Source organism: Canis lupus, chromosome 3, assembly GCF_003254725.2.
Source record: "Canis lupus dingo isolate Sandy chromosome 3, ASM325472v2, whole genome shotgun sequence".
In the NCBI taxonomy this organism is placed as follows: domain Eukaryota; kingdom Metazoa; phylum Chordata; class Mammalia; order Carnivora; family Canidae; genus Canis; species Canis lupus.
In genome coordinates, this window is record NC_064245.1 from 28,948,877 (window position 1) to 29,192,669 (window position 243,793).

Here is a 243,793-nt window from a genome sequence, read left to right on the forward strand (position 1 = left end):
GTGCCTGTTGAGTGCTAGATGCCACTCAAAACACACAGTTATTTTAGAGCCTGCCATGATTAGCAGTGACTCCTCTCTCTGGGCCAGACAGCACTCTGATTCTTCAGGTCACGAGGAGATGGCTGCAGGATTCAAAAGCAAGATAATGGTTAAAGGGTTTCTCTTCTCCTTGACTCATAATTCACAATAGCAAGCAATGTCCTGTATTTACTCTGTAGTATAAACAGTTTCAGACTCCAGAGCTTGGCCAAGCCCCTGGGTGACAAACAGGAAGCTGTTCCAATGGTGAGGGAGGAGAGTTCTGATTTCTTGCCTTCCCTGGTGTAGAGATTGTGGCCTAATGGTGACATTCAATTACAAATTTCCTTCCCTTTACATGAGTTACAAATGGAGAAATTTCCCCCCAGTCATGTGTGGAGGAAATCTTTCCGGAGGGAGATTAATCAAGCAGGGCTTCTAAGCAAAGAAGTTTCAGACAAGAGATTTGTTAACACAGGCTCTCTTTGGGAGAGAATCCCAGGAACCTTGGCAACACCTTGCCAAAGAACAATAGATAAATCATCACCCTCTTTAGTTTCATCTGCTTCTCCTAAGAAGGAAAAATTGTCACAACATTAGATGATCTTGGTCTAAGTGTACAGGGTTGTCCTGAGAGTATCTCATAAAAACAGCACATGCCAATTTCCTCCTCAATATATTTGACAATATATATCATGGTGACATGAACTTTCTGTAAGTCCTTAGTAACTGGGGGCTCTGAATCCTTTGTTAAGGAATCCTCCCCTCTCCACGAGATGAATTGTGTTATAAGTGTTAGAACCCGAATTCCGTGATTCAATTCCTATGTAGCTTCCTAAACTTTCACCTTTTTGTTCTCTGTAAACACAACCCGAGTTCCACATCACTTTCTATATACCTCAGTTTCCTCATTACTAGGCTTCAGGAACTAGCATCATAATCAAGTAACTTAAAACTTTGATACAATTAGTTAAAACAATAGCAAATATCAACTAAAATAAAGTGCTCAGACATTAGTGCACATAAAAATCTCCTGGGGAGTTCAGGAAAAAAGAAATCCAGGTGCCCAGGCTGCATCCCAGACCAATGAAATAATAATCTCTGTGAGGAAGGATCCAGGTGTTGAGATTATATCTCGTGTGACTGAGCCATCAAAGCTTCTTATTACATGTTTCTGAGTTTTGAGATGGTTTGTTAGGAAGCACTATTGTGATTGTAGCTCTCTTTTACACTCACTCATTCATTCCTTTGTTCTCTGAATAATGATTGAGTACCTACTATGTGCCAGAGGTTTGCTAGGTATTAGTGATACAGTGAAAAACAGTGATGGCCAAAGGTCCTTGCCTTAGTGCAGTTTATGATCTTGTGATGAGCAAAAAAAGTGAACACACAGCTATATATTTTCAGTTATCATTTAGAGCTATGGGGACAAATCACTCCACAGTAATGTGAGATGAAGAAAAACAAAGTTGTATCTAAAAACCCATATCTTATGATAAATTCCAAATAGACTGAAGGCTTCAATTTTAAAAATGAGGAAAAATGGGAGACCCACAAGCCATAGACTACATAATGCCATAATCAAAATCAAAAGACAAAGATTAAACCAAGAAAAAATATTTGTAAGTCATACGTACAGAGGGGTACTTTTCCTAGTGTATATAGATCTCAGGGACGCCTGGGTAGCTCAGCGGTTGAGCATCTGCCTGCAGCTCAGGTCATGATCCCGGGATCCTGGGATCTAGTTCCACATCAGGCTCCTCATGGGAGCTTGCTTCTCCCTCTGGCTATATCTCTGGGTGTCTCACGAATAAATAAAATATAAAAAAACAAAACCAAAACAAAACAGCCACTATATAGATTTCAGAAAATTAATAGGAATAAGATCCATAATCAAATATAAGAAATGAACAAATAATTAATAGAAAAAAGAAATAATAATGATTCTTAAATATAAGAGAAATTCAATCCACATGTAATAATAAAAATGCATGCTAAAACTATACTGAGGGGCACCTGGGTAGCTCAGTTGGTTAAGCACCTGACTGGTGGTTTCAGCTCAGGTCATGATCCCAGGGTCTTGAGATCAAGCCCTGTGTGGGGCCCCCACTCAATTTGGAATCTGCTCGAGATTCTTTCCCCCTCCTTCCCCCTCCCTTTCTGCTCCTCCCCATGTGCTCTATCTAAAATAAATAAGTAAATAAGGTCTTTTTAAAAATAAAGCTACACTGAGATACTGTCTTTCACTCAACAGATTGGCAAAGATCCAGGAGATTGGTGATACACTGTGTTGGCCAAAGTGAGGAAAAATAGGCATTCTCATACACTGCTGCTACAAGTATAAATTGGCACGACTTCTATGGATGGCAATTTGCTATAAACATTTTGTCTTAGTGCTTTGTTCCACTTCTATCTTATTCTACAGATGTATTTGCATATGTGTGAAATGATGCAGTATTGTTTTAATGGCAAAATATTAGAAACAACTAAATGTTCATCAACAGGGGATGAGTTAAATAAATTATGACACATCCATGAATACTATATAGCTGCAGAAAAGACTGAGAAAACCCTTTCTATGCTCACACGGGAAGATACGTCAATTGTTCTGTTAACCAAAGAACAAAAACAAAGTGTGAGATGGTGTATGTAAGTATACTACCTTTTGATGAAAAAACATATAAAAGGTAGATTAGATACAGGATAGATACAGACATACACACAGAGATACATAAATACATAGGTAATGTGAGTGTAAAAAAGTTTTAAAAGAATATAGAGATATCTAAATATTTGTCTATATATGCTTAAATTACATCAGGGAGCATACAGAGGGACCAGGAATTTTTATCTCTTGTGGGAAAGAATTGCGTGGCTTTGGGATCAGAGCAAAAGGGAGAGTTTTCACCATTTGCCTTTCTCTAATTTTAGAATTCTGAGCCACATCGTTATTTATTCACAAAATTAAAAAAGTTTAAATACTGAATATACAGCATAAAATTAGAAAGAAAAATTTCAAGGGGTAGATTGTGGCACAGTGGGCTGGATTCTGAGTGAGATAGGCTCTTTGGGGAGGGGCTGTCTGCTGGGGTGGCATTTGATAAAGAGCTGAATGAAGGGAGGAAGGGAGCTACAGGAAAGCTTGGAGGAAAGGAAAGCATGTCTGGTCAAAGTAAAGCCAATGCAAAGGTCTTGAGGGGGATGCCTGGGATTTGGAGCAGCAGGCGAGTGTTTGGAGATGTGGTCTGAAAGGGACCAGGCCCTTGGTCCAATGGGCCTTGTAAGTCATGCTGAGGGATTTTTGAGTTGATTATACGTGATAGGAAGACATTAGAGGTTTTATGCAGAAGAGTTATACACTGGGCCTTCCATTCCCACCTCTGGGCAGAGAGTAGCCTGACAGGAGGCCAGGCCAGACACTGGGAGAGGAGGAAGGAGGCTCTTGAGGGTGTCAGATGGTGGTGGCTTGGACTGTGGCAGTGAGAGAGGGTGGTAAGAAATAGGTGGATTTGGGGATATATTTTGAAAGTAGAGCCAAGAAGGTTTGCCACTGCATCAGACATGGGGGTAACAACAAGGGTTGATTCAAGGATGACTTGAATTCTTTTGGCTTGAGCAACTGGGAGAATATTTAGTGAGCACATACTATACTCTGGACACAAGACATACATGGAAGCTGCCCTCAGCAAGCTCACTGTGTCGTGGGAGAGCCAGACAATGAATAAGCACGCACTTAATAAACTCAATGACAACCCTGGGAGAGGGTCAGGAGGCAGGGACTGGATGCCGGGTTAGCAGCAACTGCGAAAAGAAAGGGCCTGTATTAAGAGTGAAGAGCACCATGCCTGGGAGAGATTTAAACTAAGATCTGAAGGTGAGAAACCAGATGTGCAAAGAGTGGCAGAGGGAACAGCATGGCAGGGGAAAGGGAACAGCATATGTAAAAGCCTTGAAATAGGGGGCAGGCGGTTGTATGAATGCCCGCAAGCCCAGGATGGCTGGTGGGGAGCGCACCAGAGGGACGGAGGCGGGAGGTAAAGGTCAGGCCGGTGACAGGGACTATCGTGTGGGCATTTTTATTTCTGAACGGCCATGAAAGATGAAAGTTTTGTGACTTTAGGACACCTTGACACAAAGGGGCGGACCTGGGGTTCTGTCAAGACATGGCCTCAACAGGTTTGGCGCTGGTTACCTCATTATTCCATTACCACCCTCCTTTTCCTTCTAAAGTTGGCCTCCCGATATTTTCTTGATATGAACAACTTTTCTTTCTCCAGATCCTCTGGTTCCTCAGGAAGACAGAGAACTTGGAGCTCTTTGACCACCCAGAGCTCCTAGTGTTGGTGGGACCCTCGTTGAGAGCAACTTTTGTCTGTCACACATTGGCCCACTCTGCCCCATTCCCTCATGAGATGGAGCAAAATTTGGCAGCCATGAACAGCTAAGAAAGAACAAGGACAACCAAATATTGGAATCAAGAGTTCTCAACCTCAAGTGACCATGTGGTAACCTGGAAGCAGCATGAGAGCCTGCGTGCTGTCACTATGTGAGGCAGCCTTTCCTCCATCTACCACAAGCACTACACCAAATTTCAAAAGGGGATAAAGAACAACCTAATGGTGAGCTGATGAGCTGATCAATATTCTTAATTTACCTCTTTAGCTACAGGCCCCAAATTGAAAACAGGACTGTGAGAATCTCAAAGGGCTGCCACCGTGACACGTCCCTGCCCCCTGAGGAGCAGTGGCTTCTTGCCAAGTATTGCTGCAGCGGTTTGGGGGCACCCTCCTGGGACAGCAGGGTACTCCTGCTGCTTGGACACCTACAGATCTGTGGGGGCTGCTGCAGGGGCCACCAGTATCAGGTTTGGTTAGAACTTTAACCCTCATGAACACCCCCACACCTTCGCCATGGATTGGAACACAGCTCCAGGGGCCAATCCTGTTGTTTCTAGAATCACTGTGCTCAGTCTCAGCAAGAATATGAGAGATTTGTACACGAATGGATGGAAATTAAAAGGGTAAATCACAAACATAGTAATAGCTGTCACTGAACTAGCACTTACGACGTGTATGTGTTTTGCCCCCAGCCCTTTAAGGCTCAACCTCATGAGTTGTGTTCTGATCATCCCCATTTTACAGATCATCAGTAGGGGGTCTTTTAATAAGAGTTGCTACACTTAATTAATGCTTGATGGAAATTTCATCCAAATTTTGGTGATTTCTATGAAATGAATCAGGGTTAATCCAGGAAAGTGCAAAGAGACCTGGGGGTTGGAAGACCTGGATCCCATACCTAATTCTCCACTAGCCATTATGAGCCTTTGGCTCCTCTGGGCCTCAGTTTCTCATCATTAAAAATAAATCTGTTAGTCATTCATCCCTAAGGATTCCTGGTTCTGATGGCAGACCCTCATGTTGGCACCCTCTATTTTGTCTACCTCAAATTTCAGTCCAGTCCTCTGTTCAAAAACTAAGTCTCTCACCAATAATGAATCACGTGGCAGACTCTGCCCTGAGCTCACTTTTCAAGGCTCAAATCTGTGTACAGAGCTGGAGAGGGAGAACCCAAGTTCAGTTGCAGAGGCTACACCGGGCTTGTTGGCAACGGGGCCATCTTGACGCCTCGCTGTCGGTCTCATTTTGGATTGCTCTGCACAGAGCTGACCCGGTTATGCCCCATCCTATGTGGGAGACATAAATCCAATAGTAATGACCTCTCCTTCATAATTCAGATGGCTTAATAAGTGTAATTTGAATTGGAGTACCTGATTTCCAACTGCTGTTGAACAATTATGCCATTCATTCATTCTTCCTTTCGTTAATTCACTCAACAAAAACTTTTTAGAACATTATTATGATTCAGGCACTGTAAGGGCTCTAGGGAAACAAGGTGAAGAAGACTAAGTCTCAGCCCTCACAGTGCTGGTTTTCTACTCAGATAAAGAGGCAAACAACAAGCATGTAGCACCGTTTCAGGTAGTGGTTAGTACTCTGCTGGAAAAATAAAGCAGGGTGAGGGATAAAGGATAAACGATGATGAATATATTTGACTCTTTGGGGGAACTTTTTTTAGATTTGGGAAGGGGATACAGAGGAAGCCTCTGTATAGAGATAACATTTGAGCAGAGACCTGAATAAAGAGAGAGCTAACCAGGTCCAGAGAAGTGTGTTTCAGGAAGAAGGGACAAACAGCAAGGGATCATAGCTCTGAGGTGGGAATGAGTATGGCACACCGGAGGAACAAGAGGCTAGTGTGTATGCAGATCGGTGGTGGCCTTCCACCTGAGACATGAAGGCCTGCCTTCCTGACCTGACCTGTCACAGGTTAGCAGTTAAAAGTATGAGCTGCAGGGAAGGAATCGCACACAGTGTGACTTTAAAGATAACAAAATATGTGGCAAGATAGCCAGGCCTACCCCCTAACACTTGCAGGACCTGGAGCAAGAGAAAAATGAGAAGATCAAATACTATATGTCAAAATATTTAAAAATTATAAAGCAAGCTAACAAATTGCTACATGAAATATATTATTTCCTTCTATTATCTTGACAAATATGTCTTCATAACAGCCTGGGTGTTCAAATTGAAATTCATAATTTTTGGAGTCCTAGCCCCCAGGCTCTGAGCTTGCTGCCTTTTCTCTTCCTACCAACCAGCTGCATCCAGTGCAGCAAGGGGCCTCCCCCATGCACAAGTGCTCATCCTAGCCTACTTGTCCAAGTTCCAATGACATCCCACCGAAGCAACTGCCCCTCTGGTCTTGAGGTGTGTATACTGCAGATGGACTGACATGGGAAGAAGCCCACATACAGCCTAGAAGCAGGAGCAGGACTTTGGGCAAGGAATTCTGGAACTCGAGGGAGTGCGGGGATGGGGGGACAGGACAGGCTCTCAATGGGCTGCACCTGGTCCAAATGGAGCCATCTAAAGCCAAGGACCAAGACAGGGAACATCTTATTGCCCAAATATAGGGTGATACCATAGATTGTTTCTGAATAATTAAGGTTAAAAGCAGCATCTTTTGTGCAGAAAAAGTTGGGGACCAGGGAATGAAGGCTGTAGTCAATGGGGCCAAAGTTGGGCTAAACCTTCAGGACAAGAGTGAGGAAGAGTTGATAGATATCTTGGACTTTTTAACCTGGGGATTTTTCAAGTTTCTTGTATTTTCTGTGTTTGTTTCTTCTTTGCTCTCTTAACGTTTATAGTCAACTCTGAAAGCTCTATTCAGTCTTGGTTAAGGAAATCCAAGGAAAGGATTCAATCTTTGCTTGAGCAAGGATATTTAAGTGGGGCAAAACACGTGGGGGACAGCAGAAATTCAAGTGAGAGAACCCAAAGAAGAAGGTACATTTATGGTTCCACCCCTCCCCTTCCACATGCACTCCTAAACATTTTCTTTGCAGAGTTAACTTCGGAAATCTTTTGGAGAAAGAAGAACCCCTTAGTGCAACAAAACTGCACGAGGCTCCCAGTGCCTGTTCTTTCTCTGTGACAGGACCCCTATGCCACCTGTGAGGTGACATGTTACGTGACTGCCCCATATAGAGATACTGGTTCCCATCCTTCCTTGCAGCTAGGTGTGATGTTTCGGCCAAGTTCTAGTCAATGGGATTGGGTGGAAGTGATGTGTATGACCTCTGCCTTGTTCGTCTAGAGCAAGAGGGATGCTCTCCTCTTCCCCTCCGTCCTTCCTGCGTGGATGAGCCACCCTGAAGAGCGTGGACAGGGTGACACTCCAGCGGCTGATGACTTCTCAAGCCCACAAATACAGAACTCGTACCACCTCTCGAAGGGAATGGATTTACAAGTTTAATTTCTCCTGTTTAAAGAACTCCCTTTCATCTGCCTTGAAGATACTGGGTTGTCTCCTAACCCACACTTACTTCCTTGTAATTCCCAAATTGTATAGATTTTGATCTGAGCACACGTCTTTCTAGGTTGACGTCTTCTGAGTTTTCATCTGACCTCAAGGAGGATGTCTCCGCATTTCCTCAAATTCAGTATCTTCAGTTTTGTTCTCTGCCTTCAGTTAAATGGTACTTTAACTTAAAAGGCTCTTGTCTTCAGGCTGGTGACCCAGCCAGGAACCTACAAATGTACGTTGGATTGAATTAACTTGAATTGAACTTCAAACAGCAGTTTCTCTTTAAAGAAAACGTGAAGTAAAAAAAAAAAAAAAAAAAAAAATGAGAGAGAGAACGTGAAGTTTCCAGACAAGTTTCCAGACTTCATAGGCCTGGCTTTCATGTTCGACCCCAAGGAGACAACATGAAGTCACGGGAGAAATGAGGACTTGGAGACAATTCTTTTGCAGGAATTCCTTCTTTCTATCTTTCTTTCTTTCTTTCTTTCTTTCTTTCTTTCTTTCTTTCTTTCTTTCTTTCTTTCTTTCTTCTTTCTTTCTTTCTTTCTTTTTTTGTTATTTATTTATCCATGAGAGACACAGAGAGAGAGAGAGAAGCAGAGACACAGGCAGAGGGAGAAGCAGGCTCCCTGCAGGGAGCCTGATGCAGGATTTGTTCCCCAGGGCCCCAGGATCACACTCTGGGCCAAAGGCAGAAGCTCAACCGCTGAGCCCCCCAGGCATCCCAGGAACACTGTTTCTTCATCTTCTGTCCCCATCTCACCTCAATTTCCTGGCCAGTTCCTATGTGCCCTTCATGTCTCAGCTTAGTCATCACTTCCCAGACTCCAAGACCAAGCTGGCTTCCTCTCTGATATTATCTCATGGCCTCTGGTACTTGTGTGTGTGTTTTTTTTTTTCTATACACACTCATGTTTGTATTTATTTCTCTGCCGTCTTTCTTTTTCAACTGTAAAGGCATGATATAGCCATTATAGCCACAGGTCTCAGCCCAATGCTTGGCTCACAGCCAATGCTCAATAACAATTTGGCAAATGAATGAGTGAATGAACTGTTAATGTGCAGATGAGCAATGAAAAGCATTGTCCTTGACTCTTCCCTCTCTTTCCTATATCTAGAAGCAAATCATAGGCTCTCCCTAAGAAATATTTCTAGTCTCCAATCACTTATCACTTCTTCCACTCCTCTCATTCTGGTCCAAGCAACCATAGTTTCCCCCCAGATTATTGAGTTAGGCTCCTAGCTGGCTTCTGGGTTTCCACGTCTCTTCTCTTCTCCCCCAACACACACCAATCTTGAAGAACAAATGTGAGGAAGTAATAAGTGAGGTCCATGTTGAAGATAGCAGTTTTGTTCCATCCAGAGCAGGAAAGCCATGGGGAGTCCTTTCTGATGTTTTAACCAGTTCAGAGAAACACCACTGTTCTTGGTGTCCACTGAAGTAGGTATGGCCACATGACCAATTTTCGTCACTGCCCTGTGAGAAAAAGTGATGGATGTACTTTTGAGCTGGAGGTGTGATGGTGAGCTTTCTTTTGCATCTCCCAACTGCCTAAAGTACACAGGTGATGGCAGGCGCTGGAGCAGCCATCTCAGACCACAAAACAGAAGCCAAATGTTGAGGAAGACAGAACAACCAATAAAGAAGCCTGGGTTCCTAACCTTTTGGAGCTGCTATATCAGTCTTGGAATGTGAGCCTTGGATTTGGAACATCAGAGAGAATAAAATTCTATGTTTTCTAAGCTACTTTAATTTAGGGTCTCTGTTACAGCTGCCTTAATATGTATCCTAGTATATATTCCCCTCCCTATTGCAGCCACTTTGTGGGAAGAAAAAAAAAAAAAAAGCTTATGCCAGGAAAATGTATATGGAAAAGTCAGTATCCCTCCTGATGGGTGATTTGGGGGACCTCTTGAAAATTAAGGGAGAGGACAATAAATCCTGGTTCTAGCGCAACCAGGAAAGAACTATCTCCTGCCTCAAAAGACTCTCTGGTTCCTTATGTTAGCGTCTTGGGAAAGCCTGGGAGGGTGAAGAAGGCAACTCTACTGCTTGGTTTCAGTCCCTAATATGAAAAATTCCTTTGGGGAGTGAATAAGAGAATTAGATTAAGCTCTGGATTTGGGGGCTTTAGGGGGCTTAAACAGACTTTTAACCGCCCTTCATCATCCAATCACCAATCATCCCTGAGGTCCCAATGTGTGAATTTTAATCACATTCACTTGGCATCTCCACCCAGGGCAAAGTCTGAGTATTCAGGATGCACCATGGTGTTGAAGCTGCTGCCCTCCCCAGCCAGAGTGCCAGCAGCCCAGGGCCTGCATCTGGGCAAGAGCTGCCCGCCAACAAAGTAGGTTTCCCGACAAGTCTCTGCAATATGGAAAATTTTCAGATAGGTTTCGATTAATATCAATCTGTATTTGGGTCAGATAGAAGATATGAATTTGTGACAAATTTGTTAGACTGCATGCATCTTCTCACCAGTTGTTTTCTTGGAACTTACTGGTTGACAATTTATTTTTGATTTTTGACTCCCCTCTTCCCTAGATGCAGATCTATTGATAGAACTCCTCCGGAGATTTACATTATTTCTTCCCTGAAAGTCTTAATCACAAATATTAAAGGCTCATCTAGATACCACTCTTTCATAAACTAGGACTTGTGGGGGGCCGAACCCCCTGAGGTTGTTTGCAAATACATGCATTTTCATGAGAGGAGGGCCACAGCTTTCATCAGATTCTCAAAGGGATCTGTGACTCCCCAAGAGAAAAAAAAAACACAAGTCTTTTAAGTGTAAGAGTTTCCATCCCAGCTAGTGATGTTGATTAGGGAAGCAGTAATTTGGGAGTAGTAATTTATTTCCAAACTGTCCTGGCCCAAACCTCCCACTGCCATCAGAAAGATGTGGAAATCATTCATCTAGGCCACCTGACTCTCCTTGAATTCCTCTTTTAAAATCGCAACATTCTATAAAGGGTATTATGTTAACTCCTAGCACCAAGAAAGTTGGTTTATCAAATTGCTTTCTCTGTTAGGATCCCAGCCTCCTGGGTGGGGAAGCTGGGAGGCTCAGAGAACATAAGCTAGACCTACTTGTCAGGTTTTTCTCAGCTTCCCAAAGGGTGCAATGCCTAATGGCCAGAGGCCACCACCAATGGCTGAGTAATTTAATGCAGGGCACGCTGAACTGTAAGCTCCACTAGGCCAAGGATCTGCCCCCTGTTCATCTCTCACCAGGGCCCAACTCAGTGTCTAGCACACGTAGTTAGGTGCTCAGTAAACACTGGTTGGATGAATAGGGGAAAGTGTGTCAGCCACCTCATTGCCAAGTTGTATGGATAATGTGCATTTCCTTGTCCGGCTCAGAGTGGTTCCAAACGATAAAACAGAAATCAAGAAAGGGTTAACAGTCTAATTACAAATAAAGACTGAGGTATCACCACTTCCGGATACTGGGAACGTGCGTATGTACACACCGTGATGTGAAGAAGGGCTCACAGGCTGTCCGCAACCTAATAAAACTGAAAGGCCGGAGCTACCCTTTTAGGAAAGCTTTGGAATAATTTATTTAAGACTTGTTTTCCCCTATGTGGTGGTTGAAACAGAGGTGCCTTTTCAGTACTTTGATAAAGTTCGGAAAATGACGTGGAGAGAGTGAGAACCCCCGAGGCCCTTCCGTGCGGGGTCTCTAAGCTGGTGGGCAGCAGCCCGCGCTGACGCCTCCCGCCGCGCCGCACCCCTGCGTCTGCGCACCTGTTCCTGGTCACCCGCCGCGTCCCGGCCGAGCACCCCCCGCCCGGGGCCTGCGCCCGGGGATGGCCCCCGCCGCCCCTCGCCTCCTCCCGCAGACCTGCTCCTCGGCGCCCAGCCTCCTCGAAGGCGTCGCAGCGAACCTGGCTCCCCCAGCGGAGCGCACGCCGCGGCCCCCCGCCCCCTGGTGGCCCCCTGCCGCCCCCCCGCCCCCTGGTGGCCCCCTGCCGCCCCCCCGCCCCCTGGTGGCCCCCTGCCGCCCCCCCGCCCCCTGGTGGCCCCCCTGCCGCCCCCCGCACCCCCGGTGTTCCCCGCCCCCTGGTGGCCCCCCTGCCGACCCCCCCCCCCCCCCCCCCCGCCCCGCGGGACCGCGCGGCCGGGCTGAGCGAAGAGGCGGCGAGGCGGGCGCTGCGCCCCCCCCGGGGGCCGGGCGGGACCGGCCCGGGAGCCCCTGGGGGACCGCGGGACGGCGCGGCGGCGGGAAGGCTGCGGCGGCCACTTCGGGCGGGCGGGCCGGGCCTGCCGAGGAGTTGGGCTATTTTGTAACTGCACCATCCACCCAAGCCTCATTACCACCTCCTAATGAGACCCCTTTACTCCGTGACGTGCAACCGCTCCATCTCATTAAGGAAATCGCTCTTCAATGCTGATTATTTTATTTGCAGCCATAATTATATTTCTTTCGGCTAAATCACGGTTTAATCGAGCCCACATGGAGGGCAGCAGCACTAATTACGGCGGGGGATGCGGCGGCGGCGGCGGCGGGCGCGGGCCGGCTGGGGGTGGGGGCGCTGGGGGTGCCCGGGCGGCGGGCGCGGCCGGGGGCCCGCGGGCGGGGAGGGGCGCGGGCGGGGGGCGGGGGCCTGGGCTCAAACACAACAACTTATTACTTCTAATTCCCCAACTGTCACCAAATCACCTGCACGAAACAAGAATCTAATTTGTTAAGCTGGCATGTCTGCAGATGGAAGATCGATCTTCTCTGTAGATTTCTCTAATTGAGTGAATATAGACGCCCGGAATTAGCCGCACTCGGGCTGCCGGGTGGGGGCAAGGGAAGGGGTGTAGGGAGACAAGAAAGGGAGCGAGGAAGGGAGAAGAAAGGAGAGAGGATGGAGAGCAGGGAGAAGGGGAGAAAAAAGGAGAAATGGAGGAGAAAAAGAGAAATAAAGAGGACACGAAGGGCGGAGGCAAAGAGGGAGAGCGGAGAGAGGAGAGGAAGGAGCGGGAAGACCAAAAAGGCAGAAAAGAGAAAGAAGGAAAAAGAGAAAGGAGGAAGAGAGAATAAAGGGAAGAGGGAAAAAGAGGAGTGAGGAATGAGGAAAAAGGAAGAGCAAAGGGAGAATGCTAACGAAAGAAGGAAAAGACAAGGCAACAGAAAACCCTATTTGAGGAAGGCTCATTACCTATAGAATTAGATCTCCCTCCCCTACCCCACCCCTAGGTGTAGAGTAGCGGGGAAACCTCGCCGGCAGTCGGTCGGCAGCGGGACTAACGGCCCGCGGAGAGGAGAAGGTTGGGACGGCCCGGCGGGGAGCCAGGGGAGGGGCGGGCGCCCGCGGCTCCGAGGCCCCGCTTACAGAATTACATTTGTTTTTCTTGTGATTTTATTAAAAGTCACTCCTCATCTCCAGAATGCGTGAAAATATCTACTTTCCACTCAGATACACCGCATTAACTTGTTGGAGGCGAATTTGTTTGTTTGTCTATTTTATTTATTTGCTAGATAAGATTGATGCAGTCTTATTAGCTCTATATCTAGTTATAGGAAGAGATAAGGATGAGATGTTTTTCTTTTTATTCCAATTACCAGCCTTGTCACCTAACTGAATAACTGATATATGATTATTTATCCTGAGTAAATAGAAATCAGAAAAGCACTGAACTTAACACATACAAATAAAATCTCTATGTCGCTTATTGTATTCCGTGTGGCTAATTGGGGCCATTAAAATTACAGGGCTAAAGGCAAAAAAAAAAAAAAAAAAAAGAGAGAGAGAGAGAGAGAGAGAGAAATACGGAATCAGGGGGCGGGTTCTGATCCGTCATTGTTTTGTGTAGAGCTTTCGGCCCTGAGTTGTTAAAAGGCAAAGATAGAAGAAAATAAGCAAGGGACGGGCCCCAGCGCCTACGAAGAGTCAGGCGGGTGGGCCGCATGGTCACAGTTTGCAAACTTGAATGTGTGGGACACTGTTAACTGCGGAGACCATTTCTCGTTGAGCCCGAGTGTCGCCGCGGGCTTTCCAGAAGGGCAGGACTCAGTCTCCCCCCGAGCATCTGCGGCCGTGGGGTCGCCCTGGGCACCTCCCCGCGGGTCGCGTGAGCCCGCAGGGCGCTCACGAAGTACACGCGCGGCCACCACGCAGGCCCCGCTCGCTGCCTGCGCTTGCGGAGAAGCAGCCCGGAGTGTGGGTCCTCGGCTTTTAGTTCACAGGCTGGGGAGCCCGGGTCCCGTCTGCCAAGAGTCGTCGCGGCCCTGGGCTTGGGCGGCGGCATCAAAGGGACGCCCCGGGTCTCCGCGCTCCCGGCCGGGGAGGCCTGGGGAGTGCGAGTTGGGGCGGGACCCAAGCCAGGTGCCTAGGGGTTAGGGCGCTCACTGTGCCCCCGGGCCGCCGCCCCAGGCCAGCCGAGGAGGCCTGCGCAGTGGCCGGGCGGGAGCACTCGGCCGGAGCCTCTTTGGCTTCGGTCTCTTTTGCTGGGAACCTCAGGAGAGTTCTTTTATGCAGAGGAGTGTGGAAGTGCCTGTCACCCTCTCCCAGAGACTTGGCTGCCCTCCCAGATCTCCTTCCTTCCACTCACCCCACCCTCACATCGAGTCCCTTCAAATGAACCATACACACACCAAGCAGTGCCAAACTCGAGCGTGCCGAGATGCGGACCACCGACCCCAGTCCCGGACGGGGGTGGGGCGATGAGGCTTGGGGCTGGGGAGCCTCCATTCTGGCACCTGGGGGTAAGATGTAGGAGACGGTGGTCACCTTTGTTTCAGACGCAGTGGACAGAGAGCTTCCTGGTTTTTTTTTTTTTTTTTTCTCGACTATTTGCCCCTACCCTTTATTCTTTTTGAGGTTTTAAGGTAGGCCCGAGGAACGCTATCTGATTTGCCACTGTGTTTGGGTTATTGCATATCTGGAAAAGTAAACAGGATTGTTCAAGTCACTTGATTTGTTTTCTGTAAGCAAATAATACCCAAAAGCATGGCTGTAATTTACCACGAATTAAAATTGATTCTTTTCATCAGGCAAGAAAATAGGAAAATGTGAGATCGTTAATTATTGAGGGAGGCGCTCCTCATTAAAGGGAACAATGTTACAATTCAGCATTTAATAGCAGGGATGTGAATAATAACGCACCATATTTCAGCCCACTGTCTGCAAAGAAAAGAGAGCAGTTTACAAACAACCCAAGCAGCCGAAAGTTATATTTAATAAACACCCGAGGTTTCTGTATGTGGAATAAACGATCAAGGAGCTGGGCACGCTACCCCATTCTTCAGCAGCACCTAGTATAAATTTTTATTCTTTCTGTCTGTCTCTACAAAAGATTCACAATGAGCACAGAAATACAATTAGAGAGAAAATCAGAATTACAAACCTAATTAGCATAAATCCATCATTAGGGCCCTGGCCGCCAGGATCTCCCACCCCATTCACCTCCCCATCCAACTACACTATATTTCTAAATCTTTCTCTGGACCAGGACGGCGAAGCAGGAGGGAAGCCACCGATTTGGTAGTTGCTGTGCTTGTAGTTTACAGAATCGGCAATCAAGGTTTTGATTTAATGTATATACATATGTGCCGAAAAGCCCACTTGTCTCCGAACTACAAAGTTCTCAGGCTGGGTCTGGGCGCTTGGCGGTCGGGAGCGGTAGCAGGAGCGGGAGCAGGTTCCCTGGCCTCTAAATGCTGTTTGTGCTTCGTTAAAAAGGAGAAGGGGAAAAGAAGAGAAAGGGAAAAAAAATGATTTCCCTGTGCATCGCCCCTTGGCAGGCTCTTGTACAAAATTCAATCTCTATTTTTTATGAGAAGTAAACTGTCTAAATAAATTTTATTAGGGGCAACCAATATATTTTCTGGTAGTTCCCTTTGTTCCACTTCTACGTGTGTGTAACAATCTAAAACCTATTTATTGAGGAAAAATCACTGGATCCGTCATAGAAAATCCTTTTACTTTGCTTTGAAGTGATTTCTGAAGACATTCTTGTCATTCCGAAGATTTGGGGGCCATTGCGCTAAAGCCTCGCCTTGTTAGGGACTTCAGTTCCCATGATCATGTGGGAAATGCCTTAAATTATCAATAGCAATGGGCCTGACCGGCACTTTCCCGGCTGCCTCCGGAACGTGGGAAGATGACGGGGAATAAAACTCTGGTAAATACCTCCCAGGCGCGGCCCGGGTGGATTCAGACATTGGCCAGGACGAGCCGCCGAGGGCACCGGGGCGCGGGGCCGGGCGCCTGACCCGGGCCCATTGTCGCTGCTCGCCACGCCCGCTGCCCGCGCTGCCACGCGGCCCGACGCCCCCGCCCGCACCCCTCCCGCTCTCAGATTTCCCTTTCTTTCCTTTTTTTTTCCTTTCCTTTATCCGCCCCCCCCCCCCGCCATGCTTATGCTCTGAAGTCTTGGAAGAAATGATTTAGTTTGTTTATCCTGCTATAAAAATCAAGACCAATAGAAAAGTCATAAAATGAAGCGGACTATCAATCACGCCGCAACATTGTTATTCAGCGGCTACTAACAGAGATGGATAATCCTTTGATTTCGTCCCATTGTTATTACTCTGATGTGTCTTCACATTAACTATTACACATTTATTTATCGACCTGAAAGATACAACAAAACAGAATGTACCAGCGAGTGCGCGCGGGAGGCGGCGGGCGGCTCCCGGGGGCCGCAGGGGGAGGCCGGCAGGTCGCGGCGCACGCGAGGGGCCCCGGGCCGCGCCCTTGGGCCCGCGCCCTTCGCCCCGCGTCGCGGCCTCCGCGCACTTGCGGTTGGGAGGAGCAGGGTGGGCTCCCGGGCGCGGCCCTCCGGCTCTCCCCGCCTCTGCCCCTGCGCGCCGGTCTCGGAAGGCCCTCCAATCTCCCCCAGGCGGACACACCCCGCTGCGAACCCCGCGGGAGGCGCCAGGTGCGCCCTGGGGAGCACGTCCGGGGCGCCGCTCCGGCCCGGCCGCTGTCTGGCCTCTCGCCCCGAGCGCCGGGCGCCGTTTCTTCTAGTATTGGGGTGTTGTTTGGGGGAGGAGAAGGTTTCTACTGGAGGGACTTTATTTGCTTTGGTTTAGCTGTTCTCCTCCCAACCAAGCCTTTCCCGAAAGGACACTAGGTGTCTGCCCAACACCCTGGGGGCTTCCGAGTAGACCGCTGTCCCCCGGGCTCCGCCAGGCGGCTGCCCGCCTTCCCGGGCCCCGGCCCCCCAGGCCGTGCTGCCTGTGGCGGCCGCTGAGACTCGGCCAGGCCCACAGCTTCCGAGGAAGCCGTCTCCGTAGCTTGGAAGGAACCTTTGTGGCTGATGCCCGGCATTCACGCGTGTGTGCATGTGTGCGCGCGCACACGTGTGTGTGCACGGGAGGAGGGGAGCAGGCTGCAGGAGAGAAGGAGGAGGAAGCAAAACTGCCCCAGAGTTCGCCTTGCTGCCTCCTTTGTCTCCTTGCTCGGTCCCTGTCACGCATGCAGCTAAGGACACACACACACACACACACACACACACACACACACACACCCATTCCTCTCGCATCTGCTCTCAGGCAGCATTTCCAATGTTTTGTGTAAGTCAATTGGACGGCGAACAAAAAAAGCCATTTGCTCGGTATTATTTAAAACAGACTTCATAGGACCACCCTTTTGTGGAAGCTTTATTTGCACTAAATGAATAATCTTAATTGCATCACTCTCGAATTAAAAATCAATGTTAATCAAGTTGAGGGTAGTAAATATCAGTTTTCATTGTGCCTGGGTAGAGGGCATTTTTCTTGTGCTGCAAATAAAAATACAAGTCAAATAACTTTAAAAGGGCATTATGTTCTGCTACAAATACAATTGAAACGGATTGTTTAGGAGCAGATCAGAAATGGTACAGAATTTTGCACTTAATTTCCTCAGTTATCATTTACAATAAGAACCTCTGGGCTTGACAGCCAAGTCTAAACAGTAGTAAATTAGTACAAATTTATACTGATTTTACTCTAATAATCGTAATAAAAGCTTATAGATTTGGCACTAATTACATAAATGCCTAATGATCTTGAAAATTACTCTGGTTAGAAATATATTACTAATCTAAACTTTGTTGTTGGCTGGCTCTGAAAAATCAGAACATTAGAGATGGTTCGCTTCACTTGTGCAAAGCACTTTAAATTGTTCAAGTAGTTTAACATATTCAAGAAGAAAATAAAGAGCATTTAACTTTATTTACAGCAGTAAGTGGAATTGGGAACCGAGCTGAACTTAGAAACTTTGACCCAAAGAGCAGGATGTGGGCCAGGATGCAAGCATGGGCCTGGCGGAGGAGCGGGGAGCCCGGCGGCGGGAAGGTGCCGAGCGCAGGAGGCGACACCGCACTCGGGGCCCGGAGGCTGACTGCGGCCCCCGGGGGCGCCGGGGGAGTTGACTCCTTTTGCCCTCTCCCGGCCTGCTGAGGGGGGTGGTCCTCTTTAGGCCCGGGGGTCCCGGCAGAGCCGCGGGACCCCGGGCTCAGGCCTGCTGGGCGGGTGGAGAGGCCGCGCGGGGCGCTGGTGGTGCTGCGAGTCGGCAGGCCCGAGGCGGAGGCAGGCGGGGGCGGCCCGGGGCGCGGGCGCCTCGCGGGTCACGCGGGGGTCAAGCCCTGCGCTGCCCTGTGCACCGCCTCCGGCCCACGGAGCTCCCAGGTTTTCGGAGCCTGGGCCGCACCTTGGAGGACGCAGGGGCCACGGAAAGGACAGGTGTGACTGGGGAGAGCAGCGGGGAAGCGCTAAGGAGGCCGGGCGCGGAAGCCCGGGGCGAGGCCCAGGCGCCTCCGCCGCGTTGGCTGCTGCTCGCGGCTGGAGCTGCCGGGGCTGCGGCCACCGCCTCCTCCGGGCGGGCGCGGGCGGGCGGGCGGGCGGGCGGAGCGGGGGACTCTCCCGGCGCTGACATTTGCAGGCTGCCCTCCTGATTGGTCCCCTCGCCGAGCTGCTCACGGGTTCATTCAACTGTTAAGCACCTCCCCGTCTCTCTAAAGGACATTATAATGCAAGAAGCCCCCTTTTTAACCACAAACCGAATTTTCTTTCATTTAGGTGATCTATATATATCTATATCGTATAGCTTATAGCTTATATCTATTTTAAATAACTTAAAGCCGCTAAAATTTGGGGGGGAACAGCTTTCGCCCTGGAGCGGTGCGCGATGCTGTCTCACGCCGACCTCCTGGACGCCAGGCTAGGTGAGTGCGCGCCTCTCGCCCGGGCAACCAGGAGAAGCCGGGGCAGGAAATTGTCAATTTGTTCCTTATTTTACCTTAATGCGCCCTAAATGGACTAATTTCTTTAAAAGTAATTGTGCTGCATTAAAGTTTAATTTGATTTAACATCGTCTTTAAAAAAAAATCTATGGAATATGTAGATCCAAAAAAGGACTAGGGAAATGTTGTTACTTTTTGTTTTTCCTTTTTCCCCCTTCCTCCCTCTCCCTTATTATTATTAAATTTTTTTTGAACTGTGATCTACCCTGAGATAATTTGTTAGGAGGTGTTTTTCTTTTTCTCTTCCCCCTCCTGTTTGCTTTGACTTGGGATTTTATTTCTCCCCCTTTTTTCTCTCTGTCCCTATTCCCTCCTTCTCTACCCCTCATCTGAGTATGGTTGAATTTGTAAAAATCTGACATCAAACGAGAAGCCGCTGCAATCAAGGCGGATTTTCTAAGTGTGTTCATTGAAAAAGGAGAAAAGCCAAATTCATCCCCACAGGCATTCCCGCCTGCAAGGGACTCAGCGTTGCCAATGGCTGAGAGGAACGCGCTTTTTTATTTCTCCGGAAAGAAAAGTTGAATTCTCGAAAGTTTGATTCACTGTTCTGTCTATAGAGTTTCCTTAATGCGGTCTGCGTTGCTGGGCTCTGGGTTTCCGGTTTGGGAATCTTTGGTGATGGATGTGACTCCATTTTCCAAACACTTTCTCTGATTTGAGGGGGAGGCGGAGCTGATTTGGGTTGATTTCAGAGGGCGGAAGGCTTGGAGAATTATTTATCTTCCAAAAGTGAGAGGTAATCGGCCGAGGGCCGGAGGTAGAGTTCGCTAAGCTGCCTAGACGCAGGTGGGGCAGCGACCAAGGAATCATTTAATTTTCTGTCTTTCTTTTCTGCCCCCTCCACCCGGTGCAAGGATTGCTCTCGCGTTCCTGGGGCGTCAGGGGTACGGTTCATGAAAGGGACTCGGAGGCAGGTTTCTTTGCCGGGACTGGGAGTGTTTCATTGCGGGAGATACGAAAGCATGTGCTGTTTACTCCGGGAGCTGGCTGCGGACAGAGGGAATGGGGCCGGGACGTGGCCTTCACGCCTGGCCGTCCAGATTCCGGGGAGGCCAGCAGAACAGCCCCGGAGTTTCCTCCGTAGGGCGACCTGGGGCGCGGAGGGAGCCGAGGACGGGGCTGCAGGAGGACCGCGCGGTGAGGACAGTCCCTCCTGGCCGGGCCGGGCGGGTAGTGATGGAGATCCCCTTGCCTCCTCAGGTATGAAAGATGCTGCCGAGCTTCTGGGCCACCGGGAGGCGGTGAAGTGTAGGCTGGGCGTGGGGGGCTCCGACCCTGGGGGCCATCCGGGGGACCTAGCGCCCAGCTCCGACCCAGTCGAGGGAGCCACTCTGCTGCCCGGGGAGGACATCACCACAGTGGGCTCTACGCCGGCCTCGCTGGCGGTGAGCGCAAAGGACCCGGACAAGCAGCCGGGGCCCCAAGGCGGCCCGAACCCCAGCCAAGCCGGCCAGCAGCAGGGCCAACAGAAGCAGAAGCGCCACCGGACGCGCTTCACCCCGGCGCAGCTCAACGAGTTGGAGAGGAGCTTCGCGAAGACTCACTACCCCGACATCTTCATGCGCGAGGAGCTGGCGCTGCGTATCGGGCTGACGGAGTCCCGAGTGCAGGTACACCGGGCGTGGGCGCGGGGGCAGAAGCCCAGGAGGGGGGCGACTGGGGCCAAGGAAGAGGGGCCTTTGCCCGGCCGGGGGCCTGGGCTTGCGCTTCGGCGGCCTGTGAGTTCCACGGACAGGCAGGGCCCCGATCTCCCGCCAGCACAGCCACATTCCCACAGAAATGGCTCAAAAGCGAAGCCGGCGTCGTTCAACTGTCAGGTCGTCCGTTTCGTCCTGAGAAGGGGAGCTCCGCGTCTCCCGGCCTCCGCGTCTCCCTGGCGGCCACGCTGAGCGCGCGCCTCCACCGCAGCTCGAGTTATTGACAAGTATTTCATTACCCCGTAACGAGCTTGTGTTAGGCGTCTGGATAAATGGGGGAATGCAACAATTACACCGAAAACTTGAAAGGGGGAGAAAATAAGACATAGTGGCACCTTCAAAAAGAATCCACACCTGCGTTTCACGGTGTAGCTTTATTCTCCTGAATATCACCCTCCCACCGCTCTCAGGCAAAATACCCCTTGCTTTGATGCTTGCAAAGGCTTTAAACTTTGATGGTCTACCGGGGCGCTGAGGGCGGCTGGAGAGATCCCCCCAGTCTGTGAGCCCTGGTTTTCCCCTAAGGAAACTGGGGATGGCGTTGGGGGAGGGATGAAGGCTTTCTGTCGTAGATATCCGATCTGAAGAAGGGACATTTAGGGCAGGAAAGATTGACAGATACTAGACGAAATCATTACTCACCCCTTGTTTTCATCCAACGACCCTCCAAGTTGTAAATTATATATAACTTACAAAGTCACACCTATAACTTTCCTGAAAATTGGGGAAAACAAGTATAAGCCCAGGCATCTCAGGGTTTTTTTTTTCTTTTCGCTTTTTGTTAGAATGAAAACAATATACCATATTTTATGGATAAGCGCTGGAGGTGAAATTCCAAGGCGCACAGTTAGTCTTGAGCTATCCAGGGTTCTGAAAATCTTCCTTTCCTGTCTCGGACGTGGTATTTTCCCTCCGTCATGCTGGGTGTCAATTATAGCTCTAGGTGCTTTAACAAATTAAGTTTAAAGATCTCAGCTACTTTACATTTGATCTAAGAAGTAAGAGACAAGGCGGCCCATAATCACAGTGTTGAATATTTCTGTCTCTGTGCGACATTTTAAAGATAGTCTAACCTGGAAAAATAGCATGTGCTTCTGTTCTAAATAGTCAGCAAGTGAGTATCATCATTGGGGACTTAAAGTCGTCAGATTAATAAAGAAATAATCGAGGTATAATATAGATGAGTATTTTTCCTCAATAGAAGTCTGGGTGGTTTCATTAGTGAACTTTGGAAGCCCTGAACCATGGGGGCCATTGAAATGAACACCCAGAGTGTTCATTGCATTGTGCAGCTATATATTATTAATGCTTAAAAAAATTTTTTTTTGCCTACCTTCTCTTTTTTAAATCTGAAGTTGAGTCCAAACCTTAACAGAAATATACAATTTCAATACATCCATTACTGCTAATGATAATACTGGCTTGTTAAAATCTTGTAGGTTCAAAATTCATAAATTTGCTTTTTCTCCCTCAAGAGAAATACTACCTAATAATTTTTGTTTTAAAGAGTAAAATGCTGTTGCTTAATGCTTAGACATAATGGTAATTAGTTTAAATTAAAATAGAACTTAGAATCACAAATAAAATATAATTGGACAACTGACTTTATGAAAAAAGAAAATGAGGTCTATTAAACTTTATTAGGTCTTCCAAAGGTTAATGGCAGTGATTCTTTTAATAGAAAAAGTTGTAAATGAAATAAAATACAAACTATGTAATAGAAACAGTTATTTTCAAAAAGTACACAAAAGAATAATCAAGAAGAAAAAGACAAAGTACTTTAATTGTTCTAGCATAATGTTCAACAAAAGATAATAGCTTGAGGCTGCTGATAGGAACAATTTAATAGAATGGCAATTTCAATATTTTTAAAAATAATGTTTCATAGTTTAAAAAGTAATCAGATCAACATAACCTTCTTAATTAACATTTCAGAATGATTAACATTATGTAATGTAATGCAAAAATAATTTATGGAAAATGTATTTACTTCACAATTCACTGTACCATTGCTCCTTGACCAAATTCAAATTAAATAGTAATTGGTTTATGTTCTTATATGATGAGTACTTCATAGTTTTCCTTATAGTTAACAGATTGCCACACATTCTTTTCAGTGTGTAGGCCACTGCACTGATTAAAAATGATCTAAACATTTAATTTATTAGAATTCTATGTTTTTAAAGATGCTTTTAAATTCTGGACTAACTGATCCAACATACTTATTTTTATCTCTATCTGGTATATATCATGCTTATAAGTATTTATTAAAGCACCTCTATTCACATGGAGGCCAGTTCCATGTCTGATATCGCTCCCTTTTTCTGGCTAGTGTAATAAAACCATTCCTTTTATAGCATGCCATTATTAGAAACCAATTTCAGAATTATTTATAACCTGGAATGGCTTATTAAGCAGCAATGCGAGAATCATGCAAATTACGCGATCAAATGCAATATAATAAGCATAATCATTAGTCTCTAGCACGGATTAATTAACTTTCAATATTTTATTTACATAAAAACCAAATCAGTGAAATAACTTCTGCACAGTCAGGCTTGCCTTTCAATATTTTATACGAACAAAAATAATGTGCTGTAATTCCATTGACCGTGTCCCCCAGAATGGCCCTGTCACCTGCCACATCTTAATAGGGGGACAAGCTGAGAGTATTTTCTAGTTTTCTAATGGAATGAGAAATTGCATTTTCTTCCTCTCCCAGCACTATTAAAGTGTAATGAATTCGGCCCAGAGTTCACGGCTGGCTGATCGAAATGAACCTGAGATCTCGGCTTTAATACAGCTCCCCAGATTTCCTCCCAAATCTTCACATTAATCATTTGCTGGATTCCAATGAGATCTTCATAAAGCGTTTGCTTCGAGGGGGAAAAAAAAGTAATATTCTCTCTTTCTCCCTCTCTTTCTCTATTTCTGAGCCATTTATAGTTGGGGAATTAAACGGGCTATATATTTTAAAATACATTTACAGTATGTCTATATTACTGTAACAGCAGATATCATGAAAGTGGATTTTTAAATTCCAACCTCCATTAGATTCTCACTGTTGTATTAAGCATTTTCTGAGAAGAGCTGCATTTCAAACTGAGTACAAAGTTGGCCCGTGGCTGCGGTTAATATATTTTCTGGAGTTGTCATCTGTGCATTCTCAAAATCTCCCTTAGGTTTTGCCTGCATTTTAATCCGTCATGCTCTAGTTTTCAAGTGGAAACATTCACATTTTTAAAAACATATGCATCATAGCTTGGAACGGAGGTGCTCAGACCCCATGCAGATTTTTTTCCCCAACCCCAGTAAGCCATGAAACATAAAAAATTTTGTAGCCATCATTTGACTACTAACCCTCAAACATAATTGAGCACGATTTTTCGATTATTCCTATAATATTTAGTTCTTTAACAGCTGTTCTTTTCCACCTGTGCCTGAGGTTCAGAAACCTGTCTAGCGAGTGGGTTTTCTATTTATGTTCTATGGGGGCAATCCCCCCCCCCACCACCTTCTTTCTTTCTTCTGCTTCTCTTTCCACTCCCCCCCCAGATGTCTGCCACTCCCATCTCCCACTGCCCATTCCAAACATTTAAACATTTCGGACTCACTGATGCTTTGCAGGATGTTAGTAGCCCATTTTTATTGATAACTTTCAAAATATATCCGGGGGCAGAATGTGAGATGGGACCATTTCAACATAGACACTGTCCCTGTCTAGAGCTCCATCCGGTCTACCTCCCCCTATTCCAGTTTTGGATGGGGAAGGCAACGTGACCTGTGACTGCAGGTCTCCTCGCTACGCTTTCCTTGGCTCCTGCGGGCTACTCTCTGCTCGAGGCCTCTAACAGCTCAATTCTCAGGCAGCGGCATTGATCCCAGTTACTATTGAGGGCCCCCGCAGCCTCATTAATCCGTCGCACCACCAACTCAAGGGGCTTTAGCAAGTAAGAGACTCGGCATCTTTATACAATCCGGAACTCAGGGTAGGCAGAAACATGGGAAATAGGGTAGAAATCAGAGAAAGATAAAATGGTGGGCAATGGCACGAGGATGGTAGTAAGGCGAGGGCCAATCCAAAGGCGGGCGATAATTCTAGATTGCAATGCCGTTCACACTGTTAAGTGTCTCCATTTGCACGGGTGTAACACAAGTCTGTGGATAGCTGGCTTACTGAGAAGGGGTCAGGTGCATCCTTTATCTTGCAGAATAAATACTAAATATTAGCTTGGATTAACGGGTGAATAATCTTTTGGTAATGAATACAGTCAAATTGTGTTTGCCAAATTCTAAGAGGAGACTCAGTACCTGAGCTGTGTCTCGCATCATTTATATTTGTGCACAGTAAACCTCGGACTGACTAGATGTTAAACTGCAAGCCTGCCAGGTAGGCGTGCTGGGAATTATTTTGTTAAAAAAAAAATCAAATTCAAACATGAGGAGATGGGAAGCTACCTTGGTCAGGCAGCTTACTTGACATCTTTCAGGAGAAACTTTCCTTCCTCTGTGATAGTGGATATGCCACTAGTAGGCAAATGTCTGGTAGGCTCAGAAATTCAGGGTTACTGTGAATAAAGAACGAGTAGAAGGTTTGTTTTTATTTGGAGTATACTTTGTCAAATACACCACCTTTAAAAAGGTATATGGATATCGGGTCTACGCAAAATCAAATTTGATTCATGGCTAGTGTGAGCTTTAAACTTGAGTTTCTTTAATTTGTGGTCAGAAAATTTGCTTTCAGTTCATAGATGAAAAGGATGAAACAGAGAGGAGGGCTTGAGGAGTTGGAGGCCTTGTAGTCTCGGGTCCTCAGTAAGTTCCTGAAAATAGACTTGCAGGCTCCAGGGCTCGGGGCTTTGGCAGCGGGTTCCAGCGCATCTGCACAGCTCAGATGAAAGGTGCCCTTAGAGAGGTTTGAGCAGGAGGCAAGGAGACTTGTAGCAGCAGTACCAGTCACTAGGAGTCACAAGTCACAGCGGCGACCCAAACGACACCGTAGCTCAGTGCCGCTGGCTTTCCCGCATGGATCACTATATTAACCTCTCCGCACTGTCATCCGTGGCGTTAGGGGCTTTCCTTTGTCTTTCGATTTTGAAACTGGCTGTGTCGTCCACGGCCCTTCATCAATTTCCAAATTTCCAGCGTCTCTGAAATTTCTCTACCCCATCAGTGTTATAAGGCACGCTATTAAGCCACATGGGTACACATGTTTATCTTCATTTGTACACCGGTGGGTCCAATTCTGACACACGCCTGCCTGCAGACTTGCGCACGTAAGCAGTGCACGGACTGTGGCGGCGTGCAGCGGCGCGGTGTGTGCACCGAGGGTAAGCGCCCCGGGGCACTAGCGCCCAGGACCCCGGAAGGGGGCCCTTGCTCAGTGCAACCCGCCAGTTGTCTCGAGCTGCGAAGACCCGCGGCCCGGGCCGGGGGGCGGGGGGGGGGGGCGGCGGGTGGAGGCACGCGGGGCACGCGGGGCGCCCGCGCAGCGCTCGGGCCCGCGCCTCCGCCGGCTAACGGCGCCGTGTGTGTCTCCCGCCCCGCCCGCTCCAGGTCTGGTTCCAGAACCGGCGCGCCAAGTGGAAGAAGCGCAAGAAGACCACCAACGTGTTCCGCGCGCCGGGGACGCTGCTGCCCACGCCGGGCCTGCCTCAGTTTCCGTCGGCCGCCGCCGCCGCCGCCGCCGCCATGGGCGACAGCCTGTGCTCCTTCCACGCCAACGACACGCGCTGGGCGGCGGCCGCCATGCCGGGCGTGTCTCAGCTGCCGCTGCCGCCCGCGCTGGGCCGGCAGCAGGCCATGGCGCAGTCGCTGTCCCAGTGCAGCCTGGCGGCCGGGCCGCCGCCCAACTCCATGGGCCTGTCCAACAGCCTGGCGGGCTCCAACGGCGCGGGGCTGCAGTCGCACCTCTACCAGCCCGCCTTCCCCGGCATGGTGCCCGCCTCCCTCCCCGGCCCCAGCAACGTCTCGGGCTCGCCCCAGCTCTGCAGCTCCCCGGACAGCAGCGACGTGTGGCGGGGCACGAGCATCGCCTCCCTCCGCCGCAAGGCGCTAGAGCACACAGTCTCCATGAGCTTCACCTAATGCAGCCGCGCCCCGCCCCCGGGGCGCCCCGACGTCCCCCGGCGAGCGCCCGGGCCCCCGCTCCCTGCCCCGGCGCCCCCCCGCCCCTCCCAGCCCCCGGCCCCGGCCCCGGCCCCTGCCACTTCCCGTCTAGCGCTCCGCTCCCGCGTTCGCCGTCGGGCTCACCCCCGCCCGCGGGCTCCAGCCGCCCCCGCCCCGGCCCCGGCCCCGGCCCCGGCCCCGGCCCCGGCCCGCGCTGCCCGCGCTCCCGCCCTCCTCCCGGCCTCCGCCTGGCGGCGCGCTCCCCTCCACCCGCCCGCGCCCGCGCCCGCGCCCGCGCCCCCGGCCCGCGCCCCCGCCCCTCCTCCCGCGCCCGGCCAGAAGCATCCTTCCCGCCATTTTACTTAACAGGGAGTCGACTCAGGATCTGAAATCAGACACCAATGGACTGGTTTGTGGGCAGAAACACACCCCCCGCACTCTCGCTCACTCTCAGACACTACACACACGCCCGCCCCCCCCTCCCCCGTGCACCCAGGTCACACACGCACGTGCTCAAGGGACAGCACAATGTTAGGGATTTTCGTCTTAAAGGAGGACAAGCATCTGAGGGCCCAACTGACATCACTTGGTTTACCCCTGTCTTCTCCGCCCCATTCCTGTTTCTTTCCTCTCCCGCCGCCCCACCCCTGCCCCATCCACGCAGCCCTCCGTTGGCTTGCAAGAGAACACCTTTCTCTTACTTTTGTTTTCTTAAGCACAACTGTGTGAGGTCACGGAAGGGAGGCTCCTCAGGAGGCACCTGCCGGTGGACTGGGCTGGACCGGGGTGGACTGGGGCTGGAGCGGGGCTGGACCCGGGCTGGAGCGGCCTGGAGCGGTCACGTGACGAGGAAGAGGCGCTCTCACCCATTTTGATAAGTCTTTAAAAGGAAGAATAAAGTCAAGTAAGAACATTTTCCTTTTGTAAAAGTAAAAGCCACATCTCTCTTCCGGATCCTTCAGGACTGGGGTTCGTTTGCTTCCCTTCCGTCCCTCTCTCCTCGCTGCTCTGTGCCCTAGGCTGTGTCGTGGCGGCCCGGCCTGGCCGCCCCCTGGCCGCCCCCTGGCCGCCCGGGGCACGCGGACCTCCACAGCCCTGCGACTTTGTACAGAGAAACACAATCAGCTCTTTCTGCATGTGCTGGTCAAATCCAAACCCAGAGAACAGAAGCGCTTTCGAAGAATGAACAAACATGTGAAATAGGATGTTTTGTGTAGATAAAGCATTCTTGTTACATACTGGTCAATTTGTGATATGTTTTAACTTACTGTCTGTGCTTATTTATGGAATTTGGTTTTCTTAATAAATGTTTGAGCTAATATAAAGCATATTATTTGACTTTTCCGGACAAGTTTATATCAAGTTAAATGTAAATGGTTAAAATAAAATCATTTTCAGTATGTGATACAGAGAATGATGGGTTCTGTGGTGACTGAATTTCAGGAGCCGGGCTCGCGGCCGAGGGGAGGAGAGTACAGCGGGCGGGACCCCGGAGGCCGGGTTCAGGGTCGCGCTGAGGGGCAGCCCAAGCCGGCGCCGGCGCCGGTTGGAGGCCAGGCCTCGAGGCCCGAGCCCGCAGGCCTGAAGCGGGAAGGCCTGACGGGGAGGGTCTCGCGCGAGCTCTGGGCCTCGCGAGGCTTTGGGCCGGTGGGCCTCAGTGCGCAGCCAAGGCCGCGAAGGCCGCCCAGATGGCTGAGAGGCTTTTCCAGTGAGCTGTTGCCCTGGGCCGAGGGGTGGTGGCCCTCCTGGGCGGGCTCCGTGCTCCGCAGGGCAGAGAGGGCCGCAGCTCTGCCCTCCAGCGTCACCCAGAGCCACATCTGGCCGCAGGTACACAGTGGACGGGAAGGGCCCTGGTGGAGGGGGTGGGGGTGGCCTCCCTCCGTGCCCTGGGCCTCCGGGCCCTGCGCAAGGGGCCCCGGTTCCTCGGTGACCACGGGGGCTCGGCTGGCTTCGGGACCCGGACCGGACTCCCAAGCCCTGGACGACCTGGCTTTGCGGCGTGCCCCCAGGTCTTCCTGCCTGGCCTGCACGGCTGCGGGCTCAGCCCTACTACAGGCACGTGCTCGGAGGACGCCCCACACGGTCCCACACGGCCCCACACGGTCCCACACGGCCCCACACGACCCCATACGGCCACCACACGGCCCCACACGGCCCCACACGGCCACTACACGGCCACCACACGGCCCGACACGGCCCCACACGGCCCGACACGGCCACCACACGGCCCCCACACGGCCCGACACGGCCCCACACGGCCACCACACGGCCACCACACGCCCCCACACGGCCCCGCACGGCCCCGCACGGCCCACACGGTCGTGACGATGGCTGCTGCCTCGGGAGCCTGGCGGGGAAGGTTGTGGGTGTGCTTTAAACTTGGAGGCAAATCAATACCACAGGCTTTCTTTGGAAGGCTAATCAAAATCGATCTCGTGGTTTAGAATTTAAGGGCCATTATAGGCATTGAGACGCGCCCACTCCCGTGGGAAGATTTCTCATTTGGTTGCCACGGAGTATAAATCCTAAACAGACCCTTGCCCTACAGTATAGTTTTTGTACCACGGGGCTACACGTGGATTTCAGGAACTATTATAATCGTTGTTCAACTGAGAGCACACTGGAATCTCCTCGAACGCAAGGACAAAAAGGCATGATTTTCTATGATAAATATTATTTCTTCATGTTACCTTAGGAATTTTAATTAGAGGTAAAATTGGTGAGTGGGCTCACAGAATATTTAAATTCCCCTTTTCTAAAGGATATTTTAAATCTAAGGTTAAAGTATTAACGTAAAAACAATGTTCATTCGGGATTTCATATAAAAATGGAACGTTTCTATATTTTAGAATTCTAGAATTTAGCAACATAATAACTGCATTTCTGAAATACCTGTGGTGAAAAATACCTTTTCTTGTTTTTATATTTCATCATATTCTCTCTTAACATAGTGCTGTTTTTTTTTTTTTTGAAAAAATCGAAATCGTGGCTCCTGTAATCTCAAGTCACATTTAAGAGATCAGTACAAATTACAGATTGCTTTACCAGTGAGCATGGAAGGTTGTTTACAAGGATGCTAATTTTACAGCTTTTTTATGCTGCTATAAAGCATAACTTTATGATGTAGGAATGCAATAAAGGATGCTAAATGGAATCTTTAAAAATTGTATTTCTCAAAGGCAAGGGAAATCTTTCATTTGAAAAAAAAAATGGGCCAACTCAGAACACTGATGAGAAGTTACAAATCAACTGAAGTGATAGATGCTTTCAAAGCTACTTATATTTCATAATATAGTGGTTATCAATATTATAATGGAAGTATACAGAATTTTTTCACTTGACCTGACTTTAGAATAATATTTGTTTCTATAGCAATAGATTTCTATTAAGAATCCTGAATATTTAAATATTGTGCATGCTATTAGCATAAGGGAAGGCAACCTAGTCTAAATTGTAAAAGTTGACAGTTTAGTGAGGAAAAAAAGCAGAGAATGAGAATCTCAATCATAAACCTAAAAGATTTCTACATTTTGAGGTAGGAAAAAACCCTAAAAACGAAATAATGCTTCTTATTATTTTTTTTACTCTTTTAGCAGCAGCTGTCTCAAAACTATTAAAATTATAATAATAAATAATTGCATATAATAAGAGAATAAAGATGAAAGACAATAATGATGACTAATATTAGAACACAAGGTAGATAAGTACAACATACTGGTTGTTCTGCCTCTAACAAATTGTACTTTTTGTTAAGTTGCCTGTTTGGCATTGAATACCTATCACCACATGCTGGCTAGAAAAAGTCAAAGTTTATTATGATGTTACTATGTGATTGATATATTTGAATATACATATTCATCCTTGTGTGTATACACATCCTTGTGTATTTTTCTCAAGATTGGTACTGAATATATGTGGTATAATATGATGGCATAGTAATTATGTTGCACTTAGTTTACCTTTTGTTGACGGTGAAAGAAATAGGATATAGGAATTCAGCCTAATAAAGATGATGTTAGGTATTAAACACAAAATAGGATGAAGAGCAATTTGGGTAAATCAAGGTAGTTATAGATGGAGAATACAGCGGAAATTCTAACATTGGAGTAATTTATGTTTGATGTCCTCGGTGACTGCTTCCTGTAAAAAATGAAAATGTTTTTAATGTGTGCTGTGGACTTTATATTTCAATTTTTAGGATAAAGAAAAAACTTAACCCACAAAGATGTGTCTTCTAGTAATGGCAGTAGTTAACCTGTCAGTTGAAAGAATGTAACCTTCCTTTTCTCCTTTTCATGACATAAAGGTAATCTCATCTGAGGGCATTTATGTGAAGAAATAACAGCATGGCATGGTGAAACTACTGGCTCATTAATCCTGGCATCTACTTCCTACAGGGTTCCTTGATTAGTTAGATTCATTCATTGGGCATTTCGGAGTTTTTGATTTGTCACCATTGACTAGGTTCACTGAGTTCAGGCTAAATTGAGCCAGAAGCAATGTTTATTAGTAATTTTGTAGTACAGGCTACCCTAATAATTCAGCCCAAATATCTCATCTGAAAAATATCCATTCACCCTCGCTTCTAATGTGGGTTGCAGCTGTGTTCGTAGGGAATTGAAAGAATACAAGTGATTGGGCATGTCTTTTCTAAATTATTAATATGATGGCTAATAGCTGTAAACCCATCCTCATATCCAATGCAGAAATTATGATTAATTTTAAAAATAAAAGCAGCAAGAAAGAGGGGCACCCCCTGCTTGGCTCTCTGCTCTCATCAGTGCAGAGCTTTTGGTACAGGAACCATGGCCTATTTAGCATGTGGTCATTACAGAGAGAAACAGAATAATGCCTTTTGCGTTTCTTCTTGCATGCTCTCAAAAGAAGGCATGGATTTATAAGACTTACTAGAAAACACTTTTAAGGACTTTTAGGCGTGAGCTACAAAGAGGCCCTCTCTTGATTTTGACAAAGTCGTAATCAGTCTTTAAGCAGGCATAATTAGTTGTTTGTGCAGTTAAGCTGCATCTTCTGTCCACATGCTCAAATACTGCATATATCCAAGTTCGCATCTGTAAAGCCGAGCTGGATTTGAGACAGACTTGTTGCAGTTGCTCACCCTGTGCCACAATCCCTTTTAGCTGTGAGTTGAAGTAATTCACAGGTACCAGGAATAGATAATTCACCCACATGACATATAAAGTATCTGTTCTTTATATCTTTCATTGAAATGTCACAGGGCTCTATCTGCTTTTGTTCACCATCATTATTGAATCTATTTAAGATAAACTCAAACAAGGTCAGACTAAGAACTCTAGAAGCCCTTCTCATAAGATTATATGTGATGCTTATGAAATTAAAAAATAAAAATAATAGTAAAACACAAAATATAGGTATATTGACAGTGAAATAAGTTCTTTCTGGATTTTATAATTTTGAAATTCTGAATGAGTTCAGTGAGGCTTAATTGGTTTCTCTTTTTGCTGCCCTTGTTTTATTACTTATCATGTGCTTAATCTGCCACTGGTACTCCCAACAGTGATTTCAGAAATAGTATTTTCAGATGGTGTTTATTACTTTCCCTCTAGTACCTTACATTTGAACCCCTGTTTTTCAGTGTTCAGTGTACTCTCCCTTTTTAATCATAATGTCACCTTTATGAGTAGATATTGTAATCCCTCCTTTAGAGATGAAGAAATTGAAACTCATAGAGACTAAATAACTTGCCCAAGGTCATATACCCAATAAGTGGCAGAGATCATTTTTTTAAGTCAGGTCTTCAGATGTTTCAGGAATACCATTGTATATGTGACATGTAGACATTGTTCTTATTCTTAAAATATTTTCAGGGAAGAAACTAAATTGCTTCCTTTACTTACAGGCTTAACAATCCAGCCTTGTTATTTAAACAGTAGAGATGATTTTTTTTTTTTTTTTAGTACAGATGATTTTTGATGGGACGTGGTAGCTACATTAAAGGTAAACATGGTTTCAAGAGTCTAAAAAAAGGCCTTTCCTCTTGAACTTTACCCACTCTGTGGAAATGAATTCAAGATGGTTCTACCAAGCGACTGAGAAGGCTTTTTATCGAGTGAAGAGTCTTTATCAGTGGAGTTGTCTTCTCGTGACAGGAGCTCTGGAGTGATGTGACAAGAAACTTGGGAACTGGCTCTGAGAGTACTTTGAGGGGTGGGTGGCATACTAAGGAAGAGGGGGTGTTCTGACTTCCACAAGAGAGAGCATCCTTGAATCCCTTGGTGCTACAGATATGTTCCTTGTCTTTCCCTGCAAGATTTTATAGGGAGATCTTTTGATGTCTTTTGATGTATTACATTAAATGGTCACAACTCCGGATAAGCTGTTTCTCATTTTTCTGTCTTCCACATATTAGAAATCCCCTGTCCATCATGGTCATTAAATCTCAGCGTTTGAAGGGATATTTGAGATCACCTAGTCCTGGTTCCTGACCACAGTTGTTTTTTTCTTTTCTTGCCAAGTGGACTTGTAGATTCTGGTAGATCACAAGACAAATCTCCAGTGTTGGCCCGACAGCCAGGAAGTCCCTCATTTTATTGACCTTGTCTGCTTTCTTTTCTTGTTTCTATATTTTTGCTTCATTAGGACTTTACATCACATATCTTAGTACTGATGATTTTTATTTTTAGTGTTCTATTACTATTTCTATCAGTGTAACACTAAGTTATGGTATGGTACCACATAATCCTACCTCTGGCTTTACACAACTGGGTTTATTTCTTGCTCACAAAAACTCCACTGTAAGTGAAGTGATTGTTGAGGACAGTTCCCCTTCATGTAGTGTGACTCAGTGATCCAAACTGTTCATTTTGTGGTTTGACTTCCTCAGTATAGGGTTTCCATCATCTTTGGGGAAGGAAAAGGGAGAGCTGGAAGGCTGTGAATTGACTCTAATGCTTTGGCCTGGAAACTTCTGCTTATGGTCCAATAAGCAAGACCTAGTCACATGATTTCCTCTAATTGCAAGAGGGCTGGCCATGGATTTTCAGTGAGTAGAAAATATCTCTGCAGTCTTACTTTCTCTGTCATAAGCAGCCTTAGCTCTCTTATTTGAAATGTTTTTCATACTTATAAGTCAACAACTACTTTTTTGTGGTTACCAGCCAAGCAGTGGAAATGGGAGTGCCAGAGAAATAGATGATGTACAGGTCCTTTAAAAAAAAAAATTTATTTATTTATTTGAGAGAGAACAAGAGAGAGAGAGAGAGGGAGAATGAGAACAAGGGGAAGGGGCAGACAAAAAGAAAGAGAATCCCAAACTGACTCCCCACTTAGCGCAGAGCCTGATGTGGGGCTCAACCTCATGGTCCTGAGATCATCAGTCAAAACTGAGAGTTGGATGCTTAACTGAGCCACCCAGGTGCCCCAATGTCCAAGCTCCTGAGGAGCCTACATACAGATGGTGAGACAAGACAAATATATATATTTAAAGATTTTATTTATTTATTCATGAGAGACACAGAGAGAGAGGTAGGGACACACAGAGAGAGGCAGAGACACAGACAGAGGAAGCAGGCTCCATGCAGGGAGCCCAAAGTGGGACTTGATCCCTAGACTGGGATCATGCCCTGAGCCAAAAACAGACGCTCAACCACTGAGCCACCCAGGAGTCCCAAGACAAATATATATACCTTGATATATATATATATATATATATATATATATATATATATATATAGTTTTAAAAAATATTTTATTTATCATGAGAGACAGAGAGAGAGAGAGAGGCAGAGAGATAGGAAGAGGGAGAAGCAGGCTCCATGCAGGAAGCTCGACGTGGGGCTCGATATCTGGTCTCCAGGATCCCACTCTGGGCTGAAGGCGGCACGCTAAACCGCTGAGCCACCAGGGCTGCCTGACAAATATATTTTTAAAAGAAAACTACACAAGACTTTTTAATGGTTTGATCAAATGCTAAGTATTCTGATTTACATAATAAATGTAGTGGGAATGCAAAGAAGTAGGAGATCATTGGGCCTAGAATTCCTGGACAAGGCTTCCTGAGGGAGCTGAGCCTCATAGCATAGCAATGTGTCCCTTTAGGATTTTCTTCTCCAGTTACTGGCATGCTGTGACTTCTCTTTGTGGGCCTCATTTTCAGGTCGATAAAGTAGGTGTGGCATATTTATCTGTTATTACTAAGTTTTCTATTATCATCTTAAATTTGGAGCCATTGACCAGATTAGGTCTATAATGACCAGGACGAGCTATGGTGGACTATTTGCCATACCCACATTAATAACCATTTATAATCTCATACAGTGTCATTACAGTATCACTGATGAATAGTATATTCACTGATGGATACAGCATCACCAAATAGATAAATTTTTGCACTGTAATTTTCCAATATCTAGGATTGACTCTGGCATATAATAGGTGCTCAATAGATGTTTATTAAGTTGAATTTAGGTCATGTGTGTCAGTGTTAAAGCTCCCAGTTTATTGCACTTGCTGCTTGTCTGTTATATCTAGGGGAGTTACCAATGAAAAATACCATATATTAAGGGGCTTATATGATTATTAAGATAAAAAAACAAATCACTCCTGACAACAAGCAAAATAATGTTTTCATTCCCATAAAAAGAGACCATTCTCATCCTGCGGTGAATACAGTACTCACTTGGAGTAAACTAGTCACCCATGGGAGGCTAATTACCTTTTCCGAAGAGCCCGGCTACCATGTAGTGTCTTACAAAGATAATTTAGTAAATGATGCCCTGGTATCTTGGAAGAGTTAATATGCCACTCTTAGAAACTCCAGTGACGTATTGTTTCCCACAATAGAGGAAGGAGCACACGCTTGCCAGGAAACCTACTATCTTAGATTTCCCTGTTGGAAGACTTAAGAGCTTCATTTTCGTTTTAAGCCTAGTGGCTTCTCTGAGAACTAGTTGTATGCCTTGAGACATTTCAGATTTGAAGAGTTATGATGAGAATTTTCTCCTCAGGTGTACTAATTCCATAGTAGGACCTCGAGGTTCTGGTAGGTGTTGCTTTGGATACCCTGCGTTGGAAAATTGCTGCTTCTCAAGGAGATAGTTTTCCCCTTTTACTTGTAGAAGAACAACCCTTGCCCCTATTCTGCTGTAGTTGAGGACCATGAAGATAGACAGCATGGTTTGGAAATCATAGTTGTAATCCTTGATCAGTTATTATTGAACCATGATCTCAGTCCAGTTACTTAGCAGCTATGAGCTTCTATATCCTCATCTGTTACCTGAGGTTCTTTCCCAATGCTAACCCATATCTAATAATGTTATAAATCTGTATGGCTGACCAATGTGGGAAAGTCAATTTAAAATACTGCAATCAGGGATCCCTGGGTGGCTCAGCGGTTTAGTGCCTGCCTTCTACCCAGGGCGTGATCTTGGAGTCCCAGGATAGAGTCCCACAGTCCCAGGATCGAGTCCCACATCAGGTTCCCTGCATGGAGACTGCTTCTCCCTCTGCCTCTCTCTCTCTGTGTGTGTGTCTTTCATGAATAGATAAATCTTAAAAAAAAAAAGATACTGTAATCAGAGGCCTGGGCAGGCCTTTGTCTAATCTTTCTTTTAACGGATTGTTCTATTTTTTTTTTTTTGGTGGCTTTTTATTTTTGTTTTTGCATAGTTGGTAATACATCATTTGCAACTTCAAGTGAGGCCACAAGTCACATCTGTGAACATCTTGGCATCACTTGAACAACAGGATCTATGAGAACCATGTTGTTGCATTTGACTTTCAGATTCTTCGCCGTCAAATGCTAGTTTAGGGCATCTGAGGGAGAGAGGTGTTGGGAGCTGATACCGATGTATCTCATGATTGCATTGTACTTATTACTTCACTTCTACTGACTTTATAGAAGGTCCGCTGTGGGCCCAGGATGGCAGAAGATGAATGGGACGTGGCCTGTTCTTGGCATTTAGTTAATGGAAAACATCTATTGGATTTGTTTCTTCTTCCCTCGTCCTGTAGGCCCAACTGAATCCAGGACTTGGTGATACGAATGGCGAGCTTTCCTTCCTGAATGGCACCGTGGGAGCTAACACACTTCCCCAGGGCTCCAGGCTGATCCCTGCCTTCACAAGGAGGACCAGTATTGTTCCTCCAGTATTTGGGAGGAGAGGATCTGATTGTGAGTCAAGTCAAGTCAGCATTGTGTAAGGGGATGAAAAGGTGGGCACAAAACAGCCGTGCTCTGCTGAAGAGTTGCTACCACTGACACCATCCCTAACCTCCTTGTAATAGGATCCAGGGTTGGAAACTGCATTGGAATTATTTTCCAGGGTAGGAAAGGAAGATTGGAATATGCAAGAATTTAACTTTCTGTAGAAAACATGGCTGTACATGTTTTTATATCATCCAGTAAAGTATGGTTACTCCATGGATTCAACTGAGAAGGAGAAATTAGAAAATAGCTAGGCATATCCTTCTAAAGGAAGGTAAATTTTGCTTTGATTGACTGGATTTGTGTAGTACTAGTTCCTTGTATACAGTTAGCAAGACATGGATTGGATAGTCATAGGCATTGGATAGTCCATGGATTCAACTGAAAAGGAGAAATTAGAAAATAGCTAGGCATATCCTTCTAAGTCGGTAAATTTTGCTTCGATTGACTGGATTTGTGTAGTAGTAGTTCCTTGTATACAGTTAGCAAGGCAACTGGACAACTACTTAGAAGCTAGTATGTGGCAGTGTCAGTGTATTTATTTAGTTGCCAAGGCAATGCTAGGTGTTTATGACCACGTGGGAGGATGAAAGGAACGGGTGGCTTAGTGGCCGTTCAGGTGAGTGCATGGACATAGGCCAGAAAGTATTGCTGCTCATACCTCTTTTTATGTTTGGATGAAGGCAGATAGTTCAAGTCCAGAGGAAACTAGTGAAGTATGTGAAATTTTTTAGGAGGCTTCAGCTTCCTTCTCTCCCCTGACATTTTTAGTCAGGATCTTCTCCTTCAGATCCTTTTCCTTATTCAAAATAGGAAATTAGCTGTTGTCATTTACATTTCGACTAAATAGATTTAAAGCAATATGCTAACTCATCTATTTCAAACCCTTTAAGTTTAGTGTGGAAGGAATGTCTGTATCTTCATCAATTAAAAACTTAAACATTAGGAAGCAAATAAAATTAATGTTGGAGATAGAGTGTTTGCATAGGAGCATTCTTCAGTTTAAGGAAATTTTACCACACCTGAGACTGGCTCCCCAGATAAATCTACTTTACTTGTTTAGGGATGCCCCCAGAAGTTAGGAGAAAAAGGAGTGAAGAAAATATTCTTTGTGTTGAAGGTGAGACATGGATGAATTTTATTATTCTTCAAATGGTATATACATTCTTTTGTTTGTTGGACACATTTCGCAAGGAAAAAACAAAGGTATCAATTATAATTTCTTCCTGTCACAGTGTCCTGTCTTAAGAATCAGCTTTTCTAGAGTAACTAAGATTTTACAGATATCCTTAGAGATTGATTGCCTAAAAACTTCTGAGGCTACAGAGGTACTTTCTGCATTGTTGATTCCTCTTAGGTGACCCTGGGCTCCAAAGTCACTTGAGCCATTTATCTGTCTTTGAGTTTTAAAGTAGTCTTCGTGAATGCACTGCTCCCCTACAAAAACCCCCCACCTCTTTTTCTTTCCTATCTTTATTCCTCTGCTTTGAAATCCCCAGAGTCCATTTTTCTTATGTAATACACTGCTCTGAGCTTTTCTTTTTCCTTCCCTATGGTAATCCTGTTGTTCCCCACAGACAGGAAGTCCTCATCCTCCTGGCCCCAAATTTCTGCTGCCTCAGGGACACCTGGAGCTGGGATCAGGGCTGAGGAGGAGCATTAGGTGGACATGTTGCCCATGCATCCCTCAGGTAATTATGGTGAGGGGAGAGGGAGAATGGAGGATTAGTTGGGTATAATACAGAAAAGTCTGACCTGGAGCATAGGGATAGAGTGAGATGATGAAATCTAAATTTTGGGAGAATCACATCTGGAAGTTTGTCTGTATCTGCCTTTGGCTCAGGTCATGATCCTGGGGTCCTGGGATCGAATCCTGCATCAGGCTTCCTTCAGGGAGCCTGCTTCTCCCTCTGCCTGTGTCTCTGTCTCTCATGAATAAATGAGAGTCTGCTGTGTCTCTCATGAATAAATAAATAAAATCTTAAAGAAAATGTTCAACATCACTCATCATCAGGGAAATACAAATGAGAAATCACAATGAGATACTCACACCAGGAGGTCTCTGGGTGGCTCAGCAGTTTAGCACCTGCTTTCCGCCCAGGGTGTGATCCTGGAGTCCTGGGATCGAGTCCCACATCGGGCTCCCTACATGGAGCCTGCTTCTCCCTCTGCCTGTGTCTCTGCCTCTCCCACTCTGTGTCTCTCATGAATAAATAAAATCTTAAAAAAAAAAGAGAGATACTCACACCAGTTGGCCTGGCTAAAATTAATAGCTTAGGATACAACAGATGTTGGCGAGTATGTGTAGAAAGGGCAACCCTCTTTCATTGTTGGTGGGAATGCAAACTGGTGCAGCCACTGTGGAAAACAGTGTGGAGGTTCCTTAAAAAGTTAAAAATATAACTACCTGACAACCCAGTGATTGTACTACTAGTTATTTATCCAAAGGATACAAACATAGTGATTTGAACTATGGAAAGAGCCCACATGTCCACTGACAGATGAATGGATGAAGAAGAGGTGGTGTGTGTGCGTGCGCGCACACACACACACACACACTGAAAGTCATCAAAAAGAATGAAATCTTGCTGTTTGCAATGATGTGGATGGAATGCACTTATACTAAGTAAAATAAGTCCGAGGAAGACACCATATGATTTCACTCATATGTGTAAGAAACAAAACAGATGAACCTAGGGGAAGGGAAAGAAAAATAAGATGAAAACAGAGGGAGGCAAACCATAAGAGTCTCTTAACTCTAGGGAACAAAATGAGGGTTGCTGAAGGTTGGTGGGGGAGATGGGGTATTTGGGTGATGGGTATTAGGGTACTTGATGTAATGAGCCCTGGGTATTATATGCAACTAATGAATCATGAAACTCTACCCCTGAAACCAATAATACACTATATGTTAACTAACTTGAATTTAAATTAAAAAAAGAACCTATTGAAAAAAACTCTACTAGATGCTAGGTAGGGTCTATTAAGGTAGGAAGGAAGGTCTTTGGTCATCTCATCTCATTATTGCTAGTCAAATCATTCACAGAAATTGTGGAGCAGATGGTTATTTAGCATCAGCTTAGACATTTTCAAGAGTCAGGAAACTCACTACCTGATAAGGTATCTCATTTCTTCAAATACATTCTCTCTCTCCCTCTCTCTCTCTTTTTTTTAAGATGTTATTTGTTTAAAAGAGCGATAGAGACTGTGAGAATGAGGGGGGGGGAGGGTGAAGGGAGAAGAAGGAGCAGATTCCCCACTAAGCAGGGATTCCCGAGGTGAGATTTGATCCCAGGACCCTGAGCCAAAGTCAAATGCTTAACTGACTGAGCTACCCAGGCACCCCTCTTCAGGTACATTCTTATATTACACTGAAACTGTCCTTCCTCTGTCTTTTCCTTGATATTCCAGAAAACAACTCTGTAACCTTTATTATTACTTGATAGGTCTTCCCATGTGTAAAGACAACTTTCCTATTGTCCTTCCTTTCCTAAAACCTATGAAAAGATAAGGGGCTGTGGTCAGAGATGGGAGGGTTTCCCAAGTTATCAAAATATGTCTTTAGTGGGGCGCCTGGGTGGTAATTAGTTGAGCCTCTGCCTTTTGGTTTTAGCTCTGGTGGTGGTCTTGGAGTCATGAGATGGAGCCCTGCATTGGGCACCACACTCAGTGTGGAATTTGAGATATTCTCTCTCCCTTTGTCCCTACTGCTTGTGCTCTCTCTTTCTCTAAAATAAATAAATCTTAAAAAAACATGTTTAGTCATCTTTATTAAATAGAAGACAGATTTTATCTGTAAGGAACATGGGGGAGGTCTTCGTTTTTTCCCCCTATCCCAGACATTTTTTGAGTGTTCATTTTTTAAAATCAGCATTTCTCAGTCTCAAGGGATGGGGTTTAAGTTTTGAAGTTTGAGAACCACTGTTTCATTCACTGTCCAGGTGAATTAAGTGTAATTGATGTTAATCCCAGGAATGAGTCTCACCTAGAAAATAATGTTGAGCCTTTCTGACCTCTCTGCTAATAGCCTTGGAACAGTCTTAAGTCTTTACTGACTGAATATTAACATCAACTCCCATTAGCTCTCATTTACAAGCCTTCTTTCCCCTTTTTCTTAGTCATAGATTTCTCAATTTTAGTTCTACCTTCTCCCTGACAGCACAGAAGTTGAGTTCTTTTTTTTTTTAAGAAAGCTACCAGTTTTATTATTTTTTAAAAGATTTTATTTATTTATTCACGAGAGACACAGAGAGAGGCAGAGAGGCAGAGACACAGGCAGAGGGAGAAGCAGGCTCCATGCAGGGAGCCTGATGTGGGACTCGATCCCGGACTCCAGGACCACACCCTGGGCCGAAGGCAGGCACTAAACCACTGAGCCATCCAGGGATCCCCCAGAAGCTGAGTTCTTTAAAGTCTCCTTATCATCAGCCCTCTAGGTTACTGCTGATATAGGATGGTCATCTGCTCCCAACATTCAAGTTTTCTGAGATTATTTCTATGCTCAACTGTTTATTTAGATTTCATTGCTCTTCAACCTTTATTTTCCTAGAGTTTTATATATATACAAACATTAATGTAACTCAACATGAATGGAATCCACTTTTAATTCCTTCCTCCATCTGATTATTTTTCCTTGGTTTATGATCCCTTCTAATCCTCATACATGTGCCTATTTAATTTTTAATATTTGTAGCATATATATGTCTTATATATTTGTTTTTATTATTATTTTATTCCTTTGTTTTTAGAGAGCACATGAGCTGGGGGGGGGGGGGCAGAAGGAGAGAGAATCTCATGCAGGCTCTATGCCCAGTGTAGAGCCCCATATGGCACACTCAGTATCACAACCCTGAGATCATGACCTGAGCCGAAATCAAGAGTTGGACACTTAACCAACTGAGCTACGCAGGCATCCCCCCAAAATAGGTAATATTTTACATTTTGTTTCTGTATATTTTCCACATTGGGGTATGTCTTCATATGTATAGTTTTAATGACTATAGCCCATATTCTTTTCTGATAAGTGTTAACTGTTTATTGTAAATATTGTTAAATATGTACACATATTTGTTTATTCAAAATACATATTGATTCCATAGGTTCGTCACTCAGTTAAGTATTAAGATTTGATGTATGAGTGTGTGTGTGTGTGTGTATGTGTGTGTGGATTAGAGAGAGAAAAGGAGATCTGTGTGAAAACAAAGTCACATACAGCTACAGCATCCAGTATGGTAATCATTAGCTACTTGTGGCTATTTAAGTTATTTTTTTTTTTTTATTTTTTTATTTAATTTTTTTTTTTTTTGCTTTTTTTTATTTAAGTTAAATAAAATTAAAAGGTCAGTTCCTCCTTCACAATAGTCACATTTTCAGTGCTCAAAAACCACATGTGATTGGTGGCTACAATGTTGGTTGTCATTATAGAAAGTTTTATTGGTCAGTGCTGACTTGTAGCTTTCTAGGCCAGAGAGATAGAGAATCAGGTTGCTCTGCTTCTTGCTGAATTCCATGGGACTCTGCTCTGTGCTGTAGCGATGGAATTGAACAATGTAAGCGGACAATGAGTACTCCCCAAGGGCTTTTGAAGAAATGCCTGTAAGTAAGAACTTACCTTGCCATGGGATTTCAAAGTAAAAATTTTAAAAATGAGGTTAAGGGGAAACAAGGTAATTTTGACTACCAAGGATAGAGAATGGGAGGGATGTGCAATTTGGGTCTACTGTTTCTGTGCCTGCTATGTATCATTACTTGAATCCACATTTCAGTGATTTTCTCTGTCAGTGGTAACCACAGAGTGCTTTTTATATAAGGGTTTAGATTGGATCTGTAGGTAAATTTGGGCTATACCTTGGCCATTTAGAGCAGGTATGTGAGAGATGTGGTAAGGAGTGAAGGAGGAGAGCAACTATGATTTGAGACAGATACATGTGTGTGCTCACGCACACACACTCACACACAGTAAGCTTCTCCAGCTCTGTTGTCACTGTTTTAGGAAAACAACTGTCTCACCACTTACAGCTTGTCTGGTGCCTGATCTGAAATTAGCCATACTTTCTCCCCAGGGCATCCTCAGATCCCTGAAGATCTCAAAAATGGTTATACCTCAAAACCCTGGGGACCTGGTCAGATGTGCTGTTACATTAATTATAATGCAGATCAGGATTGTGGATTCTGTATGCAGATGTGCATAGAAAGCCTGCAGATGTGCACGAAGAGAAAGCTGTTGAAAAGCTTGAATACACTGCACTGGTGCCAGGCATATTTATCACAGGGTAGTTACTGAGAATGCTTGATGGGTTTATTTCATGACGTAGGCAGTGTCAAGTATATAATGAGAGAGATTCAGTTGAGCTAGTAGGGGAAAAATAGGTATATATTTACTTCCTTCTGATACCCCTTCCCCTCCACAGCCCTCAGAGTGGGCTTATAAAAATTTTTGAAGTTTCAAATGGTGACTTAAGGTAACCAATGACTGTTTCTATGGGGACTTAAAATAATTCTAAAAATAGAAACTTACTTAAAAATGATAACCTGGTATCTTTGTTGTTTGCAATATTGAAGAATCACAAACTCATCGTGGACTTGGTTTGTTATAGTGACTATGAGAGGGTATTACTATTATAGCCATTAATGTTTAAGATTACAGAATATTCCAAGTATTTACAAATGTAGAGAAAATAGTACAATGAACTCTCATGTATAAATCACCCATGTCTAATAATTTTTTAAAAGATTTTATTTATTTATTTATTTGAGAGAGAGCATGAGCAGGAGGTGGGGAGGAGATGGGCAGAGGAAGGAGAAGCAGACTCCCTGCCAAGCAGGGAGCCATATGTGGGGCTCTGTGTGGGGCTTGATCCCAAGACCTTGAGATCGTGATCTGAGCCACCCAGGTGCCCCTCCCATATCTAATAACTTTTAAGATTTTGATTTCATTTGCTTTATTAATTCTTCTCTCCATCTTCTTCTCTGTTTCAGTATATTAAAGCATATCTCAGATGTACATATTTCAATTTACATCTCTAGAAATAGGAATATTCTATTCTTACCCCAACAATTAAGTTTTTTATTGTTGATATCATCTAGAAATCATATTTCTTTGACTATTTCAAACTGTCTTCTTAGTTAGAATCAGGTCTAAACAAGATCCATACATTCGATTTGTCTCTTAAGCCTTTTTATTTATTTTTATTTTTATTTTTATTTTTTTTAAGATTTTATTTATTCATGAGAGACAGAGTCAGAGACATAGACAGAGGGAGAAGCAGACTCCTTGCAGGGAGCCCAGCATGGGACTCGATCCCCAGACTGGGATCATGCCCTGAGCCTACAGGCAGATGCTCAACTGCTGAGCCACCCAGGCATCCTCCTTAAGACTTTTTAAAAACAATTCAGTAATACTTGGTACAGTTAAAGAGTTGGGTAATCATCATCATCCAGTTTTATAGTGTTTCTACTCTCCCCATTCTACTTGACCCATTTGCAGTCAAGCCTTGCTCCCACCTCTGGCCCATGGAAACCACTGATCAGCTCTCTTTTTGTATAAATTTTCCTTTTCTGTACATTTCATTTCTTAAGTCTTTTAAAATCTGTGATAGTGTCTTCCTCCCTTCCGTTTCCCCCCTGCATTCTGGATTGGTCTGCTTGCTTCTTTCTGGAGTTACCTAATTTGTTCTTTATTCCTCTTGTTCTTCCATATTTCTTGTAAATAGAATTTAGCTTCAGAGCAGAGCAGCATTATCCAGTAGAACTTCTGCAAGTGAAGGAAATGTTCTGTATCTGTGCTTGTGTTCTGTATATGTACTGTTGAATAGCTACATGTGTGGCTTTTGACTATTTGTGATTGAGAAACTGAATTTTTAATTTCACTTTTAAAATTTAAGTAGCTAGTTACACATGGCCATTATTGGTGAAGCTGTAGAGTCTTAATCAAATTTAGGTCCAGCATTTTCAAGCAAGAATATTTTATAGGTTGTGCTATATGTTTCATATTGGAACATGTCAGGAGACACACTCTGTTTGCTTGTCAATTTCAGTGATGCTGTGGTTGGCCAATGGGTTCTAATTATGACAACCTGATCTCCACTGTATGATTTTTTTTTAAGATTTTATTTATTTGCCAGAAAGAGTGTGAGAGAGTGAGCACAAACGGGAAGCAACAGGCAGAGGGAGAAGCAGTCTCCCCGTTAAACAAGGGACAGAACTCGGTCCTAGGACCCTGGGATCATGACCTGAGCCAAAGGCAGACAACTGACCGAGCCACCCAGGCATCCTTCCATAGTATGGTTTCTTATCACCATTTTAGTTAATGGTTTCATACATTTATAAATATTATGTGAAGCATTTGTTTCAGTAAGGCTTGCAAAATGGTGATTTTCTCATTCTGTCATCCCTTCCACATTTATTGGCTACAATTCTTTAGGAAGAACTTTATCAACTAGAGCTATTTGGTTAACTGAAATACATACATCTTGTACATAAAGGGCAGGATAAATGCTTATTTTTTTTCCATTTTCATTGCCAGTCTTCAGAATAAGTAGTGTGTGCCTTAGTTATTTCTAGTAGTGTTTAATGGAGAGATTTTAAATATCATTATGAACTTGGGTTTATATATTTGGTGTACTTTAATCAGTTATATTTGTATATTTTTATATATATTGTATATTTTTGATGCTCAAAGTATCCCATCTTTGGAGCTCTTTCTGTTGGCTCATATGTTCTTTTGATTAAAACAGTAGAGAACACTAATAATTAAGGAAATGCAAATCATAATCACTTCATATCATATTATCAAAAACCAAAACAAAAGAGAAAACAGCAACTGTTGACAAGGAACCCTTGTGCACAATTGGTGGTAAAGTAAAATATTACAGTTGTTATGGAAGACAGTAGTCTGGTTCATCAAGAAATTAAAAATATATTACTGTATGATCCAGCATTTCCCCTTGTGAATATATATACGCAAAGGAATTGAAAGCAGGGATTTGAAGAGGTATTTCTATAGCCCTGTTCATAGTAGCATTAGTTGTAATAGCCAAAATGTGGAAGCAGTCTAAGTGTCCATAGATGGATGAATGGATAAACAAATGCTTTAAAAAGGAAGGAAATTCTGACACATGTTACAACCTGGATGAACCTTAAAGACATTATATTGAGTGAAATAAGCCAGTTGCAAAAGGACAAGTACTATACGATTTCACTTATATGAAGTGCCTAAAGTAGTCAATTTCATAGAGACACAAAGTAGAAGGGTGGTTGGTAGGACTTTGGGGAGAATGGGAGTTAGTGTTCAATGGATACTGAGTTTTAGTTTTACAAGATGGAAAGAGTTCTGTGAGTGGACAATGGTGACGGTGATTGTTGTACAGCAGTGTGAATGTACTTACAACCACTGAATTGTACACTTAAAATAGTTAGGATGATACATTTGTTATGCATATTTTACCACAATTTTCTTTAAAAGAAGTTTCTCAAAGTTCCATATGGGCAAAAGTGATTGTATTTGAATTTTATACTTTCATATTCTTCCCTGCTCAAAATAGGTACTCAGATTTTTTTTTTTTGAAAGTGTATCAGTCTAGGTTTTGATGACAAGAAACAGAAACTATCTTGCTGTTTTAAGCAAAAAAGGTGTATTGTAAGAATAATGGAGGATCATAGAAATGACAGGAAGCCAGAAAAGCAGGCTTAGAATGTGGGCAGGAACCAGAAGGGCCCAGAGTATAGGCAGCCATCAGTCTGGCCAACTAGTTGCTTTCATCTCTGGATACTGCCATCCCTACTGCATTCCTCTGTAATCAATCCTAATTGCACCTTTGACTTTGGGTCATTCTTCTAAAGTTCAGAGTTCTAAGCAACCCTGCCTTTTAGAGAGTAGAGAAAGGAAGGATCTGTTCTCTTTGGTCTCTCAGACCAGAGCATCTCACAAGACTACACACAAAATAGATTCAGCCAAATAGGAAAAGGATTTGATGCTGGAAAACTCCCATGGCAACATGTTCCCAGTCCCACGGAGGTTAAAAACTGACAACAAGGGATCCCTGGGTGGCGCAGCGGTTTGGCGCCTGCCTTTGGCCCAGGGCGCGATCCTGGAGACCCGGGATCGAATCCCACGTCGGGCTCCCGGTGCATGGAGCCTGCTTCTCCCTCTGCCTGTGTCTCTGCCTCTCTCTCTCTCTCTGTGACTGTCATGAATAAATAAATAAAATCTTTAAAAAAAAAAACTGACAACAAATATCCATTACTGATAGATGAAAAATGTATGTAACCTTTGCCTTGGGCAATTTGGCAAGAAAGTGTGGTAGAAAAGGTTATGGTGAGGCTGCTTGGGCATGTACAGGAAGAAGAAAGAGTCAGAGGGAAGGCTTTGACGGTAGACAATGGTAAGGAACAGATAGAGTGTGTGATAACTTAGAGAAAGCAGATAGGATGAGGATCCCAAGGACAGTCTCCATCATTTTACACAGGGCTGGTTCTAGTCAGCATATTTTTATTGGCTCATCCAGGAAATGAAAGTTGGCTTGTCCAGTTGGGAGAAGCTAGATTTTTCAGCACATAATATACCCAAATACTTAAGAATTAAAACATAAAACAGTCTATAGTAAAAAGCCTTCTTCCCACCTACTCCTGCCTCCATACATCAAAATTGTCCTTCTTAACAGTAATTATTTGTTTTCTGTATATGCTGGAGCTTTTTAAAGTGCTTTATAAACAAATGTGATTATATATTCTCCCCTGCTTTTGTAAACAAATGGTAACATTTTGATTTTGTTCCACTGTTCTATGCAGTGCTTTTTTCATATATCTTTTTAAAAATAAATTTATTTTTTATTGGTGTTCAATTTGCCAACATATAGAATAACACCCAGTGCTCATCCCGTCAAGTGCCCACCTCAGTGCCTGTCACCCAGTCACCCCCCGCCCACCTCCCCTTCTACTACCCCTAGTTCATTTCCCAGAGTTAGAAGTCTTTCATGTTCTGTTTCCCTTTCTGATATTTCCCACTCATTTTTTCTCCTTTCCCCTTTATTCCCTTTCACTATTTTTTATATTCCCCGAATGAATGAGACCATATAATGTTTGTCCTTCTCTGATTGACTCATTTACTCAGCATAATACCCTCCAGTTGCTTTTTTCATATATCTTGAAGAGATTTCTACATCAGTACATAAAGAACTTTCTTATTCTTTTTTTTTAAATGAGTTTTACTTTTTTTTTTTTTTATGATAGTCACACACACAGAGAGAGAGAGAGAGAGAGAGGCAGAGACACAGGCAGAGGGAGAAGCAGGCTCCATGCACCGGGAGCCCGACGTGGGACTCGATCCCGGGTCTCCAGGATCGTGCCCTGGGCCAAAGGCAGGCGCCAAACCGCTGCGCCACCCAGGGATCCCAGAACCTTCTTATTCTTCATAGTATTTCAGGATATAAGTTACATAAATCCCTATCAGTGGACATTTAGGTTCTTTTGATCTTTTTCTATTACAATTAATGCTGTAGTAAATAATCTTGAACATTTATCATTTCATATGTCTGAGTATTTCCTTTGAGTAATTCCTGGAAGTGGAGTTGCTGTGTCAAAGAGTTTTGCACTTTTATTTTTATATGTAATAACAAATTGTTCACCATAGGAGTATAACAACTTTCAGTTCCAACAACAATTTATGAGAATTCTGGTCTCCCCATGACTGAGGATGATTTTTTAAAAAAAGATTCCATTTATCTATTCATGAGAGACAGAGAGAGAGAGAGAGACACGGAGAGAGAGGCAGAGACACAGGCAGAGGGAGAAGCAGGCTCCTTGCAGGGAGCCCGACGTGGGACTCGATTCCGGGTCTCCAGGATCAGGCCCCGGGCCGAAGGCAGCGCTAAACCCCTGAGCCACTTGGGCTTCCCTGAGGATGATTTTTAAAGATTCAGCCCTGAGGTTTATGATTAGGAAAAGAGGCTGAATAGGAGTTATTTTTTTACTTTATTTCTACTTTGAGTCTTTGAAGAAGATATTAGAGGAGAGATGAGCGATTGGACAGTGAACTTGAGATGTGAAGAATAGAAGTACTTTGTTATTGGAGCAATAGGCACTTTCCCTCCTGAGGCCTCAAGTGCCAAACCTTTAGTTACACTGTATTAAAAGGTTTATAGGATGTGTCTTCTGGCTACATTTTTTCCACTCTCCTAAACTGACAATGTAAATATTTCATTGATTAATATTATTCACAGTTTATCTGCTTTATTGACATCCTTGCAATTCTTATGTGAATTTCAGTAAAATACTATAGCATTATTCCTCCTCTCCCCAGAAATTGGCAATTTCCTAGCAGTTGGAAAATAAAATGGTTTCCAACTCTCAGATCTACTTTAGTTTAGGATTCATCTCAGGTGGTATGTCTTGGCAAAATTAAAATTCAATGAAGAATCAAGTTTTATACCTTTAAAATTTTCCTTCTGATATTAAAAAAGTAGTTAGTAATACCATCCTATTCTTTTACCAGTTCCACACTTTCATTTTAATTCTTTAGGTTTCAGAGGGAACATTTCCCCTGGCCAGCCTTAGGAACTTCCAGAACTCCAATGTTTTTTTTTTTTTTTTTTTTAATTTTTTTTATTTATTTATGATAGTCACAGAGAGAGAGAGAGAGAGAGGCAGAGACACAGGCAGAGGGAGAAGCAGGCTCCATGCACTGGGAGCCTGATGTGGGATTTGATCCCGGGTCTCCAGGATCATGCCCTGGGCCAAAGGCAGGCGCCAAACCGCTGCGCCACCCAGGGATCCCCAGAACTCCAATGTTTTAAGTTTTACTTGAACCTCTTTTCTATGTTCTTCTTGAATTTACTCTTGCCTGAGTGATGACTAGTCACATACTAAGTCACTCCTTTGTTTTTATACGTAGTTAGATATAGAGCTAGAGAAAAATTTATGTAGTAGTATTTACCCTGTTTAGATGTACAATTCAGAGTTTTGACAAACATCTGCAGTCATGTAACTACCACCACAATCAACAAATAGAATATTTACATCACCCTCAAAAGCCCCTTTGTAGTCATTCCCCTTCCCCAACTCTCAATCTCTGATCTATTTTTTATCCTTTCAAGTTTTATCTTTTTCAGAATTCCAAATAAATGGAATCATGTATATAACCTTTGCATTTGTATTCTTTCATTTAATGTAAAGGTTTTTGAGATTGAGCCATATTGTGGCATGTATCAGTATTCTCTTTTTACTGTTAGGTAGCATTCCATTTGTATGGCTGTACTGAGGGCCATTATTTTTAGTGTGTTATTGTAAAGAGTGATTTGAGTATATTGGTCTGGTTTGAGTACATAGTTCAGTGATTTTGGTTCATTTGTGCTCAAGCCCAAGTTACCTAATGAGAGTTCAGTAGTGCACTCTGGCATAGGAATCTTAAATTTTCTTTAGGACTAGGCTATGTAGAAGACATCATTTGAGTTATACTTGGAGGCATGAGGAAGAATGCCATGAGAGAATCCCTGAAAGAGTGTTACTGAGCAATAGTGAGCATAATTATACATTAGACTCTGAGTTCCTTGAGGAACTTGTCTTGCTCTTTTCTTTTTTCCTTTTAAAAATTTAATCAGTTTCATTTTTTAAAAAATTTTTATTTGTCTTTTCTGTGTTATGTTCCTTTCTCTAGTGCCCTTGTAGTTCCTTGACAGTTATTTGTTGAGTAAGCCAAATTTGTCCCTAAATGCTGCCAGGTTATGATGTTAATTTATTTTGTCCTTGAAGTATAGTGCTCTTAAAACCACTGTGCACTTTGGTTATGCCTTTTCCATCTCTTTCCTCTTTTCCTCTTTCCTCCTGTGGCTGTAAAGAAAGATTGTCAGCCTCCTACATTGTGTTACATTTGTGGCTTTAAAAATTTTTAAATTAAGGTTTCAATTTTAATTCCAGTATAATTGACATACAGTGTCATATTAGTTTCAGGTGTATAATATAGTGATTCAACAATTCCATACATTACTCAGTGCTTATCATGATAAGTGTACTCTTGAATCCTTGTCACCTGTTTCACCCATCACGCTCCTCCACCTCCTCTCTGGTAACCATCAGTTTGTTCTCTATAGTTAAGAGTTTGTTTCTTGGTTTGTTTCTCTTTTTTCTTACGTTCATTTATTTTGTTTCTTAAATCCCACAGATGAGTGAAATCATATGGTATTCATCTTTCTCTGACTGACTTATTTCACTTAGCATTATATTCTCTAGCTCCATCCATATTGTTGTAAATGGTAAGTTTTCATTCTTTTTATGGCTGAATAATATTCCATTGTGTATGTATGATATTAATATCAGCGGCAATATACATATGTATATCATATATCCCACATGTCCCTTATCCATTCATCTATTCATCTTGGGCTACTTCCATAATTTGGCTATTGTAAATAATGTTAGAGATGTATATATCCTTTTGAATTAGTATTTTGTTTTTTTTTGAGTAAATACCCAGTAGTGTGATTGTTGGATGGTAGGGTAATTCTATTTTTAATTTTCTGAAGAACCTCCATACTGTTTCCACAGTGGTTATGACAGTTTGCATTCCTACCAACAAGTACACGAGGGTTCTTTTTTCTCTACGTCCTTGCCAACATTTTTTGTTTCTTGTGTTTTTGATTTTAGCTATTCTGACTGGTGTGATGTGATAGTGCATTGTGGTTTTGATTTGCATTTCCCTGATGATGAGAGAAATGTCTGTTCCTGTCTTCTGTCCATTTTTAAATTGGATTATTTGTTTTTTTTTGGTGAGGAGTTGTGTAAGTCCTTTATATATTTTGGATGCTAACCCTTTATCAGATATGTCATTTGCAGATATCTTCTCCCATTCTGTAGGTTGTCTTTTAGTTTTGTTAATTGTTTCCTTTGCTGTGCAGAAGCATTTTATTTTGAGGTAGTCCTAATAGTTAATTTTTGCTTTTATTTCCATTGCCTTGGGATATAGGTCTAGAAAAATGTTGGTATAGCCTTACGTTAATACTTTTTGTTCTTTTCATCACCAAGTGCCAAAGCCCTTTTTTTATCCTTCACCTCCCCTTTTATGATGGGACCCTGTGTTTTGGAAGATTTTCACTATCATATAGCATTTATTAAATAAATAATTTTCTCATTTGGAAAATCAGTCAAGGATATCTATCTCGCTATCTAGCCAGCTATGTATCTGACAGTAATCTGAGCTTCTGATTAGTTAGAGATAACCACTGTTAACTGCATAGAGTTATAATTTCTACCAGGAGCCAATATATTTGTTTTAGTTAATCTCATTAAGGGAACATATGTAACTTGCTTTACTCTTTTTAGAAGTAATAATAATAGTTCGAGGTTGCTCATTACTGCATTTACACATCCCTAAATGTCTAGAGATAGGCTAGGTTTGAAGTTACTATTTGATTTCTTTTCAAGAATGCCTGATATGAATATTAACCAAATATTTTGAGAATCTGGACTTGTAGCTTACTTCAAACCATAGGAATTCCAAAGCCCTAAGGACAGGGCGTAGCATTATGCTTCAGCCCTCATCAGCAGCATTAGCAGTGAACCATAGTTGTTTGTGCAAATCTAGGTTGGGCCTTATGGAAAAGAAAAAAGAATTACATCAGACTGGACTCTTCCTATTGTTAATGCCAGGAAACGCAACCCAAACAAACTTAGGAAAAAGGAAATACATTGACTAATATAATTCCAAAGATCAGGTTAGCTTCAGGAATTACTTGATTGGAGCTCAAACATTGTTTACAAAGCCTTGTTCTTCCTTGTGTGTCTCTCAGATTTAACACTGTAGTGTCAAAATGAACCTATTACATTCCCAGGCAGGTGGTTCCCTATGGTTCTAGGTTGGCTAAAGCAGCTCCTATCTGTATCTTGCCTGGTTCAAGTCCAGTGGGAAAGAGAAAGGCTCTTCTTCCCAGGATTCCTAGCAAGAATTTGAGTGTCAAAGACTTTGACAGAAATACATGGTCATCTTATACAAGGGACTATGCTCAGGGAAATTATGCACTTGATTGTTTAGCCCAAAACCAATAAACCAAGGTGTGAAGCTCCATCAATGGGCTGGGAACTGGGGTGGGGAATTCTGCAGAGTCAACTTAGGATAAAGTTATCAAAGGAAGCAGGGGTAGGTATATGGTAGTCTAATAAGGCTATGCACCAGCATTTAACATGCGCTTATCATTTCCTATTTGCTAGGGACTGAGCTAGATACTTTAACAAGTGTAGTTTGATTTAATTTCATTCTCACAGTGAGATAGTTACTTCCCTCACAGTGAGGTAATTACTTCTCTCTCTGCTTTATGGTTAAGGAGACTATTTCAGAGAGGTTAAATCATTGCCTAGTTTCTTATAATTGGTAATTTCTAGAACAAGAATTCTAGGCAAAGTCTTTCTGAACCCAGCTGTAGTATTTCCCATCACTGTCTCTTTGGTGTTCAAAAAATATCCTCAGCAGTAGCTGCAGCATCACTGGAAAATGACTGTAATCTCTCTAAATAATTATTTTTAAGATTGAAACCTTCACTTGGATGTGTTTATAAAATGATGAATTACATTATTTTTAATTTTTCCTTGTGTAGGCCATATGGGCTGCATTCATTCATCTAATAAATATTTGTTGGGTCCCTATTTTGAGCGAGATAGTGTTGTAGGAACTTAGGATAAAGTAGTGAACAAAACAAGTAACTCTTCTCAAGGAGCTTATATTCTGGTATAGAGGAGACATATAAAGAGCTATATAGTGCGAGATCAGGTGATCTTGAGTCTTCCCTTTTAACTTAGATTATTGAAGGAGCTTCAACCCTCACAGACATTTGCTGGGTCAGGCACAACCATGAAATTTCATTCATAGTTTATCTAGTATTGACTCATAAAACTACTCACTGCAACTGAACTCAGATGAAGGCCAGAAGCAAGGTAGAGGAATAAGGTAACTATCTAAAATCAGTCAAGCTATAAGGAAAGCCAAATGAATTAAACATTCCTTTTTTTTTAAAGATTTTATTTATTTATTCATGAGAGAGAGAGAGAGAGAGAGAGATATGCAGAGACACAGGCAGACAGAGAAGCAGGCTCCATGCAGGGAGCCTGACGTGGGACTTGATCCCGGGTCTCCAGGATCACGCCCTGGGCTGAAAGCGGTGCTAAACCGCTGATCCACCTGGGTTGCCGTAAACATTCATTTATATTCAAAATGTCTTTTCTTAGTTTTCTGGTTTTTTGGAAAGAGTTTTTTCTTTACTTCCAATCATTTCCTTCCCTCCATACACACAAAATTATAGATTGTTTAGAGCAGTGATTCTCAAAAGGTAGCCTTCGGATATCTAGGGTTCCCTTTTAGGAGGTTGGGGGAGATTAAAACCATTTTTAGGGATCCCTGGGTGGCGCAGCGGTTTGGCGCCTGCCTTTGGCCCAGGGTGCGATCCTGGAGACCCGGGATCGAATCCCAGGTCGGGCTCCCGGTGCATGGAGCCTGCTTCTCCCTCTGCCTGTGTCTCTGCCTCATTCTCTCTCTCTCTGTGACTATCACAAATAAATAAAAATTAAAAAAAAATAAAAAAAAATAAAAAAATAAAACCATTTTTATTATAAGACAAAGATGTGATTTACGTTTTTCACTGTGTTGACATTTGGTCTGTTGGTGCAAAAGCATTGGGGGATATAACTGCTTATGTTGTAGAGTGAATCAATACAATGATACCAAACTATACCAATAGTCATGGTACAGTTAAAAAAAAAAAAGGAAAAGAAAAAGTTGCACTTTTAGTTGGATACTTAAGGACATTTTGATCAGTAAAAAATTAATTTTATTGAATCTTAACTCTTGAGTATTTTTTTTTAATATTCTGGGTGAGGAAATGAGAATCATGCATAAAGCACTTTGGCCTGCATTTCAAAGTACAGTGGCTCTTGAGGAAAAGCGCTTGTGTGATTGAATTGACCTAGCTGCTTTTTTCATGGAATACTATTTTTACTTGAGAGAACAAATGATAAAGTGTAGCTATTTAGAGTTGAGTATTTGGCAGACATTTTCTCAAAAATGAATAGTGATCTTTCAAGGGAAACAACTGATAGTATTTGTTGTCAATGATAAACATTTGACCTCTCAAGTGAAAACTAGAAATTTGGAAAACTTGTATTAGCCACAGTGAGCTTGATAGTGTCCCAATATTTAAAGATTTTTCTGATGAGATTCATGGTTAATTCATGAATGTGATTTATAAATATTTTAAATAATGAAATGTGTCAACATTGGAAAGATCTATGTAAGTCACTAACCTGATCTTGTCCATCTCCAATTGACTTTTACTTCACTCAACATAATACCTTCCAGTTCCATCCACGTCAAAATAGTGAAAGAGATTATAGGGGAAAGGAGGGAAAAGGAATGAGGAAAATTTAGAGAGGGTGACAAAACAGAGACTCCTAACTCTGGGAAATGAATAAGGGGTAGTGGAAGGGGAGGCAGGCGGGAGGATGGGATGACTGGGTGACGGGCACTGAGGAGGTCACTTGATGGGATGAGCATTGGGTGTTATACTATATGTTGGCAAATCAAACTTCAATAAAAAATATTAAAAAAATAAAAATAAACTGATATTGACAAATGACCAATGCATGATGGTACAAAATTATGCAAGTTAGAAGATCCAAAGTTCAAGATAAACCAATATATTTTTAATGTAAAGAAGTATGAAAATTTCATCGATGTGGTTTCAGATTTCATATTGCAGCTTTTTTTTTTATTAAAGTAGAATATCTCCAATTATTCAAAACAAATGTTAAAATAATCTATTTTTCAACTTCATATCTGTCTGGGGCTAGATTTTCTTTATATACTTCAGTCAAAATAATATGACAAATTCAGGTGTCTTCTGTTAAAGCAGTCTTCTCATTAAGTTTTTTTTAAATTTATTTTTCTATTTATGATAGTCACACACACAGAGAGAGAGAGAGAGAGAGAGGCAGAGACATAGGCAGAGGGAGAAGCAGGCTCCATGCACCGGGAACCCGACGTGGGATTCGATCCCGGGTCTCCAGGATCCCGCCCTGGGCCAAAGGCAGGCCCCAAACCGCTGCACCACCCAGGGATCCCAAGTTTTTTTTTTTTGAGGGGGGAATACATTTACTTTAAACTTTTATTTATATTAACATGTAATGGGTTTATTTTTATTTTAAAATTATTATTTAGATTTTTAAAGTTTTAGTTTCTCATAGTACAACTCTTAAAATAATCTATAAAAAAAGCTATTTGAGGTCCTCAATAACTTTTAAGGGATCAAGAAAGTTTGAGAACTCACATGTTGAGAACTGCTGCCTTAAAGGGCTGTTTTATCCTTCCAAGGATCAAAAGATTGTGTTTCACTTCTCTACTTTTTCTGCATAGTGAACCTAACTGAAGAGTTCCCCACAGAACTGAAAATTTATCAAGGAACTCTATATTTAGGTGACAGAATTTACAGATCGTTCTCTGATTATCAGAGTCTAATTTCTAATAATTAAAATCTTGTAATATAAATCACTGGAGCCTTTTATTAAAATTAGAAGATTTCATTTCAGGATGAGGCTGAAGTCTGTCTGGGTAGGGAGCAAGTGTAGGGCCAAGAAATATCTGTCATATGTACTCCAGCTAATGAATGACTCCTGCCTCTAGAGCTCCTCACCACGTTGCCTCTAGCTCACACCATTAGACCCCTTCCCCCAGCCCCTAAAGTAGGAGACTCCTCCAAACTCTGTGGCAGGTAGCAGAAGAATGGGAAACCATAGCTGAAAGACCCGTGTTCTTGGTTTAAACTGTGAATGCTCTTTCCCACTGAAATATGCGAAATACCATTCGTGGTTCACTTCTATGAGAGTTACACGTGGATGGAATAGGCATTTGTGGGCTTGCCTGGAAGCCTTAAGTGCCCTAAGTTCCAAATAAAATGTTTAGGATTTAACTTTTTCATAGTTGGGAACTGCTTCTACTTTAAAAACTATTTTACATTTTATTTTATTTTATATTTTACATTTTAAATCAGGATAAATATTATCATAGGGACAGGTAGAATTAAGAATGGTCTTACAGTAGTGAAATGGAGTAATTTTATTCTTTGTAAGACTGAATGATGGAATTTCAACCACAGGTTATGAAATTAAGCCTACAGGCGATATGTAAAACCAGGGTATTGATCAAGAAGTGCCTGAATCCCCAAATTTTATAAAATGGCATCATATTTCTCTGGGCTGTTGGCATTCAAAAAAAATAAACATTCCACAAAATTGCCTATTTTCTAGTTAAACTGATGTCCTATAACTGTATCTGAAAAGCTAAGTTGTAATTTTGAGGACACCATGGATGAAAGAGAAAAAAAAATTACTACCACTAGTAACAGATGTGAAATTACATTAGATAAATATAATCATTAGTTTCAGTCTCACCCTGGTTAATTTGTTTGTGGAAATGTGCAACCCATTATTCATTAGATAATTTTTCACACATTGATTAGAAAGCCATGTCGAATTGTGACCCTGCACATTTGGGCTTACCTATTTCGCAATGAAGTATACCGCTTACAATAGTGGAAATGGGGGACAAAATGTTTATCTCAAGCTGATTTTGTGCCAATAAATAAAGTAAATCAATAGCCAGTGAAGTGTGAACAACATTTCTCTGCTGTATAATATGGTTTTGGGGGCAATTTGACATGCTACAAGGGGAAACAAGGGTCTTGAACAGAAAGGTAATAAAAGCAAATCATGCTGGTAACTGTTATTGAAGTCCTGTATTTTTCTATACTTGGGCAGCTTTAAGATGTGAAAAATAATGCACATAAAATTATAAAAATATTGAGGCAACTTTCCCCCATATTTATAAACATTCTTTCTTATAGCTGAACTTGATATTATTGGTCATGCATTCTATACCTGTGACAAATCTTTTCTATTTTCTATTTGATCTAATTTAGTGCACAAATTCAGATAACTTTAATATATTTATAGCAAATAGAACACAAAGACCTTAAATTTCCAATAGACTTTATTAGCACTCAGTAAGACTTCATCTGAATTTTACTTTTCAATATTCAGATAACTACATACAGTAATAAAAAAACCTCTTATATTAAAAAATATTTTTTTTGTCCTGCAAAAAGCTTCAAAGAGAAGCCCCCATTTTATCATCTTGCACATTTTTTTACCACTCCAAGCACCACAGAACCATAGGAAAGTGAAGTTCTTTTCTAATTCTCTGAAGAATAATGATATAAGTGCATTTATAAAGTATATCTTCTTGCCAGTTTGAACCTCTGACGTTCATTTTAAATTAAGATGAAAGTAACACATTTTTCCACATAATGCAGGCTGTATTCAAGTAATTAATGGTTAATTAAAAGCAGTTTTTTCTGTAGCTCAGACAGCGAAGGGCTATGCTATGTTACCATAGAAAGGAGGAGGTTAGGGTCTGTGATTTCTAGAAGAAGCATTTTGGCCCTCTTGGTCTAAAATAAAATCCTAGCCAGGGAAGACAACAGTTTCAAAAGAGAAATGGTTGCTGGTGTCACAGAAATTGTATTTTGCTGCCCAGGAATGTTACTTCCTTGACAAATTCTGTATACTATTAGAATTTCAGAAAATCATTGGCATTTTGATAATGGATGCTAAGAGGAGCACCTGGATGGCTTAGTTGATTAAGTGTCTGACTCTTGATTTTGGCCTCGGTCATGGTCCTAGGGTTGTGGGATTGAGCTCCACATTGGGCTTCATGCTGGGCATGGAGTCTGCTTGAGATTCTTTTTCTTTCCCCTTACCCGCTTCTTGCTCACTTGATCAAAAAAAAAAAAAAAAAGAAAGAAAAAATAACAGGTGCTAATATATAGTATATTTATTTATAGCCAATGGCTTGATTCGTGGAAGAGTCCTATATATATATTATTATATATAATATACAATATATTAATATATAATATATAATTATATATATAAAATATGTACATAGAATGCTTATTTTGACATTATTCCTCCTCTACCTTTTTTTGTTTGAACAAGGGCTTCAGTCTACTATAGATGATTTTTAAAAATCTAGATTTAAAAACAACTGATGTTAGCAAGGATGCAGAGAATGGGCAACCCTCTTACACTGTTGGTGGGAATGCAAACTGGTGCAGCCGTTTTGGAAAACAGTATAGAGCCTCTTCAAAAAGTTAAAAATATAACTACTCTATGACCCAGCAATTGGACTACTAGTTATTTATCCAAAGGATACAAACATAGTGATTCGAATGGCCAAATTATGGACAGACTCAGATGTCCATTAAAAGATGAATGGAGGGGATCCCTGGGTGGCCCAGCGGTTTAGCGCCTGCCTTTGGCCCAGGGCGCGATGCTGGAGTCCCGGGATCGAGTCCCACATCAGGCTCCCAGCATGGATCCTGATTCTCCCTCCTCCTGTGTCTCTGCCTCTCTCTCTCTCTCTCTTTCCATGTCTATCATAAATAAATAAATCTTAAACAAAAAAAAAAAAAAAAGATGAATGGATAGGGCAGCCCTGGTGGCGCAGCGGTTTAGTGCCACCTGCAGCTCAGGGCATGATCCTGGAGATCCTGGATCAAGTCCCACTTCAGGCTCTCTGCATGGAGCCTGCTTCTCCCTCTGCCTGTGTCTCTGCCTCTCATTCTGTGTTTCTTTTCTTTTCTTTTTTTTTTTAATTTTTTTTAACTTTTATTTATTTATGATAGTCACAGAGAGAGAGAGAGGCAGAGACACAGGCAAAGGGAGAAGCAGGCTCCATGCACCAGGAGCCTGATGTGGGATTTGATCCCGGATCTCCAGGATCACACCCCAGGGTGCAGGCGGCGCTAAACCGCTGCGCGACTGGGGCTGCCCCCACTCACTGTTCTTTTAGCTATTCTCCAATTCTCTAAGCATATCACAACCTTGGGGCCTTTGTTCTTAGTGTTTCCTCTACCCAGGACACTCTTCTTTCTGATTCTTGCATAATTCGTTCTTTTATTCCTTTAGATCTCTGCTTAAATGACACTTCCTTGGACAGTCCCTGGTATCCTTTCTAAAATAACATTCTTCCATCATTCTCTATTCTCTTGCTTTTTTTTTTTTCCCCTCCTAGCATTCATTACTTCCTGAACATGATCTTATGTGTATCTTTTGAAAAGTTTTTTGTCATCAGTGTATAAACTCCCTGTGGGTAGGACTGCATCTGTTTTTTTCATTGTTAATCCCTAGCACAAAGAACTATGCTTACCTTATAGAAAGTACTTGAAAAATATTTGTTGGGTGACTTGAGGGTTTGTTCAGTATTCTTCTGTTACAAATGTAGCGGGATGAGAAAAGTTATTTTGTCAATTATCTTTGTTGGGAAAAACATCTTAACATCTATACATGTAATGTGTAGCTCTGAGGAAATAGATTGAAAGAAACAAAGACATAGTTTAAAATGAATAGTAATTATAAGTAGAAGAGAGGAGAATGAAGTGGATAAGGGACTGAGTGTGGAGAGAGAGGGTCAGACTATAAGGCAGAAGACTAAAGCATGAATGAGAGAGGTAGAGATGGTAGAAATGACTGAGACTTTTAATAGAACAGGAGTATTTCATATTTATATTCTAGTAATTTGGCAATATAAGCTTTTCCCCATTAAGCTTTGAATCTTGCTGGCACACAGCTGTGTGATGTCACTGGCAGTGTTTTATTGGGAGAAGTCAAGAAAAACCAGGTCTGATGTTTGAGTCAAAACCCAGATGGTGATAAAGGAACAGTTTGTATACAGAGAATGAGTATTCAACAGAAATCAAAATGAAGCCAGAAGTTATAGGGAAGCCACTGGATTGCTCACTGAAAGTAGGAAGGGGAATTAAGTAGACCTTATCTAGCTCTTAAGCCTGAATTATAGAAACAACACAGTGGTAAATCTGTGTAGCTAGTTCTTTATACCATGTCCATGATTATTTACTTAGGGTAAATTTCTAAAATTGGAATTGCTGGCTCAAAGTATGTTGGCATTGTTAAGCCTTTTGATATGTGATCATACTGCCTTCCAGGAAAATGGTACAAATTTGAAATCTGAAATGTTTTATAAAAGTAAGGGTTATTAAAAGAAACCTCAGGGGCACCCGGGTGGTGCAGTCAGTTGAGAGTCTGACTCTTGATTTCAGCTCAGGTCATGGTCTCAGGGTCATGAGATCCAGCCTCGCGTCAGGCTCCGCACTCAGTGGAGAGTCTGCTTGAGATTCTCTCTCTCTCCTCTTTCTGTGCTCCTCCTCTCCATGCTCTCTCTCTCTAAAGTAATAAATAAATAAATCTTTAAAAAAACAAACCTCAATATTATAAATCTACTAAGCTGGCTATAATAAAAAAGATGGAAAATAAGTGTTGATGAGGGTTTGGAGTAATTGGAGCTCTCACCTATTGTGGATGAGAATGTAAATGGTATAGCTGCTTTGGAAGACAGTTTGGCAGTTCCTCAAAAAGGTAGACATTGAATTAACCATTTGGCCCAGCATTCCCACTCTAAATTATATACCAAGAGGAATAAACATATGTCCACATACTGATACAGAAATGTTCATAACAGCATATTTATAGCAACCAAAAAGTAGAAACAAACCAAATGTGTTCAATAACTGAAGGATGAACAAATAAAATATGGTATATCTGTACAGTAGAATATTATTTGGCAATGAAAATAAAGTACTGATATGTATTATAACATGAATGAACCTTGAAAACTTTACCCAAGTAAAAGAAACCAGTCACAAAAGCCTGCATATTGTATAATTACATTTTTGTAATTATAATGAGCAAATCTATAGAAACAGAATTTGGATTAGTGGTTGCTTAGGGCTGGAGATGGGGAGAATGAGGAGTGACAGCTAATGAGTATGGAGTTTCTTTAGTGGGGAGGAAAGTGTTTTAAAATTAGATTTTAGTGATGTTGCCACAACTCTGTATATATAAAAAAACATTGACTTACGCTTTTTAAAAAATTTTTGAGTTTTAATACCTATTTTTATTTTTTTAAACTTTTGAGTATATTTATTTACTTATTTATTATTATTTTTAATAGTTTTTTTAAAGAGCTCTTATTTATTTATTCATGATAGACATAGAGAAAGAGAGAGAGGCAGAGACACAGGCAGAGGGAGAAGCAGGCTCCATACCGGGAGCCTGACGTGGGACTCGATCCCAGGACTCCAGGATCATGCCCTGGGCCGAAGGCAGGCGCCAAACCGCTGAGCCATCCAGGGATCCCCACTTTTGAGTATATTTAATGCAATATTACATTTGTTTGGAGTGTACAATGTAATAATTCAACAAGTTTATACATTGTGTTATGCTCATCACAAGTGTAACTACCATCTGTCCCCATGAATTGCTATTGCATTATCATTAACTATATACTTTATGCTTTGCCTTTTATTCCCATGACTCAGTCATTCCATAACTGGAAGCTTTGTCTCCTACTGTCCTTCACCCATTTTGCCTAATCTCCCAACTCTTTCCCCTTTGGAAACCATCAGTTTGTTCTGTATTTATAGGTCTGACTCTGCGTTTTGTTTATTTATTTTAGATTCCACTAATTTTTTTGCTTTAATTTATAATTTGATATTAATATTGTTACCCTTGATTTTAATTTGAAAATTAACCTGAAAGTATTTGAAAATATATATTGGAAAAAATCCCCAAATTTCCTTGTGTTTTGTAGAGTGTATCCTTCATAAAGAGACTGTAATTTACTTTTTGGATAAATAATTTTTCTTTCATTTTCTTGTATTTATTTTTAGTATATGTGCTGCTGAAGTGAGCACTTATTTACTTTTTCATCATGATAACTGTACGCTTTAATCCCCATCACCTATTTCTCCTATCCCCCCACTCACCTCCCTCTGGTTAAAGAGATTTGTTCTTTATGGTTAAGAGTCTGTTTCTTGGTCTACCTCTCCCACTTTCTCTTTTTTTTCCCTTTGCTGGTTTGTTTTGTTTCTTAAATTCCACATATAAGTGAGATCATGTGATATTTGTCTTTCTCTGACTGACTGACTTCCCTTAGCATTATATTCTCTAGCTCCATCCATGTTGTTGCAGATGGCAAGATCTCATTCTTTTTTATGGCTGAATAATAAATAGTTCAGTGTGTGTGTGTGTGTGTGTGTGTGACATCTTTATTGATCAAACAGTGAACACTTGGCTGCTTTCATAGTTTGGCTATTATAAATAATGTTGCAGTAAACAACAGTGGAATTCAGTGGAATTCCTGGATCCCATGGTATTTTCTACTTTTAATTTTTTGAGGAAGCCTCTATACTATTTTACATGGTGGCTGTACCAATTAACATTCCCATCAGTAGTGCAGGAGGGTTCCTTTTTTTCCACATCCTTGCCAACACTTATTTCTTTCATTTTTATTTTAGTTATTTTAATAGGTGTGAGATGACGAGAACTGTGGTTTTGATTTGCATTTCCTTCATGATTAGTGGTGTTGAGCTTATTTTCATGTGTCTGTTGGCCATCTATGTCTTCTTGGAAAAATGCCTATTTAGTCTTCTGCCCATTTTAAATCAGATTGTTACTTTTATGTGAAGTTGTATAATTTCTTTATCTATTTTGAATATTGATCTCTTATCAGATACATCATTTGTAAATATCTTCTCCTATTCAGTAGGTTGCCTTTTTGTTTTGTTGATTATTTCCTTTGTTGTGTAAAGCTTTTTCTTCTGATGTAGTCCCAGTAGTTTAGTTTTGCTTTTGTTTTCCCTTACCTTAGGAGACATATCTAGAAAAATGTTCCTATGGCCAATGTCAAAGAAATTTCTCTGTTCTTTTGTAGGATTTTTAGGGTTTCAGGTCTCACATTAAGATCTTTATCTATTTTGAGTTTATTTTTGTATATGGTGTTGAAAGGTCCAGTTTCATTCTTTTACATGTAGCTGTCTGATTTTCCCTGCACCATTTGCTGAAGAGAATGTCTTTTCCCCATTGTATACTCTTGCCTCCTTTGTCATAGATTAATTGACCATTTAATCTGTGGATTTATTTCTGAGTTTTCTATTCTTTTTCTTTTCTAGGTTTTTTATTCTGTTCCATTGATCTATGTATCTGTCTTTGTGCCAGTACCGTACTCTTTTGATTACTGCAGCTTTGTAATATAACTTGAAGCCCAGAATTGTGATAGCTCCAGCTTTACTTTTCTTTCTCAAGATATCTTTGGCTATTTGGGGTCTTCTGTGGTTCTACACAAATTTTAGAATTATTTGTTCTAGTTCTTTGAAAAATGGTGTTGGTATTTTGTTAGTGATTGCACTGAATCTGTGGATTGCTTTGGGTAATGAGGACATTTTAACAATATTCATTCTAAAAAAAAAAAAAAAAAACCATATTCATTCTTCCATTCCATGGGCATGGAATATATCCATTTGTGTCATATTCAGTTTCTTTCATAAGCTTTTTATGGTTTTCAGAGTACAGATATTTCACCTCTTGGTTAATGTATTCTTAGATATTTTATTCCTTCTAGTGCAGTTGTAAATGGTAGTTGTTTTTTTTTTTTCTTAATTTCTCTTTCTGGTGCTTCATTATTAATATATAGAAACACTACCAATTTCTGGCTGTTAGTTTTGCATCCTGCATTTGACTGAGTTCATTTATTACTGCAAGCAGTTGTTTGATGGAATCTTTAGGAATTTTCTATTTAGAGTATCATGTTGTCTGTAAATAGTGGCAGTTTTACTTCTTTACCAATATGGATGTCTCTTATTTATTTTTCTTTCTTTTTTTTTTTTTTTTTTTGGTCCAGTGGCTAGCACTTGCAGTAGTATGTTGAATAATGGTGATGAGAGTGAATATTCTTGTCTTGTTCCTGACCTTAGAGGCAAAGCTCTCACATTTTCACCACTGGATATGATCATTTTAGCTGTGAGTATTTCATACATGACCTTTATTATGTTGAGGTATATTCCCTCTAACCCCACTTTGCTGATAATTTTTTTATTATGAATGACTGTTGAATATTGTCAGATGCTTTTCCTGCATCTGTTGAGATAATCATATGATTTTAAGAAAGATTTTATTTATTTATTTGAAAGAGAGAGAGAGAGATATCACAAGCAGGGAAGAGGAGTAGAGGGAGAAGCAGGGAACCTGACACAAGGCTTGATCCCAGGACTCTGAGATCATGACCCAAATTGGAGTCAGATGCTTAACTAACTTAGCCACCTAGGTGCCCCAATCATGTGATTTTTATCCTTAGTTTTGTTTATGTGGTGTATCAGGTTGATTGATTTGTGAAAGATTAACCATCTTTGTGTCCCCAGAATAAATCACACTTGATTGTGGTAAATGATCTTTTTAATATATTATTGAAAGAGGGAGCTAAGATGGGGGTGGCAAAATAGGAGGACCCTAAGCTTGACTCATCCCTTGAACAGTACTAGATAACTATTAAATCATTCTAAATGTCCCAGAAATCAACCTGAAGACTGGCAGAACTACCGACACAACTAAAGAGAGAGAAGAAGCCACACTGAAGAAGGTAGGAAGTGTGGAGATATGGTTTGGGGGACAAAGATCACAGGTGATGCAAAAGGGAGGGAGCCCCTCTTGGGGGGAAAGGTGAGAGACAGAGGAACACGGAGGGAGATGCACAAGGAGAACATTTCCCCAAAGCCATTGGCTGGAAAAACTAAAGGAGCTGATTTTCATGAATTCTGGCCACAAGTGCGGCTTAAAGACTACAGTTTTAAATGTCTGTGGGCTTGGCTTGGGATAGAACCAAGGTAGGCAAACAAGCCAGGGACACACAGTGTAGAAATAGTTATCTGAATGATTCTTTGGAAACATGGGCAGGGTGGGGATTATTCCCTCTTCTTGGAGAGCATCTCTGAGAGGTAGCATTCACAGAGACGCCTCTCCAGGAACAAAGGGCAGGCTGGGATTTCCCTCCCCTACCCCTCAGCATAAACAGAGTCACTTGCGATAAGCAGCACAGCACCAACACTGGCTGCCTAATCTACTTATACCAGGTCCCATAACCCTGTGATATGGAGGTATTTCCCTTCTACCTCTAGTTTGCTTCAGTCCCAGCAGGGCAGGCCCCTTCCCCAGAAGACTAGCGGAAACTACTGACCCACCATATATCTTGATCAGAGAGTTCTGCAGGGTTTCGGTTCTTGTAGAAGTAGTATCAGATCTCATTTAATAAGCACACCACTGTACACCTAGTTAAAACTAATTATGTTTTGGCCAAGAACCAAACACTGCTCATTGCAGGCAAGGAGAGCCTCTCCAGATGACTGGGCTGAGGCATAGAGCAGCCAAAACACAACAGCAGAGTGTATGCGGCCCATATCAGAGACACTCTCTGAAGCCTGGCCTTGGACACTATATGGCCTCTTCTTCACAAAGCAATCACTCTCAGGAGCAGGAAACAATACACAGAAGACAGAGACAATGCTAAGGGAGAGGAATTTATCCCACATGAAAGAACAATATAAGGTCATAGCCAGAGATCTAAGCAAAACAGAAGTAACATGGCTGTTGGAAAATGTAAAGTAGCAATCACAAGAGTACTCTCTTGGCCTAAGAAAAGAATGGAAGACTTCAGGTAAGCCCTTACTGCAAAGGTAAAAGAGTTAAAAAGCAGACATGAAAAATGGAACAACTGAGATTCAAAACAGGCTTTATGTGATGAACATAAGGCTGGAAGAAGCAGAGGAATGAATAAGTGATATGGAAGATAAAATAATGGAAAATATTGAAGCTGAACAAAAGAGAGAATTATGGAACATGAGAAGACTTAGGGAACTCATTGGTTTCAGCAAATAAACATAGTAACATTAACATTATAGGAATCCCAGAAGACAGAGAGAAAAGGGGGCAGAAAATTTGAAGAAATAATAGCTGAAAATTTACCTAATCTGGGGAAGGAAACAGATAATCCAGATCCAGTATGCACAGAGAACTCCCATCAAAATCAATAAACGCAGGCCAACACCAAGGCATGTTGTAATTAAATTTGCAAAATATAGCAATAAAGAGAAAATCTTAAAAGCAGCAAGACAAAAGAAATTCCTTACAAGAGAAGACCCATCTGTCTAGCTGCAGATCTCAACAGAAACTTGACAAACCAGTGAGAGTGGCATGATATATTTAAACTGCTGAAGCAAGCATCTGCAGCCAGGAATACTCTATCCAGCAACACTATAATTCAGAATAGGAGAGATAAAGAGTTTCCCAAACAAAAACTAAAGGAGTTTGTGACCACTAAACCAGCACTGCAAGAAATATCAAAGGGAACTCGTTGAGTAGAAAGGAGACACCAAAAATGGTAAAGACAAGAATGGAGCAGAGAAAATGTCCAAAAACAATGACAAAACAAGTAAAAAGGCACTATGTACACATATGTCAATAATTACTCTGAATGTAAATGGACTAAACAGTCCAATCAAAAGACATAGGATGTCAGAATGGATAAAAAACCAAACAAGATCCATCTATATGCTGACTATGAGACTCATTTTAGACCAAAAGATACCTGCAGAGTCAAAGTAAGAGGATGGGGAAACATTTATCATGCAGATGGAATTAAAAGAAAGCCAGAGTAGCAATACTTCTATTGGTCAAACTAGACTTTATTTATTTTTTTAAAGATTTTATTTATTTATTTATTCATGACACACACACACACACACACACACACACACAGAGGCAGAGACACAGGCAGAGGGAGAAGCATGTGGGACTCGATCCCAGTACCCCAGGATCATGACCTGAGCCAAAGGCAGACGCTCAACCACTGAGTTGCCCAGGTGCCCTGACAAACTAGACTTTAAATCAAAGACTATAATAAGAGGAGAAGAAAGGCACTATATTATAACAAAGGAGTCAGTCCAACAAGATGAACAATTCCAAATATTTATGCACCTAACATGGGAGCACCCAAATACATAAAACAATAACAAACATAAAGGAACTTGTTGATAATAATACAATAATAGTAGGGGACTTTATTTAACACTCCACTTATATCAGTGCACACATCATCACGTAAGCAGAAAATCAAGAAAACAATGGCATTGAATAACACACTGGACCAGATGGTGATGAACATAAATGCAATAACCCTCAAGAAAGTAGGATTAGAGGTAACATACTGTAATATAATGAAGGCCATATATGAAAACCCCATAGGGTAATTTCATCTTTAGTGGGGGAAAAACAGCTTTTCCTTCTGGTCAGGAAAAAGAGATAACCACTCTCATAACTAGTACTGGAAGTTCTAGCTTCAGGAATCAGACAACAAAGAAGTAAAAGGCATCCAGACTGGCAAGGAGGAAGTCAAATTTCCACTATTTGCAGATGACATGATGTTTTATATAGAAAACCCAAAAGACCCCACCAAAAATTGCTAGAACTGATACACAAATTCAGTAAAGTTGCAGGAAGGATAGAAAAGCAATCTACAAAAAAAAAAAAAAAAAAAAAAAAAACAATCTATAGAAATCTGTTGGATTTCTATACACTAATAATGAAGCAGCAGAAAGAGAAATCAAGGAATGGATGATCCCATTTACAATTGCACCAAAATCCATCAGATACCTAGGAATAAACCTAACTTAGGAGGTAAAAGATCTCTATTCTGAAAACTAGAACTTATGAAAGAGATTGAAGAAGACACAAAGAAATGGAAAAACCTTCCATGCTCATGGGTTAGAAGAACAAACATTGTTAAAATGTCTATATTATCCAAAGCAATCTACACATTTAATGCAATACCATCAAAATACCATGAGCATTTTTCACAAAGCTAGAACAAACAATCTTAAAATTTGTATGGAACCATAAAAAACCCCAAATAACCAAGCAACCTTGGAAAAAAAAAAACCACAACAACACTGGAAGCATCATAGTTCTTCTGGACCTCAAGTTGTATTATAAAGCCGTAGTGATCAAGGTAGTATGGTGCTAGCACAGAAATAGACACATAAGCAACATCATCAGGGCAATATAAAAATTACAATGAGGTATCACCTCCCACCAGTCAGAATGGCTAAAATTAACAACACAATAAAGAACAGGTGTTGGTGAGGTTGTAGAGAAGGGGAAACCATCTTACACTGTTGGTGGGAATGCAAACTGGTGCGGCCGCTCTGGAAAACAGTATGGATATGGCACTTCCTCAAAAAGTAAAAATAGAGCTACCCTACAACCCAACAATTGCACTACTAGGTATTTACCCAAAGGATCCAAAAATACTAATTCGAAGGTATACATGCACCCTGATGTTTATAGCAGCATTATCAACAATAGCCAAATTATGGAAAGAGCCCAAATATCCACCAACTGATGAATGGATAAAGATGTGGGGTGTGTGTGTGTTTGTGTATACACAATGGAATATTACTCCGGCATTAAAAAGAATGAAGTCTTCCTGTTTGTAATGATGCAGATGGTTGTAGAGATATGCTGAGTGAAATAAGTCCAAGAAAGATGAATACCATATGATTTCACTCATATGTGGAATTTAAGAAACATAACAAATGAGCTGGGGTGGAGCAGGGAGAGAAGAGGCAAACCAAGAAAGAAACTTTTTTTTTTTTTAATATTTTATTTATTCATGAGAGACATAGAAAGAGAGAGGCAGAGATACAGGCAGAGGGAGAGGCAGGCTCCGTGTGGAGCTCATGCCCAGAGCCAAAGGCAGACACTGAGCTGCTGAGCTACTCAGATGTCCCAAGAAAGAACCTCTTAATTATTGAAAACAAAGTGATGGTTACCAGAAGGGAGGTGGGTGGAGTGATGGGCTAAATAGGTGATGGAGATGAAGGAGTACACTTGTGATGAGCACCAAGTGCTGTATGTAAGAATTGAATCACTAAATTCCACCCCTGCAACTAATACTACACTGTATGTTAACTGGAATTTATTTTTTATTTTTGTTTTTTAAGATTTTATTTATTTATTCATGAGACACACAAAGAGAGAGGCAGAGACATAGGCAGAGGGAGAAGCTCCTCTTCGCAGGGAGCCTGATGCGGGGCTTGATCCCCGGACCTGGCATCATACCCAGAGTGGAAGGCAGATGCTCAACCACTGAGCCACCCAGACTCCCTGTTAACTGGAATTTAAATAAAAACTAAATAGGGATCCCTGGGTGGCTCAGCCGTTTGGCGCCTGCCTTTGGCGCAGGGCGTGATCCTGGAGTCCCAGGATCGATTCCTGCCATCGGGCTCCCTGCCTTGAGCCTGCTTCTCCTCCCTCTGCCTGTGCCTCTGCCTCTCTCTCTGTGTCTCTCATGAATGAATAAATAAAAAAATCTTTAAAAAAATAAATAAAAACTAAATAAATATGTGTACATATATATACACAGTTGAATATGGCTTGATAATATTTTGTTGAGGACTTTTGCATCTATGTTCATCAGATATATTACCCTGTAGTTTTCTTTTATTGTGGTGTCTGTCTAGTTTTCATAACAGGTAATGCTGGCCTTATAGAATGTATTTGGAGCTTTCATTACTCTTTTAATTTTTGGAATTGTTTGAAGAGAATGGGTATTAACTCTTTTTTTTTTTTAAGATTTTATTTTTAAGTAATCTCTACATCCACCGTAGGGCTTGAACTTAAAACTCTGAGGAAGAGTCACATTTTCTACTGACTGAGCCAGCCAGGTGCCCTAGTATTAACTCTTCTGGTAGAGTTCCCCTTTGAATCCATTTGGTCCTGGACTTTTATTTTTGGTAATTTTTTGATTACCAATTCAATTTTATTACTTGTAATTGGTCTGTTCGGATTTTCTATTTCTTTTTGGTTCAATTTTGGAAGATTGTATGTTTGTAGGAATATACTCATTTCTTCTAGGTTGTCCCAATTTGTTGGCATATACTTTTTTGTAGTATTCTCTTATAATACTTTGTATTTTTGTGGTGTCAGTTGTTATTTCTCCTCTGTCTAATCTTATTTATTTGGATCCTTTCTCCTTTTTTTCTGGATGAGACTGGGTAAAAGTTCATCCATTTTGTTTATCTTTTCAAAGAACCACCTCTTGGTTTTATTGATTTTTCTCTATTGTTTTTTAGTCTCTGTGTCATTTATTTCTGCCCTGATCTTTATTATTTCCTTCCTCTACTCACCTCGGGCTTTGCTGTTCTTTTGGTAGTTCTTTTAGTTACAAGATTAGATTGTTTATTTGAACTTTTTCTTGTTTCTGAAAGTAGGCCTGCATTGTTATGTATTTCCTCTCAGAAATGCCCTTGCTGTGTCCCAAAGATTTTGGACTGTTTTGTTTTAATTTTTTAAAAAAGATTTTATTTGTTTATTCATGAGAGACACAGAGAGAGGCAGAGACACAGGCAGAGGGAGAAGTAGGCTCCATGCACGGAGCCTGATGTGGGACTAGATCCAGGGACTCCAGGATCACACCTGGGGCCAAAGGCAGGCACTCAACTGCTGAGCTACCCAAGCATCCCTGTTTTGTCTAATTTTCATTTGTCTCCATTATTTTTTTATTTCTTCTTTTATTGCTTCACTGATCCACTGTTGTTTAGTATTACGTTGTTTTGTCTCCTCATGTTTATATTTTTTTCCGAGTTCTTTCTTGTGATTTATTTCTAGTTTCATACTATTGTTTTTTTTTGTTTTGTTTTGTTTTTGTTTTTTTTTATCTACGATAGTCATACAGAGAGAGAGAGAGAGAGAGAGAGGCAAAGACACAGGCAGAGGGAGAAGCAGGCTCCATGCACCGGGAGCCCGATGTGGGATTCGATCCTGGGTCTCCAGGATTGCGTCCGGGGCCAAAGGCAGGCGCCAAACTGCTGTGCCACCCAGGGATCCCTAGTTTCATACTATTGTGATTAAAAAAAAAAAAAAAAAAGCCATGCGTGGTGTGATCTCATTCTTCTTAAATTCATTGAGGTTTGTTTTATGGCCTAATATAGGATCTCTTCTAGAGAATGTTCTATATTAACTTGAACATGTATTTTGTTGTTTTGGGATGGAATGTTCTGTATATATCTGTATGTCCATTGTTTCATTGAGAGACTGTTTCCTCCTTGATTTTCTGCCTGGATGATCTATCCATTGTTGTAAATGGATGTTACAGTCCTTTATTATTATTGCATTGCCATCATTTTCATTCTTTATTCCTATAAATATTTGCCTTATGAATTTAGGTGCTCCCATGTTGAGTGCATTGATATTTACAATAGTTACATCTTGTAGTATTGATCACTCTATCGTTATGTAATGCCCTTTACTCTTGTTACAGTGTTTGCTTTAAAGTTTATTTTGTCTGATAAAAGTATTGCTACCCTGTTTTTTTTTTTTTCAGTTCCATTTGCATGGTAAATATTTTTCTATCTCTTTGCTTCAATCTGTCTGTATCTTTAGGTTAAGAGTCTTTTGTAGGCAGTATGTAGATGGGTCTTGGTTTTTGAATGCATTCAGCTATTTTATGTCTTTTGATTAGAAAATTTAGGCCATTTATGTTTAATTATTGATAGGTATATACTTATTGGCATTTTAAAATTTATTTTCTGGTTGTTTTTGTTTATAGTTCTAGTTCTTTTTAAAAAGATTTTATTTATTTATTTGACAGGGAGCATAAGCAGGGGGAGCTGCAGGCAGAGAGAGAGGGAGAAGCAGTCTCCCCACTGAGCAGGGAGCTCACTGTGGGGCTTGATCCCAGAACCGTGGGATTTGACCCCAGCTGAAGGCAGATGCTTAATTGACTGAGCCAGGCTCCCTGGTTCTAATCCTTTTTGTTTCTTTCTTCTTCTCTTATGTATTTATTTTTCTTTCTATTTTTTTTGTATCTATCAGAGGTTCTGGGTTTATGATTACCATAAGGTTCATATATAGCATACTAAATAAGTAACAGTCTATACTAATTTGATGATCTTTTAAGTTCAAACATATTATTTTTTTAAAAGATTTTATTTTTTTATTTATTCATGAGAGACTAGAGAGAGGGAGAGAGAGAGAGAATCAGAGACACAGGCAGAGGGAGAAGCAGGCTCCATGCAGGGAGCCCAATGTGGGACTGGATCCCAGGTCTCCAGGATCACACCCTGGGCCAAATGTGGCGCTAAACCACTGTGCCACCCAGGCTGCCCTAAGTTCAAACATATTCTAAAAAAAAAAAAAAAAAAAAAAACCCACCAAAAAGACAAAAGTCCTTTTTTTTCCTTTTTACTTTAGCCCTTTTTAAATTTTATTTATTAGATTTTTAAAAATTTATTTATTTTTGCACGTGAGAGAATTCCCTTTAGCTTTTCTTATAAGGCTGAATTAGTGGTGATAAACTCTTTTGTCTTTTGTCTGGAAAGACAGATTTCTCCTTCAAATCTGAATGTTAATTGTTGAAGTATTCTTGGTTATAGGGTTTTTTTCTTTAATCACTTGTATCTATCATGCCACTTTCTTCTGGCCGCAAAGTTTCTGCTGAAAAATTCACTGATAACCTTACAGGTTTTCTCTTATAGGTAACTTTTTGTTTCTGTCTTCGTGCTTGTAAGATTCTCACTCTGCCTTTAACCTAATTATTACATGTCATGTATGGCCTTCTTTGATTAATCCCATTTGGAATTCTGTGTGCTTCTTAGACTTGGATGTCTGTTTCCTTACCTAGGCTATTATTTATTTACATTTATATTTATTTCAGCTATTATTTATTTACATAAGATTTTTTTACCCCTTTCTCTCTTCTTCCTCTGGGATCCATATAATGTGAGTGTTTGTTCACTTGATGTTGTCCTAGAGATCCTTTAACCTATTCTCATTTTTGAAATTCTTTTCTCTTTTTCCTGTGTTTTCCATTACCCTCCCTTCAAGATTGAGATATGTTTTGCTGCACCTGCCAATCTACTATTGATTCCGTATAGTGTGTGCTTTTTTTTTTTTTTAATTTCAGTTACTGTGTTCTTCAACTCGGATTGGTCCATTTTATTTTTTTAAATTTTTAAAAATTTTTAAAATTTTAAAAAAGATTTATTTATTTATTAATGAGATACACACACACACACACACACACAGAGGCAGAGACACAACACAGGCAGAGGGAGAAGCAAGCTTCATGTGGGGAGCCGGACGTGGGAATCGATCCTGGGATTCTAGGATCACGCCCTGGGCCGAAGGCAGGTGCTAAACTGCTGAGCCACCCAGGGATCCCCTGATTGGTACATTTTATTATTTTCCATTTGTTTATAGAAGTCTCACTAAGTTCTTCCATGCTTCTCTCCAGCCCAGTGAATATATTTACAGTCATTATATTCTTTATCAGGCATATTGTTTAGCTCTTTTTCAGTTAGCTCTTTTTCTTTACTTTTTTTTTTGAGCATGTTCTTCTGTTTCCCCAGTTTGCTTGATTTTCTGTGTTTGATTCTATGGATAAGGCAGAACAGCTACTTCTAAATGTGAAGGAATGGTCTTGTGTATGATTTTCTCTGATGTGAACTGTGTGCTTGACGACTTTTGCTGGCTGGTGGGGGCACTGGCTGGCATGAGGTGGGGTCTGTGGGGTTTCCATGTAGTGAGCATCTGACAGGACAGATAAGCTGAAGTGGGTGCAAGCCAGGAATCTTTCTGCAGGGGTTGCTTTGGCAGGGTGGCTGTAGCTGATGCAGTGTGTGGGCTAGGAGGTCCTTGAACTCTCTGTGCAGAGGGTGCCTTGGTAGGATAGCTGCAGCTGAAGTTGATGTAAATCAGGGTGTTTTCCAGGTCCTGAGGTGCTTTATGTAGCGGGTGGCCTGGTGTGACAGCTAAAGCTGGAATGGGCAAGGACTGGTGTGGTCCCTGCACATTACTACAAAATGTGCCTTGGCAGGACAGCTGAAGCTGAATTGGGTGCAAGCTGGGGTATCCCTAGATGTTCAGCAAGTGTTGCCCTGGCCAGGTTACTAGAGCCCGGGCTGGCATGGGCATGAATATTCAGGGTACTCTCCAAAGGGGGTGCCCTGGGTAGCTGAAACTAATGCAGGCAAGGGCCTAGGGTTCTCAGGGTGCTCTGCACAGGAAGTACCCTGGCAGAGTGGCCTGACCTGAAGATGTCAACTGAGAAGTGCCTGTGTGCTTTGCCCCAAGGTGCCCTAGCAAGCCTTCTGAAGCTGAAGTGTTGTGAGCCTGAGTGGTGGGGAGCTTTGCACCTTTGTCACCTTGGTATAAAACTTAGGGCTGCAGTGAACACTAACTAACCAGAGGTGTTGCAGTGTGCACTGCCCTGTGGGTGCCCTTGTGGGACAACTGGGGCTGCTGGGGGCTAGGGGTTGGGGCTCACTCAGGTGGCGGGCCAGTCAGGGTACACAGACTGTGCGCTGGTCTGTACTTTGGAGGTGAAGGGAAAGTGTACCTCCTTTGTCTATTAGAACTCCCACTGGGTGAAGATTCCAGCAGCTTTCCCACTGCTTGGCAGAATTCTCAGGCTTACTCTTCTATATCCTAGTTGCTCCTTTAAACCATAGCTTTTAAAATTTTGTAATATTTATTTTAATTCCGGTGTAGTTAACATGCAGCATTATATTAGTTTTCAATGTACAGCATTAGTTTTAGGGATACAGATTTGATAATTCTGTATTTTATTCAGTGCTCATCAAGTTAAGTGAAATCTCCCCATCCACCTCTTCTCTGGTAACCATCTGGTCTCTGTAGTTAAGAGTCTGCTTTTTGGTTTGTCTCTGTTTTTTCTTTTTTTTTTTTTTAGCTAAATAATATTCCATTATGTGTGTGTGTGTGTGTGTGTGTGTGTGTATGAGTGTGTGTATACATATATATATACAACATCTTCTTTATTTATCTAACAATGGACACCTCGGCTGCTTTCATAATTTGGCTACTGTTAATAATGCTAGAGTAAACATACAGCTGCATATATCCATTTGAATTGGTGCTTTCCTATTCTTTGGGTAAATACTGGTGGTGTGATTACTAGAATTAATTACTAGAATTACTAGAATGTAGGGCAATTCTATTTTTAATTTTTTGAGAGGACTCCATACTGCCTTCCACAGTGACTGCACCAGTTTGTACTCCCATTAACAGTGCATGAAGGTTCTTCTGTCTCCACATCCTTGTCAACACTTGTTGTTTCTTGAGTTCTTAATTTCAGCTATTCCAGACAGTTGTCAGCTGCTACCTCATTGTAGTTTGGATTTGCATTTCACTGATGATGAGCATCTTTTCATGTGTCTGTTTGCCATCTGGATGTCTTTTTTTTTGAGACTTGTCTGTTCATGTCCTCTGCCCATTTTTAATCTGATTATTTGTATTGTATTGTTATTTGTTTAAATAAGTTCTTTATATATTAGGTGTTTACATGTTAAGTATTTGCTAGTATTTTTGCGTCTGTATTTATCAGATATTTTGGCTCATCGCTCTTTCTTTTTTTTTTTTGTCTGTGGTGTCTTTCTCTGGTTTTAGTATTGAGGTTATGATGGCCTAATAGAATGAAATTGCAAGTTTTCCTTCCTCTTCTATATTTTGGAATAGTATGAGAAGAATAGGTATTAACTCTCCTTTAAATATTTGGTAGAGGGATGCCTGGGTGGCTCAGTGGTTGAGCCTCCCTTTGACCCAGGGCGTGATCCTGGAGTCCTGGGATCGAGTCCCACATCGGGCTCCCTGCAGGGAGCTTGTTTCTCCCTCTGCCTGTGTCTCTGCCTCTCTCTGTGTCTCTCATGAATAAATAAATAAAATCTTAAAAAAAATATTTGGTGGAATTTACCTGTGAAACTTGTGTTTGTTGGGAGTTTTGATTACTAGCAATGAAATTGATACTAATCAGTGTGCTCAATTTTTCTCTTTCTTCAGCATTAGTTTTGGTAGGTTATATGTTTCTAGGAATTTATCCATTTCTTCCAAGTTGTCCAATTTGTTGGCATATAGTTTTTCATAATTGTATTTCTGTGGTGTTGGTTGTTATTTCTCATCTTACATTTATGATTTTATGTAAGGTCTCCCTCTCCCTCTCTCTCTCCCTTTTTTAAATGTGTCTGGCTAGAGGTTTCTCAATTTTGTTGATCTTTTCAAAAAACCAGACCTTGCTTTTGTTGATCTGTTGGTTTTTTTAAGTTTCTATATCATTTATTTTTGCTCTGATCTTTAGTATTTCCTTCCTTTTGCTCAGTTTGAGTTTTGTTTGTTCTTCTCTTTTAGCTCCTTTAGGTGTAAAGTAAGTTGCTTGTTTGAGACTTTTCTTTTTGAGGTAGGCCTGTATTGCCATAAATTTCTCTGTTAGAACCACTTTATTGTATCTCAAAGGTTTTGGAGAATTGTTTTTTAATTTTCATTTGTCCCCATATATTTTTTATTTTTCTCTTTGGTTTCTTAGTTGACCCATTCATTGTTTAGTAGCATGTTATTTAATCTGCACATGGTATTTGTGGTCTAGTCTGGTATTTTGGTCTTTCCAGGTCTTTCATCTTGTGGTTGATTTCAAGTGTTATAGTGTTGTGGTCAGAAAGGATGCATAGAATGACTTTGATCTTTTTGAATTTGTTAAGACTATTTTGTTGCTTAATATGTGATCTAATCTGGAGAATGTTCCATATGCACTAGAAAAGAATGTGTATTCTGCTATTGATGGTGGAATGTTCTGAATATATCTGTTAAATCCATCTGGTCCTGTGTGTCATTCAAAGCCCCCATTTCTTTGCTGATTTTCTGTTTGGATGATCTGTCCTTTGTTGAAAATGGAGTGTTAATGTTCCCTACTGTTACCATTCTTGTATTACTATCAGTTAGTTCCTTTTTGTTTGTTATTAACTGTTTTATGTGTTTGGGTGTTCCCATGTTGGATACTTGAATATTTACGATTGTTATATCTTCTTGGTAGATTGTCCCCTTTATTATTATATAGTGTCCTTCTTTGTCTCTTGTTACAGTCTTTGTTTTAAAGTCTGTTTTGTCTGACATAGGAATTGCTGCTCCATTTTTCTTTTGACATCCATTTGCATAAAATATATTTCTCCATGCCCTCACTTTCAATCCTCAGGTGGCTTTAGGTCTGAAATTAGTCTCTTATAGGGAGCATATAGATGAGTGTTTTTTCATTTGTTTTTTGTTTTATGTATTCCATCACCCTGTGTCATTTGATTGGGGCTTTTAGTCCTTTTATGTTCAGAGTGATTATTGACAAGTAACATAATGTCATTATATTACTTGTTTTATGGTTGTTTTTGTAGTTCTTCTCTGTTCCTTTCTTTTGCTTTATTCTCTCATGATTTCTTGGCTTTCTTTAGTGATATATTTTGATTCTTTTCTCTATATCTTTTATGAATTTTTTGATTTGTAGTTACCATTGTTTTTATATAAAATCTTCTGCATAGAGCAGTCTATATTAAGTTGATGGTCACTTAAATTTCAATCCATTCTTTAGTTCCCCCCCCCTCCATTTTGGGTATATGATTTCATACTTTATATTCTTTTATTTTTGTGAATCCCTTGACAATTTTTACAGATATATTTACCTTTACCTCTTTTGTGTTTCCTTTACTTATGCTTTTTCCTTTCCACTCAGAGTCCCCTTTAATGTTTCTTGTAGGACTGTTTTAGTGGTCATTCACTCCTTTAGCTTTTGTTTATCTGGAAAACTCTCTCTTTCCTCCTATTCAAATGATAGCCTTGCTGGAAAGAGTATTTTTGGCTGCAGATTTTCTGTCTGCCCTTTGACTATACCATACAGTACTTTCTGGCCGGCAAAATTTCTACTGAAAAATGTACTGATAGCCTCATGGGCTTTCCTTTGTATGACACTGTCTTCTTTTCTCTTGCTGCTTTTAGGATTTTTTTCTTCATCACTACATTTTGCCATTTGAATTACTATGTGTCTTGGTGTGGACTCCCTTGGGTTGATTTTGTTGTGGGATATCTGTTTTTTTCTGGATCTGGATATCTGTTTCCTTTCTCAGATTAGGGAAGTTTTCAGGTACTATTTCTTCAAAGAAGTTTTCTGCCCCCTTTTCTGTCTCTGCTTTTTCTGGGATTCCTACAATGTGAATATTATGCTTGACAGAGTCCCTGATTTCCCTAAGTCTATTCTTATTTCACATAATTCTTTTTTCTCTTACCTGTTCAGCTTGACTACTTTTCATTACTCTGTACTCCACATCACCAATTCATTCTTCTGCTTCCTCTAGCCTATTACTTATTCCATCTATTGTCTTTTTAATTTCTTGTATTGTTTTCTTCATCTCTGATTGTTTTTTTTAATCTCTCTTTTTTAAAGGTCTCTCATGATGTCCTCTATTCTTTTCTCAAGTCCAAAGAGTATCCTTATTATGATCATTACTTTAAATTCTCTATCAGGAGTATTACTTATATCTGTTTATCTTAGGTCTTTTGCTGTGTTATTGCCCTGTTCTTTCACTTGGGACATATTACTCTGTCTCATTTTGTCTAACTCTCTGTTTCTCTGTTAGGAAAGTCAGGTTTGTCTCCTGCTCTTGAAAGTAATGGCCTTATGAAGATGTGGTCTGTAGTGCCCTGCAGTGCAGTGTTTCCTGTTCACTAGAACCTGGCACTTCAGGGGTTTTCCTATGTGTGTTGCATGCACCCTGCTGTTGTGTCTTGGCAGCTTTTTCATTCAGTGCAGTCACCTACAGTGGCTGTTCTTGCCTGTGTTGTGGGGAGCGTCTGGTCCTTGTGGACTGGTCTTGGGCCACTTTGAACTTGAGTTTAGTCAGATAATGCATTTGCCAGAGATACTTCCAGGCACCTTCCCTGTGTTGTTCTCTGAGTTGATTTTGTTGGTAGGGAGTACCTGTAATGAAATCAGATCAACTTTCTGCCCCCAACCTACTGTTGGTGCCAATTTCTCACTAGTGTGTTTGGTTATCTTCACCTCACTGCAGAGCAGGAATCACTTGGGGGTGGTGCTGGCCACTGTCTGGTCTCCTAGCACACTGTGAGGCTTGTGGCCCTTGTTCAACTGGGCTCCAGCCCAGAGCTTATTAGAGGGAGAAGGGCATGTGTGCCTGCAAGATTTGCAGGCTGGTGAGAGGGGATACTGAGACCAGTCCCACTAGGGTGGGGCCACAGTTTTCACAAGGTGTGGCCATATCTTCTGTGGGAGGAGACCTACAGTGCTGGGACTGAGGCAAGTGTGCCTGAAAAGGGTAAAGCCACAGAATCCAGGGTAGGAAGGTGAGGAGGAGGGTGTTGGGACAGGGCTTGATGTAACAAAGTTGGGTAGTGAATGTACATGCTGTGCTTATTCCCCCAGGTGGCCATGTATTTATGCTGTGTGGCGGGGAAGGGAAATGGTGCCTGTCAGCTCCTTTGTTCCTTGAGAGCTCCATTAGCCGTCCCTGCCCTCCTGGACCAGCTCTGAGATTAGTAAATAACTCTCCCTCCATGTGCCTCAGGCATTTTTCAAGCTGCTGTTCCTATCCTGTATCTCTGTGGGGGTATTTGTCCTACTATCTCTTTAAGGGAAGGGACTCAGCTTCCTGTCACACTCTGGCTCTCTCAGAACCAAGCCCACTGATTTTTTAAATTATAGGTTTTAAGACCTTCTCGTTGTAAGAACTCACAAAATTTGGCCCCTCTAGTTTTCAAAACCAAATATATGGGGATTCGTCTTCCCCATGTGGGCCTACCTGTGTAATACTCTATTTCTCCCTGTTCTCTGTACTCTCCAGTACCTCCCTCCCACAGATGGCCCCAAGGTCTGTTTAGCTTCCCACTCCGTCTTCACCCTGTCTACCCTCTTCAGCGTAGTCTCTTCTCTAGTTTTGGAGTTTGTTCTGCCAGTTTTCAGGTCATTTTCTGGGTTATTTACACTAATCTGCATGTTATCTAGTTGTGTCCATGGGACACGGTGAGCTTAGGGTCTTTGTACTCTGCCATCTTCCCAATTTCTCCAAACCACAGCTTTTTAAAGAAAAGAAAAAGGGGAAAAAAAAGGAAAATAAAAGAAAATGAAAGAATGAAGCAAGAAAAAGAAGAAAAGAACAGAAAAAAGAAAAAAGTAAAAACCCAAAAGGACAAAAGCCACAACAAAAACAAAAAGAAAAACTAGCCAAACAAACAAAAACCCCATAGCTTATTTTCTGTGCCTCCGTGTTTGGAGGCTGGTGTGGGCTTGCGAATGTTGTGCCCAAGATTGAGAATCCAAGAAACCACCAAGGAGCCGACACCGATGCAAGTGCAGGAGGGTTTATTTACAAGCTTGGGCTTGGGTCCAAGTATAGCACAGCAGGGACTTGGACCCCAAAGTCGGTAACAGCTGGGTTTTTTATGGGCTGATCTAGGGGATTTTCAGAAGGGGTGGAGGAATTTCTCAAGTTCTGTTGACATTCTGATATGGGGCTTTCAAGGGCATTGAGCTCTGTTCTCATTCTAATATAGGACTTTCTGCCACTGGCTTGGGCTCTGTTCTCATTCTAATATGGGATTCTCTGCCGAGGGCAATTTTGAGCTCTGTTGTCTTTCTGATATGGGATTCCCTGCCGAGGACATTCTGCAGTTTTTCCTGTAAAGTTCAGCTCTTATTCACAGGGGCCTAAGATGGCTGTACTTGTGCTAATGCTAAACTTGAGGTGGAATGGCCTTAATTTTTCTCGGCCTCCACAGTGAACCCTAAGCTCACGGAGGCTGCAAGCTGGCTGTGGACTGGACCCTGCTGTTGTCTGGGCTTTTGAGGTGGAAGGGGAGAGAGTGTTTCCACAGCTTCTTGTCCCTCTTAAACTGTGTTTTGTGTGCATATGTGTGTGTGTGTGTGTGTGTGTGTGTGTGTGTGTCCTAGTGTGGGCTTGCAGACCTTGAGCTCCTTAAGGCCAGAAGCTTTATGAATGTCTATTGGATTTGCCAGTTAAAACATCTGGACCCTGCTTTCTTCTGAGCTTTTAAGGTGGAGTGGGAACATAAACTGTCATTTTCTATTGACCCTGTACTAGAGAACATTCCTGTAGCTCCTCTGCCATTTGACTGAGTTCTGGTGCTATCTCTTTTATATGCTAGTTGCTCTTTCAAACCTTATTTTTTGTGTGTGTGCAAGGACAGAGGAATCTCTTCCCAGTTCCTTAGTACTATCCCTTTCTACTGCTGTTTGCTGTTCCCTTTGTTGTGGCTCTCTCTCTCTTGCTCTTCTCTTTTGCCTTTCTATTTTTGGTTTTGCAGAATCTGTTGAGAGTTGGCTCTCAGTTCTTCTTCAGGAGGAAAGTTCTATAAATACGTGTAATTGGTGTGTTCCATGGAGGAGGGAAGTTCAGGGTCTTCCTACATCATCGTCTCAGACCAGCACCTCTGCTGACAGTTTATTATTTTATTTTTATTTTTTAAAGATTTTATTTATTTATTCATAGAGAGAGAAAGAGAGAGAGAGAGACAGGCAGAGGCAGAAGCAGGCTCCATGCAGGGAGCCCGATGTGGGACTCAATCCTGGGGCTCCAGGATCACACCCCAGGCTGCAGGCGATGCCAAACTGCTGCGCCACCAGGGCTGCCCTGCTGACAGTTTAAAACAGTGAATTATATGGTGTGTGAATTATATCTCAAAGGTAGTTAAAAATAAAGCATTACATAATAATTACTAGAACATGATTAGAGAAAGCTTAAGTATTTGCTTTCATTACATGATAACTTTGACTTGAAAAAATGTATGCAGGGGTGCCTAGATGGCTCAGTTGGTTAAGTGTCTGACTCTTGTTTTTGGCTCAGGTCATAATCTCAGGGTCGTGAGATGGAGCCCCCCATCAGGCTCCACGCTTAGTAAGGACTCTGCTTGTCCCTTTCCCTCCTCTTTTTCCCCTCCCCCTGCTTGCTTAGTCTCTCTCTTTCTCTCTCAAATCAATCAATCAATAAATAAGTAAAGAAGTAAGTTACCTATCTATCTATCTATCTATCTATCTATCTATCTATCTATCTATCTTTAAAATGCATGCAGAGGCTGCTGGCTCTGGAAGCTACCAACTCTGAGTCATGAAGCTAGATGATGGAAGCCAGAAGATAATGGGACAACATCTCTAAAGTGCTGAAAGGAGGACCGTGGAGGCTCAGTTGGCTCAGGTCCTGATCTCAGGGTTGTGAGATTGAGCCTCATCTCAGCTCTCTATTGGGGCCATGGAGCCTGCTTCAGATTTTCTCTCTCCCTTTCTCTGTGCCCCTCCCCCTTCTCTTAAAAAAAAGGTGCTGAAATACCAACCTTAGATTCCATACACAATGAAAATTCTTTAAAAATGAAATAGAGACATTTTCTGATAAAAAATAATTGTATTTATTATTAGCAGATGGATTAAAAGGGAGTTATGTATAAGTATTACATAGAACTCTGCCACTAGGGCACTTTAAAAGGGAGTTCTTTAGCTAGAGGCAGATGATCACTGGATGGGGACAGAGTAATCCAGAAAGAAATGAAGAGCACTAGGAAGGGTAAATATGTGAATAAAATTAAGTAGCTTTTGATTACCCAAAATAACAATATAGGGTTTAAAATGTACGTAGAATTAAAAAAATATATATATATGTGTGTGTGTGTATATAATATGTATAAAATACATATATATATATTCCCCTCCCCCACAAAGGCTGGGTAAATATATTTGAAAAATAGCACACAATGTGGGATGGGATACGTAGTGTTGAAGTGTTGTAAAGCCCTTGCAGGGTCTGGGAAATGGTAAAAGTACTAATTTGTAGTAGATTATTAAAGATGTGCATGTTCTCATTTCCAGGGAAACCGATAGAATAATAAATGAGTGTATAACTAATGTGCAGTAGGTTAACTCATCAGGCCTGAGTTAACAGTTAACGATTAACTGTATCAAACTGTGCACATTCCAAGGTCTTTAGGACTGGCCCTTGACTAGCTCCTGAGCAATAACCTCTAAGCCCTTGGATATCCTGCCAAATATCTTGTCTTTGCATACCTTGCACTATGGGCTGTGCCTGCTAGTTTTGTTGCTAACAGACTGAATTATGTTTAACATCTGCCTTTGTTTATCTGTAGCCCTGAGCCATGCTTTATCAGTTTGGGGTGGTGGTGGGAGGGGCTGTACTGGAAACTGATTTGCTGAAGTCACTCACAGAAGTGCTCCATGCTTGTGGGTGATAACTGACCCCCAGCTCCTCTCCCTCCACCTGCAAAATCCTCTGTGTATGTCAATAATATCTCAGCAGAGCTGGGGTGGACTCCTGGACAGTAAGGCCTGAGTGAACTTCCCTGGCCCTTCTGTTGGTAATTGTTCGCAAGTGTTATTATACATCATTGCTGGGAGAATTAAGTGCTGTTACTTTGATTCCATTGGGAGAGGTCACGTGGAAAGCTGAGCCTGGTTTCTTCTGGAATCTACTATGCAAGGGCTCCTGGCTGGCTTAGTTGGTAGAGCCTGTGACTCTAGATTCCATTATGTACCTTTTTCCTTTGCTGATTTTAACCTATGTATTTTCTTTGCATTAAATCATAACAGTGAGTATACAGTTTTTCTGGGTTCTGAGTTGTTCTAGGAAATCATCGAACCTGAGAATGGTTTTGGGATCTATCAATACAACAAAGAAGTTGTTGACTAACAACTAACAAATTAACACTAACAAGTCAATAGAGGGGAAAAATGGAATAATAATGAATTCTTGACTGACAGAGAAAAAAAGAACAAACAGGTAACAGATGAGGCAACTGGAATATATGAATTAAACTAGGAGATTTAGATTCAGATATTATTATTTTTTTAATTTTGTAAAATTTTTATTTTTTTTAATAATTTATTTTTTATTGGTGTTCAGTGTGCCAACATACAGAATAACACCCAGTGCTCATCCTGTCAAGTGCCCCCCTCAGTGCCCGTCACCCATTCACCCCCACCCCCCGCCCTCCTCCCCTTCCACCACCCCTAATTCCTTTCCCAGAGTTAGGAGTCTTTATGTTCTGTCTCCCTTTCTGATATTTCCCACACATTTCTTCTCCCTTCCCTTATATTCCCTTTCACTATTATTTACATTCCCCAAATGAATGAGAACATACAATGTTACAATGTTTGTCCTTCTCCCATTGACTTACTTCACTCAGCATAATACCTTCCAGTTCCATCCACGTTGAAGCAAATGGTGGGTATTTGTCGTTTCTAATGGCTGAGTAATATTCCATTGTATACATAGACCACATCTTCTTTATCCATTCATCTTTCAGTGGACACCGAAGCTCCTTCCACAGTTTAGCTATTGTGGACATTGCTGCTAGAAACATCGGGGTGCAGGTGTTCCGGCATTTCATTGCATCTGAATCTTTGGGGTAAATCCCCAACAGTGCAATTGCTGGGTCGTAGGGCAGGTTTATTTTTAACTCTTTGAAGAACCTCCACACAGTTTTCCAGAGTGGCTGCACCAGTTCACATTCTCACCAACAGTGTAAGAGGGTTCCCTTTTCTCCGCATCCTCTCCAACATTTGTTGTTTCCTGCCTTGTTAATTTTCCCCATTCTCATTGGTGTGAGGTGGTATCTCATTGTGGTTTTGATTTGTATTTCCCTGATGGCAAGTGATGCAGAGCATTTTCTCATGTACATGTTGGCCATGTCTATGTCTTCCTCTGTGAGATTTCTCTTCATGTCTTTTGCCCATTTCATGATTGGATTGTTTGTTTCTTTGGTGTTGAGTTTAATAAGTTCTTTATAGATCTTGGAAACTAGCCCTTTATCTGATACATCATTTGCAAATATCTTCTCCCATTCTGTAGGTTGTCTTTTAGTTTTGTTAACTGTATCCTTTGCTGTGCAAAAGCTTCTTATCTTGATCAAGTCCCATTAGTTCATTTTTGCTTTTGTTTCTTTTGCCTTCCTGGATGTATCTTGCAAGAAGTTACTGTGGCTGAGTTCAAAAAGGGTGTTGCCTGTGTTCTCCTCTAGGATTTTGATGGAATCTTGTCTCACATTTAGATCTTTCATCCATTTTGAGTTTATTTTTGTGTATGGTGAAAGAGAGTGGTCTAGTTTCATTCTTCTGCATGTGGATGTCCGATTTTCCCAGCACCATTTATTGAAGAGACTTTCTTCCAGTGGATAGTCTTTCCTCCTTTATCGAATATTAGTTGACTATAAATTTGAGGGTCCACTTCTGGGTTCTCTATTCTGTTCCACTGATCTATGTGTCTGTTTTTGGGCCAGTACCACCCTGTCTTGATGACCACAGCTTTGTAGTACAACCTGAAATCTGGCATTGTGATGCCCCCAGATATGGTTTTCTTTTTTAAAATTCCCCTGGCTATTTGGGGTCTTTTCTGATTCCACACAAATCTTAAAATAATTTGCTCTAACTCTCTGAAGAAAGTCCATGGCATTTTGATAGGGATTGCATTAAACGTGTAAATTGCCCTGGGTAACATTGACATTTTCACAATATTATTCTGCCAATCCATGAGCATGGAATATTTTTCCATCTCTTTGTGTCTTCCTCAATTTCTTTCAGAAGTGTTCTATAGTTTTTACGGTATAGATCCTTTACCTCTTTGGTTAGGTTTATTCCTAGGTATCTTACGCTTTTGGGTGCAATTGTAAACGGGATTGACTCCTTAATTTCTCTTTCTTCAGTCTCATTGTTAGTGTATAGAAATGCCATTGATTTCTGGGCATTGATTTTGTATCCTGCCACGCTACCGAATTGCTGTATGAGTTCTAGCAATCTTGGGTGGAGGCTTTTGGGTTTTCTATGTAGAGTATCATGTCATCGGCAAAGAGGGAGAGTTTGACTTCTTCTTTGCCAATTTGAATGCCTTTAATGTCTTTTTGTTGTCTGATTGCTGAGGCTAGGACTTCCAGTACTATGTTGAATAGCAGTGGTGAGAGTGGACATCCCTGTCTTGTTCCTGATCTTAGGGGAAAGGCTCCCAGTGCTTCCCCATTGAGAATGATATTTGCTGTGGGCTTTTCGTAGATGGCTTTGAAGAAGCTGAGGAATGTTCTCTCTATCCCTACAATCTGAAGAGTTTTGATCAGGAATGGATGCTGTATTTTGTCAAATGCTTTCTCTGCATCTAATGAGAGGATCATATGGTTCTTGGTTTTTCTCTTGCTGATATGATGAATCAAATTGATTGTTTTACAAGTGTTGAACCAGCCTTGTGTTCCGGGGATAAATCCTACTTGGTCATGGTGAATAATTTTCTTAATGTATTGTTGGATCCTATTGGCTAGTATCTTGTTGAGAATTTTTGCATCTGTGTCCATCAGGGATATTGGTCTGTAATTCTCCTTTTTGGTGGGGTCTTTGTCTGGTTTTGGAATTAAGGTGATGCTGGCCTCAGAACGAATTTGGAAGTACTCCATCTCTTTCTATCTTTCCAAACAGCTTTAGTAGAATAGGTATGGTTTCTTCTTCAAACATTTGATAGAATTCCCCTGGGAAGCCATCTGGCCCTGGACTTTTGTGTCTTGGGAGGTTTTGGATGACTGCTTCAATTTCCTCCCTGGTTATTGGCCTGTTCAGGTTTTCTATTTCTTCCTGTTCCAGTTTTGGTAGTTTGTGGTTTTCCAGAAATGCGTCCATTTCTTCTAGATTGCCTAATTTATTGGCATAGAGCTGTTCATGAAATGTTTTTAAAATCATTTGTATTTGCTTGGTGTTGGTAGTGATCTCTCCTTTCTCATTCATGATTTTATTAATTTGAGTCTTCTCCCTCTTCTTTTTAATAAGGCTGGCTAATGGTTTATTTATCTTATTAATTCTTTCAAAGAACCAACTCCTGGTTTTGTTGATCTGTTCCACAGTTCTTCTGGTCTCGATTTCGTTGAGTTCTGTTAGAATTTTAATTAAGACTCTTCTTCTGCTGGGTGTAGGATCTATCTGCTGTTTTTTCTGTAGCTCCTTTATGTGTAGGGTTAGCTTTTGTATTTGAGTTCTTTCCAGTTTTTGAATGGATGCTTGTATTGCGATGTATTTCCCCCTTAGGACTGCTTTTGCTGCATCCTAAAGATTTTGAGTGGTTGTATCTTCATTCTCATTAGTTTCCATGAATCTTTTTAATTATTCCTTAATTTCCTGGTTGACCCTTTCATTTTTTAGCAGGATGGTCCTTAACCTCCACGTGTTTGAGGTCCTTCCAAACTTCTTGTTGTGATTTAGTTCTAATTTCAAGGCATTATAGTCTGAGAATATGCAGGGGACGATCCCAATCTTTTGGTATCGGTTCAGACCAGATTTGTGACCCAGTATGTGGTCTATTCTGGAGAAAGTTCCATGTGCACTTGAGAGGAATGTGTATTCAGTTGAGTTTGGATGTAAAGTTCTGTAGATATCTGTGAAATCCATCTGGTCCAGTGTATCATTTAAAGCTCTCGTTTCTTTGGAGATGTTTTGCTTAGAAGACCTATCGAGTATAGAAAGAGCTACATTGAAGTCACCAAGTATAAGTGTATTATTATCTAAGTATTTCTTCACTTTGGTTATTAATTGATTTAAATATTTGGCAGCTCCCACATTCTGGGCATATATATTGAGGATTAAGTCCTCTTGTTGGATAGGTCCTTTAAGTATGATATAGTGTCCCTCTTCATCTCTCACTATAGTCTTCAGGGTAAATTTTAGTTTATCTGATATGAGGATGGCTACCCCTGCTTTCTTTTGAGGGCCATTTGAATGGTAAATGGTTCTCCAACCTTTTATTTTCAGGCTGTAGGTGTCCTTTTGTCTAAAATGAGTCTCTTGTAGACAGCAAATAGATGGGTCCTGCTTTTTTATCCAGTCTGAAACCCTGTCCCTTTTGATGGGGTCATCAAGCCCATTCACGTTCAGAGTTACTATTGAAAGATAGGAGTTTAGTGTCATCATGATATCTATTCAGTCCTTGTTTTTGTGGATTGTTGCACTGAACTTCTTCTTAAAGGGGAATTTTAAGAGTCCCCCTTATGGGATCCCTGGGTGGCGCAGCAGTTTGGCGCCTGCCTTTGGCCCAGGGCGCGATCCTGGAGATCCGGGATCGAATCCCACGTCAGGCTCCCGGTGCATGGAGCCTGCTTCTCCCTCTGCCTGTGTCTCTGCCTCTCTCTCTATCACTGTGTGCCTATCATGAATAAAAAAAAAAAAATGTCTTGCAGAGCTGGTTTGGAGGTCACATATTCTTTCAGTTCTTGCCTGTCTTGAAAGCTCTTTATCTCTCCTTCCATTTTGAATGAGAGCCTTGCTGGATAAAGTATTCTTGGTTGCATGTTCTTCTCATTTAGGAACCTGAATAAATCCTGCCAGCCCTTTCTGGCCTGCCAGGTCTCTGTGGAGAGGTTTGCTGTTACCCTAATACTCCTCCCCATAAAAGTCAGGGATTTCTTGTCTCTTGCTGCTTTAAGGATCTTCTCTTTATCTTTGGAATTTGCAAGCTTAACTATTAGATGTCGAGGTGTTGAACGGTTTTTATTGATTTTAGGGGGGAGGGGATCTCTCTATTTCCTGGATCTGAATGCCTGTTTCCCTTCCCACATTAGGAAAGTTTTCAGCTATGATTTGTTCAAATACATATTCTGGCCTTCTGGCCCTTTTGGCGCCCTTGGGAACCCCAATTAAACATAGGTTTTTCTTCCTCAGGCTGTGGTTTATTTCCCTTAATCTATCCTCATGGTCTTTTTTTTTTTTTTTTTAGATTAAATTTTTTTAAATTTATTTATGATAGTCACACATAGAGAGAGAGAGAGGCAGAGACACAGGCAGAGGGAGAAGCAGGCTCCATGCACCAGGAGCCCGACGTGGGATTCTATCCAGGGTCTCCAGGATCGCGCCCTGGGCCAAAGGCAGGCGCCAAACCGCTGCGCCACCCAGGGATCCCTATCCTCATGGTCTTTTAATTGTTTGTCTCTTTTTTCCTCAGTTTCCCTCTTTGCCATCAACTTGTCTTCTATGTCACTCACTTGTTCTTCCACCTCGTTAACCCTCGTCGTTAGGACTTCTAGTTTGGATTGCATCTCATTCAATTGATTTTTAATTTCTGCCTGATTGGATCTACATTCTTCAGTCATGAAGTCTCTTGAGTCTTTTATGCTTTTTTTCTAGAGTCACCAGTAGTTGTATAATAGTGCTTCTGAATTGGCTTTCTGACATTGAATTGTAATCCAGATTTTGTAACTCTGTGGGAGAGAGGACTGTTTCTGATTCTTTCTTTTGAGGTGAGGTTTTCCTTCTAGTCATTTTGCTCAGTGCAGAGTGGCCAAAAACAAGTTGTATTGGGAAAAGGAGAAAAAGAGAGAGAAAGAAGGAAGGAAAAGAGAAAAAGAAAAAAGGAAGAAAAAAAAAGAGGAAGAAAAAGAGAAAGAAAAAGAAAGAAAGGGAAATAAAGGGTGGGGGAAAGCAAACAGAAATCAAAAAGAAAAGAAGAAAAAAGAAAGAAAAAAAAAACCACGGGGGAGTATCTTCTGATTCTGTATACTTTAAGTCCCTTGACTTCCCCTGGAACTCGTCCGTCTAGCTGGTCTTCTGGGGGAGGGGCCTATTGTGCTGATTTTCAGGTGTTAGCACTTGGGGGAGCTGCTCTGCCCCCTGCCTGGTGCAGGGCTCAGTGGGGGTTTACCCCTTGAGGCCCCTGGAGGAACAACGCCAGTGGCTGCAGCCAGCTCTGGAGCCCTGGATTCAGCCCCCGCAGGAACTACAGAGCTCTCCATCTGCATGCCTGGAGGCTCCAGGGCGGGGCCGCTGATCTGCTCAGCTCAGGGCAGGAGTGTCCTTGCTGTCCTGGGCCCTCCCGGCCTCTGCCTGTCCCGGGGGAGGCCGGATCCTGGGCTGTGTCCCGGCGCCCTGTGCTCCAGGGCCTGCGCTGTTGGATTCGCGCTCCTAGCCGCCCGGGAGCGGCCGCCGGAGCCCCTCCGAGCTGCTCCCGGAGCCGCGCAGCCCCCTCCACACGGAGCCTCTTCCTCTGCGGAGCCTCTTCCTCTGCCGGAGTCGCTTCTGAGTTGCTCCCGGCCGCGCAGCCCCCTCCGCGGAGAGCCGCCGCCCGAGCCCCTCCGAGCTGCTCCGAGTCCAGCGGTGCGCGCTGCAGTCTTTTAGGGAGCTCGGCCGCCGGGTATGGCGCACTCTCCTGGGCTCGCAGGTGTCTGTTGGTGTCCCAGGGAGCCTGAGGGCATCCCCGCCCTCCTGGGGTCCTGCTCTAACTCCCTGCGGGCGCCTTTCTGCCCAGGAAGATTGGTGCAGCTCCTGCTTCTCTGGGAAGGGGCTCTCCTGTCCTGGGGACACTCGCCCCGGCCTTAGCTCGGCTCCTCACGGGGCCCCTCCCCCTTGGATGCCTTTTGTGTCTTTATTTCTTTTTCCCCGTCCTCCTACCTTGATAGAAGCGGGAACTTTTCTCACTCTAGCATTCCAGCTGGTCTCTCTTTAAATCTCAGGCTGAATTCGTAGATTTTCGGGATGATTTGAAGGTTATCTAGGTAATTTTGTGGGGACAGGTGATTTGGGGACCCTACTCTTCAGCCATCTTGCCCCTCCTCCAGATATCTCAGTGTAAGTGAGCTAAATAAAAGAAACTTTCAGACTCAGTTTTTATTTTTTTATTATTATTTTTTTCAGACTCAGTTTTTAGATCCAACTGTATGTGGTTTACAGTGCCACATCTTAAATGTAAGGACATGAAAGATTTAACATAAAAGGATGGGAATAGATATTCCAGGCAAACACAATCCACAGGAATGCTGTTGTAGCCATACTAATATAAGATGAAGTAGATTTTACTAAGGTAGAGACATTTAATGTTAAAAAGATCAATCCCACAGAAAGGTAAAAAACAGTCCTATATTTGTATGCCTTTAATAACATATTAAATAAAATTTATGAAAAGAAAATTGACCATTTCACAGTTATAGTTGGTGATTAATATATCTCTCAGTCACCAATAGAAGCAGGAAAAAATAAGTAAAAATATAAAAGATTTGAACAATCTTAATCCAATGGACAGAATTAGAATCCAGCATTCAATAACTGAAGAATACTCATTTTTTTAAAGTGTGCTTAGAGTATTCACTAAAACTGACTATCTGCTGAAACATGAGGCAGATTTCCACAAATATCAAAGGACTGAAATCCTACAGAGTATGTTTCCTGGTCATTGTGGAATTAAGATAGTAACTGAAAAATAACTAGTAAGTCCCAAGATATTTGGGAATTAAGCAACATTTAATGTGTAACTCATGAGTGAAATGAGCAGTCACATGAGAAACTAGAAAATATTGAGTTATATGATAATGAAAATATAGCATATCAAAACATGAGATACCTCGAAGGCTGTCTTTAGTGGAATGCTTATATCTCCAAATGCATTATAATGGAATGAAAGAAGGGCTGACTATCAGTGAACTAAGTATCCAACTTAAAAAATTAGTTAAGAGAACAGCTAATTAAACCCAAAGAAGGTAGAATAAGGAAAATAATAAAAAATAAGGAAAGGAATTGAATAGAAAACAAAGGTATAGTAGAGAAAATCCACCAAAAGTAGTTCTTTGAAAAGGACTATTAAATTTGATAAACTAATACTGATGAAGAGATCAGAGAAGGCATAAATGACCACTAATGGTAACAAACATGAATATTGCCACAAATCCTAGTTATTAAAGAGATAACAAAAAGGATGTTGTTTACTCCTTTTTTACATATGAATTTAAAATTTTCAGCAGAACAAATTGAAAAAACAACAAAACAGAGTCAAGGAGGAATAAAAAAGTTCAATTAAAATTTCTCTTGAAGAAATTGAGTCTAATTAGAAGAACCACTCAAAAAACTAGTTTCAAGTGACTCACTAGTGAATTCTTTCAAACATTAAAGTAAGCAGTAACCCTAATACATAAACTTTTCCAGAGAACAAAAAGAGGGTGCATTTTCCATCTTATGTCATGAGACTAGAGTAACTTTTATATCAAAATCCAACAAAGACAAGAAAATACAAAAGAAAATATAGGTCGATCTCTCTTATGAACGTTGTAATGAGAAAAGACTTTCTTGACACGATTACTACAATGACATCTGTCGTGGATCAAAGGGGGGAAAATGGATTTAACCTAGGGGAGACTCATCACAGAGACCACCTGCCTATATTAGTAACTCTTTGCCTTTGCGGTTCTTCTAAAGAGAATTCCTTGTTTGCTTTTTTATCTAAAACAACCCACTCTCAGTTCCTCTCTGCAGTTCCTTAGTACTTTCTTTTAAAGATTTATTTATCTTTAGAGAGAGAGAGAGAGATTGAGAGCATGCACAATCAGGAGGGGCAGTGGGAGAGGCAATCTGAAGCCGACTTCGTTGTTGAGTGTGGAGCCAGATGCGGGGCTCGATTTCATGACCTGAGATTATATAGCCTGAATTGAAACCAAGAGTTGGTCACTTAACTGACTATGCCACCCAGGCACCCCACTTCCTTTTAGTCTTGACCTAGTTTTCCAGCTGCTTTCATTCAAACCATCCGGTTTTAAGTGTGTCAATGGGAAAGTCCTGCCCAGGAAGTCATATAAGGCCCCAACCTATTCCCAGCTCTGTTTTTGTTTTCTACTCTTTGACCTCTATGTGTCACCTGTGAGTCCCTCAAGGTGTGCCGTATTCTTTCTCCTTGAAGTTGTATACCTTAACAAATTTAACTTGTTTCTACTACATCTTCTCTGGAGTTTGTGTGCTCAGTCATCTCAACCTATTGAAAAAGGAGACTGGGTGACGGGCACTGAGGTGGGCACTTGATGGGATGAGCACTGGGTGTTATTCTATATGTTGGCAAATTGAACACCAATAAAAAGTAAATTTATTAAAAAAAAAAAAAGAAAAAGGGCAGCCTCGGTGGCACGGCGGTTTAGCGCCGCCTGCAACCCATGGCGTGATCCTGGTGACCCGGGATCGAGTCCCATGTCGGGCTCCCTGCGTGGAGCCTGCTTCTCCCTCTGCCTGTGTCTCTGCCTCTCTCTTGCTCTGTATCTCTCATGAGTAAATAAAATAAAAGGTCTTAAAAAAAAAAAGAAAAAGAAAAAGAAAAAGGAGATACCTGCCAATCCACTTTGGGCATTAGTAATCTAATCAAAATGAACACAGAGATGTAGACCTACAAATCCAAAGTAAAATACTAGCGAATTGAATCCAGCTATAATATATAACTAATAGCATCACAGTCAAATTAGGTTTATTCCAGGAATGCAAGATTAGTTCAACGTTTAAAAAAAAAATCAATAGAATTTGCATTAACAAAATAAAGGACAAAAATCCCCCAAATGACCATCTCAATAGATAAAAAAACAAATGATAAAAATCTAGCACTTATTTATAAAAGATTTTAGCAAGCTAGGAATAAAAGGTTACATCCTTAAACTTGTACAGAATATTTGCACAAGCAGTACTGTAAACATTAGATTTAATATTGAAATATTGAAAGCAGGGCACCTGGTTAGCTCAGATAGTTGAGTGTCTGCCTCCGGCTAAAGTCATGATCTCAGGGTCCTGGGATCGAGGCCCATGTTGAGCTCCCAAGTCAGTTGGGAGCCTCCTTCTCCCTATGCCTCTGCCCCTCTCCCTGCTTGTGCTCTCTCTCTGTCTCTCTCTCAAATGAATAAATAAAAAATCTTTAAAAAAATATTGAAAGCTTTCCTTCTGAGATAGGAACACAAGGATGCCAACTCTCACAATTTTTATTCAAAATTATACACTGCTATGCAGCAAGAAAAGTAAAAGTTATAAGAATTGGAAAGGAGCAAACAAAATAGTCATTATCCATAGATGCATAAGGAATCAATTTTTAAAAAAAGATTTTATTTATCACACACAGAGGAAGGCAGAGACATAGGCAGAGAGGGAAGCAGGCTCCCTGCAGGGAACCTGATGTGGGACTCGATTCCAGGACTGGGGATCATCATCTGAGCCAAAGGCAGACACTCAACCACTGAGCCACCCAGGTGCCCCAGGAATAAATCTTAAATGATGTAAAAGATTTCTACAGAGACAATTGTAAAAACATGGCTGAGACACATGAATAAATAGAAGGATATACATGTGTGGGATTGGAAGATGATGTAATTTCCTTAAAATTGATCTATAAATCCAATGGAATCTCAAAATCCCAGCAGTTCTTTTCTTTTTTAATATAATGCAATATCAATCAAAATGCTGGGAGCCTTTTAAAAAAAACTTGATAAGCTGATTCTAAAATGAGTATGTCTGAAAATCCTGAAAAACAAAATTAAAGAATTTAATAAAGGATTTATGCTACTAGATATCAGATTATAAAGCTACAATAAATAGAATGGTATTGCCATGAACATTCCTATACCTGTATTTAAGTACCTGTTTTTAGTTCTTTTGGATATATACCTAGAACTGGAGTTGTTGGATCATATAGTAATGTTTTACTTTTGGGGGGAACTGCCGAACTTTTATCCATAGTGGCTGAAACATTTTACGTTTCTACCAGCAATGTACAAGGTTTTCAGCTTCTTCATATCCTTGCCAACATTTGTCATTTGTTCTTTATTTTTTATTTTATTTTATAAATTTATTTTTTTTAATTTATGATAGTCACACAGAGAGAGAGAGAGAGGCAGAGACTTAGGCAGAGGGAGAAGCAGGCTCCATGCACCAGGAACCAGATGTGGGATTCGATCCCGGGTCTCCAGGATCGTGCCCTGGGCCAAAGGCAGGCGCCAAACCGCTGTGCCACCCAGGGATCCCGTCATTTGTTCTTTAAAAGAAATTATTATAGCTCTCTGAATAGGTGTGAAATGGTATCTCTTTGTGTTTTTTATTTATATTTCTCTAATGATTAATTATGTTAAGCATTTTTTCATGTTCTTGTTGGTCATTTATAGATTTTCTTTAGAGAAGTGCTGAGTTCTTTGCCCATATCTTGAGTTGTTTTCTTTTTATTGTTGAGTTATGAGAATTCTTTACATAATCTTGAAACTAAACCCTTACCAGATAGTTTGCAAATAATTTCTTCCATTCTGTGAGTTGGTTTTCACTTTCTTGATAAGGTTCTTTGATGTACAAAAGTTTAATATTTTTGATTATGTTAAAGTACTTGCCTTCTATACTCAATTTATTGAGAGTTTTTATCATGAATGGATGTTAAATTTTGTCAAATGCTTTTTCGTCTATTGAGATGATCAAATTATTTTTATCCTTCATTTTGTTGGATATGAACAACAAAATGTTTAATTCTTGGATGTTGAACCATGCTTGAATCTGCAGAATAAATCCTACTTGATCATGGTGTATAATCCTTTTGATGTTTTGTTGAATTTGATTTACTAATGTTTTGTTTCAGGACTTCTGCATCTGCATTCATCAGGGATTGGTTTGTAATTTTCTTTTAATGTCCTTGTCTAAAGACAAACCTTGGTTTTGATTTCAGTGTGATGCTGGCCTTGTAAAATGAGTTTGGGTCCCTTGTAATTCCATAATGAATTTTAGAATCAGCTTATCAATTTCTTTTTTTTAAAGATTTTATTTATTTATTCATGAGAGACACAGAGAGAGAGAGAGAGGAGAAAGAGAGAGGCAGAGAAATAGGCAGAGGGAGAAACAGGCTCCATGCAGGGAGCCTGACATGGGACTCGATCTGGGTCTCCAGGATCATGCCCTGGGCCGAAGGCGGCATCAAACCGCTGAGCCACCCGGGCTGCCCAGCTTATCAATTTCTACAAAGAATTTAGCTGGGATTCTGTTAGGGGTTACACTGAATCTGTAGATCATTTTGAGGGTATTACCATTTTTCAAAATTTAAAAAAAAATTTTTTTTATTTATGATAGTCACAGAGAGAGAGAGAGAGAGAGAGAGAGAGAGAGAGGCAGAGACATAGGCAGAGGGAGAAGCAGGCTCCATGCACCGGGAGCTGGATGTGGTACTCGAACCTGGGTCTCCAGGATCGCGCCCTGGGCCAAAGGCAGGTGCTAAACCACTGCGCCACCCAGGGTTCCCGAGGGTATTACCATTTTAACAATGTTATCATCTTTCAATTTATGAACGTGGGATATTTCCCATTTACTTAGTTATTCTTTAATTTCTTTCAACAATATTTTATATTTCAATGTTTGTATTTCTTTGGTTAAGATTATTCCTAAATATTTTATTCTTTCAGGTGCTAATATAAGTGCTATTGTTTTCTAATTTCATTTTCAAATTGTTCATTGCAAGTATATAAAAATAAAGATGATTTTTGTATATTGATCTTATTTCCTTCAATCTTGCTCATTTCATTTATTAGTTTTAATAGTTTTTTAAGTAGATTCCTTAGGATTTTCTATAAATGAAATTACGATATCTATAAATAGAAAGTTTTATTTTTTTCCCCCAACCTACATACTTTTTTTTTTTTTTTTTTTTACTTTCTTAATTTCCCTAACTGGTACCTCCATCACAGTATTGGTGAGGGTGGTGAGGGTAGACATCCTCATTTTATTCCTGATCTGGGGGGGTGGGGAAAGCATTGTCTTCATCATTTAAGTATGATGTTGGCTTTGGTATTTTTGCAAATGTCTCTTACCAGATTGAGGAACTTTCGCTCTACTTTTAGTTTATTAGTGTTTTTATCATGAAAGAATGTTGGATTTTGTCAAATGATTTTTTCTGTGTCCATTAAGATGATCTTTTTTTTTTTAATTTTTTTATTTATTTATGATAGTCACAGAGAGAGAGAGAGAGGCAGAGACACAGGCAGAGGGAGAAGCAGGCTCCATGCACCGGGAGCCTGATGTGGGATTCGATCCCGGGTCTCCAGGATCGCGCCCTGGGCCAAAGGCAAGCGCCAAACCGCTGCGCCACCCAGGGATCCCCAATCATTTTTATTATAATGATGTATTACATTAATTATTGTAATGGTGTATTACCTTAATTGATTTTTAGATGTCAGACCAATTGCATTCCTGGGATAAATCTCAGGTGATGGTATATAATTTTGTTTGGTATATAATCCTGTTTCTGTGTTGCTAGATTTAGTTTGCTAGTATTTAGTATTTTGTTGGGGTTTTTTGTATCTATATTCATAAGAGATATGGTTGTCCTGTAGTTTTCTTGAAACGCCTTTGTCTTTTTTTGGTATCAGGGTAATGCTTTCCTCATAAAATGGGTTGGAAGCATTTCTGTATTTTTTATTTTTTGAAAGAGGTTATGAAGAACTAGTATTCATTCTTCTTTCTCTTATTATTAACTCAAGTCTATATTCAGATTTCCTTAGTTGTTTTTTTTAACTTGTGAAATAAACTCCATCTAGTTAATTAACTCATTCATCACCTCACTTATCTTTTTTTCTTTTTTTGGTGAGAACGTTTAACTTCTCTCTTAGCAAATGACACAGTACAGTATTGCCAACTATAGCCATCATTTTTACATTAAATTCTCAGACCTTATTCATCACATAGCTGAAAGTTTGTACCATTTATCAACTTCTTCCTGTTTTCCCCATTTACCTCCTATCAACCACTTTTCTACTAGGTTTGGCTTCTTTTTTTTTTTTTTTAAATTAAGATTTTACACATAAGTTATACCATGTAGTATTTGTCTTTCTCTGGCTTGTTGTACTCAGCATAATGCCCTCAGGGTCTATCCAAATTGCAAATGGCAGAATTTCCTTCTTTCTCGTGGCTGAAGAATACCTTCTTGTGGATGTAGACTGCATCTTCTTTATCCATTCATCTGTTGATGGCCACTTAGGATGTTTTCATATCTTGGCTGTCATGAATAATGCTGCAGTGAAAATTAGTAGGTATTTCTTTGATACCCTGTTTTCATTTCCTTTGGACATATACCTAGAAGTGGGATTATTGGATCACATGATAGTTCTGGTTTTTTTCAAGGAACGCTGAGGTGTTTTCCATAGAGGCTAAACCCATTTATATTCCAATTAAATGTTTGGTGGAATTCAGTGGTGAAGCCATCTGAGCTCGGGCTTTTCTTTGTGGGTAGTTTTGATTACTCATTCTTATTTCTTATTTTTTTTTTTAAGATTTTATTTATTTATTCATAGAGACACACAGAGAGAGAGGCAGAGACACAGGCAGAGGCAGAAGCAGGCTCCAGGCCGGGAGCCCGATGTGGGACTCGATCCCGGGTCTCCAGGATCACACCCCAGGCTGCAGGCGGCGGCAAACCTCTGCGCCACCGGGGTGCCCCAATTTCGTAATTTGTTATTATTCATTCAGATTGTTTACTTTTTTCTTGATTCAGTTTTTGTTGTTCATGTCATTGGGGGAACTTACCCATTTTATCTAAGTTACCTAATTCATTGGTATATAGTTGTTCCTAGTATTCCTTCATAATCCTTTTTACTTTTGTAGGGTGGTAGTAATGTCTCCTCTATCATTTCTGATTCTACTAATTTGAATCTTCTCTCTCTGGTTAATCTAACTAAAGATTTGTCAATTTTGTTGATCTCTTCAAATAATAGGATTTTAGTTTTAGTGATTTTGTTTTTCTCTATCGTTTTTCTATTTCATTTTTTTAAAATTTATTTATTCATGAGAGACACACAGAGAAGAGAGGTAGAGACATAGGCAGAGGGAGAAGCAGGCTTCTCGCAGAGAGCCTGATGTGGGACTTGATCCCGGATTCTGGGATCATGCCCTGAGCCGAAGGCAGACGCTCAACTGCTGAGCCACCCAGGTGTCCCATTTTTCTATTTCATTTATCTTTAATATTTATTATTTATTTCTCCTGTTTAAGTTTAGTTTGCTTTAGGTTAATATGGTAGGAGATTTGGTTATTGATTTGAAGTCTTAATAGATGCTTTTGCCACTATAAATCTCCCTCTTGCACGGCTTTTAACTTTATCTTATAAGCTTTGGTATGTTGAATATTTTCAATCATCTCTAAGTGTTTTATGATTTTCTTTTTGATTTATTTTTTGACTCATTGGTTATTTAGGCCTGTGTTGTTTAATTTCCATGTATTTGTGACTTCCCAAGGTTTTTTTTTCTGCTATTGATTTCAAATTTCATTCCATCGTGGGCAGAGAACATACTTTGTATTATTTCTAACCTTTCAAATTTACTGAAGTTTGTTTTATGGCTTAGTATATGCTCTATTATGAAGAATGACCACATGCACTTGAAAGGAATGTATGTTCTTCAGTTGTTGGGTGGAGTGTTCTCTAGACATCTATTAGGTCTAGTTGATTTATGTGTTGTTTGTGTCTTCTGTTTCCTTATTTATTTTCTGTGTAGTTGTTCTATCCATTATTAAAAACACTTATAGTAAGTGTTGAAGTCACTTACTATAATTGTGGAGTTGTCTATTTTTCCCTTCATTTTTATCAGGTTTTGCTTTTGCATGTTTTGGAGCTCTATAATTAGAGACATGTACTTTTATAACTATGTTTTCCTCATTTTTGTGGTAGTATTATACATATTATATCTATTAATGTCATAAACACAATAATGCATTGCTTTATTACTTTACCATCTGTAGTAATTTTCTTTGCCCAATATAGCTTTGCTCCCACCTACCTTCTTTTACACTGTTATTAGTAAATATATTACACATATATTGCATTTATATTCGTTGCATACAGATTATTTTATATGATTGTTTTTAAAATCATTTAAGAGAAGAAGGGAGAAAAAGGCATTTATGCCTCTTTTATAATTATATAATTACCTTTACTCTGCATATGTATTTGAATTACTATCAAGGGTTACTTGCTGTCAGCCTGAAGAACTTTATTTTAGTATTCTTTGTAAGTTTGGTCTGCTAGCAACAAATTCTCTGTTTTTTAATCCAAAAAGTCTTTATTACACCTTCATTTTTGAAAGATAGTTTTACCGGATGTAGGATTCTTGTTTGACAGGTTTTTGGGAGCACTTTGAATATGTCATTCCACTGCCTTACAGTTGCCATTGTTTCTGCTGTGTTGTTGGCTGTTAGTCCTACTGGAATTTTCTAGTAAGTGATAAGCCATTTCCCTCTTGCTGCCTTCAGGATTTTCTCCTTGTCTTGGACTTTGAGCATTTATAATATGATGTGTTTTTGGATCTTTGCATTTATTCTTCTTGGAGTTTATTGTGTCTCTTGGTTGTGTAGATCCATGTTTTTCCATAAATTTGGGAAGATTTAAGCCATTATTTCTTTAAATACTTTTTCTTTTCTTCTCTCCTCTCTTTCTGCTATTCGCATATGCATGTTGGTAATCATCTGTTCACACCCCACACTTCTCTGAGGATCTGTTTATTTTACTTTATTGTTTTTCCTCTGTGCTCTTTGGTCTTTTCTTTTCTTTTTTATTTATTCATGAGAGGCACACACACAGAGAGAGACAGAGATATAGGCAGAGAGAGAAGCAGGGAACCCAGTGTGGGATTCAGTCCCAGGACTCTGGGATCCTGACCTGAACCAAAGGCAGACTCAGCTACTGAACCACCCAGCTGGCCCAGTTTGCATGGTTTCTATTGGTTTATCTTCAAGTTCACAAATTCTTTTTTTTCTGCTAGTTCAATCTACTATTGAAGTCCTATAGTAAATTTTTAGAATTTAGTTATTGTACTTTTTAACTTCAGAATTTTGGTTTCTTATTTTATAATTTTGATATTCTCTATTTGATTGGACATTGTAATTGTACCATCCTTCTTTAATCTTGCTTTCCTTTAGTTCTGTGAATATGTTTATAATAGTTACCTTGAAGTCTTTTACTGTTAAATCCAACATCTGATTTCCTTCACCAGCAGTTTCTGTCTCCTACTTTCTTTTTGGTATATGGGTCATACTTTCTTGTTTCTTTGATATCCTTATAATATTTTAGGAAAATGGGCATATTAGGTAATGTATTGTAGTACCCTGTGAACTGGGCCCTTTCTTTCCTGGACCTTGTTGTATTTTGTTTGTATGTTTAGTGACTAACTGGATTATTTTAGTGAATTCTACTTACCCCAACCTCTATACAGTTTTAAGCCTCTGATATTGCTTCTTGGAATTGTAGCTTTGGGTATGCCCACAGTTATTTCTGAGATGACAGTGACATTGTTATCATTCTTTTTTCTTTCCCTGATCGTATCCAACTATTAAACTCTACTAACACTGGCTGGTTTCTCTATTGTCTTCAAGGAGGCTCTGGAGAAGTAAATTACTTTATAAATGTATCCAACTAATCTGTCTCCTTTAAAGGAATAGTTCCTGAGGTTAGTGTTTGATATTTGTTCTGATAACAAGAGGGCTTCATCTAGCTGTTTTAAACCCCTGTTCTTTCTTGCAAACTAGTTGCTTGTAGTCTAGTCTGTATCTTTCTTTTTTTTTTTTTAATTTTATTCTTTTAAAAATTATTTATTCAGGGGCAGCCCGGGTGGCTCAGCTGTTTAGTGCCACCGTCAGCCCAGGGCATGATCCTGGAGTCCCGGGATCGAGTCCCACGTTGGGCTCCCTGTGTGGAGCCTGCTTCTCCCTCTGCCTGTGTCTCTGCCTCTCCCTGTGTGTGTCTCTCATGAATAAATAAATAAAATATTTAAAAAATTATTTATTCATGAGAGAGAGACAGAGAGAGAGAGAGAGGCAGAGACACAGGCTGAAGGAGAGGCAGGAGAAGCAGACTCCATGCAGGGAGCCTGACGCAGGACCCGATCCTGGGTCTCCAGGATCATGCCCTGGGCCGAAGGTAGGCGCTAAACCGCCAAGCCACCCAGGGATCCCCTAGTCTGTATCTTTCTTAAATCTATTAGTCTCCACCTAATTGCATTTCACCACAACTTCTGTTCATGAGAATAACCTAAATTTGAGTCTCTCATATTCTGTTGCAGATTTAGTGAATTCATTTGGGTGGAGGTTAGGTTTGCTTCTCCCCATGGGCAAAATCTCTGAGGCAGCATTCTGCAGCTGGGGATAGGGACATGGAAAACTTCAACTTGAGTGACACTTCTGCTCTAAGAGCTGAGTGCTCAGTGGCAGGGGGCCATCAGCCTGACGCCTCTTGGCTTGCCTCTTCCTGTCATGGTACCAGGACCTCTTGAGTTGAGGCAGGGGTAATCAGGTCCCCATTAATCTCAGCATACCACATTAAAATAGAGCCTCATTTCCATGAATGGGGGGCTGGGTGGAAGAAGGGAGTTTTCACCTGCAATTTGCACTTTTGGCCACATTTGCTCAGTATTGTAGCCTCAGCAGTAGGTTGCTGTGTGGTAGGATAAAATATGGCAAGGTTGTTCTCCAGGAAAGCAAGCCATCCAACTGGGAGATGGGGGCAGAGGAAGCCCTGTGTTCTTAGCTGCAGCAGTCTTGAGTCTCTGCCTCATTAAGCTAGGAGTGGGAGGGAGGGAGCAGTTTTAGTTTAAATACCACAGACTCTGGCCTTTCTTAATGAATTTTCATAGGTTTTCTTTTTTTTTTTTTTTTCTTTTTTTGAATAGATGTTTCTTCATTTGCTGTTTCCCTTAGGACCATTTCCAGAGGCCCTAGAAGTTGCTTTTTAATAATTTTCACCAGTTTCACTGGAAAGTGAGTTAGTGGAGCTCCTCATGCTATCATTCCAGAAGTCATTCTTTGAGGACTCTTTTTCTCTCTCAAAATTATTTTAAAAATGTTTATCCTTATTTCACATACTTCTAGTTAATTCATTTTCACTGTACTATTTTACTGCTACTACATTCTATTCTATTCCATGAATAAGGTATGGTTTATTTAGCTATTTCTCTACTGAGAGATAATTAGGTTGCTTTCACCTTTTCATTAGAAACAATGCTGCAGGGCAGCCCCGGTGGTGCAGCGGTTTGGCGCAGCCTGCAGCCTGGGGTATGATCCTGGAGACCCGGGATCGAGTCCCATGTTGGGGCATGGAGCCTGCTTCTCCCTCTGCCTATGTCTCTGCCTCTCTCTCTGTGTCTATGAATAAATAAATAAAATCTTTAAAAAAAAAAGAAACAATGCTGCATTGTATCTTCTTATGTGTATCTCTTTGTGCACTTGTGCAAACCCTCTCTGTGGTAAAACTCTGAAGTAAAATTTCAAGGTTATTGTATAATGTTATGGCCAACCTAATTTAGTGTTGCCGAAGTATTTTCTGAAATACTTAGGTGAATTTATACTTCCTCCATCCTTGGCAACATTAATGTTAGCACACCTAGTAATTACTATAATTCTGATTAATATGAAATTATTCTCTCTCTTTTTTTAAAATTAATTTGCATCTCTTGATTGCTGCTGAGATTGGGCAACTTCTTATACTTTATTGGTGATATTTGTTTCCTGCTTTGAAAATTATATTTATACCCTTTGCCCATTTTTCTGGTTTTGTTTTATTTTGTTCTGTTTGTTGGGGGCATGTTGGGCGGAATAGGGATATTGATTTGTAGGGGAAATTTTTATATTGTGGTACCAATTACTTTTTGGCTGTATGGGTTGCAAATTAATTATTCCAATGTGGGAGCCATAATTGACCTACAAGTGATACATGACCTAGGCTGGGCCAGTATAGTCCTTTCCTTAATAATATGAAGGAAATTTAGAATGTAGAGAGATAGAGCCTAGGAATTCTGTTTATAATTAGGCTGTGGAAAGAGGATCATCTCCTGAAGTCCCCTGTGTTGTCCTTTTTCCATCATTTCCATTGTTATCTCTTCTTTAGGTCTGTGAAATATACCAGTATCCTTTTTGTACCCACCTACTGTGCAATCCTGGGTCAATTTCTTGTTGCTTCTAACTTTAAAAGCACATTTTAAAAAGTAACTTTAATACTAATGACAAATTTCTGGCTTGAGTCATTTGTCTGTGGTGCCATTAACTGAAGTAGGGATTATAGGAGAGGAGGAGGGTGTGACATTTGAGGAAAGGTAATTGGTGCGGTTTTGGACATGCTGAGTTGTGTGGTACCTATAGAGTACCCAAGTAGAACTACCCGGGAAGAATGTGAGATATGAAAAAGAAAAAAGGCTAAGAACAGAAATCTAGCCAACACTCACTCTTAAAGGATAGGAAAAGGAAGAGGAGTAAAGAGAGGTGTCCAGGGCTCTTGGAGAGCTCATAGAACCTAGGGGTGAAAGAGAATCAAGAAGCAGTGAATAATTAAGAAAATGAATAAGAGGCTGGAGTTTCAAGGAGGGAATAGTTATGATAGGTCAAGTAGGTCACTGATAGGCAGTGAGAGATCATAAATGACCTTGTCCTGGTCAAGGGCTAGAAACTAGACTGGAGAAAGTCCAGGAGTACATGTGATGCTAGAATGTTAAGACTGATATAGAGTATTTTCTTGAGGAACTTGATATAGAAGGAAGCAGGGAAATAACATGATATCTAGAAGGAGATGTGAAGTTGGGGAAGGGGTGATTAAAGATATGGAATACTGTACACATTTACATGTAAAGGAAAGGGACTAGCAGGAGAAGCAAGAAAGACAAAAGAGAACATTATTTCCAGGAGACAGGAGGGAATGGGGCAGAACACAGACAAAGGGGTTCTTCTAGGAAGGAAAGAGAGTAAGGATGTGTTTTATCACATGGCAAATAATTATATACTGTTCAAGACATGCAATGGAAGTATGTACAAAGTGCTAAGAGGTTTAAGGGAGGGGGCTACTAAATCTCTGTCTCTGGTGTGAGGAAGACTTCATCCATTTGATGAAGCTCATTTTGATCTGATATAACTGACTGATTGCCTGTCTGGATAGCCTGAATATCCAGGGAGCTACAGACCTGAGCTTTGTCACTTCACAGTCCTTGGGATCAAGGATTCTGTAGACTTGATGCATTTTTTAGGTTCTTCTCTAACTATATTAAAATATGGCAGGTGGTACAGAAAATAGATGTTGTACTAACCTTGTACTTTTTCCCTATCTCTATATATGCATTCCATGAGGAGTCTCAGTTCCACAGCTAAGTTACTGAGTCCGGAAGGTTCTCTTGCAATGCTTTCCAACTTTTTCTACATTGTGACAAACAGAAAAAAAATGGTAATATTAATCTTGCATATCAGGATGAATGTACTTCTCACAACTGGTACTAGGGGCTCCTGTTTGTCTGCCTTAAGGGCTACAATATCTTGAGTACACCTGCACACATGTAGCTCATTTGGTGTACTCAGGCACACCAGTTGAGGTCTCTGCTTTAAGATGCGTTCTTCCACACTTTTTTTTTTAGTCTCTTCTATGAGGTGAAGGACTTTTCCCTCCTGCCATTAAAATCTTCACTAAAACGATTCAACATGCAATATGGAAGGATGCTTAAATGCTAAAAGCAGATTATTTGCTGTTATACATATCCTTCATAAATGCATAAATTAAAGAACCATAAACATTCAAATACATTTCTTAGGTCTCTAAATAATCTCATTGTGAAGTTCTTTTTCATTTCTCACTAAATCAAATCTGGTATAGGTGTCAAAGCTTATTCTTTGACTCCTTTTCTTTGAGAAATTACGTATTTCTTTCATAAATTAAGGTGGTATAATGTGAGGAGAAACTGTTCATTACATTAGACATTACAGCAAATATATGTTTAATATATTGATAAAGAAGGTTCAATATAATAAATTCATTCATATATCATAGAAGGAAATAAGTCATTTGTTTTTTAATTTCCTAAATGCATTTTAGGCTGTTCTACTATGGACAGAGGCTTTTATGGAATGTGATTTTTGTAATTAAAAAAATTCCTCACTTTCAATTGTGCATAATTTTATCTTTGGTCTCTGGAGATTAAGAAGTATCATTAATTGTATATGCCCTGTATATTTTGAAAAGTTGTGGGAAGACAAGAACTTGGACTTTCTCATTTAAATTGCAACAAGAAGAAAAATATAGGAATGTGTTATGCAAGGAAGTGTTGAGTTGTACGGGAAATTGTGTTTTAAGACCTACTGTAGATCTATGTCGGTGTCTGTGAAAGAGAGGATAATTAGTGCCTGCACTCTCAGTCATATCAGACTAAAGGTAATGGGGTGTAAGAAATGGTTCATTAGGCTCTCTCAAGTACTTTTACTGTGTCCATACTATTTATACCAGCAGAAAAAATTCAGTCTTTAAAATCAAGTCAAAGCATTAGCCTTAGATTCTTCAGTATGAGAAATAACATTGAGTAATGATCCCTTAAAGTCAAATGAAAAAATGTACATAAAAAACCTACACAGTGTTTATTGGCTTATATGTCACCCACAATGAATAGTTACAGTGTCTGACCTCCTCTCTTTTTGACTGCTGGCTCCATACCTGATGTGTCTCTGGGAGTTTGGGGTGAAGGAAGGGGTGAAGTCAGAAGCCATTTAACTAATAAATGCAATCAGTGTATAGGAATTTTAATTGAAAAGAAACTTTATTGTAAAATGTCTCCTTATTTGAGGTGGGATGGGGAGTATAGATGAGGGAAGCAAGCAATAATGAGGCTTTGATTCTCAGTCCTAAAAAATTGCCTGTAGTGGTAGATAGGAAAATTGGGTTAATTAACAAAGGTTATAAGTATCTTTCCACAAATTTATTTGAATGTTGCTCAGAGAGGTGTTGAGGCGGGGGAAGGGTAGTGTGTGTGATGTTGCATGATGGACCACGTCTAGTTCTAATGGAAATTTCTCGAATCAGTTTCTTTTGATCTATTCCCCCCCACTCCAGGTATCCTTCCTACTTCTTAAAGTACTGCTGAGATGCATCTTTGAGTTTTGGAGTCAATGCTGGGCAGGCATTAGTTGGGAAGTTTGTCCTTGCATAAAGAACATTTTCTCAGCCTATTGGAAAAAGAAGGAAAGTCCCATGAAGAGTTAGTAGGGGGAAGATCTATTGCATTTAGCAACTTGGGTTGAGTTATATATTTAATTCTTCTGTGAGTCCCTTCTGTAAGTTTAGAGAATAGGGATAAAGTTGAATAACTGGTAATTTCTGTGCTTAATGGAGTCTATGAGAGTTCTGATAATGCTCTGGAAAACTCAATCAGATGGGGAGAATCTTCAGTATATGAAGGTAGATACTTGACTTGTGCCTGGTTTAGTCTCTTAAGATCTCATGAATTTTTGGATGCCTCCCCCCCCAAGCCTTGTAGGTAGCTCAGCTAAAATAGCGAAAACAGCTCTATCCTAGATAGGAAGAGAACTTTTACTGTAAATTCTTTGAGGGCATTGATACCTGAACAGTGGCTCTGTGGCACTAAGTGCAATTGTTAGTAAATGCTTTTTTTAATTTGGTATGATAGGAGAGGAAGATTAGTAGAGAGGAAGAAAAAAAGCACAGGAAATACATAGGAACTGCTCACTCCTTTGCTCACATAGAGACCCTGTTTTATATTATTACTTTTGGGACTGGATTAATCTAATCAAAGAGATATGCAGTGAAAATCAAATACTTAATGTTACTGAAAAACTCAATTTCCAGCAGATACTTTGTTCAAATAAATGTAGGAAACTAACTGGGGGGATTTTTTAAGTGAAATTGGCTGCTTTGAGAAACTTTGGCTTGCTTCAAGTAAATGTTTCTGAAATGGTAAAATTTCAGCATAGTAGGGAAGATGTTTCTTGGTAAGCAAAATTTTCAGGACTTTAGATGACTGACTTCTTATTACTTTACTCTCAACACTGGTCTTGTCTTCATCTACTCTCAAACTATGTCAGGAAATTGGAAAATGGTTAGGTAAAAATTGTCACTGGGAAATGCATACAATTACTCAATATTCTTTATCAGATATTAGGAGTTCAAAATTGGATTGAAAGTCCACAACATGAAAAAATAAAACCCTCTTGAACTAACATTTTTAATGGTTATAGCTCTTACATAGTAGCAACAACTACTGAATATTATTTTTTATATAAATTTTCCCAGTTTTTTTGAGATATGGCATTGTGTAAATTTAAGCTGTATACTATGTTGATTTGATACATATACATATGATTACTACCATAAGGTTAGTTAACATATCCATCACTTCACATAATTACTGTTTTTCTGTGGTAGGAAATTTTAAGATTTACTCTTGTAGCAACTTTCACATATACAATACAGTATTGTTTTTTCCTTATTTATTTATTCATTCATTCATTCATTCATTCATTCATTCATGAGAGACAAAGAGAGAGAGAGGCAGAGACACAGGCAGAGGGAGAAGCAGGCTCCACACAGGGAGCCTGACCTGGGACTTGATCCCGGGTCTCCAGGGTCACGCCCTGGGCTGAAGTTGGTGCTAAACCGCTAAGCTACCTGGGCTTCCCTGCAGTATTGTTAACTATAGGCACCATGCTGCACATTAGATCCTCAGAACTTAAAAGTGTACTCTTTGATAAGTATCTCCATTTCTCCCATCTTCCCCACTTCTAGAAGCTACCAATCTACTCTGTTTTTGAGTTCAGTTTGTGTGTGTGTGTGTGTGTGTGTGTGTGTGAGAGAGAGAGAGAGAGGAGGGGCAGGGAAGAGGGAGACAGAGAATCCCAAGCAGGCTCCATGCCCAGTGCAGGGCTGGACATGGGGCTTGATCTTATGACCCTGAGGTTATGACCTGAGCTGGATACCTACCCTACAGAGCCACCCAAGTGTCCTGAGTTCAGTTTTGTTAGATTCCACATATAAATGAGGTCTTACAATATTTGTCTTTCTCTGTCTGATTTATTCCACTTAGAGTAATGACCTCAAATTTCATCTATGTCATCATAAATGGCAGGATTTCCTTCATTTTTATGGCTGGATAATAGTCTATTTTATGTATATACATCACATGTTCTTTATCCATTCCTCCATTGATACTGAAGTTGTTTCCATGTCTTGGCTATTGTGAGTAATGCTGCAATGAATATGAGGTGTAGTTATCTCTTAAAGATAGTAATTTCATTTCTTTTGGATATGTACCCAGAAGTGGAATTGTTGGACCCTATGATAGTTGCATTTTTTATTTTTTGAGGACCCTCTATACTGTTTCTATAGTGCTCTACCAATTTACATTCCCACCAACAATGGACAAGGGTTCCCTTTTCTCCACATTTTTGCTCACACTTATTAACTCCTGTCTTTTTGATATCTGTTTTTCTAAGAGTTGTAAGTTGATATTATGGTTTTAATTTGCACTTCCTTGATGATTAGTGATGTTGAGTGCTTTTTCATGTGTTTCTTGGCCATTTGACTACTGAATACCCTTGAGAATTTTTAAAGTTGCTATTAAATGATGTACCTAGAGCAGATACATTTAAAAAAAAATTGAACACAAGATATGGAATCAGAAGAGCTGGATTCACATTTAGTATTGCTGCTTCCTAGCTATCCCTACCTCTTAATTTCTGAGTTTTTCACTCATCTGTGAAATGGGTAGAATAACATTAAAAATAGTATATCTCACAATTTTTTAACATTGTTCTGAAGTGCTGTGCAAATAGATATAGGAATAGTGGCTGCTGTTATTATTACTGTAGTTTTATAAAGTGAACTTTCTCATCTTTTTAGCTTGTCTCCCTTGACAGCTTTCCATATTCTTTCAAGTTTCAACATTCATTTCATCTCAAGCACACTAACCCAGTGAACTTAAAGAAACTTGGTTTTTAGGCCTTCCATGGTTGCTTGCCAAATGGTGTGACTGAGAAGCCTAGATTTTTCTTGCTTATTCAGGCACTAAGAACGCAAATATTAACCCAGTTTTTTCCATTGGTAAAACACTATTCCCCCTTTCACTGAGAATTGGGATTTAAACACATTAGTGGCAATTAGTACTTGAGCCAAGAATTCAGGTTTTGATAAAAACTATGGTTGACATTTGCTCCTGGAAGAGAGAGTGAAAAATGGTCCATAAAGTTTCTATTAACTTCAAAAGCAGCAACATCTGCTCCAATCCACAAATCTTTAGGGTCTACCATGGAGGAAGAGAGTGCTCTCTGCAAGCTGAGAACCAGCCAGCAGTCCAGTCCTTGGTCTTTCTAGCTTGGCATTAAAACATTGAAAGGGAAGAGCATCATTTCCAGCAAAAACTTGGAGAAGGGTTATAAACCAAGATGTGAATCCAGTATTCTGCTTTAGACTGATTAAGGAAATATGGATGTGCAGCCACCTGAAACAGGTGCTGCCAAATGCATCTATTTTACAAATGTTACTCCAGTTTCTCCTCTTCCTCTTCTCTCTCTCTCTCTCTTTTTTTTTTTTTTTTGCCTACTACAAATATTTGCATAATTCAGTTTAGAAGTTTATATCCTATAACTTTGCAGGGCTGTTTACTGATAGGGGCACTGACTATTTAAAAACAAAAAACAAAAACAAAAAACACTTTTCCAAATAATCTGGTTTTCTCAGTTACATAAGTCCCCCCCACCCCCACCAAATTCAGGGGGAATTCCAGACCATTTTGCAATTAGTTAAGGATTATATTTCCTTATTTTTATTAATTTTATGTAAAGTGGGATTTATCAGCAGAGCATTCATTGACACTGACTTCAATTTATTCTGATGAAACTGACTGACATCTGTGTGTGCTATTCATCAGTCATAATTTAAACCATTCTTAATTGCATTAAATGTAAATTAAGACATTCAATTTCAGCCATTATTTTTCATAAAACACTGTGAACTGAGTTTTAGTGGGTCATGAGATCTTACATTCAAGATAAATAGGGTAAATTCAAAACCCACCATTGATGTTCATATTTCACCCTTTGTCGACTATTTCTTTTGTTGCTTACTAGATTGGAACAATTAATTTACTCTCTGAAGAGACGGATGGCTAAGGAAGATGTAACTGAAGTTTTTAACAAATGATTTTATTATTTTTAGAGCTTGCTTATGTTTTAAATAATGTGATTTTTAAAAATCCTTAACTATTGATCTCAGCCAAATGATAATTCGAATCAAAAATTCCAAACTAAGTTCTCCAATTAGGAATTCATACCTTTAAATACTTAGAGTTTAAGAATATAAGATTATGTATTTTTTTAAATGGCTCAGTTATGCTTATATAAAATTTCAGCACTGTGGGTTAGACATACCGATGTAAAGTTAGCAATATCTATGATATATTACAAATTATATGACATAATACAGTAAAGTATAACTTCTCCCCTCCCACCTTCTTGATAAGTGTTGCTTTTTCCAAATAATATATTTTGGCTTTTGGCTTCATTTGTTTTTTTTTTTTTTTTTAATTTTTATTTATTTTATTATAGTCACAGAGAGAGAGAGAGAGAGGCAGAGACACAGGCAGAGGGAGAAGCAGGCTCCATGCACCGGGAGCCCGACGTGGGATTCGATCCCGGGTCTCCAGGATCGCGCCCTGGGCCAAAGGCAGGCGCTAAACCACTGCGCCACCCAGGGATCCCCTATTTTGGTTTCATTTGTAAGCAACTCTCCTCAATGCCTGTATGTCTCCTCTATTGAATGAAAACAATCCTATAGTGATCAGAGTGACAATTATAATCACTAATAATAAATAATAGATATTTGTATTATGTATTTTCATGAGAAAACAATATAAATCTATTTTCAGCATTCACCCTTAAACATTGAGATAGTACTGCTCATGATGAAGAGGTTGAGAGAATTCAGGCCCAAGTAAAAATCATGCTGTTAGCAAGTATTAATTTTCAGCAGAATTCACTATCAAATAGCTGTACCTGAGAGACTAGGTTTGGTTAGGTTCCTGTTGCTTATTTTTATCTAGGGAGATATGGGAACACTTTTATGAATGGAGTTTTTATATCATTTTTTTTTTTTTACATCTTTGTCTTACATATGTGATTACACACTGGATTATTCAGAGATAGAAAGGAAGTCCCCAAGATCTTCTGGATCTGCACATTTGCTGAGGCTGTATTGTACTGTGCAATCCCCCCTCACTCAGGATATGTAGATTTATTTAAGAGAGCACTGCTCTGCTGCTTGGCCCAATTGATGATAAGAGATTTCCTTCAATAACAAACTAGGTAGAAGTCTATGATGTCATTAAATATTTTTGCTTTCCAAGTAAAAGTTGGTCAACAAAGAGAAGGAAACTGTCACACTTGCCTTAGTTACTCATGTAGTAAAATTTTATATGACTATTATATACGACATTTACATTCCCATGTCAGTTCAACTGATGGAGAATGAAGTGTTGCAATAAGTCTAGAGATGGCTAGTGATGCAATCATCCTACCAGTTTCTTGCTATTAATATATGTCTCTTATTCATTTTTAAAGATAGCATAAATGAGAGTACTGAATATAAATGGCTTTTGTAAGTCATTCAGGTCAGTGAAGCATGTCATTGTTTGCAACCTCAGTTCCATGAGAGCCCTGGCTGTTGATAGGCACACCATATATTTTTCTCATAAATGAAAAACACAAACAATATTCACAGTGTTTAATGAATAATATAAAATAATACAATATGAGTTTCCGTAGAAAAAAATAGTTGCATGTACTTAATAGTATGACCTTAGTGTGTCATCTTTAGACTATATAAAGCCTATATAGAAAGGCATTGTATAATTTATTTCTCCAGATGTAACATTAACAAACATTTTATTATGATTTATTTTTTGGCTTCTTGAAAGATGAAGTAAGTTCTTTAGTATTAGCATTGCTAATGATTTTAATGAGGCATTAAAATGTTGCAGTATTGTAGGAACATTTTTCTTTTTTTAAACATTATTTCATTAATATTTCACAGGAGTTTTAGTGTTAAATTGATGAAAAAACCTGAGAGCATAATCCACAACATGTCAAAGTACTTGAATAGTGGGAAAGAACCAGAGAAAGGCAGGGCACAGTGAATTGGGGAGCTCTGATGAGATGCCCCTGCACTGGAAACACTCCATGACATTACAGTCTATTATTGCTGAGTGAAAAGAAAAAAAAAAAAAAAACAATTTTGTTTTCTTCCTCAGGGTTTTTCTGCCACAATCCACAGAAATCTAGCACATATAACACATACTGTTACATTCCCAGATTAGTTGTGGGGAAGCCAAGCACACAGAGGGGAATTTTCTCATAGAGGACAGTCTGTAAATGGACTTCTTTCTATATTAGATTAATCTTCTTCATTGGATGTTTACAGTTTAAATCTTTTCTGCTACATACTGTTTAATAATTTCCAGTGCTTTCATGGCATCTGAGAGTATGCAGAATGCTTTTATGGGCATTACATTATTTAATCCTCACAAAGACCCATGTGAACTCTGGGAATGTTAAAGGCAATCATCTTCTATCCCAAATCATAGTACTTGTGCCAGGAATTACTATTTGGATAACTTACAGCTGCCACAAAGTGACTATTCTTAAAATATATGGACCAGAGGAAATAGGAACACAAGATTTTGTTTCTAGATAGCAGAGTTCTCATTACGAGTCCATACCATAATGACTGGCTTTATTTTAGGCATTTGAAAAAGTTTAAACAGCAGGTGAACCAAGGACTAAGTAACCTCTGCAGCTGTACAGTGGAAATCCTGGCACAAAGGGGAACTGTTCTTGAATAAATTGTCCAATGTCACAGGCAAAAATAGCCCTTGTCATGGTTTGGCCTCAGCAGCTGCTTGTTCTGCGTGAATCAGAGCACAGCAGAATCATATTCTGGCTGGACAGCATCGCTCTCTTGTACATTTCATTATCTGTGAGCCTGGTCCTGCCCCTAAGAAGCCCTCGAGACTACACCTTAAACCTCTGTACACCCTGTGAGTGAACACTTTTCATCACCTCTTGCTTTAGAGGAAGTGTATACTGGATCTTTAACATGGTCTCTGTGTCAGCATAGCTGATTCAGGCTCAGCTCACCTGCGGTCGTGGGACCTGAAAAACAAAAAGAAAATCTCTTGGTTCTGGAACCAAATGCAGGGATATCCTACTCTATTTTCATGCCCTAGGCAGTAACTTTCAAAGTGTGGACCATGGGTCTTCCATAGCTGAATAACTGGGGTAGGGGTAGGGATGAGTAGGATGGAGTAGTGGGTGAATAAAGGAAGAGGGAGAGGGTACTTACTAAAATACAAATTCTTGGGCCCCAACTTACTGAGTCAGACTCTGCTTAGGGAAATTTTGGAAGTCTTTATTTTAAACAAGAATCTTATTAGGTGATTCAGAATAGCAGTAGTTCCTAGTCTTGAATTATTACCGTTATTTCTTTTTAGCTGGTTTAGGGTAAATGTATCATATTTACTTCAGTACATAATTCATCTGTAAAGATGCCACTTATAAGTGATTAAAAGTAGTTCCATTCACGAAATGTTCCGTACCACTGCTTGGAGTGAGGGGTTTGCACTAGCTGTAACGTTGCCATGTGTTATGGGTTAAGTAGCTCTGTGAGGATGAGAAGTGTGGTCCTGTTTCAACTCCAGCATCAGCCAGCTATCTTGCAAATGCATATATAGTAGTTTGTCATGGTGGACAGGCTGGAATTGCAGATCTCTCTCTCTCTCTCTCTCTCTCTCTTTTTTCTATTGGCTCTCTTTAACACTTAACCCAAGAACCTAGAAGATGTACAGAAAAAACTAAAAGCTGAAATGCAAGCTGGTCAGTGATGCTGTTTGTTAGCTAATATGAAAGCTTCATTGAGGAGGAGATGGATTCATACCTTGACTAAAATTAAATTTTTGTATTATCTGCGAATTTCAATTATTCATGCTATTCCAAAACTCCAAACCATGAAAAATCTAGAGCTGCTTATTACCTGTTCTAGTAGAGCCACCAGTAAGTACGTGGAAGCCATTATCAGTATAAATAGAGCAATGGACTCTGTCTCACTACCTCATTTGTTTTTAGCATTTTAATAGGGCTCGAATTTTCAAGTGTCTGGTCCAAGATATGAAATTTGGTTCAGTGCTACCATATTGGCCTCTCTTCTAAATGTTGGAACTTATTTTTTTCCCATTGACATTAGCTGATAGAAATGTCTCATTCTATCACATGGAGTGCCATTTAACTTTGGTGACTTCTGGTGCACCTCAGAACATGCTGACTGTCAGGAAAACCTGACCCCTAGGCCTAAACACATCATGCACTGACTTGATTGCAGTCAGTTCATGCACCCTGAGGTATAACAGCTTTGTGTGTCAGAGGTATGTCATAAGTATACAATGTATAAACAGGATAGAAAACAAGTCACTACCCTGACACAAACACATTTTGATGTCTACTCTGCTTTCAAAAGAATATACTTTTAGCCCATAGGTTCTCCTTGCCCCCTGCCAGCTAACCACACAAGTGCCCATGCAGGCACATACATATCCCTCACTGAACTAACAAATCCTATTTTAAAAATGGTAGAAAAGACCCAGAAATACTGTAAAGGATAACCTTAAATGAAATGTGCCTTGACCTGCTCTAATGCTTTTCAATATGGACAGTTTGGTTTAGGGGGAGGTTTTTTTTTTTTTTTTTTTTTTTTTAGGGGGAGTTTTTATTGGCATCCTTTTTGTCATAATATTTTGTTAGGTACTCATCACTGCAACTAAAATGCATACATACAGTTAGAGTCTTCTGAAGAGTTTTATAATATCAACATAAATAGGACTCAAAAGAGACCTAAAAGACACACAGGAAAGTTAGAGAACAGATACCTTTAAGTGAACAAATATATGAAGATTAATACATAAAGAAATACCTTCTTAATAGTGGGTGGATAAGCTAGATGGCTACTAAAGCCCCTTTTCTGGTGCTAATGATCTGTGATTCTGCAGTGCATTGGTTAAGAGAATAAGCTTTGGAAAGACTTACAATTTGGAAAATCTTCTACTTGTGAACTAAGACTGCTATGTTATTTAACCTTTCTGTGTATTTTGTCATCTGAAACTGAGTTTAGGGTGGTTGTGAGGATTAAATGAATTAGTATGTACATCTGTTTTGTAGTAAGCTTTCAGTGAAGTTTTATTAATTACAATATTCTTGAGCACCTTTAATGTACCTTGAGGTATTATGAAGAGAAACATGGAAAAAACGTTTGACTTAGTTTTTTTCTTAATAACATTTACAGTATGTACCTATGGACAGAAGATTTTTAAAAACGTGATTCAAGAAAAATTATGAAACAGCAAGGTGCTGTCATACATCACAATAGGAGACAGAAAAGGGAAAAGTATAGGGGAGTAGTATAACCAGAGGACACATGATGAGAAGTTGGATGGAGCTCATTTTGAAGGATTGGTAGTATTTCAGTTGGTGGGATGATCAAGGAATGGCTTAAGCAGTGAACCAAGGAATTGAAATGGGAATAAGATTGAGGACACTGTAGTTGTCAAATTAAGAATTCAACCAAAAGGTAGGGTGGGGCTAGATTATGGAGATTTGGGCATTGGCAGAGGAATTTCAGCAGAAATTCCATTAGAATTTCTGACAGTAGAAAATGATTAGAAAGTTCTAATCACTTAGATCTAATCACTGGTGTGCCATGATGAAATTTAAATACACTTTGGCTATTGAAATTGGAGAGACCAGAGACATGGAATCAGTTATAACAGTGGTTCCAAATCTGTTGTGTATGAGAATCATTTGGAGACAAGTAAGCCTGTAGTGGCTGAGAATCCATGAATACAGTTTTTTTCAAAGTATTATAGATATTTTGAAATATTATAATATGAAAGTATTGTAGCATCCAGGATTTGAAAAGCACTGAAGTACCAGGTTATTGCTTCATTCTAGGCAGAAGGCCCAGGTCAGATTTGAATGATGTCTTAACGAAAGAAATTGGTGGTGGATTGACTAGTGGGAATTAAAAAAGAAAGTCAAAGATTACTTCTAAGTTTCTACTCTGATGGAAGAGAGAAAGAAGAAAGGTAGTTTGAAGGAAGGCATGCTGAGATAAGTTATGAGCCAGTTACGTTTGAATAGATGGCAGTTTAACAGGGCATACATACCCTGGAAGCAGGTAAATCTGAAGACTGAAACATGGATCCAAGGTCAGGACTGCAGACAGCATTTTGGGATCACTGGCATAGAGTTGCTTGTTGAAGCCATTAGAGTAAATACACTCACTGGAAGGATTAAGTGTAGAGATGAGAGACAAGTGTGAAGAGTAGAACCTGGGTGGGTTGCCACCCCCTGGAGAAAGAGGCAGTAAAGGAATTTCTGTCAGCAAAGGAGACAAAGAAGTTAGGTCATTCAGAATGTGAGATGATTGACCTGGAGGCTTTTGAAAGTTTTAAAAGTGGTGACAAAACTATGTAGATCATCTGAATAGTATCTATGAAGTCTTAATGGGCTGTTTGACATGCAAAATGTAACTGTATTGTGAATGCAGTTTGATGGTTAAACTATTATATCAGTTGTTCATTGGTTCAGGTCTAAGGATTTGAAGTGGCAGCCTTGTAAAATAACATTAGGGTCTGGGATCCCTGGGTGGCGCAGTGGTTTGGCGCCTGCCTTTGGCCCAGGGCACGATCCTGGAGACCCAGGATCAAATCCCACATCGGGCTCCCGGTGCATGGAGTCTGCTTCTCCCTCTGCCTGTGTCTCTGCCTCTCTCTCTCTCTCTGTGACTATCATAAAAAACAAAAACAAAAACATTAGGGTCTGGTCCATCTCTTTTAGGGGTTGAATAAAGTTCCCATAGGGAGAAAGAAGAAAAGATCACTTACTATGTAGTAGGTGCTATCTTTGCACTTTACATGTGCTAATTTATTTAATCTTTACAGTTGCCCTGAAAGATAGGTATATTATGCATATTTTATAGATGAGAAAAGTTAGACATGTAATGATTAATTAAGTCACCCAATGAGACATGATTAGAAAGAGGAGTAATTGGGATCCTAATCAAGATTTTCTTATTCTAAAATATATGTTTTTGATACAGTTTATCAACATTTTTCTTTTTTTTTTTAAGATTTTATTTCTTTATCCATGAGAGAGAGAGAGAGGCAGAGACAGGCAGAGGGAGAGGGAGAAGCAGGCTCCATGCAGGAAGCCTGATGCGGTACTCGATCCCGGGTCTCCAGGATCAGGCCCTGGGCTGAAGGCGGCGCTAAACCGCTGAGCCACCCGGGCTGTGCCCTATCAACATTTTTCAACTGGATTGTCTTGAATGGCAGAAAAGAATAGATTTATTTATCTATTTATTTTTTGAAAAGAATAAATTTATGTTTAGGGGAATCAGAAGCCATCTACTGAGAGTGGGAATTTTTTGAATTCTTTTTTTTTTTTTAAAGATGTTATTTATTTATTTGACAGAGAGCAAGCAGAGGCAGAGGGAGAAGCAGGCTCCTCACTGAGCAGGGAGCCCATTGTGGAATTCTGTCCCAGGACCTTAGGATCATGACCTGAGCTGAAGGCAGACACTTAACTGACTGAGCCACCCAGGCACCCTGAAAAGTTTTATTATTATCTCAATTAACTTTTAGTGCCTAGTGCATAGTAGGCCCACAAAGAGAAAATTAGCATCTCAAAGGGCCATAGCTGAAACATGGGATGGTTTCAAAAGTTTGTCAGAAATGGATTAAGTTTATATCCTGTGATATAATATATATAATGTAAGATCCATTATAAACAGAATGGATCTGAATAGTATGTGTAAGGTACTGTTGGTTTGGCAAGCCTGGTTGTAGAGTTGTCTTAGATGAGAATAAGGACTAGCATGTGGTTTTGCTGATGAGAGGCAAAGTCAGAGAAATCAGAAACTCCAGAGTGAGATTTCTGAATGTTAGAGGGGCCATTGACCTGTATGTGGTGATAGAAGAAATGAAGGTTTACAAAGTCATCAGGCATTTATGTTAATGATAAAATCTGATAGCTTTGAAATTTCATAAAACAGGAGACTGCTACCATGTTGTAGTCATGTATTTGCCATTCATTGATTCATTCAGCAAGTGTGTATTGAGCACTTACAATGTATCAGGCACAGGGCTATGTAAGGTAATGGTTTTAAAGATAAAATGGGGGTACCTGCCTGGCTCAGTCACTGGAACATGAGACTCTTGGTCTCAGGGTCCTGAGTTCTAGCTCCAAGTTGGGAGTAGAGATTACTTAATAATAATAATAATAATAATAATAATAATAATAATAAGTTAAAAAAATTTAAAGATAAAATGGATGTGGTACTTGCCCTTAAAGAGCTTATAGTCTGTTGCAGGAACTGAGAGAATATCTATTAAAACAAGATAAAGGGATCCCTGGGTGGCGCAGCGGTTTGGCGCCTGCCTTTGGCCCAGGGCGCGATCCTGGAGACCCGGGATCGAATCCCACGTCGGGCTCCCGGTGCACGGAGCCTGCTTCTCCCTCTGCCTGTGTCTCTGAGCCTCTCTCTCTCTCTGTGACTATCATGAATAAATAAATAAAATCTTTAAAAAAAAAAAAAAAAAAAAACAAGATAAAGAGCAATAATAGCAGTAAGAAATGCACAAGTCAAATATAAGTAAGAAATTCAAAGGAGGAGAGATGTCATTCTTGGGAGAATGAAGACTTTCTTTGAGGAGGCAGCACGTGAGCCAAGTCTTTGAAGGATGAATAGGGTTTGGTCACTTGCAGATATACCACCCATATGTTTACCAGCCTCTCACCTAGGTGAGAGCAAGTCATATGTAGGTTTAGGATGCAATATTTACCTGATTTTTCCCCCTAAATATGTGGAATACCTTTCAGTAGTCAGAATACCTAAACAAAATGATACATAGGCCAACATGTTCTGTTTTATCTCAAAATTTATCTCTTTCTGTGACAATTATCATGCCATTTTGTGTTTTCTTAGAAGGAAAAATTTGGACGTATGCAATTTTCTGTTGAAGACATCATTAAGTAGCAGAATTTATTAACAACTATAGTTGAACCAAAGGACACATCAACTGATTGTTAGTTCCCTGGCACCAAATGAAGATATATTATCAGTATTTGTGTTAAACATTCCATTTTAACGGTGCAAATACATATTCATTAGCAAGCAGAATAACCTTAGAGTGTGCACTTTGCATGTGCTTATTATTTTCATGAAGTCTGAGCAGGTTTTAAAACTTTGCATGACCTCCTGCGTGTAATCTTTGAGTCTGTCATTCACATGTAGAAAACTCACCTCTCTGTTTAGCCCGTGGTTGGTAAGAGATAGACAGTTATAGGGCCCCTCTGCCCTTGAGCTGTTCCATTAGTGCATGGAAAGCACCTTGCAGCCTGTGACAAGCGCAGCAGATCGGCACTAAATCAAAAATCAGTGCCAGCCAGGGATCTAAGCCACCATGAAGGTCACAGCCATCAACTGCATGCCATCTCAATCCAAACAAAACACATTGGATACAGGGGGATTTTCACAACTCACAATAGGTGACAAACACTTCATGTTAGAGTAATCCATAGCAGTGAAACTGGGAACTGACTTTTTAAGTACTTTTGAGTATTTAATCAAACTTTGAAAAAGCTGGAGGTAATTTTGGTAATATTTTACATTTAAAAACAGAAAAAAAATCCAAAAGAAAACCTTCACAGCATGGTGTTACTGTAGTCACGATTTTGATGAAAGAATTTTTTTGTTTTTTGTATTCATGTGTGCTTTTAAGAAACAAAATCATCAGAAACTGTATATAAAAATTGTTTTCATTTGGTTTCTCGAAATAGGTGCCATTGATCTATTATGAAATGAACAATTTATGCTTTAAGCTGCCCAGTTTTGCCTATCCTGAGAGCTTATAATTAGCATTTATATTAAAAAGGAAATATTAAGACTAGTCTGATTTTAGTACAACTTTACCTTCAGCAGTATAGTTCAAATAAATTTAGTGAATTTGAGTCTACTTATTATAGGAGTTCTGTACTATCTAGTAAAGGTTTTGAATAATACGATATTATTTAAATGTTATGGATCAGGTTCCCTTTTCATGTATAACACACAAAAGTTCAGGAGGAAAAAATGTATGAAAATTAAATTATAAATCTTCTATCTACTTGAATAGGTTTTCTTTTATGGCATTCTGAGAATTAATTGCCCAAGTTAATAAGAAGAATTGTATAGCCAAATGTAATAAGCCAGAATTTGCTGAATTAACTTGGAAACTGCCTAAGTTTTATAAAATGAAACGCTTATATGTGAAAGTTATTTTCTTTTCTTTTTTTTTTAATTTTTTTTTACATTTTTATTTATTTATGATAGTCACAGAGAGAGAGAGAGAGAGGCAGAGACACAGGCAGAGGGAGAAGCAGGCTCCATGTACCGGGAGCCTGACATGGGATTCGATCCCAGATCTCCAGGATCGCGCCCTGGGCCAAAGGCAGGCGCCAAACCGCTGAGCCACCCACGGATCCCTGAAAGTTATTTTCAAAATGGAACAAGCATGTTCATGTGACATGATGAATTACATCACACTACTATGGAGGTGGGATGAGGCAAAGGTTAGTTCTACCTTTGATGACGTAAATGACAAGGGGCTAACATAAGAGATGTATACAGTATTCTTATAATATTATTAACTTATTAACAATATTAACTTCTGTGAAAGATAAACAGCACAGCAATGGATAGAGAGCAGAGGAAAAAATGAACTGTCTTTACAATCTAATCAGGTTTACAGTGACCAAGACTATTTTGAGAATATGCCATTTCAATAACCCAACTATCTCTACCAGGGAGTGAGTTCATGGTTAATTTACACTAGCTGGTGAAGTTTCATGAAACTGTAAAATCAACAGTCCAGTAGGAGGGTATGTAATGGAAGAATGCCATCTGCTGGTGAACCCTATCAAATCTGGGTTTAATTAGGAAAACCTGAGGACACATTCTCTGCAGACCAGAAGATTCAAAGTTCATGGAAGCGTTTTTTTGTTTTTTTCTCTTCTGACAAATCTGCTGTCATTAAGCTGATACATACCTTTGATATACATTATTCATTTTAAATTAACTTTATTACTAATTTCATGGAGTCACTAGTCAGGAAAGCCTTTAAAGGAAATGGGCACAAAGGGCTTTTTTTTTCTTCCTTTTTATCAATTTAGAAAGTTTTTGTGTTCATCATTCATCAGTAGTCAGCCAGTGAGTCTGTTCTGTTTAAAAGCTCTGGCTTTTCACTTAATGCATCCCATCTGTTTCTGAAATAAATTGCAATAATCCGTGTTTAATTTTAATCAATGTATTACTAAATATGCAAATTATATTAAAAGCCGTGGTTTGAAAAAGCTTTCATTTGTAAATATGGTAGCTTAAAACAGGAAGCATATCTAAAAGCCATTTAGCTACAGTAGCCTAACTCTTACACTGTAGCTGATTTATAAAGCAGATCACAAGTTGATCTTTCTCCCACAAGGGGATATGTAAAACTGTTGCATATCAGATTTTGTTAACATCTGATGGGCTAGTGCTAACACTGTAAGAGACTCATACTTCAGCAACCATGTCTTTGACATTTAAATTAAGATAATTTTATTCCATTCTCCATCTTTTTATTATTATTATTTTTTAAACAACCTAACATATGAATTTGTGTGATTGGTATATGAATCACAGTTAAAGCAATTTGAGCAAGCCTTTCAATCAATCTTAAATTTTTAGTGTCTAATTTACTTGTGATTTGCATAATTAATGTGGAAGGGATCCTTTGGGATTCTCTCTTTCCCCCCTTTGCTACCTTGTGTCTTGTTCACTGACTAGACAGAGAGGGAATGATATTGGAGTTCTCTAAGGCCTACTGGATGACTTTGTTAGGAATCTAGAAATTACATGTTACATTGCTGTGTCTGATGGGGCTGGAATAGGGGGTAAACTCTGAGAATTATATCTGTTATTTGCAGAAGAGTCCATTAACGTAGCTGTCACTGAATTGTGTATGTAATTTACCAAGCAGACACCTTATAGGAGAATTTTAGAATTTTTTTCTATATACGGGTCATGAGTTTATGGGAATATATATGAGCGTGTTCATATACTGAATTCTGTCTTTTACGAATTGTACTGGTTTGGGCACATTACCTAGAGTGTAGTCTTATCAGTCATAGGCTGGAACAAGGTCTCAGCTGTGTTCTTAAAATATGTTAAAATAAAATTATATAAACATTAAAATAAATTATACAAAAAAACAAAGGGTAATAAATGCTCAAACATCACTTCCTAATTACTGTGCTACATTTTCTTGTTATTTATGCCCTTAAAGTTATTTACATCTGTTTCTTCTATCTTTATGGTGAAGATACTAGATAATGATGTGCTACTGTGCATTTCTTCTGAACTCCATATTTAGTTAATATCAAATTTGTAGCAGAAATAGGCCTTGGTGGGAGTATTTACACTGTTGAAATCGGCAAATGCTACAAATCAAGGCTTTTCCTCCTCTGTGTAGCTAGTTGTTAACTAGCACATCACTCTGTTTAATTATGATACGTAGCAACTCAGTACATGTTCTGTTATTTATTCTTGAGCTCTTCTAAGAGAAAAACAATAGTTCTCACAGATCCCTTTACAAAAAGCAGAATATGTATTTGACTTCCTATAGAATCTTAGCCCCAATTTGTTAAACTTTAAAAATTAAGTTTTTCTTTCTATGATAATAGATAATATGGAAAATAAGGAAAAACATTTTTTCCAGTGACTATGTTATTTGGAAAAGAGAAAAGTCATTCCATATTTAGAGTTTACTAACCAGTTTGTGTCTTGTTTATTAGTTCACCAATTTATTGCTGTCAAGCAATATGAGATTAGAATGTGTTAGAAAACTAGTTTGTGGAATAAACTCACTGCATCAGTATAAATAGTAGAATTATGCTAAGGACCATCTTTGTTAGCAATAAACTTATTTCTCTATGCAGAAGATTTATTAATCATACCTCAGGATGCTTAATAATCACTGTAAACAAATTAAAAACCTCAGCTTGTGATCCAAGGTCATTTTCAAATTGGAAGTGACCTCAGCCCATCCTAAGAGGGCTAATGATGTAAAAATCGGTAGGGCAAAGTCCTCTGGGGAACACAGCACAGATCAGCAAGGCTCTTCTGGTGAATGCACCAATCTGCTCTGTTTCCAGAGGCCCTTTGTGTGGCCAGACTTTCTGGGAAAGGTGGGCTGTCTGTTGTTGCCTAGCACTTATATAAGAATTTTCTGTTTTTAATTTCCTTGCTTCTTTTCTGTTCTTGGTTTTATACTCACTGAAAAGAAATAACTCATAATCCACTAAGAATGTAACCATGGTTAAGTTTTCCTCTCCTAAACAGAAAGAGAATTCAAGATGTATGATTGTTTTCTTTATAAAAAGTCTTTTTAAGTTAAATATTAATTAAAAATACGTTAGGATCTGAAGTATAAAAATTTTATGATTACCTATGTGCCTACCTCTATATCTATCTCTCTCTATATGTCATATATATGTATGTGTGTGTGTCTGTGTGTGTGTGTGTGTATATATATATATATACACACACACACACAACATTTGTAATACCTTGTATGCCCATCCCTTCCTTATCTACTTAAGGTTAACCATTATACTGACTTGGAATTTTCATTGCTTTCTTTTATTCACCATTTTTTTTTTAAGATTTTATTTATTTATTCATGATAGTCACACAGAGAGAGACAGAGAGGCAGAGACACAGGCAGAGGGAGAAGCAGGCTCCATGCTGGGAGCCTGATGTGGGATTCGATCCCGGGTCTCCAGGATCGCGCCCCGGGCCAAAGGCAGGCGCCAAACCGCTGTGCCACCCAGGGATCCCTTATTCACCATTTTGACATATTTTTTCTTCTAAACAATATATTGATTAATTCTGCATGGTTTTGATATTTATATAAAGAAAATTATATTGTATATATATTTTTTGTGGTTTTATAGCTTCTACCGTAAGTCATTAATATTCATTGTCATATAGTACTGCATTGTAGGAATATGCTACGATTTATCCATTCTATAAACATATGACCATACACATATCTGGAAGAGTTTCTTTGGGTAGTGTCAAATTGCTTTCCAAAGTGATTATACTAATTTAGACCACACAAAGCAGTGTGTATGTATTAGTACCTCACATCAGTACTTAATATTACCAGAATTTTAAGTTCTTACGACTTGGCATATTTGAAATTTTATCTGATTATGAGCATCTTTCATCTGTTTATGCTATGGCTACTTGCACTTCTTTGTGAAATGCTTTTTTGAGTATTTTTTTTCCTATTGGGTTGTATGTCTTTTTTTTACTGATTATATGAAGTAGCTCTTCATATATTTTGGGTTCATTTTTTTTGTCCATTTAGAGGGTATTAGGTATTACAAATAACTTTTTCCAGTGGTTATCTATTCACTCTTTTTTTTTTAAAGAGGGGTCACAGAGGGGTAGAGAGAGAAAATCTTAAGCAGGCTCCATGCCCAGTTCGGAGGCTGACATGGGGCTTAGTCTCATGAGCCTGAAATCATGACATGAACCAAAATCAAGACTCAGACATAACTAATTGAGCCACCCAGGCATCCCTATCTATTTAGTATTTTTATAGCATCTTTTGGTACACAGAAGTTCAAAACTTTCATGTATCTAGTACCATTTTTCAGGATACTGAACACTTGAAAACACTAATTTGAAGAGATATATGCACCCCTATGTTCTTTGCATCATTGTCTGCATTAGCCAAGATAGGAAAGCAACCTAAGCATCCATTGATAGATGAATAAAGAAGATGCAGTGTATGCATATATGCATTTATATGTATACACACACATGTATATACATACATGCAAGATGGAATATTACTCATCCATAAAAAATAATGAAATCTTGCCATTGGTAAGAACATAGTTGAACCTAGAGAGTATAATGCTAAGTGAAATAAGTCAGATAAAGAAAGACAAATACCATATGATTTTTGGGTTTGGCTTTTTTCACTGAGACTCATCCAAACTGTATGTATCAGTTTTTCCTTTTATGGATCATTGGGTCAAGTCTGAGCTTAGCCCCAGATCCTGATAATTTTCTCTTAGATGATTTTCTAAAAGTTTTATAGGTTCATATTTTATATTTAAATCTGTGATTCATTTTGATCTAATATTCATATAAGGTGTGCAGTTTAAGTCAAGGTTATCTCTTTGCTTCTGGATGTACAGCATAATTTATTGAAAAGGCTGTCCTTCCTTCATGGAATTGGGTTTGCACTTTTGTCAAAAGTTAGTATAGCATATTTGTGTGGATCTATTTCTGGGTCTTCCATTGTGTTCCTTTGGTTTATGTGTCTATTTCTCTGCCCATACCACACTTTCTTGATTACTCTAGCTATATAGTAAGCCTTAACAAAGAAGAATTTTTCCCACTTCTTTGTCAAGATTGTTTTAACTACTCTAGGTCTTGTGCCTTTCCTTTTTTTTTTTTTTTCTTGTGCCTTTCCATATAGATTTTAGAATAATCTTGGCTGTGAGAAAAACCTTGCTAGTATTTTCAAAGGAATTGCATTAGACTATCGACCAATTTGGGGAGAATTGATACTCTAATTATAATGAGTCTTACATTTCATGAATGTGATATATCTCTTTACTTATTTTAGTTTTCTTTGACTTTTTAAAATCAGCACTTGGAAATTTTTTAGCAGATATATTATATACATGTTAAATGTATAAGCAAGTTTTTCATTTTCCTTAGAGTAATTATAAATTGTATTGTGTTTTTAATTTCAGTTTTGACATGTTTATTAGTATAATTGATTCTTGTGTGTCCTTTATATTTATTTAAATTACTAATATATTTAGATTGATTTTAACATCTTATTTAGTGATTTCTATTTGTCCTAACTATTCTCTGTTTCTTTTTCTCTTCTGAATCAAAAGCTTTTTTTTTTTTTCATTCAATTTCTCCCCTATTAGGGCATTTTATGCTCTATTATTTTTATTTTGGTAGTCATTCTAAAATATTTTTTTCCTGAGTGAGAACTGTTATTATTTGAGGTATGCAAAGGAAGTTTCCAGATTATAAGAGTATTTTACTAGTTGTAAATACACATAGAGACCAAAGCATATCTCTAAAAGTTAAATGTTGGTAAAAATTTCTGCCTGGTAACCCGATTGTGAGAGTCATGCAAATAGAGTAGGAATCAAAACATGTTAATTCTTTAGTTTTGTTTTCCAAAAATCTGGTTTACCTTTAACCTAAATTGTCTCCTTTTAAAAAAAAATTTTATATATATTTTTTTTATTGGAGTTCGATTTGCCAACACATAGTATAACACCCATTGTTCATCCCGTCAAGTGTCCCCCTCAGTGCCCATCGCCCAGTCACCCTGTCCCCCTGCCCACCTCCCTTTCCACTACCCTTTATTTGTTTCTCAGAGTTAGGAGTCTCTCATGTTTTGTCACTCTCTCTAATTTTTTCCACTCATTTTCTCTCCTTTCTCCCATAATCCCTTTCACTAATTTTTTATATTCCCCATGAGTGAAACCATATAATGATTGTCCTTCTCCAATTGACTTACTTCACTCAGCATAATACTCTCTAGCTCCATCCATGTCGAAGCAAATGGTGGGTGTTCGTCCTTTCTGATGGCTGAGTAATATTCCACTGTATACATAGACCACAGCTTCTTTATCCCTCATCTGTCGATGGACACCAAGGCTCCTTCCACAATTTGGCTATTGTGGACATTGCTGCTATAAACATTGGGGTGCAGGTGTCCTGGCGTCTCACTGCATCTGTATCTTTAGGGTAAATACCCAGTAGTGCAATTGCTGGGTCATAGGGTAGCTCTATTTTTAACTCTTCGAGGAACTTCCACACAGTTTTCCAGAGTGGCTGCACCAGTTCACATTCCCACCAACAGTGCAAGAGGGTTCCCCTTTCTCCACATCCTCTCCAACATTTATTATTTCCTGTCTTGTTAATTTTCACCATTCTCACTAGTGTGAGGTGGGATCTCATTGTGGTTTTAATTTGTATTTCCCTGATGGTCAGTGATGCGGAGCATTTTCTCATGTGCTTGTTCCCTAACGTATATGTCTTTGGTGAAATTTCTATTCATGTCTTTTGCCCATTTCATGATTGGATTATTTGTTTCTTGGGTGTTGAGTTTAGTAAGTTCCTTATAGATCTTGGATTCTAGCCCTTTATCTGATGTGTCATTTGCAAATATCTTCTCCCATTCTGTAGGTTGGCTTTTAGTTTTGTTGACTGTTTCTTTTGCTGTGCAGAAGCTTTTTATCTTGATTAAAGCCCAGTAGTCCTGGGCAGCCCAGGTGGCTCAGCAGTTTAGGGCCACCTTTGGCCCAGGGCCTGATCCTGGAGACCCAGGATCGAGTCCCATGTTGGGCTCCATGCGTGGAGCCTGCTTCTCCCTCTGCCTGTATCTCTGCCTCTCTCTCTCTGCATCTCTCATGAATAAATAAACAAAATCTTTTTAAGAAAGCTCTGTACTTCATTTTTGCTTTTTGTTTGCCTTGCCTTAATAGATGTATCTTGCAAGAAGTTGTTGTGGCCAAGTTCAAAAAGGGTGTTGCCTATGTTCTCCTCTAGGATTTTGATGGATTCTTGTCTCACATTTAGATCTTTCATTCATTTTGAGTTTATCTTTGTGTATGGTGTAAGAGAATGGTCTGGTTTCATTCTTCTGCATGTGGCTGTCCAATTTTCCCAGCACCATTTATTTTTCAATAAATAATTCTTCAATAAATAAAGTCTTTTCAGACTGTCCTTTTTCCAGTGGATAGTCATTCCTGCTTTGTCCAATATTAGTTGACCATAGAGTTGAGGGCCCATTTCTGGGTTCTCCATTCTGTTTTATTGATCTATGTGTCTGTTTTTGTGCCAGTACCACACTGTCTTGATGATCACAGCTTCATAATACAACTTGAAATCCGGCATTGTGATGCTCTTGGCTCTGGTTTTCTTTTTTAATATTCCCCTGGCTATTTGGGGTCTTTTCTGATTCCACACAAATCTTAAGATGATTTCTTCCAACTCTTTGAAGAAAGTTCATGGTTTTTTGATAGGGATTGCATTAAACGTGTAAATTGCCCTGGGTAGCATTGACATTTTGACAATATCTATTTTTCCAATCCATGAGCAGGGAGTATTTTCCATATCTTTGTGTCTGCCTCAATTTCCTTCAGAAGTGTTCTGTAGTTTTTAGGGTATAGATCCTTTACCTCTTTGGTTAGGTTTATTCCTAGGTATCTTATGCTTATGGGTGCAATTGTAAATGGATTGACTCCTTAATTTCTCTTTCTTCAGTCTCATTGTTAGTGTATAGAAATGCCACTGATTTCTGGCCATTGATTTTGTATCCTGCCACATTGCCGAATTGCTGTATGAGTTCTAGCAATCCTGGGGTGGAGTCTTTTGGGTTTTCTACATACAGTATCATGTCATCTGTGAATAGGGAGAGTTTAACTTCTTCTTTGCCAATTTGAATGCCTTTTATTTCTTTTTGTCATCTGATTGCTGAGGCTAGGACTTCCAGTACTATGTTGAATAGCAGTGGTGAGAGTGGACATCCCTGTCCTGTTCCTGATCTTAGGGGAAAGACTCTCAGTGTTTCTCCATTGAGAATGATATTTGCCATGGGCTTTTCATAGATGGTTTTGAAGATGCTGAGGAATGTTCCCTCTATCCCTACACTCTGAAGAATTTTGATCAGGAATGGATGCTGTATTTTGTCAAATGCTTTTCTCTGCATCTATTGAGAGGCTCATATGGTTCTTGCTTTTTCTCTTGTTGATGTGATCTATCACGTTGATTGTTTTATGAGTGTTGAACCAGCCTTGGATCCCGGGGATAAATCCCACTTGGTCATGGTGAATAATCTTTTTAATGTATTGTTGGATCCTATTGGCTAGTATCTTGTTGAGAATTTTTGCATCTGTGTTCATCAGGGATATTGGTCTATAATTGTCCTGTTTGGTGGGGTCTTTGTCTGATTTTGGAATTAAGGTGATGCTGCCTCATAAAATGAGTTTGGAAGTATTCCATCCCTTTCTATAATTCGGAACAGCTTTAGTAGAATAGGTATTATTTCTTCTTTAAAACGTTTGTTAGAATTCCCCTGGGAAGCCATCTGGCCCTGGACTTTTGTGTCTTGGGTGGTTTTTGATGACTACTTCAATTTCTTCCCTTATTATCAGCCTGTTCAGGTTTTCTATTTCTTCTTGTTCCAGTTTTGGTAATTTGTGGTTTTCCAGAAATGCGTCCATTTCTTCTAGATTGCCTGATTTATTGGCGTATAGCTGCTTATAATACATTTTTAAAATTGTTTGTATTTCCTTGGTATTGGTTGTAATCTGTCTTCTTTCATTCATGATTTTATTAATTCAAGTCTTTTTTCTTACAATAAGGCTGGCTAGGGGTTTATCAATCTTATTAATTTTTTCAAAGAACCAACTCCTGGTTTAGTTGATCTGTTCTACAGTTCTGGTCTCTGTTTCATTGAGTTCTACTCGAATCTTTATTATCTCTCTTCTGCTTGGTATAGGTTTTATTTGCTGTTCTTTCTCCAGTTCCCTTAGGTACAAGGTTAGCTTGTGTTTGAGTTTTTTCCAGTTTTTTTGAGGGATGCTTGGATTGTGATGTATTTCCCTCTTAGGACCGCTTTTGCTCTATCCCAAAGATTTTGAACAGTTGGATCCTCATTTTCATTAGTTTCCATGAATCTTTTAAATTATTCTTTAATTTCCTGGTTGACCTATTCATCTTTTAGTAGGATGCTCTTTAACCTCCACGTGTTTGAGTTTCTTCTAAATTTCTTCTTGTGATTGAGTTCAAGTTTCAAAGCATTATGCTCTGAAAAATGCAGGGGACAATCCCAATCTTTGGTATTAGTTGAGACCTGATTTGTGACCCAGTATATGGTCTATTCTGGAGAAAGTTCCATGTGCACTTGAGAAGAATGTGTATTCATTTGCATTCGGATGGAAAGTTCTGTATATAGCTCTGAAATCCATCTGCTCCAGTGTATCATTTAAAGCCTTTGTTTCTTTGGTGATGTTGTGCTTAGAAAATCTGTCATATGCAGAAGGTGCTGTGTTGAAGTCTCCTAGTATAAGTGTATTATTATCTAAGTATGTCTTTACTTTGGTTATTAATTGATATACTTGGCAGCTCCCACGTTAGTGACATCAATTTTCATGATTGTTAGGTCCTCTTGTTCGATACATCCTTTAAGTATGATATAGTGTCCCTCTTCATCTCTTACTACAGTCTTTGGGATAAACTTTAATTTATTTGATATGAGGATTGCTACTCCAGCTTTCTTTTGAGGACCCTTTGAATGGTAAATGATTCTCCACCCTTTCATTTTCAGGCTGGAGGTGTCCTGAGGTCTAAAATGAGTCTCTTGTAGATAGCAAATAGAAGGGTCTTGCTTTTTTATCCCGTCTGAAACTCAATGTCTTTGGATTGGATCATTTAGCGATTCATGTTCAGAGTAACTATTGAAAGATATGGGGATCCCTGGGTGGCTCAAGCGGTTTGGCGCCGGCCTTTGGCCCAGGGCGCGATCCTGGAGACCTGGGATCGAGTCCCACGTCGGGCTTCCGGTGCATGGAGCCTGCTTCTCCCTCTGCCTGTGTCTCTGCCCCTCTCTCTCTCTCTCTCTATGTCTATCATGAATAAATAAATAAAATCTTTAAAAAAAAAAGAAAGATATAAAGTAAGTGTCATCGTACCTTTTCAATCCCTGTTTTTGTGGATTATTTCTTTGGGCTTCCTCTTTCTTTATGGGGTTCCCTTAATATTTCTTGCAGAGCTGGTTTGATGGTCACATATTCTTTCAGTTTCTGCCTATCCTGGAAGCTCTTTACCTCTCCTATCCTGAATGAGAGGCTTGCTGGATAAAGTATTCTTGGCTGCAGGTTCTTCTCATTTAGGACTCTGAATATATCCTGCCAGCCCTTCTGGCCTGCCAGGTCTCTGTGGAGAGGTTTGCTGTTAATCTGATATTTCTCCCCATATAATTTAAGAACTTTTTGTCTCTTGCTGCTTTAAAGATTCTGTCTTTATTTTTGGAATTTGCAAGTTTCACTATTAAATGTCCAGGTGTTGAACCGTTTTTATTGATTTTTTTTCATTTTTATTGATTTTTTTGGGGGGGGACCTCTCTATCTCCTGGATCTGAATGCCTGTTTCCCTCCCCAAATTAGGGAAGTTCTCAGCTATGATTTGTTCAAATATACTTTATGGCCCTCTGTCCCTCTTGGCATTTTTCTGGAACCCCAATTATATATAGATTTTTCCTTCTGAGGCTGTCATTTATTTCCTTTAACCTTTCCTCATGGTCTTTTTTTTTTAATTTTTTAAAAATTTTTATTTATTTATGATAGTCACAGAGAGAGAGAGGCAGAGACATAGGCAGAGGGAGAAGCAGGCTCCATCACCGGAAGCCCGATGTGGGATTCGATCCCGGGTCTCCAGGATCGCGCCCTGGGCCAAAGGCAGGCACCAAACCGCTGCGCCACCCAGGGATCCCTCCTCATGGTCTTTTAATTGTTTTTCTCTTTTTTCCTCAGCTTCCTTCCTTGCCACCAACTCGTCTTCTATGTCGCTCACTCTTTTTTCCACCTCATTAACCCTAGTTGTTAGGACATCCAGTTTGGATTGCATCTCATTTAATTGATTTTTAATTGGCCTGATTAGATCTAAATTCTGCAGTAATGAAGTCTCTAGAATCTTTTATGATTTTTTCCAGAGCCACCAGTAGCTTTATAATTGTGCTTCTGAATTGGCTTTATGAATTGAATTATAATCCATATTCTGTAACTCTGTGGGAGAGAATACTGTTTCTGCTTCTTTCTTTTGTGGTGAGTTCTTCCTTCTAGTCATTTTGCTTAGTGCAGAGTGGCTGTATGAGCGGGCTGAGTCAAGAATATCAACTACCTCCTAAGTGGACAAAGGGAAAGTTTTTTTTTTTTAATTAAAAATTTAAAAGTAAGGGACCCTCTAGTTCTATGTACTATCAATCCCTCGACTACCCCCTGGAGTTCTCCAGGGCTGCTTGGTGGAGAACTTGCTCTTCCCCTGTCCTTCCAGCTGGTCTGGGGGAGGGGGTGCTGTGCTGATGCTCAGGTGTGTGCACCTGGGGGAGCTGCCTTGCCCACTGCTGGTGCCAGGCTCAGTGGGAGCTGTTGACCCCCTGAGGCCTCTGTCCCCGGGTGGCCCCCCCTCCCAGGCAGACGGTGAGCAGGAGGAATACTGGCTGCAGCCAGCTCTCCAGCCCTGGGGTCAGTTCCCCCAGTAACCACCGCAGCTCCCAGTCCACACTGGCCTGGGTGCTCCCGGGCTGCGGGGGCGCTGATCTGCACAGCCTGGGGGCGTCGGGAGGGTCCTCACCGTCCTGTGCCCTCCCCCCGTCCTATCCCCCTGGGGCGCCCTGAAGTAGGAGGGTCCTCGCCATCCGGTTCCCTCCTCCCTCTCCCCTCTCCTGGGGCGCCCCAGTGGTAGGAAGGTCCTTGCTGTCCCGAGCCCTCCCCTCTCCCCCCTCCCCTCTCCCCCCGGGGGTGTGGGGGCCGTGCAGGATCCTGGCTGTGTCCCTCGTGCCCTGGGATCCACGGCCTGTGCTGCAGGACCCGCTCTCGGGCCGCCTCTCTGCGGGGATCGGGGCTCAGCCACCTCTGCCTGGAGGCCCCCCGACTCACCGGCTGCTCCCCGACGTCCCCGCTGAGCCCTGTTCCCTCGGGGAAGAATCCGGCGGGTTGTTAAAGTTCTCACTTCTCGGGGAGGGGCCTTCCTGCCGGAGGCCCCCCAGCCCGGCTCCTCACGGGGACCTCTCCCCCACTTGGTTCTTCGTACTTTATTTTCCCCACCTTCCTACCTGGTCGGAAGCGCAAACCCTTCTCTCTGTAGCGCGGGGCTGGCCTCTCTGCACGTCGCAGGTGGAAGTGGCAGGTGCCCGGGGGCGGCAGGTGCCCGGGGGCGGGGTGGAGGACCCCGCTTGGCGCCAGCTTGCCCCCTCCTTAAATTCTAACTTACGAAAAATCTAACAATAAATAGCATCACCCTCTTTTTTTTTGAATCACCCCTCTTTTTAAATGTATCAGAGGTTAATCACATCATGCCTGACTTACATACTTTGACTTATATGCTACTGTTAAGGATTATAATTTTATCTTTTTTGTGTAGCTCCATGAAACATTACTATTGCTATTTTGTAATAATCAGTGTTTGTTTAAATCTAATCACACATCTACCATTTTCTCAAATGGAGGCGGCTTTCCTTCTATCTGAAGTGCATACTTTTGATAGAAACTTATCCTTTTGCCATTATGATCACATGCATGTTAGACATTCTTAGTCCATGCTGTATGTCTCTTAACCTTTCGTTTATATTTTCTATATCCTTGTTTGGTTTGTAGAAATATGATTCTGCTACATTTTAGATAAATTACTGTATTCTATTTTCTACTTTACTAATATTTTCTTTACCTCTTATTAACCTGCTATAGAATTTATTCATTGAATTTAAAATTTCAGTTATTATATACTTGGTTCTTTTTCAAATGTTTAGTTATATTTTACTTTCTCATTTTGACTCATATCTTAATTTTCACTAAATATATTAAAATACATTCTGTGACATTCCAGTATCTAACGTTTTCATACATTTGATCGTGTTCTTTGTTATTTCCCTTGGTTCTTATTCATAGCAGTTTGTGTTTTTGTGTATTTTGTGAATTTTGATGAGCATGAGTTTATATTTGTTAGAATAGTGGAATTCTTTGAGGCTTGCCTAGGAGGTCAGTTACACCAGAGAGGATTTATATTTCCTTCTGTTTTATGTCTGGGACCACTTATGTCTTGGCTTGTGGTTTTATAGACTACCCAGATAGTATGAATTCGGGATACAAACCATAAGATATTGCAGTTAATAATACTTGGGGGGTTTTTTGTTTGTTTTGGGGTTTTGTTCTGTTATGACTCTCCATTTATTCTGCACTAAGGTCCAGCAATATTCCCTGCAATTCTTTTGGGGGCTTGAGGGAAGGGGATTGGGATGATTTTTAGTATACCTTTACACAGAAGGTGTAGCACTCTGTGTCTCATCTTTATTTAAGGAATAACTTATTATGCTTTTATAAATTGAGCTTTATAAAAAATGCCCTAGTCTTTTTTCCCTTCCTCTCAACTTCTGGGAGGCTGTGGAAATCTAAGATCAGGGTCATTTAAATAGGTATATCCTCTCAAGAGTAGATTCCTGTTTTTCATTTACCTCTGGGTTCTCATATTCACTTAGTTTTGACTTCTGAATATTGTTTAGTATCTAGCCAGGTCACTGATGACTTCAAAAAAAGAGGTTTTAATATTTAATCTAGCATTTTAATATTTTCATTAGGAGATCAGGCATGTGTCTAGCCCACCATAGTTCTAGAAATGGATGTTCATTTTACTTTTGAAAGCAATTAAAGTGAAGGTTGTAGTTCTTTTTAATAGTGTTCACAATGACTTAAAATAATTTCTGTACCTAAGATAGATACTTTGGTTCAAAATTAACAAATGGCATATAACTAAATAAACCATCTATCTCATTTTGATATTAAGTGATTAAATTTTTTAAAAGATTTTATTTATCTATTCATGAGAGACACACAGAGAGAGGCAGAGACACAGGCAGAGGGAGAAGCAGGCTCCATGCAGGGAGCCCGATGTGGGACTGGAGCCCGATGTGGGATTCGATCCCCAGGCTCCAGGATCACGCCCTGGGCTGAAGGCGATGCTAAATCGCTGAGCCACCCAGGCTGCCTGATATTAAGTGTTGGGGGATCTATTCCATAGATAAATTAACAAAAGTAAATGTTAGAACAAATGGGAACATTGTACTGTTATGGCTTCTCTTCCACTTTTTTTTTTTTTTTTTTTTACAATTTTTAAAAATCAAGACATAAGATGTTCTTCATGAAAGTCCTGTGAAGTTGCTATTTCTATGTATAATCAATGTATTTTAAGAGTTGAAGCTAGTAATGAATGAGGATAATACTAGCTGCATTATACTTCATTGACTTGATATGTTAAAAGTATTTATTTATTATTATTTTTTAGATTTTATTTATTTATTCATGAGAGAAACAGAGAGGGAGAGAAAGGCAGAGACACAGGCAGAGGGAGAAGCAGGCTCCATGCAGGTGCCTGACGTGGGACTCAATCCCCGGTCTCCAGGATCACGCCCTGGACTAAAGGTGGCACTAAACCGCTGAGCCACCTGGGCTGCCCTAAAAGTTTTTATTTAAATACCAGTTAGTTAACATACAGTGTAATATTAGTTTCATGCGTACAGTTTAGTGATTCAGTACTTCCATACAGCACCAGTGTTCATCACAAGTGTACTCCTTCATCCCCATCCCCTGTTTCCACTATCCTCCCCTCTGCTAACCACCAGTTCTCTATACTTAAGAGTCTGTTTCTTGGTTCCCCACCTCTCTTTTCCATTTGTTTGTTTTTTTTTCTTAAATTCTATGTATGAGTGAGATCATATGGTGTTTGTCTTTCTTTGACTGACTTATTTTGCTTAGCATTATACACTCTAGCTCTATCCACATCATTACAAGTGGCAAGATTTTCATTCTTTTTTATATACCATTTGCCACCTCTTCTTTACCCATTCATCCATCAGTCAATGGACATTTGGGCTTTTTCAATTATTTGGCTATTGTTGATGATGCTATTATAAACATTGGGGTGTATGTATCTCTTTGAGTTAGCATTTTTGTATCTTATGGGTAAATACCTAGTAGTGCAATTGGTGGATCATAGGGTAGTTCTAGTTTTAACTTTTTGAGGAACCTACATACTGTTCTCCACAGTGGCTGCAGCAGTTTGCATTTCCATCAACAGTGTAAAAAGTTTTCCCTCTCTTTTCATCCTCGCCAACAAACCAGTTGTTTTTTATGCTGTTAATTTTAGTCATTCTGATTGGTATGAGGTGATATCTCATTGTAGGTTGATTTGTATTTCCCTGATGATGAGTGATACTGAGCATCTTTTCATGTATCTTTTGGCCATCTGGATGTCTTTAGAAAAATGTCTACTCATGTCTTCTGCCTATTTTTTAACTGGATTATTCATTCATTTGTGGGGGTGTTGAGTTTTATACGTTTTTAACATGTTTTTCTTTAATTGTCACTTGTTAGCATTAAGGTTGGTTCCAGTCTTCTGGGTCTTTTTTGTTATAAATACTAAGATCATAAATATTATTGATATGTGTTTTCATCCTCTTTTTTCCTTATAAAAGCATTCTTAGAAAAAGAATTTTTGGATAACAGAGTATAGAAAATTTTAATTACTGAAAATCTCATTTAGGTATGGTGACTTGAGATTCTGTATTTCTCAAATTTTGTGTAATAGCCCTCAGAGAATCAAGAAAAACTATACTGTGATTGTAGTGGTAATCTCAGGATCTTTACTAATTATTATTTTTTGCAGGGCTTTCACTGTTCTTGCATCTGTTCATTTGTAAAAAAGACTTTTTTAATTTTAGTTGTCAAACTGTCTCCTTCATTAGTGAAGGCCCACAGGCCTTAGATGTGACACAGGTTTATACAACTCCATTGCAATGCAACAGTTTGAATTTAGACAAAAAACTGTTTGAAATGGAAGAATGATGTAAATTCTTATAGTATTTTATTTTTAAAAATATTATTGATTTACTTGGGCCTGGGCAGCATGACTGTAACCAGGGTACAGAGGTACAAGAATACCTTACCTGTCTCCCAGAGTCCCAGATACATCAAGTTTGGGCACTTGCCATTGACAAAATCTAAACACAGAGAGATAAATGGTGGTGAAACAGGAAGGGAATTTATTTCAGTAAGGCCAATACTGGGAAGATAGCAGACTAGTATCTCAAAGACTGTCTCCAAAGTGCTGAAAATACTTCTACACTTATATAAGGAAAATATGTGACAAAGGTCTATGGGTACTTGCAGGTAGAGAGTAAAGGTCAGGTTGATCGTTGTCTTGGGGTCAGTCTCTTGGGGTCAGTCACGTGGGGTCTTGCTGGCTCAGGGTAGTCCTTATTGCTTAATGGGGCAGTTTCATTTCCCATCGTGGGAGGCTTTGCCCTCTGTTTTTGTGTTTTAAAGTAGACTCCATACCCAGTGTGGAGCCCAGTGCAGCACTTGAACTCACAACCCTGAGATCAAGACCTGAGGTGACATTGAGAATTGGATGCTTACCCAAATGAGCTACCCAGCCGCCTCTGCCTTTTGTATCTTTTGCCTGACTGTGTAAGAGATAAACTGGAAAGAAGAACTTAATCAGAAAGTACAGACTGGCCTCTAAATATTTATCCACTCTTGAAAAATTATGAGAATTGAGATAAAAAATTGAGATACTTTGACCATTTCTATGTTAGCTTGCAGCAACAAGACCAGCTTAGGGGTCTCAGTGCTGCTGCTATTGTATCTGCTAAGCTATGTCCACAGAATTACCAAACCAAGACTAATTCCACAAGGCCCTGCCAGCTGATAGAGTGACACCCAGTCCCACTCCTACCTCCTTTTTAAAAAAAAAAAAAAAAGTTTATTTATTCAAGAGAGACAGAGAGAGAGAGTCAGAGACACAGGTAGAGAGAGAAGCAGGCCCCATGCAGGGAACCCGACGCGGGACTCGATCTCGGGCCTCCAGGATCATGCCCCGGGCCGAAGGCGGTGCTAAACCGCTGAGCCACCTGGGCTGCCCTCCTACCTCCTTTTATAGAGTATGAAGAATATGAGATACCATAACCATTTCCCTCTCAGGTGAGTTTCTTCTGTTTTTCCTCCTCCCTGGGTTGAGGGAGGCTAGGAAATAGTCTTAAAGATTGCTTAGGTTTTACCTTGTGTTTTATCTTGTGAATCTATGTTCTCTTTGTAAAGGCCTAGTTATGTAGATGGAAAAGAACCTATTCTTATTTCCCCTCCAGGGAGGAAAAAATTAATCAGATTAGTTTAAATTTTCTTTTTGGGGACTGATTAGGTATCATTTTAAAGTCCTGACTACCAAGCTGTCAGGGAATCTCATTGGGTCCAAACTTGGTTTATGAGGACATCCTTCTATCCTGAAGACTATCATTGCTATTATTGCTGCAAGTAATTGTTACTATCATATTTTTTTATATTGCTGTATTTTTTTAATGTACAAAGTAGTGCGGTAATTTTAGACCAACTTTTTTAAACAAATGCTATTATTATCCTCCTTTTACAGGAAACTGAGTCTTAGGTTAAATAACTTTCCTGAGCTAAGATTTAAACCCATTCTTGCTCTTAGCCAGTTCTGTGGCTAATTTATATTGCCTCTCTATTAATATTAGGAAATAACCCATCTAAAACCTCTACAAACTTCCAATTCAAAGTGCAGCCCACAGACCAGCAGCAAAGACATTACCTGGTTGCTTATTCAAAGAGGCAGAATCAGCCCTACCCCACACCAGACCTATTGAGTCATAATTTGCACTTTAACAAGATGCGCGGTTGATTCTTAAGCACTTTCAAGTTTGAGAAGCACTACTCTGAAACAGTACTAAAGTAGATTAGCTTGATCAAGGAAGACATTCTGGAGGTGGGACATTAACATATTTGAAGATAGGTAATTCCAACTTTTGTCTACAAATGATATATAGTAATACTGAAAACTACTTCTGAAAAAAGTAAGCAAACAAAAACCTCTTCAGTTTTCTAGTCATTAGTGTATTTATTCTAACCTCAGTATAAGACGCATAGTAGATATTCAATAAATACTTTAAAGTGTGTTTTAAGGTTCAGTTTCTTAGCATGATATGCAGGTCTTCTCATCTGACTTCAGTATACATTTTTAGTCCTAATCACACTACAAATTTCCATCTGTTTTATATTTCAGTCACATTTAAATAACTTTTCATTCACTCTTCTGTATAGCAGCTTTTGTTGAGCCTCCATATTTACCAGGCATTGCAGAAGCAGTCTGCATTGACTGTATATATTATTTTGTTTTTTGTATTCTTGATCCTCTGGCATTTGAGATCTTTGTTCCTTAAAAATCTATCTCTCCCAGGGCTAGCTAATTCCTAGAGGTAGGAAATACCTCCCCTGTGAACATACTTTTGATACACAAACCTACACCCAACCTGCTCTTTATCAGACTCTCACACACCAAGCATTTATTTCTCCTTGACCTAAAACATTCTAGGACCAGATACTAGAAAACTAAGGACCATCCCTATAGCTTAGAGCCCTCTGAAAATATTCAAACTCTCTAATTCTAAACTTACTCAGAGTACCTATCCTGCTATGCCCTTTCTTTCCCAAGACTGCTTCAATAAAGGCCCTGGGCCATGCTTCCTCACCTCCCCATCTGCCAACCTTAGTACTTCCCATGTGGTCCTGTGGACCATGGCATGCCTTTTGTTTCTAGGTATCTGTGAGTATAAATTTCCTTCATCACAATGATTTATGTGTTTTTATGAATCTGATTAAAACAAATCCCTAGTGCATTTCTGGAACAAAGTGGTTAGCAATGGTTATTCTCATGGAAACTGCATTCTAGGTAGGGGAAAATAGGGGAGGAAAAAGATGTAGGTAAGTTGGTATTCACTTTATATGCACCAAAATGTCTGTACCGATTTTTACAGCCAACATTTGTTTTGATTGGTCAGTGGCCATACCATAATTGTTAAAGATTTTGAATAACACCTCTATCAGGTAAACTCTAATCCCGTTTTTCTTATCAACTAAGTTTCTATAGAGAGTAAGAAATGAAGCAGGAACTGAAACCTTAGTTTTGGGATTTAAAACCCAAAGTTCCCTCTCTTTTAAAATATAATTCTGAACTCCTTAACTCTTAAGCCCCCTTTGACTTTGTTTGTAATGCCCCTTTTCTTCTCTTCTTTTAGTTTAGATATCTTACTTCTAACTTAACTGCTATATCTTCCATAGAGACTTGTCTGATATCCCCAGGTAAATTTCACTACCTTTTCTTTTCACACGTTGCTTATGCATCTGTTAGAGTTCTTATTTCATTTTACTTTGCTTGCATATCTGTCTCTTCTATTAACATTCTCAGCTCTTTGAGCACAAGGGAGATATTTATATTGTTATCTTCAGTACCTAGCACAGCACTGCACACACAGAGTAGGATCTCAGGAAATGCTGAAATGAAATGACTAATCATCAGGGGAGACTTGTAGAAAGGTTTGCTCTTTGGAAACTAAGTTCTAAATATAATTTTCATCATCAACTAGCATAAGCTTGTACATATTAAAGGAGGATATTTGAAGTAGGCCAACAAAACAGCGTGGTGTTCTTTAGTGTGTTCTGAGGAATGGAGAACTTCTTAGACCAGTAACTTTGAGCTTTGTCTGGCTCAGACCTTGACCCAGGTTCATGGTGATAGTGAAATCCTTGGACAAAAATTTTGACTGTGAAATTACTCATCCTTATAAGGGCAGATGAAGGGGGAAGAAAAAGAATTCACTGGCCCATTTCTTAGTAGAACTAAGCTGATCTCATATGAAGGCAAATCCTAGCAAGCAGGCTTCATTTGTTCTAATTTTCATAACTTAAACTTCTGCTGATGAGCCTGTACCATAATACTCTAATTGAGGAGCAGAGACAATTTGGTCTTGTCATCTGGCAGCCAGTCATTAATATTGGTGACTGATAAAGGCTAGACAAATTAATAAAAATAGTTTCTGTGAGTCTAGGATAAACAGTCAAAGCTAGGCCAACTGTTCCTTTTCCTGTAATTATAGAGTTAAACACCTTAGTATTTTTGTGACTCAGGTAACCACTGTGAGAACTACTTAACCCATGAGATGTGGCAGAAAATAAAATCTTTGTTACTAGCCCTCTGGGCTAGTCATCTCTGCCTCTTATTTGTGCCTACGTGGAGGCACTTGTGCAGAATACAGACATAACTGACATCAAAGCAAACGTAATACAGTAGCTTTCCAAGAGAGAAAGCTTTGTTGTTACCTTAGGGTCTGACATTACTTTTGACATTCTAAATCTCAATGTTTATGAGAAACATCAATAATAATAACCACCCTTTGCATGGGTATAGCACCTTTCTCCCTAGGCTCTGAGTGTTTCACAAGCACGAAGTGTTCTGTGCAAAGGCGAAGATGGAATAGGAGAATCTGGCCCCAGACAATTAGGAGCTAAAATTCTTCTCTGCAGTGAACATGGAACATAAAGAGGACAATTTAGGATAGGAAATGAAGGACATTGGGTCCAGCTGAGACTGTAAAGGGAATTCAGAAAGACAGTAATGACCTGACTCAGAGTTTGGCCAGCTAATATTTACTATGACTCTAAACAAAACAAAACAAAATCCAAAAAACACCTCAGAAATAACTGGATCCATAAATATCTCTGGTATTTGCTCATAACAGTTAAAAAGTATCAGATAAAGTTTAATCATAGCTACTGGTTTCACAAACTCATCTGATACAATTTCAAAACTATTTTATCATAACTTGTGCACATTTTATAAACATAGTCTAAACATTCCTTTTGGTGTGGGGAATTAAGACATTAAAAACACCACCACCACCACCATGTATCCTTTATTGTTTTTTTTTTTAAAGATTTATTTATTTATTCATGAGAGACACAGAAGAGAGGCAGAGACACAGGCAGAGGGAGAAGCAGGCTCCCCATGAGGAGCCTGATGTGGGACTTGATTCTAGATGCCAGGATCATGACCTGAGCCAAAGGCAGACGCTCAACTGCTGAGCCACCCAGGCATCCCTCCTTTATTGTTTCTAGACTTTGATCTTTGAGGGCAGGATCTATATGTCTGTTACTTCATGTTGATATCCCTAGCTTGTAGACTATGCCTTTCCTATGTTAAATGCATAATAAATGTTTGCTTAAACTGAAATTTTGTAGGTGCTTTAAAAAAGCTGTTTCATAGTCTTTGGTCAGGGACCTTTGGTTTTCAATTTTTTTAATGGAAAAAATATTTTTCACATATAATGGTATACATGTAAATTTGTTCTACAATGTTATCTGAAATTTTATGTTTTAAGCATAATTTCTATATAAGATCTATATAAATTATTAAAAAGCAAAAACTATTTAATTTTAAAAGAGATAATAAGTTTTTACAAAACTTTACACTTCTATTCTTGAAATAGAATCTTTAGGTTCAACTGGGATGGTTGAAATTTCCTCCAGAAATGTATTTTGTAGGCTAATATTTATATAATAGCTGAAATGGTAATATACCTTTCAAAATTACACATAGATTATATTCGTAGAGCTTATTTCTTTAGTGCAGTTTAACAGCTGCACAAAGTGATTCTGTAAGTTTTGCAAAGAAATATGCAGTGCTGGTGAGAACAGCTCTTTAATATTTTGGGAAACACAAGCATAATATAAGAAACTAGCCACTGCAAAAGGAACCCTAAGAAATAAATCTGGTAGGTTTCAAAGATGTGGATGGAGTTCCAACCCTGTTCTTTTTTCCCTGCATGTTGCCAACACTTGCTACTTTTTGTCTTGTCATACACATTCTAAACAGGTATGAGATGTACCTCATTGTGGTTTTGATTTCCATTATGCATAATTGACCATATATACATATATTTATTCTGGGGCTCTCTGTCATGCTCTTTTAATCTATGTGTCTGTATGCTAACATCATACTGTTTTGTTTATGATAACTTTGTGATATAGTTTGAAATCAGGGAGGATGATGCCTCCAGCTTTATTTTTCGTTCTCAAGATTGCTTTGGCTACTCAGGATCTTTTGTGGTTCTGTACAAATTTTAGGATTGTATAGTCCTTTAGGTCTTCTGGATGTAATCCCTGTTGATTTTCAAAGCCAGGCATTTTGAGACTCCTTTGTCCAATGCTGGTTCTAAGCCTTGGGATGCTTTATATGGCACAAAAACCCCTCACCCCTCAAGGAGAAGCTTTGTGTTTGTGAGAACCTCCCCTGATTTGGCGGTTGGTTACACTGGGGATGAAGTGTTTGGTGAGACTATGTCTCCACTTCCCTTATCTTTTTTTTTTAATTTAAGTTTTAGGTACTTAACATGCAGTGCAATATTGGTTTCTGGAATAGAATTCAGTGATTCATCACTTATAATACGACACCCACTGCTCATGATAACAAGTGCCTTCCTTAATGCCCATCCCCCATCCTTTTCCCTCCATCAGTCCTGTTTGTTCTCTATCATTGTTTTTTTTTTTTTTAATTTTTATTTATTTATGATAGTAACAGAGGGAGAGAGAGAGAGAGGCAGAGACACAGGCAGAGGGAGAAGCGGGCTCCATGCACCGAGAGCCCGACGTGGGATTCGATCCGGGGTCTCCAGGATCGCGCCCTGGGCCAAAGGCAGGCGCCAAACCGCGGCGCCACCCAGGGATCCCTGTTCTCTATCATTGTGATGGCTTGATTCCCTTTCTCATTTTTTCCTTTTCCCTCTTTTCATATATTCATCTGTTTTTTTATATATATTTTTATTTTTTATTCATCTGTTTTCTTAAATTTCACATGAGTGAAATCATATGCTATTTATGTTTTAGCATAATACACTCTAGCTCCATCTACATTGTACTGAGTAGTATTCCATTGTATATATACTACATCTTTATCCAGCATTAGTCAGTTAATGGATATTTAGGCTCTCTCCATAATTTGGCTATTGTTGATAATGCTGCTGTAAACATCAAGGTACATATATCCCTTCAAATCTGTATTTTCATATCCTTTGGGTAAATACCTAGTAGTGCAATTGCTGGATCATAGAGTAACTCTATTTTTAACTTTTCGAGGAACCTCCATACTGTTTTCCAGAGTGCCTGCACCAGTTTGCATTCCCACCAACAGTGTAGGAGGGTTCTCCTTTTCTCTGCATTGTCACCAACACCTGATGTTTCTTGTGTTGTTAATTTTAGCCATTATGACCCATTGTGAGGTGGTGTCTTACCATGGTTTTGATTTGTGTTTCCCTGGTGATGAGTGATGTGGAGCATCTTTTCATGTGTCTATTAGCCTTCTGGCTATCTTCTTTGGAAAAATATCTATTCATGTCTTCTGCCCATTTCTTTTTTTTTTTTTCTTCTGCCCATTTCTTAATTGGGTGATTTGTTTTTGTGGGAGTTGAGTTTGTTAAGTTACTTGTTGAGTTTAGATACCAATCCTTTATCAGATATGTTGTTTGCAATATTTTTTTCCCATTCTGTAGGCTGCCTTTAGTTTTGTTGATTGTTTCTTTGCTGTGCAGAAGCTTTTTATCTTGGTGAAGTCCCAGTAGATCATTTCTGCTTTTGTTTCCCTTGCCTGTTGTGATGTATCTAGTAAGAAGTTGCTTTGGCCAACGTCAGAGAGGTTGCTGCCTGTGTTCTCCTATAGGATTTTGATGGATTCCAGTCGCACAATAAGGTCTTTCAACCATTTTGAATTTTATATTTTTGTGTATAGTATAAGAGGTCCAGTTTCATTCTTCTGCATCTTGCTGTCCAGTTTTCCCAATACAGTTTGTTGAAGAAACTCTTTTTTTTTTTCCCATTGGATGTTTTTTCCTGCCTTGTCAAAGATTAGTTGACCACAGAGTTGTGGGTCCATTTCTGGGTTTTCTATTCTGTTCCATTGATCTATGTATCTGTTTTTGTGCCAGTACTATACTATCTGGATGACTACAGCTTCGTAATATAGCTTGAAATCCAGAATTGTGATGCCTCCAGTTTTGTTTTTCTTTTTTAGAATTGCTTTGTCTATTTGAGATCTTTTTGGTTCCATATAAACTTTAGAATGTTTGTTCTAGCTCTTTGAAAAATGCCAGTGGTATTTTGATAGGGATTACTTGCTTGCTTGCTTTGTTTGTCTGTTTGTTTATTTATAAAAAGAATTTATTTATTCATGAGAGACACAGAGAGGCAAGACATAGGCAGAGGGAGAAGCAGGCTCCACTTGAGGAGCCTGATGTGGGACTTGATCCCAGGACCCTGGGATCATGACCTGAGCCAAAGGCAGATGCTCAACCACTAAGCCACCCAGGTGCCCTGATAGGGATTGCTTTAAATGTATAGATTGGTTTGGGTAGTAAAAACAGCTTAACAATGGTTGTTCTTTTGGTCTATGAGCATGAATCCTTTTCTGTTTCTTTGTGTCCTCTTCAGTTTCTTTTATAAGTATTCTATAGTTTTCACAGTACAGATCTTTTACTTCTTTAGTTAGATTTATTCCTAGGTATCTTAATTGATTTTGGTGCAATTGTAAATGGGATCAATTCCTTGATTTTTTTTTTTTTTTTTGCTACTTAATCATTGGTGTGTAGAAATGAGACATGTTTCTACACCTTGATTTTATATCCTTTGCCTTTGCTGAATTCATGTATGAATTCTAGCAATTTTTTGGTGGAGTCTTTTGAGTTTTCTACATAGAGTATCATGCCATCTATAAATAGTGAAAGTTTGACTTCCTCCTTGCCAATTTGGATGTCTTTTATTTCTTTTTGTTGTTTGATTGCTGAGACTAGGACATCCAGTACTGTGTTAAATAGTAATGGTGAGAATAGATATCCCTGTCTTGTTCCTGACCATGGGGGAAAGGCTCTCAGTTTTTCCACATTGAGTATGATAATAGCTATATGTCTTTTGTATATGGCCTTTATGATGCTGAGGTCTGTTCCCTCTTTCCCTACTCTGTTGAAGGTTTTTATCAGGAAAGTATGCTGTATTTTGCCAAATCCTTTGTCTGTATCTATTGAGAGGATCATATAGTTCTTACCTTTTCTTTTATTAGTATGGTGTATCATGTGGTTGATTTGAGAATATTGAATCACCACTGCAGCCTAGGAATAAATCCCACTTGATTGTGGTGAATAATTCCTTTAATGTACTGTGGAATTCAATTTGCTAGTATTTTTTTGAGAATTTTTGCATGAATATTCATCAGAGATGTTAGTCTGTTATTCTTTTTAGTGGAGTCTTTGGTTTTGAAATGCTGGCCTTGTAGAGTTTGGAAGTTCTCCTTCCATTTCTGTTTTTTTTTTTTTTAACATTTTCAGAAGAATAAGTGTTAATTCTTCTTTAAATGTTTGGTAGATTTCCATGGGAAGCGATCTGGTCCTTGTCTCTTTGTTGGGAGAGTTTTGATGACTGATTCAATTTCTTTGCTGGTTATCAGTCTGTTCAAATTTTCTATTTCCTGTTTCAGCTGTGGTATTTTCTATGTTTCTAGGAATTTATCCATTTCTGCTAGATTGCCCAATTTGTTGGCATATAATTGCTCATAATATTCTCTTACCATGTTCGTATTTCTACAGTGTTGGTTATGATCTCTCCTCTCCCATTCATGATTTTGTTTGAGTCCTTTCTCTTTTCTTTTCGATAAGTCTGGCTAGCATTTTAACTATTTTGTTAATTCCTTCCAAGAACCAGCTCCTCGCTTCATTGATCTATCCTACTGTTTTGTTTTGTTTTTATTTCTACAGCATTTATTTCTGCTCTGATCTTAATTATTTTCCTTCTTCTGCTTATTTAGGCTTTATTTGCTGTTCTTTTAGCTCCTTTAGGTATAAGGTTAGGTTTTGTATTTGAGACTTCCTGCTTATTGAGGAAGGCCTATATTGCTATATACTTCCCTCTTGTGACTGCCTTTTCTGCATCTCAAAAGTTTTGGTTGTGTTTTCATTTTTATTTGCTTTCCTGTATTTTTTTAAATTTCTTCTTTAATTTCCTGGTTAACTAGTTCATTCTTCAGTAGGATACTCTTTAACTCCATGTATTTGCAGCCTTTTCTAATTTTTTTCTTGTGGTCGAGTTCGAGTTTCATACCATTGTGGTCTGAAAATATGCATGGCATGATCTCAGTCTTTGTACTGGTTGAGGCCTGATTTATGACCCAGTATGTGATCTATTCTGGAGAATGTTCATGTGCACTAGAAAAGAAATGTGTTTTCTGCTGCTTTAGGATGAAATGCTCTGAATGTATGTGTTAAGTCCATCTCGTCCAGTGTGTCATTCAAAGCCGTTGTTTTCTTATTGATCTTCTGCTTAGATGATCTGTCCATTGATGTGAGTGGGATGTTAAAGGTACCCTTCAATTGGGAACCCTCTTGCACTGTTGGTGGGAATGTGAACTGGCATAGCCACTCTGGAAAACTATGTGGAGGTTCCTCAAAGAGTTAAATCCCCCCACTACTGGGGATTTACCCCAAAGATGCAGATGCAGTGAAAAGCCAAGACACCTGCACCCCAATGTTTATAGCAGCAATGTCCAGAATAGCCAAACTATGGAAGGAGCCTCAATGTCCTTTGACAGATGAGTGGATAAAGAAGATGTGGTCTGTACATACAATGGAATATTACTCAGCCATCAGAAAGGATGAATACTCACCATTTGCTTCAACGTGGATGGAACTGGAGGGGATTATGCTGAGTGAAGTAAGTCAATTGGAGAAGGACAATCATCATATGGTTTCACTCATATGGGGAATATAAGAAATAGTGAAAGGGATTATAGGGGAAAGGAGAGAAAATGAGAGGGAAAAATCAGAGAGGGTGACGGAATGTGAGAGACTCCAAACTCTGGGACATGAACAGTGGGTAGTGGAAGGGGGGGTGGGAGGGGGAATGGGGTGACTAGGCGACAGGCACTGATTGGTGCATTTGACAGGATGAGCACTGGGTGTTATACTATATGTTGGCATATCGAACTCCAATAAAAAAATATAAATAAATAAATAAATAAGTCAATGTCCCCTACAATTACTGTATTATTATCAATGAGTTTAAGTTTGTTATTAATTAATTTATATATCTGGCTGCTCCCAAGTGGAGGGCATAAATATTTACACTCGTCAGATCTTTTTTATTTTTTTTTTCTGTCAGATCTTCCTGTTGGCTAGAAACCTTTATTATGATATAGTGCTTTTCTTCATCTCTTAGTATGGTCTTTCATTTAAAATCTAGTTTATTTGATATAAGGATGGCTACTAGCTTTGTTTTGATGTCCATTAGCATAATAGTTGGTTCTCCTCCCCTCACTTCCAATCTGGAAGTGTCTTGGGTCTAAAATGACTCTCTTGTAAGCAACATTTGGATGGGTCTTTTTTTTTTTTTTTGTTAAATCCATCTTGATACCCTGTGTCTTTTGATTGGAGTGTTTAGTCCATTTACCTTCAGCATAATTATTGATAGATATGAATTTAGTGCCATTGTATTACCTGTAAAATTGCTGTTCCTATAGCTTTTCTCTGTTCCTTTTTGGTCTTTGTTGCTTTTAGTCTCTCTTTCCTGCTCAATGGGTCCCCTTTAATATTTCTTGTGGAGTTGGTTTTGTGTTCATGAACTCCTTTAGTTTTTGCTTGTCTTGGAAGCCCTTTATCTCTCCTATTGTGAATGACACCCTTGCTGGATAAAGTTTTGGCTGCATATGTTTCCCATTAAGCACATTGAATATATCATGCCACTCTCTCTGGCCTGCAAAATTTCTGTGGACAGGTCTGCCGCTAACCTATGTCTACCCTTGTAAGTGAAGGACCTTTTGTCCCTAGCTGCTTTCAGAATTCTCTTTATCTTTGTATTTTGAGGTTTCACTATAATATGTTTTGGTGTTGACTTGTCTTTGTTGATTTTGAGAAAAGTTCTCTGTGCCTCTTGGACTTGAATACCTGTTTCCTTCTCCAGATTAGGGAAGTTCTTAGCTATAATTTGTTCAAATACACCTTCTACTCCTTTTTCTCACTCTTCCTCTTCTGAGACTCTTATGACATGGCTATTACTGTGCTTTGTGGAATCTCTGACTTCCTTAAGTCTGTATTTGTGATCTAATAGTTTTCTTTCCCTCTTCTTTTCAGCTTCATTATTTTGCATAATTTTGTCTTTTGTATCACATATTCCTTCCCTTACTTCTTGCATCCTCATTGTGATTACATCCAGTCAGTTTTGCATCTCAGTGAAGCATTTTTTTATTTCAGCCTCACTCGTTTTTAGGTGTCATATCTCTGTAGCCAGGGCTTCTCTGGTGACTTCTATGCTTCTCTCAAGGCCAGCTAGTACTCTTATGACTCTTGTTCCAAATTCTTGTTCAGATATATTGTTTATGTCTGTTTGGAACAAATCACTGGCAGTAATTTCTTCTTGATTTTTCTTTTGGGGAGAATTCTTCCATTTTGTTATTGTGTCTAGGTTTGTGTTTTTTATGTGTTCTGAAAGCTTGTTATGTTTCCTGCTCCTGAGAGTAATACTATATTAAGAAGGAGTCCTGGATTGTCCAGGGCCTGGCACTTTGGGAAGTGTTTCTAGTGTATGCTGTGTGTACTCTGCTGTTGTGTTTTAGTTTCTTTGTCCCACAGGTCAGTCCTCTGCAGAGCTCCTCCTTGATTGCAGTGGGGAGTGTTTGGACCTTTAACTAGGTGTGCTTTGATTTTTTTTGTAAGATAAGCCTGACTTAAAAAAAAAAAAAAAGCCTGATCTAAGAAATAAGAAAAGGAAAAGGAACAAGAAAGCAAACAAAGTATAAGCCTAATTCAAAAGAGAAAGAAAAAAGAAGGAAAAAAAAAGGAAAAAGAAGATTGATCCAAAACAAATGAGAAAAGGAAACAAGCCAAAAAATGAACAAAAAACTATAAGCCTGATGCCAAAGAAAAAAATTTTAATTAAAAAAATTAAGGGATCCCTGGGTGGCGCAGCGGTTTGGCGCCTGCCTTTGGCCCAGGGTGCGATCCTGGGGACCCGGGATCGAATCCCACGTCAGGCTCCCGGTGCATGGAGCCTGCTTCTCCCTCCGCCTGTGTCTCTGCCTCTCTCTCTTTCTCTCTCTCTCTGTGACTATCATAAATAAATAAAAAATTAAAAAAAAAAAGTAAATAAAAGTTTAAAAAAAAAATTAAAAAGTATAATAAATCTGAAAAAAGAAAAATAAAATTGAGAAGTGAAAGAAAAGCCAGAAGCCTGGTCCTGTTTCCACCAGAAATAAGCTTTGGAGCACTCTGTGGTCAGTAGCCTTGATGCTTGTGTAGGGCCTATGCTGGTCTTCTGAGGGAGAGGGTCACTGTCCTCTCTCACAGTCAGAATTGCCCTAATAAAGATGTGCCTTCTGGATACAGATTGGGGGATGGGGTTTAGGGTAAGCAACTCCAGCCTCTACTGGAAGTGCTGTACTTCTCAGGTCTGACCATGCTGGGAGGATGGGTGTAGACGATGGCATAATCCCACCCTCTTGCTCCTGGAGCGGGGGACTTGCAGCTGCAGCTGTTCAGGAGACCCTCAGAGAAAAGTGAATGATTTTTTCTTCTGTGTTCCAGGCACTGGTCAAATCACTGGCCTCAGTGTATCTATTCCTGGCTGTTGTTATGCTCAGTGCCAGTTTTCCTCTGTTTTTATCTCTGGATAGCATCTGGGATTAAAAACAAGTTGTTAAAGTACCTGCAGTGCTCAGACCTGCTCCTTTCCCCTGGAGGAGAACCTTGAAGCACTGTGCTCTGCAGCTTCCTGTCTCAGAAAAGCAGTCACATGCCTGCTAAGTGCCCAGAGTCTATGTTGAAATACAGTGAAAAGCTTTGACCAGGTTATCTATACTCTGCACATGGCTCTGTCCCCTGGTGTTGAATGGCTGCTCAGTACCACCCAACAGGTCCTTTGTCCTTGGAGAGGCAAAATACCCTCCTCCACATGCCCTCCAGGAAGGGGAACATTCTCTTCCTGTGCAACCCAGGGGGTCCCCACACTATGGGATCTTGTGTAAACCCTAAGCACTGCCTTCTCTCCTGCTCTCTCCCTCTATTCCTGACTTTGCTCTGTGGAAAGAATTCCCACTCTTGCATAGCACTGCAGCTTTTCTTTCCCAATTAACACCTCCAAACCTTGCATCTGCCATATTCTCTCTTTGATTATGCAGATTGTTTTCTTAATCCTCAGATCGATTTCCTATTTGTTCAGAATGACTTGATGTTGATTCAGTTGTGTTCAAGGAACAGAACAAGCCCAGGGTCCCCTTAGTACTCAGCCATCTTAACTCCTTCTGGTAAATTGTATTTTGAAAAAAATGATCCATATTTTTAAAAATTTCAAATTTATTGCCATGACTTGTTCAAAATAGCCTTGTAATACCTTTTTTTTGTAATATATTTTTAATGGTTGATATCTGTAGTTCTTTCCTTTTTTGCATTACTATGTTGAAATCTGTGCCTTCTTTTCTCTCCTTCTCTCTGCCTTAATCAATCTTGTTAGAGGGTTGTCAATTTTAATAGTGTTTTCAAAGAATCAGTTTTTGCTTTGTTGAGCCTCTGTTGTAAAATTTTTACTGTTTTACTAATTTTGATATAATCTTTATATCCTTTTTCTCTTGACTTCAATTTTCTATTCTTCCCCTTCTTTTTTTTTTAATTTATTTTTTATTGGTGTTCAATTTACTAACATACAGAATAACCCCCAGTGCCCATCACACATTCACTCCCACCCCCCGCCCTTCTCCCCTTCCACCACCCCTAGTTCGTTTCCCAGAGTTAGCAGTCTTTACGTTCTGTCTCCCTTTCTGATATTTCCCACACATTTCTTCTCCCTTCCCTTATATTCCCTTTCACTATTATTTATATTCCCCAAATGAATGAGAACATATAATGTTTGTCCTTCACCGACTGACTTACTTCACTCAGCATAATACCCTCCAGTTCCATCCACGTTGAAGCAAATGGTGGGTATTTGTCATTTCTAATAGCTGAGTAATATTCCATTGTATACATAAACCACATCTTCTTTATCCATTCATCTTTCGTTGGACACCGAGGCTCCTTCCACAGTTTGGCTATCGTGGCCATTGCTGCTATAAACATCGGGGTGCAGGTGTCCCGGCGTTTCATTGCATTTGTATCTTTGGGGTAAATCCCCAACAGTGCAATTGCTGGGTCGTAGGGCAGGTCTATTTTTAACTCTTTGAGGAACCTCCACACAGTTTTCCAGAGTGGCTGCACCAGTTCACATTCCCACCAACAGTGTAAGAGGGTTCCCTTTTCTCCGCATCCTCTCCAACATTTGTTGTTTCCTGCCTTGTTAATTTTCCCCATTCTCATTGGTGTGAGGTGGTATCTCATTGTGGTTTTGATTTGTATTTCCCTGATGGCAAGTGATGCAGAGCATTTTTTCATATGCATGTTGGCCATGTCTATGTCTTCCTCTGTGAGATTTCTCTTCATGTCTTTTGCCCATTTCATGATTGGATTGTTTGTTTCTTTGGTGTTGAGTTTAATAAGTTCTTTATAGATCTTGGAAACTAGCCCTTTATCTGATATGTCATTTGCAAATATCTTCTCCCATTCTGTAGGTTGTCTTTGAGTTTTGTTGACTGTATCCTTTGCTGTGCAAAAGCTTCTTATCTTGATGAAGTCCCAATAGTTCATTTTTGCTTTTGTTTCTTTTGCCTTTGTGGATGTATCTTGCAAGAAGTTACTATGGCCGAGTTCAAAAAGGGTGTTGCCTGTGTTCTTCTCTAGGATTTTGATGGAATCTTGTCTCACATTTAGATCTTTCATCCATTTTGAGTTTATCTTTGTGTATGGTGAAAGAGAGTGGTCTAGTTTCATTCTTCTGCAAGTGGATGTCCAATTTTCCCAGCACCATTTATTGAAGAGACTGTCTTTCTTCCAATGGTAGTCTTTCCTCCTTTATCGAATATTAGTTGGCCATAAAGTTGAGGGTCCACTTCTGGATTCTCTATTCTGTTCCACTGATCTATGCGTCTGTTTTTGTGCCAGTACCACACTGTCTTGATGACCACAGCTTTGTAGTACAACCTGAAATCTGGCATTGTGATGCCCCCAGATATGGTTTTCTTTTTTAAAATTCCCCTGGCTATTCAGGGTCTTTTCTGATTCCACACAAATCTTAAAATAATTTGTTCTAACTCTCTGAAGAAAGTCCATGGTATTTTGATAGGGATTGCATTAAACGTGTAAATTGCCCTGGGTAACATTGACATTTTCACAATATTAATTCTGCCAATCCATGAGCATGGAATATTTTTCCATCTCTTTGTGTCTTCCTCAATTTCTTTCAGAAGTGTTCTATAGTTTTGAGGGTATAGATCCTTTACATCTTTGGTTAGGTTTATTCCTAGATATCTTATGCTTTTGGGTGCAATTGTAAATGGGATTGACTCCTTAATTTCTCTTTCTACAGTCTCATTGTTAGTGTATAGAAATGGCATTGATTTCTGGGCATTGATTTTGTATCCTGCCATGCTACCGAATTGCTGTATGAGTTCTAGCAATCTTGGGGTGGAGGCTTTTGGGTTTTCTATGTAGAGTATCATGTCATCGGCGAAGAGGGAGAGTTTGACTTCTTCTTTGCCAATTTGAATGCCTTTAATGTCTTTTTGTTGTCTGATTGCTGAGGCTAGGACTTCCAGTACTATGTTGAACAGCAGTGGTGAGAGTGGACATCCCTGTCTTGTTCCTGATCTTAGGGGAAAGGCTCCCAGTGCTTCCCCATTGAGAATGATATTTGCTGTGGGCTTTTCGTAGATGGCTTTTAAGATGTCGAGGAATGTTCCCTCTATCCCTACACTCTGAAGAGTTTTGATCAGGAATGGATGCTGTATTTTGTCAAATGCTTTCTTTGCATCTAATGAGAGGATCATATGGTTCTTGGTTTTTCTCTTGCTGATATGATGAATCACATTGATTGTTTTACGGGTGTTGAACCAGCCTTGTGTCCCGGGGATAAATCCTACTTGGTCATGGTGAATAATTTTCTTAATGTACTGTTGGATCCTATTGGCCAGTATCTTGTTGAGAATTTTTGCATCCATGTTCATCAGGGATATTGGTCTGTAATTCTCCTTTTTGGTGGGGTCTTTGTCTGGTTTTGGAATTAAGGTGATGCTGGCCTCATAGAACGAATTTGGAAGTACTCCATCTCTTTCTATCTTTCCAAACAGCTTTAGGAGAATAGGTATGGTTTCTTCTTTAAACGTTTGATAAAATTCCCTAGGGAAGCCATCTGGCCCTGGACTCTTGTGTCTTGGGAGGTTTTTGATGACTGCTTCATTTCCTCCCTGGTTATTAGCCTGTTAAGGTTTTCTATTTCTTCCTATTCCAGTTTTGGTAGTTTGTGGCTTTCCAGGAATGCGTCCATTTCTCCTAGATTGCCTAATTTATTGGCGTATAGCTGTTCATAATATGTTTTTAAAATCGTTTGTATTTCCTTGGTGTTGGTAGTGATCTCTCCTTTCTCATTCATGATTTTATTAATTTGAGTCTTCTCCCTCTTCTTTTTAATAAGGCTGGCTAATGGTTTATCTATCTTATTAATTCTTTCAAAGAACCAACTCCTGGTTCTGTTGATCTGTTCCACAGTTCTTCTGGTCTCGATTTCATTGAGTTCTGCTCGAATCTTTATTAACTCCCTTCTTCTCTTGGGTGTAGGATCTATTTGCTGTTTTTTCTCTAGCTCCTTTATCTGTAAGGTTAGCTTTTGTATTTGAGTTCTTTCCAGTTTTTGAATGGATGCTTGTATTGCAATGTATTTCCCCCTTAGGACTGCTTTTGCTGCATCCCAAAGATTTTGGATGGTTGTATCTTCATTCTCATTTGTTTCCATGAATCTTTTTAATTCTTCCTTAATTTCCTGGTTGACCCTTTCATCTTTTAGCAGGATGGTCCTTAACCTCCACGTGTTTGAGGTCCTTCCAAACTTCTTGTTGTGATTTAGTTCTAATTTCAAGGCATTATGGTCTGAGAATATGCAGGGGACGATCCCAATCTTTTGGTATCGGTTCAGACCTGATTTGTGACCCAATATGTGGTCTATTCTGGAGAAAGTTCCATGTGCACTTGAGAGGAATGTGTATTCAGTTGAGTTTGGATGTAAAGTTCTGTAGATATCTGTGAAATCCATCTGGTCCAGTGTATCATTTAAAGCTCTCGTTTCTTTGGAGATGTTGTGCTTAGAAGACCTATCGAGTATAGAAAGAGCTAGATTGAAGTCACCAAGTATAAGTGTATTATTATGTAAGTATTTCTTCACTTTGGTTAATAATTGATTTATATATTTGGCAGCTCCCACATTCGGGGCATATATATTGAGGATTGTTAAGTCCTCTTGTTGAATAGATCCTTTAAGTATGATATAGTGTCCCTCTTCATCTCTCACTACAGTCTTTGGGGTAAATTTTAGTTTATCTGATATAAGGATGGCTACTCCTGCTTTCTTTTGAGGACCATTCAAATGGTAAATGGTTCTCCAACCTTTTATTTTCAGGCTGTAGGTGTCCTTCTGTCTAAAATGAGTCTCTTGTAGACAGCAAATAGATGGGTCCTGCTTTTTTATCCATTCTGAAACCGTGCGCCTTTTGATGGGGTCATTAAGCCCATTCACATTCAGAGTTACTATTGAGAGATATGAATTTAGTGTCATCATGATAACTATTCATGATTCATGATTGTTTTTGTGGAATGTTCCACTGAACTTCTTCTTAAAGGGCAATTTTAAGAGTCCCCCTTAAAATTTCTTGCAGAGCTGGTTTGGAGGTCACATATTCTTTCAGTTCCTGCCTGTCTTGGAAGCTCTTTATCTCTCCTTCCATTTTGAATGAGAGCCTTGCTGGATAAAGTATTCTTGGTTGCATGTTCTTCTCATTTAGGACCCTGAATATATCCTGCCAGCCCTTTCTGGCCTGCCAGGTCTCTGTGGAGAGGTCTGCTGTTACCCTAATACTCCTCCCCATAAAAGTCAGGGATTTCTTGTCTCTTGCTGCTTTAAGGATCTTCTCTTTATCTTTGGAATTTGCAAGCTTCACTATTAAATGTCAAGGTGTTGAACGGTTTTTATTGATTTTAGGGGGGGATCTCTCTATTTCCTGGATCTGAATGCCTTTTTCACTTCCCAGATTAGGAAAGTTTTCAGCTAGAATTTGTTCAAATACATATTCTGGCCCTCTGTCCCTTTCGGCACCCTTGGGAACCCCAATTAAACGTAGGTTTTTCTTCCTCAGGCTGTCGTTTATTTCCCTTAATCTATCCTCATGGTCTTTTAATTGTTTGTCTCTTTTTTCCTCAGTTTCCCTCTTTGCCATCAACTTGTCTTCTATGTCACTCACTCGTTCTTCCACCTCGTTAACCCTCGTCGTTAGGACTTCTAGTTTGGATTGCATCTCATTCAATTGCTTTTTAATTTCTGCCTGATTAGCTCTAAATTCTGCAGTCATGAAGTCTCTTGAGTCCTTTATGCTTTTTTCTAGAGCCACCAGTAGCTGTATAATAGTGCTTCTGAATTGGCTTTCTGACATTGAATTGTAATCCAGATTTTGTAACTCTGTGGGAGAGAGGACTGTTTCTGATTCTTTCTTTTGAGGTGAGGTTTTCCTTCTAGTCATTTTGCTCAGTGCAGAGTTGCCAAAAGCATGTTGTACTGGGAAAAGGAGAAAAAGAGAGGAGAGAAAGAAGGAAAGAAAAGAGAAAGAGAAAGAAAAGGAAGAAAAAAAAAACGAAAAAAAAAAGAAGAAAAAGAGAAAGAAAAAGAAAGAAAGGAGAAAAAAGGGGGGTGGGCGAAGGAAAGAAATCAAAAAGCAAAAAAAAAAAAAAAAAAAAAAAAAAAAAGAACCACGGGGGAGTATCTTCTGATTCTGTGTACTTTAAGTCCCTTGGCTTCCCCTGGAAGTTGTCAGTCAGTCTAGCTGGTCTTCTGGGGGAGGGGCCTGCTGTGCTGATTTTCAGGTGTTAGCACTTGGGGGAGCTGCTCTGCCCCTGCCTGATGCAGGGCTCAGTGGGGGTTGTTTACCCCGTGAGGCCCCAGGAGCAACAGTCCTAGTGGCGGGGCCAGCTCTGGAAACCTGGATTCAGCCCCCGCAGGAACTCCGGAGCTCTCCGTGTGCAGGGCCTGGAGGCTCCGGGGCGGGGCCGCTGATCTGCTCAGCTGGGGCAGGAGCGTCCTTGCTGTCCTGGGCCCTCCCGGCCTCTGCCTGTCCCGGCGGAGGCCGGATCCTGGGCTGTGTCCCGGCGCCCTGTGGTCCGGAGCCTGCGCTGTTGGATTCGCGCTCCCGGGGCCGCGCAGCCCCCTCCGCGGAGCCGCCGCCCGAGCCCTCCGAGCTGCCCCGGGTCCCGCCGGGTCCCGCCGTGTGCGCTGCAGCCCTTAGGGAGCTCGGCGCACTCTCCTGGGCGCGCAGTTGCTGTTACTGTCCCGGGGAGCCCGAGGGCATCCCCTCCCTTCTTAGTCCTGCTCCAACTCCCTTCGGGCCCCTTTCCGCCCGGGAAGGTCGGTGCAGCTCCTGCGTCTCCGGGACGGGGCTCTCCTGTCCTGGGGACACTCGCCCCGGCCTCAGCCCGGCTCCTCGCGGGTCCCTCCCCCTTGGAGGCCTTTTGTTTCTTTATTTCTTTTTTCCCCGTCTTCCTACCTTGATAGAAGCGCGAACTCTTCTCACTGTAGCATTCCAGGTGTTCTCTCTTTAATTCTCAGGCCGAATTCATAGATTTTCAGGATAATTTGAAGGTTTTCTAGGTAATTTGGTGGAGACAGGTGATTTGGGGACCCTACTCATCAGCCATCTTGCCCCTCCCCTCCCTAGTCTTCCCCTTCTTGTGAATAATGCTTATTACCTCATTAGTTTTCAGTTTTGCTTCTTTTTAGCATGCATTTAATGTTATAAATTTCTTTTGAAGCACTTCTTTAAACTACATTTCACAAGTTTTGATATTTCATATTTTCAGTTCAAATAGTTCAATGATTTCTCCTTGGTCCTTGCATCACTTAGAGGTAGATTTCTTTCTTTCCTTCCTTTCTTTTATTTTTTGGTGTCAAATTTCCCCATAAATGTAATGCAGTTCAAATAAAATTCTTTTTTTAAGATATTTATTTATTTATTTGACAGCAAGAGAGCACAGGTAGTGGGGGGGGAGGGTAAGTAGAGGAAGAGGGAGGAGCTCAGCAGGGAGCCTAACACAGGGCTCCATCCCAGGACCCTGGGATCATGACCTGAGCTGAAGGGAGATGCTTAACTGACTGAGCCACCAAGGCTCCCCTCTGAAATTCTTAATTGCATCATACATTGACCAGACAAACTGAATGTGAAATTTATGTGAGGAGATCATGGTCCAAAATAATTCTGAAAAAGCAGAATAAAGGAAGGTCTTGTCTTAGCATATCTATGACAATATAAATATAAAGCTTTATTAATTGAAACAATATGGTATGAACTTAATGCCAAGTATCTATGAGATCTAAGGCCTTGATAGAGGAATGATTAGAATTTAATTTAAAAAATAAGGTATTAGTAAATAAATGAAACTAGGAAAATGAATTTTTTATACAGGAAAAAAATTGATTTTCATATGAATTCAGTTTTCATTTATATTTAGTAATATTTCACCAATAGTTTCTTTTTTATTTATTTATTCATGAGAGACACAGAGAGGGAGAGACATAGGCAGAAGGAGAAGTAGGCTCCCTGTGGGGAGCCTGATGTGGAACTCGATCCCAGGACCCCAGATCATGGCCTGACCCTAAGGCAGATGCTCAATCACTGAGCCATCCAGGCATCCCTCACTGATAGTTTCTAAAGTATTTTTTCCACTAAGCATTATCTTTTCTAAAGCAGAAATTTACCTAAACTTGTATCATCCAATTTTAACCAAAGTGTTTTTTGTCAAGATTGAGTAAGATCTAAATTCTATTTTGGTTACTGCCTGACTTAATGAAAGAATAACTGAATTTCTGGCAGAATTAGGGCAAACAAACCATATTCAAATTTTCCATATCATTTTATTATAAGACTGCAATTTCAATGTTGACCTTTCTTTTGATGTTTTATATATCTTCCTCAGGGTATCACATATTTTAATAGTTTAAAATATGTTTAATAGTTTAAAACAGAAGGGAAATATTTTAAAATAACATGGTGTTTTTTTCAAAAGCCAATTCATACACAAATCCATTTCTGGTAAATAAACTATGAGATAGAAAAAGGCAAAAAGTAATTGTCTGTGATTCATAATGACTTAAATACAGACCCATTTACTAGGGCTTTATAAGCAAATTATATGATATTGAAAACACTGTCAAATAACCTTAACATTAGGACTTTATTTTTTTATTATTTTTTTTACTTGAACAACTTTAAATGAATTTATTTACATTATAATGTAATGTACATTTTAATATATCAAATTACATATGAAAATTAGCCATTTTTTAAGTAGGCTCCACACCCAATGTGAGGTTTGAACTCCTGACCCTGAGGTCAAGAGTCACATGTTCTACCACCTGAGTCAGCCAGGTGCCCCCGGAAATTAGACATTTTTATAACAGTTATGATAGTGTAGTAAATTTTTTTTATAATAAATTTATTTTTTATTGGTGTTCAATTTACCAACATACAGAATAACACCCAGTGCTCATCCCGTCAAGTGCCCCCCTCAGTGCCCGTCACCCATTCACCCCCACCCCCCACTCTCCTCCCCTTCCATTACCCCTAGTTCGTTTCCCAGAGTTAGGAGTCTTTATGTTCTGTCTCCCTTTCTGATATTTCCCACACATTTCTTCTCCCTTCCCTTATATTCCCTTTCACTGTTATTTATATTCCCCAAATGAATGAGAACATACAATGTTTGTCCTTCTCCGATTGACTTACTTCACTCAGCACAATACCTTCCAGTTCCATCCATGTTGAAGCAAATGGTGGGTATTTGTCGTTTCTAATGGCTGAGTAATTAGGACTTTAAACCTAGTATGTAAGGCAGCCGTTGGCAGGGAGTAGGCAGTGGTCCTTACACATTAGCATGCAGAGTAACCACTTGAGAATGCTGTTAAAAATGAATATCCCCATATACTGCCTGAGAGATCCCAGGCACAGATTTTAGAGGCAAGGCTGGAACTCTTCATTGGTAACAAGCATCCCATGTGACCCTGATGCAAGAGCCCTTTGACCACATTTTGGGAGAAATGAGGAAGAAGAATTAGGGGGATCTCCTTTCTGGTTCTTCTTTTACCAAGTACTCTTTTCATCTTCCTTTCTCCTTTTTGGCTCCAAAAATTCAGAGGGAGGTAGTTGAAATTGACATTGCCCATGGTGGGTAGGGAGACAACTCCTAATTCACTATATATACTTTATCTTAAGGTCCTTTAAAGTATATTTGTCTGTTTATTTGAGGTTCTCTGTCATTTTATGCAGTGACTTGATCCCAAAAGACCTCAGTGTTTGATTTAACTTTTCAAACATTATCTCTGAGTCTTGAATATCAAAACTATAAGTTGGTGTAATTCATAGCAGTGCAGTAATGCTGAAATGAAATAACATAAGTAAGTGTGATACAGTTAGAAAATCATACCTTCATTATTAGATTTTATTTATTAAATATAATTAAAATACTCTAAAGATAAATGTTTATACTTTTTGAATACTGGTAATTAAAAATTATTGAAAAAGGAACCACATTACTGTAAACTCTAAACAAGAATTTGAATTCAAATCCTCTCCTGAACAGTGAATTCATACATCTTTGATTGCTTGATAAACTAGATATAACCAGAAAGATATAATTCTCCAGCCAGAACAACAAATAGGATATCTTTTTTATTTCTTCAGTTAATCACTTGATCCCTCTTCTATATCCATTAGCCATATAAGGCAGCAGTCAAGAATATTCTTTTTAGGATACCTTTTGGCCGGTTGTCCCATATTTCCGGGGATTATTTAGGTTCAGAATTGTGGAGCTGCTTCCAAACATGATGAGGTGGTGAGGAGTGGAACATTTTGATCAGTTCATTGCTGGTTGCTGATTCAGGGTTGCCATTGTGTCTGTTTCCAGAGGTAGATTTCTTATTTTCCAAAAACTTGGGAATTTTCAAGTTATCTTTTTAAAATATTGTCATTTAACTTAGTTACATTTTATTCAGAGAATGTCTTTCTGTGATTTCAGTTCTTTGAATTTGTTGAGACTTGCTTTGCTCAATTGTTGAAAATGTTCTATGTGTATTTGAAAATGCACTTGAGTTGGGAGGATAATCTGATTGATTATATCAATCAAGTGTCTTTTTTCTTGTTTAAATTGTATATATACAATCTATGTATTCTATCAATTTCTGTTCATTATTGTCTATCAATTTCTTTTCATGATTTTTTTTCTCTAGTTCTATAACTTTTGGTTTATACATTTGAGACCAACAAATTTAGCATTGTTTTATTTTTGATATGAATCAAGCTTTTTATTCATATGAGTTATCCCTTTCTATCTCTAATATTGTTCTTTTGCCTTAAATATTACATTGCCTGATACTACTCCAGATACATCAACTTCTTTGCAAATGTTTGAATGGTATATTTTTTCCTTCCATTTTATTTGTAATAATTTTATATCCTTCTTAACATATGTCTCTTTTGAATAGCACAGAGTTAGGCTTTGTTTTTAAATCTAATCTGACAGTATTTGTGCTAGATCATTTATTAATTATGTTTGATATGTTTATTTCTCTATTTTTATACTAACAAAAATGTTTATTTCTCACAATTATGGGTATCTATGCTTTGCTGGAGTGACCTAGAGTTAGGCCTTTATTAAACTAAGGCTTATGGGATGGCCATTCTGAGATACTTACAGCAGGCTCGAATTTTTTAATTATGTCATTGGCATCTTGAGAAAATTTTCTTATTTGTTTAAAATACTCTGTAAAAAGGAAAGAGAATATGGGTGTGGTTTCAACCTGAGAGTTAAAGATATTAGATTCTATAAAAGGGATTGCAATTAGAACCACTGGCCGAGAAAGGAGCTATATCAAGTTTACAAATACAGCCAAACCCAGGCTTCACTTTGGCATTGACACAGAAAAGAAAGTGTCTAGGCTTACTGAGTTATGAATAAAGCTGTATGAATCACATATATATGATTTTATCTGTAATATAAAAAGGATTTTTTAATGGGGCTTTACTGTAATTTTAATAGACTAGAGAAAGCAATGAGAAAGCCATAATTTATGTGTATTGGGGTGAAAAAGCAGGAAGGATATCTGAAGTAATCACTGAAGTGTTAAGAATATATCAAGACTGGGATAAGGATTAGGGAGGTGTGCCTGAAGTTAATGACTTATGTATAAGATCCTTGTAAGTAAGGTACAAGTTCAGGACAGAAGTTGTAAAAAGCAAGAAGAATAGTATTGCTGAATCAAAATATTGAATACTGTTTTGTAGTGAAGTAAAAATATAAACATCTTGTTTTTATTTTTTTAAAGATTTATTAGGGATAGAGAGAGAGAAAGAGAGAGAGTGAGAATGGGGGGAGGGGCTGGTAGAAAATGCCTGAGTTGGACTAACCCAAGACATATATAAAATTCTAGAGTAAGAATAAAGAGAAAAATTTAAACTGTCACATTTTCTTTAGGAATAATTGGATAGTTTTGTCCCTTTCTATGAACACATGTATCTTGCTGTTTTGAATTGGGAAATATAGTTTATAAAATGGATAAGAAAACACATTTAGTAAAATCCTAGTCAGCATAGTTTTTTGATAATATGAAATAATTATAAATTCCCCACATAATTAGATGCCCCATTGCTCTTTAATAAAAGGATTGGATAATTCACATTCTTAGTTCTTTCAGATCCTTTCTTATCCCCCCTTGTTTACTTAAATGAGTGGGCATTTAAAATTGTCAGTATTGTGAGTATTCAATGTTTAGAGTTCTTACTGAACTGTAATTTGATTTTTATTCTTTTTGTTGTTGTTGCTGTTCATGATAGACCTAGAGAGAGGGAGAGAGAGAGAGAGAGAGAGAGAGAGAGAAGGAGAAGCAGGCTCCATGCCGGGAGCCCGACGCGGGACTCGATCCCAGGACCCCAGGATTAAGCCCTGGGCCAAAAGCAGGCACTGAACTGCTGAGCCACCCAGGGATCCCGATTTTTATTCTTTATATTAATATTTTTTTGGTGTTCATGTGGGTATATTAAAATCTTTCTCCTCATTTTTAAGATAGTTGAACCAAGAAAGTGCCTGGTAGTCCAGAGGTCTTTATTGATTATAGTGACACCAAATCCAAATATTCCTGATTCAACCTAGTTAAAAGAATTATTAAGCACTGAATAATGCCAGGAACTATAATAAGCATGGCACTTGTATGGCTTTCTGCAGATAGTAGGTAATTAATAAAACTTTGCTGTCTAGAATAGTAATAGTAATGAACAAAGTACTTAACTCTGTGCCTTTATCATCTGTAGTACATAGTTCTTAAGCATAATAATAATAAATGAGATTCTTTCCAACCCCCTGATAAATATAAAATTGATACTTTTAAGGGGAGAAATGTTTAGATTCTTCTAAAATTTTACTCCATTTTATTTTTCAAATGCATGAAGTATTTACCATTATTTTTCTAATTTTTCGTTTCTGATGTAACTACTATAGTTTGTATTTTTTCTAAAATGAGTGCTCTGCATCTGTCACCTTCACTCCTTTACAGCACATCACACATTTTCTTGTTGTCTTTACTGAAACTACACTTTCAAGATCTCCAGTGATGGGACTCCTGGGTGGCTCAGTGGTTTGGTGCCTGCCTTTGGCCCAGGGTGTGGTCCTGGGGTCCTGGGATGGAGTCCATCATTGGGCTCCCTGTATGGAGCCTGCTTCTCCCTCTGCCTGTGTCTCTGCCTCTCTCTCATGAATAAATAAATAAAATCTTAAAAAAAAAATCTCCAGTGATTACCTTGCAGTCAAAATGTTTACCCTTTGCTCACACACCTCACAATCCCTAGTCTTTTTCTAGCATTTAATTTTTCTGGTTTTCTCTAGGAAGTTATGTCTTTAATTTTTTAGGATTTGGAAATAGAGTTAAATATTTTTTTAAGTTTTTTAAACATTGTATTTAAATTCAGTTAATTAACATATATTATTGGTTTCAGAAGTAGTGTCAGTGATTCATCAGTCTTACATAATATCCAGTACTCATTATATCACATGCCCTCCTTAGTGTTCATCATCCAATTACCCTGTCCCACTACCCCTCCCCTCTAGCAACCTTCAGTTTGTTTCCTGTGATAGAATTTCTTATGATTTACCTCCCTGATTTTGTCTTTTTTCACCTCTTCCTCTATAATCCTCTGTTTTGTTTCTTAAATTCCACATAGGAGTGAGATTATATGATAGTTGTCTTTCTCTGATTGACTTATTTCACTTAGCATAATATCCTCTAGTTCCAACCACATCATTGCAGGTGGCAAGATTTTTTTTTTTTTTTTTTTTGATGGCTGAGGAGTATTCCGTGGTATATATACCACATCTTCTTTATCAGTCGATGGACATCTGGGCTCTTTCCATAGTTTGGCTATTGTGAACACTGCTGCTGTAAACATTGGGGTGGAGGTGCTCCTTCGGGTCACTACAATTGTATCTTTGGGATAAATACCCAGTAGTGCAACTTCTGGGTTGTAGGGTAGCTTTATTTTCAACTTCCTGAGGAACCTCCATACTGTTCTCCAGAGTGGCTACACCAGTTTACAGAAACAGGCTCCCCTTTCTCCACATTGTTGCTGACATCTTTCCTTTTCTGACTTGTTAATTTTAGCCATTCTGACTGATGTGAGGTGGTATCTCATTGTGGTTTTGATTTGTATTTCCCTGATGCCAAGTGATGCTGAGCATTTTTTCAAGTGCCTATTGGCCATTTGTATGTCTTCCTTGGAGAAATGTCTGTTATGTCTTCTGCCCATTTCTTGACTGGATTATTTGTTCTTTGGGTATTGAGTTTGATGACTTTTTAATAGATTTTTGATAGTAGCCCTTTATCTGATGTGTCATTTGCAAATCTTCTCCCATTCTGTAGGCTGCCTTTTGGTTTTGTCAACTGTTTCCTTTGCTGTACAAAAGCTTTTTATCTTGATGAAGTTCTAATAGTTCATTTTTACCTTTATTTCCCTTGCCTTTGAAGATGTGTCTAGCAAGAAGTTGCTGTGGCCAAGGTCAAAGAGGTTGTTGCCTATGTTCTCCTCTAGGATTCCAATGGTTTCCTGTCTCATAGTTAGGTCTTTCATTCATTTTGAGTCTATATATGTATGGAGGTAGGAAATGGTTCAGTTTCATTCTTCTGCATGTGGCTGTCCATTTTTAGGAAGTTATGTCCTATCTGGATTTTAATGGTGCTGTGGTTTTTGTCCTTTTCTCTTGAAAGGTTCTTTCCATTTCTTTTAAAAATTACCCTCTCTCCAGAATTCTCTGGGACTGTCTTGGAAGTTTTTCTCTGGAGTTAGCTGCTATCTCTAAGTTCCAATTTTTAGTTCTATTTCCTGTGGCTTTTGGTCCTACACTCACCAGAACTGCAGTCTATCTATAAATCTGCCAGGAGGGCATCTTCACATGTTGCCTCAAATGCAGACAGGTATGAAATTGAGTGCATCACAGGCATGCTGCTCCTCCTAACTTCAACTCTCATGTTTTTAGTCACCTATAGGTCACAAAACTGTTGATTCTTCTGGAAAAATAACTTTTATAATTATCTCAAACTCACTAGGAACCAAGTGACTTATTCAGTCAACTGAGCTAGTAGGTGGGCTCTAGAATAAAGTTGAAGTCCTAGAACCTAAAGAGCAAAGGCCTGTTGCTTAAGGCTTCTGATGCCTTATTTGAAATTCTTGGTGCCAGATATATTTCAGAAGAGGCCCTTTTGGGCAGCACAGCAGACATAATCAACACACTAATATTTCTGGTGTAAAATGTGTGAATATTCACATATAATGTGATAAGTGAAGACTATAAAAAGCCTTATGCTAATTTAGGTTAGGTTTTGCCACAAAATGTGGTTAGATCAGGTGAAGTTTTGCCACCAAATGAGTTAAAAGTTTTCAATTTTGAGAGCTTTTGAATTTTGGAATTATCAATAAGGATTGTGGACTAGAAAATTACTCAATTGGAATTGTTTGTAGTTTGTTATGGCATTTTTATTGGGCTGATGGGTGTGTTTCTCCCTGTTATTATCTGGGGAACAAAGCATTTTGTATCCTAAGGAGAACTTTGGGAGATAATAAGAAGCCTAGGGGCAATACCTGTTTGTTTGGGCTTGACTCACAAGGTAGCCAGAGTCTCCTGGCACATAAAACTCCTACAAGTTAGAGGTTGAGGACTGGAAACTCGGGTGGTATTAACAAGTTCCATCCAGTGAGATGTTCTTGAAGCCTGGGGGACTTAGAAGGATGAAATGTGTGTTTTCAGGTAGTTATGAGGACTTAAATGGAGAGTTTCCAGGCAATGTACTACTTTCTAATCTCTTTTCTCCCCTCCTCACCTCTTTTTCTATCACTTCACCTCACCTTAATATGTTTGTGTATTAGAGGTCTTTTATGAGTCTTTGTAGTGAGGAAGTAAGAAAAGATATCATGTAATAAAATTGAACAAGTAATGGATTACAATTTCAGTTACCTGGTTCTGGGTTTGGTCATAATTTAGTTTCCTTGTGTGTGGAAAAGGAAATTCAGTGAATCATTATGGAGGCCCTTTTTAGTTCTCAAATGCTATGGTTATGTCCTGTTTTTATCCAAAAATTTTTCTTTATACTCAGCCAATCTGCTTTATCAGAATCCCTACCTCAAAGTCCTGAGCTGTTGTTGCATTAGGCTGATAATTTAGGTAGGGAGCAGTGAAGTAAGGGCATACAGAAATAGGAGAATTTGAGTTGACTAGGAGAGTACAGTTTGTAATATTTTTCCTCACTGGAGAATAGTTATCACAACTAATCATTTTTTTTCCTATATAGATAGATGGGCAGAAATAAGTTTATAATAGTAATAGGTATATAGAATATATAATAGGGTCTGCATCTAAAACCTCAAATAGGAAGCTAAAGTAATTATCTAATTATTTGGGACAGTGTGAGATAGTCAAATATCATGACTCCCAAGGATTTTAGTCGAAATAATTCCATTTGTTCAATTCTCCTGAGAACTGCTTGCTTTTTAAATTAAATTTCAACAACATCTCAGGTATTTTATATAATCTTCATGCTTTGTATAATCTTTTCTATTAACCTAGAAAGAAATACATTTCCATATTACATGTGAGGAAGCTGAGATTCAAAGAGGTTAAGTAAATTGTTTAAATTTAGACTAAGTGGCAGAAATGGATTAATATCTGTTTGTCAAAATCTCAACTCTGTTCATTATCAAACCAAATTATCTGCTCTTTTTTAAAAAATTAAAATTATCTTAGGTCTTGCTATTTAAATAATACCAAGTATAATCTCCACAAGCATAATCTGAACCCATTTACCTACCAGTGGCTCTTTTTAATAGCTATAGCATACTCCATAATGATTGGGAACAGGGAGCAAAGTGACCTGTGGTTTTCTGGGGTTCAGTTGTCAAAGGAAGTTCCTTCCCAGGATGGATCAGCAGTAGAGGAGGAGCAGGAGGGGAGAAAATGAGGAAATACTCGATTATATGGATTAAGGGTAGTAAATTTGGTGATGGGGCTAGTCATTATGTATCACCAGTGTATAAAGCAACTCCTATTTAGTTGAGTTTTCACTCTTTGAGCTCTGTTTTGTTCCATGTATGACTTTTAGCAAGTTCATTTGTTATTGTTTTGTTTTCATATAGAATATTAAATTAACCATACTTACATCTTACTGCCTCACAGAGAAAGTGTGAAAATTAATAGGTTAATGCTGGAAAAGAGTTTAAGATCTTTAGGCAAAGGTACCATTATCCCAGCATAGAAGCATTTGGACTATAGAATAAAGTTAAAGCAATTACTAAGATATTGTCAGTACACATTTATTAAAGTAGATATTTTTTCACATTATATCTGTGGTTGCTAATTTAACAAATCTAACTTTATTTAATCAAACCATTCTAAATGGGCCTGGAACCCAGTCAGAGGGTGATCTCACACCAAAAGGCCAACATAGATAATTATCCTGGCTTTCTCATCTGACTGTTAGTTCTGTAATTACACATTTTTCTTTCCAGTGAGGGTATGCATGAACTCTCTGAAAATAACACTTGAAGTGACTTCAAGGACAGTAATCTTAGAGACCTAAATTTTTATTTTTTTTTGAGACCTAAATTTTTAAAGTTATTTTTCTTTAATTTAGAAATTTTAATTGGGAAAGCATACTGGGATATATTGAAAAAGTAATGTCCTTTAATATTTTCAGTGAGTAATACAAGGTTTTAGATTAATTAATCTTCCAGAATTTTAAATGTAATAGCTTTCTTATATGTGTCTGTGTAGGATAGATACCAGAAAAGATTTGATACTTTTTGTTACCATGAAAGTTATAAGCAAAAACTCATGAAAAAATTTATTTGCATGCCTAGAATTGGAGCACTTTTGGCATGGACTACATATTTAACATAAAGATACAAAAAAAAAAAAAAGCAAACTTATTTAATAAAGATGAAAAAGAAAAGATTTAAAAAGCTTTGAATTTACCTAAATTAGATGCAAATAAGACTATCAATTTTGTTGTTGAAAAAAATTTTAAATCTGATATAAGCCTTCATAAGAAGATCTTTTCCAGTTGAATCTTAAATAAGTATGCCTCAATAAATATTATGTTTGAATATCTTAGTACAATAAGTTAGAGATAATTTGATACAGCAGTGGATAGGTTAAATCTTGAAAGAATGAAGAATAAGTACTTGGAGTTAGATAGCAACCTGAACCTTCAATTTAAAATCATATCGTGGGCAGTCCGGGTGGCTCAGTGGTTTAGTGCTGACTTCGGCCCAGGGTGTGATCCTGGAGACCCGGGATCGAGTCCCATGTCAGGCTTCCTGCATCTTTTAAAATAAATAAAATCATATCAATTACTTAGTAAGTAAAGTGAGTACAAAAGTTAATGTTCTATGGATAAAAATATAAGACCTATGCAAGGTCTTATCAAGATACATGCAAGATACATGCAAGATACATGTATGCTGCCTACAAAACACTAATTTTAGACCTAACAACACCTGCAGATGGAAAGTGAGAGGATGCAGAAATATTAGTTATGCAAAAGGATGGCAAAAGAAAGCTGGAGAAACAATACTTTATTTGGGACAAAACAGACTTTATTTTTTTTAAGATTTTATTTATTTATTCATGAGAGACACACAGAGAGAGAGGCAGAGACACAAGCAGAGAGAGAAGCAGGCTCCATGCAGGGAGCCCAATGTGGGACCTGATACCAGAACCCCAAGATCATGCCCTGAGCTGAAGGCAGATGCTCAACCGCTGAGCCACCCAGGCATCCCCAAAACAGACTTTAAAAGAAAGGATACTATATAATATTAAAGAGGACAATCCAATAAGAAGATCTAACAGTTGTAAATATTTATGCACCCAACATGGGAGGACTCAAATACATAAAACAGTTAATAACAAACATAAAGGAACTAATAGATAATCATACAATATAGTGGGGGACTTTAGCAATCCACTTCTATCAATGGACAGATCACCTAAGCTGTAAATCAACAAGGAAATAATGGCTATGAATGACATACTAGATGGACTTAAGATATGTTAGAACATTCCATCCTAAAACAGCAAAAAAAAAAAAAAAATAGATTCTTTTCAAGTGCATACAGAACATCCTCCAGAATAGATCACTTACTGGCCCACAAAACCAGCCTCAATAACTTCAAGAAGACTGAAGTCATACATGCATCTTTTCTGGCCTCAATGCTATGGAACTAGAAGTCAACCACAAGAAAAAATCTGGAAAGACCAAAAATATATGAAAGTTAAATAATATGCTACTAAACAATAAGTAAGTCAACCAAGAAACCGAATAGGAAATCAGAAAGTACATGGAAACAAATGAAAATGAAAACACACACACACACACACACACACACACACACACACACACACACAAGAAAATGAAAACACAGTAGTCCAAAACCTTTGGAATGCAGCGAAAGTGGTTCAAAGAAGGAAGTTTATAGCAGTACAGGCCTATCTCAAGAAGCAAGATATTTCAAATAAACAACCTAACTTTACAGCTGAAAGAGCAAGAAAGAGAATAACAAACAAAACCTAAAGCCAACTGAAGGAAGGAAATACTAAATATGACAGCAGAAATAAATGATACAGAAATGAAAAAACCCAATAGAACAAATCAATGAAACCAGGAGCTGGTACTGTGATACTAAGAACTACAGGCCAGTATCTCTGATGAACATAAATGCAAAATCCTCAATAAAATAGTACAAGATAAATTCAATAATACATTAGGAAAAAATCACTTACCATGGTCAAGTGAGGTTTATTCCTGGATTACAAGGGTGAATCTTTATTCACAAATCAATCAACATGATATATCACATCAATAAGAGAAAGGAGGGGCAGCCCCCGTGGTGCAGCGGTTTAACGCCGCCTGCAGCCCAGGGCATGATCCTGGAGACCCTGGATCGAGTCCCACGTCAGGCTCTCTTTGCCTACGTCTCTGCCTCTCTCCCTCTCTCTCTCTCTCTCTCTGAATAAATAAATAAAATCTTTAAAAAAAAAAAGAGAAAGGATAAGAATCATACAATCATTTTAATAGACCCTGGAAAAGCATTTAACAACATACAACATTATCCATGATAAAAAAAAAAAAAACCTTCAACAAAGTAGGTTTAGAGAGAACATATCTTAACATATTAAAGGCCATGAAAAATCCACAGCTGACATCATCCTCATTGGGTAAAAACTTAGAGCTATCCCCCTAAGTTCAGGAACAAGACAAGGTTGTCCACTTTCACCACTTCTATTCAATGTAGTACTGGAAGTTCTAGCCACAGCAATTTGACAACAAAAAGAAATAAAAAGGCATCCATATTGGTAAGGAAGAAGTCAAAATATCACTATTGGCTGGTGAAATGATACTTTATTGGAAAACCTGAAAAACTCTACCAAAAACCTGCTGGAACTAATAAATGAATTCAGTAAAGCTACAGGATATAAAATCAGTGTGCAGAAATCTGTTGCATTTCTATATACTAGTAATGAAGCAGCAGAAAAAGAAATTAAGGAAACAATCAAATTTATGATTACATGGGAAAAAAAAGATACCTAGGAATGAACCTAACTAAAGAAGTGAAATACCTGTATTCTGAAAACTATAAAACACTGATGAGAGAAATTGATGATGACACAAAGAAATGGAAAGACAGGGCAGCCCAGGTGGTTCAGCAGTTTAGCGCTGCCTTCAGCCCAGGGCCTGATCCTGGAGTCCTGGGATCGAGTTCCATGTCAGGCTCTCTGCATGGAGCCTGCTTCTCCCTCTGCCTGTGTCTGCCTCTCTCTCTGTGTGTGTCTCTCATGCATAAATAAATAAAATCTTAAAAAAAATGGAAAGACATAGAATGCTCATGAATTGGAAGAAGAAATATTGTTGAAATGTCCATCCTATACAAAGCAATCTACACATTTAATGCAGCCTCTATCAAAATAATAAACAGCATTTTTCACAGACCTAGAACAAATAGTTCTAAATTTGTATGGAACTACAAAAGATCCCGAGTAGCCAATGTATTCTTGAAGAAAAAAAAAAAAAAAAAGCAAAGCAGAATGCATCCCAATTCCAGGTTTCAAATTATACAAAACTGTAGTAATCATGCAAACTTTCCAAGATACTGGAGGAGTAGAAGACCTTAGTTTTGTCTGGTCCCAGGAGTTCAACTAGATAGCTATTAAATCATTTTGAACACCTATGAACTCAACCAGAGACCTAAGAAAAGAATTGCTGCAATTCTACAAATAGAAAAGCAGCCACTTTCTGCAATAATGACAAGATGGAAAAACTCACCTCAAAAAAAGAGAACAAGAAGCAGTACCGACTGCCAAGGACCTTATCAGTATGGATATAAGTAGGATGTTGGAACTAGAGTTCAGAATAATGATTATAAAGATAACAGCTGGACTTGAAAAAAGCATAGAAGACATTAGAGAATCCCTTTCTGGAAAAAGAAAAGAGCTAAAATCTAAAGTTGAAATCAAAAGGCTACTAATGAGATGCAATCAAAAGTGAAGACTCTAACTGCTAGGATAAATGGGGGAGAAGAGAGAAGTAGTGATATAGAAGACAAAATGATGGAGAATAAAGAAGTCAAGAAAAAAGAGATAAATTACTGCATCACGAAAAGAGAATTTGAGAGATAAGTGATACCATAAGGCAAAACAATATTAGAATAATGGGGATCCCAAAAGAAGAGGAATGAGAGGGTGGAGCAGAAGGTATATTGGAGCACATTATAGCTGAGAACTTCCCTAACCTGGGGGAAGGAAATAGGCATTCAAGTCTAGGAGGCAAGGAGAACCCTCTCCCCAAATTAATAAAAATAGGTCAACACCTCGATATATAATAGTGAAGCATGCAAATTTCAGAGACAAAGAGAAAATCCTGAAAGCAGCTAAGGACAAAAGATCTTTGACCTACAAAGGTAGAAACATTAGACAGGCAGCATACCTGTATTCACAGAGACCTGTCAGGCCCTAAAGGACTGGCATGATATATTCAGGGTGCTAAATGAGAAAAATATGCAGCCAAGAATACTTTATCCAGGAAGGCTGTCATTCACAATAAAAGGAGAGGCTAAAAGCTTCCAGAACCACCAGAAACTAAAAGAATTTATGATCACTAAACAAGCTCTGCAAGAAATATTAAATGGGATCCTTTAAGCAAAGAGAGAGCCCAAAAGTAACATAGGCCAAAGAGGAACAGAGACAATGTACAGATACAGTGACTTTACAGGTAATACAATGGCACTAAATTCATATCTTTCAGTAGTTACTCTGAATGTAAATGGGCTAAATGCTCCAACCAAAAGATTGGAAAAAAAACAATACTCATTGATAGTTTGTCTGCAAGAGACTCATTTTAGACCCAAAGACACCTCCAGATTTAAAATTAGAGGATGGAGCAGCCCAGGTAGCTCAGCGATTTAGTGCTGCCTTCAGCCCAGGGTGTGATCCTGGAGACCCGGGATCAGGTCCCATGTCGGGCTCCCTCCATGGAGCCTGCTTCTCCCTCTGCCTGTGTGTGTGTGTCTCTCTCTGCCTCTCATGAATAAATGAATAAAATCTTAAAAAAAAATAAAGTTAGAGGATGGAAAACCATTTATCATGCTAATGGACATCAAAAGAAAGCTGGGGGTAGCAATCCTTATATCAGACAAATTAGACTTTAAACCAAAGAGTGTAATACAAGATTAGGAAGGACAGTATATCATAATTAAAGCATCTACCCATCAAGATCTAACAAGTATAAATATTTATGCCCCTAATATGAAGCAACCAATCATATAAATAACAAAGAGAAACACATTGATAATAATACAATAATAGTAGAGGACATTAACACCCCACTCACTGCAATGGACAGATCATCTAAGCAGAAGATCAACAAGGAAACAAACTTTGAATGACACACTGGAACAGATGCATTTCACAGATATATTCAGAGCATTCCATCCTAAATCAACAGAAAACATATTCTTCTTGAGTACACATGGAACATTCTCAAGAATAGATCACATACTTTGTCACAAACCAGGTTCTCAACTGGTACTAAAAGACTGAGATCATTCCTTGCAGATTTTTGACTGTAGTGCTTTGAAACTTGAACTCAATCACAACAGGAAATTTGGAAAGAACTCATACATGGAGGTATGAGCATCCTAATAAAGAATGAATGGATCAACTAGGAAATTTCAGAAGAAATAGATTCATGGGCACAAATGAAAATGAAAACACAAATGTTCAAAACTTTTGGGTTGCAGCCAGGTTGGTCCTAAGAGGGAAGTATATAGTAATATAAGCGTTTCTCAAGAAACAAGAAAGGTCTCAAATATACAACCTAACCTTACACTGAAAGGAGCTGGAGAAAGAATAGCAAATAAAGCCTAAACCCAGCAGGAGAAGAGAATTAATAAATATTAGAGCAGAAATCAATTAAATAGAAACCAAAAGAACAGTAGAACAGATCAATGAAACTAGGAGCTTGTTCTTTGAAAGAATTAATAAGCTCAGTAAACCCCTGCTCAGAGTTAACCAAAAAGAAACAAGAAAGGACTCAAATAAATAAAATCATGAATGAAAGAGGAGAAATCACAACAAACACTGAAGAAATACAAACAATTATAAGAACATATTAAAAGCAACCATATGCCAATAAATTAGGCAATCTGGGAAAAAATGGATGCATTCCTAGAGATGTATAAACTGAAGCAGGAAGCAATAGAATACCTGAAGAGACCCATAACCAGCAAGGAAATTGAAGCAGTAATCAAAAATCTCCTAATAAACACAGTCCAGGGTGAGCTGGCTTCCCAGGGAAATTTTACCAAACATTTAAAGAAGAATCGATACCTATTCTTCTGAAACTGTTTCAAGAAATAGGAATGGAAGGAAAGCTTCCAAACTCATCCTATGAGGCCAGTATTACCTTTATCCCAAAACCAGACAAAGATCCCACCAAAAAGGAGAATTACTGATCAATATCCCTGATGAACATGAATACAAAAATTCTCGCCAAGATACTAGCCAATAGGATCCAACAGTACATCAAAAGGATTATTCACCATCACCAAGTGGGATCTATTCCTGGGTTGCAAGGGCGATTCAGCATCCACAAATCAATCAACATGATATACTACATTAATAAAGGAAAGAACAAGGACCATCTGATCTCAATAGATGCAGAAAAAGCATTTAACAAAGTACACATCCTTTCTTGTTTAAAACTCTTCAGAGTGTAGGGATAAAGGGAACATACCTCAATATCATAAAAAGCCATCTATGAAAAGCCCATAGCAAATATCATTCTCAATAGGAAAAAACTGAGAGCTTTTCCCCTAAGGTTCCTACATGGCAAGGATGCCCTATCACCATTGTTGTTCAGCATAGTACTAGAAGTCCTAACCTCAACAATCACACAACAAAAAGAAATAAAAGGCAACTGAATCAGCAAAGAAGTCAAAGTCTCACTCTTTGCAGATGACGTGATACTCTATGTGGAAAACCCAAAGGACTACATCCAAAAATTGCTAGAACTCATACAGCAATTCAGCAACGTGGCAGGACATAAAATCAATGCACAGAAATCAGTTGCATTTCTATATGCTAACAATGAGACAGGAGAAAGAGAAATTAAGGAGTCGATCCCATTTATAATTGCACCCAAAATCATAAGATACCTAGGAATAAACCTAACCAAAGAGGCAAAGGATCTGTATGCAGAAAGCTGTAGAACACTCCTGAAAGAAATTGAGGAAGGCATGAAGAAATGGAAAAATGTTCCATGCTCATGTATTGGAAAAACAAATATTGTTAAAATGTCTATGCTACCCAGAACAATCTATACACTCGATGCAATCCCCATCAACTTTTTCCACAGAGCTGGAACAAATAAATCTAAAGTTTGTATGGAACCAGAAAAGATTCTGAATAGCCAAAGGAATATTGATAAAGAAAATCAAAGCTGGAGGCATCACAATCCCAGGTTTATAGCTCTATTACAAAGCTGTAGTCATCAAGACAGTATGGTATCAGCACAAAAACAGACATGTAGATCAGTGGAACAGAATAAAAATCAAGAAATGGACCCATAACTATGTGGTCAACTAATCTTTGATAAAGCAGGAAAGACTATCCATTGGAAAAAAGACAGTCTTTTCAACAAATGGTATTTGGAAAATTGGACAGCCACATGCAGAAGAATGAAACTGAACCATTTCCTACCTCCGTACATATATAGACTCAAAATGAATGAAAGACCTAACTATGAGACAGGAAACCATTGGAATCCTAGAGGAGAACATAGGCAACAACCTCTTTGACCTTGGCCACAGCAACTTCTTGCTAGACACATCTTCAAAGGCAAGGGAAATAAAGGTAAAAATGAACTATTAGAACTTCATCAAGATAAAAAGCTTTTGTACAGCAAAGGAAACAGTTGACAAAACCAAAAGGCAGCCTACAGAATGGGAGAAGATTTGCAAATGACACATCAGATAAAGGGCTACTATCAAAAATCTATTAAAAAGTCATCAAACTCAATACCCAAAGAACAAATAATCCAGTCAAGAAATGGGCAGAAGACATAACAGACATTTCTCCAAGGAAGACATACAAATGGCCAATAGGCACTTGAAAAAATGCTCAGCATCACTTGGCATCAGGGAAATACAAATCAAAACCACAATGAGATACCACCTCACATCAGTCAGAATGGCTAAAATTAACAAGTCAGAAAAGGAAAGATGTCAGCAACAATGTGGAGAAAGGGGAGCCTGTTTCTGTAAACTGGTGTAGCCACTCTGGAGAACAGTATGGAGGTTCCTCAGGAAGTTGAAAATAAAGCTACCCTACAACCCAGAAGTTGCACTACTGGGTATTTATCCCAAAGATACAATTGTAGTGACCCGAAGGAGCACCTCCACCCCAATGTTTACAGCAGCAGTGTTCACAATAGCCAAACTATGGAAAGAGCCCAGATGTCCATCGACTGATAAAGAAGATGTGGTATATATACCACGGAATACTCCTCAGCCATCAAAAAAAAAAAAAAAAAAAAATCTTGCCACCTGCAATGATGTGGTTGGAACTAGAGGATATTATGCTAAGTGAAATAAGTCAATCAGAGAAAGACAACTATCATATAATCTCACTCCTATGTGGAATTTAAGAAACAAAAAAGGATCATAGGGGAAGGGAGGGAGAAGTAAAACGAAATCAGAGAGGGAAGCAAACTATAAGAGACTCCTAATCATAGGAAACAAACTGAGGGTTGCTAGAGGGGAGGTAGTAGAAGAATGGGGTAACTGGATGATGGATATTAAGGAGAGCACATGATTAATGAGCATGGGTACTATATAAGAGTGATGAATCACTGAACTCTACCTCTGAAACTAATAATATACTCTATGTTAATTGGATTTAAATTAAAAAATATTTGAAAACTGTTATAATCTAAACAGTGTAGTACTGGGACAAAAATAGACACATAGATCAATAGAACAGAATAGAAAACCCAGAAATAAATCCATAACTGTTGGTCAATTAGTTTTTGACAAAGCAGGGAAGAATATCCAGTGGAAAAAAGATAGTCTCCTCAACAAATGATATTGGGAAAACTGGGCAGCAACATGCAAAAGAAAGAAACTAGACTGTTTTCCTACACCATACACAAAAACAAATTCAAAATGGATTAAAGATCTAGATGTGAGACCTAAAGCCATCAAAATCCTAGATTAGAATACATACAGGCAATAACCTCTTTGACATTGGTCAGAGCAACTTTTTTCGAGGTATGTCTCCTGATACAAGGTAAACAAAAGGAAAAATAAACTATTGGAACTACGTCAATGTAAAAATCCTCTGCACAGCAAAGGAAACAATCAATAAAACCAAGAGGCAACCCAAAGAATGGGAGAAGAGTTTTGCAAGTGACATATCTGATAAGGGGTTAGTATCAAAAATATATAAAGAGCTTATCAAACTCAACACTAAAAAAACCAAATAGTCTAGTTTAAAAATGGGCAGGAGACATAAACTGACATTTCTCAAAAGAAGACATTCAGATGGCAAACAAACACATGAAAAGATGTTAATCATCCTTACTATTAGGGAAATGCACATCAAAACCACACTTGTCAGAATGGCTGAAATCAACAACACAGTAAACAATAGGTGTTGGTGAGGATGTGGAGAAAAGGTAACCTTGCACTATTGTTGGGAAGGCAGACTGGTGCAGCCACTATGGAAAAGAGTAGAGAGTTTTCTCCAAAGATCAAAAATAGAACTGCCCTAAAATCCAGCAATCACACTACTGGATATTTACCTAAAAATTCAGAAACACTAATTCAAAGGGATACATGTATCCCTATATTTATTCAGCATTATTTACAATACTGAAGATATGGAAGCAGCCTAAGTGTCCCATTGGTTGATGAATGGGTAAAGAAGATGTGAGATACACATACACACATGCACACGTATCAATGGAATATACTCAGTCATAAAAAAGAATGAAATATTGCCATTTTCAATGACAGAGTTGAGCTAGAGAGTGTAATGCTAGGCAAAATAAGTCAGAAAGAGAAGAACCATATGATTTTACTCCTATGAGGAACTTAAGAAACAAAACAATGATCAACTAGGAAAAAAGTGAGAGAAACCAAGAAATGAACACTTAATTATAAAGAACAAACTGATGATTACCAGAGGGAGGAGGTTGGAGAATTGAGTGAAATAGGTGAATGGGGGTTAAGAGGGTACTTGTCACTTGATCACTAGGTTATGTATGGAATTGGTGAATCACTGTATTATACACCTGAAACTAATATAACACTGTGTGTTAACTAAATGGAATTAAAATAAAAACTTAGCATTTTTTTTAAATTAAAAAAAATACAGATTCTTTAAGGGGATAAGGTCCTTAGGATGTTATGCAGTAGAATCAATTATAGTGTCTTACTACTCAAATACAGTTTGGTAAGTTTGGCATTTTTTATTTTCACAATAATTTATAGAAGATTGATGTATGAAGAACTGATGTGAGCAAGTACATAGAACAAGAATTTAAACAAATTTACTTTGCTGAATATAAATAACTGGGCAGGGCATTGTAATACAGATTATTTTCATTTTAGTATGCATTACAGTAATTTACAACTGAATTCTGTTGGCCACGTACCTGAATTTAATGAACATACAAATTCCATTATTTAAAACTAGCTGAAAAGCATAACCCCCATACCAGCTCCTAGCATTTAGAAAACAACCTAAAAGTGTTTTTCAGTTCAATAAATGTTGTATTCTTTGAAATCAGAGGAATTTAATAAAAATTGATAATTTTCAGATGTCACAAAGAAAATTAGTGACAATTGCAAGTAATCCTCTTTTCTGAGATTATTCATTTGGGATTAAATTTATACTGTGCGTATAAATATGTATTTAAATGTACATTATGGATTCTTAAAGTGGTATCCCTGAAAAAAATTTTCATACTTTTTCTGGAAATTTTGATTTATAGACAGTCTTATTTGGAAAGTGCTTTCTCTTATTTTAATCAAGACACATTTTAATTTCACAGCTACTTCAGAATTAAGAGAACTTATTTAATGTAAAGAAGTAAACAAATTAAGAAAATAGTGTTTTTCATATTCATATTTATAATGGAGTAAAGGGAATTTCCTGTTTCTGATTTGTGCTATATGAAAACAAATGACTTGGGAAAAACAAGGCTATAATGCCATCTGGGGGCTTTTAGGGACATCACACTTCACAGAACTAAGAATCAGGGTAATTCACAATTACCTCCATTTGCCCATCAGAACAATAATTACCATTTATTTTTCCTTTTTCACTGATTTTACAGTAATTACATGGAAGGAATAATGGCTCAAAATACCCTGTCTTCTACAGTCTACATTACTAAGTATTTCTTTCCTGTAGCCAGGCAATCTTTTTTTCCTCTTAAGAGGCAGGACATAAAATGTCTAAAATTTTATGTTAAATTATGAGATTCAATAAGATTACAACATAAAACCGAGTTAGAACAACTTAACAAAAAGGTATATACTTACATGCAATCTCTGGTAGTGGAAATATGTCCCTTTATTGGTGGGGGCTTAACCTTAAAACTCATAGAAGCGTTGGTCACACCAGCAGAGCCACTTTAGCGAGGTAGCATTTGAGAAGTGGTTGCAGTGTAATAGCCATTTTTGAGGGAGTTCATTTGCATTCATCAATTAAAGTAGTCTTAACTGAATGCTTATTGTTTGCTAAATATTGTTAAGGGAAAAGATCCTTTGTGCTGTGAGGAGGTAGTATATATAATACATACAAGATAAAAACATGTAAGAGCTGTTAATTTCCTTATGGTATTTTTTTTTTTTTTTTTTTTTTTTTTTTTTTTTTTTTTTTTTTTCCTTATGGTATTTTTATTTGTTTTGTTTTACAACAAAATATTTGCTTTTAAGAATTCTGAAAATGATTATGGTGATCTGAGGCTTTAACTATATCTTTCCAAATGAACTTGGTTCATTTTCAAATCCCCGCCATTAGAAGAAATGCCATTTTTAATGATAAGCTCATTATTCTCTATGCCAATTTATACACATGCCTTTTTCTTCCTGTAAATTACCAATTAACCTGATGTATGGTAGATGTTAAATAGATATAAATAAATAAGTCAGTACTTTTGGAGTTTTCTAGTTGTCCCAACAAAAAATATGTCATAAAGGAAAAGAAAAAAGTGGCTACTTGTTGGATGAAGGATTTGGTCCTTGTTTGTATTCTGACTCTTGCTATTTATGTGTATGTTCAGAGGACTGGAGTCTAGCTGTTGCAGGGACATTTAAAACAGAATTAATTAGCAATGAAATCTGATAATTTTTTAGTCAGTTTGTAACTATTGTTCTCTTAAAAGCTCTGATTAGAGTGGATAAGGTTTGTCATATTTAAAAATTGGACATATGTAAATTTGTAGATTATTTGAATTGTATTACGTTACTGTGGCAGAGGCTAGTAGTAATTCTACAATATGTCTGTCTTTGTCATCAGCAATAGAGTTTTAATCTGGGCATTAAAATGCTGTGGTCAGCAATAAGACAACAAAAAGAAATGGAAGGCATCCAAATCAGCAAGGAAGAAGCCAAACTTTGACTCTTCGAAGATGACGTGGTATTCTATATAGAAAACCTGAAGGACTCCAACAAAAAATTGCTAGAACTGATACACAAATTCAGTGAAGTTGCAGTATAGGAAATCAATATACAGAAATCTGTTGCATTTCTATACACCAATAATGAAGCAGCAGAAAGAGAAATCAAGGAATTGGTCCCATTTACAGTTGCACCAAAAATCGTAAGATAGCTAGGAACAAACCTAACCAAGGAGGTAAAAGATATGTACTCTGAAAAACTATAAAACACTTATGAAAGAAATTGAAGGTGACATAAAGAAATGGAAGAACATTCCATGCTCATGTATTGAAAGAACAAATATTGTTAAAATATCCATCCTACCCAAAGCAATGCATATGTTTAATGCAATCCCTATAAAAAAATACCACCAGCTTTTTTTTTTCACAGAGCTAGAACAAACAATCCTAAAAACTTGTATTGAACTACAAAAAAAAAAACAAAAACAAAAACAAAAAACCCTGAATAGCCAAAGCCATCTTGAAAAAGGAAAGTAAAGCTGGAGGCATTCTAATTCCAGACTTCAAGTTATTACAAAGCTATGGTGATCAAGACAGTATGGGATTGGGGCTAAAACAGACACATGGATCAGTGGAACAGATCAGAAAACAGAGGAGTGAACCCACAACTGTATGGCCAACTCATCTTTGACAAAGAATATCAAATGGAAAAAAAGATAGTCTCTTTAACAAATGGTGTTGGGAAAACTGGACAACATACAAAAGAATGAAACTGGACCACTTTCTTACACCATACACAAAAATAAATTCAAAGTGGATGAAAGACCTAGAGAAGGACACAAGCAACAACCGCTTTGACTTCAGCTGCAGCAAATTCTTGCAAGACAAGTCTTCAAAGGCAGGGGAAATAGAAGCAAAAATGAACGATTGGGGTTTCATCAAGATAAAAAGCTTCTGCACAGTGAAGGAAGCAATCGACAAAATCAAAAGACAACCCACAGAATGGGAGAAGATATTTGCAAATGATATATCTGATAAAGCGTTGGTATCCAAAATACATAAAGAACTTGCAAAATTCAACACCAAAAAACAAACAAACCAACCCAAATAGTTCAGGTTAAAAATGGGAAGAAGACATGAATAGATATTTTTCCAAAGAAGACATCCAGGTGGCCAACAGACACATGAAAAGATGTTCAACATCACTTGGCATCAGGGAAATACAAAGACTACGATGAGATACCACCTCACACTAGGCAAATGGCTACAATTAGCACAGGAAACAACAGGTGTTGGTGAAGATGCAGAGAAAGGGGAACCCTCTCTTACACTGTAGGTGATAATGCAAACCGGTGCAGCCACCCTGGAAAACAGTATGGAGGTTCCTCAAAAAGTTAAAAATAGAGCTACCCTACAATCCAGCAGTTCCACTACTAGGTATTTACCCAAAGGATACAAAAATACAGATTGAAGGGATACATGCACCCCAATGTCTGTAGCAGCATTATCAACAATAGCCAAATTGTGGAAAGAGCCCAAATGTCCATCAACTGATGAACAGATAAGGAAAAGGTGGTATATGTGTGTGTGAGTATATATGCATATATTATATGTGTATATATACACATATATTGTGTATATATGTATATATACATTGTGTTTATGTGTATACACATACAGACATATGTACACACAATGAATATAAATATATACATATACATACATATATATAATTATATACATATACACATAAAATGGAATATTAACCATCAAAAAATGAAATGGTGCTATTGCAGTGACATGGATGGAGTAAGTGTATTATGCTAAGTGACATAAGTCAATCATAGAAAGACAAATATATGATTTCACTCATGTCAAATTTAAGAAACAAAACAGAAGAACATGGGGGGGGGGAGGGAAGAGAGGCAAACTGGAAAACAGACTCTTAATCCTTGAGAACAAATGGAGAGTTATGGAGGGAAGGTGGGCAGGAGGTTAAATGGCTGGTGGGGATTAAGGAGTGCAGTTGTGATGCACACTGGGTGTTGTGTATAAGCGATGAATCACTGAATTGTACACCTGAACCAAAATGATGCTATATGTTAACTGGAAATTAAATAAAAACTTGAAAAAAAATAAAATAGAAGCTACTGCATTCTCTAGCTTCCCTTGTACCTACTTAAAAAAAATGACCTTTGAATTGATAGAAACATTATGTAATAATATGAAAAGTGCTTAGGTTGTAGTAACTGGAAAACACAAGGTACAAAAATGATTATGATTTTTGCGCAGAAAACAATATGATTATGTGCAGAAACAAATATGATTATGTGCAGAAACAAATGTACAGAAACTCTGGAAAGGGAATATTAACATCTTAAGAATCATTTATTTTTTTAAAGATTTTATTTTATTTATTTATTTTTTAATTATAGTTTTCTTTTTTCTTTTTTTTTTTTAATTTTATTTATTTATTCATGAGAAACAGAGAGAGAGAGGCAGAGACACAGGCAGAGGGAGAAGCAGGCTCCATGCAGGGAGCCCAACATGGGACTCGATCCCGGGTCTCGAGGATCACACCCTGGGCTGAAGGCGGTGCTAAACCGCTAAGCCACCGGGGCTGCCTCTCTTTTTTTTTTTTTTTTTTAAGATTTTATTTATTTATTCATTCATAGAGATGCAGAGAGAGAGTAGCAGGGACCAGGCAGAAGGAGAAGCAGGCTCCATGCAGACAGTCCAGGGTCCCCAGGATCACGCCCTGGGCTGCAGGCGGCGCTAAACCGCTGAGCCACGGGGGTGCCCATTTTTAAAGATTTTATTTAGGGCGGTCCGGGTGGCTCAGCGATTTAGCGCCGCCTTCAGCCCAGGGCGTGATCATGGAGACCCAGGATCGAGTCCCACATCGGGCTCCCTGCATGGAGCCTGCTTCTCCCTCTGCCTGTGTCTCTGCCTCTCTCTCTCTCTCTGTCTCTCATGAATAAATGAATAAAAGCTTAAAAAAAATAAAAAGAATTTTTAAAAAGATTTTATTTATTTATTTATTTGATTGAGAGAGCATGAGAAAGAGAGAGAGACAGCACAAGCAGGGGAAAGGATAGAGGGAGAAGCGGACTCCCTTTTGAGGAAGCAGGGAACCATGACCCTGGGATCATGACCTGAGCCAAAGGCAGACACTTAACTGACTGAACCACCTAGGCACCCCAGTAAGAATCATTCATTCATTTATTTATTTATTTATTTATTTATTTATTTTAAATTTATTTATTTTTAAAGATTTGTTTATTTATTTATGATGGAGGGGGGGCAGAGACACAGGAAGAGGGAGAAGCAGGCTCCATGCCGGGAGCGCTACGCGGGACTCGATACCGGGACTCCAGGATCGCGCCCTGGGCCAAAGGCAGGCGCCAAACCACTGAGCCACCCAGGGATTCCCAGAATCATTTAAATGATGGTAAGATTATAGGTGATCTTCCCCTTCATATGTTTCCCTAATTTTCTATAATTGTGTTAAAATTTTATGAATTTTTTTAAAGAAATGGTATTTTTCCATTATGCTAAAATATAAGACTAAATTAAAGTTTTTGTAAAGCAAGATAAAGAAAATAAATAATTAAGTAGCCACTGATAAAAGCCATCTGTGGGCATCTATAAAGGGTGTAAGTGTTAGGCTATTCTCAGAGTACAGGGAAGAAGATTTTTTTACCATTCATTGGGTCTTTTGTAATTGAAGAAGCTAGAAGAATAAATTTTGCTCATGAACATTTAAAATTCATCCTTAAACTCTGGCAGATACTATGTGGAAATAACTAAGAAGTTTTGGAAAGTGTTTTTTAAACACATGTTTAAATTTCTATAAAGGAAAAAAGTAAATGCCCCTCTTAAAGAGCTAGATTAGGAAAAAACTGGACAATTTATGTTATCTCTAATACTGCGTGCAAAATAATTTATTTCTTCACTTATTACAAAGAGGAAGAAGGCAGATGGATGAATGAGGAATAGTAATTTAGTTCCCAAGGAAACCCTTCACTAATTGGAGAAAAAGGCTGTTTCAGGATCTGTGACTATGGCAATGTATCTAGACAGCTGTGAATTTTTCTGCTGTTATTTCCTAATCTCGAAAGGAAAGAGGTTGCATTACAGATTTTAAGTTTAAGAGCTAATTTAGTTATACGGTGAATGCTGACCACTAGCAACATGAGAAAGGCAATGCCAATGAAGAATTCAAGTTATCACTGTCAGGAGCTCAGATCTGTAGAGTGCCAAGCAATAATAAAATACTAGAGTCAGTGAATTAGGCTCAGGAATCTTAATAAAATTTCATTAAATGGTGTGGTAACAGAAGAAACTATGTAAATAAGTACATTTGGCAGGTACTTGACATGCATTCACCCCAAGAATATAGAGGTGGAACAAATCCATATATGTTATCACATATATGTTATTATATACATATATTATTATTATGTACCAATCACTTAAGTATGTTTTAGTCAGCATCTGTGTAATAAAATCATAATTATTTAAAGTCAGCCTTTAGCCTTCCATCAAGTAGGAAATTTATAACCCTTTTTATTATGCCTTAATCAGAAATTTTCCACTGCTACTTAAGATTCCCTGGGGGCCTGGCACGTAGTAAGAATGTTATATGTGAGTATTCAATATAATAATGCATTTATATATTAATTACTGACTTCTATTTTCAAAATTTTAAAAAACATTCTACTCCCAAGAAAGTTGAGGTCAATTTTATGTCCTAAAGAGTTTGCATTGTTGCTGGTCTCTTTGTGACTACTTCCAGCATGCATACTCATATACACAGACATACAGGCCCACACATAAGACCGTGGCTATTCTTAACTTTGAGTGCATATTACAATCATCTGGGGAATTTAAAAAAAAAAGATATAATACTCTTGTTCTATATCGACAGTTCCTGGCTATGTATCCCAAAGGAATATTGTATTCATTGATTGATTAACTTTTTGAACCCCTACGGATGATAGGAGTGGAATAAGTGGTAGAGTAATTATAATATACATTACCGAGTACTGATTTATGAAGTGTCTTAAATGTGCTCATCTGTAGTATTACTTATTAGGGTGGCTTATGGGTAAGAATCCAACCAAACTAAGTAATTCTTCTTGGTAACCTAAATGGAGATTTAGTATCTCAGAAGTTTTATGTACCAGAATTCTAAACAGACACATAGTAACAATAAAGCAATTAAGCTCATGTATTCTTGCAACTTTCTAGCTGCTGACAGTGATATGACCTAAGCTGACCTTTACTAATAGAACTGCAGATGGGATAGAACTGAGGATGGATGTTTGAACAGATTCATATTGCTAAAGATTACTCCACAGGCTACATGGAGAGCAAATAAAAATTCGTTGCTTGTGTTGTTCAGAGATTTAATGTGCTACACTATTGACTGACTGTGGTTGATTAATAAGTCATTAAATAAGAGTCTGAAGCTAATTCGCACAATGGAAAATGTTATGGTGGATTTCTGTCATCACCAATGCACTCATTACAAATACTATAATTATGAATGAAAAGCCATTAGAAATCGAGACCAAGAACTCAATTTAAAATTCTGCGTTCTTTTTAATTCCATGAAGTATATACAACAGACTCTTTAGGAGGAATGCAAAATCCTTAGATGAATAATTCCTTGTTTGAGAGCATAGGATATATTGATGCATGGAGTGTGTTGAAAAGAGGTCACCTGGAGAAAAAAAATGACCTGGTTGTATATGTTAAAGGGGAGAGTAAAAAAGAACTTTAAATAAGAGTTGTAATCTAGAGGATCTTTCGGTGGGAGGTTCTAAAAATTAAAAGTAACACTTGGTTTAATACAAATCCTAATTAGTAGGGGCATAGTTTTTAAAATTCTAATTGAAAATCTTGAGTTAGAAAAACTTGGGTTTGAGTCCTAGCTTCATCATTCAACAGACCCATATAACCATGATTAAGTTATGTTTACAGCTTTGTGACTCAGTTCTATCATCTGTAAAATGTAGGTCTTTCTTCTGCCAACCTCATAAGGTAGTTATGAGGAAAACTGAGGACAGTAGAAAAGGATCGAAACCTGATAATGTCAAGTAACTAACTGTGTAGCCAACATTGTTAACCTATACAATGGCCATTAACTTCTTTATTATTTTGTCAAAACTCTAATTTTGTTTAGATATTCACCCATTTCCCATGAGGTAAATCATGAACTAATGTGGTGATCCTAGTTCCATACTAGTGATAGTTTAGAAAGGCAGAGGGAGAACCAATCCTAGTCAGTGAGATATGAGGGGAAGTTTCTCAAGAGGTTCTGTTCAAGAGATACTCTCATATGTTGGTAGAACAGCAAGATTCAGGGACAGCTTTAGGTCGCCAATAGGTATCTTTATTAGCTTAAATTTTTAAAATAGCTTGATTGAAATATAAATCACAATTCACCCATTTAAGGAGTACACTTCAGTGCTTTTTAATATATCTATAGCTAAGTGCAAATATTACCATAGTCAATTTTGGAATGTCTTTATCAACCTCAAGAAAAACCTTATATCCTTTAGTTACCATTACTCTCACCTACTTTCCGCAGCCCTAAGCAACCACTGATCTACTTTATGTCTCTATAAATTTCCCTATTCTGGACTTTTATGTGAATGGATCATGCAGTAGATGGTCTTTTGTGACTGGCTTCCTTCACTTAGCATAATGTTTTCAAGGTTCATCCATGTTCTAGCAGGTATCAGTATTTAATTCCTCTTAATAGCTGAATAACATTTTATTTTACAGGTTTAGATTTTATTTATCTAATTGATGGACATTTGAGTTGTTGCCCCTTTTTAGCTGTTATGAGTAAGTGCTGTAAACACCATGTACACATTTCTGTGGGGATGTGTTCATTTTTTTGGTTATATACATGGAGTGGAATTGCTGGGACTCCTGAAAAAAAAAAAAAAAAGGGAATTCCAGGAAGATGGCAAATGATACTCCAGGGTGACAGCTGTGCAATCAAACCTGGAAAATAACCAGCTCAGATGGGAGCAGAAAGTTTGAAGTTTTAGGGACGGGGGTCTTTAGGAATAAAATGGAACTGGTATCTTAACAGGTTTGATCAATTGGAAAATTATATTGAGAGCAACAAAGTAAATCATTGGTCACTTAATTCACTAGAAAAAAAACAGGGAAAGAGACAGTAAAGAAGAGCCTTTCTGGAAATCGAACCAACCTTAAACAATGACCTCAAGAACTGCCCCTGTCTGAATTTTACTGGATCAGACTGTGAAGTAATTTATAAGCCTGGGGCGCTGTCAAAAACAATCAGCCAACAATTAGTGGGAACTGACAGCTGGTTGTAATATCAAAAGGCACAGAACAGTTAAAAAGAAAAATCAGGGAGAGAGGCAGTCAGAGAGCCCTGCTAAAACCAGTCATTCCATAGTGACTATGCCATACCCAAGGCTGTGTCCTCTGATGAGCTACAGAAGTTTTCACCCTGTGTGTGTGTGTTGGGGGGGGGGTGCATGACAAACCACTAGTCTGTTACATTAGCCACTGTCTTATTACTTAGTGATTTAGCTAAGCCACCAAAGCAAACAACAGAAACAAGCACCAGAGAAACATATGTATCCAATGTTTATATATTACCTAAAAGTCCATTTTTCAACAAAAAATCATGGCATATGCAAAGAAATAGGAAATGTGACCCATACACAGGAAGAAAAAGCATGCAATAGAAACTCTCTGTGAGGAATGCCAGGCATCGGATTTAACAAAGAGTTCAAAGCAGCCTTTATAAAGATGTTCAAAGAGCTTAAGGAAGCCATCATTAAAGAAGTAAAAGGTTCTGTGATGACAGTATCTCATCAAATATGGCATAATAATAAAGAGATAAAAATTATAAAGCAGAATGAAAAGGAAACTTTGGACTTGAAAAGTAAAATAGCCAAAATGAAAAATTCGCTAGAGAGGCTCAACAGTAGATTGAACTATCAGAAAAAAAAGTCAGCCAATTTGAGAATAGGTTGATAAAGATCATGTAAGCCAAAAAAAGAGAAAATGAAGAAAACTGGCAGAACCACAGAGAAATGTGGGACACATTAAGAATACTAACATATATATAATATGAATATCGAAGGATGAGGAAAAAGGAACAGAAAAAATATTTAGAGAAATGATGGCTGAAAACTTCCAAATTTGATGAAAACAATCTACATATCTAAGAAGTTCAGTAAATTCCAAGGATAAGTATACAGAAATCCACAACCAGTTACATCATAGGAATGAAATCCTGTTACTCTACTTGACTCAGTAGTAACATTTTTAGTCAAATGTTATAGCCCTGATTGTTAATACTGGATATTGATTTTACCCAAAATTTGTTATACTTACGTTGAGAGAATGGTGAAAACTATGGTTGCCGTAGTGAGGTGAGGAATATTTACTGTGAAGGTTAATGGTGAAGGTTTACATTTAATCAAAGATCTCAAAATGACGCAAAGCGAGCAAAAATAAAAGCAAGAGATAGCTGTATATGCATATTATCAGAAATACATATAGGTAAATTGAAAAAGAAGTAGCTACAGCTGTGGAAGCAGCACTAGGACTGGGAGTGGGTGGGACAGTGCCTTTCTGTTTTTCATTATAAGCCCTTAGTAGAGTTTGACTTCATGTATGTACATGGTTTTATGTTCACAAAATACAAATGAACTTTTTTTTAATCTTTCCACACTTTGGTGATGTTTTCCTCCCACCTTTATTGAGATATAATGATATAGCATACTTTAAAGTGTATAATGTGATGATTTGATACATGTATATATTGCAAAATGACTCCCACAGTAAGGTTAGTTATCAACCTAACACCTGATATAACTGTGTGTGTGTGTGTGTGTGTGTGATGAGAGCATTTAAGATCTATGACTTAAAAAAAAAAAAGATCTATGACTTAGCAGCTTTAAGTATATAACAAAATATTGATAACTGTAGTTTACCATGCTACACATAGATCCCCAGAACTTACTCATCTTATAACTGGCAGTTTGCACCCTTTGGCCAAACCCTCCCTATTTTCCCCAAGTCCCTGACAACCACTGTTCCACTCTGTTTTTGTGAATTCGGCTTTAAAAAATTCCCTATATAAGTGAGATCGTATGGTATTTGTCCCTGTCTCACTCATTTCAGGTAGCATAATACCCTCAGGATTCTAACATGTTGTCACAAATGGAAAGATTTCCTGCTTTCTCATGGCTGATTAATAGTCCAGTGTGTGTGTGTGTGTGTGTGTGTGTGTGTGTGTGTTACATTTCTTTTTTTAATCATATTTGGATAGACATTTAGGTTGTTTCCATGTCTTGGCTATTGTGCATAATGCTACAATGAACATACAGGTGCAAATATCTCTTCAGGATAATGATTTCATTTCCTTTGGCTGTATACCCTGAAGTGGGATTGCTGGATCACATGGTAGTTTTTTTTTTTTTTTTTAATTTTTTGAGGAACTTCCATACTGTGTCCATAGTAGCTGCACCAATTTATATGCCTACCAACAGTATTCAATGTTTTCTTTTTCCTACATCTTCACCAACACTTGTTATTTCTTGACGTTTTGATAATAGCCATTCTAATAGGTGTGAAATGACATCTCATTGTGGGTTTGATTTGCATTTCTCTGCTAATTAGTGATTTTGAGAATCTTTTCATGTACCTGTTATCCATTTGTATGTCTTCTTCAGAGAAATATCTATTCAGGTCCTCTGCCCATTTTTAAATTAGGTGTTTTTTTTTTTTTTTTTGTAGTTGAGTTGTAGGAGTTCCTTATGTATTTTGGATGTTAACCCCTTATCAGATGATTTGCAAATATTTTATCCCATTCCATAAATTGCCTTTTCATTTTGCGGATTTTTTTTTTTTTTTTGCTATGCAGAAGCTTTTTAGTTTGATGTAATCTCATTCATTTTTGTTAGTATTGCTTGTATTTTTGGAGTCATATCCAAAAAAATCATTACCACAACTAATGTCAAGGAGCTTTTTCTCTGTTTTCTTTTAGGAATTTTGTGATTTCAGGTCTTAACATTTAAGACTATAATTCCTTTCAAGGTAATTTTTGTGAATAGTATTAGATAGGAGTCCAGATTCATTCTTTTGCATGTAGTTATTCAGTTTTCCCAGCACCAGTTATGGAGTAGATTTCCTTTCTCCATTAACTGTTTTTGGTTCCCTTGTCAAATACTGGTTGACTTTATATGGGAGGGTCTACTTCTGGGCTCTCAATTTTGGTACGTTGGTCTGTGTGTTTGTTTTTATACTAGTGCCAATCAGTTTTAATTACTCTAATTTTCTTAGATAGTTTGAAGTCAGGAAGTGTAATGCCTCCAGCTTTGTTTTTCCTTCTCAGTATCACTTTGGCTATTTGGGTTCCCTATGAATTTTAGGATGGTTGGTTTTATTTCTGCGGAAAATGTTCACAGTTGCCATTTGAAGTTGTATAGTAGCTCTTTAAAGGTTTTGTCAGATAATTTCAACATCTGTGTCATCTTGTCATTGGCATCTGTTGATTGTGTTTTCCCATGTGAGCTGAGATTTGTGTATTTCTTCATATGTCAAGTAATTTGAGATTGTATTTCTGGACCTTTGGAATATGACACTAAGAAAGTTTTATTTAACTCCTATAGAAAATGTTGGGTTTTTTGTTGTCATCTGTTTGTTTTTAGTTTACCTGGCTTGATTCAGGCACAAGTTCCAACCTTCCTCTGTGACTCTAATTCCACTGTTGATTCAGTTTTAAAGCTTTCCACTGTTATTTGAATTTGTCCCGTATGTGCTACCCAGTAATTAGTCTTGGACCCAAGTGAAATTGTTACCTTAGTTCTCAGTGTCTTTACTATGCTAATTAGGATAAGAGCAGTGCATATTCAGGTGAGAGAAGTGAGCCCGGAGTTCACACAAAACTTTATGGAGTTGTTTTCCCTTTCCACTATCTCTATAGTACTTTCAGGTTTTGAGATTTCTGTTTGGATCTCTGGTCAGAAACCACCTACTTCCACAATTGTTCTATGTCTTGTACCATTTGTCTCCTATTGGTAGCCACTGTTGCTGCTGCCACCATCCCTATGGTAGATCTCAGAGTCTGTGACATGAAAGATTGGACAAAATGAGTCAAACTCTCCCACCTCCATGAATTACCCACAAGATTTCTCTGAACTTTAAGTCTGTTTTCTGACTCCTTTAGCCAGAAATAGGGGGATTCTCCTGCATCTTTCTCTGTCTCCATGACAATGTTTTATTTTCTTTTTTTAAATGTTTATTTATTTATGATAGTCACACACAGAGAGAGAGGCAGAGACACAGGCAGAGGGAGAAGCAGGCTCCATGCACCAGGAGCCCGACGTGGGATTCGATCCCGGATCTCCGGGATTGCGCCCCGGGCCAAAGGCAGGCACCAAACCGCTGCGCCACTCAGGGATCCCCATGACAATGTTTTCACACAGATTTGAGGCTCCTTTGGATTCAGGCTGGAGAGAGAGTGGAGGTAAAAGAAATGCAGACTTGGTGGTGGATGAGTTATAGCTTGCTTCCCCATCCTACTTTTATCTCGGGTAGCTGTACTACCTGATATTCAAGTAGCTGTGTTATCCTTTCAGTCTAGGTTTTTACAGTGTTTATTTCAGGAGAAAGAGGTATTGTGTGTTTATTCCATCTTACCTAGAACTAGACCCCTGCTATGTTTTGAGAATATACTGGCTATAAGCCCTTTATTAGGTAATGATTTACAAATATTTATCCTGGTTTGTTGCTTATCTTTTCATTCTCTTTCAAGTGTTTTTTAAGGAGCAGAAATGCTAATTTGATGAAATACAATCTAGCTTTTAAAAAATATTTGTACTTTTGAGATTATATCTAAGAACTCTTTGCCTCATGCAAGGTCACAAAGATTTTTTTTCTTTGCTTTATTTTGAAGTTTTATAGTTTGAGGCTTTACATTTATGTCTATAATCCATCTTGAATTTTGTATATGGAGTGAGATACAGATTGAAGTTCACTTATTTGGGTATGAATGTCAAGCACTCTTTACTGTGAAGACTACTATTTCTCCTCTGACTGCCTTTATATCTTTGTAAAAAAATTGGTTTCCCCATATAAATGGTAATCTTTCTGAACTCTGTTCCATTATTCTATTTGTCTTTTATGGTAAAATATACATAGTATTTATCATCTTAGCCATTTGTAAGTGTATAATTCAGTGGCATTACATACATTCACAATGTTGTGTAATCATCACCATTATCTATATCCAAAATTTTATCATCCTCAATATAAACTCTTTACCTATTAAACAGTAACTCTCATTTATCTCTTCCTCCTAGTCCCTGGTACCCTCTATTCTACTTTCTCTATATATGAATTTGCCTGTTCCAAGTACTACATATAAGTGGAATTCTAACAATATTTTCCTTCTATGTCTGGATTATTTCATTTAGTTAATGTTTTCAAAGCATGTCATGTTATAGAAATGCAAAAATTCCATTCCTTTTTATTGCTGAATAGTTTTCCATTATATGCGTATACTTGGAGATCATCAAGTTTCTTGGATTTGTAGATTGATGCCTTTCATCAAAATTGGGCCATTTTCAGCCATTATTTCTTCACGTATTGTGTCTTTTCTTTCCTTGCCTTCTAGGATTCCCACAATTCATATGCTGATCAATTTGATGGTATTCCTCAGGTCACTTAGTTTCTGTTCACCTGTCTTTATATATGTGTATATATATATTTTTGCTTCTGTTCAGTTATACTATCTTCACTGCTTCTTTTTTCTGTCTTCTCAAATCTGCTTTTGAACCCCACCAGTGAATTTTTCATTTCATTTCATTTCAGTTATTGATTGTAACTTTCAGCCTCAGAATTTTTTTTCCTTTTTATAATGTATTGATATTCTGTTCATGCATTTTTTTCCCTTTGTCTCTGTCTTCCTTTAGTGCTTTGAGCCTCTTTAAAAAAGACAGTCTTTAAAAAGTCTTTGTCTAGTAATCTCAGTGTTGGGGTTTCTTTCGGGTCAATGCCTGTCAGTTAATTTTGTTCCTTTGAATGGGATGTGATTTCTTTTTCATTGTATGCCTGGGATTTTTTTTTGTTCCTTAAAAACTGGACATTTGAATCTTTTAATGTGTTAACTCTGGGAATCAGATTTTCCTCTTTCCCCAAAATTTTCTGTTTACTTGTTTTTCTGTTTTTATTTTTTTGATTGTTAAAGGGTATCTCCATGTTGGGGATTAGTCTGAGTTGAAGGCTCAAGGTCTCCTCAGGTCTTTTTGAGCCAGTGTCTTTCCTTGAGCATGTGTGATCATGGCTTTCTAAATTCCTTTATATATTTCTTTGCTTTTGAATATCCTAATCCTTAAATGTCTGGCTCCCAAAACAAGGAAAAGGTCAAGGAAGGGCAAGCATCCTTCAAATGCTCTCTGGAAGCAGCTGCAGTCAATAGGGGTTGAAACAATGGTGGCCAGACTCTCTGCTAGCCAAGATTTCCTCCAAAGCTGCAAGCTTTTAAATAATTAGAGCTCCAAAATAATTAATAGTTTCTTTCTTTTTTTTTTTTTTAAGATTTTATTGATTTATTTGAGAGAGAGAGAGCTTGCAAGAGAGCACCAGCAGGGGAAAGGGAGAAGCAGGGAGCCTCACATGGCAGTCAATTCCAGGACTGTGGAATCATGACCCAAGCCGAAGGCACCTGCTTAACCAACTGAGCCACTCACGCACCCCATCAATACACTTTCTGCCAGTTGTTAATGTAAGTAGAGAGAGGGATTCCTGGTGCTTCCTACTCCTCTAGATTCTCTGAGATCACTCTCATATAATCTTTTATATGTTCTTCCTCAGTTGTCCTGAAAGGAACCAAGGGAGGAGGTCTTCACCTCTGGGCCGGTGCTTTAGAGACCAGAATAGTGTTTCTTAGATCAGATTAATGAGGCAATGGGAATACCCCCCCAAAGAATGTGGAAAATCAGAAGGATAAAATGTAGGCTACCTGAGCAACCATGTTGCCTCACTTGAAAATAGACCTACCAGGACCCAAATCCTGGTGTGCCTGGGTTTTGTTTCACTTAAGAGGAGTCCCCCTTTTCCAGGGGCTAGCCAGTCTCTATTTTGGCCTGTCCTCAGTTGCATGTCCTCAGTCTGTCCAAATTGCAGACTATATTTTAGGGCTAGCATACCAAAGGCAACATTTTCCTGACCCTTGGGACTGTTCGTCAAGTGCACTTAAAATGAATACAAAGATTAATCACAGGAGATCCCAGTTCTCTAGGGATTGGCATTTAGATTGAGCAGCTGCCTCTTAACTAACATACCTTTATGTAGAGTGCATGGCCCTCTATTAGTGGTGTTCAGCACATTTCTGCCTTGATCTTAGCATGAATTTTATTTTTTCTTTTTTTGCACCTCTGCAACACATGTTTGTTGAACTAATATATTGGGTGGCACAATTGTGGTAAGTTCTGTGTTCTGTTTATAAGAATTTACTGCTAGGATCCTCATTTAAACCTAATAATCACATATGCAAATACATATATGAACTTGTACAGATTTAAGTGTAAGTAGTCCGTATACCAGTGATACTGAAACCTCTCTATTCATCAGAACCATCTGAAGAACTTTCCTCAAACCCTATTTCCTATGTTTTAACCACAGATATTGCTTTAACAAGTCAGGAGTGGAAGCCAAGAATATGTATTTTTCAAAAAACTACCTGTTATTCTGATAGGCAGTCAGCGTGAGGACCACAACCCCGACTGCTTGAGACGATCTAGTAGTTACAATAGAGGACATAAGGCGCTTTCTATTTTTTAGGGAGATTCTGGGCTAGACATCACAGTCAAGAGCAGTAGTTTTGAGCGTAGAGATCGTATCCCATTCTCAGTATAGTCACTTCCAAGCTGTTAGCCTTACACTAACTTTCAGAGCTTTGGGGTTTCTGTGTCTGTTGTCGTTGTTTATAAGGTAGAGACCACAAGGTACGGGTCAGCATGAGAATGCGCGCAGAGCCTCACTTAGCACAGTACCTGGGCTACTACGACGCAGCGTCGGTCAGGTGTGTGCCGGCGTCCCCGCGCGCCGCTGCCTCAGTGCGTGCGCACGACACCGACCGTCACCTTCTCTGGTCGGGGCCTTAGGAACCCGACCGGGGGCGGGGGCGGGGGCGGGGGCGGGGGCGACACCACGGCTCTCCGGCCAGTGCTGTGCTGCACACGTCCAGCGGGGGGCGCGAGCGCAGACCGGCGGGGCCCGCGCCTGCTCACTGGGCGCCGCTCTCGGTCTCGGCTGCTCGCGTCCAGGCGCTGCTCCCCAAGCCTCAGTGGCGGGGTACGGCAGCGCCTTGGGGACAAAAGTCTTTCTCTGCTGGGGGCTCTGCCCTGTACTTAACCGTTCCGGGGCAGAGCGGGCGGCACGTATTTGCGTGTCCGCGCTGTTGCCCAGGCGGTAGGAGGACGCCGAGTCAGGCGCGGAGCTCGCGCTGACCGGGGCCCGGGCCCAGCGCGTCGAGACCGCCGCCCGGATGTTGCGATGGCTGATCGGGGGAGGCCGAGAACCTCAGGGACTGGCCGAGGTAAGCCCCAGACTACGCCGCCTGTCCCCGCAGAGGCCGAGCCCCGCTCCGGTGTGAGCCCCGCGCGGCGGGAGGCGGCGGGACGCCCGGGGCGGGGGGCGGGGGGCGGGGCCTGCGCGCGGGGGGGGGGGGCGCTGGACGCCCGGGGGCGGGGCCTGCGCGGGGGCGGGGGCTGCGCGGCGGGGGGCGGGGCCTCCCGAAGGATTCACTGAGCGGCCGCGGCGCTGGGCTGGGGCTCGCCGCAGCTTCCCTTCTAGCGCCGTGTCTGACTTGGTAGGAACCAGCGATGACTGCAACTTTGTGCTGAAGGTTTTCTAGGTTTGGCAGCACTTCTGACATCAACTGACGCTTGCTCGAGGAATAGAAAATCTGTTTGATTATCCAAGAACAAAAAGAATCATTTTTTAAAATAGATAATTTGCTTCAAATTCAAGAAAATAATTTTGTGATTAACTCCTATTTTTGGTGTCATAGTCACGCTTTCTTTGGGGCCGGAATAATTGGATTGACTAATTTACATTCGAAATATTGCGACTAAAATAATCTTGGAATCTTAAAAGGACTCAGGTCTGGAGTTTATTTCATATGCCACCGAGAATTTGTACTCGGATTCCCTTTTATTTCTCATAGGAAATAGTCCTTTCGATTGTTAAAAATAAAAACTTGGTGGTGGTGTGAGCCAGCAGCCTTACTTCCCACTTTTAACTTCCTCATACTATTAAAAAACATTTCAAATCCTGTTCGTTTTGGACAGGCTGAAATCTTAGACACTGTGGAATAGCTGTAGAAAATTACGCGTGTGACGTGGTAGTTCTATATTAACCCGATTATTTGATTGATCATATAATTTCATTAATTCTGCTATGCCTAGTAAAATTTTACTTAAGGGAAGCAGTAAATAGTTTTCAAATGTCTTACTTTTGCTTTTCTCGTCAGAACCACCACTAGAAGTGAGCTGGGATAAATAAGCACCCACTGCTTTGGGGGCGATTTTTTTTGGGGGGAAAACGTGTGTTAAGTTACACATTTTTCATGTCACAGTACTTCACTTTAACCATTGTGAATTTGTACTTTGTCAGAACAGTGATTTCCCTTCATTTATACAAGAACTGCTGGTGGTTTAAGCAGTATTCTGTGCTGGAATGATTTTGCCCTAGGGCACACTTGGCTATCTTTGGAGACGTTTTTGATTTCAGGATGGGGGAGATCAGCAGCAAAGAAGTAACTGTTACAAAATCTCAGTAGTGGCAAGTTTGAGAAATTGTAGTTCAGAGGTTAAGAACAAAGGTTTTATCATGAAATAGTACTGGGTTTGACTGCAGAAATGGGGTTAATAACACCTACCTTACAGAACAGTTGACTGAATTATATGCCATATGTGCTTTGCACACTGTCTGGCATATGGGCTGTGACCTAATTCGCTGTAAATGTTAGCAATTATCTTTATCAGTATTATTGTCCAAAACTCAAATTTATTGAGATTATCGACCCTGAAGGATTTCATTCCTTCATTTATTCAGTCAGCAATCATGTATTGAGTGCCTATCCTGGTTTCAGCACTGTTTTAGTCTATATTTGCCCCTTTGACCTGCAGTTTTGTTTCTGTCAAATTTTAATGGAGAAACACTCATTCTAAAATACTGAATTGGATTGGCCCATTGGTATTTTTTTTTTTTAGGTCAGGTTTAATGAGTTATAATTTCCTAACATAAAATTAACCCTTTTCATAAATTTATGGTGACTTGAAAATACTAAAATTTATGGCAAGAATGAGATTTTTTCCCCCTTTTCATTGTTCTTAGTTAACAATCTGAAGAATGATGATCTGAGTTTAAGGATATTTAGATCAATTCTAACAAAGAGGAAAAAATTTATAATGTGGATTTGTAGTAAGAGAAATGTATGTTTAAAAAAAAGAAATGTATGTTAAGATGGCACTTAGTTGCTTTAGGGAAAATACTATCTAGTATTAGAATGTGGTACCTTATGGCATTTTAAGTCTTGTATTCTTAGATGTATACTGTGCAGTTTTATTTCATATGGTCTTTTATCATAAGTCATTTGATCTCTTTCTTTTTTGTTTGTATTTTCTTTTTTTTTTTCAATATAAGAAATCTCCTTTACAGACAATAGGTGAAGAACAAACCCAGAACCCCTACACTGAACTGCTTGTGCTGAAAGCTCATCACGATATTGTACGATTTCTGGTACAGTTAGATGAATACAGGTAAGAAGCTCTAGTTATCCAATTGCCTACTGTTTGGAAAGAATTTTTAAGGAATCGTATATTTAAAAACTTCATAATGTCTTTACTAAAAATTTCAAATCTGGTCATTAGTAACATTTACTAGAAATCAACATCTGGACATCTTGATGCTTATTCTTTTTTTAAAAAATATTTTATTTATTTATTCATGAGACACACAGAGAGAGAAGTAGGCTCCATGCAGGGAGCCCAATGCGGGACTCAATCCCGGACTCCAGGATCATGCCCTGGGCCGAAGGCAGGCGTTAAACTGTTGAGCCACCTAGGCATACCTGATGGTTATTCTTGGTTGAAGTTTTTTGTTTTTTGTTGTTAGTGCTTAGAAATATTTTTTGTTAGTTTCAAGGAAGTGAATAACTTTAAAATGCCTAAATTTGAGAAACAGATGTAGGGAATGTTTATGAAATACTTAACCAGGAATGGGCTATTTTTAGTGGAAGGTAAGGTAAGTAATCTGAATCTTTTGTTATTAAGGAAATAAAAACCTTTAAAATGTTCATTATTTACTTATCAATGTGTACAATATTGTGTTTAATTGCAAGTAGAAATGAAGTATATAGATCTTAAGACTTTAGATTTAGCTTTTTACTGATCTTTATGTCTGTTTATTAAGCCCTTATTCATCTAAATGCTTATTCTTTGTAGCGTAACACCAATTAGAGTTAGTTTTGTAACTAATTTTATCTTCTCTAGATCTAAACTTCTTGGGGGAGGCATATTTTTCTTATTTACCACAGTATCCTTTGTACCTGACACAGTGCCTTACCTGTAGCAGGTAGTTAATAGATAGTTGTTAAACGAATGAATGACTCCTCAGATTATTAAGTGTGCATGTTGCATGCCATCCTAACTTGCTAGCCCCCTGTCTGTTGTCCCTATCAATTTTTCTACTAATTTTTTTTTTACCTTTGATAACACCTTTTTTTTTTTTTTTTACTCATTTTGGACTCCATGGGTGACTGCTGTTGTGATTATTCCCAATTCTGACCATCACTTCTAATGTCTATTAACTCACTCACTGCTTTTTTTTTTTTTTTTTTTTTTTTTTTAATGTGTGTGTTTGGTATTGCTTTTCCCATGTGCAGTGCAAATCTGACACTACCTGGAGTCAGGTCACATTTTACAGGTTAGGGATATAGTCCTACACAGCATTTCCCTCAGCTCCAATCTCCAGGGGTGCCAGGCCACCCCCACTTCTGACCAACTGGCTACAAATTCCCACTATCCTTAGTTTTGGTATTTCCTAGAACCACTGGCAGAACTCAGGAAAGCACTATTCTTACGATTATCATCTTACTATAAAAGATACAGACAGGACTAGCCAAATGCAGAGATGCGTAGGATTAGGTCTAAGAGGGTCTCAAATACAGTGCTTCTGTATCCTTGGAACATGTCACCCTTTCAGCACATTAGTGTGTATTACCATCAGGAGAACTCACTCAAGCTCTGGGTACCCGGAGATTTTATTGGGGGTCATTACTAGAAATGACTGAGTCCTTTGCCACCTGATTGAACTCAGTTTTCAGCCCTTCTCTCCCGGCCCTGTCTTCATACTCCGACCTCAGGTTGAAAGGTTAAGCTAATATCTATGGCTCAGAGCACCAACCCTCTAATTAGCTGGTTCATATTTCCCACATGGCCAGACCCTATCCTTAAATTGTCTAGAGGGCCCATCCTGAATAATCTCATTTGCATAAATGTGAGGAGCACAGCTCCATTCTAGAAACCAGGGACAAAATCCAGCCAAATTATGATGCAACAATATGTTCTTCAACTTTTGCTCGAGAAGATTCATCTCTTACATATATATTACTAGCCTATCAACACTGTTGTGATATGAGCTAGCCAAATCAAAACATATAAACCATACTATAATAATCTTCAGCCTTTTTGGTGGTACTCATTGCTGATATGTTCTAAGAGACACTTTGTTTAGTCAGCCAGCCAGCCAGATCTTTGAAACTAAACATAGTTTCTGGAAATATAGGATATTTGGACAGTTGAAGTTTCTTGTTATTTTACCATTTTAAGTTGCTAGGTAGATTTAAAAAAAACACCCAAATAATTTATTAGGGCATAATCACTAATATTTGGGTTTTAAGGAATCCTCAGCTCATGTTGTCTGAGAAAGTTAAATAAAAAATATACAGTGTACTTTCAGGATGTGATCTCTAAATTTTTATGTAGAATAACTGTTAAGATTCCATTTTCATTGTTATCTATCCTCTGAAATTTCCTCTAGGCTTTTATTACATAGTTAAAAGAATCTGCAGAAAAGGACATCTTGTAGAATAATGATCATTGTGGAAATGCTGATAGTTTGATTATATTTTCCCCACAGTGATGCTCCCATATAAATCAGTTGTTTAATGATGTAGTAAATGTTCTGTAAACAGTAAAAAATTAGAGCCAAGTGTATCAGTTATCAATTGCTCTCTTAAATACCACCCCAAACTTGGTGGTTTAAGACAACCTGTCATTTACTTATTAATTGCAGGCTAGCTCTCAGTCTAGCCTCAGCTGGGTGGTTTGTTTTTTTTGTTTTGTTTTTGTTTTTTTATTTTTTTTAAATCTGTACCCTGATCAATTGATCTTGTTTAGGTTTACTTACTGCATCTCTAGTCAGGAGGTAAATTGGCTGGGACTGGATGGTTCTTATTGGACTCAGCTGGGTGCTTTCTCCATATGGTGGCTCCAGTGCTTGTGCACATATTGATGATGGAGTTCAAATACGAACAAAAGGACAAACCCTGATGTAAAATTCTTCTCAAGACTTTATTATTTTTGCTGCTGTTGTGTTAGCCAGAGTGAGTCAGGAGCTGGCACAAGTTTAGTAAGTGGATAAATAAACTATCTCCTGAGGGGGGAAACAAGTGCTGTTAATGCTGGTGGACATAGAAAGGAAGAATAATGGGTGGCCATGTTTGCTATCTATCACAGTGAATCTAAATGCCTAGAAATAAGTGAAAAACCTACATTTTTGGCTTTGCAATAAAATGAAGATACTATCAAATGAATCACATTTAATTCTTTGTGCTCAAGTCCTTACTGTGTCAAAATTTACATCTAGTTAGGTAGAAGTTTTTCTGCCAAAGACCTGTAGAAGTTTCAATGTGTGTTTTGTTTTAAAAAATTTAATTCTGCACTGAAAAAAAGAAACCCAAAAGACTCACTACTGGTAAGAAAGGTATAAGAAATCTACAAACTACATAAATACTTATTTGAGTAAAGAATGTAGCATTTTCATTCTTAATTTAGAGTTTAGAATCATCTTTACCATTGCTAATGTACATATTTTGTGCATGATCAAATTACAAAAATATTCCACTTTTTTATGTTTTTATTTAATTTTTGTGGACCTTACATTCTGGTTTTTTGGTCAGCTGTTGTAATCCAGGTTTCACGCTTCAGGTCTTTAGATAATATCATTTTATCGAGAATTTTGCAGAAGGATTTTCTTGTTTTCTTGGTGGCTCAGCTAAAATCAGTGAGTGGAAAATTTTCACAGATTGGTTTTTGAAGATACCAAATAAATCCTGTATAACCTAACAGACAGCTGCCTTTTCTTTTCTTCTTTAGTGTTTTTTGACCATAAAGTAAGGGTCATATTGATTGGGAGATCACTAAAGAAGGCTAAGCCTCAGCAAGAGTCTTCCAAAAAATGGACTGTGCTAAAATTGCATGTAATACTCTAGCATTTGACACATTAAACTAAACTGAGTTCATAACACATTTTAAGAATAGTTTTCTTTGTTGCTTATTTGACCATTCCTTGCTCCTCCAGGAAACAGACAAGGTTCTGTAGGATGGTGATCATGACTGGAAAAGAATCAGGTGACCCATGAAATGCCAGACTGGAGAACAAAATGTGCCCCTAGGAAAGCTGATGAAGCTGTACATTCACAAGACACTAAAGAAACTCAGTACAGTTTGATAATTCACTAACAGACACACAATATTTTATATCTTTAAGAAAATATTCTTAAGCTAAGGTTATTTATCCTCACTAACATTCAGAGAATAGAAATAATCAAGATGACTTGACCCTTTTAATACCTGAGTTCCCTGCAAAGCTGATAGCAAAATGGAATTGGGCACACAAATGGTTTATTAGAAGCGTCAGTTAAGGAAAAAGGGAAGAGCAGGATTAGACAGATTAGACAAGGGGAGCTATCTCAGACTATGATGTAGCTCTGACAAAGTTTCTCTAGGCCCAGTGGCGAATTCTGGAGGAAAGAAAGCCCTTTAGAGGAATTCTATGTTGGATAGAAATAATCAGGACTTTTAACCTTGCCTTACTTAATTATTGTCTGAGAGTCATCCAAGAAGGTGCTTCTGGAGTCCACCACCTTGCTAAAGTTCTGTTGGCTGGGAGCCAGTTGAGATAGTATGACTGGCTTGAAAGCCGAATGGACCCTGAAGTCAACAGCTGGAGGCAGATAATCACATTCCTCAGCTGGGCATCATCCTCTCTTGAAGGGGCATCTGCAAGATGTGTATTGCCTTTCCTATACAAATTGTATCTTGGGATCAGTAATAATCAATGAGAGGAAATTTCTCTTCTAGAAGAATTCAAGCTAGGAAAAATCATGAAATTGGAATAATTGTAATTTTGCAACCTCTGATAACAAATTTAGACAGTTTATTATGGTTGTTAGCATTACATGTGCACAAAAGAAAGACTACCAGATATTACATTTCCTGATGGAGTATACAAACTCCCTATGAAGTGGGCCTACCAAAAAGTCCAGTTTAAATCTGATTAAGTCTTATATCTGTCAGTTTACCAGAAATACAGGGGATTAGAGGTGCATGCTGAATGACTGTATAGGGAGGTAGCTGGCAAAATCCAGACTATGAGAACTCTATGAGACAAATGTTTAATTGCAAGGAGAAAAATAGAAGGAATCTGTAGAATAAAAGAGACTTCAGAGGTATATCAGCCACTGCAATTATGAACTTTATTTAGATCCTGCTTCACATAAACTTAAATATCATGAGACAGGGAAGTTTGATCACTGAGCATGTGATGACAATAAGGAATTAAATGGTAACTCTAGTCCTGATATAAAGGAGTTCTTAAAAATACATATTGAAATATTTACTGATGAAATGTAGTTACTTTATTGGCTTCAAAGTAATCTGCAGAGAGGAGCGCTTGGATATGGTACAGATGAAACAGCATTGGCCATGAGTTGATAATTACAGATGAGGAGTACCTGGGATTTTTGTTATACTGTTTATACTTGTATATATATATTTAAATTATCCATACTGAAAAATTGAAAAATGATATATATTTGATATAGAGGAAATAAAAATGCCAATTTAAAAGGTATTTTTGTTTCAGAGTAAAACTTTTTCTAAGGTATTAGGTGGGGAAATCACACAGATGGACCTGAACATAAAAACTAATAACTCACAAAAAGCTGGATTAAAGGATGTTGGCTTTGATATACAACCCTCGTGGGGCAGAGGGAGGCCAGGGATGTTTCTCTAGTGTTAGAGATTCTTTCACAGAAACTTGAGCTCAGACGAATGGAGGTTCCGCCTAGTAGAAGTCACAGAGAGTTTTGGTTTTCTAATGTTTGTAAACTTTGATGTTTTAGCTTTCTGTGTGTGATTTGGGGGCGGGGGAGAATTTTCAAAGGGTTTACCTTTCTTAATGACCATGAAAACTATGGAATGGTCCCACCTTCATTTTATGTGAGCTGAAAAAAGGACCTTAAGCATTCAGATATTAGAGTTATGTTAATGTATGCATTTTTCTTAAGCAAGAAAAAAAAGTTTGGTGTTCAAGGAAATCTGTTGAAAGGATCAGTGACGTCAATGTCTATGGCTCATGAAAAGGCTTTCAAATTCCCTTTTACTTCTCTTACAAGTCTCCACATACTTCTCTGATTTTATTCAAGTAGTTCTAGAATACAAGATAATAAAAACCTATTTTAAATGAGAGTTTTGTATTTTTTCAGTTTGGTTTGGTTTTTGGTATTGTACCATTTTTCAGTTCTATTTTACTATAAAAATATTTTAGTTGCATCATGTATTAGAAATTACATGTGGATTAGGTGGGGAACTGGGTAAGCACAGGGATTTTCTTTATTGCCATAATATTGTCCTTTTTTCCCCTCAGGGCTTTATGATTATGTAGATACTGAATACAAGAAGTTTCATGGACCATACTTTTCATTATATCCTTTAAGGTTATATTTGAATTTGTAGCACCCTTGACCTAATTGAAATAAGTTCAAATGAGTAAGAACCATTAAATGAGCATTTAAGTAAGTAATACACATAGGAATTATTTGTGAAAATATTTTGTTTTATACAAATCTTTGTGAAACTTTGCTATACTTTTCAATTCATAGTTAGCAAGAATGAGAGTACTTTCTCTGAGATGTTCAAAGGGAAGGTGTTTAAAAGGAATGATTTCTATAAATTGAAATGAGTATAAATGAGAATTCTCGTGGGCTCATGATCTGGACCCTGTAGCATTACTTAGTAATGTAGACTGAGGTCTTCAAGGGCAAGAACTATCCTATTGATTTTTAGTTTCAGTATCAAATATGTATTATCAAAAATACATTTAATTATATTTATGCTTAATATATAGTTACTGTATAATATTTCTTGAATGAGTGAATCATCAACTCTCACGATAAATTTAGTTCTCATAATTAGAGTAGGAGGGGATGGAATATTCTAGAAGCTCTGGTATAGGTCTTGATTAAATCATGCTTCACCTTGTTAAACTTCTTTTCATGTATATAGTTTTGGCTTAGTCATTTAATTGTATATGCTCAATGAGTATTTTTAAAGACATGGTTTCAAGTTGAAGGGTATACTTAGGTATGGGATGGGACAGGAACATGAAAAAAAGGAATTTACTTATGTGTGTGGTGGGTTTCTGAGTTTTAATTTTTTTTACTTTTAATTTTTCTTTTGACAGTGTATTTATGGAAGGAAAAAAGTGAGGTTACGTTAATACACTTAATGATTATCTATTTCACAGATCCCTTGCAACACTTAAATGTTTGCTTATTCATTAATTTACTCATTGAAAAATCATTTTTTGGTGCTTTAAACCGGCTAGAGATAATCAGAGATTCGTTGGACTAGAAACATCATAAACATCAATAAATATGTCAATTACTATATTTCATTGATTCTAAGAATTTTTTTTCCTATTTTAAGATCTCTGAAATTTGGAGACATCATATAATTGATGGTGTGTTGGGTATAATTGGCAGTATTTTTTCCTTAATAGTACATAAAATAATAGAATGTCTTACACTTGATCATATCAATGTTTAGATACATTTCTAAACAATGAATTTGAAGATCTTGAAACAGGAACCACATGTAATTGATCTTGACATTTCCCTGTCACCTAGCATGAATCTCACCCAATACATTTTGTGCTATAATTAGCAAAGAAGCATTTCTCTTAAAACCTTAATTATAGACTTGAATCTTTGGATTCTATGAATTTAGAATGTTTAAAAAAATTATTCTATATAATTTTAATGCAATACAGCCACAATTCTTCCTTCCATTGAATAGTTCAGACCTCACTGGCATTTTAATTACTCGTTTTTTATACTTCATTACTTCTTTTTAGCAATTACAATGTATCTACTATTAGAAATTCTTGGGTTGAATTTTCATTTCTGATTTGCAGATGGCTGAAGTGTGTGCTTGACTGATTAGGATGAACTGATTATAGTTTAAGATAAACTGATAAAGTGTAGCTAGTTTTCAATTATCCATCCTAATAGCATGGATAATTGTAATTTGCGAATGATCTCCCAACCCTTTATTCGTTATTTTATGGGAAATACTAATTTGTGGCAAAATTATATTGATTTGCATTTCTAAGCTTCATGTTTTCTCTTTAGGGGAGCTAATAAAAATACTGAAATGGCAAAAAAAAAAAAAAAAGGCAAGAAAGAAAGAGGCAGCAATAGAATAAATAAGAAAATTGAAAGTCCTGAATAATCCACCAACTGGATAATTGACCTCTGAGTAATAAAAAATTGGCTGTGATTTCATGCATTACTATTGAGCATTGTTTAGATTTAACTTTTGTTCACTACTGATTGAATTAAAGTTTGAGGTGAAATGCTCTATATCTCATTTCTAAACTCTGAACCGTTCAATCGTCTCTCATTGTGAACTCATGAGGTTCAGACATGATAAAACAATAATGAGAAGTTAAAAAACAGGGTTAGAAAAAGTATGTATTTTAAACCTGCAGTCTTCTGGAAGGGAGAAAAGCAATTATAAGAGTTTCAAGAATCAATAGAAATTGATGTTTTATACCAAAGAAAACTTAAGACCTTGAGTCCTGCCTCCCCACCATCACTATACAAATAAAAAGAAATCAATAGGCCTAGAAACATAAGCTATTAAAGATTGACATCCAGCAACTATTTTTGATACTAAGGCATTGTTTAGTATTCTGATTCAGAAAAATAATGTCTTATTAAATAAATTGTATTTTTAATTTAAAAATGATTGTTTTCTTTTAAATCTCCAGATCTTTTATATATTTCATCTTGAAATAATAAATGTTAGGCACGAATTTTAAATAATTCTGCATGCGATTTCTCACTAGTTACTAGGAAGTTCTTAAAGGTCCTCTGTTCAAAAGATAGGTAGCTCTCTATTTTAAAAAATTGTTAATAGGACTTTGATGAGGATGTATTTGACCAATTTCCCATCTCCTGGATAATCTCTTAGCTCCCATAGTAGGAGATGTAACTGAACATAATAGGAGATGTAACTGATTTAGAAATCAGTACTGAATATGGGAATTGTCAGAGCCAGCGAAGACAATAGTTATTTATGGGACTCTGAGCATGAGAAATTAGAACTTGAAGTGCAGTTCGGAGTTTTAAGGAAATTATTATATGATGAAGTAGTGAGATTTTATGGATCTTATATAGTAAAATTCATTAGAACAGGTACTCTCAGGAACAAAGTAACTTTTGTGTCATAGTGTACCAGTTCCCCAGTGACAGACCTGTTTGACTAATAATATTTCCTGTAATGAAGACATTCAAGGCACACCCAGATTTTGTGAAATGAACTAACAATTTTACAAGGAAGAACACATTTTTTAAATGCCATAACTGCTAGTGGTTTATTATTTATTAATGGTTGTTAATTATAGGGGGTCAGTTATACACAGTTCATACTGGCTTTCTATAATACCACTTTCTTTCCTATTCAGAAAACAAACCGATTGAAAAAAAAAAAGAGAAAACAAACCAAATTTAAGTGAATGAAAGGGATAGGAGAACAACTTTGGATCAATTTTGATTCATTAAAGAATCATTTACAAGCTTATGTACTAAATTATTAATTACTTGACATGTTTATGGTGTGATTGCTGTATACCACTGTGTTGGGACATTGCTTGAGAACAGTGCTTGATATTACTATAATGCAGTCACTATGATTAATCCTGTATAACAAATTACTTTTCTTGGCAAGTGTTTGTATCATGGATATCTTCTACTCTACAGAACTGGTTCTTTATATATATATGTATATATATAGTGAACAGGAAGTAAAGAGGAGAAAGAAGCTATAACTGAGTTCATCACAGCTCTTTTTCCATGCAGGAAATAAACTTTCCTTTACCTCTTTGCATTTCAAGCATTTTCACTAAAAAATAAATAAAACAAAAAACTTCACAAAACGTCAGATCCTCCAAACTAAGAACACAATATTTACATGGAATGACCAAGAGCCAAGAGGAGCGAAGGAGAGATCTTGGCTTTAAATAATAAAGTTAAAGTATATTGACAGAGAAAAATAATAGAAATAACGAAATTATCTAAGGACATGTATTCCTTTGTTGCAGTCTTGGAATATCACTTCCTATCAGTGAAGCTGAAAGTGATAGTTTAATCATACAATTTTAAAGCCAAGGGATCCCTGGGTGGCGCAGCGGTTTGGTGCCTGCCTTCGGCCCAGGGTGTGATCCTGGAGACCCGGAATCGAATCCCACGTCGGGCTCCCGGTGCATGGAGCCTGCTTCTCCCTCTGCCTGTGTCTCTGCCTCTCTCTCTCTCTGTGTGTGTGACTATCATAAATAAATTAAAAATAAATAAATAAATAAACAAATAAATAAATAAATAAATAAAGCCAAGAAGGACTTTTAAGATTATTTATAGGCCTCCCTCATTCTTTCAGTTTTAGCAGTTGATTCATTGTAATGCTGTGAATGGTTTTATTTATCTTTGGATCAGTATCTGGCATAAAACATAGAAGGTAGTCCATGAATATTTGTTGAATTAGCTTAACTAATCAGCATTAATATTGGTCAAAACACCATTAATGAATTTTGATAGTTCTTAGTAATTTCAGCACATAAATTTCACCAGAATATTTTATTTATTTATTTTTTTTACCTTTTTTGTCTACCCAGATTTGCATCTGCTGGTGATGATGGAATTGTAGTTGTGTGGAATGCCCAGGTGTGTATTAATTCTATGTGAATTGTGTAATAAGACATCACTGTATAGTTGAGTTTGCATTTATAAACACTATCTGAGTGTATACCTGCGTTATCAGTATACTGAAACTACTTAATACTTGAAAAGGCTACTTAGGATGAATCTGTTTAAAATGGGAACCAATATTTTTCTATTATGAGAAAGTTTTAATCTTATTGAGCAAAATTTTAGTTATCAGCAACTATACACTGATTCTGAAAATGAAATCAAGTGTTGATTTTTGTGGGAGATACGATTTTTATTCCAAAATTGTATGATAACATAATAAAATACTCTTCTCATGTTTGGCTAATAGGAATGTAATAAAAAGCTAATTTGTTTTTCAAAAATATTTAAGGCTTCACCAGATTTTTTCCAGGGCCTCTCTTCCTCGTCTTTTGATACTCACGGTATTTTCTTTTGAAGCATTTATCTTCTGTTATATCAGTAGTTTTCTGGTCTGACTCCGTCAGATCCTCATTTCTCAGTGGCTTTACCAGTGATTAAAGCAATTATTTAACATTATGTTCACCATGTTCAGGAAATCCTGCAACCTTAGAAAGATTTACAATTTATGTTATATTTACGTTGGATTTTTATATGTTTACTACTTGGGAATAACAGAGACTGATTGATAAAGACATTGAATGGATAGGAATAGCTGTTGGTGTTAGAAGTGGAGTGGAGACTGACTTTATAAGTGGTTGATCTGCTATTGGATGTGTACAGTATATAGATTGTGCTATTGTTATGCTAACTTTTATTTCCTTCAATAGCACTTTAAGTTTGGAGACTTAAAGAACTTGGATAATGAGGACTCCCTATTTTTTCCAACAGATTAGTTACTGATATTTTTATGTATGATTTATGCAATTCTTTTTTTTTGATTTATGCAATTCTTAAAACCATATGGAAAGAATATTCCTTTAAATTTTCATATAAATAAGCTAAAAATTGGTATTTTCTATTAGAAAATAAAATTATTTATGGCTACTCTATGAGTACCTGTTTAGATTCTATTTGATTGTTTAAAGTGAAGTTACACATCTAAGTAATTAAAAATGAAATTATGTATTTTCTATATGATTCTTAATGTTGTCATTTAAGATTATTAAGTTGTGAATATGATATGAGCCTATTATTAAAATTTTTATTGATATTTCAGACAGGAGAAAAACTTCTGGAACTTAATGGACACACTCAAAAGATAACAGCTCTTATTACATTTCCTTCCTTGGAAGCTTGTGAAGAAAAAAATCAACTGATCTTGACAGCCTCTTCTGATAGAACAGTTATTATATCCTTAAATCTGGAAGAAAGTGAAATAGCTGTAGTGACCCAAGGGACCAGTACATATATTATTCGTTTTTAGCCTTTTGGGACTTGTCTGTACATTCATTTTAGCAAAAATGATTTTGTTCTAGCCTTCATGATACACTTCTTAAAAGTATTAGGCATCTGAAAAGTATTAGGCTGGAAATAGGTTAAAGACTTATTCTCGATGGAAACCCCATGACTAAAGCTGTTCTTTCCAGAGTTACTATTATATCAAGTTATAGAAAATGGAGAATTTGGGCTTAAAAGTACTTACTTAGCTCAGTTTGCTTTTCAATCTCAAGAAACAAAGAGGAGTCTGACTGGAGAATAATTCACATTTTTGTCTGTACAGCATTGTACAGCAAAATAAATGTGATGTCCCCAGCCCATAAGAACCTTTTGAACATCTGAGCTTGGCAGAAAAGTGAATTACCATCTGCTCAGTGTTTAGTGTTTAAAAGCAATTTTAGAAAAGTAAATTCTTCCCCCCTCATACTTTTAGGTAAAAATTTAAGATGTGACAGCAATGGTAAAGTTTTCTAGGGCACTTAATGTGTTCTGTTTAACATATAGTACATCTAATTTTACATATATTCTATATTACATATATTAACACGTCTAATTCTTATAATTATTTTTATTCTCATTTTTAGATAAGAAAAGAGAGACAGAGAGGTTAAGTGACTTGTCCTAGGTCATACAGCCATTAGAGGGCAGATGGCAAGCAATCTGACTGCAGAGTCAGAACTCTGAACCACTGTATAATACTGCCTTCATAAAATATTTTCCTTAGGGAGGCCTGGGTGGCCCAGTCAGTTAGGCATCTGCCTTCAGCTCAGATCCTGGAATTGAGCTCCACACTGGGCTCCCTGCTCAACGGGGAGCCTGCTTTTCCTTCTCCCTCTGCCTGCCACTCCCCCTGCTTATTATGCTCCTGCGCGCACGCTCTTCCCCCCCCCCAATAAAATATTAAAAAATATATATTTTCCTTAAATTTAGCCTTTAATGTTTGTATGAGGAATTGGTTTTATAAAGGCTTTAGCCAGATATTTTTTTTTTCTTTCTTAGCCAGATACTTAATGGAAACTGTATTTTAAAAAAATAGTATCAGAGATTCACTTACTATAGTCTTTGCTTATCTGAGAATTCTGTTTAGTTTCAAGCATCAGGGGAGTAAGTTTTGGAGTAAGCCCAAAGGAGTAGGTGTTTGCTGGGCTTCTGTAGAACCAGGACAGACCTTATGACACATTTTATTTATTTATTTTTAAAGATTTTATTTATTTGAGAAAGAGAGTGCACGCCCATGCCCATGAGCAAGGGAGAGGGGTTGAGGGAGAGGGAGAAGCAGATTCCCCTACTGAGCAGGGAGCCCAACAACACTGGGCTGGATCCCAGGACCCCTGGGATCATGACCTTAGCAGAAGGCAGATGTTTAACTGACTGAGCTACTCAGGCACCACATGACACACTTTAAATGAGTTCATTAGTTCAGGTGATTTCTAGACAGATTGTCAATATGTGAAAAAAATTTCAAGGTAAGATTTACATGTGGTAAACTATTTTGTAGTGATGACAATATCGCATAAGCAATATTACATGTATTTAGATCAGAATAACTTGACTGTTCCATTGTGGCAAATATTATATTAGGAACTAAAGCTTTTTATTTGTTTTCAGTATTAGTATAATCTCCAAAAATAGAATTTAAAATACTTTGTTTTTATTAGACCATTCCTGAGGTACTTTAATAACGCTTAGAGACAGTTATTAAATTACTACTATAGTAAAGAGATGAGTAGCTGAGACAGTATCGATATGAACTTTACTTGTAAATGATAATTTAGAGAATTATTAAAAATAATTCCAGGCTGCTTGAGCCTCCACTATTAACAAACTTCATTAATTAAATGTTGAAGATAAACTTTTTTTTTTTTTTTGAAGATAAACTTTTAAGTGATAAAGAGTCTGCCCATATACATATGTGTGAATGTGTATATATATGTTGCATCTATGTAAATGTGTGCTCAGACATGATGTAAAATATATATTACCATATTACCATATATTACCATCACCCATTACCATAGGAAATGGGGTGAAAATTTGAAAATTGTTACACTCCTTAAGTTGTGCTAACCTTGGACACTTAATGGAGGTCCTCTAATTATTTTAAATACGTTTACCAGTAAGTGCACTGTAACTGGCTTCTTTGCATTAGTATAGCAGTAGTAAATCATGCCATGCGTGTTGAAGGAGCTTTCTTTTTTTTTTTTTTATTATTTTTATTTATTTATTTATTTTTTTGAAGGAGCTTTCAATAAGAATTAATGGAGTCGATAGTTTTTAGTATAAATACTTTGTTGAATGTTTATTAGATTATGGTAGACTATTTTGGAGAATAAGGCTTAAAAATTAAACACTTGCACTATTTAATACCTATAAATATTCAGGATTCAGACCATCCTGTTGATGTTTTCTGATAGTTTGATAGTAAAATTTGCTTCAAACTTATTTTACATTGTATGCCTGCCATGCTGTGGATGACTCACTATATGATTTAATTTTGGTAATAGTATAAATGCTAAATATTTTATGCTTTAAAGATTTTTCTACTTGAGTTTGTAACATTTGCAATTTAATTATTAGAAAAGTTATCTCCTAATTTAGATTTTAATGTTCTGTTTAGAAATTATTTCTTAACAAAAGTTTAGTTATGGGATTGTGATACTGGCAGACAAGTTCGGAAAGTATCATGCTTCCAGTCTACTGTAAAGGTAAAATTTTAAGCTGTTATTTTATGGTAATAATCTTTTTGTCTCAGAAAAAATGTTTAATAAGTTAGATGAATTACTTTCGTTGGTTTTAAAATTATTTCTTCCATGTATACCTACATTTATTCGATTCTTCTAAGACTGGATTGTTGAGAACTTATATATTAAATGCTAGAATGTTTGAATTTGAAATTAGATCAAGGGGTAAATATATAACAACATAAGGAAAAGGATAGCACCTAGGATGTTTACTTTTAGGAAGAGATGTTGCTGAATGACTACAGCAGTAGCTAATCTGTTTTCTTTGTACTTTGAACTAAAAATGTGGATTTATTTGGCCCTCAATCTCTGCTTTTTATAAGGTCATAAAGATGAGACATATCAATTACTTTCAAAGAAATGTTATGTGGCTAATTGGCAGCTACTATTAACATTTATTTTACAAACAAATATTAATTGGGGCTTATTACATGATAGGAACTCTGCCCCATGTTGAAGAAACAAGCATGGAGAGGACCTGGTTACTTGGATTCCTACAGTAGAAATTGTCGTAGATGTTCTTAGAAAGTGCCACTGCTTTTCAATAATGTCAGCAAGTTTGGGTAAAGAGTCTTATGTGTTGTTTCCTTGTTTATCTTAAAGATAACTTGTTTCTGTATTGGAGCTAACACTCCTTTTTTTCTTTAAATGTAAAAAGACTTGCTGTATGCCAGTAATTGATGTATTTGACTTTTTTTTTTTCCTAAAAGGCAGCATCTGTGGTAGCCATCTTGTACTACCGTGCTATTCTAATTATCAGTTTAGTAGAGTCTCCAGGGAAGAAAGTGCCCAGAAATGCTTGTATCCAATTTAACAATGGACTATCTTTGAGGAAGTCACTAAAGTATTGATCTGATGAAAATTTCTGTGTTTTATTTGATCTGAGAAGATGCTTCTTTAAGTTCCTTGAAAAGTAGTCTTGCTATTTGACAGAGATTATTAGGTTTCAAATGAAAATACATGAATTGAAGGAATAGGGAATAGGAACAGGAGAAGTAGTGTGATGTATTTTGGACAAATTCCTTTAGTGAACTGTTACAGGAACTGATCGTTAAGAAGTAACTTATTCCAGTATGCTGAAAGTACTTTTTAAAGAGGTTTTACTGTAATGTTAGTCAGTTAGATGGTTGTATCTACTTCTCCTGTGATCATGTTTCATATAACACGTTGTTAAAAGTAGTGTTTCACTCACTTTGTTTCGGTGGTCCAATTCTTATTGAACAGGTAATTTATCAAATTCAGATCCCTAAGAAATATAAGAAATATATTTATTTTTTGAGCTAGTGACGTTTTTATAAGGGTTTGTGTTAGCAAGGAAATGATGAAGTTGGCATTTTTATTGCAGTTGAGAATATAAATTGATGATATTCCTAGAAGGCATTTTGACATTATTAAAGAAACTTTTTAAATGATTACATGAATTGGCCCAGAATTTTACTTACAGAAAAGTCTTTAGAGCAAATAATAATAAAAAAAAAACTTAGCAGAGATTTATGAACAGAAATGTATATTACAGATGTATTTTATAAGCAGATGATTGGCAGTATCCTAAATGTCTTACAGGAAAATAGTTAAATTGCATTAGTTACATATGCTAAAAAAAAGTATTTCAGAAAATTCATACAGAATTTGAAAAATTTTTTAAAGATGTTAAGTGATAAAAGAAGTATGTTATCCTTAACAAACTAAATCAACAACATGGTTTATACACCATGATCAAATAGACTTATCCCCGTTCAACATCTGAAAAATCAATAACTAATATACATAGTAAGAATAAAGGACAGAAAGCATATTATCATCCGAGTAGATGCAGAGGAAGCATTTTATGGACTTCAGCACCCTCTCATGGTAAAAGTAGTCAACAAACTAAGAATAGATGAGCATTTCTTCAGCCTAAGAGAAGACATTTGTGAAAATCCCAGAGTTAACATCCTATTCATGGTGAAAAACTGAATACTTTTTCCCCTGAGATCAGGAACAAGACAAGGATGGCACTGTTCAGTATTATGGGCAATAAAAAATATATAAGAGGCATCCATATTGGAAAAGAAGAAATAGGGCAACCCCGGGTGGCTCAGTGATTTAGCATTGCTTTCAGCCCAAGGTGTGATCCTGGGGTCCCGGGATTGAGTCCCACGTCAGGCTCCCCACATGGAGCCTGCTTCTCCCTCTGCCTGTGTCTCTGCCTCTGTATGTGTGTGTCTGTGTGTCTGTCTGTCTCATGAATAAATAAATAAAATCTTAATAAAATAAAGGAAAGGAAGAAATAAAACTGTATTTACAAGTGACATGATCTGTATACTAAATCTTAAATTCATAACCAAACTATTAGAACTAATAAATTTAGCAAGGCTTCAGTATATGAAATCAATGTACAATATTAATTGTATTCCTATCCACTAGCAGTGAACATCCAAAAATAAAATTAAGAAAAAAAAAAGAAAATTAAGAAAAACTAAGAAAATGAAATGAATTTATAGTAGTATCCAAAAGAATAAAATACATAGGAGTAAACTTAAAGAAGAAATGAGAGTTTTACATCAATAAGTATAAAACAATTTTTGAAAGAAACTAAAGAAAATCTAAGGAAATGGTTAAGTCATTCCATATTCATGACTCAGATTTAATATTAAGATTGCAGGACTACCCAAAATGATCTGCAGATTGGACACAATCTCTGTTCAGGCGTCCCCCTCACCCCCTCACGAAATTGGCAAGCTGATCCTAAAATTGATGTAGAAGTGCATGGGACCCCAGAATAGCTAAAACAATTTTGTTTTTGTTTGTTTGCTTATTTATTTTTAACAATTTTGAAAATAAAGAACAAAGTTATAAGATTCAGAGCTCCCAATTTCAAAATTTACTGCAAAGCTGTAGTATTCAAGACACCGTGGTACTGGATAAGGATGACATACAGATCAGTGAAATATAATTGAGTGTCCAGAAATAAAACCTCACGTATTTGATCACTTGATTTTCAACAAGGATGCCAAGACTTTTCAAAAAGAGCAAGAACAGTCTCTTTAGCAAATGATGTGGGATCAACCAGATACCCACACAGAAAATATGAAATTGGATCCCTACCTTATGCCATATATAAAAATTAATTCCAAATTGATCAAAGATCATAACATAAGAGCTGAAATGGTAAGACTTTTAGGAGAAATATGGGAAAAAATATTTGCGATCTTGGGTTAGGGATCTTGGATAATACCAAAAATACAGTAACAAAGTGATCAAGTGGGTTTCCTCAAAACAAAAAGTATTTATACTTCAAAGAACACTATCAAGAATGTGAAAAGACAACCCGCAGAATGGGAGAAGGTGTTTGCAAATCATATATCTGATAAGGAACTTATATCCCGAATATAGAAAGTACTCTTAAAACTTAACAACAAAAAAAGACAGACAACCCAATTTAAAATAGACTATGTGAAAGACATTTCTCCAAAGAATACTGGTGGTTAATCAATAAGCATGTGAAAAGAAGCTCAACATCTTAGGTATTAGAGAAATGCAAGTCAAAACCATAATGCAATACTATTTCACATACACTAGATGGCTAATATCTAAGACAGGTAATAAGTGTTGATAAGGAGACATTGGAACTTTTATATGTTTCTGGTGGAATTGTGAAATGGTAGAGCCACCCTGAAAGTTGTTTGTTCATCATAATGATAAACAGAGTTACCATTTGGCCTAACAATCTCACTCCTAGGTATTCCTATTTCATTGTCAAGAGAAATGAAAATATATGTCCACATATAAACTTGATGTGAGTATTCATGGCAGCACTGTACATAAACAAAAATAATCTAAATGTCCTCCAACTGAGAATGGACAAATGCACTGTATGCATACAGTGGAATATTATTTGGCAAAAGATAGGAGCAAACTATTGATTATATTAAACATTCAGAAATTAGGCAGGGTAGGAACTCTTGAAATACAAATTACATCGATTATTTTCAACGCTCTTTATTCCAGCAGCCATAAATTTTTAAAATTTTACTTATTTATTTGAGAGAGAGAGAGCGAGAACAAGTAGGGGGGAAGAGACAGAGGGAGAAGCAGACTCCGCATTGAGCAGGGAGCCCCGTGTGGGGCTCTATCCCAGGACCCTGAAATCATGACCTGAGCCAAAGGCAGACGTTTAACTGACTGAACCAACCAGGTGCCCCTATTCCAGCACCTTTAAAAGCAACCCCACCCTCTGCTTAGACAAGACTACCAGAACATTTTCCTTTTCTTTTTTGTTTTTCTCTGTCACTCTTATCCTTGTGCTCACTCAGAGTCATGGATGGGAAGAGTACAATTTAAGGTGTGGACTTTAAAATACTGTTAAATGTAAAGGACTCATTTTCCTAAGTTAAGGATTAGATGATACTAATTTGAAAATCACATAAAAACCAAAGTCATCTTTATTTTTAAAGTTTATTTAAGCCTATTTAGATTATAGATTATCTATTACTGAGTATCAAATTACCTCAAACTTAGTTGCTTAAAACAATAAATATTACAGTATTTATGGTCAGGAATAAAGAGCAGCTTAGCTGAGTGGTTTTGGCTCAGTGTGTATGATGAAATTGCTGTCACCTGAAGGCTTGCTTGGGGTTGGAGGTTCCTAGGGGGCTCACATGCTTGGTAAGTTAGTGCTGGCTGTTGTCCAGAGGTCTCACTTTCTTGCATATGCATCTTTCCCCATATGGCTGCTTGTATGTGTTTGCCCTAGAGTGAGTGATCCAAGAGAGAGCTAGGAGGAAGCTACTATGTCTTTTATGATTTAGTCTTGTAAGTCACACACCATCATCCCTTCCGCCACATTTTATGTGCTAGAAGTTGGTACATTGGAGAGCCCGCATTCAAGGGTGGGAGACTTAAGCTTCACCTCTTAAGAGAATGATAGCAGAGAACTTGCAGACGTATTTGAAAACCACCAATGAATGCTTGAGATTCTAAACTGATAGACATTTCACATGAATTTTGCAGTGTTTAATTGTTCTTCAGAGACTAGATGTTTGGCTTTCTGGTGGGAATGACCTATGTGTGTGGAACCGAAAATTAGATCTCCTGTGTAAGACCAGTCACCTTTCTGATACAGGTAAGAAAACAAATCAAGGTAATTATGAACTGTGATTGATAGGCTTTAAAAGATATAATGAATCTTCAAAGAGACGTTCCATGAATACAGAGGTTAATATAGGGGATTTTTCTTTTCAATTCTAAATATATCTTGTAACCATATTTCTCCAGTTTAGGTTTATGGTTGTATAAAGTATATTTCCATCCCAAATTAGAGGGAGAAGGCTCCCCTGTCCCCCCTTTTTTGGCTTTTGCTTTTCTTCTAACAGAATTTTGCAAAAGTGGTTAAGAAAAACCTTTTCATTTATGCTCTTGGGTTCTGTTCCTAAACTGAGTTTGATGAGCACACTGACATGTGGAATTAAACCTTTCTGATTTTCTAATAGCATTTTCTTCATCTGTGAGGATATTGGACTTTTATTAGATTCCAGAGGATGACTTCATTTTACAATTGGTTTTGCTATAAAGTTTATGCATTGTGCAAACTTACTAATAAAATTCTGTTTTCTCAGAATTTGGTTTTTTTGCTTTTAACAGAAGAAAATCAGTTTTGCCTTCTGATAGCAAGGACCTTAAAAAATAAAACTAAAAACTATTCAGAGTAAAAATATTAAAGTGTAAATGAGTAGAGTTGAGTAATAAGCTTGATGTCATGTGATATACTGTTAACTGTGTTCGTTTTTAAAAGTAATCAGATAAACCCATGGATATCATAGCAAGAACATAATTAAGCATACTGATGTCTTAAAGGTAGCAGGAGCCCTGTGAACCAAGTTTACAGTTCATACTTGGAACTAACTTATCTCCACATAGATATTGGAAAATGTCAGAAGACTAACCCATGATGTCTTAGCAAAACTAAATCCATTACCTTTCTAGGATTTACAATTTTATCTCTCAATTGAATGCTTGATCATTAGTAATCTTGGTGGTATCTGAATTGTATTTTCATATTTCCTATTATCATGAGTTTTATCTGTTTATTTACATGTATATTTTCCTTTGTGTTTCTTACACTGACCTATGGTTACCGTGAATTTTATTCCATGAATTATTATAACTATGTTATGAAATACTGAAATCAGGGATAACAAGAATGTTTTATATATTAATAGAAATAACCACCCATTCAATCTCCCATTCTTTTGCAAGTTATCTTTGAGTGATGTTAAGTAATCACAGTATTGCCCTATTTATCAGTGTCTCAAGAGATAGTAGAAACCTTTGAGAAAATCTTATAGAAAGCTTTGAGAAGATCATAGCGTACCATTGTTAAGCTTTTTGTGATTTGAGTTTTCCAAATTACAGAATGCCTTTGAATTAGCTGTGGTCTTAGACCTTTGGCTTATGAAGCTCCTTTTATAAGCCTTGCTTGATTTTAAGCTAGGAGGGCTTCTGGGGACAGTTATTCTGTATTTAGAAATAAGCAAAGATAATCCTGGTACAATGCAATGGAAAAAACCTTGGCTTACAACAGGATATCTTCCCTTTTCCAGCAATATGTTCTCTGATTTGTGTATTAAATTGCTACTTCTAGAGTGCTGTTTCTAGTGTTTTCATTATTCGATAAACCTTTTTTTATTCAAGTATAGTTGGCACAGAAAGTTACATTAGTTTCAGGTGTATAACATAGTGATTCAACAATTATATGTTGTAGTACACTTACCCCAAGTATAGCTATCGTTTGTCACCATACAATGTTATTACAGTACCTTTGACTATATTCCTTGTGCTGTACCTTTTATTCCTGTGACATTGTTTTGACAAGCTGTTTTCTGCACCTAGAATTCTCCTCTTGCTACCTTTCCCTGCTCTCTGTCTCTATTTCTTTATCTTGTATCAGGGTTCCTTCCCCCTTTCTCTTACACTATGCCCTCCTCCTCCTCCAACTTGGAAAAATACAAAGCATCCTGTCAAAACAGCCCTACATGGAGAAGAGATTTAGGTTAGAAATACTACCCACATCACAAGAGGGCTAGTTTTTTGTTGGGTGGGAAGATAAAGCAAATGAGTAGAATATTTTCCAATTTTGTGTATGTTATAAATTACATATATATTTATGTGTGTGTATATATGTATTATATATATTTCATAATGGAAAAATAACTTATTAAAAAGTTTTTTTTACCAACTTGTTTGTGGTTCTGAATCTAATGTATCAGTTCTTTAATTCTTGCTGACAGAGTAATAATGGTAACATGTTTTACAAAAGTTATGGTTACCCTGGAGTCATTTCATGATTCAGCTGTAAAAAGATAACTCTTCCAGTAATACAGGAATTTTGTGGATGTACTAATTTGATTAAAAACATACTATTTGAAGGCCATGTTGTTAGCTGTTGACTGTTGTGACTTAACTCATTTATTGCCAGAGTGCCTGCTCAGGCTTTATGAATTTACATTGAGGACAATGCCAACTTTACATCTTATTTAAGCTAGCCATGTTGTGAATGATAATGGTGGTTTTCATAAGGGATTCCTGTTAAAAAGTTGACCATAGGGAACCCTGGGTGGCGCAGCAGTTTAGCGCCTGCCTTTGGCCCAGGGCGCGATCCTGGAGACCCGGGATCGAATCCCACGTCGGGCTCCCGGTGCATGGAGCCTGCTTCTCCCTCTGCCTGTGTCTCTGCCTCTCTCTCTGTGTGTGTGTGACTATCATAAATAAATAAAAATAAAAAAAAAAAAGTTGACCATAATTGTGTTCAAAGAGCATATCTTGCCCTTAGTAAATCAGTGTCTTCTTTAGGTCTCACATACTTTTCACAGAATCATTTTCCATATGTCGGAGAGCAAGAAGTGTGGTGTAGCAAAATGTGTGTGCTTTATTGTTACCACCCCTCTTATGGGAACACTGATATAAATCTGAGAATGTTTTTATTTTATATGTAATCCTCAAAGAAAATAATTTGACCTTTGCTTTATATATTTTTTAAGGGATCAGTGCTTTGATCGAAATACCTAAGAACTGTGTTGTGGCAGCAGTTGGCAAAGAACTGAGTGAGTAGGACTCTTTTTCTTTTATTCCTTTTTTAAAAAACTTAAAAGTACACACATTTTGGAAAGATAAACTTTTAATTTAAGGGACATCTGCCCCTGCCCCAGTGTTGGTCTCCTGTGATGGTTGAGGTGATGTGGAGACTGAGACATTTTCAAGAAGACATTAGGTCAGTTTTTGTGCTTCATCTAACATAGCCAAGTGGGGGCAGGGTAACCCCATATGTCTGACGCCAGAGAAGGCTATTTACATTCCACAGTCTTTTCTGTCGCTGATCCACAGTCATACACTTAACAGACATTTTAACCATACAAAGCAACTGTCAGCATTCTGGAAACTAAAAACTTAAGTTGGATGGTTGGAGGACAGTCTTTATAGGAATTCACTAAGGCAGCGACTATGGAGTTTTTGCCTCAGGAAGCCAGATTGGGGCCTATTGTCTTGGGAGAAGTTTATACCTTTTCCTTCTGAGTAATAGGGGGCCTTCAGAGCAGAGGGAGGGAGTAGCAAAATGAATTTTTTAAATGTACTAATTGATTTATAAACATGCTGTTTGAAGGCCACTTAACTGTTGACTCTTGGCTCTTTTACTGCCAGGGAGCCCATAGTAAAAATAAAGCCTTTTGTTCCCACTGCCTTTTGAATGGAATTTGGGTGCCCAGATATGATAGAGTAAGCATGTTTCTTAAAGGTTGCTTTTTTCTTGAAGAATTTTTCTAATGTATCCCAGAGGGCATTTGATGTTGCTTATGCTTTTTTCACAGACCAGACCTGAGATGTGCAAATGCTAGTACAACATGAGCTAATTGTTTACCATTTATTAAGTGCTGTTTGCAGGCTCCATTGCCTTGCAGCCAAAATTTTCAGCTGACCTTCCCATGTTAATCATGTCAGAGAAGTAATTTACTGGACCCTGTGCTTATCCTTTTTGTCATAGAATAGTATCAAAAGACACTATAATTCTGTGTTTAGTTTTTTTTCTCTTCCTTGTAGAAATGTCATTTTCCCCCATTTTTTATCATGCTAGAAACTCCCATGCTCTTCCCTGCCTTTCTCCTCTTGTAGCCAGCCAATCACTTTGAGTTATGCTGATTTTACTACGTTAGGTAGTGGTTCTCAGGTTTTACTGTGCATTTAAATGACCTCGAGTGCTTGCTAAAAACACAAATTACTGGGGCATACGTAGAGTTTTTAATTCGGTAGGTCTTGGGTGGGGCCTGAGCTTCTGCATTTCAAACACATATTTTGGTATTGCAGGAGGTTGCTGGCTGAGGGCCATACTTTGAGGACTGCTTCTCTAAGTGTTTTGATCGTCTTCTTTCCATCTCACTGCTCTTGGCTTATTCAGACTCTCAACTCCCTTCTTGCCTATTATGTTGTGCTAGTCTCCTAACTTAGCTTCTTTCCTCTCCTCCACTCTAGTCCTTCTCCAGTGCCTTCTCCTCCTCCAGTTTAGGGCTTCTCAGATACATTTTCCAGGAGGTGCCAGAGATGATCTGTCTAAAAGGCAGGCTACCCTTCTGCTTAAAACTTTCAGTGGCTTCTATTGCCTATAATGGTCATTTCTACACTCTCAAATTTCTCACTAGTACAAAAGTTCTACTTCTTGGAGATGAACATAGAATTGCCAGGTTTTGTTTTTTTTTTTTTTAAAAAAAGATTTTATTTAGTTACTCATGAGAGACATAGAGACGAAGGCAGAAACATAGACAGAGGGAGAAGCAGGCTCCATGAAGGGAGCCCAACGTGGGATTTGACCCCGGGACTCCAGGTTCACGCCCTGAGCTAAAGGCAAATGCTCAATCTCTGAGCCACCCAGGTGCCCTGAGTTGCCAGATTTGTATTTTGCTTAGTAAAAACATTAAAAACAAAAAACTATCATTTAGCACCCTTGTTTTTTAAAATTACTTTTTAACAAAAACATATGAAGAACATGGTCTCAGCAAAGAAGAAGAGTTTAAATTGAATATATTTAACTTCATACAAAACCGATGTGACCTTATTTTTTCTCATTTTTGCCATAGATGAATGAGAGCTTTGCCCTAGAGGACCCATGTAAGACCAGTAAGATAAAGTCTAGACTTTTTAACATGTCAAATCCAGTCCTTTATTTTCTTTCTCCTATCTCCTTTGAGTTCTGTATCCCATGTCTGTCAACACTGAATTGCCCAGGATTCTCTCCTCTGATGTGTTCTCACCTCTGTGCCTTTACTTCTCCTATCTCTTTGTATCAGGTCTTTTCCTCCTACTCACTGCCCTCTTTAATGTTGCTAATCCCTACTTAATCTTTAAGCTTCAATATGGATTTTTTTGAGAATAAAGGCTTCCTTACCCAATAATCTCTGCTCTCAAAAGTTTTTCCTTCTGTATTCTTATAATCGCACATGTGTCATTTTACTTATGACTTTATTTATTTATTTATTTATTTATTTATTTATTTATTTATTTATTTATTTATTTAGAGTGTGGGGAGGGACAGAGGGAGAAGGAGAGAAAGAATCTTAAGCAGGCTCCACACCGAGTACGTAGCTTGACTTGGGGGTCAGCGTTCAGTCTCACAGCCTTGAGATTATGACCTGAGCTGAAATCAAGAGTTGGATGCTTAACCAACTGAGGTGCTCTTCACTTATTACTTTTAAAAAAAGACTTTAGGCAGCTGCTTGGCTGGCTCCGTCAGAAGAGTGTATGACTCTTGATCTTGGGGTTGTAAGTGTAGGCCCCACGTTGGGTGTAGAGATTACTTAAATATTAAAAAAAAAATACTTTTGTTTACTTTTTTGTTCTCTCCTCACTCTTCCCCTTCAGAATGTGAGCTTCTTGACAGCTAGAGCTTTTTATTCATCTTTTTATTCATCAAACAGATGAGAGATTTTTATTGAATGGATGAGTAATTGAGTCAGTTCATTGACATGTAGTAAAAACAACACTAATACCTCAACAGAAGTTAGAATATCATCTTAAAAAAGGGAAGAAATTAAAGTTGATTTTATTCAGAAAATAAATTGTAAAGAATAGGTAATCTTAAAAATGAGGTTCTGCATTTTGTTAGTTTTATCATAAAATACAGTGCCATGGGCAGCCCCAGTGGCGCAGCGGTTTGGCACCGCCTGCAGCCCAGGGAGTGATCCTGGAGACCCTGGATAGAGTCCCACGTCAGGCTCTCTGCATGGAGCCTGCTTCTCCCTCTGCCTGTGTCTCTGCCTCTCATTCTCTCTCTGTGTCTCTATGAATAAATAAATAAAATATTAAAAAAAAATACAGTGCCATTTTTCCTTACATAAAAATAAATTCCAGGGGTGCCTGGGTGACTCAATTGGTTAAGCCTCCAACTCTTGATCTCAATTAAGGTCTTGATCTCAGTGTCATGAGTTCAAGTCCTGCATTGGGCTCTATTCTGGGTATGGAGCCTGCTTAAAACTAAATAAATGAGTGAAAAATAAAATTAAAAAAATCTCATTCTCTGGAAGAGAGCACCTTTTCTATTTCTAAGACCCATTTGTGCCCATGTTCTTGGTTTTAAATGTTCCATACCAATTTTTCTTTTTCTGTGTGAGGGCAGACTCCTTTCAACAGGAAATACAATTTCTTTTTTCTTTTTCAAGATTTTATTTATTGCATGTGCACATGAGTGGAGGGAGGGGCAAAAGGGAAGGGAGAGGGAGAGATTCAAACAGACTCTGCACTGAGTGCAGAGCCTAACTTGGGACTTGAAGTCACGACCCTGAGATCAGAACCTGAGCCAAAACCAAGAGCTGGGCACTCAACCAACTGAGATACAGCACCCCTCAACAGGAGATAAAATTTCTGAGTGCACTTGTGTGTTTCAGTGACTTTGAGGTTTTGCTAGCTAAGCAAGGCTATCAGCTCTGAGATTTCATCTTGATTTAGAAGACCAAGCTCTTTCTTCTTAACCCTTTTTTATTATTTATTTGTTTGTTCTTAAAAGATTTTATTTGAGAGAGAGAGTGCACACAAGTGCGGTGAGGGGCGGAAGGAGAAGCAGATTCCTCGCTGAGCAGAGAGCCCAATGTGGAGCTCAATCCTTGGACTCCGGGATTATGACCTGAGCCAAAGGCAGACACCCAACCAACGGAGCCACCCAGGCGCCCCGCTTAACTCTGTTTTAGAATTGACTATTGCTTCTCTTTGTCTTCGGATCTAATTTATATTTGTTTCCTTTCCTTGAAGTTATTACATAGGTGACTGTCTGAATACTTGTCTATAGGGGCCATATTTCTGAATTCACTGAACAGTTTCACATTATCTTTAGCCCTTAGTAGTTTGTAGAAATCTACTTGGTAGGTTTCCATTCCTCATCACTATTCCAAGTTATTATTTCTGTTAGTTTGATTAAATAGTACATTGCCTGTTATTCCACAGTCCCAATCTCAAGATCATTAGTAGTATTCCAACTATAAGTAGAATTTTTACACAACCTTGATAGGTATCAGGAGGGGTTCCCTTTGTATTTACTGAAAAACCTTCTTTTGACAGCCACAGTTTGAATGTGAATGGCTGTCAGAATGATGTAGCTTGGCTAGAGGTGTGTCAGTTGGCAAAATATTGTCCAGAGACAGAAAGAAATGTGATATGACCAGTTTTCCAGAGAGGAATGTGAGAAAGAAAAGAGACCTTAGTAATTATCCACCACCTGGAAAGGGTATGGGTTCTTCCCACTTCTCAGACATTAGTCATCCTAATCTGTGAGCACCCATAGTACTTGGTACAGTGGCTTATCTATAGCACTTAATACATTGATTATAAGGTTATTTATAAGTCTCACTCCCACTCTAGACTGTGTTTTAGGGCAGTGCCTGGCCTTATTCACATTTGATGTCTAAGTTGCTGGAACATAATTGATGTTTAGTAAATGTTGATAGAATCACTCCTGTTGATTTGATTTTTGGGGTTTTCTGTATTGATTAAAGTTAGGATTTGTACAAGTTTAAATAACGCTGTTTATTACAGTCAGATAATGAGTAAAGCAATACAGTGAACATCTGTTATAATCAAAAGTATATTGAAGGAATACACTGAACATCTGTGACACACAAAAACTATGAGGTGTGTTCTCAGAGAATTTATAATCCAATAGTTTATGCCTAAAAAAAATAATAGCTGCTGAAGTCTTCACTGAATTGACGTTTGTAGCTTATTTTGTAGCAGTGCTTACTGACCTGAGAACATGGGTAGAGAAAGCTGGTGATGGAGATTATTCTAGGATGTGGACCAGTCACTGGCCAAAGAAAGAGGGAGGCAGGATAGCCAGATTTGTACTGAAGCCCTAGACAGGATGGGCACTTGTGGGTTTAGGAGAGTTTTAATAAAGGAATAGTTATATACTCAGGATTTTAGTAGATCATCTTAAACATCTCAAGCATTTGAAAGAAATACTCTAAAGTAGTCTGAATAAGGCTTTCTCTGGAAATGAGTTTTTCAATATTTTAGATCTTTCTCACTTAATGAAATGTTAGCTTTTTTTTAGCAGAAATAGAATTGTCTTCTTTGACCATTTTAATAAAATTATATCTGTATTTTCATTTAGTAATTTTCCAGCTGGTAGCACCCACAGAAGAATCACTAGAATGGGATATTCTTGAAATTAAGCGCCTCCTTGATCATCAGGATAATATTCTCTCATTGGTTAATGTCAATGGTAAGCTTATTGTTTGCATGTCTATATTCTATAAAATTTTGTACTTGTTAACAAAACCTATTCTGAACTTTAGTCTTTTTTTGTTTTAGGATTCTGTAATTACTATCATTAAAATAATGCTTTATGCTAGGAGGGATCAGCATAGTGTGAGATTTAAGCCAGTGGACTGATAAAGTTTTGTAGGTTGGTAGGTCTAAGATGTAGTCATAAGAAAAATAGAGTAGGGCAGAGAAAAGAGATGATGGAGGGAGCATGCTTAACTCACATGCCGTGTGGTAGCTGTGGGATAACCATCATAGGCTATAAATATTAATGCTTAGTGGTATTTCAGCATTTTTGGCAAATAGTCTGGCTAGGAGTCTTGGGTGGCTGAAGTTTAATAGTCTGGAGGAGACTGTAAGAGAATTGTGAGGATGCTCTGAATATGATATAGTGGGAAGACTGGATTGCAATCCCTGGCCTGAACCTGGGTTGGCTCTTCTGGAACAATATTTTGTATAACCATGAAGCAAAAGGAACGAGTACACACAGCACCAAATGTAGTCTCCATTTTTATGCCATTGAGTCACATTTTCAGGTACATGTATGAGAATGTCCTTTCCAGCTCCAGAATGCTCTTCCCTGATAGCCATCTTCTTACACAACCACCTGCAAGTCTTTCTAAAGATCAGATTGTCTGTGGTGATAGAAGTTAACATGTTGGGAGCACCCTTTTATTGTTCTCTGGGGGCTCCTGTTTTCTGTAGCCATGAATGGCACCACCAAAGACAAGTTCCTTTTTTTTTTTTTTTTTTTAGACAAGTTTTTATTTGAGAGACCCTCTGACACAGAGCCCTAACTCCAAGGCCCTGGAGCTGCTAAGAAAAGCACAACAGTGTCATGCCTAGTTCTGTTTTTAGTGATGAAGCATTGGTACCATTGATCCAGCGTGGTTCCTTAATGAAGGTGATGGGATGTTACTCAAGAGGCCTTAACTTTGTGGCTCTTCTTTTGCTGTGTGATATGCAACGAAGCTTGTAACAGTTTAACCAAGAAAGCGTTCTTCAGTTATTTCTTTGCCACTTCTTAAGGGAAGAAAAATGAAAATCTAAAGCAAAAAAATCGGTAATAGGAATTATAGGAAACCCCTAGTATTTTTACTTTCTCAACTCCTGACTGTAAATTTACCTTACAAATAATAAATAACCCAGAAGCATATTGAGGAATCATATATGGACAGAATCTGTTAGAATTTGGAAATGGTATTGTGACAGTCTTATTTTGTACAGAGGCCTGTTTGCTATATTGCAGAGTTCAGTGATCCTGGACTGATGATGATGTACAGTTCCCAGTTGCATTCTCCACCTGTGTCTTTCCCCAATTACCAGTGGGAGATGTGGCTAGATACTGGGTCTGTACTTCACAGGGAAGTGCATTTTCATTGAGATGGCCCCTGGCAACCCTAGGACAGAATTCCCACAAACGTGGATAATGAGTCACAGGTTTGCCAAAGAGATCTGAACGCCTGAGCAGAAGGTTTTCTAACACAGACATACAAGATAACCTTGTTCGTGTCTTCTAGCAAAAGGCTCTGGTGCTTCTTCGTTTTATTCCTTTTTTTGCTTTGACAGCATGGTATGGCAACCATAAATTATTAGTACTTGTGAGGGAGGGGTAGACGTACAACAATAAGATTTCATATTAAGTAACTTTAAGTACATAGGATGAAAATCTATCCATATATATCGTTGAGGTTGTTTTGTGCAAAACATTTTGAGTGATCTGCTTGGGAATATATATTACACAGTGATAAATTACACTGACTTAACTGAATGTCCGTATTTTGTTTTAAGTGAAAAATTCCAACTGGGCACAAATACTTTGCTTCTAACACATAGATGAATCACAGTTGGGAGGATTAAGTCAGAGCAGGCGATTGCTTTGTCTCAGGTTAAGTTAACTGTTACGATGACACATGTAGAGTTAGTGTCAAGAATCTTCACTCCTTATCTGGTTTTTTGGGATGGAAAAGAAGGTCACAGAAAGAGTAGTACTGCCGCCATTAACTATCCTACTATTAAAATTAGAAACCTGTTTCTCTGCACAGATGAGAAGTGAACTTATTTTATCACATAGCAAATTCTGTAGTCTGTTAATAAGCTATAGAAATTGGACTTGAAACTAAGACAAAATAATGTTTACCTGTATAATTACTGGTAATTTTTATTTCTAAGAGATTGTTCATCTAGTTATTAGGTATTTCTGTCAGGGTTATTTGATAAATGGAATAATTAAATCATAATTAACTCATCTTTGTATTCCTAAATTACAAATAACTGGATGTTATAATACCATTATTATAGAGTAATACTGGGGGCTCAAAGTAATCCCAGGGACCCAAAGATAGCATTTGATGTCTTTTTTAAATGGCTCCACATTTATTATGGGATTTTTGCAATCATCTTCATTTAATGCATGAGAAATCCAAGATAGAGAAAGGTTAAATGATTTTCTGAGGACCAGGTGGCTAGTAATAGAGCTACAATTAGAACTTGGGTTTTTAGACTCACATTGTATTGTTTTGTTCTACCTTACCTAAAATATATAAGGATTAAAATAAATTACATTTCTTTAAGATAATTTTTACTGTCCACAGTTATACATTTTCTATTAAATATGTAATTTATAAAGGTTTCTTAGTTGGCCAACTAATTTAATCTTCTTTTAAGGTTATAAAAACTTGTTATTATACAAGTAATACGTAGTCACAGTAGAGAAATGAGAAAATACTGAGAAACATGAAGAATGTAAAAATTAAAATTGTCCCACGCTACAGAATTAAGCAGTGGTCATCCATATCCTTTTAGGCATTTTTCTGAGCATGTGTATGTGTGTGTGTGTATATATATATATATATATATATGGCTTGTGGTTTTATAACAGTATGTCATGAATACTGAATATATTTCTACAGCAATACAAACATACTTTTACAACTTAATTTTTAATAATAGCATTATTGTTTTATTTTGTAGATGTCTTATTTATTCAGTCCCCAACTGGATGTTTAGATTATCTTCACATTTTTAATGTTATATGTAATAATCGTGTTGCATATATCTTTTATCTACTTTCCTCAGGATAAATTCCTAGAAGTGGAATTATTGGATCAAGGGGTTTACATTTTTTGAAAGATATTGATGCATGTTACCAAACTTTGAAAAGATTGTACCAGTTTGTACTAGGACATTAGTAATACAGAAGTGTGTTGATTTCCTATGCTGTTGCCAGCATTGGGTATTTTCCTACTTTTTAATCTTTATCAATTTTCATATCAATCAGTAGTTTCTTACTGCTTTTAGATTTCTTTGATTATTAAGGAAATTGAACATCTTTTCACATGATTACTGCCTATTTGTTCTTGTTTTACCTATTCAGGTCTTTTGGCCATTTTCTCTGTTGGAGTATTTATCTTATTTTTAGTGATTTCTTGGAGCTCCTTGTGTATCAAGTATAGTAAATTCATTTTGACATCTGAGTTGCAAATTTTTTTCGCAGCCTTTGTCATTTAAATATGTGGGTTTTTTGCTAAGGAGATATTTACTCGTATTATCTTTCTCTATCCAGCTGCCTATAGAGCTTTTTACCACTCCACATTTATAAAAGCTTTTACCTTTATTTTTTCAATCCTTTAAGCACTTTTTAAAAAAGATTTTATTTATTTATTTGAGAGAGAGAGAGAGTAGAGAACATGCATGTGAGTGAGAGGAAGGAGGGGAAAGGGAGTCACACGCTTTCCTAAGCCACCCAAGTGCCCCTCCTTTTAAGCACTTTTAATGTTCTAATGTATTTGAAACTTACTTTGACATGTGTAAAATAATAGAAAAAAATATATATTGGTCTCTGCTCCCAGTTGCTGGCACAGAGCTCCTAAACCCTTGTAATTTCCTAAGTGATAAGAGTATAATATAAGGAACCCCTTTTGTTCTAACATTTGGTCTAATATTTGCTGACATGAGAGCTCCTACCTAGATCTCGGAATTTTCTGTGTGATAGGAGTGTATTTTGTTTTAATGAGACCATTATTTCTTAGTGGACTTCTAGATGGGAGTTGGTCACCAGAAAGACAAAGCCGTGGTCTTTTGAGAAATTTGGAATTTTTAGCTCGACTCTTCATTCTCCAGAGAGGGGCTGGAAATGGAGGTAATAATTGATCATGTTTATATGACAAAGCCTCCATAAAAATTCCAACAGTGTGGAGTTTGGAGAGCTTCCAGATTGCCCAATATGTGAAGGTGCTGGGGGAGTGGCACACTTGGAGAATTCACAGAAGCTCCACAGCCCTTCCCTCTCACCTTGTCCTACAGATCTCCTCCATCTCTGTCCTTTATCATATCCTTTTATAATAAGCTGGTAAACAGGAAACTGTTTTCCTGAGGTCTGTGAGCTGCTCTGCAAATTAATTGAATCTGAGGGGGAGCTGTGAGAACGTCTCATTTATAGCTGATTGGTTAGAAGCACAAGTAACAACCTGGACTTGCCATTGGCATCTGATGGCTACCTCCAGGGTAGAGTGTCAAAATGAGTTAAAATGTAGGACACTCAGGGATGTCGCAGAATTTTGTGGTATAGGAAAACCCAACACACATCTGGTGTCACAGGTGTTGTGTGATAGTAGTGTGACGGGAAAAGAGAGACACAGGGTAAGGGTCAGTTTTCTAAACAGTATCTCATCCAAGATAAGGTTCTTTTATTTCTACTCCCCGGTTAACCAAATATTCCACTCACTATGAGCCATTTTTTTTTTCCTCACTGAATTGAAATGCTGTTATCACATACTAAATAACTTAAGTAGTCTGGAGTCTTTTTCTCGTCTTGATGTTCTGTTACATTGATGTTTCTGTTTGGCTTGTATAGGTACCTTACTATTCTAAATATTAATGTTTTATAGAGTACTTACTACTAGGCAGTCCATTCCTTTTTTGACCTTTAGCCTATATAAAATAATAACTAACGAGACAAATATGAACTCTGCCTAGATTTGAGTTTCATAACTGGTTCCCATGTTGGAGAAATGATCATCTGGGATATCCTAGACTGGACCATGCAGGCCTGTGAATGCAACTTCTGGGACCCATCTCCACAGCTGGACACCCAGCAAGAAATAAAGCTCTGCCAAAAACCAAATGACATTTCTATTCATCATTTCACATGGGATGAAGAGGTAAAAAAAGAAAAGTTGAGAAAATAGCTGTAAACTTGCCTTTTTTTAGTGAATCCAGTTTCTAATTTTTTAAACTTAATCTCTTAATGGATGTAAAAAGGTAACATTCCCATGTTGAGGTTGCTCTTTAAAGTGTTCTGATATATTTTTTTTAATTTTTATTTATTTATGATAGTCACAGAGAGAGAGAGAGAGAGAGAGAGAGAGGCAGAGACACAGGCAGAGGGAGAAGCAGGCTCCATGCACCGGGAGCCCGATGTGGGATTTGATCCCGGGTCTCCAGGATCGCGCCCTGGGCCAAAGGCAGGCGCCAAACCGCTGCGCCACCCAGGGATCCCTGATATTTTTCAAAGATTACACAATTTGCATGAAAAAAAGCATTATAATCTTAGCCCCTGTCTATGAGGCAAGGAAGTGATTAAATGTCCACAGATCTAAAAACTGTTGAAATGTTTGGTTGGATTAAATAATCCCAAAGGATCTGAGGATAAAGCTTAAAATGTGGTTTGAAAACACTTTGGGAAAGGATTCTTTTGAAGATGCTTGTGCATTTCCTGGGGAGATAAGGGAAATTTAAAATTTTAGGAATGTTTTTCTTTTAGTCTACTAGCATCCTGAGGCAAGATGATTGTGTGAGAATTACTAAATTCATTCCTTTAGGCCTTGGTGTGATCCTGTTGAAGCACTTTACATCTTCTTTACAGTGAGAGACTGGTACCAATGGATTATGGAATCTTGGCTCTGATCTGTACATTTCTTTTTTTTTTGCCTTCACAGGCTTAGAAAATGTCTGCAAGAGGGGGCTTACTGCTCTAAATGTAATCACAAGAAATGTTTTAGAGTTGTAACTTTTGAGTTACACAGGGGGGAGCCTTTTTTTTTCTACTTTATTTTGTGCCTTTCTATAGCATTTACATTTTGTAATCATATGCATGTTTTTTAAAGTTCGTTTATTTATTTAAGTAATCTTTACACCCAGCGTGTGGGACTTGAACTCATGACCCCAAGATCAAGAGTCACATGCTCCTCCAACTGAGCCAGCTAGGCAGCTCTGCATGTTGTTATTTTTATTTTAAAGACTCAGTGATAGTGTTTTGGATGGGGAGAGTATGGTCCATTTTTTGTTTTCTTTGCACCTTTCCTACTTCAAAAACAAAAGCAAAGCAGAATGCTAATATGCTCAGAGGTTTTTTTTTAAAGATTTATTTATTTATTTAGAGCAAGTAGGAGGTGGGGGAAGAGAAGGAGATAGAGAATCCTGAAGCAGATTCTGCACTGAGTGTGGAGCCCAATGTGGGCCTGATCCCAGGACCCTGAGATCATGACCTGAGCTGAAATCATGAGTCGGCCACTTAACCCACCCAAGTGCCCCCAAAGATTTATTTAAGTCCAAACTTTATTTTGGAATAAAAATTAATATATATGATAAACATGTAGGGTCTCAGAAAAGAAAGAAACTACATTTCTTGTAGTGTTGTGGCCCTAAAAATTCTATATATTTTTTCATTTGATACTTTTTTTGTAAAAATTAGTTTTTTTTCATTTTGTATTTTTAATCTCAGAAATTTTGATTGATGCTTATTAACTGCTATAAATGCTTAATAAAACATTATTCAGTTTTCCCTAGTATTTCTTCTGTATAGGAGGTTTGTTTTTTCTACAGGGGGCCATTAATTACTGCTGATAGGTGATTGATACAGTGTCTCTGTTGATTGATAGCTGCCCGAGAGCTCATTAACTCTCTCCAGTTTTGTTTTGTTTTTTTGTGGACTCTTCTGAACATTTATTGAAACAGCAAAATGTATGTTCATCTCAAATAGAACAGTTAAAAATGGTAAAGCAATACAAAGGACTCGTTGCTAGCAGCAGCCAGTTGTTAGAATTTCCTGCCCTGCTTCTCAATCCGACCCGGGCAAGCTTGTCCTCCCGGAGCTTGCTGCTGCCTACACCTCCCTCATCATTGTGCAGGTCGAACCAAAATTTATAAAATTAACAATTTAGGGTTAAATAGCTTAAATAAGGGGGTTAAATACAAGACACTTCATCAAAGCTTCCGTACAAAGATAAACAGATTTGGCGTCTGTGTATACGGGGTTCTTCTGGCTCACCGCAGATGGACGGGAGGGTGGAGAACAAGCAGGCGGGCTCCCTGCATGGAGCCTGCTTCTCCCTCTGCCTGTGTCTCTGCCTCTCTCTCTCTCTGCCTCTCATTAATAAATAAAATCTTAAAAAACCTTTAATATAATTTTTATATAAAACATTTAATATGGGATCCCTGGGTGGCGCAGTGGTTTAGCGCCTGCCTTTGGCCCAGGGCGCGATCCTGGAGACCCAGGATCGAATCCCACGTCAGGCTCCCGGTGCATGGAGCCTGCTTCTCCCTCTGCCTGTGTCTCTGCCTCTCTCTCTCTCTCTCTGTGACTATCATAAATAAATAAAAATTAAAAAAAAATTTAATATAATTTTAATATAATTTTTATATATATTATAATTTTATATACTTTTTTATAACTTATATAAGACTTTAATATAACAATATAATTATATAATTTTATATAATTTTTAATATAATTTTATATAATTTTTGTATAATTTTCTTTATGACCTTTGGTAAATCACTTAAGCTCTACACAGATTTCTTGTTTTGTAGAACTAGTTTTGGAGATTTCTTTGCATTTGAACTACAACCCATAGGGCTCTAGATTTTAGCAAGTTGGCCTTTTAATGTCCCTGGCACTGGTCCTCAGTTCACATTGCTAAATGCAGAGGACAAATCCATTGGGTCAAGGGGGTCATTCCAGAATTAGGCTCTGATAAGCCTCTGGGGCACGCTTTGGTCCAGGTACTGTAGGTCTGAGTTGGGTTTGTAGCCTCTGAGGCTGCATGAGAAGACTTGTTTTGGTATGAAATGGAGGCAATATAGAGATTGTGAAAGGGCTGCCTCACTGTGGATACCTATCGTATAAGAAAAGGTACTACCTCAGTACTACCAAAAGTGCAGTGATGTGCAAAATGATTTCAGAAGCTAGGCAGTGTGGTGTGCGGCAAGAGCAAGCGACTGAAGTAACATGACCTTTATTCCAATACCAGTTCCATATCTTTCTGCGAGACTTCAGTCTTTTAGAATTTTAACTCTCTTATCTGGAAAATGGCAATAGTATTTGCCATTCCTTACCTTAATGAGATGTTGTGAGGCTGTAATAAGATAAATATTGAAAAGAAAATAAGATAAATATTGGTGAAAGTACCTTCAAAAGGTTAAAGTTGTTCTGGTAAAAAGGTATTTCTAATAGTACATTTGGAAAAATGTTTTTGTGAATCCCTCAGAGGCTCTTAAGATGGCCCTGTCTCTGTAGCATGTGTTTATGTGTCCCTTATAATAGGTCACTTGCGTGCTAAAGATGCAAAGTGCAGGTAAGTTTGCTCACATTGTCCAGGCAAGAGAACTAAGTAATTTCCCGCAAGATATAGTGTTAGGGGAATGATCACCTAGGCAGAGCCTTCCCAGCTTCTGCTCACGGCCTTTCTGCAGCCGCAGCTCCTCTCTAGCCATCATATTTTAGTGAGGGAACAAGGTGATGCTGAGGGGTATAATGCACAGAACTTCCTCTGTGTTCATGGTTGCCCTGCTACCTTCTCAGTGCTCTGAGCTGGGGTGCCAGGGGGCTCAGTGTTAAGGTCTGTCTTGAGTCAGATCATGACCCCGAGGTCCTGGGATGGACCCCTGCATCAGGCTCCCTGCTCAGCAGGGCACCTGCTTCTTTCTCGCTTGTGCACTTGCTCTCTCTCATGTTCTCAAATAAATAAATAAAATCTTTAAAAAAAATGCTCTGAGCTTATTACGCACTTCAGGGGGCAGTACAGTAATTGGGACTACAAGCTAGGAATAGGGAAGGTGATGGCTTTCTGATGTCCTAGCAGGACTGGAATTTTTTTTTTTTAATTTTTAAAGATTTTATTTATTCATTCATGAGAGATACAGACAGAAGGGCAGAGACACAGGCAGAGGGAGAAGCAGGCTCCTCACAGTGAGCCTGAGCCAAAGGCAGACGTTTAACCACTGAGCCACCCAGGCATCCCAGGGCTAGAAATCTTTTATACCATGTAGTGATAAGTACTAATTTTATGCCCATTTCTGAACTTTTCCCCCCGCCAGAATGTATTTGCCGCAGTTGGAAGGGGTTTATATGTGTATAACCTTCAAATGAAGCGTGTGATTGCTTGCCAGAAAACTGCACATGACTCCAGTGTCCTGCACGTTGCCAAACTTCCAAACAGGTACAAGTTCCCATCTGTTCTACAACAAATGAAAGATAATCCCCTTTCCCAGGGCCACCAGGGTAATTTCTCAGGTGGCAAAGTTATCTGGCTCCATGGCTTGACTCGTTAGGTTCTTTTGGGAATGGCGAATACCCATGGCTATCTCTAACAAAAGAGTTTGTGGCAATATATTAAAAAATTTATAAGAGGCAGAGTTCAAATGAATTACATTGAGTTTTATTACAGGAAGGGATAACTTTAAAATTTGGTATTTATTTAAAAAGACAAAGACTTGTGGGCACTATGTGCTAATTTTTCTTCTGTTTTTCTCAACTCATTTTTTTGTTGTAGTTATTGATGGCCAGAAAGAAGTGATCATCTGCTTGTTGTATAAGGCTACTAAATGAGGGCTTTCCTGTCAGGATACATTTGGCTGCTGAGTTTCTAGGCATGAAATTTATATAGGAAGGGAATGCAATATTTTTTTGGATTAAAAAAAAATTTTTTTTATTGGAGTTCAATTTGCCAACATATAGCATAATACCCAATGCTCATCCCATCAAGCATAATACCCAATGCTCATCCCATCAAATGCCCCCCTCAGTGTCCATCACCCAGTCATCCCATCCCCCTGCCCACCTCCCCTTTCACTACCCCTTGTTCATTTCCCAGAGTTAGGAGTCTCTCATGTTCTGTCCCCCTCACTGATATTTCCCACTCATTTTCTCTCCTTTCCCCTTTAATCCCTTTCACTATTTTTTATATTCCCCAAATGAATGAGACCATATAATGTTTGTCCTTTTAGCACAAGAGCCACCTTGAGAAGACACACAGTGAGAGGAGGGATATTGTGAAAGTGTAATTTATACTGTTTTCCTGAATGTGTTTAAGAAATGGGATAGATTTATCACATTTGAGCCAGTGTAACAGTATAACAGGTGCCCTTCCCAAAGGACACTTTTACTTTGCATTGTGAAGCCATGTTACATGAGCTCCTGCCCAGAGCTGAAGAGAAGTAGTTGAGGACTTCACTGATTTCTTGCACTGCAAATTTAGCACTGGCCTTCCATGGTGCATTCTCTATCACTGATTTTCTATTCTGACAGGCAGTTAATCTCATGCTCAGAAGATGGCAGTGTACGCATTTGGGAGTTAAGAGAAAAACAGCAGCTTGCAGTTGAACCTGTACCAACAGGTGTGTGTCTTTTCTCACATGAAAGGCAGTAGTCAGGCCATTCTGTACAACCAGGAGAATAATATACAGTGTGTTCCAAGTAGGCATGTTTACATGAAGTATTCGTAGCTTAATATTGCATTAATGTAGAACTGCATGGTTTGGTTTGGTTTTGTTTTTCAGTTCAAGTCCACTAGTATTTTATTTTTTTAAGGGAAACTCTTATTTTTCTGGTAATCTGAACAAATGGCCATTAAAATAAGTATTCATTTTATAATATCAATCATAATGCTTGATACACAAAGAGGATTTGGACCATCAGATAATCGAATTAAAGTGTTCTTTCAGCCTTTAAGCATTAATATTCAACTCAGTTCATGGGAAAAAGCACTTTTGTGTTTATATCATAATCTCATGAGCTCTTGACCTGCAGGCATTTGGTTTGAAAACAAAATCCTAGTTCATTAGCAATCTCTGCATAACACATCGGATGCTGGTACCTCTGGAATTTCTTCTGGTCACCTGACGTCCTAGGATAGTTTTTGGATGCACATGTTGCTTTTCATCTCCCCTTTGATGGATCTGTGTTGTGACCTTTTTTGGGGGACACTGACATTTAGGCCTTTTACTGCTCTCCTCTTTTATTCCCAGTGCCTGTCATGTTAATATACCTTTACTGGTGGGTGAGCAGCGGCAGTGCAGGAGAAGAGCAGCCAACCTGGTGGTTAAGATGAAATGAAGTGGTGTATTTACAAAGACCCCAGCTTAGTGTTTGGTACCACCCCCTTAGCCCTGGACTAAAATGAGGACAGAACATCTTTGCATTTAGATCTTGCTTTTCTGATCTTCTATTCTAAGTAAAGAGAAATGACCAAAATGATTTTTTCTAGGTTTTTTTAACATGTGGGGATTTGGACGAGTGAACAAACAAGCCAGCCAGCCTATTAAAAAGCAGCAAGAAAATGCTACTCCATGTTCCCTGGAGCTTATTGGAGATTTGATTGGACACTCCTCGTCTGTGGAGGTATTATTTGTAATAGGCATATAAAGATTTAGGGAATTCCTGCTTTCACATCTTCCTGTTCTTCATTTAGTTGGTATCATAAAGACCTATACTTTCTTTCTGTATGTTTTTGCTGAATCTAAACATGGATAGGTTGTAGCATGTGCAATTAAAGATCTCCTTTCACAGAGATACAAGATGAGGAAGCAAGGAGTTTAAAGATGGGCTTTAAAGATGGGCTTACTCACATAAGAGGGCAACAGCCATTGATAGACGATGTGAATAATGTTGAATACATAACAGTAGTAGAGGGTACATGGAGGGTTGGGTTATATGTGTAGAGTAGAAGCCTTGCAGAATGGAATTCCAGGAGCCTTTATCTCCTTTTGAAGGATCATATTTTGCTAGTTTCCATCAGACTCAGGATCTTAGCTATTGTTGTGCATGTATGAAAGTATTAATTGAGAATTGTAAGATGTGTACAATTCTAACTTGTGGAAATCCAAATACATTAATATTTACCGTAGGCACCATTGCCTATGATGAAAGGAATAAGACCAATCATGGTACAGAGATGATTGGAACTGGCAGTAGTATAAGTGAAGCCCTAAGTAATGATTTCTTAGATCCTTCTTCCCTGTTACATGGCTAGGGAGAAACAAATTACTTTTCATTTGAATGTGCATTTATGCTTAGGAGCAGCAGTACCACACTTACCCAGTCATTTCCTGTATCTTAGGCAGTATAGTAGACACCGGAGTTGTCAAAGAAGCATATATATAATCCCTGTCCTCCTGGATCTTATACTTGAGAAAAGAGGAAGGATACAGCACAAATAGGTTGTTAACCAAAGCTGCTTAGGACAGACCCAGATGAGTGTAGCCAGTGAGTGCTCAGGAATTAGAAGAATATGGATAGAGGAAAATAAGGGACTTGATGTAAACCTTGAAGTTTCGGGAGGGATGGTAAGGAGCAGACTAGCTAGGTTGGGGCAGTAGTTTCCTGTGGAGAAGAGACACTAGTGGGTAATAAAGCCTGAGAAAGTAGTTTTGGATCAGATTATGGATGTCCTTGCCTGTAAGGCTGAGGCATTTGGGCTTGACCTTCCCTTCATTTGAGAAGTTTTAGGTTTTTGAAGCTATGACAGTTTCAAAGATTACTGATCCATGTCCTCTTTTTCTGTGGCAAATCATATTATGAATTACATTTTTACACAGTCTTTGTTTCAACTATGATTTGGTTTTCATGAATGTCCTAGAGCCTTCTTCAGTGGTGGGGACCATAGTATATAGATGGCATTCCGTAAATGCTGATGGATTAAAGAGTTCAAGCCAGGGTTTATCTTGTAGAATTTGGAATTTAGACATTTTCCAGTAGCCATCTGTACATAAATAATGAGGGTAGGCATAAATGATTAAGCAGTTCTGGCAGGATTTCTGACATCTTAAAATGAATACTTGAGAAGATGCTGTGAGAATTCATGTACCTCACAAAAACAGGTGCTATAGTTCTGATTATTAAAATATATTAGTCATATATATAAATACTAGACCATCACACAATTTCTCATGAAATATAAGTCTTCATTCACCTCCAGATAAGTCTCCAAGGTACATATCTTACAAGCTCATGTTAGTCTAGTATTAGCCTCACCTCTTCTCTTTGAAGTTCCTATAATCAGTAGCTTTAAATTTCTTTACAGATGTTTCTGTACTTTGAAGATCACGGACTAGTGACATGCTCTGCTGACCATCTCATTATTTTGTGGAAAAATGGAGAAAGAGAATCTGGATTACGCAGTTTAAAATTATTTCAGAAGTTAGAAGAGAATGGTGACTTATATCTTGCTGTCTAGTTGAAGGAATTTGGAGTACATGTGCATGAACCTTGAACATCAAATATAGGGTAATATTCAAATTTGTAATGTATTATTTTTTTTTAAGATTTTATGTTTGAGGGGATCCCTGGGTGGCTCAGCGGTTTAGCGCCTGCCTTTGGCCCAAGGTGCGATCCTGGAGTCCCGGGATCAAGTCCCCCGTCGGGCTCCTGGTGTGCAGCCTGCTTCTTCCTCCTCCTGTGTCTCTGCCTCTCTCTATGTCTATCATAAAAATAAATAAATATTTTTAAAAAAATAAAGATTTTATGTTTGAGCGCCACACTGGGTGTGGAAATTACTTAAATTCACAACTCCAAGATCAAGAGTTGCAAGTTGCTTCTCAGGTATTAGTAGTCACCAAAAGAATATACCTCTCAAGTGTTTTGTTCAACTTTCACATAGCAGTAACCTGAAACCACTGAGGAAATGGGTCTAATTTCAGCAGTGGATTTTCAGAAAGTATTCAGATCAGAGCACAAATACTGGTCGATAAAGAATTATACCATAGTGTCTATATAGAAAAATTTTTGAAAATTATGGTTAAAAAAGTTCTATGCCAGAAATTGTATGAACTTATATTTAATGAGAAAAGTGCTCAGAACTTTCTTGTGGATTTTGAAGTACTCTGTTCTCAAAGTAGTATTTTAACTACACTGGTTTTAAAAATTTAAGGTGCCTACCTTTAAGAAAATATTTGTGATAGTTATAGAAGATATTTTGAGATAACAGTGAAAAATCCACTGAAGAGAACAGGTTTGATGTAGTACCTCTTGAATTTAAACCTTAAGGGCTCCAGAAGATTGGGCTTTGTGCTGCTATTGAAGTGATGAGTGCTGGGTTTGAGCTTCTTAATTTGAACCTGGACCCTATTGAAGAGGTAGAAGTAAAACAGCAAAACTGTGGAATTCAGTAGAACTTCTTTGTTCAATTTTCCTTAGAGCCTGTTAGATTAAGAATCTCTGTGATAAATGTATTCTTTCCCCTACAAATTAATTAAGAAGGTCCTATAGAGCAAACTTGAGTCTCTCACTGTTTAACATTTTTTGTCAGTGGTGCCAGTTTTTTTTTTATTTTATTTTAGTTTAGCTACTATAATTCCTGTAAACTCAGGTCATCAAGAATCTTGCCAGAGTAGTTTTTTTCCCTCATGTGAATTGGCCCAATAGCTATCGGCTGGGTTGGCACTAGACCAGCACCTATGCCTCATATGTGCCAGGGATGAGAGCTAGGTCAGTAAAGAGGTACAGTGTTTCCCAGGTCAGAGACGAGCTCCAGACGCCGGATCGATCTTACCATTGCCTCCAATAGGAAATATTGAGAAAGGCTTCATTTGTGAAGTTACTTGCAGTGACCACTCAGATTTAATCCTCTTTATCACCTGGTGGGCCTAGCACAGAATACTCTTTCTCCCTTTTGGTACTAAAGAATAAAAATTTAAAAAGTAAGTGGAGTTAACTGTGGAGTTATTATTAAAGTGCTGATCAAGAAATCCTATTATGATGTCAGAAGACTGAGCCTTCTCCTTTGCTTGCTGCCGATTCACCTGTTTATCCCACACATCTTTAAGAAGATCTTTGTAAATTGTTGTTCTTTACTGGTTTTACCTTTGACCATTGCTCCCACATTCCCTCCAGACTGGAAGAGCTAAGGTCATCAGTGCCAGACTGATGCCCTAATGTTAGGACGAGGAAACTGAGGCCCAGGCAGGTAAGGCCTTGCAATTAACCCTGTTCCCATTACCATCATTGAGGGGCTTTAAAAGCAGAAATAAGAGAGGCCTGGAATCAGGGATAAAGGCTTTACAAGGGAAATAACTTTATGGAGAAATATATTAAAATTGGCATGACCTCCACTGCAGAATAACA

At 38.8% G+C, this 243,793-nt stretch overlaps 2 protein-coding genes across 15 annotated transcripts; both read left to right on the top strand.

Moving 5' to 3' along the window:
• Positions 1–20,079: 20,079 nt before the first annotated feature.
• LOC112653838 (orthopedia homeobox) lies at positions 20,080–26,901 on the top strand. Its single transcript, XM_025438122.3, has 2 exons — positions 20,080–20,727; positions 26,371–26,901. The coding sequence occupies exons 1-2, from the start codon at positions 20,080–20,082 to the stop codon at positions 26,899–26,901; spliced, it is 1,179 nt and encodes a 392-aa protein (XP_025293907.2).
• A 10,869-nt stretch (positions 26,902–37,770) lies between these two features.
• Positions 37,771–242,208, top strand: WDR41 (WD repeat domain 41). 14 transcript variants are annotated; one of them, XM_035714328.2, is made up of 15 exons: positions 37,771–37,824; positions 38,172–38,228; positions 38,686–38,799; positions 199,891–200,006; positions 210,484–210,532; positions 211,716–211,847; positions 214,579–214,641; positions 219,670–219,781; positions 222,696–222,758; positions 228,302–228,412; positions 233,431–233,615; positions 237,772–237,893; positions 238,982–239,070; positions 239,940–240,073; positions 241,755–242,208. In XM_035714328.2, exons 1-15 carry the CDS (start codon positions 37,786–37,788, stop codon positions 241,905–241,907), a joined length of 1,539 nt encoding a protein of 512 aa, XP_035570221.1. In that variant the 5' UTR covers positions 37,771–37,785; the 3' UTR covers positions 241,908–242,208. The 14 variants fall into 14 exon arrangements, with proteins under 14 accessions (XP_035570221.1, XP_035570222.1, XP_025293094.1 ...); XM_035714329.2 differs by having other exon boundaries at positions 199,906–200,006; XM_025437309.2 differs by lacking the exon at positions 38,172–38,228.
• Positions 242,209–243,793: the final 1,585 nt, after the last annotated feature.

What these genes read in the sequence shown, in the direction of transcription:
- LOC112653838 (XM_025438122.3), top strand. Translation starts at nt 20,080, where the DNA reads ATGTGCTGTTTACTCCGGGAGCTGGCTGCGGACAGAGGGAATGGGGCC. An exon ending in TGACGGAGTCCCGAGTGCAG is followed by an intron (nt 20,728 to 26,370) that starts GTACACCGGGCG and finishes CGCCCGCTCCAG; the next exon opens with GTCTGGTTCCAGAACCGGCG.
- WDR41 (XM_035714328.2), top strand. Translation starts at nt 37,786, where the DNA reads ATGAAGGCAGATAGTTCAAGTCCAGAGGAAACTAGTGAA. An exon ending in CTCATTGGTTAATGTCAATG is followed by an intron (nt 228,413 to 233,430) that starts GTAAGCTTATTG and finishes AACTCTGCCTAG; the next exon opens with ATTTGAGTTTCATAACTGGT. An exon ending in GACACTCCTCGTCTGTGGAG is followed by an intron (nt 240,074 to 241,754) that starts GTATTATTTGTA and finishes ATTTCTTTACAG; the next exon opens with ATGTTTCTGTACTTTGAAGA.